Below are 275980 nucleotides of genomic sequence, written 5' to 3' on the forward strand. Positions count from 1 at the left end.
CTTTGTATTTTGAATATAAAATAGCAATCATATCTCTAAGGTACTTGCAGAAGGCTTTCCATGGTTTATCACAGCTCCTTGTCCAGGAATCAAGTAACTTTCTTGAGACTGCCTGAGGAAAGGAATTGAAACTGCAGATTGTTTTTTCAGCTGATGGAAGTGAATATTTAACTTCTAGAGGGATCTTGAAAGTCAGTTGCTATTGCTGTGTCTGGTCTGTTCCTGGAACTTCAGTAATAGATTTCCTGTGTCTTGGGGGCTTGCAATCATGTCAAGTCAATTTTTGTTCTCTGTGTCTCTAAGTTTCCTGGCTTCGTTGAGTCTAAAAAGCTTAGAGTTCTTGCTGAAGGAAGATTGAACAGCACTTCATGGAAAACATTATAACAGCTTTAAAAACTTGCTTTTTGTGTTGATATGTGTTCAGTTAATCTTTGATTATTTGCCCTTCTCTTTTCATTCTAAAATCCAAAGCAGAAATGCAACTAAATGTGTTGGATAAGACAAGGGATGAAGACTTTGGAGGTGGGGAGTTTAGTAGTTTTAGGAAGGGATAAATGAAAATATTTTGTTACTGCTTTTGTAAGCTAGAACAGTCCTTGCCATTCCATGTTACACATTACTGAAGCTGCAGTTGTAGTGTAGTTCCTTAAATTAAAACATGCTGTACAGACAGAAAACTAAAACAAACATAAGACTGAGAGTTGGGATGGCTTTTATCTTAGATTCTTCTGTTGCCTTTCATTTTGAAATGCGAATTTTTAAAATGAAGTCTTAACTAATGATAAAGGCATTTTTAAATTTTAGTTTTATTTGGGTTTTGCTTTTTGTTTGTTTTTAAATTAATAAAGACAACCTTAGTCTGTGGGTACTGGGTTACATCAGTGAAAAAAGAAAAATAAAGTTTACAGGAATCTTATGCATCTTTCTTAATTGCCATGAGAGAATACAGCCACTTCTTTACATAAGAGTTTTGGGAAGTTCTCTCTCTTTCTTTAATACTTTGTCCTTTTTTTTTTTCACTAGTGTTCTGTACTAATATATAGAAAGTGATGAAACTAGTACTGGTTTCATTCAATGTTTTATATGTTTTTTCAAATGCAGCTGTTTTGGTTGCTTATTAGAATTGCAGTGTCTGCAAGGTCAAGTATTGACTGCTGATGGGGGACTTTCGCACTGCACCAGGTCCTGACCTGCAAGGTCAGGAAACTGAAGCATCTGCTTAACTGAATATTTTTTTAGTCTTTATTAAAGAGATTTTAATTAAGAATTTTCTTCCTTCCAGTCTAAAATCTTATTTCTTCATTTGATCTACAGATAAAATTAAGTTCATCAGTTTGTGATATCCTGCTCATTACTATGACAGCAGCCTGCCAAACAGACTTGATGAATATGAGAGGCTGGAGGGAATAAGCTGCTTTGTGAGCGAGGAAATGTTCTTGTTCAGCCCCATCTAATTAATTAATACTATCCCACTTAGGCTCAAAACTGTTGTCACTGTGATAATTTGGAGGCAGTGGCTCCCTGCTGCCTGTTGCTTCCTTACTCTGCAGTAGGTGTGGTTGGGCGTGAAGCCTCAGCCATGTGTCTCTGCTCAGTGAAGTGTCTGAGGTGGAGCGTGGCCCTCCAGCTGCTGTGTCTGGACACTGCCAGTAGACAGTGGGAGCCAACTTAAGAGGAAGTAAAATAACAGGATTTTGAAAGTTCTCTTTTTATCAGGCTAGCAGTTGTGCTTTTAAGACTAGATGGTGTCTGATGGATTATAACATGTCCTTGTTGGCTTATTGGCCAAACTGAGTGTGGGGTTCCACACTTGCCTGAGGCAAGTACAAGTCCATATTGCTGCCTCTACTTTTTCTGGGCTTTTTTTCTTTTGGTTCCAACCAGCCAAATTGTACTGCTCATGTACCGCACAATCAGGAGGATGAGGATCTCCTTTAAAAACCCTGTTACACTGTTCAGGTTTTTGAGTTCAGCATCCTGATCTTTCTGTGCCATTTCATCTCCCAGGAGTGTTTTCAGCCATTTGTGTGCCTGCCCTTTTTCTTAAAGTCTCCTTTCATCCTGAAGAACAAATAATGGCTTAAGCAGTGGTGGCACATACACATGCTAGGTAAAAGAAAAGAGTCACAATCTGCTTGAGGAACTGTAGGTTCCTTTGGCTGGCTGCCAAAGTGTAGGGTGTAGTTCAGCATGTGCTTTGCAAACACAAAGAAAACTCTTCAATGTAAGTGTCCTGTTGTCCTGTCTAAAATACAAATCATCATATTTTCTGTGGCTTTGATGATAATGGGGAAAATCACACTGACAGAAATACTAAAATTACTAGGTACCATACTAAATATGATGTTAATTCAGAAATTATGAACAAATTGAGACCCAACGGAGTTACATTTTCTCAACAAATCTTAAGTTACAATGGGCTGGTTCTAAACAACCATATATGAAACTATAAGCTTGTCTTTCAGAGAAGTTGGTGCTCTCTTGTGTGCTCTACTCAGGGATTTTTGCATGTGCTAGGTTCAAATTGTGACGAGCAGTATGATTGATCCTTGGAAAAAGAAACAAACAAAACAAACAGCCAAACAAAAAAGTAACTCCAAGGTCATTATTAGTTGATATAAATTGAAATTTTTGGATGTTGTCAGTCCAGTCAGCAAAGCTTATAAAGCAGATTTGAACACAAACAGCTGAAGTAATATTGCTGTAGACTCAACTGAAACTGTTGACATGTCTTTAAGGTATCAATGAACAGCCATGAGCCTATAGTGATAAATGTTGGATTTGCTGCCCAGAGTATCTCCACATCTACTTTATATTTTGTTGCATTCCCTAGAACATTGTGTCAATAGCTCAGGTAACTTTTTGTTTTGGTTGTATTTGGCCCTTTGTCAGACACAGTGCTCTGAAGGTCTGTGTGTTCTGGGCCTTAGAACGTAATGCACTTAGTCTACTTTAAGGGACTGTGAGATAGGTTGGCTTTATTTAGTGCATTCAAAAAGTTGTAGAAACACAGTACTCCAGTTCAGCTTATAATTGCAGCCTGCTTCATTTCTTATGGAAATATACTTTCAGTTGTCAAAACATTATTGAATAGTTAGTATGTAAATAAATTCAATGTCAGGGTTCAATTTTGACCAACAAGAGTATATTTCTAAAGTAGCGATTTAGGTGATAATGTAGTTAACTGTTCTTTTGATTGTAGATGAAGCTCTGGAGCATCAAGAATTGGTGTTAAAACTGAAGCATCTCATTGCAGCTTTAATTGTTGAATGTGCATTAATTGCAACTGCCAGTTATTCAGTTGGGTGTTGAAAAGGTCTCAGTCCATGGGATTGCGGTGTGTACTTATCTCCTTGAAGACAAAGAAGACTGAAGGGAGACCTCATTGCAGTCTACAACAACCCTGTAACGGGAAGAGGAGGGAGGAGAGGCAGATACTGGTCTCTTCTCTGTGGTGACAGGACCTGAGGGAATAGCCTGAAGTTGTGTCATGGGTGCTTTTCTTTCAGTATTAGAAAAAGGTTTGTCAACCACGAGGTGGTTGGGCACTAGAGCAAGCTCTCTGGGGAAGTGATCACAGCACCAAGCCTGACAGAGCACAAGAAGTATGTAGACAATAGTCTCAGACACATGGTGTGACTTTTGGGAATGATTGTGTGTTGAGCCAGGAGTTGGACTTGGTGATCCTGATGGGTCCCTTCCAGCTGAGCTTATCGTGTGATTCTGTGATTATTGTGCACTGAGCTCTGTGCTAGCCAGCTGTTGTCCTGGCAAGTTTTGTGCTGAGACCTGCTCATATAATAGAACAGCAGTAAAAGCATTTTGCTGCTTGTTTGCATATCTCCTGCTCAGGTACACCTCTTGCAAGTTGTCATTAATTCCAAAAATTTGCGGTTTTACTTTCTAGCCTTATGGGGACAGAAACCAGACACCTGAACATGAGCATTCTAACCATTTGAAAGGTCTGTTTCCAGTTAACATAGATACTATAAACCATGCTCATTGATTAGTCCTGTGCTAAAATGCTGTACAAACAGGAGAAATAACAATGTTTTATTTCAAGTTAATACTAGAGAACAAATAAGAATGAAAACTGAGAGACACAGATGGGATAACAATGACACGGGGAGGGGTGAGATTTGGGGTTTCCTTTGTTGCCATACAGCTGCAGTATGTTTAAAGGGTGATAGGTAGTTTCATAAATGGTTTCTGTAAATTTGAGGGAGAGCAAAACAAAAGTACTGGTTATGGAGGCTGGATTTAAACCTAATAATCATAATTTCTCTTATAAATGAGAGATTAATAGAGTTTGGATTGGCCATGACCTCCATGGATATGCAGGAAAAGCAGTTTTGATAATTTTGAATTATCAAATTAGCAGTTTTGTTTAATTTATGAATATGATTTTTTGTGTAGTGTTCTGAGTGAGCAGTTAAATTCCAGGCATCAAAACTAGACAGCAGGTATTAAAGAAGTTTGAGTGATGTAGCTGGAGCTAGAACTTTATCAGAGTAGCCAGTAAAAAAGTCTGTATGTTAAATAACTGGAAAAAGCTGTGAGATTTAGAAGTACAAATTGACACAGATCCTAGATAGCTGATAAAAGACGTTCTATTCACTGCATTTCCCCCTTGAGTGGAAAAAAACTGTAGTAAATCCAAAAGTAGTGTATTAAAGCTGCTTTCTCATGAGTCTCTGCATAGAATCACTAGTAAAAGCAGTTCAAACTACTGCACTTAAGTTATTTTGTTATTGAATCAGTATCCAACTTAACTCATGCTTTTTTTTTTTTCTTTCAGATTTTGTATTTTGTACATACATTGTTTTGTATATACTGTATATGATGACTTCGGTGGGCAGTGAACGTACCCGGGGCACTCGGGACAAAATGCAAATTGCAGCCACACAGCCAACACAACCACAGAAACAAGTAGTACAGGTATGTGCTACTGTATCAACTTCTTTGACTTTAAAGTGAGAATGTGATGATACGAGTTTCTTCCCTGAGTCAGTAAAAACTGAAAAGGATGGAATGGAAATACATGGTTTATTTTGGAAGATTGTGCTTGATTACTTGCTTTCGTTACTGAGTAATGCAGGACAGCGTTAAGTTCTCTATCTGTGTTATCTTTAAACAAGTTTTGTGTTCTTCAGCAATGTCTCCTATCAGTGAGGAATTCTGTGCCTTTCTCAGGATTTCTGTCCTGTGTCCTCATGGTCCTCAGATCTCGGGTCTTCCATCTGCTAACCTGCTGATGATAGAAGATTGCTGGTCAAGAGAGAAATTTGCATGGGTGGGAGAAACTTCATTAGATGCATGTCTCTGCAAGTCACAAGTCTTGTACAGTGAACCATGGTCATCCACTAGCAGACTAAAATTTTCAGTATCTGTTTTAGACAGAAATTGTTTCACCCACCTGCCACTGATTCTTGGCAGCAGTAGTTGTGTGCTTGTCTGGATTCAAAGAATGCAGAATGTTTCTGCTTCTGGCATCTCAGTATTCTCTTGCCAGATACATCTCAAAATTTGCCTCCATTCAAGAACAGTCTCAGTTCTTTGCTGGCAGAGTGTGTTTTAATCTAGAGGTGCTCTACAGGGAAATACTGCCTTCTCTTGGTTTTTTTGGACTGGTCTTCAATATGGAGACCCTCTTGGTCTGTTTTGCACAGTATTAATCATGTGACCTCAACCCCTTGTCATCTTCCTGAGTTGCAGCACTTGTCATAGTGGTGATTATGCTAATGTGTGGATTTAGAAATTGATTTTCAACAGATGAGTTGAATTTGGTTTTATTTTAAAACAAGGCTGCAGGAGTATAATGAGCAGCCTGCCAGAAGTGGTGGCTTCCCCTTTTCCAGCATTTTGCAAGACAACACTGGAGTGCTTTGCCTGGTTGGGTTCCCTGGCGCAAGGCAGACATAGGCAAATTGGAGCAAGTCCAGTGAAAAGCTGCAAAGATGGTTGTTAGACTGAAACACAGAATGAATGAGGTATTGCTCAGGGATCTGGATTTCTTCAGCCCTAATAAGACAAGGCAAGTGTGTCTTCTATTCAGGTATGTCATGAAAGGGTATAGGAAAAGTAGAAACCAACTCTCCTTAGAAAGAAAGCGGCACAAGCTGGAATACTGGTAATTCCTGCTGTTAAAAGGGAAAAAAAATTACCGTGAGTATGGCCATGGTGTATCACTGGAGGACCTTTCCAAACTATGGGATTCATTGATTTTAGGCATTAAGGCCTATTTCTGGATGTTGTCCATTTATTCTGCCTTTTGCATAATAGGTACTGGTTTGATCACTACAGGGAGAAGGTGGTTATTTCATACACAGCAGTTACATTTGAATGTACCATGTATTTTATTCTTGAGATATCACATGGACCTTTCTGCTTAGTCTTCGTGGATCAGCAGCAGTCTGTGGATTTACCTGTTTAATCACCACTGATTCATTTTTCTGAATATAGAATATTGCTGTTTTCCCAAGTCAAGATTCTACTGTCATAGTATCACATTGATCATCATTTAAATTATTTAACAAATTGCATCATGCTTCTTTTGCTTTGCTTCTGGATAAGAGATGTGCCATTTTATTATAGGATCTATGTCTGCTACTGTCACCTAATCTTGTTTTGCACACTTCTGTTTTCTGGTAGTTTGAAGTTTCTAGTTTAAAATTTCTTCCACTCTTATACTGAAAAGGTATTATGTCTCATAAGGTTGAGTAAAATTCAGACTGTCCTAAGATAGTACTATTTTCTTAGTCACGATTAAAACTTAATTATACTTTTGGTTAGAATACTATAGCATCTGTTCTAACAATGGTGCCTTAAAAATAAAGAACCACCACTTGCTGGAGAAAAGGCCAGGATTTTTTTGTGACACTGGTTTCATGTTTATGTAGTCATCTTGTGATTTTTGTTGTTGATTTTTTTCCTTCTGCATCCTCAGTTCCATCTGGGTATAATCCACTGGCATAAACATGGTATTGTGTCTGCAAGTTTCTAAGCTCTCTGCTTGCACAGGAAAACTGAAGATGCTGTCACGTATTTGTAATTTTTTTAAATTGGTTTGTTTTTGTTTTCTAATGTGTGGGCTTGAAGAAAACATTTGTTTACGGGAAAGATAAATCATAGTGGATTCTTGATTTTTGGTAAAATATTCCATCATGTCTCCACAGAAGTTATATTGTCTGAATGTTTTTGCTCTGGATATCTTCAAAGAAAATCTCTTCACTTGCTTAAAAGTCGCAGTGTGCCTGTGGGGGCTGTAATGAGAGTGAGAAGATGGATCAACAAGACTTAAATTCCTGAAACCAGCAGACATTTTGGGTCTGCTGTCTGCTGAGCTCTTAACATGAGCAAGCTCCTGTGCTCAGAGCACCACACTGACAGGGAGACTTCTGTGGAAGGAACAGGGGAGTTGCAGAGCAGGCCCTCCCTGTTATGCAGTGGGGTGACCTATGAGGCTGTCAGCATGACACGCTGAAAAGGTGAAGTAATCAGAGTATGTAACTCAGTTACAAATGCTAATTTCCTTGTAGTGTTGTCTCTGAGCACAGATGTCACTTCCCTCAAGGAACTGGGACAGCTGCAGTAACTTTGCAGCAAATAAGCAGTTGGTGGTGTACGTTGGAGTAATTTTTAGACTCTTCTCAGCATTTATGCTTGGTGACCTCCTCTAGAGCTTGCATTTGTGGTAAACTCCAAATGCCAAGCAATCTGACCCTGATTAGGTCTGACCTTGTCGGACACAGAATTTCATGTGTGTATTCTGTGAAGTGGGATGGCAAAAGGTGAGATTCAGACAGCTGTCCAGAGTGAATCCTTTCTGTCAAAAATTCTAGTAGATAAGTTGGTCCCACTCAATGAAGAAGAACCTCTGCAGGCTTAGCAGCCATATTATGGGTCCTAGCTCTCTTCAGTGTCAGCTTTCTCTATATGCGACAGTAGACTCTTTTCTTTGAGCAGAAGTCAAACGAGATCCAGGATCTTGTAGTGCACACTGTTCTTAGGTATTTTCTTGGGAGTGCAGTTCATAGGCTGCAGATGCCACACTAGGAAGAGTGACATGTGTGATGTGACATCTGTGTTAGAATTGTTTTTCTCTCAGGGGTAGCCATAGAGTGTTTGGACCTATTGTTCTTGACTGCATCTCTTTCAGTCTCTCAGCTTTTGTGCAAGTTGCCAGTGTGCATTTTTGTCCAGAAATGTTGCAGAAGCACCAGATACTTCATCAATAGCAAGTTCCTTTACCAATTTTCAGAGACCAGTATTTGCTTGTAGAAAAAAAAAAACAGTACAGCTGTTCATGGGGAAAGTCTTGAGACATGACTCAAGTCTTTTTAAGTGCTCATGAAAGTACAGAGTCGGGTTGTTGTTGGGAGAAGTGTGGATGGTGATGTGAGCGGGGATCATCAGAGATTTGGTTCATTTAGGCATACTATTGCCAATTTGTTACAATAAAACTCTTAACTCTGGAGTAGTAGATCTTAAATAAAATTAAAAACATTAATGCTAAAACATAGGTTAGCATTCCCTTGTCCTTCTATATTATTATAGTCAGTGCAGTGATCTCTGTGTTTCCAATAGATTCGAATGTGTTGAAATTACTTCTATCACAAATAACATTTAAAACTATAAATGGGAATAGACAAGATATTGATCCCCTCCCCATAGCATCTCTGTGCTTGATGTATATGTTCTTTTTTGAGAACCCACAGGAAAAAAGCAGGTACACTAGGATATACTTCTAAAAAGTATAGTTACCTTTTGTGTACTTCATTGGATATTATCTTTTTTCAGGCAACAGCAGAACAGATTCGCCTTGCTCAGATGATCTACGATAAGAATGATGCAGATTTTGAAGATAAAGTGAAACAAGTATGTTTCTTTTGGTACAAGTTTTTTTGCCCCACAATTAAATGCTCTCGGGCTGGCTTAAATTTTGGAGCTAGAGCATCTGTTTCTCGATTAGATTAAACTTTTTTTTCAGAAGGACATAAGTTTGATTAGGAAAAGGTGCTCTTACTACACTGTAAAGTCTGTTTACAAGAAATTTTGTGGTAATACAGCTTTGACTGTATAGTTATATCAGTGTACTTTCCTTTGTAGACAAACCCTTCAGCCAAAGCTCATTTGTGCTGATGTCTCTTCCTCAGTGTATCTCTCTAGTATGGTCCTGATGATTAATGATTCTCAGAATGAAGAATGCATTCAGTTTGTCAACATGTACATGCATGTGAGAAAAAATGTCACCTGTGTAAACTGAGCTTGGAAGTTTTTTAGGAAAAGTATAAGTCTAATGATAGCTTAAAGGTGAATCAAGATTTTATTTAAAAAAATAACCTGACCTCACAGATCTGTGTATGCATTAAAATGATAGAATTACAATGTATAAATGAAATCTCACACCTTTTCCTCTATTGTGAAGTGTTAGGTGTTAGTTAATCAAGCTTTCATTCCCTAGTTAGAGCTGAGACCATGAATTCAAACAGTCCTGACAATATGGGTCTCTGTTCTGTTGTGGCTATTGGTGATTTTGTCCTAGTGGTAGCATCACAATTCATGAGGAGCCTGGGAGTACACCCAGGAGGGAAGAATTAGCTTGAGTGCATAAATGCAGTGGAAGAGTAAATTTCTTGGTTTCCTTTCATCTCTAAAACTTCCTCTGAAGCGTTATTAAATGCTTTTTGTTGTTGCAAACTAGTTTTGTTGCTGTGCCGAAAATGAAGTCTTGTACTTCATGAAGCCAAAGGACTCTCGCCAACAGTGCTTGTAGCTGTGCTGGTGGAAAGGAGATGAATTAGGTTCTGCATAGAATATGTTTTACATTCTGCATATGTATTTCCAGCTCATATAGTTTTATTCTTTGGATGAAGTTGCTGAATACCCCATGACAGATTATTTCTGTCCCACAGTCTTCAGGATATACACCAGGAGTTCAAGGAGCATAATTCAGAACTAGGTCTCCTTAATCAGCTCGTGACTCTGGTGTGACCTTATGCTGAAATGGATCAAGGGCGCTAGTCTGTCTGAAAAATAATCTGGATGGTTTTCCAGGTGATCTGTTCTCTGCCATGTCTTGCTGTATGTCTTTTCTCACACTGGGAAAAAGAGGGGCGCATTTGATGGAGAAGGAGATAGTGATACTGAAACTATTGTGTTCCTTTACAGCTTTACACTCATATACTGCTTTATCTGACAGCATTTGCTGCAAGCATAAAGAACAAAAACACCGTGAAATAGTACTTCCTTGATTACCAATTAATTTGTGCTTCTTCCTCTCTATTGCCTGAATCCCAAGCAGATGTGCAAAATGCAGATTACTTTTCTCAGGATATCAGTTTACTCTGCAATGGTAACTATGCACTTGGTTGTAATTTGTGGCCATACTAGCTCTTACTTTCTTATGATGGTAATTTAGATATTTTAACATGTCTGACTTTCACTGCCAGCTTATGGAGGTGACGGGGAAAAACCAGGATGAATGCATAGTGGCACTACATGATTGTAATGGGGATGTGAACAGAGCAATCAACATTTTGCTGGAAGGAAGTTCAGACACGGTAAGGTTTTACTTCCATGTTAAACTACTCCTTCTGTTTGCTGTGTTTTTTAGCTTCCAGAAGTACCCTAGAAAAGTCATGTTTTGCAAGTTTTTAATTTCCATTCAATTTCTTTTGGAGGAAATGGAAACTGGGGCAGCCTCTCTACTACATGCATACCTTGGAGAAGGCTGAATCTGGAAAATGTTGTGGGTGTTCAGCTGGTCTATCACAGAGTTCCTATGCTTTTATTTATATACAGCAGTTTTAACTCTGCAGCAGTCTGTGCTTCTTCAGACACAGACTTGTTTCTTGCTGCAGGTTTTGTAGTTACTGTGTAGATCCTCCACAATTCTGAGGCCTGAGACCATCACAAAAGTCAATCTTTGTAAACCTAGGGGCAGGCAGATATTTTAAGTTATGCAAGTTCTGTAGGTGTGGGTTGCTGGTATTGAAGTTGTAGGTGGTGTCCACATCTGCAAATTGTATTAATAATGCTACTTACGGCAGAAAAGGATGCAGCAAATAGTTACTCCTTTAACTGTGTTGCTCATTTGCATGGCTTAATTGAAAAACAGGAAGAGGAGACTAAACTGTGTGCATACAGCAACAAATAATATTGCTTAAAAGGTTGTACAGTGAAATTTTTATCCTAAGAGATACTAAGAAAATATATTGTACTGCAGTTGAAGTTTTTGCTGGAGGGATTTCTTATAGCTTGTCCTTAAATTAGATTCCATCTCATCTAAGTTGGAAAAGTAACCTGGACTTCCTTTTTTGATGCTGAACACTCAGTATTTCCTGTGATTTGTCAGGATGTGTACTCTGGCTTATTGTTAATGAGGAAACTCACCCCTCACACACCCTTAATCTGGGACACACACTGTTCTGACTGAGGGGACTTTCTTTTCTATCCCCTTTTCATTTTTTATTACAGTTGAGTCTTGTAAAAACAGAAGTATATGTTATTGACAAGCTGGGAGTAGAAGAGAGCATTTCATCTTAATTAGATCTATCTGGGTAATGTGCTGTGTTCTCTCATACTTCTCGTATTTGCCATTTTTTAGTTGAAAGTAGTTTTCTGGTTGATGGAAAATATTAAGTCCTTTCTTACTTGAACAATTTGTTGTAACTGATCATGACATGGAAAAAGTTTTCTGAACTCATTCATCAAATGCAAGTGATACTGATATGTTCTGCTTTTTTGACAAGTCCTTCTTAACCCACTGCTCCCTGTAGACAAAATGGAACTTAGAAACAAAGAACTTGAAGGAGTCAAGGAGGAAGGAATACTAATTGATGGGTGTGAAGAAATTTATTTTTGAATGTTTTTGGGCCTCCAGTTGGAAGGATTTGTTTTAAGGCCCTTGTACTTGAGAACAGTTTAACCATGGATTTGATGTGAAGTTGTAAGCTGAGGTACTACAAATTCTGAATGCAGATTTCCAAATCTCTTTTTTCTAGTCTCACTCTGCTTTGATGCACTTGAAGTTTTTTTAAACTTCACTTGAAAGATGTATCCCTTCAACTGAAGGAATTAGAAGAGCAAGGAAAGCTAAAATGTGTATTTATAGTTTATTTGGTACTCAGCCAGTTTTATCTTAGTCTTTTTTTGTTTGCTTTTGGGGCTTAAAGCTGTGATCTACAAGCTGTAAATGTGTGACTTAGTCTCTGTAAAGACTTCCTTATTGCAGCAGTTGTACCAGTCTGGCTTGGGGTAGTAAGAGGCTTGTGGATGAGTAGAGAAGATATGTTTCTTACCCTAAGATTTGTATTCATTTAACTTCTTGCATCCATTTTATGCTCAGCCATGTTTGACTTATTAAACCTTTGAGGATACAACAAAAGAGACCTTTCAGATTTTTATTCTTTCCATGTAAGAACAGGCCAACAAGAACTATTCTGTTAATTATTCTGTTATTTCTGATTTTTAAAGGTCAGGCCCATGACTGTTATTTGGGTTGTCTCAGGCATTGTCAGCTGAAATTGTAATCAGTTACCTCCCTTACAAAGAGAGACAGCTTCAATGGTTTGTGGTAGGTCCCCATTCTCAATGGTAGCGCCATCCTTAATCTTAAAGGACATGCCTCCTCAAGGCTTTCCTCAAAACTGTATTGTGGGAAAGCATGGATCTGATGGCTTCACAGTCATCTTTTTTCTGATCCTTCCTAAGTTACTTTAACTCTCATTCAGAAGAGGCTGCTTCCTCTTCAGCTTTGCAGCCTTACCCAGTTTTGGGTATTTCCTGAAGTGGTCAAAGATGTTTTGGCACAAAGCCCATCAGTGAATTAGTGCATTCTGAACTCTACAGACTTGGCTCTTCAGTTGTCAGTGTAGGTGGTTTTCCTCCTGTGAGGTATGTGAAGCACTGGGAATGTTTTATTGCAGTTACACCAGCTGCGGTAGGTGAAGCCGTGTGGTACTAACTGGGGGAAGCAGCTTTCTGCCTCACAGATCAGGTGGTGGTGTTCAAGTGTGTTTGGTTTTGTACCTGTGATCATTGCTGGCTGGGCTTTACTGAAGTTACTTTAGTCTTCTGTACTGGAGGTGGAACTGAAAAGTGGTTTCAGCCTTCTTTCTCACCAGTGCCATGCCAAAAAATGAGAGTAACCATTATCTTTGTTGTTATTCTCTTGAAGGAGACTCTGTAACACGGAGTTTGTAAATTGCTTTGTTTGCTGCTTTCTTCATAGCGCTGGCTTCCTAGGCAGCTTGAGCTAGCTGGTCATAGCCGTGGCTCCTCAGGGCTGCTGAGTTGCTTTTGGTGAAATTGAGAGATAGGACTTAAAATTACTGATAGACAACCTTTTTTGTTTGATGCAGGTGCCTGTCAGATGTCATACTTCAGTGCTTCACAACAATTTGTATGTGCAAATATTCTGATATTAAATATCTTACCTGAGCTGTAAGCTCCTAGAAATGGGGACATACATGTAAACCTCTCTGCCATCTTAATGGTTTGCAAATAATACCTTTTATTCTTCTTACTTGCTTTGCAGCTATGGCTCAATAGACTAACCATGCTATTGCATAATATATGAGTTGCTGAGCTATTCTTGGCAAGTGTTTTAGTCATTTTATTTTCAACTCCCACAGATACCCCTGTGGAGCTGATAACATCCTTGAATTTATTTTAAAGATTGAGTTTAATATAAAAATAGAAGCCTGATGTTTGGACCTTGGTCCCATATCTTGTTTAGACATAGCTTTTCCTGTGTTTTGGTATGTTTGGTGGTCTATAGCTGTTAAGAGTGGATGGTCTGGCTTATCATCAGTTTTCTCAGGCTGTTGTTTTGCCATTCTGTCTTCTGGGGCTTAAATTCTAGTATGCCTGGATGAAACATTTTCTGTGTTTTTGGTGGTTTGGTTGTTTTGGGGATTTTTTTGTTTATTTTTTGGGGGTTTGGTTTGGTTTGGTTTGGTTTTGGGTATTTTTGGGGTTCCCCCCCCCCCCCCTTAGGCCAGATACTGATTCTCATCAATCTTTTGTTCAATGATACTTACAAGGGGTTGGGTTTTTTTTTTTTTTTATTTCACTGGGAGAAAAAGATAGCTTTGTTCATGCTCCCTTGCTAGATTTTTGAATTTATTTGAGAGGAAGACGGTTACTTCCTTTGCAGATGTTCTGTGTTATGATAGTATCTAGTCTTCCTTAAACTAGTAAAAGTCCATTATAACCAGAAATATTTGGGATTCTCATATTCCCTAAGACATAAAGAAATGTTTCTTTCTCATCTCTTTGCAAAAATACAGCCTGTGTTTCCATTTATATCAGTGTACTTTGCATATGTGACACTATGCAAATACCTGGGCTTTTTCCATGAACTGGAGGGGTGTGGGGTGGAAAGTGTGCATTGAGAGGTGTCTTCTTCTTTTTGACTTTTGCATCTAACTCTATTCTACCCAAATAGACTTCTTGGGAGACTGTAGGGGGAAAGAAGAAAAGCCTTGGAAAGGAAGGTTCAGAAAACAAAGAGAACAGAGAAAAACGAGGGGACAGAGAAGTGAGTCGCGGACGGGGAAGTTCCAACAGACGGGGAAGAGGAGGCAGCCGTGGACGAGAGTGTACGTATAGAGATTAATTTATAAAGATTGAGATGCTTTTCTTGCAGCTGGAACTGACTGAGCTAAGAGCGAGTGCTTAATGGAGCAAAGTCCATCTGACTGTAGCTCAGTGTTGAAAGGATCATAACTTGTTTGTGCCACAGGTATGCTTGATCTATCTGACTTGGTTTTGGGATGGTCTGTACTTGCTCAGAGACACTCAGTTTAATAAAAGTCTCTGTTCTTGTTTGATGAATTGATCTTGTACAAATTGCTGTTCTTCATATAAATTTTAGAATTGACTCTGTAAGACTGCTTGAGAAGCAAGTATGTCGCTGCACAGCTGATACACTTTTTTGTTTCTTTTAATGAAAAAATTATCCAGCTTTGACTCCATCTCCTTTTATGAGTGGGAGAACCTGAAGATGTTCTCATCTTCTCATAAGGGGAATGAAAACACTGGGATGATTATTAATCTCTAAATATATTTCTCACATAAGTCAACCAAAGGTGAGTTTCTGTAACAGAGAAAATTTATTGTTAATTGAAACATTTAAAATTTTGCTACAGTTGCAATAATACATTGTACAAAAGCAAACTGATGTTTCCAGGTTAGATAGAGTCACAGTAGATCATGATTGGATACATATTATTTTTTTTCGGGAAGTTTTGTCAGCACTTGCAAAGCTGTGCTCATTGTCTGTAATGACTGTTTGCCACACTGATAGAGAGAAATCAGAATGGGTACAATATGTTTAGTTTTCAACTTATAAGCAGGAAATACATTTAAAATATTAGCCAACTCATTCATAATTGGAAGATATTCAACTATTATGCCAAAACAGACATTGTGAATTTTTGTAGTATAAAGTCAAGATGAAAAGAATGTTAATAAAACATGGAGCTAGACTTAGAAAAGTATAAATTAGATCCATCAAAATGAATGCAAAGGGCAAGGTTTTTTGCCCGACACAGATGCTGCTTGTCTGTTTTTATAAACTGTAATTAAAGACATTTCAGATGGTTACCAAATCTTTGTATTTTCTTCCTAACTTTATGTCTAAATGTTCTTGGTTTTATTGACGTCATTAGGAGGAATGCAGTAAAAAGTCTCAGCAATGAGTGTTTCAAGAGGTCAGTTTTGTTGTTTTTTTTTGTCCTTCAAGTAGCCAGCCATATTTCAAAGCACCTTGTCAGGAGTTTTCTCACAAAACCATTAGTGTGCAGAGCTTTTCTAGTGCCTTACATTCACCCAGTCATCATCCCACTGCATTAAATACAGAGGAGAAATCTGTTTCCATGCTTGTACAGGAATGCAGTATGGGCAGACAGGAGAAGAGTTGGTGTTACTGGTTGTCCTTTATTTTTCCACCGTTGTCAACCAGTGCATTATGTAGGAAACACAGAATGCGGCAGCTGTATTTCTTATCTTGTTAAATAATGTAGGCTACAAAATACGGTACTTGTAGAGGTTTGTCTCTTGAGGGACTTTTCCTTCTTATATTTTGCTTCCTAATCGTCCAGTACAAAGGAAACATAACTTGCTTCTAGCGAGGCCTCAAAGAAAGGTTGGGGGATGGAGCTCTGTTGACCAGCCCACTTGAAAAGCTTGCCTTTTGTTTTGAGGGGTTTGGCTTAGGCAAATGGCTGTATTGGCTTATGTATGAGTCTCTAAAGCTTCTCTTAAGCTGTCCTTTCTCCACAGTTAGAGCTGAAGAGAATGGAGTGGACAACAATCAAGGAGACAGGCCTTCAGACCGCGGGAAACGTGGCCGTGGGAGAGGTGAGAAGGTGGCATTGGTGTGGGACTGGCACTGCTTTCATGCCCTGAATTTTCACACCTGTTTCTTTAAATGCTTCTTCTTAAGCATTTTTTGTTTATCCTTTGATTTCATGAGTGCTTCAGCCACCTTGTACTTGGGTTTATCCCACTTCCTTACCCTTTATCATTTCTTGATCTTGAAACAACTTCAAAAAAAAATTGACAGGAATCACTTCTGTGGTAATGTTCTGTGTGGCAGGCTGCTGTGCACTGGCTATGGAGAGCTTTTTTCCCCCAGACTGACGCATGCCAGCCTCCTGTGAGTGGGAGTGTGCTGTGTTCCTCAGGATGTACCTTGGCAGTAGGAGAGCACAGGATTCCATCTGTATGGCTCTTGGGGAAGGATTTGATGTATACTTGTACCATTTCTTTGGGGTGGCTCTGGTTGTCAGGCTTGCCTTCTGCTTTTGGTAGCCAATCAGAGAAAGAACAAGCCACCTTAGAGACATTTTGCTATGAAAAGGAATTTGACATGGAAGAGTTGATGAGAGCTGTGGAGAAGGAATATCTTGGGGTCTTAGGTACAGCTCCAATCCTGTCCTGTGGAAGAGGTGGGATAATGGATTGGATGTGGAATCAAGTGATGTGTATTTGGTTTGGGTTTTCACTGGTTGGGGTGGAAAGAGGCTTTTTTTTTCTTAGTCAGAGGAATGAAAATGAGTAACCCATGTATGGTGCAGATTATGGGTGGACGAGGGTATTAAATACATTAAATTGACAAAATGTATAGCAGAACTAATGTACTTAGTAATATCTGACTCAAGAAGAATTCTGCCTTCAAAGGACTCCTTTCTCTTGGGAATGTTGTGTAACAAAGCATTCAGAGACAGACACATCCAACTTCATTGCCTCCAGATTTGCATCTTGAAGGTGTGCAGAGATGCAAAGAACTAAATTCCAAAGGTTTGAGTGTGAGAGTGCCTGTGAATCAGCAAAAACCCAATGGTGTGTGCAGCAAAGTAGCTCTGCAGGGCAAGGTGTGGTATAGTTCACAGCTACAGTTTTTGGTATGTTAATAGTTTGCACTTTCAGTAAATAGAATGTAAGTATTGCAGTTATTTATTTTAAAATAATCCTTTATATTCAAATTATAAGCGTAAAAGCAGGACTTTTCAAAAATGGTTCACTGAAACTTAGAGATCAATTTCAAAAGCAGTGTTTTTTTGCTTTAACCTTACAAACCGTATTCTGTTTCTGTTGTCAAAACTGTCGCTTTCTAGATAAATACTGTATATCTCAAACATCATCATCAAATCAAACTGACCTAACTGAAGAAATAGAAACTTCAAAGAATTTCTGTTCACTGGCTTTGTGTACACAGTATTACTGTAAATCTCTACCAAATATTTCAGATTGTTCTGTGAGCAAAGTATATTAATGAAGTGTCTGATAAAATTGTTGGCCAGCTACAGGGTCATTATATTACAAGTGTGTGTATTCTATGGTAGGAAATACCTGATTAATTTTACAATGCAAACCCTTGAAATCTACAGGGAGTTTTTGAAATCTGTGTAATTCAGTTCTTATCATTTCAGGGATATGTGACCTTCTTTCTTTGGATATTAGTAGAAATAATAATAAAAAGCTTACTGCCACTTCATTCTGTAGTTTTTCTTTACTGTTACACAGAATAGTCAAATGAGAGATAACATACTTCAGATGAAAATAAACAGATTGGTAATATGTGGTAATCACGGAACCTGTTTTTAGAACTATTTCATGCAGTGTGTGTGTTTAGAGATCTAGGCACTGGATATGAAATAAGGAGTCAGCTAATTATCTGAGCAACACACTGTCTCTATTTTAAGCTACCTTCTCAGGCAGGAGTTGTCTTACTGGATGTCTTCTAGGAGATTTGCTGCGCCATCATATGTATTACTGCTTCACTGTACAAAAATATAATTTTAAGAAATGATAAGCAACTGAAAATTGCAAAAATGGGATTGACACAGAGGTGATAGTGTGCTGTTTACTGAGGGGGAAAACCCCTGATACTGAGTATTTGATACTCCGTGTATAAGGCAGTAGCTTTATCTGGCAGTAGATATTCCATTAATGACCATGTGGCGTTCCTTGTAACTTTATAGGGCAGTAGGTAAACAGAGTGCAAACAGCTCTGTGTGGTGGTGTGTAGGGCCTTATGGATTTGAAACATATTGACTGATGAACAGAAAGTAAAAATGTATCACAGCATGTGTAACAGGGCACATCTCAGCTGTAATTGCTCTCAGCTAAATCTTTGCTTGTTAAGCTAAGGGTGTAAACTTTGTATTGAAGTCAGGGAATATCTTGTTTTAAAATCCCTTCTCATCTGTGCTTCTTTTCAGAACCAAATTTCTTGCGTGAGCTTAATTTAAATGTAAGAAATACTGTAATGGTGATGAGCAGTAATTGCATCAAAGTGATTATATTTGTCAGTATAGCAAGGATGTGCAACTGTCTAGAATGGAATCTTTTGAAGAGCTTATGGAGGCAGATGGTTATGTCTTTAGGATTGTCAGCTATAGAAAAATTTTCTCATTTGTGTTTTAATCAGCTGCAGTATTGTATACAAACTGACAAACTTCACAAGCACAGGTTGTTTTTTACGCTGCTGTTTTTTAGTGTTCTTGCATCTTCAGTTTTAAGTGCAGGTCTGATTCTCCCACTTCCTCTACTTCATATTGAAAAGAATGCAGAAAAACAAAAGGGTGTAGGACTAGAAAAAGCTTTTGAAGGTACTGGGAAGTCTGCAGTTATGGGGTGTAAGGAGGAAGTAATCTAGGATTTTTCTGCCTGCAAGAGAGAGAGGACTGAGTGGGTGTGTGGTAGAAATCTGTTAAACTTCTGTGGGGGCAGGGGCATCAATTGATCATACCAAGCAAGTATGCAAAAGAGAGAATATTAAATGAGATCAGCAGGTTACAGCTTCGAGATGAACTTAGAGTTGGTTCTTCATACATGTAGTGAACCTGAGGAATTCCTTTCAGTAAGATGATGTGGTGCAGAAAATGTACACATAAAAAAACTTGGCAATTTCAAAAAAGAATCACAGGCAAGAAAAAGAAAAACCAACAAAGATTTTGTTGTATGTAAATTATTTTTGACTAAGGAAGTCAAAGCCACAAATAGTTGAAAACCAGGAAAGCATCCAAAGAAACTGTATTGAGGCTTCAGTTAATGCGCTCTTCCCTAGATATCTAATTGACCATGGCTTATAAAGGAATAGCAGGTAGGTGGGCTTTTGGATTTGATTTAGCGTAGAAAGTGCTACAGACTCATGTATGGTAATTCTTCTGGTTTGTAAAGACAAGATAGATTTGTTGCTTGCACTTCTGTTTATCTCTTTACTTTGTTATTCAAGAACAGCATGAGCGTGCCATAAATGTGGGTTCTGCCAGGGATTTTTTTCCCTACAAAACAGATAAAAAAATGAAAGGAAAAATGCTGTGGTTTAGCTCCAACTCTTTTTTTTCTCTACTGGCTGTGTAGGAAAATAAAACAGCTTATCCTTTTCATAGATATCTGATTATAGTCCAGCTTGTATTCTTGATCTCTTTGAATTGTTTTTAACATAAGAAATATGCTATCCTTGAACAAATTGAGTTTCTGTATTCAGAACTGCATGTATAAACATTCCCTTGGTTTGAAAGCTTAGCCTAATTGGCACAGGGTAAATCTTGGGTTTTGTTTGCCAAAACTGAGGAGGATGTTGTTTTTTTCTAAAACATGAATGTGGAGCAGATCTTCTGGAAGTCAAAATTTTAAGTTTGTTTGATTTTGCTAAACTAAAATGGCTTATTCTGCATTAGTCAAGAAACTCTATCATGTAGGTTTTTTTTTTTATGAGATTATCATAGTTTAGTTGTAACAAATCACTTATTTTCTTTCAAATATAGAGTTGAAAGTTTTCAGCATGACTTGTAAAAATGCTTTCTAGAGTAAATACAGAATATAGAACTGATTAATTTCTTCCAGCTTTATGATGACTAATAAAGACAAAAGTAATTTGAATTATTAAGTCTAACCTTGGTATTTGTTTTGGTAGTATGGAGTACCTAGAATATGTTTCTGCACTTAGCCTCCTTATCTCTTAAAGCTTAATAAACCTCTCTAGGCTTGGTTCTGCTCGGAGGATAGCTGACTTTGCACTGCCAGAGCAAAGATTAGGACAGTTCAGTTACTGTGTAGTCAGAGATAATCACAAATTTAGAGTGTTGCCTGGCCTTCCAGTCTGCATTTCCTTTTTCTTGCAGCTGTTCTCCAGGCCATTTCTTAATCTTGAGGTAACTTCCTCTAATGTAAACCCTCAGTGAAAATCTGAGTTTTGGAATAAAGCACCTGTGTTGCAGTGGAAGGATTTAGGTCTACAAGCTCAGCAGACTTGATTTTCTGCAGAATATTATTAATTTAATGGGCTAGTCCCATCTGAGCTGTGCTTCTACACACGTTTCTTGTGCTGCCATGAAGTATGCATTCGCTTTGGGGGAAGAAATGTGAATGTGGAGGGCAATTCTTGCTATTCATGGAGAGTATCAGAATGGAGAAGTGATTATGTGATGAGTGTTTTGAAATCCTGGTGGGTTTTAGTGAAAAACAGACAAACTTGCCATCTACCTGGGTTGGGCCTAAGTATTGACCTTTCTAGAATTCATTCAGGAGAAGAAAAATACAAAGAGTAAGGCAGCAGGTGACAGTAGTAGGAAATGCCTCTGAGAGGCACAGAGACGTCCCTTTGGTGACATGTTGTGCTTTCTAAAGAGGTGTGCTGCTTACCAGGGGCTTTTATCAAGGATGTTACCGAGACTAGCAGGCTTCTTGCAGTTCACTGACTGTTACTTCCTGCTGTTGTTTCATATGGGTACCATATGTTTCATATGAAAGCCAGGAGCAATCTGAACAGCATCAAGAGGAGTTACAGAGCCCTGGGAGTGGCCATAAGACACTCTGGAGCAGGTAGTTTTTGTAGGTAGTTTTTTCATCAATCCTCCCAGTCAAAAACACAGGGGGTCAAAAGAGCCTGTTGTATTTGGAGAATCAGCAGGTGATTATAGGCCTTGTGCCATAGCAGGGGATTTGACTTCTTAGACCAGGGGGCTTGCTTTGAGAAACCTGGTCTTCTGGGGACCGATGGATTCCATCTGTCAGGGAAGGGGACAAGCATCTTTGGTCATCATGGCTTCATGAAGGGCAAGTTGTGCCTGACCAATCCGGTGTTCTTCTGTGATGGAGCGATCACAACCGTCAGCAAGGAGAGGCTGGCATCATTTATCTAGACTTCTGTAAGGCCTTTGATGTGGTCACACGTGACATCCTTATCTCTCTGCATTGGAGAGAGAGGGATTTGAAAGGTGAACTGTTTGGTGGATAAAGAATTGGCTGGATGGATGCATCCAGTTAGTTGTAGTCAATGGTTCTATGTCCAGATGGAGGCTGGTGACAGCTGGTGTCCCTCAGGGCTCTGTCTTTTGACTGGTGCACTTCAGTATCTCTATCACTGACATGGTGAGATGGAGTACAGATTTGCAAATGATACTAAGCTGAGAAGTGCAGTTGGACACACCTGAAGGACAGCATGTCATCTGAAGGGATCTGGACAAGCTTGATGAGTGGGTCCATGGAAATCTCATGAGGTTTAACAAGACCAAGTTCAAGATGCTGCACTCAGGTCGGTGCAGTCCCAGGCATAAATACAGACAGGAGAGAAGAAATCCTAGAGAGCAGTCCTGCAGAGAAGGACTTGGGTCTTCTTACAGATGAAAAGCTGACATGAGCTGGCAATGTGTGCTTGCAGCCTAGGAATTGAACTGGCTTGTGAGGAATGTGAAGGTGAAGGGCAACCTTAGCTGCAGTGACTGTAAAATGGTGCAGGTTGAGATCTTTGGGGCAGTGACACAACAAGCTCACTGCCATGGCCTTCAGGAGAGCAGACTTTAGCCTGTTCAAGGATTTGCTTGGTAGAGTGCCATAGGATAGAGCCTCAAAGGGAAGAGTGGCCCAGGAAAGCTTATAAATATTTAAGGATTCCTTCTTTCAAGCTTGGGAGCAGTGCATCCCAACCAAAAGAAAGACAAAACTGCCACAACTAGATGAAAAGGAGCTCCTGGACAAATTCAAACACAAAAAGGAAGCCCAGAAAAGGAGGAAGCAAATACATGTAGCCTGGGAGGAAGAGAGGTGAGATTGTCTGAGCAGACAGGGTTCTAGTTGGGAATGCTATTGTTGTTGGTGATAAAAGGAAAACAAGGGAAAATGTGGGCCTTCTCTGTAAGAAAACAGGAGATCTGGCTAACTGGGACATGCAGAAACAGGAGGTACTTAATGAATTGTTTTTTCCATATTCTTTTCCCACGAGATATCCAGCTGTATGAATTACAGAAGGTAAAGGCAGGGGCTGGGAGAATGATGAACTACCCACTGTAGGAGAGGATCAGGTTTGAGACTGTTTGAGAAATCTGAAGGTGCCCATGTCTGTGGGGCCTGACAAGATACATCTGTGGGTCCCCAGGGAACTGGAAGAGGAAGTGGCTTAGCCACTGTCCATCATATTTGAGTTTCCACTGATGAAAAAGGGGAAGCATAACCTTCATTTTAAAAAGGGAAGGAAGGCAGACCTGGGGAACTAGAGGTCAGGGAGTGTCACATCTGTGTCTTGCAAGATCCTGGAGCAGATCCTCCTGGAAGCTAGTTTGCCTGTCACTGGAAAGTGACACACTGGAAAGTGTGAGGTGATAGGTGACAGGCAATCTAGCTGTCACATAAGAAAAAAAAGGCAAGCAGCATTAGCCGCAGTAGACAGCAGGGGTTATTGGTGGTTTGGTGTAAAGGTTTTCTGGCATTTACCAAGGTGAAAACTGGTTTGGAGGGCTGATCCAAAAGTGAACAAGTACTGTTTCCTGGTAGTTGTTTGGTGTTCATTCAGTGGAAAGTGCAAAACTGTCTGCATAAAAGAGCAGATCTTGTGATCACTGGTGAGGAAGACCACAATTGTAGTAGTTCTCATTTAAATGGGTTTAAATTACTGTGGGATTGCATGCTTAGTATTTGGGTTTCTGCTGAGAATTCTGAAAGCTTCATTTGCTCACTGACTTTTTAGTCACTGTTAAAAAGCATAAAAAGTTTGTAGATACCTGTGGGCATTCACAGTTGTTTCATGAGAAACTTCTCTGTCTTAAAAGACTGTACCTTCTGTTTTAAGGCCATTTTTAAATTTTGACTGCTGAGAAAAGTAGCTTCCTTGTGTGAGAATTTAAGGATATATTTAAATTCTGGTCTGGTTGTGTCAGAGAGATTATTAGCCCTTTCCACTGGCATTTTGCACTAGTGACCATGATGTCTGAGATTCTGCATCTGAGTTAGGTGGTATTGCAGTGGTGAGCATTCACTGCCCCATATTTTGAGTTAATTTTTTGTGTGTTTTCTAACTTGGAATTGAGTATTTTGGTTTGGTATTCCCTTTTGCCTTCATTAGAAACGTTTTTTATATTTGTTGATAAAACTTAATTCCAGTTTCAACAAAAAAGAATAGACACAACATGAAGAAGATGAAGGAATCCACTTGAAATTTGAGTTCAATATTATCTTTCAAAGTCATCTGGTATTAAAGAATGCCTTGCTGCCTAGTAGTCTTAGACTATGCATGGAACTTCAGGAACAACAATTTTCTTTTTTGCAGTTTTTTAAAATGCTGCTCATTGATGTTTTCAGTCAATAGTTTATTGTGCCCGTTATGGGAATGTATCTTATGTGTGCCTGGCTTGCTAAAACATTGCCTTCTCTTCAGTGTGTTAAGATTGTTCCTTCAGGCTTTTGCACTTGAGATATCGGGGTGACTTACCTCCTCTTATAAAATTAATTTCTTCTTTCATGGCAGCATTTCAGTTACCTCTCTGTACCTAATATCTGTCACACACACAACTGTTTCTGGTTGACTGTTTCTTTGTTTAACAGCTCCCAGTTGGACTTGTACCTCAGGCTGTCACAAAACTGTTGATCTTGGTTCTGTGCAATTTCTGTAAATGGTGTTTAATGTTCTATTGATAGATATTGATATTGACAATTGATAGCGATTGAAAATAGTTTTGTTACATGATGGCCCCTACCATGTCCCCAGGTAAACTTGTGTAGTTGGTTCTACTCTTAAAAAACTTACTGGACAGATAGGTAGTCAGTGCTCTGACTTCAGCAGAGGATAGCATTAGAGTGGGTAGGCTGAAAAACAAGGTTCAGTGGCCAAGTTGGAGGCAGTTGGGTGCCGCAGGGTTTGGGGCACTGTTGTTTATGGCAGAGGGATATGGGCTTCGTGAAGAAGGGTCGCAAATGCCAGATTGCAGCAGTTGCTGCTTCTTTCCAAGCCTCTGTCTGCCTTCGCTCCAACCTGCCTTCTCTCTTGTGAAGAGAGAACAAAGAGGGGAAAATAATGTAGAGATAACAGAGCTGGTCAGTGTCAGACTTACGCTAATCGGTGTTCTTGTCCCAGGAAAATGCTGGGAATCTTTCATCTACTTTGATGCTTCTGAGAAGTCTTGAAAAAATAAGTCCAGAAATGTCTTTTAACACTTCAACAGTGAACTGGGGTAAAGGGAATAATGAGTGGTGAGAGCAGGAAACAGAAAGCCATTAAAGCAGAACCTTCATAAACTGGTATTATCATGTCCTGGAGGTACTGCTCTTGCTAAGTTTGGGTGGTCTTCTGAAAGTAAGGAGTAATTTTGATCCAACTTTCAACAGCCAGTCATAGGTAATTCTGATCTGTGGACATCAGTGTTTTGGTGATGTTTGGTGTTTATAATTTTTGTGTGATCTGGTAAATTCGCAGTTGCTTGGTGACTTATAATTACCACATAATTTTGTCATTAACATGGTTTTGTTCTCAGAGTGCAGCTCTTGACCTCCTTCTGTTCTTGTAATGCAAAATAGTATTCTTACCCTTACTCAAAAGAACCTGAACAAATTGGGTAAGCCTTATTTAAAGCCCCTAAAAGGGTGGATCAGGAAACCTATGCAGAAATATATTACATATAAGAAATAGTTGGTAACACTTTTTGTAGACATTTTCTGTCTATATTCTTGAATAACACAAAAATTTTCGCACCTTTTTGAGAATATACAATATGCAAAAATTAAGCTATTCATTGTATCAAGAAGCTCATAAACTGAGGCTGGTAATTAAAATTTGAGGAAACAAATACTTGTTTTTGTTAAAACGAATATTTTAGTGGATGACAGCATCAAAGTTGAGTTACTTGATTGGGATATTTTTCTATCAGTAACTGTGATGAAGGGTGGGGCAAAAGGAATGTGTGATCAGAGATTGGCAAAAGCACACAAGGGTGAACAGGTGGTCTGAGTCAGAGAAGGAAACAAGTGAAGTATTTAAACTTTTTCCTCACAGATAAGGAGTGACAGAATTGTTTGAGAGATCAGGATACTCAGGGAGGTTGGGATTCTAGAGCATCTTAGGCAAAAATGAGACAATAGAGACAAAATTCTGAACTGTGTCTAATATGTTGGCAATAGCAGTGTTTGGGATGAGTATATAGGTAATTTCTTTTAATGGTATTTGGAACTACTTCATGAGAGACAGAAAAGACAGCAAATAATTGCAGATCCTACGAAATGCATGGTCTTAGATGAACCAAGGCTTACTTGAGAGTGTTAGAGAAGCAAACTCAGTGTGGGAATTTGGGAAGTAAATTATATTTAACTTCAACTATGGTAGTTTTGTTCAACTGTGGCATTCTTTAATGTGACAGAATAGTGACTGGCGGCTCCTCTGCTGTTGCTGTTAAATGGTGTTTTCTCTCCTAGGGTTTGGACGTGGCAGAGGGAGAGGAACGGGGAGGTTTTCAGCCCAAGGCATGGGGTAAGAAACATGTAGAGCACAGATTTTGGCAAGGATCAAACTCAGTGGCAATATTAATTAACGATGTTGCCACTGTATGTATGGATATTTGGATATTGCTGTATGTTTGATAAACCAATACGGATGCAAAAATTGAAAAATCTCTTAGATGATGAATGGAATATCTTTGTCTTAAAGTAGTGTTTCTAACTAGGCACGCTTATAGAATCCTAATGTATGTCTACTCAGCAATAATACCTCAAACTTGGAGAGCCATACCTGCTATCAGTAGCAGACACATGGTACCTTGGAGTCTGAAAGTTGTATCCTACATATAGTCGTAGGTCCATTTAAAACCAGATTTATTTCAGTGTAATGTAGAACGTGCCATGAACATATATAAAACTTCAAAGTGGAATTCTAAACTTTCTTCTGTTTTTGGGGTTTCATTTTTTAGCTGTTTGGACTCATATGGACCTTAAAACACATTCAGAAGAAGTTATTCAGCAGCTTAAATTGAGCTTGCTCTCAATTTTGTTAGAGTACTTGGTTTATAGAAATGTAATCTCCACTACTTTCACTCAGTGTTTGCCTTTAATGACACTTCATGCAACGTCAGTGAAGTCATGATGAACTGGAGTCTTTTCTACTTCTCTAATAATTCTTCTTGTTCATACTTGCAGATGATGGACTGAAAAGAGGTTTTTCTTCAATAATGCTTTTTCACCTTTTACCTGCATCTGTGTATTTTGGCATTGGTGTCAGCAGAGCACTTTGAAATAATCTTACTGGTGCTCTGAAAGGACATGATACTGCTTACTTATCAGTCAGCCACCTGTTGAAAAACTTACCAGTTGAGCGAGTCTTATCATTGTGTGTGTAAACTAACGCTTTATAACACGGGGAGGAATAGGGATTATTATTGACTGTTTTTTCAGGAATTGATTTGGTTCAGTTTCTCCACAGGAATTTTGTTTACCAATCTCTTCACTTTTTTCTTCTTCTTCTCTTTTCTTCCTTTTTATCTCTGCTCGTAGAAGATTTCTTTATTTTTAACTAAAAGCTGTCAAGATAACTTATGTGGAAATCAAGATGTTAGATCTAATACAGCTTCAGCTAAAAATTATGACACTTGTGCTCGTTGAATGACCCATATGTTCTCTTCCATTTCTTAACTTTCAAAACTCTAGGACATTTAATCCTGCAGACTATACGGAGTCTTCTGCCACTGATGGCTTTGGGACAAAGTCAGAGATCTGGGAGACTGGTCAGAATGATGCAGATGATGGAACTGGTAAGATGCTTCAAGAAGTGGAAGGATTGAAATGAAGACCTGTAGCAAATTGCAGCTAAATAACCATTCTGTTAGTGTTCAGTTAACTTCTGAAAATTTGTATACATCTCTTGTGACAGAGATATTAGGTGATTTTTAAGTTTAATTGCTGCTAATATGCAGAGCCTGAGTGTCTCTCTGGTGACAATGAAGGGAAGCATTTTGCAATTCTTTTGTTATAGCACTAACAAACCCTTGAGAGACAAAGGAACTTGAAGAGTCACTGGAAAAACCTTGTATGTAAAGAAGTGTTTAGATATCTAAATACTGCTTAAGATCTCACCTAATGTAGTTAACGAGATAAGTCCTCATAGAATTGATTGGTCCTCGGGCTTTAGGCAATGGGCTGTGAATATCTAAGAAGAAAAATAAAAGAAAAATTTACAAGTATGAATTCACTCAGTGACACTGAGATGGCTTTGGAAGCTCCAGCTGCACAATGCAAAAATGTAAGCATGTGAGTCTCTGGATGAAGGAGAGTTCCAAGATCTGCAACTTTTGAACAAGAGAAAAATTATTAACTAAAGCACACGTAGACACTTGAATTGAAGCCAAAAAGCCGTTGACCTGTCTGAAGATCAAGGCAGATGTGTGTTTCTGTATGAAGTTTCAAGTGAGAAGTACACACTTCCAGCTAAAAGCAAGAGACTGACATAGTTTGGAAAGGAACGATTTGGCAGTGGTCTCATGGTGATTCAGAATGAGGAGGGTGGCCTGCTTATCTGTGATGGGAAAAATGGGATACTTGCTTCTTCCTGTGGCCTGTGACAGGAGATGAAGGCAAAAGAAATCTTGTATTAGACTGAAGAATGTTATGTATGGTTTTTTCCTCACTTGGGAGCCACTGAATGAATTTCTTTAACTACAGAGATGGTTGACTCTTCTGATCTCTTCATTGGTGAAGAATACTCAGGTGATTTTTCATCAGCTCCTGTGTCAAGTGTGGAAGGTGATCCTGAAGGGCAGAGTGTGCTCTGTTGAGCTCTGCTGTCAGCCACTTGAGAGGCAGCTTTCTGAATGTCTTACAACCCATTTTCCACTTAACCAGAGAAGACAACAGGCTCAAAGTTAAGGAGGCCTGTTAAGCAGCTGTCTTGTCACTTTGATTGCCTTCTAAACCAGTGGAAGAGTAGCTTTGAGCGTATCGGTGGTTGTTAATGGGAGCATTCTTGCCAAATATGGTATCTTTCTAAGGAATTGCTTTTTAAACTACTTGGTGCTGTAGCACAAACGGAAATACACCTTTTGTTTTCACTCAAGATATCTAATGTCTTGAAAATTCCTTTGGGGAATTCTTACCTTATTGTTTGCTACCTGTTAGTGAGGAGCAGGGTATGTTATCACAAGTATTGTAGAGGCTATAAGGTTAACTAAGGAAAGAAAGATCTGTAAGAAAGGTGCTAGGAGATTGGACCAGAGGTAGAGAATCACTGGTTTGTTACCACTGATTGCAGCTGTAAGGGCGTAGCTTATGTATGACTTGTGCTCTACTTCTGAAATGAACTTGAGTACTCTGCTAACTCAGAGTAGCCTCCAGGTGTCTCTGTTAGAGCACCTCAGAATTTTTGCACTTCTTTAGTGTTCATTAAGGGAAGAAATCTGCCTTAGAATAAGACTAGCTTGGTGTGGGTAAGCAGATCCCTCTAACAGCACGAGTGTGTCACCATGAGACGTGTGCTGCTGACAGAGTGGTGGAAATTGCGTTTTGATGTGTGGAATTTCTGTTCAGATGCCAAGCACATTTGTGCTGTTCATGTCACCAACAACCACACTGGATTTCAGTAACACAGCTTAAAGCATGCATGGAAATTTGGGAGCATTGTAGGAAGAAAAGCTGTGAGAAGGCATTTGGGAATTTTCCCTGGCCTTGTCAGATGAATGAATGAATACCTTTGAGGTATGGATGAGTGGGTGTCATTGTGAGGGAGTTCCTGCAAAATTACTCGGTTGGTGGAAAATTAAAGCAGACTAGGTAAATGTGAATGTTCTTGTTGGGTGTTAAGTACCTTTTTATTTCTAATCTTAATTTACTTTCAAATGAAAAAGGCACAGAAAGTGACAAAACAAAAATATCTCTCTAAAGAATGCCTTCTTTTATGGTGTTGCTTCTTTAGACAAGCCCTAGGAATATCTGAAAGAAGTCCCTGGGCCAAAAGGAATCACATCAGAAAGAGCTTTAAAATTGAATCATCAGTTTTCTCCAAGTGGGTAGCACTTTCAACCTTGTGATGGAAAGCATCTTGAGGGTTTTTAGAGGAAGCTACATCTGGAGTGATAATTTTAAAGCAGAATAGACTGCTGGGAAGGAACATAGAAGCAGTGCTATGGGGGGACAGTGGCAGACAAGGTATGGGGCTGCAAGTGTGTTGCATAAATTTGATCATTAATTGACTTGTTAATCCCAAATATTAATTTTCATGTTTTCACCCTAAATTTACAATGCTGTTTTCTTACTTAAAAATCAATGACCCAGTTCAGTTCCCATTGGGGAGCTAACTAAAGTTTTGAATGCGGGAACTACATGTGAATGGAAAACTATAAAGCTTGCAGTGGGCTTTATAAATGTCAGGTAAGAGTTTATAGAGGAAGGACAGGAAGGAAATCCTTCTCTTTATTCTTCATTACCCAGTCCCATTTCTTATTTCATCTAAAAAGAAGGTAAACAATATGAACTCGCGCTATTACTTGCAAAACTAGTGTCTTTCATCTGCAGTTACATTAAAGAGGAGATAACTGGGTAACTGCCTACAGAAATAAGAGATCTTTGCTTATCAAAGTATTTTCTGAAGACATCATACAAATCTTTGTGACATTCTGAGTTTACTAAGTATTTGTTCCTTTAGCCAGTGCTGGGGAAATTAATATTTTCATTAAAAATAAATACAGTATTTGTTTCCAAAATGTAGTTTCTGTTATTTGTACTCTGAAACTGCTCTAGAACCACATGCTCTGAATTGTTGCAGGTGCCAAAGGCCTGACCATAACTTGAATAGTGTTTCTAGGTGCACCGTTGTGTAATCCAGTAGAAAAGCTAGCTGGTTCTGTGAAGGCAAAATTTATTGCTGGTTGAAATATAGACTGAAAGGCAAGTCTTTAATAGTTCATAACATTTAAATATAATTGTATTCCAAATAATACAGCATCTTCCTGCATCCTAATTTATATAATGTACAGATGAAAGTCAAAGAGAAACAAAATTACCAATCCTCCTCCAAAAGGGAATAAACTTGACCATCATGATTCTTCTCCTACCTTTTTTGTTGTGTACCGTGCAGTGAGAGAAAATGAGTTCAAATCACAGCAGTTCTTATACGTAACTTATATTGGAGGTGCTCACTTCTCCAAGTTGATTGTAAAATGGCCTTGGGTTCCGGTAATTTACTCAACATCTCTTTGATAGAGTTTCATAGGTTTCTCGGAAAAACTTCCTTTGTTATCTTAGTTATGAACAGCTTTAAATTTCTCTGAAACTGAAGAATTATAAGAAATAAAAAATAAATTATAGAGTAACTTTCAAGAGGGACAGTTGTGCTGGAACAACCAAGGAGGTCGGTGTTTGGGTTTTTGTTTTTTTGGGGTTTTGTGTTTGGGTTTTTTTCAATATCTGCTGTAGAAGTCAGAAGGAACATTTTAAGGAAACCTTCAAGTCTTTCTAGAAGGCAAATCCAACAGGAAAGAGCTAGTACATAAGTTGGGCATAGACTAAGTTAAATTTATTTTGGGGTCAATATCAATGATTATTCAAATAAAGGGTAAAAAAATAAGTAGTGTGACAGGAAGAGAATTGGAGGAACATAGCTGAAGACTCATCAAAAAATATGTATTCTACTTTTATTGTCTTGTTAACTTTCTAAAACTGAACTTGTTACAAAGAGAAAGAGGAAGGGGTCACATATAACTATCTAGGTTGAAGCTTGTATGACAAGGATCCTTGAAAACGCAAAGCATAATTTTGATGGAAAACAGAGAACTCTTGAATTGTGTTGCTTTGCAAAGCTTGGGGAAAAGATTTGGAAGAGGATGCATGAGTTGCAGTAAGGCCAAGGTGGATTTTGGACTAAAAAGAAATTAATGCACCTATGGCAAGAGCTGACTTAGAAATCCCATCAATAGGAGGAAGACATTTGAAAACTGGATTTAGTGCAGAGAAGAGTACTGAAAAAACTGAGAGTGGAAGGATTGAATTGGGAAGGAAGAGAGTTAGTAAATTACAGTAGTGAACTTGGTAGCTTGGGTAAACTAATAAAAGGGTGAAAGGCTGTACACAGAATTTAAAAGAGTAAACCCTCAGAACTAGTTTTATCAGAGGGAACAACAGATAATTGTTTAAATTGGATGTCAGGGAAACATCACAAGTATTATTCCAAGTAAGTTTGGTCTCCCAAAGGTGATGGAATCTGACCTACTACTCAGGAGTCTGACTTGATGTATCTGAGTTCTTTTAGTGTTTATTTTATCAGACTCCAAGCTCTGTTTTAGTGTTCTGGTGTCAGTGCAAGGTTTGTCTTCTAGAGAAAAACAGCTTCTCATTGGGTTTTTCCTCCTTCTCAAAATTTCTGTTGAAATGTGTGGGTTACTCTGGAAATTTGAGGCACTGTAGTAGTTTTGATACAGGGTATGGTTATTCATAAAAACATCAGCCCTGGTTGGGGGCCCTTTACTAAAATGTGAGCATAAACATAAGATGTTTCAGGCAATTCTACATTGCTCCACAGAGCCCACACAGAGCGGATGTTACCTTGCTCAGGACCTGCCAAATAATTTTGGATTCCAAGGTATAGTCCCCCTCTCTTCCCACCCCTGTGTGTAACCTTCATGGTCAGCCCATTTGCCTGACAGAACCGGCACTGCTTGACCCTCCTCTGCCAAAACCTCCTGTGGTGTTGTGGGGTACAAGAGTAAGCACCAATGCAATGCTGGCATTGGTACCTGGTGGGTTTGATGCTGTCTTTGGGGCATTTGTTTCTGGATTAATGCATCTCAGATAGTTCCTGGTTAAGTGAAAGGAGATGATTGAAGCAGTAGTCCTTTTGCTTTTGTGCTTGACCCAAGGTGTTGGCAGCACTGCCTTTGGTGCTGGTGTTTTCTTTGCTCTTGGTTGCACAGTTTACACAAAGGTTCTGGTTGTTGCTGGGATCACCTTCCCTGACTGCTGGTCAAGGCCTTCAGTCTGTTTATTGTTCTTGCAGCATGTCTGTACCTGCTGTTTCCTGCAGAAAGGGTTGGGTTTTTGCATTGATAGGATTGTTTTCTGTAGTTTTCCTATTTCTGCATGCTGCACTGTGCTCCAGGGTTTGCCAAATCCACTCTGCCAGAAGTTATAGGAAGTGTTTTTTAGCTACAGTGGAAATTTAAAGGCTGTCCTGCTACTGTTGTAAGAATTATTTATGTTCTAAAATAAATTGCTTTCTCAGGGTAAGGAATTGGAGTTCTACTCTGAGGAATGAGTTAACAGTTTGGAAAGTAACTTCCACAGGCATAGCTTGAGTCTTGAAACTGAATGTGTTGAAAGCAGGATTATGGGTATTGGAGCAGGTATTGTGGTTGTGTTTTGTTCTGTATGAATTTGTGCATGAAACTAGGGGATACTGCAGGAGGGTTGAGTAACCTCTTACTCTCACTGGACCCATAGGAGTAAGTTCTTCCAATGTTTGGAATTAATCACTGGGTGCAGATGTGTGTCCATGCTAATTAAGTCCAGTACCATAGTGGCTAAGAAATTCCTGAAATCAGAATTTAAGTTCAGGAGGGATGGAGGAATGGTGGTGTTTCCCTCCCAAAATTTTAATTCTGCAGACCAGTTTCTTAGAGCTACCAACCATGTTTTCAAATATGTCTCCAGTCTCCATTTCCTTGCTTTGTTTCACTGATGATGAAAACAAGACTGTTGTAAACCAGAAGGGTTGAAACACAGTGTTGTGCCTTTAACTTGCATTTGTTCTCTTTCTTTTTTCCCAATTATAATAGGAGCATGGAAAAACTCAATAGAAGAATGGACAGCAGAAGACTGGAATGAAGATGTAAGTGCAGCTAGTTGGATATACCGATTGATTATTTATTCTTTTCAGAGTTTGTGTTGTGTTCAAAAACTAAATATTTGAAGTAACCCATTATTTCAAGTTTATTTTCAGAAGAGTGAAAATAAGTCATCCCTTTTGCCTCCTACTGCAAGGTGTAATGTCAGTGTTATTCCTGGAAATGTATGAATGTTTTCATGTAACTATATGGAAACTCCATCCTTACCTAATGACAGGGATGTATCTTTTGAGAGAATTGAAAGAAACTCTTAAATTCCTAGATTTTGTGTATCAATTCATGTCATCAACAGCTGACATAATTTAAACCTGTCCTCTGTTTCTTCAGTATGTGCTGAAGAATGTATGAAATATATGGGCTTTTCTCACCCCTGTTTGATGCTGATACAGTACAGCATTTGTAATATGGGAGAGGTGTTGAGCAATGCTGACTAGGGATAGAATTTGTTTTAAATAGTTACTAGAGCTGAATAATTTGCAAATGAATTTTGAAATCTGCAGCCCAATGTTAATTTTAATTAATTTTGGTTCCTGGAAAGCAGAAAGTTGTTTGTCTGCTAATATTCAGAAAGACTAAATGAATTGTCAAGGTGCAGATACATTAGCCCAAAATGTGCACAAAAAATAAAAAGGGAAAAATACATTATCTTTTGTTCTAAAATAGTCTAAAAATATGTATATTTTTATTTCTAAAAATAATTGAAAAACATCACAAAACGTATTAGTGTATTGAAATCTTTGCAAATTTTGGGAAATCTGTTACAGAAGGACCCTGGGCTTTTGTAGGAGGGCTATTAGTCTGCCCAGTCCAGTGCCACATGCCATCTAGTGCCTCAGTTAATGACTGGGAAGTAAAACTAAAATAATTGCTTAATAAAATATTTGTGAAATACAAAAAGTATTGGAATAGCATTTGAAAGTAAGCCAGTCATGTGGTGAGATTTGGACCACTGCAAGATTTGACCTGTTCCAATGAAAAATACTTTCATATAGCCAAGTATCCATTTGTTTTATAGGAATACAGACACACCTTCAGAACAAGGGCCTGGTGTCTGGAAAACAGCAACACAAAAGTTTTCAGGACAGTAGTGGATGGTGAAAAAAGAACAGCTCAGCATGAACTGATGCTGTATCAAAAAAGCTCCTATTGTAGTCTTTTTGCCTATTGGCACTCTTCCCCATCTCTTAGTCATTCTTGAGTTATGTTTCTGTATGTAGATGTTCCTGAGCTTGATCCTTAAGTGTCAAATCCAATTTCTCATTGCTTCTAGAGGTGAAAAATTGTGTATAATAGATGAAAATATCTGATCAAAGATCCTTGAGAATTTAGTTTAGGAGGAGTTTAATTTGAGGGAGATTTTAGTTTAGGGAATCTGAAAGGGTTAGTTTAGAAACATATGATGGACTGTGGTTTTAGTTTAGCAGAGTAGTATGAACCTGTGTCTGCAAAATGGATCCATGCATTTAAGTGTGTAACAAACTGTTCTACTGGCATGACTATTGATTAGAAGAACGAAGGAAACTGATATATTTGCTGTCTGCAGGGAAAGGTGTTTTTCTGAAGAATATTTCTGTTTAAATGTGATGTTCTCGAGTCACATACAAGTTATGAGCAAGTGAGTGAAATTTAACATTGTTTGACCCAAGAAGAATTAGGTCTTTGTGACCTGATAGTCCTGTCTGGTCCTTATCTTCTGCAGTGAGTATTGAGCAAGTATAATAGGTTGTCAAGGTGCTATTAAATAGAATGGAAACTGCTTGCAGTGAAAGTAGGAGGTTGTATTTTGTTACAGGGATGTTCAAGGTGTGAACAATAATGGGCTAGACAAATATTGAGTTACTTTAGATGGCTCTGGATTTTGCTCTTAAAATTGTGATTATGCTTTCATAGCTAAAGAAACTAAAATTTAACTACAGAAACTATTCCAAATGAGAGAAATAGAATAAGTACAAACAGAAACTATTCCAAATGAGAGAAATAGAATAAGTACAAACTGCTGGAAAGTGGGTGATGGCAAACATTTTCTGTGTAGTGTTGGTAGTACTAGTTTTTATTTGTAAAAAAAGGAAATTAAAAAAAGAGGGTATTTTTTGGTGGAAGTGGTTTCTTTACCAGGAAGCAGCGTGAGAAGTTGTTTTAATTTCTTTACCTTCACTACATCATACCAAAACAGTAATAAGCTTTTTTTTTTTTTTTATTTCTGATTTGTGGATGTTGAGTTTCTGTGAGGATGCCAGAGTCTATTTTCCTCTTCTTCTTATCGTTCCTGTACTCCTTTAGGACTTGATAGGTAGTTGTCAAGTGCGTTGTCTGTTTGGTGATTGGAGAATGATTTTACCATAGGAACAGGAGCTGGAAAGCACGGGCATTTCACTGCAGATGGAGGACATACCCCTGTGAGGCCAACACCGACAAATGGCTCACAACCATTCGTTCAGTTCTGGGAAAATGCCTCAGTGAAAGATTTGTGAGTGTAGTGTGCAGCGAGCATAATGGCTTGATTGGGAGCTGCAAATACTACTTCTGAGAAATACTAAATACATCTGTGTAATAAAACTTTTCAGCTGCTGCAGCACGAAACGTGTTTTGATGAATGCGGTAATCTCTGCAGAGTCCTGAATTAAGTGCTTGATTGGACCTTGTGGCAGTGAGTTTGCCACAGGGTGTAGTGTAAACCTCAATATAACTGAGCTGTTAGCTGGAGACTTTTGTTTGCATGCTGGTTCATCTGTAGAGAGCATTTACTCTCTCACACATCAGGCATGCATTTGCGTTGTCACAAACATCCCCAGTCTCCTTAATTTGCTTAATTTTTGGAGTTCACAAGTGTTTGTCCACAGTTAGTCTTTTCCTGGTTACCCAAGTGTGAGAAGCTGTTGACATTACAAAGAATTTAATATTTAATCAAGAGATTGCAGAGCATAGAGTGCTGCTTGTGCCATTAGCTGCCTCCCTGTGCTATGTGCTATGCAGGAATATCATAATACCCCAGAAAGTACAGTACACATTGCTCTAAAATAAAACACATGGTGGGGAAAGTGCTGAACAATAGAGGAACAGCCTTTTTAACTGAAATGTACTTAAGTGGAATGTTCTTTCTTTGTTTTGGTCAGTACATGGAGTTGTGGGCTGTCAACATTAATCTTGGGACAAGTGATCCAGAAATGAGGGACTAAAGTGCATTGTGTTGGCAGCAAGGGAAGGGCAAGAAATGGAGGGATGAACTGTAGTAGTACCGATTTCTTCATGGCCTGGTGTGTTCCTTTCAAGAGGGTGCTGGGAGAATATGTGAAATGTCTCTGCTCTGCCTCTGAGTGGTCATTTGCTCCCAGTCAGCCTTTCTCTGCCCTTCTTAAATCAACAGTGTTTCATAGGAGACCCCTCTCATATGTCCATATTCATGGATACACATGCTCTTGGTGGAGCTTCCTGTGAGATGGCAAATGAAATCGGCTCATGTCTGTGATGTCCTTTGAACTGCGCTGCTAGCAATGCATGCAATTAAAAATGCATCATTTCCTAGAAGAGCTGTATCAAATGGCACATCCTAAAGGTGTTCTTTGAATGGGTTAGTTATTCTTAAGTCAAAGACAATGCTACCAGAGGAACTAAGGGTGATTTTGTGAAAATTTAATTTAGAATAAAAATACAGTACATGCATATCTCTGTCTTACTAAACCTAACCTGTACCGGTTTAAGACCTATTCTGGTTTGCAAGTACTCCTGTCAATAGAAACAGATGAGCCCTAGGAAGATGTAGCTGTTCAACTACTACTTTTTAAACAAGAAAAAGTATTTTAAAATCTCAACACACAGCAAAAAACCAACCCCCTCTTTCCCCCAAAGGCCCAACCAGCTTCAGTTCCCCAGGTGCCTTCGCGAGTATCTCTGTATTGTGACAGCATGGTGAAAACAGTGCAGCTTTCTACTGTGGGTGGTCTGACTTGTTACGTGCGTATCAGCATGGCCCATATTTTATTACTGTTTCCAAGCTCCTGCTCTCAGAGCACTCAGTTAAAGACCTTATTGCCTCTTCTAACAGACCTGCCAAGAAAGAACCATGAGTGCTGGTTCACCGTACTTACCTGCCTCTGCTGGTGGTGAGGGCTGAAATGTCAGGTGCAAGGATACATGGAATGAGTGGGAGCAGTGTAGTATGTTACATTGTGCAACAAGATTTATCAGAGGTGCTTTATTGTGTCATAAATTATCTGCACATTGATGGTAGAATGGCTGTTGCATTAATTACTTTCTACTGGTGTATTTCAGTGAAACTGTTTCCCAGGCTGATGTAGTTGCATTGGTATACTGTTATACACTGGTGCCTGTTTTCAGTAGGTCAAATTTCCTAACCCAGCCCTCTAATTAAACAGGTACTTCATTCTGTGGAGGAGATTTTACTGAAGTTTGGCTACATGTTTTTGTCTTTTTAAGCAGAGCTTCAGAGTAGCCGTTTGTAATGGTAGTTTGACTTTACTTTTATCTTGAAAGTGCATGACCAAAATGGAATTTCTGCAGATGTTGCAAGAGGGAAGTGTGAGCATGTAAAATTGTTCCCCCATCTCTTTTTCAGCTTTCTGAAACAAAAGTCTTCACTGCATCTTCTGTTCCAGCTGAAAATCATGTGACTCCTGGGCAAAGGTAAGCTCTTACATGTTTTCCCTGTACTTTAAAAACCTTCTCCTTGATTAAGCAATATTAGTTTACACACATAAAATATTGAATAAAAATTCTGTCAGAGATTGGTTGAACTCATCTCAAAACTGAAAAAGCCTTGCTTGCAAATTGGTGTTTCTGTGAGTTCTGAGTTAAGATATTTTTGACTGTGAAAGTGGAGACAAACTTACCAAATGTGTGAGCATAACACATCTTCATCAGGACTTCTTAAAGGCAGGAAGTAGCTGGGAAGAAAAATTTTTTGCCGTTCAAAAGGAAGTTCTGGCTTTAGTGTCCAGAAAATGGAAAGCCTGCCTTTGTAGATGCAGAAAGTTTTCAGAATATAGTGCTTTGACAAATGTGTTAAATGAAAGCTTGCATTGGCAGAATGGTGAATTCCCAGGTAAACATCACGGTTACAAGCATTTACTGATGATAGAGGGTTAAGATCAAGAACCAAAAATATGTCAGTTGCTGTCTTCCTTTGCTTGCCTTTGCCTTACTGGTGATGTTGTGAAATCAGCTGCCTCCATTAGCCTCATGTTCCTGGAGAGCACGTTAAAATTTAGTGATGAAGACTTTGGTGGTTGGACAGCACGAGATCTCAAAACTAGAGCTAATGGAGTCTATCCCAAATGTCCTGATTGTGGTGTACTGCAGCCAAGTTTCTGTATAATATGTATGTGATTTGATATGAGGCATGGTGTTAGGTTGTGTATAGTTTATATTTCTTTCTTTCTTAAAGGTAATATATTCATATGCTTTTTGTTCTGTTCTTCCAGTGGATGTCCCTCAAATGATGTTAGAAAATGTTATAGTTCTTCCACTCAGATTGGGGTGGGATTTTTGTTTGTTACTTACTAGCAAAAAACTCTTCTCTCTCTTTTGTATGACAGACAAAAAACATTTGAAAAGACTGCTAATCAGTAGTAATTCTGTTTCTGGGATGGCAGCATTAGTATTGTTAGTACTTTCATTGGTGTCAGTCAGGTTTAATTACTGTGTTCATTCCAGACAAATTTCACTTTGTCTTACAGCATTGATTTGGTGACTCTGCTTCAAAAGCCAGTGACATCTACCCAAGAGACAGAAGCCAACTCATTTGAGTCTCCCCAGCAGCAGACCTTTGGCCAAGCCTTAGTATTCACAAATTCTCAGCATAGCACCCAGATGGCATCAGGAACAGGCAGCTCCAGTGCTGTAAACTCTTATTCTCCTCAAAGTCTGGTAAACATATGTTATGCTTTCTAAATGTTTTGTTTTCTAAATGTTGTTCATGAATAAATATTTCAGGTTAAGCAACTTTTCCAGTGCTGGTCATTTCATGAGGTGTTCTGATACACGTTGAAAAAGCTGAAAATATATTTAAATATCATTCCTTCCTTTCAGCCCTGTCCCTTCTCAAAAAAAGAAAAAAATTACTTTTTTCATTTTGCTAATTAGTTATTTCTGGGTTTACATGAAGTAGTTGTATTAATTTTTGGTTAGAGAGCAGATGTGCTCATTGCTTGTTGATGTAGGATAAAATAATTTGTTGATTAGTTAAGAGTTCTAGGCCAGAAAACTGATGTTACTTCCAAGCACATACTCAACTGCTTCTTGTGAAAGCATGCCTATTTCTGAGACAGTTTTGAGGGTGTGAGATGAGGTGTTTATTCTCTAAAAATCAGTCTAACTATTAGTAAATCTATAATATTTTAAAATGCATGGGTTCAAACAAGTATTATTGTGATTACAGTAGTGGAAACTTTTACTGGTCATTTGTTAGTAATCTGGGTCTGAAAAGATTTTACTTGCTGTCAGATAGCAGGTGTAGACATTGACCCTATGATTATGTTCAATTATTAGTTAAAATATTAACTCCACTCCTTCCCCTCTTCTTCTTTTTCTTTTGGTAGTCGGCAGTTCTTTGTTCTGGCTTTGGAGAGCTCAGATCCTCTAAATTGGCAAACTCTACTGGTTCCCAAATCTTGGACCAATTGAAATCACCAGGACTGGGTCAGTTTACCTCTCAACAAACCAATAGCAGTTCTGCCACCACTAGCACAGTTGCTGCGTCATCCTGGGATCTAAAACCACCTAATACTCAGTCCTCAGTCCTCAGTCAGTTTGGTAAGTGCTTTGACACAGCTTCTTCTCTTTCTATCTATATTAGCCAGTAAGATTTCTTAATGCCAATGATAGTTTAAAATACTTTAATGAAAGACTTTTTCTAAAAAATTTAATCCTAGTAATACAGTTACTTAAAACATTTCAAGTGTTAGGCTTATTTGCTGGTAATAGACATCAAAAGTATCATAAACTAAGTTTTGTTAAGCTTAAGCCTATAAATGTCGTTACATCTTTAAAGTTATTGAGCCTCCCAGGTAATGACATCTTTGATTTAGTGTGCTTGAATATTTACACGGAACTTTATTGGTGACTGTTTTTCAACAAGTGCTGGAAAATACTTTCATTGCACCTATGCTGCTTTTAGCCGAATGTAAAGTTATGTACTTGTATTTTTGGGTTTTTTTCCTGTATTTTTTCTTCTAATCATTACATGAATTTTGAATGAGTACTATATAATTTCTTCATAATGTACATCATACCTTAGTGTTCTTTCCATAGTGTGCTGTAAATGATTGAGGTTACTTGGCTTGTATATTTATAATTTTATGAATTTTTCATGTAATTGAGTAAAATTAGCAACAACATTGAGAATGGCAGAAACTTATTTCTGCAGTGTTTTTCCTACAGTATCCTCACTGTGAAGAGGATAGCTCTCGTGTCTTTCATATGTATGTATGTATGTGTCTATGTGTAGATAAGCAGCCATTGGTAGCAATTACTATATTTGACATGCAGAAATTCTAAGAAAAAAATTAAGTACATTTGAATGCATTCTAATGGACTTCAACTGAATAAAAACCCCTTCCAACTGGAAATTCTGTAAGTCTCTGTGGTGGTTGACCAGTGCTTTAGGTCACTTCATGGCTTTCAGCATCTGAAAACGATGAAAGGGAAGACCCGGGGAGAAAACCTGTTCATGTCTGGCATAATTTTGACTCTCAACTGTTATGAGATGGTAGAAGACTTTCTGTGGTTTTTTAAATCTTCTTTGCAGGGGAAGGGAATCCTAAATCATAGTACCTCTAAATTGCACCAACTCTTTACCCTTGGAAGTAATCATGTTATATCAGTGATATAACAGTTATTTGCAGTGAAACTTCAAGTGTTTGATTAAAATAGCCAATAACTTTTTGAGGACTTGTGTGTGATAATATTGTGACTGTGTAGATAGGTTTTCATATTTTTGGAAAAAACTAAATAATGCTTGGCCACAGCTGTTTATTTGAAGTAGAAGATGTATCAATTGATGTCTTTATTAGTGTTAGAGTGGTAATGATCCATGTGAAACCCCTCAGATGTCTGAAAAGACTTGCAAATGCTGTAGAATCTTAACTATTAAGCATCAGCCAGATGCTTACATAAAGAATGGAGCTTGAAGAGCAGAGTTCAATGCTTTAATTTTGGTATTTCTTTTTCCCATCACTGACCAGACTTTAAGTCCCAGCCTGAGCCATCTCCAGTTCTGAGCCAGCTGACACAGCGACAACAGCAAATGCAGGTGGTTCCTGTTCCTCCTCCTGGGCTGGAGTCATCCTCCTCCCAGGTAAAACTACAAGAGCCATCACCAGTAGACACCTCCACAGCTGTTAGCAAAATACTACAGCTCCCCACTATCTCTATGGATAACCAGGCAGTGACTGTTCATCAAACCCAGCAGAAACAGATAAAACCACCAAAAAGGAGGATAACTCCAGCATCCAAGGTGGGTAGTTGAGTGGTGGCTTGTCAAAACCACAAAAACTTGTGTCAGCAGTGGCATAGCTAGCAGGAGCAGCGCAGGATTGTCCCCCTGTACTGGGCACTGGTGAGGCTGCGCCTTGAATCCTGGGTCCAGTTCTGCGTCCCTCACACAAGGATGTTGAAGGGCTGGAGCATGTCCAGAGAAGGGAACAGAGCTGGGGATGGTCTGGAGCACAGGTCTGAGGACCAGCTGAGGGAGCTATGGGGGCTCAGCCTGGAGAAAAGGGGGCTCAGAGAAAGCCGGCTCACTCTAGAAATAAATGAGGGTGTCGACTGGTGGAGATAGGTCTCTTCTCCCAGGTAACAAGTGACAAGACAAGAGGAAACAGCCTCAAGTTGCACTAGGGAAGGTTTAGATTGGGTATTAGGAAAAATGTCATCATGAGGACCAGGCTGCCCAGGTAAGTGATGAAGTTACCATCCCTGTAACTGTTTAAAAGATGTGAAGACATGGTGCTTAGAGGCATGGTTTGGTAGTGCTGTCTTTAACAGTTGGACTTGATCTTAATGTTCTTGTTCAACCTAAATGATTCTATTATTTGATTTGTTACATGTTTTATATAAATTGCTATGGAGAAGGAGACCAAAGACCTTGGTGTATTTCTTATTTATGAAGCACAGAATACTAAGCTGCGTAGTTACTATAACATTACTATAATATAATATATACTCCGTAATATTGTGGTGATACATTTTACAAGTACATAGCTGGTTGCTCTGTATGGAAAATGGCTGTTGCTGAGTGGTTTTCAGATTGAGTTAGTAGCCACAATATGAATATTGGTGGAGTGGGGAGGGATGTACACAGATTATACTTCGTTATTGTGGAATAGTATGGTTTACTCCTTCAGCTCCAGATTAGAGCAGAATCAGTGGATTAATTTCATGTTGCAGATGCATGCAAAGGAATTATGATTTTTTTTTTTTTTTTCTTCCTTTAAGATTCCTGCCTCTGCTGTGGAGATGCCTGGATCAGCAGACATGACAGGGTTAAATGTTCAGTTTGGAGCTCTTGAGTTTGGATCAGAGCCTACACTCCCGGAGTTTGGATCAACTTCAAGCAGTGAGAATACCAGCCAGGCGACCAACAATAGCTTATATTCAAAATCTGTGAAGTATGTGTGAGTTGACCTCCTGCATTCTCAAGTGTTCTTGAAGGGGCTCAAGTTTGTGGCAAAAACATCATGACAGGGTTACAACATAATGAGAGGGGAAAATATGACAACTTGTTTTCTGTGGACTGTATCTTAAATGATAAATTTCTTCTCTAATGATAATCAAAATCTCCCTGGATGGATAGATGCAAAGCTGGAGATTACATGAATATAAATAACCTTTTAATAAGCTGTCCTTTATAGAATTTCTCATGTTAAATTGCCCTGATTTTCAAGTGTTTTGGGGGTTTCCTCCTCACTTCCCATGTTTTTCTCCATTTGGTCCAGCAGAGTTGACCTTTGTACCATATATGTGTGTTAGTAGATGGGCACCAGGTTACAGATCTGATGCTCTTACTGGATGAGAAAAGAAGCTAGGTTTTTTGTATGTAAAAGCTCTTACTGAAATGCTAAAACAGCCAATGATAAATGCCAGTGTACCAGTAAACCATTTTTAATTCCTTACTCATTGAAAAATCAGCATCATTAAAAAGCTTCCTGAAGTTAATTCAGAAATATTAATAAAAGTGAACTTTCACATAACTTTTAGTTTATACATGATATTTAAACTAATTGGAAAATAAAACCTTCCTGCATATTTTAAAGTAATTTTTAGCTCTTTGCATAATTCATTCTGTAACATTAGAATTCTATTGTAAAAAGAATCCTATTGTGGTTATTCATCAAATACCAGACTTGAGCAATTCAGCTTGTTTAAAAAAGAAAGATTATGATCGTTAATTTACCCTTGGAAAAGGTAGAAATAACATGAAAAGTGCTAGTGTGTTAATTTGTGTCTTGATTGGGCTGGAATGAGGAAGGTGAATGGTGCTTAGTGCAGCTGATGTTTTGAAGTAGTGATTAGTGAGGACCAAAACAATATTAGAATTTTTTTTTGCATTCTTAGATTTTCTAATATATATATAGTGTAGGTTTTTCTGTGTGTTTAAGGTAGTTCTATATAGCTACATAGGAGCTGATGTTTTCATGAAGATATTTGAAATACTTACCAGATGATAAATAATTCTTTTTTCCAGTGATCCTTTGAATACCTCTTTGCCAAAATCCAATACAGTACAGGAATCCACCTACACAACCTCTGCCATCAGCTCTTCCAGTCTGACCTGCTCATCCCAGAGCACTAGCCCCATAACAACTTCCTCCTATGACCAGACTTCTGTGCATAGCAGGATAGCGTACCAAAGCTCCATGGCTCCGTCTGAACCAGCCCCTGTTGCAGTTACGGTGAGTTCATTACAGAAACAGGACCGTGAAAAGGGGGAATATTCTTACCAGTGTTAGGTTTGTATTCCCCTGATACATTAATCCTTTAAGCAAGCCAAGTGGTATTTTTGATTGCCAAGCCCACCCTCTTACTTGTTTTTGCTTTTCCTGATGTGTAGTCATTTTTGGTAACACTGTATTTGGGATATAAGAGCCTCTGCTTTTATGGCTTTTGACATGTTAAATTGTCTTTTGACCTTTTTTAGAAGTACTTAAAAATACTTTAAAAAATAAAAAAAATGCTTTAAAAATACTCAAAAATTCTACTTGAATTTCCTTCCCTGAAGCTAAGGAACTGTCTCTGTATGTAAATATTAGTTATGGTATTTTGCCATAACTTGACAGTTTCTATACAAAGGTATATTATTTATTAATAATATAATTAATTTATATGGCACCTAGCAAATGGATCCCAAATTTTTTTGGCCCCTTCAGCATTACTTTTCTGTTGTATTTAAACACTAGTGGGAATTAGTTTCATGTGTTATTTTAATAAGCATAAGGAGAGGTCTAATATAGGACAAGAAATCTCTTGGGCAATTCAGACACACCTGCTCTCTTTGTATATGGAATGTAGGTTTGTTGTAAAAACCAGAGTTTATTAAATGTTATAGGAACTTGTGAGAGTTTGTAAGTTTATTTACTTCTGGCCTTTGTTACGTGTTGGCTCAGTCACACTTGTCTTCTGCACTAGCTCGTATGTACTGGTGAGGATCAAGCATAGACTATCCACTTCTGTACTCCAGCGTTATCCAAAAAACATCTGGTGCTTCTCAAGTCTTATCTTTCAATGGAAAAAAATTGGCGTCTCTGTGTAACTTGGATAGTTAAAATTGTGAGTTACATTAGATCAAAAGCACAACCATTTCCTATATGTTAATGCAATTCCTTCTTTCATATTGGTGTGAATCTGAAGTTTATGTTATATACAGTACATGGGAAGGTCTGCTGCTGCTGGGTGTATTATGGGAAATATATGGGTTTCTCTATATTCAGGACACCTTGCACTTGAGACAACTTTATGATGTAGTTTTTTTATAGGCAGTAAAAATTTAATTTTCTGCCTTGTTCAATTTAGTATGAATATAGAATTTGCATGAAGCATGTTCGATGTGTGATTCAGTCTCAGCATTTAATATACCTCTAAGATGATTTTTTTAATTAATTTCTTCTTTGTTTACAGAATGGGCACAGTGGTGTTAGAACACAGGCAACACTTGACAGTAAGTTTTCGAAGCTTGGTTGAGCACAGGACTTTCTGTTCATTCTTTGCTTCTTGCTGTGCACACAAGCGTAGCAGTGACATTGAGTTTAAGATTTTATATTGTTCTTCATGGCTAATTTATGGCTGACCATTTGACTTTGTGTTTGCATAAAATGCTGCTTGCTTCTTGACTGCAATTGAAATATGACAGCAGGTCTATTAAATCTACAAACCTAAACAGCCTTAGAATTAGGGAAGCTGCTTTGCTGCTGATTCTCCTTTTGAATTTACCTGCCAAAAATCATTTAATATAAAACAAAAATGCAAAATTAAAAATAAATATGAAATTTTTTAGCAGTTCTTTGAGTTCTGAGTTGGGAAGCTGCAAATAGTATTTAGCTGTAATGAAACAAAGTCACATTCTTTGAGTGCACCTCTCACTAGGTACAGTTCTGTCTCTGCCCTCTTAGCCTGTGGGGAATAAAGATGAGGGACATGTTCCCTCTTCTGAGTTTCGATACCTTGCAAACAGCACCCCTGTATTAACTCTGGTATATGTGTTAGTTACTTCATCTTGGCCTGTTTCCAATGTTGCATGGACCTGTAGCAGGGCTGCAGCTCTCTACTTGGGAGTTAAAATAATTATAGTATTCACTTTTCTGATCTTTGTGCTGCTCTGTGGAAGTTTTCAGGGACAGTGGGGTGAATTAATACCTTAATATCTTCCAACACCTCAATTTTAGGTCTAACCTCCTCTTAAACCTCTCTTCAGGTAGGCCATTAGTGGGACAGTGAGAAGTTGAATTTAAAGAAGCAGGAGTGTATGTGCTCCAAGAGTTACTATGTAAAAGATGGACCTATACAAAGACAGCTTTTCACCATGAAAACTTTTACATAAACAATTTATAAAATTCACTGCAGAACCTTTTTTCTACAAAAAATAAAGATCTGAAAATTCCTAATGCTTTTGTATTCTGTAATAGATTTTTTAGTCTCTTTTCCTATGCCAGTTCTCCTTTGAGAGCATTTCTGTTTTCTTCTTCCATTGAGTCTATTTTATTCATCCAAATTATTTTGAATTTGTCTTAACTTTTGTAAGTACTTTTTCCCTTCTGTATGTGCTGTAGTGTTCTCAGTTGTTAATCTCTCGTCTTTGATGTTCTTCTTTAATACCCACATCTTGAGCTTTCTAAATCCTTAATTCAAAGTACGACTGATGTGTTTTACTTGTGACCATCCTACTTGTCTCCTGGTTTTCTTTGTCTTGCACATTGTGTTCAGGCATCTTGTAGGGGATCTTAAGATGGTGATTTTGTCCCAGTTGAGGACATCTACTTTTACTTCAAGATGAGAATCCTGCTCTTATGTCAAGAGTTTTAAATGCTATTTACTCCTTTTTCATATGAGTTTCAGCAGGAGTTATTAGGTGATGTATTTGCTGCCTTCATAACCATGTTTGTCACTTGGATTTTCTTCTTTAAGAGGTCATACTTATTGCCAAAGTTAGAACCTCTCGATTGCATTGCAAACCAACAACCTGACTTTGGTCATTTAAGCAGGAAATCAAATCAATGAAGTGAATAAACTCTAATATATAACTTCCAAGTGTGTATTTGATTTTTGTTTGGTGACCAGTCTAAAAGTGCCTTCACATACGTTATGAGTTAGTGATGATCCACTGGGTAGTGGTCCCTGGTGTGGTGTGGGAACATGGCCCAGCAGAAGGTAGGGCTCAACTCTTTTCCAAGTTTTATTGATGATTGTGTGTCTCTAATTCTTTGTTATTTTTGTAGGAGAAGAAATTAGTGAAACAGCTGGGAATCATGTTGGGCAGTAGAATTTTTATGCATCTTATTATAGTGTAGTGATCCTATAAACAAGTTTTAATCTGTGAAGCCTAGAAAGTGTAAGATAATACCTAACACTTTTTATTATCTGAGTAAAGTGAGTCAATATTTGACAGCTCCTTAGCCATAAAAAATGCTTAATGCTGTGCTCAGTTCTGGTGTTTCATTGTAGCTTTTTTCATTCTACTGCAATACACTTTTGACTGAATATACCAAAATTGATAAGTTGTTATCTACCCCTGTACTCGAGCAATCTCAGTCTTGATCACCAAAGGTACTGTGTGGGTTGGAATGAAGAAACAGAGCTGTAGGTGAAACTTGAAAAGGCAGGAATGACTTGTGTTTGCTGAACCAAAAGCAAGGAATCTTAAAATTACTTGTAAGCCTAAATTAGTAATCCAGATAGTTGCAGGTGATGTGCTGAAGATGGTAGTTTACTATGTGTGTAGCAGTGATAACTGTAAATTTATTATAAGTAGAGAGCTTAAAGGGAAAAAAATGGTAGTTCTGTTGTGTTTGAATTCTCCTTCATAGCCAAATTGCTTGATGTGGTTACCAGTTCTTAATGGTCAGATTTTTGCAGACCAAGGGGAGAGTGCTACTGTGTTCCTGCCATCTGGGCTGAGATGTAAAACATGCTGGAATTTTCATTTGAGTGCCTCTTTTTAACTTGTTGCAGCTACTTCTTCAGTTGCAGCACCTAAGACAGAGCCTTCTCCTTCACTACCTTCAGCTGGTTCTCTGCCTAGTGTGGCATCCACCACGGCCTCTCTTCTGCCTTCAGCATCGCAGCATGTGGCAGCGTTACCCAGCTTGCCTCAGTCCAGTGATCTGGCCAGCAGCTCACTCTCCCAGCTGAGCAGGTACAGTAGAGTTGTGATAAACTGAGGGGGTCAGTTTTAGGGATAGGACAGGTGTAACGGTGGTTCCAGTATGGGGCTGTCAGGGACCAAGGGTCCCTTTTCTGATATGAACCAGAATTAGGAGAGAGATTCAGAAGAGAACAGAATGTTTCTGGTTGCAAAGTATGAGCTCTGGGCTGCCTCCTAATGGCAGAGCATCTGCTGCTCTCATGCTTTCATGATACATACACAGCTTTGTGTTTCAAGAGGTTTGCTTCAATCATGCTAGCTAAATCAGCTAAATTGATTCCCCCAGTTTATTTTTCCCTATTTTGTGCCTGCTGTTTTTGTTCAGTGTCATATGTTTGAAATAATTTTTTAACTGTTTACTACATGGCCAATTTGAAATAGTGTAGTCTCATTTATATTTGTTTGTTAAAATTAAAACCCAGAAATAATTTCACAGGAAAACTGTGTGTGCTTTCTTTTTCTAAGATACTTCCTTTAGATACTTCAGAATATCAGACTGATGTTCCTGGAAGTGTATCTAGCACAATTCAGCTCATTTGCACTGTCTCTCTCTTTTTCTGAATGCCTGTTATGTCCTCAGTCAGGTTGATTTCTTAGGATTTTAGCTTTTATATTTTTCATGTATTTGTAATCCTGCAATTCTTTAGTGTATCCCTAATCTTTAGTGTATCCCTAAACTCCCTATAGAGTGTTAGCTTCTGTCTTCACATTTTGGTTAGACAAAACAATTCCTCTCTAGGCCTGGGAATCAAGCTCCCTTCACTGTCTCAGCCCCTGCGAAATGTAAACCAAAGTGAGTTGGGGGGGAGTAAACCTGGGGTAAATGACTTCATTACCTGAAGCTGTAATTGGAAGATTAACCCCCAATATGCAAATGAATATTTGGATATTCCACTTATGAAAGTGTGGAAACTCATGACTGGTCATCCATTTTTGGGTGTAGCCCCTGGGGAAGCTTCATCTGCTCTTAATGTACTTGAAGGCCCTTCAATAAATATAACCACTTCTTATTCTTTTAATTTTGTCTGGCCTCTGTTTTTAGGTAAGCCTGAAAAAAGTATCAAAGTGACATCCTGAAAGTGTATTGATTGAGTTGTATTTTTTTATACTCACCTTTGTACTGTATTTGTTAATACAAGAAACTGATTTGGGATATTGGGAGTCTTTTTCCTGTTTCACAGCTAGGACATAGTTTGTTTTCGTTTAACACTCTAGTAGGTTTTTGTTGAATAAAATAGTAAATATGTCAAATAAGAACGATTCCCTTTACATTGGTCACATTTCCCCACATTGATTTGTTGAAAAGCTGTATAAATGGATGGAAATTTCAGGTGGGGGTTGATGCTGACAGATAAAAAATTTCATCCATCATCAGGACGCCTGAATTTGAAATCCATCTGACTTGGTAGAGCTGATGACTGTGGTGTGTCTCTACCATAGGTCAGATGGTGAATTGAGGCTTATCAAAAGAGCTGGGAAGAGTGGGCAAGTGAGTGGTTTAAAACTCATGTGTTTTCCCTTGTTGCCTAAAGTGATACTGTTGTGATTCCTGAAGAAGGGGGACAGTTTGAAAGTTCATCTATGGAACTGCAAAAGTTTGTTCTGGGCCCACGCCTTGAAGAGCTACCAGAAGTGTTTGCCTTTAGATTAGGTCATGTAATGTAGCTGTCAGTTTTGGTATGAAAACTACTGTGTTTTCTTGTGGCTGTTTCTAGAGAGAGCACTAAACTAATTTTGTTGTTAGGATCTCTGCTGATTCTTATTTAGTAAGGAGGAGGTTTTTTGAGTACCAAACTGTACATATGTTTTATAACTTCATTTTGGTTACCTTTGTTCAGTTTTCGTTCAGTTTATTGCATACTATACACAATAGTTTACATTAAGATCTCTGGATGAGTTATGGGGCAAATACCCTGCAGTTCTAATTGGTTGAGTTAATGTTGTGCAGCTCAAAATGTGAGAAACACCACAGTGGGTCAACCCAAAGCATTGCCTCACTTAAAACCTGTCCACCAGGATAAGCAGCAGCAGAGAAAGAATGAGTAACAGGGCTTCTGTGGGTGTGAGTCTTGTTTTAATTTTGGACTTCAAATGTCATGGAGTCATTGCTATTTGATTTCTGAAGCAACTATAGTTTTTCTAAAGATATAGTAAATTGAAAAATACATAAATATAATAAAATTAATGGTGTTTTAGATGTTTCTTGTTAGTAATAATGACTCTGCACTTAATTTACATTAAAATTGGTAGGATACTAATTAAGGGGAAAAGTGCCTGTAGAGGTGTCTGTATTCATACACACACATATACATGCCTGTGTGTGCATGTCTGTGTATACACACACTCTTGCATGTATATTTTTCTTTAACTATTCTGTTACTCAAGGTGCGCACACACCTAGAATTTTTATTCTTCAACTAATGTCCTACTGCATATCTGTTTTTGTTAAAAAGGAAAAAATAATCTTATTAATTCTTTGCAATTTCCTTCTAGCTCCCTTTCCAGTCATCAGAGCAGCCTCTCTCCTGCCTCAGTGTTGTCTTCAAGCACATCACATGTGGTAAGCCCTGTTAGTATTAAAACAAGTGCTTGGCATAGTCAATTTATCTCATAATTAGGAGTGTCTCTTAAAGCTGGATGTGTCTCAGTGCCCCAAGAACCAAACCAAGAGCATTAGCTCAGGGAAGAAAGAATGTCAGCCCTCTAGTGGGGGAAGAGTGATTACCACTTGTGATTTGAACTGAATCGGGAATAGCTATTACAGAGACTTGCCAGTCACAGATCTGTGAGGGAAGCTGTGCCACCTAGGGGGGGATGAAATAAAAAAAAATTGCTTCAATTAGTTTATTAAATAAAAAAAAAACAACAAAAAACAGACTTCAAAGTGGCAGTCTGAAATGTCTCCAAAATGTGGACTGTTAGCAGTCTGGAGAGCACGGGAGAGGTTAGCTGACAAAATGCAGCTGATGGAATGATATATGTTATGTTTGAGTTACTGTATTATAATTTTGTGATGGTATAGAAATTTGAGTTTAGCTCTCATACAATAATTTTCTTTAAATCACAAAAACATCACAAGCATGCAGCATAGTTGCTTTCTTGGTACATAGATAATGCATATCTTCTGCATGTGCTGCTGTTATTTTTAAAGTTTTTGTTGTTGTTGTTGTTGGTTTTTTTTCCCTTTTTCCCAGCTTCTTCCACTGTGGTTTATTTGCTCTATGATCCTCATTCTTTTTGTCTCCTTTTCTAGCACACTAGTATTGAGAACACAACTTCGCTCCAGCCCTCAACAACCTTTTCAACTGCTTCAACCTCAGCCACTAGCACCACCTCCTCGGTTGTCAGCATGGCAAGCAGTATGAACACTACAAACAGCCTTGGCCTGAGTGTTACCAGTGTGTCTATACCAGCTGCTACCACACGGGCAGCTCCCTTAGTGTCTTCAGGTTGGCAATATTGACTGATCATGTGGATAGACAGAGGATTTCAGTCAGCAGGGCTGTCAGTTGAGCATCTCACCCACCATAACAACGCTAAGAAGTCCACACTCTTCACTGACATTTCCAGCATGCTGTATTTGCTGGTTTATGAAATAAAGTCGCCTGGTTTTACTTACTTGAAATATTTGTTAGGGTATTATGTGGCATTCATATAGCACATTCCATCCTGAAAGAGCTTTATAAATACACAGAGCAGTTCTGAGTTGGGAAGTTTTGGACTAGAAAATTCACCCAGCTTGTATTCCAGGTTATGATCAGCTCTTGACTGTGAGTTCACATAAGCTTTAGTTTCAGGCTTTTCTGTGACTTGAATTCATTTGGCAGTATCAGAATATACTGCAGTGTCCTCATTATCACATGTCACATCCCGTACTGCCACCTCTACAGGAAGGAAAAATGTCTAGGTCATTGCACAGCAAATAGCACTTCAGAAGGAGGGTCCATGGAGAAAGAGGGCTGGGAGGTTTCTTGCACTGAAGTGGAAGTGATGCTAAATTCTCTTTCTTCTCTCATGATCCTGAAATGCTAAAAGAAAATCTTGTAGAGAGAAGTGAGTGATGTATTATTAAGGATCAGGCTTAGTTACAGAAGTATTTCTCATTTCTGTAGCTTGTAAAGGAAGTGTCTTAGGGCTGACCAAAGTGCATTGTTCTTGTCCTGTTCTGCTTCATGAAGGCAGCTGAAACCGTTTAAGTCTTCTCTTTGCTATTCCTAGCTGTAGTAAGTCACCCACAGAAAGCATGCTGCAAGCATTTAGTGCTTTCCCGTCTATTACTGGTGATAAAGGGAATGTGTTGACAGAGCAGGAAATGAAAGAAGAGAATTTGCTCTCTCAGATTAAGAATGATATCTAAATTTGCCTTCAGGAAAGGACTGAGCAAAAGAGAAATTTCTGTAATTCTTGTAATCCTCTTGGACAAAGTAAATGACAAAATCAGACTATTCTCTGATAGGACTGTTTTCAGGCTTAAGTTGCCTGTGCTTTCCCTCCCTTGAGGCATGGTTATACTCTTCAGGCTGTTTTGAGCATATTCATCAAAAGGCACAAAGTCTCCTCTTTATAATCTAAGATGGTGCAGGTGCCACAGCTTGTGAGCTATCTTGTCTCGATGCTGAAGCCTCTTCTTCTCTAAAGGCTTGTTAAAGTGTCTGTATTTTGATTCTACAGGCAAAGCTCCCCCAAACCTGCCCCAAGGTGTACCACCCTTGTTGCATAACCAGTATATTGTGGGACCTGGAGGACTTCTGCCTGCCTACCCAGTAAGCAGTTTCATTGTTTCTGTCTTTGATTTCTTAGCCCTTGGCGCAAGTGGGCCCTCCAGACCTGCTACTGTCTATGCCAAGGCATTTCTGGTGGCACATGTTAGACCTGGAATTCTTGTTCCAAATGCTAAACAATATCTTAAATATGTTCAGTAGAGGCTTACTGTTGATTGTAAACTGCAGAGCTTTTGGTACAGACCTGATCTGGCTGCTGCTAAATATGGGTGTGGCTATGGTTTTCAGTATTAACAGGTTCTAGGCCCTTAGAATAAATTTTGGTTCCTTTAGGTTTGTGGTACTGGAATGGATTTAGTATAGCAGTGACTGATATATGTCACATGTCCTGTCTGTCATGGTTCGAAAGACTGCACATAGCTTTCTGATGTCTGACCAGCATCAACATGTTTTTGGTTATCTGTTTTTTATCAGTAATTTTTCTCTATCAAACTGAATGTGAGGAGATACCCAGGAGGTTGTGTTGTGGTCAAGTCATCAACTCTTTAATCTCAATGCTCTTTGTAGCAATGATTACAGCAAAGAGGGCTGTTTTTCTTGCTCCTAAATCTGAATGCCTGGTAGATTTTTCATAAGTTCAGGAATGATGTGTCTGTGAAAACTGTATTGAAGATGGGACAGTCAAACTCTCCTCAGAGGACATTGTCACCAGAAAACAACATCAGAGTGACAAGCCTTTTTTACTTCAGTTCTGCTCTCCTTGAAGTGCTACAGTGCCCCATGATAGCACAAAGCGACATACGGCTGTAGACCTTTAACACAGACTGGGCTTAAGTCAAACTCAGTTCAAAGCCCCAAATAGATCACCATCAGAAAAAAGTGTTATAATGATGTTGTATTTTTATCTGTCTTTAAGCAGATTTATGGTTATGATGATCTCCAGATGCTTCAATCCAGACTGCCAATGGTAAGTAAATGACTTTAATTTTAAACAAGTTGTCTTCACTGTTGACCATTTGTGCCACATAAATTGGTTCATTTAACAGTGGTTAAGAGCTTTTCCTTATGATCTGTATTTCTTTCTTAAATTTACACAAGGATTGTGTAAATTGATACAGAGCAACTGTTTCATCATGCATGTGTCCAGCTGCAAAATCTCTAAAGCGACACAAGTGTGCTCTCTGCTCCTGAGTGGAGAAATGCCTAATTTTCGTAGCAACATAATTACATTTTGTCTAATCTAGTTGAAGTCTAAGTGTTTTCTTTTACCAAGAGATAAGGTTGAACAGGAAGTACACAAGTTGGTAGCCAGTAGATGTATCTGACAGGTTTTGGAGGTGCTCATAGGTGTTGATATTTGCATATGCATCATGACAACAAATGCAGGTGAGTTGCAGGAGGGAGAGTGTGCAAAGTTTTTTATCTTATCTGGATCCAGAATGCAGATGGCATATGGGACAAGCTGAGCTCACAGATGGATTCAAAAAGGGCCTCAATCTAGATTGCAAAATTATAAAGAATTTTCCTGTCAGAAGTGTAGGGTAAGGAACTTGGAGAAAAGGTTTGGTAGTAATAGGTAACTGAGAGCAGTTACATACTAGAGTGATGCAGTATATCTGTAGAGGCAGAAAGGAGCAGTGAGCAGTGATCTGGGAAGATTGGATGAATGCCATAGGTAATGTGTCCCAAATGTAAGTCCCAAATAAGTACCAAATATTCCATTTAGAGCCTAGAGCAGCCAGAGTCAGATAGTTTAAAGGTGAGTGCAGGGATGACTCAGACAAAGCTCTGTCAGACTGCAGACCCTGAATTAAAAAAACCCCAAAGTTGACGACATGAATAAAGACTTTTACCAGAGAAAGTTGTGATACTCAAAGAACTGTCAACTGAAATGTATGGAATTATTTTTGTGGCAACAAGATGCAAAATATTTGAAGTTGCAGGGGCGGGAGGCGCATACTGTAATGTTAATACTAACTAGATGCCTGGTAGCCACTAAGCTGCTCTATCACTCCCCCTGTCATCTGGTCAAGGGAGAAAATAAATCCTGAAAGGCATGTGGAGTATGATGAGTACAGGGAGAAATTATTCGCTGGTTACAGTCACGGGCAAAAGAGATTTGACTTGGGGAAATTAGTCTAACTCACAAGCAATCAAATCAGGGCAAATAATAAGTAGATAATAAAACCAAATCTACAGAATGCCTTCCCTTCACCTCTCATGTTTTCCTGGACTTAGTTTCACTCATGGTTCTCTCTGCCTTCATCTCCCAGGTGGCATAGGAGGATGGGGAGTAGGACAGCCTTCTGTGCCATCACACTTCTGCTTCTTCCTCCTCACACTCTTCCCTGCTCCCATTTTGGTTCCACAGTCCTCCAAAACTTCAACATGACGCCTAAAATGTCTTATGTTGGAAGAAGTGCCTCTGCTATGGGAAGGGAAACTTTCTCCTGGACCACAGTGCACAAAGCCCCATCCAGTCTGGCCTTGAATACTTTCAGGGATGTGGTAATCTGGGTACCTCTAGGACTCGTTCCAGTGCCTCACAGTCCTCATAGTAAAAAATTTCTACCGAATCCCTGATATAAACCTACTCTCTTTTGGTTTAGAGATATTCCCTATAGTCCACTACGTGTCACTGCAGATGCTGTTCAAAATTCGGTTTGCTTCTTTTTTGTAAGGTCCGTTGAAATGTTGAAAGGCTGCAGTAAGGTGTGCATAAAGCCTTCTCTTGTCCATGCTGAAGAAGCCCAGCGCTATCTTCTGTCTTCAAAGCAGAAGTGCTCTGACACTCTGATTCTGTATGTGGTCCTCTAGAGGACCTTTTCCAACAGGTCTGAGTGTCCTGAGTAATGAGGACAAAAAGTGGGAAGAGAGGGGGAAACTAGTAAAAAGAAAAGGGACTAAGACTTGTCAATGAGGTGATGATACCAAACACCTAGAGAAGTATCTCCAAAGAGGGTGATGCCAGATCCTCCTTTGAGAGGTGCAGTGAGAAGAGTGAGCAGGGCATCTGTAAATCCCTGTTTGGAGCGGGGCTTGGAGTACGCATTGATAGAAGGTGGCTATTCCCTGGGCTAGAGACTGGTTGCAGTGCTAGTGAGACAAGAGGCAGTGGCAGTTGTTTTGTCATGGGTCTTTATTTTCCGTGGCATAAAATAGCGAGTAAGTAGAAAAATAAATACGTGAATAAGTAAATAAATAGGCAAATAAATAAATAAGGTAATAAATAAATAAATGAGCAAACAAATAATTGAGTAGAGAAAGTCTTCAGTGCTAATGAAGGGGAGAGGCTGTACCAATGGAGACGCAGTGGTTGCAGGCTGCGAGTGCCGTGCGGTTGTTACAGGCACGTCGGTTGTCGCAGGTTGGGGGGACGGGCGGGTGAGGTCCTGGAGGTGGGTGTTTTGGGCGTGGGTGTCTGTGCTAGCGGCGCATGGTGCGTGTGAGGTTGTGGAGGTGCTGCAAAGAGGCGCGAGCTTCGAGGCGGACGTGGTCCCAGGCGCAGGCGCTGTGGTTGTGGGCACGGAGGAAGAGGTGGATGTCCCTGAAGTACTTGTTGACGGTGAGCAGCAGGTTGCGTGGTCCTTTGAAGAGCGCGGCGTTGTCGGGGAGGCATTGCTCGAGGAGGTGGATGTGGTGCTGGAGTTTGTTGAGGAGGTCGTTGCGATCCTGGGTGGGCCAGTGCTGGCGGGTGCTGTTGGTGCTGAGGGTGTGGAAGAGGTGCTGGAGGATGCGTAGGGCGGTGACGGCGGCTTGGTGCGGGTGGAGGTTGTCGCGGAGGAGGGTGTCGGGGAAGAAGGGCGGCTCCTGGAGGTGGCAGGGCTGTGTGTGGCTGGGAGCCATGTCCTGGAGGAGGCGGAGTGCGTCGCCAGGGAAGGTGTCGTCGTGTGTCCAGAGCTGTTGGCAGGCGAGGGCGGTGGCGAGAGCAGTGAGGAGGAGCGGGAGCGCCGGGGCAGCGTGCGGCAGGCGTGTCTGTGAGGCTTTGAGCGCAGCCATGGTGGGTCTGTGGGTGCTGTCGGCCGGTGCTGAGCAGGAGCCCGGCGAGGCTCGGTGTTGGTGCTGCTGGTGTTGGTGCTGGTGGCTGTGCTTGGGACGCCGCCGGGCGTGCGGCTTTGTATGGTGGCAGCTTTCCCTTCTTCGCTTTCCGATTGCTGGGGGTTTCCGCCCGTGGTTTCTGGTTTGGGCTGGTGGCTGTAGTGGTCTCGGGACAGGCAGGGTTTAGCTGGGGTGTCCGTGGCCGGGGATTGTGGTGGCAGTTGTGGTCTCGGGGCAGAGTGGCTGTAGTGGGTGAACGGGGTTGCGAAAGCGCTGGGTCAGAGGTGTTGGGGTCAGGTGTGTTGGGGAGGGCTGTTGTTGTTGTTCCCTGTCACCTGCAGGGCCAGCTTTTGGGCAGAAGCCTCCTTTGTGCCTAAGCATTTTTTCCACCTGCAAAGCCCTGCCGGTGGCTGTGGTCGCTTTTCCTTTCACTTTGCGGCTTGCCTTTATTTTCATCTTAGCCGCTGTTTTCCTTTTGCGGTTGCAAGGGATGTGCAGTGATGTCAAGTGGGCGAGGGCTGGGTATCTCCCTCCTGCGGTGAATGCCCCGGGGCGGTGGCAGTGTGCAAGGGGCTGTGTGCGGGAGTAAGCCTCGGAGGCCGCGAGTGCGTTCTTGCAGCGGTGTGGCCCAGGTGCCGTCTCGGAAGCTGAGGTGGCAGGGCAACAAGACATTTCAAAATAGGGTCGATGAAGAAGGAGTAGGAAAACCGGGAGAGCTTTGTTGCTCCTGTGTTGTTTGCTGTGTGTCTGTGGTGGTGTTTGTTTGGCGTTAGAGCGGGGCCATAGTTTTGTTTCGCCTGCTTCCGTAGATGAGGCAGGCAGAGAGCGAAGGGGGACTGTCGCCCGCCAGAGGAACGGTGCTGTGTTTTGGGATTGCCGGAGCCCTCCCCCGGAAGAGTGTGTCCAGCTCAAGGCTCTTTAGTTCATGGCGGGGAGGAGTGGAGCTTTTGGCAGGAATGTCTGCTGCGAAGATGCAGAGGGCATGAGAGGACATCACGTGTGAGAAAGGCTGAGGGGGCTGGGCTGCTTCAGGTGGAGTAGAGAAGACCTGCCAGTAGTTTCAGATGCCTTTAAAGAAAGGCCAAAATCTGGGGAGAGCAAAGAGGTGTTTGCACCTCTTTGTTTGTTCACAGATTTGCGCGGGGATGACATGGCTGGCCTCACGAGGACGTAGCCTCGTGACTATTCGTACGATGAGTGGGTGCTGGGGTCTGGGGGTTTTAGACTTCAGGGAGAAGAGGCTGTGGAGAGGAGCAGGTGGTTGCAGCCTTGTGTGTCATTGAGCTCCTGCCACACTGCCAACATCACGGAAGGCAAGTGCTGGGAGCCCTGCAATGAAGAATGAAGAGGCCGAGGCCACTGGAGGATAAGATGTGGTGTGAGACCGTCTAAGGAAGCTGAGTATGTGGAAGTCCATGATGAGATTCATCTGCAAGTCCTGAGAGGACTATCAGGTGGAGTTGTAGGCCAGCGTTGATCGGTTTTGAGAAATGATGTTTGTCAAGTGAAGTCACCGATAAGTAGAAGAAGGGAAAGAGTCCCCCTGTTTTTACAAAGGGAATAGCAGAAGAGTGTGTGAACTGCAGAGCAGTCAGCGTGAGCTTCGTTGCAGGCAAGATGATGAGGCAGCTTCTGTGGGAAAGAGAAGCTCTGCTAAGGCCGCTGGAAATGAGACAGGTGACTGGAAATGGGGACTGACTGTGGCTTTTGAAAGTGGGAAATTGCCGTTCCCGGCATTTTTGGTGATGTTCTGTGTAGTTAGGGCTGTGGAGCGCTGTGTAAGAGTAAGTGACCTTGTGTGCCTGGAGTTGTGGCAAGTGTTTGACACTGTCCCGCGGGCCATCCTTGTCTGTAAGTGCCAGGGCCAGGCATTTGGATGGATGAAGCGGATGAGCCGCAGCGGTGCTTTCCAACCTTAGCGCTTCTTTATTTTTGGGTGGTGATTCTGGGGTGTTGGCCAAACGCTGGCAATGGCTTTTCCCGAGTGGTTGCTCCAGGATGCTGCTGGGCCAGTGAGAAGAGTGGGCAGGGACTGTTTGGAGCGGGGCTTGGAGTTGGTGTTGAACGGAGAAGGCTTTCCCCCGGCCCAAAGAGCGGTTGCAGTGCTAGTGAGACAAGAGGCAGTGGCAGTTGTTTTGTCATGGGTCTTTATTTTCCGTGGCATAAAATAGCGAGTAAGTAGAAAAATAAATACGTGAATAAGTAAATAAATAGGCAAATAAATAAATAAGGTAATAAATAAATAAATGAGCAAACAAATAATTGAGTAGAGAAAGTCTTCAGTCCTAATGAAGGGGAGAGGCTGTACCAGTGGAGACGCAGTGGTTGCAGGCTGCAGGTGCCGTGCGGTTGTTACAGGCACGTCGGTTGTCGCAGGTTGGGGGGACGGGCGGGTGAGGTCCTGGAGGTGGGTGTTTTGGGCGTGGGTGTCTGTGCTAGCGGCGCATGGTGCGTGTGAGGTTGTGGAGGTGCTGCAAAGAGGCGCGAGCTTCGAGGCGGACGTGGTCCCAGGCGCAGGCGCTGTGGTTGTGGGCACGGAGGAAGAGGTGGATGTCCCTGAAGTACTTGTTGACGGTGAGCAGCAGGTTGCGTGGTCCTTTGAAGAGCGCGGCGTTGTCGGGGAGGCATTGCTCGAGGAGGTGGATGTGGTGCTGGAGTTTGTTGAGGAGGTCGTTGCGAGCCTGGGTGGGCCAGTGCTGGCGGGTGCTGTTGGTGCTGAGGGTGTGGAAGAGGTGCTGGAGGATGCGTAGGGCGGTGGCGGCGGCTTGGTGCGGGTGGAGGTTGTCGCGGAGGAGGGTGTCGGGGAAGAAGGGCGGCTCCTGGAGGTGGCAGGGCTGTGTGTGGCTGGGAGCCATGTCCTGGAGGAGGTGGAGTGCGTCGCCAGGGAAGGTGTCGTCGTGTGTCCAGAGCTGTTGGCAGGCGAGGGCGGTGGCGAGAGAGGTGAGGAGGAGCGGGAGCGCCGGGGCGGCGTGCGGCAGGCGTGTCTGTGGGGCTTTGAGCGCAGCCATGGTGGGTCTGTGGGTGCTGTCGGCCGGTGCTGAGCAGGAGCCCGGCGAGGCTCGGTGTTGGTGCTGCTGGTGTTGGTGCTGGTGGCTGTGCTTGGGACGCCGCCGGGCGTGCGGCTTTGTATGGTGGCAGCTTTCCCTTCTTCGCTTTCCGATTGCTGGGGGTTTCCGCCCGTGGTTTCTGGTTTGGGCTGGTGGCTGTAGTGGTCTCGGGACAGGCAGGGTTTAGCTGGGGTGTCCGTGGCCGGGGATTGTGGTGGCAGTTGTGGTCTCGGGGCAGAGTGGCTGTAGTGGGTGAACGGGGTTGCGAAAGCGCTGGGTCAGAGGTGTTGGTGTCAGGTGTGTTGGGGAGGGCTGTTGTTGTTGTTCCCTGTCACCTGCAGGGCCAGCTTTTGGGCAGAAGCCTCCTTTGTGCCTAAGCATTTTTTCCACCTGCAAAGCCCTGCCGGTGGCTGTGGTCGCTTTTCCTTTCACTTTGCGGCTTGCCTTTATTTTCATCTTAGCCGCTGTTTTCCTTTTGCGGTTGCAAGGGATGTGCAGTGATGTCAAGTGGGCGAGGGCTGGGTATCTCCCTCCTGCGGTGAATGCCCCGGGGCGGTGGCAGTGTGCAAGGGGCTGTGTGCGGGAGTAAGCCTCGGAGGCCGCGAGTGCGTTCTTGCAGCGGTGTGGCCCAGGTGCCGTCTCGGAAGCTGAGGTGGCAGGGCAACAAGACATTTCAAAATAGGGTCGATGAAGAAGGAGTAGGAAAACCGGGAGAGCTTTGTTGCTCCTGTGTTGTTTGCTGTGTGTCTGTGGTGGTGTTTGTTTGGCGTTAGAGCGGGGCCATAGTTTTGTTTCGCCTGCTTCCGTAGATGAGGCAGGCAGAGAGCGAAGGGGGACTGTCGCCCGCCAGAGGAACGGTGCTGTGTTTTGGGATTGCCGGAGCCCTCCCCCGGAAGAGTGTGTCCAGCTCAAGGCTCTTTAGTTCATGGCGGGGAGGAGTGGAGCTTTTGGCAGGAATGTCTGCTGCGAAGATGCAGAGGGCATGAGAGGACATCACGTGTGAGAAAGGCTGAGGGGGCTGGGCTGCTTCAGGTGGAGTAGAGAAGACCTGCCAGTAGTTTCAGATGCCTTTAAAGAAAGGCCAAAATCTGGGGAGAGCAAAGAGGTGTTTGCACCTCTTTGTTTGTTCACAGATTTGCGCGGGGATGACATGGCTGGCCTCACGAGGACGTAGCCTCGTGACTATTCGTACGATGAGTGGGTGCTGGGGTCTGGGGGTTTTAGACTTCAGGGAGAAGAGGCTGTGGAGAGGAGCAGGTGGTTGCAGCCTTGTGTGTCATTGAGCTCCTGCCACACTGCCAACATCACGGAAGGCAAGTGCTGGGAGCCCTGCAATGAAGAATGAAGAGGCCGAGGCCACTGGAGGATAAGATGTGGTGTGAGACCGTCTAAGGAAGCTGAGTATGTGGAAGTCCATGATGAGATTCATCTGCAAGTCCTGAGAGGACTGTCAGGTGGAGTTGTAGGCCAGCGTTGATCGGTTTTGAGAAATGATGTTTGTCAAGTCACCGATAAGTAGAAGAAGGGAAAGAGTCCCCCTGTTTTTACAAAGGGAATAGCAGAAGAGTGTGTGAACTGCAGAGCAGTCAGCGTGAGCTTCGTTGCAGGCAAGATGATGAGGCAGCTTCTGTGGGAAAGAGAAGCTCTGCTAAGGCCGCTGGAAATGAGACAGGTGACTGGAAATGGGGACTGACTGTGGCTTTTGAAAGTGGGAAATTGCCGTTCCCGGCATTTTTGGTGATGTTCTGTGTAGTTAGGGCTGTGGAGCGCTGTGTAAGAGTAAGTGACCTTGTGTGCCTGGAGTTGTGGCAAGTGTTTGACACTGTCCCGCGGGCCATCCTTGTCTGTAAGTGCCAGGGCCAGGCATTTGGATGGATGAAGCGGATGAGCCGCAGCGGTGCTTTCCAACCTTAGCGCTTCTTTATTTTTGGGTGGTGATTCTGGGGTGTTGGCCAAATGCTGGCAATGGCTTTTCCCGAGTGGTTGCTCCAGGATGCTGCTGGGCCAGTGAGAAGAGTGGGCAGGGACTGTTTGGAGCGGGGCTTGGAGTTGGTGTTGAACAGAGAAGGCTTTCCCCCGGCCCAAAGAGCGGTTGCAGTGCTAGTGAGACAAGAGGCAGTGGCAGTTGTTTTGTCATGGGTCTTTATTTTCCGTGGCATAAAATAGCGAGTAAGTAGAAAAATAAATACGTGAATAAGTAAATAAATAGGCAAATAAATAAATAAGGTAATAAATAAATAAATGAGCAAACAAATAATTGAGTAGAGAAAGTCTTCAGTCCTAATGAAGGGGAGAGGCTGTACCAGTGGAGACGCAGTGGTTGCAGGCTGCAGGTGCCGTGCGGTTGTTACAGGCACGTCGGTTGTCGCAGGTTGGGGGGACGGGCGGGTGAGGTCCTGGAGGTGGGTGTTTTGGGCGTGGGTGTCTGTGCTAGCGGCGCATGGTGCGTGTGAGGTTGTGGAGGTGCTGCAAAGAGGCGCGAGCTTCGAGGCGGACGTGGTCCCAGGCGCAGGCGCTGTGGTTGTGGGCACGGAGGAAGAGGTGGATGTCCCTGAAGTACTTGTTGACGGTGAGCAGCAGGTTGCGTGGTCCTTTGAAGAGCGCGGCGTTGTCGGGGAGGCATTGCTCGAGGAGGTGGATGTGGTGCTGGAGTTTGTTGAGGAGGTCGTTGCGAGCCTGGGTGGGCCAGTGCTGGCGGGTGCTGTTGGTGCTGAGGGTGTGGAAGAGGTGCTGGAGGATGCGTAGGGCGGTGACGGCGGCTTGGTGCGGGTGGAGGTTGTCGCGGAGGAGGGTGTCGGGGAAGAAGGGCGGCTCCTGGAGGTGGCAGGGCTGTGTGTGGCTGGGAGCCATGTCCTGGAGGAGGCGGAGTGCGTCGCCAGGGAAGGTGTCGTCGTGTGTCCAGAGCTGTTGGCAGGCGAGGGCGGTGGCGAGAGAGGTGAGGAGGAGCGGGAGCACCGGGGCGGCGTGCGGCAGGCGTGTCTGTGGGGCTTTGAGCGCAGCCATGGTGGGTCTGTGGGTGCTGTCGGCCGGTGCTGAGCAGGAGCCCGGCGAGGCTCGGTGTTGGTGCTGCTGGTGTTGGTGCTGGTGGCTGTGCTTGGGACGCCGCCGGGCGTGCGGCTTTGTATGGTGGCAGCTTTCCCTTCTTCGCTTTCCGATTGCTGGGGGTTTCCGCCCGTGGTTTCTGGTTTGGGCTGGTGGCTGTAGTGGTCTCGGGACAGGCAGGGTTTAGCTGGGGTGTCCGTGGCCGGGGATTGTGGTGGCAGTTGTGGTCTCGGGGCAGAGTGGCTGTAGTGGGTGAACGGGGTTGCGAAAGCGCTGGGTCAGAGGTGTTGGTGTCAGGTGTGTTGGGGAGGGCTGTTGTTGTTGTTCCCTGTCACCTGCAGGGCCAGCTTTTGGGCAGAAGCCTCCTTTGTGCCTAAGCATTTTTTCCACCTGCAAAGCCCTGCCGGTGGCTGTGGTCGCTTTTCCTTTCACTTTGCGGCTTGCCTTTATTTTCATCTTAGCCGCTGTTTTCCTTTTGCGGTTGCAAGGGATGTGCAGTGATGTCAAGTGGGCGAGGGCTGGGTATCTCCCTCCTGCGGTGAATGCCCCGGGGCGGTGGCAGTGTGCAAGGGGCTGTGTGCGGGAGTAAGCCTCGGAGGCCGCGAGTGCGTTCTTGCAGCGGTGTGGCCCAGGTGCCGTCTCGGAAGCTGAGGTGGCAGGGCAACAAGACATTTCAAAATAGGGTCGATGAAGAAGGAGTAGGAAAACCGGGAGAGCTTTGTTGCTCCTGTGTTGTTTGCTGTGTGTCTGTGGTGGTGTTTGTTTGGCGTTAGAGCGGGGCCATAGTTTTGTTTCGCCTGCTTCCGTAGATGAGGCAGGCAGAGAGCGAAGGGGGACTGTCGCCCGCCAGAGGAACGGTGCTGTGTTTTGGGATTGCCGGAGCCCTCCCCCGGAAGAGTGTGTCCAGCTCAAGGCTCTTTAGTTCATGGCGGGGAGGAGTGGAGCTTTTGGCAGGAATGTCTGCTGCGAAGATGCAGAGGGCATGAGAGGACATCACGTGTGAGAAAGGCTGAGGGGGCTGGGCTGCTTCAGGTGGAGTAGAGAAGACCTGCCAGTAGTTTCAGATGCCTTTAAAGAAAGGCCAAAATCTGGGGAGAGCAAAGAGGTGTTTGCACCTCTTTGTTTGTTCACAGATTTGCGCGGGGATGACATGGCTGGCCTCACGAGGACGTAGCCTCGTGACTATTCGTACGATGAGTGGGTGCTGGGGTCTGGGGGTTTTAGACTTCAGGGAGAAGAGGCTGTGGAGAGGAGCAGGTGGTTGCAGCCTTGTGTGTCATTGAGCTCCTGCCACACTGCCAACATCACGGAAGGCAAGTGCTGGGAGCCCTGCAATGAAGAATGAAGAGGCCGAGGCCACTGGAGGATAAGATGTGGTGTGAGACCGTCTAAGGAAGCTGAGTATGTGGAAGTCCATGATGAGATTCATCTGCAAGTCCTGAGAGGACTGTCAGGTGGAGTTGTAGGCCAGCGTTGATCGGTTTTGAGAAATGATGTTTGTCAAGTGAAGTCACCGATAAGTAGAAGAAGGGAAAGAGTCCCCCTGTTTTTACAAAGGGAATAGCAGAAGAGTGTGTGAACTGCAGAGCAGTCAGCGTGAGCTTCGTTGCAGGCAAGATGATGAGGCAGCTTCTGTGGGAAAGAGAAGCTCTGCTAAGGCCGCTGGAAATGAGACAGGTGACTGGAAATGGGGACTGACTGTGGCTTTTGAAAGTGGGAAATTGCCGTTCCCGGCATTTTTGGTGATGTTCTGTGTAGTTAGGGCTGTGGAGCGCTGTGTAAGAGTAAGTGACCTTGTGTGCCTGGAGTTGTGGCAAGTGTTTGACACTGTCCCGCGGGCCATCCTTGTCTGTAAGTGCCAGGGCCAGGCATTTGGATGGATGAAGCGGATGAGCCGCAGCGGTGCTTTCCAACCTTAGCGCTTCTTTATTTTTGGGTGGTGATTCTGGGGTGTTGGCCAAATGCTGGCAATGGCTTTTCCCGAGTGGTTGCTCCAGGATGCTGCTGGGCCAGTGAGAAGAGTGGGCAGGGACTGTTTGGAGCGGGGCTTGGAGTTGGTGTTGAACGGAGAAGGCTTTCCCCCGGCCCAAAGAGCGGTTGCAGTGCTAGTGAGACAAGAGGCAGTGGCAGTTGTTTTGTCATGGGTCTTTATTTTCCGTGGCATAAAATAGCGAGTAAGTAGAAAAATAAATACGTGAATAAGTAAATAAATAGGCAAATAAATAAATAAGGTAATAAATAAATAAATGAGCAAACAAATAATTGAGTAGAGAAAGTCTTCAGTCCTAATGAAGGGGAGAGGCTGTACCAGTGGAGACGCAGTGGTTGCAGGCTGCGAGTGCCGTGCGGTTGTTACAGGCACGTCGGTTGTCGCAGGTTGGGGGGACGGGCGGGTGAGGTCCTGGAGGTGGGTGTTTTGGGCGTGGGTGTCTGTGCTAGCGGCGCATGGTGCGTGTGAGGTTGTGGAGGTGCTGCAAAGAGGCGCGAGCTTCGAGGCGGACGTGGTCCCAGGCGCAGGCGCTGTGGTTGTGGGCACGGAGGAAGAGGTGGATGTCCCTGAAGTACTTGTTGACGGTGAGCAGCAGGTTGCGTGGTCCTTTGAAGAGCACGGCGTTGTCGGGGAGGCATTGCTCGAGGAGGTGGATGTGGTGCTGGAGTTTGTTGAGGAGGTCGTTGCGAGCCTGGGTGGGCCAGTGCTGGCGGGTGCTGTTGGTGCTGAGGGTGTGGAAGAGGTGCTGGAGGATGCGTAGGGCGGTGACGGCGGCTTGGTGCGGGTGGAGGTTGTCGCGGAGGAGGGTGTCGGGGAAGAAGGGCGGCTCCTGGAGGTGGCAGGGCTGTGTGTGGCTGGGAGCCATGTCCTGGAGGAGGCGGAGTGCGTCGCCAGGGAAGGTGTCGTCGTGTGTCCAGAGCTGTTGGCAGGCGAGGGCGGTGGCGAGAGAGGTGAGGAGGAGCGGGAGCACCGGGGCGGCGTGCGGCAGGCGTGTCTGTGGGGCTTTGAGCGCAGCCATGGTGGGTCTGTGGGTGCTGTCGGCCGGTGCTGAGCAGGAGCCCGGCGAGGCTCGGTGTTGGTGCTGCTGGTGTTGGTGCTGGTGGCTGTGCTTGGGACGCCGCCGGGCGTGCGGCTTTGTATGGTGGCAGCTTTCCCTTCTTCGCTTTCCGATTGCTGGGGGTTTCCGCCCGTGGTTTCTGGTTTGGGCTGGTGGCTGTAGTGGTCTCGGGACAGGCAGGGTTTAGCTGGGGTGTCCGTGGCCGGGGATTGTGGTGGCAGTTGTGGTCTCGGGGCAGAGTGGCTGTAGTGGGTGAACGGGGTTGCGAAAGCGCTGGGTCAGAGGTGTTGGTGTCAGGTGTGTTGGGGAGGGCTGTTGTTGTTGTTCCCTGTCACCTGCAGGGCCAGCTTTTGGGCAGAAGCCTCCTTTGTGCCTAAGCATTTTTTCCACCTGCAAAGCCCTGCCGGTGGCTGTGGTCGCTTTTCCTTTCACTTTGCGGCTTGCCTTTATTTTCATCTTAGCCGCTGTTTTCCTTTTGCGGTTGCAAGGGATGTGCAGTGATGTCAAGTGGGCGAGGGCTGGGTATCTCCCTCCTGCGGTGAATGCCCCGGGGCGGTGGCAGTGTGCAAGGGGCTGTGTGCGGGAGTAAGCCTCGGAGGCCGCGAGTGCGTTCTTGCAGCGGTGTGGCCCAGGTGCCGTCTCGGAAGCTGAGGTGGCAGGGCAACAAGACATTTCAAAATAGGGTCGATGAAGAAGGAGTAGGAAAACCGGGAGAGCTTTGTTGCTCCTGTGTTGTTTGCTGTGTGTCTGTGGTGGTGTTTGTTTGGCGTTAGAGCGGGGCCATAGTTTTGTTTCGCCTGCTTCCGTAGATGAGGCAGGCAGAGAGCGAAGGGGGACTGTCGCCCGCCAGAGGAACGGTGCTGTGTTTTGGGATTGCCGGAGCCCTCCCCCGGAAGAGTGTGTCCAGCTCAAGGCTCTTTAGTTCATGGCGGGGAGGAGTGGAGCTTTTGGCAGGAATGTCTGCTGCGAAGATGCAGAGGGCATGAGAGGACATCACGTGTGAGAAAGGCTGAGGGGGCTGGGCTGCTTCAGGTGGAGTAGAGAAGACCTGCCAGTAGTTTCAGATGCCTTTAAAGAAAGGCCAAAATCTGGGGAGAGCAAAGAGGTGTTTGCACCTCTTTGTTTGTTCACAGATTTGCGCGGGGATGACATGGCTGGCCTCACGAGGACGTAGCCTCGTGACTATTCGTACGATGAGTGGGTGCTGGGGTCTGGGGGTTTTAGACTTCAGGGAGAAGAGGCTGTGGAGAGGAGCAGGTGGTTGCAGCCTTGTGTGTCATTGAGCTCCTGCCACACTGCCAACATCACGGAAGGCAAGTGCTGGGAGCCCTGCAATGAAGAATGAAGAGGCCGAGGCCACTGGAGGATAAGATGTGGTGTGAGACCGTCTAAGGAAGCTGAGTATGTGGAAGTCCATGATGAGATTCATCTGCAAGTCCTGAGAGGACTGTCAGGTGGAGTTGTAGGCCAGCGTTGATCGGTTTTGAGAAATGATGTTTGTCAAGTGAAGTCACCGATAAGTAGAAGAAGGGAAAGAGTCCCCCTGTTTTTACAAAGGGAATAGCAGAAGAGTGTGTGAACTGCAGAGCAGTCAGCGTGAGCTTCGTTGCAGGCAAGATGATGAGGCAGCTTCTGTGGGAAAGAGAAGCTCTGCTAAGGCCGCTGGAAATGAGACAGGTGACTGGAAATGGGGACTGACTGTGGCTTTTGAAAGTGGGAAATTGCCGTTCCCGGCATTTTTGGTGATGTTCTGTGTAGTTAGGGCTGTGGAGCGCTGCGTAAGAGTAAGTGACCTTGTGTGCCTGGAGTTGTGGCAAGTGTTTGACACTGTCCCGCGGGCCATCCTTGTCTGTAAGTGCCAGGGCCAGGCATTTGGATGGATGAAGCGGATGAGCCGCAGCGGTGCTTTCCAACCTTAGCGCTTCTTTATTTTTGGGTGGTGATTCTGGGGTGTTGGCCAAATGCTGGCAATGGCTTTTCCCGAGTGGTTGCTCCAGGATGCTGCTGGGCCAGTGAGAAGAGTGGGCAGGGACTGTTTGGAGCGGGGCTTGGAGTTGGTGTTGAACGGAGAAGGCTTTCCCCCGGCCCAAAGAGCGGTTGCAGTGCTAGTGAGACAAGAGGCAGTGGCAGTTGTTTTGTCATGGGTCTTTATTTTCCGTGGCATAAAATAGCGAGTAAGTAGAAAAATAAATACGTGAATAAGTAAATAAATAGGCAAATAAATAAATAAGGTAATAAATAAATAAATGAGCAAACAAATAATTGAGTAGAGAAAGTCTTCAGTCCTAATGAAGGGGAGAGGCTGTACCAGTGGAGACGCAGTGGTTGCAGGCTGCGAGTGCCGTGCGGTTGTTACAGGCACGTCGGTTGTCGCAGGTTGGGGGGACGGGCGGGTGAGGTCCTGGAGGTGGGTGTTTTGGGCGTGGGTGTCTGTGCTAGCGGCGCATGGTGCGTGTGAGGTTGTGGAGGTGCTGCAAAGAGGCGCGAGCTTCGAGGCGGACGTGGTCCCAGGCGCAGGCGCTGTGGTTGTGGGCACGGAGGAAGAGGTGGATGTCCCTGAAGTACTTGTTGACGGTGAGCAGCAGGTTGCGTGGTCCTTTGAAGAGCACGGCGTTGTCGGGGAGGCATTGCTCGAGGAGGTGGATGTGGTGCTGGAGTTTGTTGAGGAGGTCGTTGCGAGCCTGGGTGGGCCAGTGCTGGCGGGTGCTGTTGGTGCTGAGGGTGTGGAAGAGGTGCTGGAGGATGCGTAGGGCGGTGACGGCGGCTTGGTGCGGGTGGAGGTTGTCGCGGAGGAGGGTGTCGGGGAAGAAGGGCGGCTCCTGGAGGTGGCAGGGCTGTGTGTGGCTGGGAGCCATGTCCTGGAGGAGGCGGAGTGCGTCGCCAGGGAAGGTGTCGTCGTGTGTCCAGAGCTGTTGGCAGGCGAGGGCGGTGGCGAGAGAGGTGAGGAGGAGCGGGAGCACCGGGGCGGCGTGCGGCAGGCGTGTCTGTGGGGCTTTGAGCGCAGCCATGGTGGGTCTGTGGGTGCTGTCGGCCGGTGCTGAGCAGGAGCCCGGCGAGGCTCGGTGTTGGTGCTGCTGGTGTTGGTGCTGGTGGCTGTGCTTGGGACGCCGCCGGGCGTGCGGCTTTGTATGGTGGCAGCTTTCCCTTCTTCGCTTTCCGATTGCTGGGGGTTTCCGCCCGTGGTTTCTGGTTTGGGCTGGTGGCTGTAGTGGTCTCGGGACAGGCAGGGTTTAGCTGGGGTGTCCGTGGCCGGGGATTGTGGTGGCAGTTGTGGTCTCGGGGCAGAGTGGCTGTAGTGGGTGAACGGGGTTGCGAAAGCGCTGGGTCAGAGGTGTTGGTGTCAGGTGTGTTGGGGAGGGCTGTTGTTGTTGTTCCCTGTCACCTGCAGGGCCAGCTTTTGGGCAGAAGCCTCCTTTGTGCCTAAGCATTTTTTCCACCTGCAAAGCCCTGCCGGTGGCTGTGGTCGCTTTTCCTTTCACTTTGCGGCTTGCCTTTATTTTCATCTTAGCCGCTGTTTTCCTTTTGCGGTTGCAAGGGATGTGCAGTGATGTCAAGTGGGCGAGGGCTGGGTATCTCCCTCCTGCGGTGAATGCCCCGGGGCGGTGGCAGTGTGCAAGGGGCTGTGTGCGGGAGTAAGCCTCGGAGGCCGCGAGTGCGTTCTTGCAGCGGTGTGGCCCAGGTGCCGTCTCGGAAGCTGAGGTGGCAGGGCAACAAGACATTTCAAAATAGGGTCGATGAAGAAGGAGTAGGAAAACCGGGAGAGCTTTGTTGCTCCTGTGTTGTTTGCTGTGTGTCTGTGGTGGTGTTTGTTTGGCGTTAGAGCGGGGCCATAGTTTTGTTTCGCCTGCTTCCGTAGATGAGGCAGGCAGAGAGCGAAGGGGGACTGTCGCCCGCCAGAGGAACGGTGCTGTGTTTTGGGATTGCCGGAGCCCTCCCCCGGAAGAGTGTGTCCAGCTCAAGGCTCTTTAGTTCATGGCGGGGAGGAGTGGAGCTTTTGGCAGGAATGTCTGCTGCGAAGATGCAGAGGGCATGAGAGGACATCACGTGTGAGAAAGGCTGAGGGGGCTGGGCTGCTTCAGGTGGAGTAGAGAAGACCTGCCAGTAGTTTCAGATGCCTTTAAAGAAAGGCCAAAATCTGGGGAGAGCAAAGAGGTGTTTGCACCTCTTTGTTTGTTCACAGATTTGCGCGGGGATGACATGGCTGGCCTCACGAGGACGTAGCCTCGTGACTATTCGTACGATGAGTGGGTGCTGGGGTCTGGGGGTTTTAGACTTCAGGGAGAAGAGGCTGTGGAGAGGAGCAGGTGGTTGCAGCCTTGTGTGTCATTGAGCTCCTGCCACACTGCCAACATCACGGAAGGCAAGTGCTGGGAGCCCTGCAATGAAGAATGAAGAGGCCGAGGCCACTGGAGGATAAGATGTGGTGTGAGACCGTCTAAGGAAGCTGAGTATGTGGAAGTCCATGATGAGATTCATCTGCAAGTCCTGAGAGGACTGTCAGGTGGAGTTGTAGGCCAGCGTTGATCGGTTTTGAGAAATGATGTTTGTCAAGTCACCGATAAGTAGAAGAAGGGAAAGAGTCCCCCTGTTTTTACAAAGGGAATAGCAGAAGAGTGTGTGAACTGCAGAGCAGTCAGCGTGAGCTTCGTTGCAGGCAAGATGATGAGGCAGCTTCTGTGGGAAAGAGAAGCTCTGCTAAGGCCGCTGGAAATGAGACAGGTGACTGGAAATGGGGACTGACTGTGGCTTTTGAAAGTGGGAAATTGCCGTTCCCGGCATTTTTGGTGATGTTCTGTGTAGTTAGGGCTGTGGAGCGCTGTGTAAGAGTAAGTGACCTTGTGTGCCTGGAGTTGTGGCAAGTGTTTGACACTGTCCCGCGGGCCATCCTTGTCTGTAAGTGCCAGGGCCAGGCATTTGGATGGATGAAGCGGATGAGCCGCAGCGGTGCTTTCCAACCTTAGCGCTTCTTTATTTTTGGGTGGTGATTCTGGGGTGTTGGCCAAATGCTGGCAATGGCTTTTCCCGAGTGGTTGCTCCAGGATGCTGCTGGGCCAGTGAGAAGAGTGGGCAGGGACTGTTTGGAGCGGGGCTTGGAGTTGGTGTTGAACAGAGAAGGCTTTCCCCCGGCCCAAAGAGCGGTTGCAGTGCTAGTGAGACAAGAGGCAGTGGCAGTTGTTTTGTCATGGGTCTTTATTTTCCGTGGCATAAAATAGCGAGTAAGTAGAAAAATAAATACGTGAATAAGTAAATAAATAGGCAAATAAATAAATAAGGTAATAAATAAATAAATGAGCAAACAAATAATTGAGTAGAGAAAGTCTTCAGTCCTAATGAAGGGGAGAGGCTGTACCAATGGAGACGCAGTGGTTGCAGGCTGCGAGTGCCGTGCGGTTGTTACAGGCACGTGGGTTGTCGCAGGTTGGGGGGACGGGCGGGTGAGGTCCTGGAGGTGGGTGTTTTGGGCGTGGGTGTCTGTGCTAGCGGCGCATGGTGCGTGTGAGGTTGTGGAGGTGCTGCAAAGAGGCGCGAGCTTCGAGGCGGACGTGGTCCCAGGCGCAGGCGCTGTGGTTGTGGGCACGGAGGAAGAGGTGGATGTCCCTGAAGTACTTGTTGACGGTGAGCAGCAGGTTGCGTGGTCCTTTGAAGAGCACGGCGTTGTCGGGGAGGCATTGCTCGAGGAGGTGGATGTGGTGCTGGAGTTTGTTGAGGAGGTCGTTGCGAGCCTGGGTGGGCCAGTGCTGGCGGGTGCTGTTGGTGCTGAGGGTGTGGAAGAGGTGCTGGAGGATGCGTAGGGCGGTGACGGCGGCTTGGTGCGGGTGGAGGTTGTCGCGGAGGAGGGTGTCGGGGAAGAAGGGCGGCTCCTGGAGGTGGCAGGGCTGTGTGTGGCTGGGAGCCATGTCCTGGAGGAGGCGGAGTGCGTCGCCAGGGAAGGTGTCGTCGTGTGTCCAGAGCTGTTGGCAGGCGAGGGCGGTGGCGAGAGCGGTGAGGAGGAGCGGGAGCGTCGGGGCGGCGTGCGGCAGGCGTCTGTGGGGCTTTGAGCGCAGCCATGGTGGGTCTGTGGGTGCTGTCGGCCGGTGCTGAGCAGGAGCCCGGCGAGGCTCGGTGTTGGTGCTGCTGGTGTTGGTGCTGGTGGCTGTGCTTGGGACGCCGCCGGGCGTGCGGCTTTGTATGGTGGCAGCTTTCCCTTCTTCGCTTTCCGATTGCTGGGGGTTTCCGCCCGTGGTTTCTGGTTTGGGCTGGTGGCTGTAGTGGTCTCGGGACAGGCAGGGTTTAGCTGGGGTGTCCGTGGCCGGGGATTGTGGTGGCAGTTGTGGTCTCGGGGCAGAGTGGCTGTAGTGGGTGAACGGGGTTGCGAAAGCGCTGGGTCAGAGGTGTTGGTGTCAGGTGTGTTGGGGAGGGCTGTTGTTGTTGTTCCCTGTCACCTGCAGGGCCAGCTTTTGGGCAGAAGCCTCCTTTGTGCCTAAGCATTTTTTCCACCTGCAAAGCCCTGCCGGTGGCTGTGGTCGCTTTTCCTTTCACTTTGCGGCTTGCCTTTATTTTCATCTTAGCCGCTGTTTTCCTTTTGCGGTTGCAAGGGATGTGCAGTGATGTCAAGTGGGCGAGGGCTGGGTATCTCCCTCCTGCGGTGAATGCCCCGGGGCGGTGGCAGTGTGCAAGGGGCTGTGTGCGGGAGTAAGCCTCGGAGGCCGCGAGTGCGTTCTTGCAGCGGTGTGGCCCAGGTGCCGTCTCGGAAGCTGAGGTGGCAGGGCAACAAGACATTTCAAAATAGGGTCGATGAAGAAGGAGTAGGAAAACCGGGAGAGCTTTGTTGCTCCTGTGTTGTTTGCTGTGTGTCTGTGGTGGTGTTTGTTTGGCGTTAGAGCGGGGCCATAGTTTTGTTTCGCCTGCTTCCGTAGATGAGGCAGGCAGAGAGCGAAGGGGGACTGTCGCCCGCCAGAGGAACGGTGCTGTGTTTTGGGATTGCCGGAGCCCTCCCCCGGAAGAGTGTGTCCAGCTCAAGGCTCTTTAGTTCATGGCGGGGAGGAGTGGAGCTTTTGGCAGGAATGTCTGCTGCGAAGATGCAGAGGGCATGAGAGGACATCACGTGTGAGAAAGGCTGAGGGGGCTGGGCTGCTTCAGGTGGAGTAGAGAAGACCTGCCAGTAGTTTCAGATGCCTTTAAAGAAAGGCCAAAATCTGGGGAGAGCAAAGAGGTGTTTGCACCTCTTTGTTTGTTCACAGATTTGCGCGGGGATGACATGGCTGGCCTCACGAGGACGTAGCCTCGTGACTATTCGTACGATGAGTGGGTGCTGGGGTCTGGGGGTTTTAGACTTCAGGGAGAAGAGGCTGTGGAGAGGAGCAGGTGGTTGCAGCCTTGTGTGTCATTGAGCTCCTGCCACACTGCCAACATCACGGAAGGCAAGTGCTGGGAGCCCTGCAATGAAGAATGAAGAGGCCGAGGCCACTGGAGGATAAGATGTGGTGTGAGACCGTCTAAGGAAGCTGAGTATGTGGAAGTCCATGATGAGATTCATCTGCAAGTCCTGAGAGGACTGTCAGGTGGAGTTGTAGGCCAGCGTTGATCGGTTTTGAGAAATGATGTTTGTCAAGTCACCGATAAGTAGAAGAAGGGAAAGAGTCCCCCTGTTTTTACAAAGGGAATAGCAGAAGAGTGTGTGAACTGCAGAGCAGTCAGCGTGAGCTTCGTTGCAGGCAAGATGATGAGGCAGCTTCTGTGGGAAAGAGAAGCTCTGCTAAGGCCGCTGGAAATGAGACAGGTGACTGGAAATGGGGACTGACTGTGGCTTTTGAAAGTGGGAAATTGCCGTTCCCGGCATTTTTGGTGATGTTCTGTGTAGTTAGGGCTGTGGAGCGCTGTGTAAGAGTAAGTGACCTTGTGTGCCTGGAGTTGTGGCAAGTGTTTGACACTGTCCCGCGGGCCATCCTTGTCTGTAAGTGCCAGGGCCAGGCATTTGGATGGATGAAGCGGATGAGCTGCAGCGGTGCTTTCCAACCTTAGCGCTTCTTTATTTTTGGGTGGTGATTCTGGGGTGTTGGCCAAATGCTGGCAATGGCTTTTCCCGAGTGGTTGCTCCAGGATGCTGCTGGGCCAGTGAGAAGAGTGGGCAGGGACTGTTTGGAGCGGGGCTTGGAGTTGGTGTTGAACGGAGAAGGCTTTCCCCCGGCCCAAAGAGCGGTTGCAGTGCTAGTGAGACAAGAGGCAGTGGCAGTTGTTTTGTCATGGGTCTTTATTTTCCGTGGCATAAAATAGCGAGTAAGTAGAAAAATAAATACGTGAATAAGTAAATAAATAGGCAAATAAATAAATAAGGTAATAAATAAATAAATGAGCAAACAAATAATTGAGTAGAGAAAGTCTTCAGTCCTAATGAAGGGGAGAGGCTGTACCAGTGGAGACGCAGTGGTTGCAGGCTGCGAGTGCCGTGCGGTTGTTACAGGCACGTCGGTTGTCGCTGGTTGGGGGGACGGGCGGGTGAGGTCCTGGAGGTGGGTGTTTTGGGCGTGGGTGTCTGTGCTAGCGGCGCATGGTGCGTGTGAGGTTGTGGAGGTGCTGCAAAGAGGCGCGAGCTTCGAGGCGGACGTGGTCCCAGGCGCAGGCGCTGTGGTTGTGGGCACGGAGGAAGAGGTGGATGTCCCTGAAGTACTTGTTGACGGTGAGCAGCAGGTTGCGTGGTCCTTTGAAGAGCGCGGCGTTGTCGGGGAGGCATTGCTCGAGGAGGTGGATGTGGTGCTGGAGTTTGTTGAGGAGGTCGTTGCGAGCCTGGGTGGGCCAGTGCTGGCGGGTGCTGTTGGTGCTGAGGGTGTGGAAGAGGTGCTGGAGGATGCGTAGGGCGGTGACGGCGGCTTGGTGCGGGTGGAGGTTGTCGCGGAGGAGGGTGTCGGGGAAGAAGGGCGGCTCCTGGAGGTGGCAGGGCTGTGTGTGGCTGGGAGCCATGTCCTGGAGGAGGCGGAGTGCGTCGCCAGGGAAGGTGTCGTCGTGTGTCCAGAGCTGTTGGCAGGCGAGGGCGGTGGCGAGAGCGGTGAGGAGGAGCGGGAGCGCCGGGGCGGCGTGCGGCAGGCGTGTCTGTGGGGCTTTGAGCGCAGCCATGGTGGGTCTGTGGGTGCTGTCGGCCGGTGCTGAGCAGGAGCCCGGCGAGGCTCGGTGTTGGTGCTGCTGGTGTTGGTGCTGGTGGCTGTGCTTGGGACGCCGCCGGGCGTGCGGCTTTGTATGGTGGCAGCTTTCCCTTCTTCGCTTTCCGATTGCTGGGGGTTTCCGCCCGTGGTTTCTGGTTTGGGCTGGTGGCTGTAGTGGTCTCGGGACAGGCAGGGTTTAGCTGGGGTGTCCGTGGCCGGGGATTGTGGTGGCAGTTGTGGTCTCGGGGCAGAGTGGCTGTAGTGGGTGAACGGGGTTGCGAAAGCGCTGGGTCAGAGGTGTTGGTGTCAGGTGTGTTGGGGAGGGCTGTTGTTGTTGTTCCCTGTCACCTGCAGGGCCAGCTTTTGGGCAGAAGCCTCCTTTGTGCCTAAGCATTTTTTCCACCTGCAAAGCCCTGCCGGTGGCTGTGGTCGCTTTTCCTTTCACTTTGCGGCTTGCCTTTATTTTCATCTTAGCCGCTGTTTTCCTTTTGCGGTTGCAAGGGATGTGCAGTGATGTCAAGTGGGCGAGGGCTGGGTATCTCCCTCCTGCGGTGAATGCCCCGGGGCGGTGGCAGTGTGCAAGGGGCTGTGTGCGGGAGTAAGCCTCGGAGGCCGCGAGTGCGTTCTTGCAGCGGTGTGGCCCAGGTGCCGTCTCGGAAGCTGAGGTGGCAGGGCAACAAGACATTTCAAAATAGGGTCGATGAAGAAGGAGTAGGAAAACCGGGAGAGCTTTGTTGCTCCTGTGTTGTTTGCTGTGTGTCTGTGGTGGTGTTTGTTTGGCGTTAGAGCGGGGCCATAGTTTTGTTTCGCCTGCTTCCGTAGATGAGGCAGGCAGAGAGCGAAGGGGGACTGTCGCCCGCCAGAGGAACGGTGCTGTGTTTTGGGATTGCCGGAGCCCTCCCCCGGAAGAGTGTGTCCAGCTCAAGGCTCTTTAGTTCATGGCGGGGAGGAGTGGAGCTTTTGGCAGGAATGTCTGCTGCGAAGATGCAGAGGGCATGAGAGGACATCACGTGTGAGAAAGGCTGAGGGGGCTGGGCTGCTTCAGGTGGAGTAGAGAAGACCTGCCAGTAGTTTCAGATGCCTTTAAAGAAAGGCCAAAATCTGGGGAGAGCAAAGAGGTGTTTGCACCTCTTTGTTTGTTCACAGATTTGCGCGGGGATGACATGGCTGGCCTCACGAGGACGTAGCCTCGTGACTATTCGTACGATGAGTGGGTGCTGGGGTCTGGGGGTTTTAGACTTCAGGGAGAAGAGGCTGTGGAGAGGAGCAGGTGGTTGCAGCCTTGTGTGTCATTGAGCTCCTGCCACACTGCCAACATCACGGAAGGCAAGTGCTGGGAGCCCTGCAATGAAGAATGAAGAGGCCGAGGCCACTGGAGGATAAGATGTGGTGTGAGACCGTCTAAGGAAGCTGAGTATGTGGAAGTCCATGATGAGATTCATCTGCAAGTCCTGAGAGGACTGTCAGGTGGAGTTGTAGGCCAGCGTTGATCGGTTTTGAGAAATGATGTTTGTCAAGTGAAGTCACCGATAAGTAGAAGAAGGGAAAGAGTCCCCCTGTTTTTACAAAGGGAATAGCAGAAGAGTGTGTGAACTGCAGAGCAGTCAGCGTGAGCTTCGTTGCAGGCAAGATGATGAGGCAGCTTCTGTGGGAAAGAGAAGCTCTGCTAAGGCCGCTGGAAATGAGACAGGTGACTGGAAATGGGGACTGACTGTGGCTTTTGAAAGTGGGAAATTGCCGTTCCCGGCATTTTTGGTGATGTTCTGTGTAGTTAGGGCTGTGGAGCGCTGTGTAAGAGTAAGTGACCTTGTGTGCCTGGAGTTGTGGCAAGTGTTTGACACTGTCCCGCGGGCCATCCTTGTCTGTAAGTGCCAGGGCCAGGCATTTGGATGGATGAAGCGGATGAGCCGCAGCGGTGCTTTCCAACCTTAGCGCTTCTTTATTTTTGGGTGGTGATTCTGGGGTGTTGGCCAAATGCTGGCAATGGCTTTTCCCGAGTGGTTGCTCCAGGATGCTGCTGGGCCAGTGAGAAGAGTGGGCAGGGACTGTTTGGAGCGGGGCTTGGAGTTGGTGTTGAACGGAGAAGGCTTTCCCCCGGCCCAAAGAGCGGTTGCAGTGCTAGTGAGACAAGAGGCAGTGGCAGTTGTTTTGTCATGGGTCTTTATTTTCCGTGGCATAAAATAGCGAGTAAGTAGAAAAATAAATACGTGAATAAGTAAATAAATAGGCAAATAAATAAATAAGGTAATAAATAAATAAATGAGCAAACAAATAATTGAGTAGAGAAAGTCTTCAGTCCTAATGAAGGGGAGAGGCTGTACCAATGGAGACGCAGTGGTTGCAGGCTGCAGGTGCCGTGCGGTTGTTACAGGCACGTGGGTTGTCGCAGGTTGGGGGGACGGGCGGGTGAGGTCCTGGAGGTGGGTGTTTTGGGCGTGGGTGTCTGTGCTAGCGGCGCATGGTGCGTGTGAGGTTGTGGAGGTGCTGCAAAGAGGCGCGAGCTTCGAGGCGGACGTGGTCCCAGGCGCAGGCGCTGTGGTTGTGGGCACGGAGGAAGAGGTGGATGTCCCTGAAGTACTTGTTGACGGTGAGCAGCAGGTTGCGTGGTCCTTTGAAGAGCACGGCGTTGTCGGGGAGGCATTGCTCGAGGAGGTGGATGTGGTGCTGGAGTTTGTTGAGGAGGTCGTTGCGAGCCTGGGTGGGCCAGTGCTGGCGGGTGCTGTTGGTGCTGAGGGTGTGGAAGAGGTGCTGGAGGATGCGGAGGGCGGTGACGGCGGCTTGGTGCGGGTGGAGGTTGTCGCGGAGGAGGGTGTCGGGGAAGAAGGGCGGCTCCTGGAGGTGGCAGGGCTGTGTGTGGCTGGGAGCCATGTCCTGGAGGAGGCGGAGTGCGTCGCCAGGGAAGGTGTCGTCGTGTGTCCAGAGCTGTTGGCAGGCGAGGGCGGTGGCGAGAGCGGTGAGGAGGAGCGGGAGCGCCGGGGCGGCGTGCGGCAGGCGTGTCTGTGGGGCTTTGAGCGCAGCCATGGTGGGTCTGTGGGTGCTGTCGGCCGGTGCTGAGCAGGAGCCCGGCGAGGCTCGGTGTTGGTGCTGCTGGTGTTGGTGCTGGTGGCTGTGCTTGGGACGCCGCCGGGCGTGCGGCTTTGTATGGTGGCAGCTTTCCCTTCTTCGCTTTCCGATTGCTGGGGGTTTCCGCCCGTGGTTTCTGGTTTGGGCTGGTGGCTGTAGTGGTCTCGGGACAGGCAGGGTTTAGCTGGGGTGTCCGTGGCCGGGGATTGTGGTGGCAGTTGTGGTCTCGGGGCAGAGTGGCTGTAGTGGGTGAACGGGGTTGCGAAAGCGCTGGGTCAGAGGTGTTGGTGTCAGGTGTGTTGGGGAGGGCTGTTGTTGTTGTTCCCTGTCACCTGCAGGGCCAGCTTTTGGGCAGAAGCCTCCTTTGTGCCTAAGCATTTTTTCCACCTGCAAAGCCCTGCCGGTGGCTGTGGTCGCTTTTCCTTTCACTTTGCGGCTTGCCTTTATTTTCATCTTAGCCGCTGTTTTCCTTTTGCGGTTGCAAGGGATGTGCAGTGATGTCAAGTGGGCGAGGGCTGGGTATCTCCCTCCTGCGGTGAATGCCCCGGGGCGGTGGCAGTGTGCAAGGGGCTGTGTGCGGGAGTAAGCCTCGGAGGCCGCGAGTGCGTTCTTGCAGCGGTGTGGCCCAGGTGCCGTCTCGGAAGCTGAGGTGGCAGGGCAACAAGACATTTCAAAATAGGGTCGATGAAGAAGGAGTAGGAAAACCGGGAGAGCTTTGTTGCTCCTGTGTTGTTTGCTGTGTGTCTGTGGTGGTGTTTGTTTGGCGTTAGAGCGGGGCCATAGTTTTGTTTCGCCTGCTTCCGTAGATGAGGCAGGCAGAGAGCGAAGGGGGACTGTCGCCCGCCAGAGGAACGGTGCTGTGTTTTGGGATTGCCGGAGCCCTCCCCCGGAAGAGTGTGTCCAGCTCAAGGCTCTTTAGTTCATGGCGGGGAGGAGTGGAGCTTTTGGCAGGAATGTCTGCTGCGAAGATGCAGAGGGCATGAGAGGACATCACGTGTGAGAAAGGCTGAGGGGGCTGGGCTGCTTCAGGTGGAGTAGAGAAGACCTGCCAGTAGTTTCAGATGCCTTTAAAGAAAGGCCAAAATCTGGGGAGAGCAAAGAGGTGTTTGCACCTCTTTGTTTGTTCACAGATTTGCGCGGGGATGACATGGCTGGCCTCACGAGGACGTAGCCTCGTGACTATTCGTACGATGAGTGGGTGCTGGGGTCTGGGGGTTTTAGACTTCAGGGAGAAGAGGCTGTGGAGAGGAGCAGGTGGTTGCAGCCTTGTGTGTCATTGAGCTCCTGCCACACTGCCAACATCACGGAAGGCAAGTGCTGGGAGCCCTGCAATGAAGAATGAAGAGGCCGAGGCCACTGGAGGATAAGATGTGGTGTGAGACCGTCTAAGGAAGCTGAGTATGTGGAAGTCCATGATGAGATTCATCTGCAAGTCCTGAGAGGACTGTCAGGTGGAGTTGTAGGCCAGCGTTGATCGGTTTTGAGAAATGATGTTTGTCAAGTCACCGATAAGTAGAAGAAGGGAAAGAGTCCCCCTGTTTTTACAAAGGGAATAGCAGAAGAGTGTGTGAACTGCAGAGCAGTCAGCGTGAGCTTCGTTGCAGGCAAGATGATGAGGCAGCTTCTGTGGGAAAGAGAAGCTCTGCTAAGGCCGCTGGAAATGAGACAGGTGACTGGAAATGGGGACTGACTGTGGCTTTTGAAAGTGGGAAATTGCCGTTCCCGGCATTTTTGGTGATGTTCTGTGTAGTTAGGGCTGTGGAGCGCTGTGTAAGAGTAAGTGACCTTGTGTGCCTGGAGTTGTGGCAAGTGTTTGACACTGTCCCGCGGGCCATCCTTGTCTGTAAGTGCCAGGGCCAGGCATTTGGATGGATGAAGCGGATGAGCCGCAGCGGTGCTTTCCAACCTTAGCGCTTCTTTATTTTTGGGTGGTGATTCTGGGGTGTTGGCCAAATGCTGGCAATGGCTTTTCCCGAGTGGTTGCTCCAGGATGCTGCTGGGCCAGTGAGAAGAGTGGGCAGGGACTGTTTGGAGCGGGGCTTGGAGTTGGTGTTGAACGGAGAAGGCTTTCCCCCGGCCCAAAGAGCGGTTGCAGTGCTAGTGAGACAAGAGGCAGTGGCAGTTGTTTTGTCATGGGTCTTTATTTTCCGTGGCATAAAATAGCGAGTAAGTAGAAAAATAAATACGTGAATAAGTAAATAAATAGGCAAATAAATAAATAAGGTAATAAATAAATAAATGAGCAAACAAATAATTGAGTAGAGAAAGTCTTCAGTCCTAATGAAGGGGAGAGGCTGTACCAATGGAGACGCAGTGGTTGCAGGCTGCAGGTGCCGTGCGGTTGTTACAGGCATGTCGGTTGTCGCAGGTTGGGGGGACGGGCGGGTGAGGTCCTGGAGGTGGGTGTTTTGGGCGTGGGTGTCTGTGCTAGCGGCGCATGGTGCGTGTGAGGTTGTGGAGGTGCTGCAAAGAGGCGCGAGCTTCGAGGCGGACGTGGTCCCAGGCGCAGGCGCTGTGGTTGTGGGCACGGAGGAAGAGGTGGATGTCCCTGAAGTACTTGTTGACGGTGAGCAGCAGGTTGCGTGGTCCTTTGAAGAGCACGGCGTTGTCGGGGAGGCATTGCTCGAGGAGGTGGATGTGGTGCTGGAGTTTGTTGAGGAGGTCGTTGCGAGCCTGGGTGGGCCAGTGCTGGCGGGTGCTGTTGGTGCTGAGGGTGTGGAAGAGGTGCTGGAGGATGCGGAGGGCGGTGACGGCGGCTTGGTGCGGGTGGAGGTTGTCGCGGAGGAGGGTGTCGGGGAAGAAGGGCGGCTCCTGGAGGTGGCAGGGCTGTGTGTGGCTGGGAGCCATGTCCTGGAGGAGGCGGAGTGCGTCGCCAGGGAAGGTGTCGTCGTGTGTCCAGAGCTGTTGGCAGGCGAGGGCGGTGGCGAGAGCGGTGAGGAGGAGCGGGAGCGCCGGGGCGGCGTGCGGCAGGCGTGTCTGTGGGGCTTTGAGCGCAGCCATGGTGGGTCTGTGGGTGCTGTCGGCCGGTGCTGAGCAGGAGCCCGGCGAGGCTCGGTGTTGGTGCTGCTGGTGTTGGTGCTGGTGGCTGTGCTTGGGACGCCGCCGGGCGTGCGGCTTTGTATGGTGGCAGCTTTCCCTTCTTCGCTTTCCGATTGCTGGGGGTTTCCGCCCGTGGTTTCTGGTTTGGGCTGGTGGCTGTAGTGGTCTCGGGACAGGCAGGGTTTAGCTGGGGTGTCCGTGGCCGGGGATTGTGGTGGCAGTTGTGGTCTCGGGGCAGAGTGGCTGTAGTGGGTGAACGGGGTTGCGAAAGCGCTGGGTCAGAGGTGTTGGTGTCAGGTGTGTTGGGGAGGGCTGTTGTTGTTGTTCCCTGTCACCTGCAGGGCCAGCTTTTGGGCAGAAGCCTCCTTTGTGCCTAAGCATTTTTTCCACCTGCAAAGCCCTGCCGGTGGCTGTGGTCGCTTTTCCTTTCACTTTGCGGCTTGCCTTTATTTTCATCTTAGCCGCTGTTTTCCTTTTGCGGTTGCAAGGGATGTGCAGTGATGTCAAGTGGGCGAGGGCTGGGTATCTCCCTCCTGCGGTGAATGCCCCGGGGCGGTGGCAGTGTGCAAGGGGCTGTGTGCGGGAGTAAGCCTCGGAGGCCGCGAGTGCGTTCTTGCAGCGGTGTGGCCCAGGTGCCGTCTCGGAAGCTGAGGTGGCAGGGCAACAAGACATTTCAAAATAGGGTCGATGAAGAAGGAGTAGGAAAACCGGGAGAGCTTTGTTGCTCCTGTGTTGTTTGCTGTGTGTCTGTGGTGGTGTTTGTTTGGCGTTAGAGCGGGGCCATAGTTTTGTTTCGCCTGCTTCCGTAGATGAGGCAGGCAGAGAGCGAAGGGGGACTGTCGCCCGCCAGAGGAACGGTGCTGTGTTTTGGGATTGCCGGAGCCCTCCCCCGGAAGAGTGTGTCCAGCTCAAGGCTCTTTAGTTCATGGCGGGGAGGAGTGGAGCTTTTGGCAGGAATGTCTGCTGCGAAGATGCAGAGGGCATGAGAGGACATCACGTGTGAGAAAGGCTGAGGGGGCTGGGCTGCTTCAGGTGGAGTAGAGAAGACCTGCCAGTAGTTTCAGATGCCTTTAAAGAAAGGCCAAAATCTGGGGAGAGCAAAGAGGTGTTTGCACCTCTTTGTTTGTTCACAGATTTGCGCGGGGATGACATGGCTGGCCTCACGAGGACGTAGCCTCGTGACTATTCGTACGATGAGTGGGTGCTGGGGTCTGGGGGTTTTAGACTTCAGGGAGAAGAGGCTGTGGAGAGGAGCAGGTGGTTGCAGCCTTGTGTGTCATTGAGCTCCTGCCACACTGCCAACATCACGGAAGGCAAGTGCTGGGAGCCCTGCAATGAAGAATGAAGAGGCCGAGGCCACTGGAGGATAAGATGTGGTGTGAGACCGTCTAAGGAAGCTGAGTATGTGGAAGTCCATGATGAGATTCATCTGCAAGTCCTGAGAGGACTGTCAGGTGGAGTTGTAGGCCAGCGTTGATCGGTTTTGAGAAATGATGTTTGTCAAGTCACCGATAAGTAGAAGAAGGGAAAGAGTCCCCCTGTTTTTACAAAGGGAATAGCAGAAGAGTGTGTGAACTGCAGAGCAGTCAGCGTGAGCTTCGTTGCAGGCAAGATGATGAGGCAGCTTCTGTGGGAAAGAGAAGCTCTGCTAAGGCCGCTGGAAATGAGACAGGTGACTGGAAATGGGGACTGACTGTGGCTTTTGAAAGTGGGAAATTGCCGTTCCCGGCATTTTTGGTGATGTTCTGTGTAGTTAGGGCTGTGGAGCGCTGTGTAAGAGTAAGTGACCTTGTGTGCCTGGAGTTGTGGCAAGTGTTTGACACTGTCCCGCGGGCCATCCTTGTCTGTAAGTGCCAGGGCCAGGCATTTGGATGGATGAAGCGGATGAGCTGCAGCGGTGCTTTCCAACCTTAGCGCTTCTTTATTTTTGGGTGGTGATTCTGGGGTGTTGGCCAAATGCTGGCAATGGCTTTTCCCGAGTGGTTGCTCCAGGATGCTGCTGGGCCAGTGAGAAGAGTGGGCAGGGACTGTTTGGAGCGGGGCTTGGAGTTGGTGTTGAACAGAGAAGGCTTTCCCCCGGCCCAAAGAGCGGTTGCAGTGCTAGTGAGACAAGAGGCAGTGGCAGTTGTTTTGTCATGGGTCTTTATTTTCCGTGGCATAAAATAGCGAGTAAGTAGAAAAATAAATACGTGAATAAGTAAATAAATAGGCAAATAAATAAATAAGGTAATAAATAAATAAATGAGCAAACAAATAATTGAGTAGAGAAAGTCTTCAGTCCTAATGAAGGGGAGAGGCTGTACCAGTGGAGACGCAGTGGTTGCAGGCTGCGAGTGCCGTGCGGTTGTTACAGGCACGTCGGTTGTCGCTGGTTGGGGGGACGGGCGGGTGAGGTCCTGGAGGTGGGTGTTTTGGGCGTGGGTGTCTGTGCTAGCGGCGCATGGTGCGTGTGAGGTTGTGGAGGTGCTGCAAAGAGGCGCGAGCTTCGAGGCGGACGTGGTCCCAGGCGCAGGCGCTGTGGTTGTGGGCACGGAGGAAGAGGTGGATGTCCCTGAAGTACTTGTTGACGGTGAGCAGCAGGTTGCGTGGTCCTTTGAAGAGCGCGGCGTTGTCGGGGAGGCATTGCTCGAGGAGGTGGATGTGGTGCTGGAGTTTGTTGAGGAGGTCGTTGCGAGCCTGGGTGGGCCAGTGCTGGCGGGTGCTGTTGGTGCTGAGGGTGTGGAAGAGGTGCTGGAGGATGCGTAGGGCGGTGACGGCGGCTTGGTGCGGGTGGAGGTTGTCGTGGAGGAGGGTGTCGGGGAAGAAGGGCGGCTCCTGGAGGTGGCAGGGCTGTGTGTGGCTGGGAGCCATGTCCTGGAGGAGGCGGAGTGCGTCGCCAGGGAAGGTGTCGTCGTGTGTCCAGAGCTGTTGGCAGGCGAGGGCGGTGGCGAGAGCGGTGAGGAGGAGCGGGAGCGCCGGGGCGGCGTGCGGCAGGCGTGTCTGTGGGGCTTTGAGCGCAGCCATGGTGGGTCTGTGGGTGCTGTCGGCCGGTGCTGAGCAGGAGCCCGGCGAGGCTCGGTGTTGGTGCTGCTGGTGTTGGTGCTGGTGGCTGTGCTTGGGACGCCGCCGGGCGTGCGGCTTTGTATGGTGGCAGCTTTCCCTTCTTCGCTTTCCGATTGCTGGGGGTTTCCGCCCGTGGTTTCTGGTTTGGGCTGGTGGCTGTAGTGGTCTCGGGACAGGCAGGGTTTAGCTGGGGTGTCCGTGGCCGGGGATTGTGGTGGCAGTTGTGGTCTCGGGGCAGAGTGGCTGTAGTGGGTGAACGGGGTTGCGAAAGCGCTGGGTCAGAGGTGTTGGTGTCAGGTGTGTTGGGGAGGGCTGTTGTTGTTGTTCCCTGTCACCTGCAGGGCCAGCTTTTGGGCAGAAGCCTCCTTTGTGCCTAAGCATTTTTTCCACCTGCAAAGCCCTGCCGGTGGCTGTGGTCGCTTTTCCTTTCACTTTGCGGCTTGCCTTTATTTTCATCTTAGCCGCTGTTTTCCTTTTGCGGTTGCAAGGGATGTGCAGTGATGTCAAGTGGGCGAGGGCTGGGTATCTCCCTCCTGCGGTGAATGCCCCGGGGCGGTGGCAGTGTGCAAGGGGCTGTGTGCGGGAGTAAGCCTCGGAGGCCGCGAGTGCGTTCTTGCAGCGGTGTGGCCCAGGTGCCGTCTCGGAAGCTGAGGTGGCAGGGCAACAAGACATTTCAAAATAGGGTCGATGAAGAAGGAGTAGGAAAACCGGGAGAGCTTTGTTGCTCCTGTGTTGTTTGCTGTGTGTCTGTGGTGGTGTTTGTTTGGCGTTAGAGCGGGGCCATAGTTTTGTTTCGCCTGCTTCCGTAGATGAGGCAGGCAGAGAGCGAAGGGGGACTGTCGCCCGCCAGAGGAACGGTGCTGTGTTTTGGGATTGCCGGAGCCCTCCCCCGGAAGAGTGTGTCCAGCTCAAGGCTCTTTAGTTCATGGCGGGGAGGAGTGGAGCTTTTGGCAGGAATGTCTGCTGCGAAGATGCAGAGGGCATGAGAGGACATCACGTGTGAGAAAGGCTGAGGGGGCTGGGCTGCTTCAGGTGGAGTAGAGAAGACCTGCCAGTAGTTTCAGATGCCTTTAAAGAAAGGCCAAAATCTGGGGAGAGCAAAGAGGTGTTTGCACCTCTTTGTTTGTTCACAGATTTGCGCGGGGATGACATGGCTGGCCTCACGAGGACGTAGCCTCGTGACTATTCGTACGATGAGTGGGTGCTGGGGTCTGGGGGTTTTAGACTTCAGGGAGAAGAGGCTGTGGAGAGGAGCAGGTGGTTGCAGCCTTGTGTGTCATTGAGCTCCTGCCACACTGCCAACATCACGGAAGGCAAGTGCTGGGAGCCCTGCAATGAAGAATGAAGAGGCCGAGGCCACTGGAGGATAAGATGTGGTGTGAGACCGTCTAAGGAAGCTGAGTATGTGGAAGTCCATGATGAGATTCATCTGCAAGTCCTGAGAGGACTGTCAGGTGGAGTTGTAGGCCAGCGTTGATCGGTTTTGAGAAATGATGTTTGTCAAGTCACCGATAAGTAGAAGAAGGGAAAGAGTCCCCCTGTTTTTACAAAGGGAATAGCAGAAGAGTGTGTGAACTGCAGAGCAGTCAGCGTGAGCTTCGTTGCAGGCAAGATGATGAGGCAGCTTCTGTGGGAAAGAGAAGCTCTGCTAAGGCCGCTGGAAATGAGACAGGTGACTGGAAATGGGGACTGACTGTGGCTTTTGAAAGTGGGAAATTGCCGTTCCCGGCATTTTTGGTGATGTTCTGTGTAGTTAGGGCTGTGGAGCGCTGTGTAAGAGTAAGTGACCTTGTGTGCCTGGAGTTGTGGCAAGTGTTTGACACTGTCCCGCGGGCCATCCTTGTCTGTAAGTGCCAGGGCCAGGCATTTGGATGGATGAAGCGGATGAGCTGCAGCGGTGCTTTCCAACCTTAGCGCTTCTTTATTTTTGGGTGGTGATTCTGGGGTGTTGGCCAAATGCTGGCAATGGCTTTTCCCGAGTGGTTGCTCCAGGATGCTGCTGGGCCAGTGAGAAGAGTGGGCAGGGACTGTTTGGAGCGGGGCTTGGAGTTGGTGTTGAACGGAGAAGGCTTTCCCCCGGCCCAAAGAGCGGTTGCAGTGCTAGTGAGACAAGAGGCAGTGGCAGTTGTTTTGTCATGGGTCTTTATTTTCCGTGGCATAAAATAGCGAGTAAGTAGAAAAATAAATACGTGAATAAGTAAATAAATAGGCAAATAAATAAATAAGGTAATAAATAAATAAATGAGCAAACAAATAATTGAGTAGAGAAAGTCTTCAGTCCTAATGAAGGGGAGAGGCTGTACCAGTGGAGACGCAGTGGTTGCAGGCTGCGAGTGCCGTGCGGTTGTTACAGGCACGTCGGTTGTCGCTGGTTGGGGGGACGGGCGGGTGAGGTCCTGGAGGTGGGTGTTTTGGGCGTGGGTGTCTGTGCTAGCGGCGCATGGTGCGTGTGAGGTTGTGGAGGTGCTGCAAAGAGGCGCGAGCTTCGAGGCGGACGTGGTCCCAGGCGCAGGCGCTGTGGTTGTGGGCACGGAGGAAGAGGTGGATGTCCCTGAAGTACTTGTTGACGGTGAGCAGCAGGTTGCGTGGTCCTTTGAAGAGCGCGGCGTTGTCGGGGAGGCATTGCTCGAGGAGGTGGATGTGGTGCTGGAGTTTGTTGAGGAGGTCGTTGCGAGCCTGGGTGGGCCAGTGCTGGCGGGTGCTGTTGGTGCTGAGGGTGTGGAAGAGGTGCTGGAGGATGCGTAGGGCGGTGACGGCGGCTTGGTGCGGGTGGAGGTTGTCGCGGAGGAGGGTGTCGGGGAAGAAGGGCGGCTCCTGGAGGTGGCAGGGCTGTGTGTGGCTGGGAGCCATGTCCTGGAAGAGGCGGAGTGCGTCGCCAGGGAAGGTGTCGTCGTGTGTCCAGAGCTGTTGGCAGGCGAGGGCGGTGGCGAGAGCGGTGAGGAGAAGCGGGAGCGCCGGGGCGGCGTGCGGCAGGTGTGTCTGTGGGGCTTTGAGCGCAGCCATGGTGGGTCTGTGGGTGCTGTCGGCCGGTGCTGAGCAGGAGCCCGGCGAGGCTCGGTGTTGGTGCTGCTGGTGTTGGTGCTGGTGGCTGTGCTTGGGACGCCGCCGGGCGTGCGGCTTTGTATGGTGGCAGCTTTCCCTTCTTCGCTTTCCGATTGCTGGGGGTTTCCGCCCGTGGTTTCTGGTTTGGGCTGGTGGCTGTAGTGGTCTCGGGACAGGCAGGGTTTAGCTGGGGTGTCCGTGGCCGGGGATTGTGGTGGCAGTTGTGGTCTCGGGGCAGAGTGGCTGTAGTGGGTGAACGGGGTTGCGAAAGCGCTGGGTCAGAGGTGTTGGTGTCAGGTGTGTTGGGGAGGGCTGTTGTTGTTGTTCCCTGTCACCTGCAGGGCCAGCTTTTGGGCAGAAGCCTCCTTTGTGCCTAAGCATTTTTTCCACCTGCAAAGCCCTGCCGGTGGCTGTGGTCACTTTTCCTTTCACTTTGCGGCTTGCCTTTATTTTCATCTTAGCCGCTGTTTTCCTTTTGCGGTTGCAAGGGATGTGCAGTGATGTCAAGTGGGCGAGGGCTGGGTATCTCCCTCCTGCGGTGAATGCCCCGGGGCGGTGGCAGTGTGCAAGGGGCTGTGTGCGGGAGTAAGCCTCGGAGGCCGCGAGTGCGTTCTTGCAGCGGTGTGGCCCAGGTGCCGTCTCGGAAGCTGAGGTGGCAGGGCAACAAGACATTTCAAAATAGGGTCGATGAAGAAGGAGTAGGAAAACCGGGAGAGCTTTGTTGCTCCTGTGTTGTTTGCTGTGTGTCTGTGGTGGTGTTTGTTTGGCGTTAGAGCGGGGCCATAGTTTTGTTTCGCCTGCTTCCGTAGATGAGGCAGGCAGAGAGCGAAGGGGGACTGTCGCCCGCCAGAGGAACGGTGCTGTGTTTTGGGATTGCCGGAGCCCTCCCCCGGAAGAGTGTGTCCAGCTCAAGGCTCTTTAGTTCATGGCGGGGAGGAGTGGAGCTTTTGGCAGGAATGTCTGCTGCGAAGATGCAGAGGGCATGAGAGGACATCACGTGTGAGAAAGGCTGAGGGGGCTGGGCTGCTTCAGGTGGAGTAGAGAAGACCTGCCAGTAGTTTCAGATGCCTTTAAAGAAAGGCCAAAATCTGGGGAGAGCAAAGAGGTGTTTGCACCTCTTTGTTTGTTCACAGATTTGCGCGGGGATGACATGGCTGGCCTCACGAGGACGTAGCCTCGTGACTATTCGTACGATGAGTGGGTGCTGGGGTCTGGGGGTTTTAGACTTCAGGGAGAAGAGGCTGTGGAGAGGAGCAGGTGGTTGCAGCCTTGTGTGTCATTGAGCTCCTGCCACACTGCCAACATCACGGAAGGCAAGTGCTGGGAGCCCTGCAATGAAGAATGAAGAGGCCGAGGCCACTGGAGGATAAGATGTGGTGTGAGACCGTCTAAGGAAGCTGAGTATGTGGAAGTCCATGATGAGATTCATCTGCAAGTCCTGAGAGGACTGTCAGGTGGAGTTGTAGGCCAGCGTTGATCGGTTTTGAGAAATGATGTTTGTCAAGTCACCGATAAGTAGAAGAAGGGAAAGAGTCCCCCTGTTTTTACAAAGGGAATAGCAGAAGAGTGTGTGAACTGCAGAGCAGTCAGCGTGAGCTTCGTTGCAGGCAAGATGATGAGGCAGCTTCTGTGGGAAAGAGAAGCTCTGCTAAGGCCGCTGGAAATGAGACAGGTGACTGGAAATGGGGACTGACTGTGGCTTTTGAAAGTGGGAAATTGCCGTTCCCGGCATTTTTGGTGATGTTCTGTGTAGTTAGGGCTGTGGAGCGCTGTGTAAGAGTAAGTGACCTTGTGTGCCTGGAGTTGTGGCAAGTGTTTGACACTGTCCCGCGGGCCATCCTTGTCTGTAAGTGCCAGGGCCAGGCATTTGGATGGATGAAGCGGATGAGCTGCAGCGGTGCTTTCCAACCTTAGCGCTTCTTTATTTTTGGGTGGTGATTCTGGGGTGTTGGCCAAATGCTGGCAATGGCTTTTCCCGAGTGGTTGCTCCAGGATGCTGCTGGGCCAGTGAGAAGAGTGGGCAGGGACTGTTTGGAGCGGGGCTTGGAGTTGGTGTTGAACGGAGAAGGCTTTCCCCCGGCCCAAAGAGCGGTTGCAGTGCTAGTGAGACAAGAGGCAGTGGCAGTTGTTTTGTCATGGGTCTTTATTTTCCGTGGCATAAAATAGCGAGTAAGTAGAAAAATAAATACGTGAATAAGTAAATAAATAGGCAAATAAATAAATAAGGTAATAAATAAATAAATGAGCAAACAAATAATTGAGTAGAGAAAGTCTTCAGTCCTAATGAAGGGGAGAGGCTGTACCAGTGGAGACGCAGTGGTTGCAGGCTGCGAGTGCCGTGCGGTTGTTACAGGCACGTCGGTTGTCGCTGGTTGGGGGGACGGGCGGGTGAGGTCCTGGAGGTGGGTGTTTTGGGCGTGGGTGTCTGTGCTAGCGGCGCATGGTGCGTGTGAGGTTGTGGAGGTGCTGCAAAGAGGCGCGAGCTTCGAGGCGAACGTGGTCCCAGGCGCAGGCGCTGTGGTTGTGGGCACGGAGGAAGAGGTGGATGTCCCTGAAGTACTTGTTGACGGTGAGCAGCAGGTTGCGTGGTCCTTTGAAGAGCGCGGCGTTGTCGGGGAGGCATTGCTCGAGGAGGTGGATGTGGTGCTGGAGTTTGTTGAGGAGGTCGTTGCGAGCCTGGGTGGGCCAGTGCTGGCGGGTGCTGTTGGTGCTGAGGGTGTGGAAGAGGTGCTGGAGGATGCGGAGGGCGGTGACGGCGGCTTGGTGCGGGTGGAGGTTGTCGCGGAGGAGGGTGTCGGGGAAGAAGGGCGGCTCCTGGAGGTGGCAGGGCTGTGTGTGGCTGGGAGCCATGTCCTGGAGGAGGCGGAGTGCGTCGCCAGGGAAGGTGTCGTCGTGTGTCCAGAGCTGTTGGCAGGCGAGGGCGGTGGCGAGAGCGGTGAGGAGGAGCGGGAGCGCCGGGGCGGCGTGCGGCAGGCGTGTCTGTGGGGCTTTGAGCGCAGCCATGGTGGGTCTGTGGGTGCTGTCGGCCGGTGCTGAGCAGGAGCCCGGCGAGGCTCGGTGTTGGTGCTGCTGGTGTTGGTGCTGGTGGCTGTGCTTGGGACGCCGCCGGGCGTGCGGCTTTGTATGGTGGCAGCTTTCCCTTCTTCGCTTTCCGATTGCTGGGGGTTTCCGCCCGTGGTTTCTGGTTTGGGCTGGTGGCTGTAGTGGTCTCGGGACAGGCAGGGTTTAGCTGGGGTGTCCGTGGCCGGGGATTGTGGTGGCAGTTGTGGTCTCGGGGCAGAGTGGCTGTAGTGGGTGAACGGGGTTGCGAAAGCGCTGGGTCAGAGGTGTTGGTGTCAGGTGTGTTGGGGAGGGCTGTTGTTGTTGTTCCCTGTCACCTGCAGGGCCAGCTTTTGGGCAGAAGCCTCCTTTGTGCCTAAGCATTTTTTCCACCTGCAAAGCCCTGCCGGTGGCTGTGGTCGCTTTTCCTTTCACTTTGCGGCTTGCCTTTATTTTCATCTTAGCCGCTGTTTTCCTTTTGCGGTTGCAAGGGATGTGCAGTGATGTCAAGTGGGCGAGGGCTGGGTATCTCCCTCCTGCGGTGAATGCCCCGGGGCGGTGGCAGTGTGCAAGGGGCTGTGTGCGGGAGTAAGCCTCGGAGGCCGCGAGTGCGTTCTTGCAGCGGTGTGGCCCAGGTGCCGTCTCGGAAGCTGAGGTGGCAGGGCAACAAGACATTTCAAAATAGGGTCGATGAAGAAGGAGTAGGAAAACCGGGAGAGCTTTGTTGCTCCTGTGTTGTTTGCTGTGTGTCTGTGGTGGTGTTTGTTTGGCGTTAGAGCGGGGCCATAGTTTTGTTTCGCCTGCTTCCGTAGATGAGGCAGGCAGAGAGCGAAGGGGGACTGTCGCCCGCCAGAGGAACGGTGCTGTGTTTTGGGATTGCCGGAGCCCTCCCCCGGAAGAGTGTGTCCAGCTCAAGGCTCTTTAGTTCATGGCGGGGAGGAGTGGAGCTTTTGGCAGGAATGTCTGCTGCGAAGATGCAGAGGGCATGAGAGGACATCACGTGTGAGAAAGGCTGAGGGGGCTGGGCTGCTTCAGGTGGAGTAGAGAAGACCTGCCAGTAGTTTCAGATGCCTTTAAAGAAAGGCCAAAATCTGGGGAGAGCAAAGAGGTGTTTGCACCTCTTTGTTTGTTCACAGATTTGCGCGGGGATGACATGGCTGGCCTCACGAGGACGTAGCCTCGTGACTATTCGTACGATGAGTGGGTGCTGGGGTCTGGGGGTTTTAGACTTCAGGGAGAAGAGGCTGTGGAGAGGAGCAGGTGGTTGCAGCCTTGTGTGTCATTGAGCTCCTGCCACACTGCCAACATCACGGAAGGCAAGTGCTGGGAGCCCTGCAATGAAGAATGAAGAGGCCGAGGCCACTGGAGGATAAGATGTGGTGTGAGACCGTCTAAGGAAGCTGAGTATGTGGAAGTCCATGATGAGATTCATCTGCAAGTCCTGAGAGGACTGTCAGGTGGAGTTGTAGGCCAGCGTTGATCGGTTTTGAGAAATGATGTTTGTCAAGTCACCGATAAGTAGAAGAAGGGAAAGAGTCCCCCTGTTTTTACAAAGGGAATAGCAGAAGAGTGTGTGAACTGCAGAGCAGTCAGCGTGAGCTTCGTTGCAGGCAAGATGATGAGGCAGCTTCTGTGGGAAAGAGAAGCTCTGCTAAGGCCGCTGGAAATGAGACAGGTGACTGGAAATGGGGACTGACTGTGGCTTTTGAAAGTGGGAAATTGCCGTTCCCGGCATTTTTGGTGATGTTCTGTGTAGTTAGGGCTGTGGAGCGCTGTGTAAGAGTAAGTGACCTTGTGTGCCTGGAGTTGTGGCAAGTGTTTGACACTGTCCCGCGGGCCATCCTTGTCTGTAAGTGCCAGGGCCAGGCATTTGGATGGATGAAGCGGATGAGCCGCAGCGGTGCTTTCCAACCTTAGCGCTTCTTTATTTTTGGGTGGTGATTCTGGGGTGTTGGCCAAATGCTGGCAATGGCTTTTCCCGAGTGGTTGCTCCAGGATGCTGCTGGGCCAGTGAGAAGAGTGGGCAGGGACTGTTTGGAGCGGGGCTTGGAGTTGGTGTTGAACGGAGAAGGCTTTCCCCCGGCCCAAAGAGCGGTTGCAGTGCTAGTGAGACAAGAGGCAGTGGCAGTTGTTTTGTCATGGGTCTTTATTTTCCGTGGCATAAAATAGCGAGTAAGTAGAAAAATAAATACGTGAATAAGTAAATAAATAGGCAAATAAATAAATAAGGTAATAAATAAATAAATGAGCAAACAAATAATTGAGTAGAGAAAGTCTTCAGTCCTAATGAAGGGGAGAGGCTGTACCAATGGAGACGCAGTGGTTGCAGGCTGCAGGTGCCGTGCGGTTGTTACAGGCATGTCGGTTGTCGCAGGTTGGGGGGACGGGCGGGTGAGGTCCTGGAGGTGGGTGTTTTGGGCGTGGGTGTCTGTGCTAGCGGCGCATGGTGCGTGTGAGGTTGTGGAGGTGCTGCAAAGAGGCGCGAGCTTCGAGGCGGACGTGGTCCCAGGCGCAGGCGCTGTGGTTGTGGGCACGGAGGAAGAGGTGGATGTCCCTGAAGTACTTGTTGACGGTGAGCAGCAGGTTGCGTGGTCCTTTGAAGAGCACGGCGTTGTCGGGGAGGCATTGCTCGAGGAGGTGGATGTGGTGCTGGAGTTTGTTGAGGAGGTCGTTGCGAGCCTGGGTGGGCCAGTGCTGGCGGGTGCTGTTGGTGCTGAGGGTGTGGAAGAGGTGCTGGAGGATGCGGAGGGCGGTGACGGCGGCTTGGTGCGGGTGGAGGTTGTCGCGGAGGAGGGTGTCGGGGAAGAAGGGCGGCTCCTGGAGGTGGCAGGGCTGTGTGTGGCTGGGAGCCATGTCCTGGAGGAGGCGGAGTGCGTCGCCAGGGAAGGTGTCGTCGTGTGTCCAGAGCTGTTGGCAGGCGAGGGCGGTGGCGAGAGCGGTGAGGAGGAGCGGGAGCGCCGGGGCGGCGTGCGGCAGGCGTGTCTGTGGGGCTTTGAGCGCAGCCATGGTGGGTCTGTGGGTGCTGTCGGCCGGTGCTGAGCAGGAGCCCGGCGAGGCTCGGTGTTGGTGCTGCTGGTGTTGGTGCTGGTGGCTGTGCTTGGGACGCCGCCGGGCGTGCGGCTTTGTATGGTGGCAGCTTTCCCTTCTTCGCTTTCCGATTGCTGGGGGTTTCCGCCCGTGGTTTCTGGTTTGGGCTGGTGGCTGTAGTGGTCTCGGGACAGGCAGGGTTTAGCTGGGGTGTCCGTGGCCGGGGATTGTGGTGGCAGTTGTGGTCTCGGGGCAGAGTGGCTGTAGTGGGTGAACGGGGTTGCGAAAGCGCTGGGTCAGAGGTGTTGGTGTCAGGTGTGTTGGGGAGGGCTGTTGTTGTTGTTCCCTGTCACCTGCAGGGCCAGCTTTTGGGCAGAAGCCTCCTTTGTGCCTAAGCATTTTTTCCACCTGCAAAGCCCTGCCGGTGGCTGTGGTCGCTTTTCCTTTCACTTTGCGGCTTGCCTTTATTTTCATCTTAGCCGCTGTTTTCCTTTTGCGGTTGCAAGGGATGTGCAGTGATGTCAAGTGGGCGAGGGCTGGGTATCTCCCTCCTGCGGTGAATGCCCCGGGGCGGTGGCAGTGTGCAAGGGGCTGTGTGCGGGAGTAAGCCTCGGAGGCCGCGAGTGCGTTCTTGCAGCGGTGTGGCCCAGGTGCCGTCTCGGAAGCTGAGGTGGCAGGGCAACAAGACATTTCAAAATAGGGTCGATGAAGAAGGAGTAGGAAAACCGGGAGAGCTTTGTTGCTCCTGTGTTGTTTGCTGTGTGTCTGTGGTGGTGTTTGTTTGGCGTTAGAGCGGGGCCATAGTTTTGTTTCGCCTGCTTCCGTAGATGAGGCAGGCAGAGAGCGAAGGGGGACTGTCGCCCGCCAGAGGAACGGTGCTGTGTTTTGGGATTGCCGGAGCCCTCCCCCGGAAGAGTGTGTCCAGCTCAAGGCTCTTTAGTTCATGGCGGGGAGGAGTGGAGCTTTTGGCAGGAATGTCTGCTGCGAAGATGCAGAGGGCATGAGAGGACATCACGTGTGAGAAAGGCTGAGGGGGCTGGGCTGCTTCAGGTGGAGTAGAGAAGACCTGCCAGTAGTTTCAGATGCCTTTAAAGAAAGGCCAAAATCTGGGGAGAGCAAAGAGGTGTTTGCACCTCTTTGTTTGTTCACAGATTTGCGCGGGGATGACATGGCTGGCCTCACGAGGACGTAGCCTCGTGACTATTCGTACGATGAGTGGGTGCTGGGGTCTGGGGGTTTTAGACTTCAGGGAGAAGAGGCTGTGGAGAGGAGCAGGTGGTTGCAGCCTTGTGTGTCATTGAGCTCCTGCCACACTGCCAACATCACGGAAGGCAAGTGCTGGGAGCCCTGCAATGAAGAATGAAGAGGCCGAGGCCACTGGAGGATAAGATGTGGTGTGAGACCGTCTAAGGAAGCTGAGTATGTGGAAGTCCATGATGAGATTCATCTGCAAGTCCTGAGAGGACTGTCAGGTGGAGTTGTAGGCCAGCGTTGATCGGTTTTGAGAAATGATGTTTGTCAAGTCACCAATAAGTAGAAGAAGGGAAAGAGTCCCCCTGTTTTTACAAAGGGAATAGCAGAAGAGTGTGTGAACTGCAGAGCAGTCAGCGTGAGCTTCGTTGCAGGCAAGATGATGAGGCAGCTTCTGTGGGAAAGAGAAGCTCTGCTAAGGCCGCTGGAAATGAGACAGGTGACTGGAAATGGGGACTGACTGTGGCTTTTGAAAGTGGGAAATTGCCGTTCCCGGCATTTTTGGTGATGTTCTGTGTAGTTAGGGCTGTGGAGCGCTGTGTAAGAGTAAGTGACCTTGTGTGCCTGGAGTTGTGGCAAGTGTTTGACACTGTCCCGCGGGCCATCCTTGTCTGTAAGTGCCAGGGCCAGGCATTTGGATGGATGAAGCGGATGAGCTGCAGCGGTGCTTTCCAACCTTAGCGCTTCTTTATTTTTGGGTGGTGATTCTGGGGTGTTGGCCAAATGCTGGCAATGGCTTTTCCCGAGTGGTTGCTCCAGGATGCTGCTGGGCCAGTGAGAAGAGTGGGCAGGGACTGTTTGGAGCGGGGCTTGGAGTTGGTGTTGAACAGAGAAGGCTTTCCCCCGGCCCAAAGAGCGGTTGCAGTGCTAGTGAGACAAGAGGCAGTGGCAGTTGTTTTGTCATGGGTCTTTATTTTCCGTGGCATAAAATAGCGAGTAAGTAGAAAAATAAATACGTGAATAAGTAAATAAATAGGCAAATAAATAAATAAGGTAATAAATAAATAAATGAGCAAACAAATAATTGAGTAGAGAAAGTCTTCAGTCCTAATGAAGGGGAGAGGCTGTACCAGTGGAGACGCAGTGGTTGCAGGCTGCGAGTGCCGTGCGGTTGTTACAGGCACGTCGGTTGTCGCTGGTTGGGGGGACGGGCGGGTGAGGTCCTGGAGGTGGGTGTTTTGGGCGTGGGTGTCTGTGCTAGCGGCGCATGGTGCGTGTGAGGTTGTGGAGGTGCTGCAAAGAGGCGCGAGCTTCGAGGCGGACGTGGTCCCAGGCGCAGGCGCTGTGGTTGTGGGCACGGAGGAAGAGGTGGATGTCCCTGAAGTACTTGTTGACGGTGAGCAGCAGGTTGCGTGGTCCTTTGAAGAGCGCGGCGTTGTCGGGGAGGCATTGCTCGAGGAGGTGGATGTGGTGCTGGAGTTTGTTGAGGAGGTCGTTGCGAGCCTGGGTGGGCCAGTGCTGGCGGGTGCTGTTGGTGCTGAGGGTGTGGAAGAGGTGCTGGAGGATGCGTAGGGCGGTGACGGCGGCTTGGTGCGGGTGGAGGTTGTCGCGGAGGAGGGTGTCGGGGAAGAAGGGCGGCTCCTGGAGGTGGCAGGGCTGTGTGTGGCTGGGAGCCATGTCCTGGAGGAGGCGGAGTGCGTCGCCAGGGAAGGTGTCGTCGTGTGTCCAGAGCTGTTGGCAGGCGAGGGCGGTGGCGAGAGCGGTGAGGAGGAGCGGGAGCGCCGGGGCGGCGTGCGGCAGGCGTGTCTGTGGGGCTTTGAGCGCAGCCATGGTGGGTCTGTGGGTGCTGTCGGCCGGTGCTGAGCAGGAGCCCGGCGAGGCTCGGTGTTGGTGCTGCTGGTGTTGGTGCTGGTGGCTGTGCTTGGGACGCCGCCGGGCGTGCGGCTTTGTATGGTGGCAGCTTTCCCTTCTTCGCTTTCCGATTGCTGGGGGTTTCCGCCCGTGGTTTCTGGTTTGGGCTGGTGGCTGTAGTGGTCTCGGGACAGGCAGGGTTTAGCTGGGGTGTCCGTGGCCGGGGATTGTGGTGGCAGTTGTGGTCTCGGGGCAGAGTGGCTGTAGTGGGTGAACGGGGTTGCGAAAGCGCTGGGTCAGAGGTGTTGGTGTCAGGTGTGTTGGGGAGGGCTGTTGTTGTTGTTCCCTGTCACCTGCAGGGCCAGCTTTTGGGCAGAAGCCTCCTTTGTGCCTAAGCATTTTTTCCACCTGCAAAGCCCTGCCGGTGGCTGTGGTCGCTTTTCCTTTCACTTTGCGGCTTGCCTTTATTTTCATCTTAGCCGCTGTTTTCCTTTTGCGGTTGCAAGGGATGTGCAGTGATGTCAAGTGGGCGAGGGCTGGGTATCTCCCTCCTGCGGTGAATGCCCCGGGGCGGTGGCAGTGTGCAAGGGGCTGTGTGCGGGAGTAAGCCTCGGAGGCCGCGAGTGCGTTCTTGCAGCGGTGTGGCCCAGGTGCCGTCTCGGAAGCTGAGGTGGCAGGGCAACAAGACATTTCAAAATAGGGTCGATGAAGAAGGAGTAGGAAAACCGGGAGAGCTTTGTTGCTCCTGTGTTGTTTGCTGTGTGTCTGTGGTGGTGTTTGTTTGGCGTTAGAGCGGGGCCATAGTTTTGTTTCGCCTGCTTCCGTAGATGAGGCAGGCAGAGAGCGAAGGGGGACTGTCGCCCGCCAGAGGAACGGTGCTGTGTTTTGGGATTGCCGGAGCCCTCCCCCGGAAGAGTGTGTCCAGCTCAAGGCTCTTTAGTTCATGGCGGGGAGGAGTGGAGCTTTTGGCAGGAATGTCTGCTGCGAAGATGCAGAGGGCATGAGAGGACATCACGTGTGAGAAAGGCTGAGGGGGCTGGGCTGCTTCAGGTGGAGTAGAGAAGACCTGCCAGTAGTTTCAGATGCCTTTAAAGAAAGGCCAAAATCTGGGGAGAGCAAAGAGGTGTTTGCACCTCTTTGTTTGTTCACAGATTTGCGCGGGGATGACATGGCTGGCCTCACGAGGACGTAGCCTCGTGACTATTCGTACGATGAGTGGGTGCTGGGGTCTGGGGGTTTTAGACTTCAGGGAGAAGAGGCTGTGGAGAGGAGCAGGTGGTTGCAGCCTTGTGTGTCATTGAGCTCCTGCCACACTGCCAACATCACGGAAGGCAAGTGCTGGGAGCCCTGCAATGAAGAATGAAGAGGCCGAGGCCACTGGAGGATAAGATGTGGTGTGAGACCGTCTAAGGAAGCTGAGTATGTGGAAGTCCATGATGAGATTCATCTGCAAGTCCTGAGAGGACTGTCAGGTGGAGTTGTAGGCCAGCGTTGATCGGTTTTGAGAAATGATGTTTGTCAAGTCACCGATAAGTAGAAGAAGGGAAAGAGTCCCCCTGTTTTTACAAAGGGAATAGCAGAAGAGTGTGTGAACTGCAGAGCAGTCAGCGTGAGCTTCGTTGCAGGCAAGATGATGAGGCAGCTTCTGTGGGAAAGAGAAGCTCTGCTAAGGCCGCTGGAAATGAGACAGGTGACTGGAAATGGGGACTGACTGTGGCTTTTGAAAGTGGGAAATTGCCGTTCCCGGCATTTTTGGTGATGTTCTGTGTAGTTAGGGCTGTGGAGCGCTGTGTAAGAGTAAGTGACCTTGTGTGCCTGGAGTTGTGGCAAGTGTTTGACACTGTCCCGCGGGCCATCCTTGTCTGTAAGTGCCAGGGCCAGGCATTTGGATGGATGAAGCGGATGAGCTGCAGCGGTGCTTTCCAACCTTAGCGCTTCTTTATTTTTGGGTGGTGATTCTGGGGTGTTGGCCAAATGCTGGCAATGGCTTTTCCCGAGTGGTTGCTCCAGGATGCTGCTGGGCCAGTGAGAAGAGTGGGCAGGGACTGTTTGGAGCGGGGCTTGGAGTTGGTGTTGAACGGAGAAGGCTTTCCCCCGGCCCAAAGAGCGGTTGCAGTGCTAGTGAGACAAGAGGCAGTGGCAGTTGTTTTGTCATGGGTCTTTATTTTCCGTGGCATAAAATAGCGAGTAAGTAGAAAAATAAATACGTGAATAAGTAAATAAATAGGCAAATAAATAAATAAGGTAATAAATAAATAAATGAGCAAACAAATAATTGAGTAGAGAAAGTCTTCAGTCCTAATGAAGGGGAGAGGCTGTACCAGTGGAGACGCAGTGGTTGCAGGCTGCGAGTGCCGTGCGGTTGTTACAGGCACGTCGGTTGTCGCTGGTTGGGGGGACGGGCGGGTGAGGTCCTGGAGGTGGGTGTTTTGGGCGTGGGTGTCTGTGCTAGCGGCGCATGGTGCGTGTGAGGTTGTGGAGGTGCTGCAAAGAGGCGCGAGCTTCGAGGCGGACGTGGTCCCAGGCGCAGGCGCTGTGGTTGTGGGCACGGAGGAAGAGGTGGATGTCCCTGAAGTACTTGTTGACGGTGAGCAGCAGGTTGCGTGGTCCTTTGAAGAGCGCGGCGTTGTCGGGGAGGCATTGCTCGAGGAGGTGGATGTGGTGCTGGAGTTTGTTGAGGAGGTCGTTGCGAGCCTGGGTGGGCCAGTGCTGGCGGGTGCTGTTGGTGCTGAGGGTGTGGAAGAGGTGCTGGAGGATGCGTAGGGCGGTGACGGCGGCTTGGTGCGGGTGGAGGTTGTCGCGGAGGAGGGTGTCGGGGAAGAAGGGCGGCTCCTGGAGGTGGCAGGGCTGTGTGTGGCTGGGAGCCATGTCCTGGAAGAGGCGGAGTGCGTCGCCAGGGAAGGTGTCGTCGTGTGTCCAGAGCTGTTGGCAGGCGAGGGCGGTGGCGAGAGCGGTGAGGAGAAGCGGGAGCGCCGGGGCGGCGTGCGGCAGGTGTGTCTGTGGGGCTTTGAGCGCAGCCATGGTGGGTCTGTGGGTGCTGTCGGCCGGTGCTGAGCAGGAGCCCGGCGAGGCTCGGTGTTGGTGCTGCTGGTGTTGGTGCTGGTGGCTGTGCTTGGGACGCCGCCGGGCGTGCGGCTTTGTATGGTGGCAGCTTTCCCTTCTTCGCTTTCCGATTGCTGGGGGTTTCCGCCCGTGGTTTCTGGTTTGGGCTGGTGGCTGTAGTGGTCTCGGGACAGGCAGGGTTTAGCTGGGGTGTCCGTGGCCGGGGATTGTGGTGGCAGTTGTGGTCTCGGGGCAGAGTGGCTGTAGTGGGTGAACGGGGTTGCGAAAGCGCTGGGTCAGAGGTGTTGGTGTCAGGTGTGTTGGGGAGGGCTGTTGTTGTTGTTCCCTGTCACCTGCAGGGCCAGCTTTTGGGCAGAAGCCTCCTTTGTGCCTAAGCATTTTTTCCACCTGCAAAGCCCTGCCGGTGGCTGTGGTCGCTTTTCCTTTCACTTTGCGGCTTGCCTTTATTTTCATCTTAGCCGCTGTTTTCCTTTTGCGGTTGCAAGGGATGTGCAGTGATGTCAAGTGGGCGAGGGCTGGGTATCTCCCTCCTGCGGTGAATGCCCCGGGGCGGTGGCAGTGTGCAAGGGGCTGTGTGCGGGAGTAAGCCTCGGAGGCCGCGAGTGCGTTCTTGCAGCGGTGTGGCCCAGGTGCCGTCTCGGAAGCTGAGGTGGCAGGGCAACAAGACATTTCAAAATAGGGTCGATGAAGAAGGAGTAGGAAAACCGGGAGAGCTTTGTTGCTCCTGTGTTGTTTGCTGTGTGTCTGTGGTGGTGTTTGTTTGGCGTTAGAGCGGGGCCATAGTTTTGTTTCGCCTGCTTCCGTAGATGAGGCAGGCAGAGAGCGAAGGGGGACTGTCGCCCGCCAGAGGAACGGTGCTGTGTTTTGGGATTGCCGGAGCCCTCCCCCGGAAGAGTGTGTCCAGCTCAAGGCTCTTTAGTTCATGGCGGGGAGGAGTGGAGCTTTTGGCAGGAATGTCTGCTGCGAAGATGCAGAGGGCATGAGAGGACATCACGTGTGAGAAAGGCTGAGGGGGCTGGGCTGCTTCAGGTGGAGTAGAGAAGACCTGCCAGTAGTTTCAGATGCCTTTAAAGAAAGGCCAAAATCTGGGGAGAGCAAAGAGGTGTTTGCACCTCTTTGTTTGTTCACAGATTTGCGCGGGGATGACATGGCTGGCCTCACGAGGACGTAGCCTCGTGACTATTCGTACGATGAGTGGGTGCTGGGGTCTGGGGGTTTTAGACTTCAGGGAGAAGAGGCTGTGGAGAGGAGCAGGTGGTTGCAGCCTTGTGTGTCATTGAGCTCCTGCCACACTGCCAACATCACGGAAGGCAAGTGCTGGGAGCCCTGCAATGAAGAATGAAGAGGCCGAGGCCACTGGAGGATAAGATGTGGTGTGAGACCGTCTAAGGAAGCTGAGTATGTGGAAGTCCATGATGAGATTCATCTGCAAGTCCTGAGAGGACTGTCAGGTGGAGTTGTAGGCCAGCGTTGATCGGTTTTGAGAAATGATGTTTGTCAAGTCACCGATAAGTAGAAGAAGGGAAAGAGTCCCCCTGTTTTTACAAAGGGAATAGCAGAAGAGTGTGTGAACTGCAGAGCAGTCAGCGTGAGCTTCGTTGCAGGCAAGATGATGAGGCAGCTTCTGTGGGAAAGAGAAGCTCTGCTAAGGCCGCTGGAAATGAGACAGGTGACTGGAAATGGGGACTGACTGTGGCTTTTGAAAGTGGGAAATTGCCGTTCCCGGCATTTTTGGTGATGTTCTGTGTAGTTAGGGCTGTGGAGCGCTGTGTAAGAGTAAGTGACCTTGTGTGCCTGGAGTTGTGGCAAGTGTTTGACACTGTCCCGCGGGCCATCCTTGTCTGTAAGTGCCAGGGCCAGGCATTTGGATGGATGAAGCGGATGAGCTGCAGCGGTGCTTTCCAACCTTAGCGCTTCTTTATTTTTGGGTGGTGATTCTGGGGTGTTGGCCAAATGCTGGCAATGGCTTTTCCCGAGTGGTTGCTCCAGGATGCTGCTGGGCCAGTGAGAAGAGTGGGCAGGGACTGTTTGGAGCGGGGCTTGGAGTTGGTGTTGAACGGAGAAGGCTTTCCCCCGGCCCAAAGAGCGGTTGCAGTGCTAGTGAGACAAGAGGCAGTGGCAGTTGTTTTGTCATGGGTCTTTATTTTCCGTGGCATAAAATAGCGAGTAAGTAGAAAAATAAATACGTGAATAAGTAAATAAATAGGCAAATAAATAAATAAGGTAATAAATAAATAAATGAGCAAACAAATAATTGAGTAGAGAAAGTCTTCAGTCCTAATGAAGGGGAGAGGCTGTACCAGTGGAGACGCAGTGGTTGCAGGCTGCGAGTGCCGTGCGGTTGTTACAGGCACGTCGGTTGTCGCTGGTTGGGGGGACGGGCGGGTGAGGTCCTGGAGGTGGGTGTTTTGGGCGTGGGTGTCTGTGCTAGCGGCGCATGGTGCGTGTGAGGTTGTGGAGGTGCTGCAAAGAGGCGCGAGCTTCGAGGCGGACGTGGTCCCAGGCGCAGGCGCTGTGGTTGTGGGCACGGAGGAAGAGGTGGATGTCCCTGAAGTACTTGTTGACGGTGAGCAGCAGGTTGCGTGGTCCTTTGAAGAGCGCGGCGTTGTCGGGGAGGCATTGCTCGAGGAGGTGGATGTGGTGCTGGAGTTTGTTGAGGAGGTCGTTGCGAGCCTGGGTGGGCCAGTGCTGGCGGGTGCTGTTGGTGCTGAGGGTGTGGAAGAGGTGCTGGAGGATGCGTAGGGCGGTGACGGCGGCTTGGTGCGGGTGGAGGTTGTCGCGGAGGAGGGTGTCGGGGAAGAAGGGCGGCTCCTGGAGGTGGCAGGGCTGTGTGTGGCTGGGAGCCATGTCCTGGAGGAGGCGGAGTGCGTCGCCAGGGAAGGTGTCGTCGTGTGTCCAGAGCTGTTGGCAGGCGAGGGCGGTGGCGAGAGCGGTGAGGAGGAGCGGGAGCGCCGGGGCGGCGTGCGGCAGGCGTGTCTGTGGGGCTTTGAGCGCAGCCATGGTGGGTCTGTGGGTGCTGTCGGCCGGTGCTGAGCAGGAGCCCGGCGAGGCTCGGTGTTGGTGCTGCTGGTGTTGGTGCTGGTGGCTGTGCTTGGGACGCCGCCGGGCGTGCGGCTTTGTATGGTGGCAGCTTTCCCTTCTTCGCTTTCCGATTGCTGGGGGTTTCCGCCCGTGGTTTCTGGTTTGGGCTGGTGGCTGTAGTGGTCTCGGGACAGGCAGGGTTTAGCTGGGGTGTCCGTGGCCGGGGATTGTGGTGGCAGTTGTGGTCTCGGGGCAGAGTGGCTGTAGTGGGTGAACGGGGTTGCGAAAGCGCTGGGTCAGAGGTGTTGGTGTCAGGTGTGTTGGGGAGGGCTGTTGTTGTTGTTCCCTGTCACCTGCAGGGCCAGCTTTTGGGCAGAAGCCTCCTTTGTGCCTAAGCATTTTTTCCACCTGCAAAGCCCTGCCGGTGGCTGTGGTCGCTTTTCCTTTCACTTTGCGGCTTGCCTTTATTTTCATCTTAGCCGCTGTTTTCCTTTTGCGGTTGCAAGGGATGTGCAGTGATGTCAAGTGGGCGAGGGCTGGGTATCTCCCTCCTGCGGTGAATGCCCCGGGGCGGTGGCAGTGTGCAAGGGGCTGTGTGCGGGAGTAAGCCTCGGAGGCCGCGAGTGCGTTCTTGCAGCGGTGTGGCCCAGGTGCCGTCTCGGAAGCTGAGGTGGCAGGGCAACAAGACATTTCAAAATAGGGTCGATGAAGAAGGAGTAGGAAAACCGGGAGAGCTTTGTTGCTCCTGTGTTGTTTGCTGTGTGTCTGTGGTGGTGTTTGTTTGGCGTTAGAGCGGGGCCATAGTTTTGTTTCGCCTGCTTCCGTAGATGAGGCAGGCAGAGAGCGAAGGGGGACTGTCGCCCGCCAGAGGAACGGTGCTGTGTTTTGGGATTGCCGGAGCCCTCCCCCGGAAGAGTGTGTCCAGCTCAAGGCTCTTTAGTTCATGGCGGGGAGGAGTGGAGCTTTTGGCAGGAATGTCTGCTGCGAAGATGCAGAGGGCATGAGAGGACATCACGTGTGAGAAAGGCTGAGGGGGCTGGGCTGCTTCAGGTGGAGTAGAGAAGACCTGCCAGTAGTTTCAGATGCCTTTAAAGAAAGGCCAAAATCTGGGGAGAGCAAAGAGGTGTTTGCACCTCTTTGTTTGTTCACAGATTTGCGCGGGGATGACATGGCTGGCCTCACGAGGACGTAGCCTCGTGACTATTCGTACGATGAGTGGGTGCTGGGGTCTGGGGGTTTTAGACTTCAGGGAGAAGAGGCTGTGGAGAGGAGCAGGTGGTTGCAGCCTTGTGTGTCATTGAGCTCCTGCCACACTGCCAACATCACGGAAGGCAAGTGCTGGGAGCCCTGCAATGAAGAATGAAGAGGCCGAGGCCACTGGAGGATAAGATGTGGTGTGAGACCGTCTAAGGAAGCTGAGTATGTGGAAGTCCATGATGAGATTCATCTGCAAGTCCTGAGAGGACTGTCAGGTGGAGTTGTAGGCCAGCGTTGATCGGTTTTGAGAAATGATGTTTGTCAAGTGAAGTCACCGATAAGTAGAAGAAGGGAAAGAGTCCCCCTGTTTTTACAAAGGGAATAGCAGAAGAGTGTGTGAACTGCAGAGCAGTCAGCGTGAGCTTCGTTGCAGGCAAGATGATGAGGCAGCTTCTGTGGGAAAGAGAAGCTCTGCTAAGGCCGCTGGAAATGAGACAGGTGACTGGAAATGGGGACTGACTGTGGCTTTTGAAAGTGGGAAATTGCCGTTCCCGGCATTTTTGGTGATGTTCTGTGTAGTTAGGGCTGTGGAGCGCTGTGTAAGAGTAAGTGACCTTGTGTGCCTGGAGTTGTGGCAAGTGTTTGACACTGTCCCGCGGGCCATCCTTGTCTGTAAGTGCCAGGGCCAGGCATTTGGATGGATGAAGCGGATGAGCCGCAGCGGTGCTTTCCAACCTTAGCGCTTCTTTATTTTTGGGTGGTGATTCTGGGGTGTTGGCCAAATGCTGGCAATGGCTTTTCCCGAGTGGTTGCTCCAGGATGCTGCTGGGCCAGTGAGAAGAGTGGGCAGGGACTGTTTGGAGCGGGGCTTGGAGTTGGTGTTGAACGGAGAAGGCTTTCCCCCGGCCCAAAGAGCGGTTGCAGTGCTAGTGAGACAAGAGGCAGTGGCAGTTGTTTTGTCATGGGTCTTTATTTTCCGTGGCATAAAATAGCGAGTAAGTAGAAAAATAAATACGTGAATAAGTAAATAAATAGGCAAATAAATAAATAAGGTAATAAATAAATAAATGAGCAAACAAATAATTGAGTAGAGAAAGTCTTCAGTCCTAATGAAGGGGAGAGGCTGTACCAATGGAGACGCAGTGGTTGCAGGCTGCAGGTGCCGTGCGGTTGTTACAGGCACGTGGGTTGTCGCAGGTTGGGGGGACGGGCGGGTGAGGTCCTGGAGGTGGGTGTTTTGGGCGTGGGTGTCTGTGCTAGCGGCGCATGGTGCGTGTGAGGTTGTGGAGGTGCTGCAAAGAGGCGCGAGCTTCGAGGCGGACGTGGTCCCAGGCGCAGGCGCTGTGGTTGTGGGCACGGAGGAAGAGGTGGATGTCCCTGAAGTACTTGTTGACGGTGAGCAGCAGGTTGCGTGGTCCTTTGAAGAGCACGGCGTTGTCGGGGAGGCATTGCTCGAGGAGGTGGATGTGGTGCTGGAGTTTGTTGAGGAGGTCGTTGCGAGCCTGGGTGGGCCAGTGCTGGCGGGTGCTGTTGGTGCTGAGGGTGTGGAAGAGGTGCTGGAGGATGCGGAGGGCGGTGACGGCGGCTTGGTGCGGGTGGAGGTTGTCGCGGAGGAGGGTGTCGGGGAAGAAGGGCGGCTCCTGGAGGTGGCAGGGCTGTGTGTGGCTGGGAGCCATGTCCTGGAGGAGGCGGAGTGCGTCGCCAGGGAAGGTGTCGTCGTGTGTCCAGAGCTGTTGGCAGGCGAGGGCGGTGGCGAGAGCGGTGAGGAGGAGCGGGAGCGCCGGGGCGGCGTGCGGCAGGCGTGTCTGTGGGGCTTTGAGCGCAGCCATGGTGGGTCTGTGGGTGCTGTCGGCCGGTGCTGAGCAGGAGCCCGGCGAGGCTCGGTGTTGGTGCTGCTGGTGTTGGTGCTGGTGGCTGTGCTTGGGACGCCGCCGGGCGTGCGGCTTTGTATGGTGGCAGCTTTCCCTTCTTCGCTTTCCGATTGCTGGGGGTTTCCGCCCGTGGTTTCTGGTTTGGGCTGGTGGCTGTAGTGGTCTCGGGACAGGCAGGGTTTAGCTGGGGTGTCCGTGGCCGGGGATTGTGGTGGCAGTTGTGGTCTCGGGGCAGAGTGGCTGTAGTGGGTGAACGGGGTTGCGAAAGCGCTGGGTCAGAGGTGTTGGTGTCAGGTGTGTTGGGGAGGGCTGTTGTTGTTGTTCCCTGTCACCTGCAGGGCCAGCTTTTGGGCAGAAGCCTCCTTTGTGCCTAAGCATTTTTTCCACCTGCAAAGCCCTGCCGGTGGCTGTGGTCGCTTTTCCTTTCACTTTGCGGCTTGCCTTTATTTTCATCTTAGCCGCTGTTTTCCTTTTGCGGTTGCAAGGGATGTGCAGTGATGTCAAGTGGGCGAGGGCTGGGTATCTCCCTCCTGCGGTGAATGCCCCGGGGCGGTGGCAGTGTGCAAGGGGCTGTGTGCGGGAGTAAGCCTCGGAGGCCGCGAGTGCGTTCTTGCAGCGGTGTGGCCCAGGTGCCGTCTCGGAAGCTGAGGTGGCAGGGCAACAAGACATTTCAAAATAGGGTCGATGAAGAAGGAGTAGGAAAACCGGGAGAGCTTTGTTGCTCCTGTGTTGTTTGCTGTGTGTCTGTGGTGGTGTTTGTTTGGCGTTAGAGCGGGGCCATAGTTTTGTTTCGCCTGCTTCCGTAGATGAGGCAGGCAGAGAGCGAAGGGGGACTGTCGCCCGCCAGAGGAACGGTGCTGTGTTTTGGGATTGCCGGAGCCCTCCCCCGGAAGAGTGTGTCCAGCTCAAGGCTCTTTAGTTCATGGCGGGGAGGAGTGGAGCTTTTGGCAGGAATGTCTGCTGCGAAGATGCAGAGGGCATGAGAGGACATCACGTGTGAGAAAGGCTGAGGGGGCTGGGCTGCTTCAGGTGGAGTAGAGAAGACCTGCCAGTAGTTTCAGATGCCTTTAAAGAAAGGCCAAAATCTGGGGAGAGCAAAGAGGTGTTTGCACCTCTTTGTTTGTTCACAGATTTGCGCGGGGATGACATGGCTGGCCTCACGAGGACGTAGCCTCGTGACTATTCGTACGATGAGTGGGTGCTGGGGTCTGGGGGTTTTAGACTTCAGGGAGAAGAGGCTGTGGAGAGGAGCAGGTGGTTGCAGCCTTGTGTGTCATTGAGCTCCTGCCACACTGCCAACATCACGGAAGGCAAGTGCTGGGAGCCCTGCAATGAAGAATGAAGAGGCCGAGGCCACTGGAGGATAAGATGTGGTGTGAGACCGTCTAAGGAAGCTGAGTATGTGGAAGTCCATGATGAGATTCATCTGCAAGTCCTGAGAGGACTGTCAGGTGGAGTTGTAGGCCAGCGTTGATCGGTTTTGAGAAATGATGTTTGTCAAGTCACCGATAAGTAGAAGAAGGGAAAGAGTCCCCCTGTTTTTACAAAGGGAATAGCAGAAGAGTGTGTGAACTGCAGAGCAGTCAGCGTGAGCTTCGTTGCAGGCAAGATGATGAGGCAGCTTCTGTGGGAAAGAGAAGCTCTGCTAAGGCCGCTGGAAATGAGACAGGTGACTGGAAATGGGGACTGACTGTGGCTTTTGAAAGTGGGAAATTGCCGTTCCCGGCATTTTTGGTGATGTTCTGTGTAGTTAGGGCTGTGGAGCGCTGTGTAAGAGTAAGTGACCTTGTGTGCCTGGAGTTGTGGCAAGTGTTTGACACTGTCCCGCGGGCCATCCTTGTCTGTAAGTGCCAGGGCCAGGCATTTGGATGGATGAAGCGGATGAGCCGCAGCGGTGCTTTCCAACCTTAGCGCTTCTTTATTTTTGGGTGGTGATTCTGGGGTGTTGGCCAAATGCTGGCAATGGCTTTTCCCGAGTGGTTGCTCCAGGATGCTGCTGGGCCAGTGAGAAGAGTGGGCAGGGACTGTTTGGAGCGGGGCTTGGAGTTGGTGTTGAACGGAGAAGGCTTTCCCCCGGCCCAAAGAGCGGTTGCAGTGCTAGTGAGACAAGAGGCAGTGGCAGTTGTTTTGTCATGGGTCTTTATTTTCCGTGGCATAAAATAGCGAGTAAGTAGAAAAATAAATACGTGAATAAGTAAATAAATAGGCAAATAAATAAATAAGGTAATAAATAAATAAATGAGCAAACAAATAATTGAGTAGAGAAAGTCTTCAGTCCTAATGAAGGGGAGAGGCTGTACCAATGGAGACGCAGTGGTTGCAGGCTGCAGGTGCCGTGCGGTTGTTACAGGCATGTCGGTTGTCGCAGGTTGGGGGGACGGGCGGGTGAGGTCCTGGAGGTGGGTGTTTTGGGCGTGGGTGTCTGTGCTAGCGGCGCATGGTGCGTGTGAGGTTGTGGAGGTGCTGCAAAGAGGCGCGAGCTTCGAGGCGGACGTGGTCCCAGGCGCAGGCGCTGTGGTTGTGGGCACGGAGGAAGAGGTGGATGTCCCTGAAGTACTTGTTGACGGTGAGCAGCAGGTTGCGTGGTCCTTTGAAGAGCACGGCGTTGTCGGGGAGGCATTGCTCGAGGAGGTGGATGTGGTGCTGGAGTTTGTTGAGGAGGTCGTTGCGAGCCTGGGTGGGCCAGTGCTGGCGGGTGCTGTTGGTGCTGAGGGTGTGGAAGAGGTGCTGGAGGATGCGGAGGGCGGTGACGGCGGCTTGGTGCGGGTGGAGGTTGTCGCGGAGGAGGGTGTCGGGGAAGAAGGGCGGCTCCTGGAGGTGGCAGGGCTGTGTGTGGCTGGGAGCCATGTCCTGGAGGAGGCGGAGTGCGTCGCCAGGGAAGGTGTCGTCGTGTGTCCAGAGCTGTTGGCAGGCGAGGGCGGTGGCGAGAGCGGTGAGGAGGAGCGGGAGCGCCGGGGCGGCGTGCGGCAGGCGTGTCTGTGGGGCTTTGAGCGCAGCCATGGTGGGTCTGTGGGTGCTGTCGGCCGGTGCTGAGCAGGAGCCCGGCGAGGCTCGGTGTTGGTGCTGCTGGTGTTGGTGCTGGTGGCTGTGCTTGGGACGCCGCCGGGCGTGCGGCTTTGTATGGTGGCAGCTTTCCCTTCTTCGCTTTCCGATTGCTGGGGGTTTCCGCCCGTGGTTTCTGGTTTGGGCTGGTGGCTGTAGTGGTCTCGGGACAGGCAGGGTTTAGCTGGGGTGTCCGTGGCCGGGGATTGTGGTGGCAGTTGTGGTCTCGGGGCAGAGTGGCTGTAGTGGGTGAACGGGGTTGCGAAAGCGCTGGGTCAGAGGTGTTGGTGTCAGGTGTGTTGGGGAGGGCTGTTGTTGTTGTTCCCTGTCACCTGCAGGGCCAGCTTTTGGGCAGAAGCCTCCTTTGTGCCTAAGCATTTTTTCCACCTGCAAAGCCCTGCCGGTGGCTGTGGTCGCTTTTCCTTTCACTTTGCGGCTTGCCTTTATTTTCATCTTAGCCGCTGTTTTCCTTTTGCGGTTGCAAGGGATGTGCAGTGATGTCAAGTGGGCGAGGGCTGGGTATCTCCCTCCTGCGGTGAATGCCCCGGGGCGGTGGCAGTGTGCAAGGGGCTGTGTGCGGGAGTAAGCCTCGGAGGCCGCGAGTGCGTTCTTGCAGCGGTGTGGCCCAGGTGCCGTCTCGGAAGCTGAGGTGGCAGGGCAACAAGACATTTCAAAATAGGGTCGATGAAGAAGGAGTAGGAAAACCGGGAGAGCTTTGTTGCTCCTGTGTTGTTTGCTGTGTGTCTGTGGTGGTGTTTGTTTGGCGTTAGAGCGGGGCCATAGTTTTGTTTCGCCTGCTTCCGTAGATGAGGCAGGCAGAGAGCGAAGGGGGACTGTCGCCCGCCAGAGGAACGGTGCTGTGTTTTGGGATTGCCGGAGCCCTCCCCCGGAAGAGTGTGTCCAGCTCAAGGCTCTTTAGTTCATGGCGGGGAGGAGTGGAGCTTTTGGCAGGAATGTCTGCTGCGAAGATGCAGAGGGCATGAGAGGACATCACGTGTGAGAAAGGCTGAGGGGGCTGGGCTGCTTCAGGTGGAGTAGAGAAGACCTGCCAGTAGTTTCAGATGCCTTTAAAGAAAGGCCAAAATCTGGGGAGAGCAAAGAGGTGTTTGCACCTCTTTGTTTGTTCACAGATTTGCGCGGGGATGACATGGCTGGCCTCACGAGGACGTAGCCTCGTGACTATTCGTACGATGAGTGGGTGCTGGGGTCTGGGGGTTTTAGACTTCAGGGAGAAGAGGCTGTGGAGAGGAGCAGGTGGTTGCAGCCTTGTGTGTCATTGAGCTCCTGCCACACTGCCAACATCACGGAAGGCAAGTGCTGGGAGCCCTGCAATGAAGAATGAAGAGGCCGAGGCCACTGGAGGATAAGATGTGGTGTGAGACCGTCTAAGGAAGCTGAGTATGTGGAAGTCCATGATGAGATTCATCTGCAAGTCCTGAGAGGACTGTCAGGTGGAGTTGTAGGCCAGCGTTGATCGGTTTTGAGAAATGATGTTTGTCAAGTCACCGATAAGTAGAAGAAGGGAAAGAGTCCCCCTGTTTTTACAAAGGGAATAGCAGAAGAGTGTGTGAACTGCAGAGCAGTCAGCGTGAGCTTCGTTGCAGGCAAGATGATGAGGCAGCTTCTGTGGGAAAGAGAAGCTCTGCTAAGGCCGCTGGAAATGAGACAGGTGACTGGAAATGGGGACTGACTGTGGCTTTTGAAAGTGGGAAATTGCCGTTCCCGGCATTTTTGGTGATGTTCTGTGTAGTTAGGGCTGTGGAGCGCTGTGTAAGAGTAAGTGACCTTGTGTGCCTGGAGTTGTGGCAAGTGTTTGACACTGTCCCGCGGGCCATCCTTGTCTGTAAGTGCCAGGGCCAGGCATTTGGATGGATGAAGCGGATGAGCTGCAGCGGTGCTTTCCAACCTTAGCGCTTCTTTATTTTTGGGTGGTGATTCTGGGGTGTTGGCCAAATGCTGGCAATGGCTTTTCCCGAGTGGTTGCTCCAGGATGCTGCTGGGCCAGTGAGAAGAGTGGGCAGGGACTGTTTGGAGCGGGGCTTGGAGTTGGTGTTGAACAGAGAAGGCTTTCCCCCGGCCCAAAGAGCGGTTGCAGTGCTAGTGAGACAAGAGGCAGTGGCAGTTGTTTTGTCATGGGTCTTTATTTTCCGTGGCATAAAATAGCGAGTAAGTAGAAAAATAAATACGTGAATAAGTAAATAAATAGGCAAATAAATAAATAAGGTAATAAATAAATAAATGAGCAAACAAATAATTGAGTAGAGAAAGTCTTCAGTCCTAATGAAGGGGAGAGGCTGTACCAGTGGAGACGCAGTGGTTGCAGGCTGCGAGTGCCGTGCGGTTGTTACAGGCACGTCGGTTGTCGCTGGTTGGGGGGACGGGCGGGTGAGGTCCTGGAGGTGGGTGTTTTGGGCGTGGGTGTCTGTGCTAGCGGCGCATGGTGCGTGTGAGGTTGTGGAGGTGCTGCAAAGAGGCGCGAGCTTCGAGGCGGACGTGGTCCCAGGCGCAGGCGCTGTGGTTGTGGGCACGGAGGAAGAGGTGGATGTCCCTGAAGTACTTGTTGACGGTGAGCAGCAGGTTGCGTGGTCCTTTGAAGAGCGCGGCGTTGTCGGGGAGGCATTGCTCGAGGAGGTGGATGTGGTGCTGGAGTTTGTTGAGGAGGTCGTTGCGAGCCTGGGTGGGCCAGTGCTGGCGGGTGCTGTTGGTGCTGAGGGTGTGGAAGAGGTGCTGGAGGATGCGTAGGGCGGTGACGGCGGCTTGGTGCGGGTGGAGGTTGTCGTGGAGGAGGGTGTCGGGGAAGAAGGGCGGCTCCTGGAGGTGGCAGGGCTGTGTGTGGCTGGGAGCCATGTCCTGGAGGAGGCGGAGTGCGTCGCCAGGGAAGGTGTCGTCGTGTGTCCAGAGCTGTTGGCAGGCGAGGGCGGTGGCGAGAGCGGTGAGGAGGAGCGGGAGCGCCGGGGCGGCGTGCGGCAGGCGTGTCTGTGGGGCTTTGAGCGCAGCCATGGTGGGTCTGTGGGTGCTGTCGGCCGGTGCTGAGCAGGAGCCCGGCGAGGCTCGGTGTTGGTGCTGCTGGTGTTGGTGCTGGTGGCTGTGCTTGGGACGCCGCCGGGCGTGCGGCTTTGTATGGTGGCAGCTTTCCCTTCTTCGCTTTCCGATTGCTGGGGGTTTCCGCCCGTGGTTTCTGGTTTGGGCTGGTGGCTGTAGTGGTCTCGGGACAGGCAGGGTTTAGCTGGGGTGTCCGTGGCCGGGGATTGTGGTGGCAGTTGTGGTCTCGGGGCAGAGTGGCTGTAGTGGGTGAACGGGGTTGCGAAAGCGCTGGGTCAGAGGTGTTGGTGTCAGGTGTGTTGGGGAGGGCTGTTGTTGTTGTTCCCTGTCACCTGCAGGGCCAGCTTTTGGGCAGAAGCCTCCTTTGTGCCTAAGCATTTTTTCCACCTGCAAAGCCCTGCCGGTGGCTGTGGTCGCTTTTCCTTTCACTTTGCGGCTTGCCTTTATTTTCATCTTAGCCGCTGTTTTCCTTTTGCGGTTGCAAGGGATGTGCAGTGATGTCAAGTGGGCGAGGGCTGGGTATCTCCCTCCTGCGGTGAATGCCCCGGGGCGGTGGCAGTGTGCAAGGGGCTGTGTGCGGGAGTAAGCCTCGGAGGCCGCGAGTGCGTTCTTGCAGCGGTGTGGCCCAGGTGCCGTCTCGGAAGCTGAGGTGGCAGGGCAACAAGACATTTCAAAATAGGGTCGATGAAGAAGGAGTAGGAAAACCGGGAGAGCTTTGTTGCTCCTGTGTTGTTTGCTGTGTGTCTGTGGTGGTGTTTGTTTGGCGTTAGAGCGGGGCCATAGTTTTGTTTCGCCTGCTTCCGTAGATGAGGCAGGCAGAGAGCGAAGGGGGACTGTCGCCCGCCAGAGGAACGGTGCTGTGTTTTGGGATTGCCGGAGCCCTCCCCCGGAAGAGTGTGTCCAGCTCAAGGCTCTTTAGTTCATGGCGGGGAGGAGTGGAGCTTTTGGCAGGAATGTCTGCTGCGAAGATGCAGAGGGCATGAGAGGACATCACGTGTGAGAAAGGCTGAGGGGGCTGGGCTGCTTCAGGTGGAGTAGAGAAGACCTGCCAGTAGTTTCAGATGCCTTTAAAGAAAGGCCAAAATCTGGGGAGAGCAAAGAGGTGTTTGCACCTCTTTGTTTGTTCACAGATTTGCGCGGGGATGACATGGCTGGCCTCACGAGGACGTAGCCTCGTGACTATTCGTACGATGAGTGGGTGCTGGGGTCTGGGGGTTTTAGACTTCAGGGAGAAGAGGCTGTGGAGAGGAGCAGGTGGTTGCAGCCTTGTGTGTCATTGAGCTCCTGCCACACTGCCAACATCACGGAAGGCAAGTGCTGGGAGCCCTGCAATGAAGAATGAAGAGGCCGAGGCCACTGGAGGATAAGATGTGGTGTGAGACCGTCTAAGGAAGCTGAGTATGTGGAAGTCCATGATGAGATTCATCTGCAAGTCCTGAGAGGACTGTCAGGTGGAGTTGTAGGCCAGCGTTGATCGGTTTTGAGAAATGATGTTTGTCAAGTCACCGATAAGTAGAAGAAGGGAAAGAGTCCCCCTGTTTTTACAAAGGGAATAGCAGAAGAGTGTGTGAACTGCAGAGCAGTCAGCGTGAGCTTCGTTGCAGGCAAGATGATGAGGCAGCTTCTGTGGGAAAGAGAAGCTCTGCTAAGGCCGCTGGAAATGAGACAGGTGACTGGAAATGGGGACTGACTGTGGCTTTTGAAAGTGGGAAATTGCCGTTCCCGGCATTTTTGGTGATGTTCTGTGTAGTTAGGGCTGTGGAGCGCTGTGTAAGAGTAAGTGACCTTGTGTGCCTGGAGTTGTGGCAAGTGTTTGACACTGTCCCGCGGGCCATCCTTGTCTGTAAGTGCCAGGGCCAGGCATTTGGATGGATGAAGCGGATGAGCTGCAGCGGTGCTTTCCAACCTTAGCGCTTCTTTATTTTTGGGTGGTGATTCTGGGGTGTTGGCCAAATGCTGGCAATGGCTTTTCCCGAGTGGTTGCTCCAGGATGCTGCTGGGCCAGTGAGAAGAGTGGGCAGGGACTGTTTGGAGCGGGGCTTGGAGTTGGTGTTGAACGGAGAAGGCTTTCCCCCGGCCCAAAGAGCGGTTGCAGTGCTAGTGAGACAAGAGGCAGTGGCAGTTGTTTTGTCATGGGTCTTTATTTTCCGTGGCATAAAATAGCGAGTAAGTAGAAAAATAAATACGTGAATAAGTAAATAAATAGGCAAATAAATAAATAAGGTAATAAATAAATAAATGAGCAAACAAATAATTGAGTAGAGAAAGTCTTCAGTCCTAATGAAGGGGAGAGGCTGTACCAGTGGAGACGCAGTGGTTGCAGGCTGCGAGTGCCGTGCGGTTGTTACAGGCACGTCGGTTGTCGCTGGTTGGGGGGACGGGCGGGTGAGGTCCTGGAGGTGGGTGTTTTGGGCGTGGGTGTCTGTGCTAGCGGCGCATGGTGCGTGTGAGGTTGTGGAGGTGCTGCAAAGAGGCGCGAGCTTCGAGGCGGACGTGGTCCCAGGCGCAGGCGCTGTGGTTGTGGGCACGGAGGAAGAGGTGGATGTCCCTGAAGTACTTGTTGACGGTGAGCAGCAGGTTGCGTGGTCCTTTGAAGAGCGCGGCGTTGTCGGGGAGGCATTGCTCGAGGAGGTGGATGTGGTGCTGGAGTTTGTTGAGGAGGTCGTTGCGAGCCTGGGTGGGCCAGTGCTGGCGGGTGCTGTTGGTGCTGAGGGTGTGGAAGAGGTGCTGGAGGATGCGTAGGGCGGTGACGGCGGCTTGGTGCGGGTGGAGGTTGTCGCGGAGGAGGGTGTCGGGGAAGAAGGGCGGCTCCTGGAGGTGGCAGGGCTGTGTGTGGCTGGGAGCCATGTCCTGGAAGAGGCGGAGTGCGTCGCCAGGGAAGGTGTCGTCGTGTGTCCAGAGCTGTTGGCAGGCGAGGGCGGTGGCGAGAGCGGTGAGGAGAAGCGGGAGCGCCGGGGCGGCGTGCGGCAGGTGTGTCTGTGGGGCTTTGAGCGCAGCCATGGTGGGTCTGTGGGTGCTGTCGGCCGGTGCTGAGCAGGAGCCCGGCGAGGCTCGGTGTTGGTGCTGCTGGTGTTGGTGCTGGTGGCTGTGCTTGGGACGCCGCCGGGCGTGCGGCTTTGTATGGTGGCAGCTTTCCCTTCTTCGCTTTCCGATTGCTGGGGGTTTCCGCCCGTGGTTTCTGGTTTGGGCTGGTGGCTGTAGTGGTCTCGGGACAGGCAGGGTTTAGCTGGGGTGTCCGTGGCCGGGGATTGTGGTGGCAGTTGTGGTCTCGGGGCAGAGTGGCTGTAGTGGGTGAACGGGGTTGCGAAAGCGCTGGGTCAGAGGTGTTGGTGTCAGGTGTGTTGGGGAGGGCTGTTGTTGTTGTTCCCTGTCACCTGCAGGGCCAGCTTTTGGGCAGAAGCCTCCTTTGTGCCTAAGCATTTTTTCCACCTGCAAAGCCCTGCCGGTGGCTGTGGTCACTTTTCCTTTCACTTTGCGGCTTGCCTTTATTTTCATCTTAGCCGCTGTTTTCCTTTTGCGGTTGCAAGGGATGTGCAGTGATGTCAAGTGGGCGAGGGCTGGGTATCTCCCTCCTGCGGTGAATGCCCCGGGGCGGTGGCAGTGTGCAAGGGGCTGTGTGCGGGAGTAAGCCTCGGAGGCCGCGAGTGCGTTCTTGCAGCGGTGTGGCCCAGGTGCCGTCTCGGAAGCTGAGGTGGCAGGGCAACAAGACATTTCAAAATAGGGTCGATGAAGAAGGAGTAGGAAAACCGGGAGAGCTTTGTTGCTCCTGTGTTGTTTGCTGTGTGTCTGTGGTGGTGTTTGTTTGGCGTTAGAGCGGGGCCATAGTTTTGTTTCGCCTGCTTCCGTAGATGAGGCAGGCAGAGAGCGAAGGGGGACTGTCGCCCGCCAGAGGAACGGTGCTGTGTTTTGGGATTGCCGGAGCCCTCCCCCGGAAGAGTGTGTCCAGCTCAAGGCTCTTTAGTTCATGGCGGGGAGGAGTGGAGCTTTTGGCAGGAATGTCTGCTGCGAAGATGCAGAGGGCATGAGAGGACATCACGTGTGAGAAAGGCTGAGGGGGCTGGGCTGCTTCAGGTGGAGTAGAGAAGACCTGCCAGTAGTTTCAGATGCCTTTAAAGAAAGGCCAAAATCTGGGGAGAGCAAAGAGGTGTTTGCACCTCTTTGTTTGTTCACAGATTTGCGCGGGGATGACATGGCTGGCCTCACGAGGACGTAGCCTCGTGACTATTCGTACGATGAGTGGGTGCTGGGGTCTGGGGGTTTTAGACTTCAGGGAGAAGAGGCTGTGGAGAGGAGCAGGTGGTTGCAGCCTTGTGTGTCATTGAGCTCCTGCCACACTGCCAACATCACGGAAGGCAAGTGCTGGGAGCCCTGCAATGAAGAATGAAGAGGCCGAGGCCACTGGAGGATAAGATGTGGTGTGAGACCGTCTAAGGAAGCTGAGTATGTGGAAGTCCATGATGAGATTCATCTGCAAGTCCTGAGAGGACTGTCAGGTGGAGTTGTAGGCCAGCGTTGATCGGTTTTGAGAAATGATGTTTGTCAAGTCACCGATAAGTAGAAGAAGGGAAAGAGTCCCCCTGTTTTTACAAAGGGAATAGCAGAAGAGTGTGTGAACTGCAGAGCAGTCAGCGTGAGCTTCGTTGCAGGCAAGATGATGAGGCAGCTTCTGTGGGAAAGAGAAGCTCTGCTAAGGCCGCTGGAAATGAGACAGGTGACTGGAAATGGGGACTGACTGTGGCTTTTGAAAGTGGGAAATTGCCGTTCCCGGCATTTTTGGTGATGTTCTGTGTAGTTAGGGCTGTGGAGCGCTGTGTAAGAGTAAGTGACCTTGTGTGCCTGGAGTTGTGGCAAGTGTTTGACACTGTCCCGCGGGCCATCCTTGTCTGTAAGTGCCAGGGCCAGGCATTTGGATGGATGAAGCGGATGAGCTGCAGCGGTGCTTTCCAACCTTAGCGCTTCTTTATTTTTGGGTGGTGATTCTGGGGTGTTGGCCAAATGCTGGCAATGGCTTTTCCCGAGTGGTTGCTCCAGGATGCTGCTGGGCCAGTGAGAAGAGTGGGCAGGGACTGTTTGGAGCGGGGCTTGGAGTTGGTGTTGAACGGAGAAGGCTTTCCCCCGGCCCAAAGAGCGGTTGCAGTGCTAGTGAGACAAGAGGCAGTGGCAGTTGTTTTGTCATGGGTCTTTATTTTCCGTGGCATAAAATAGCGAGTAAGTAGAAAAATAAATACGTGAATAAGTAAATAAATAGGCAAATAAATAAATAAGGTAATAAATAAATAAATGAGCAAACAAATAATTGAGTAGAGAAAGTCTTCAGTCCTAATGAAGGGGAGAGGCTGTACCAGTGGAGACGCAGTGGTTGCAGGCTGCGAGTGCCGTGCGGTTGTTACAGGCACGTCGGTTGTCGCTGGTTGGGGGGACGGGCGGGTGAGGTCCTGGAGGTGGGTGTTTTGGGCGTGGGTGTCTGTGCTAGCGGCGCATGGTGCGTGTGAGGTTGTGGAGGTGCTGCAAAGAGGCGCGAGCTTCGAGGCGAACGTGGTCCCAGGCGCAGGCGCTGTGGTTGTGGGCACGGAGGAAGAGGTGGATGTCCCTGAAGTACTTGTTGACGGTGAGCAGCAGGTTGCGTGGTCCTTTGAAGAGCGCGGCGTTGTCGGGGAGGCATTGCTCGAGGAGGTGGATGTGGTGCTGGAGTTTGTTGAGGAGGTCGTTGCGAGCCTGGGTGGGCCAGTGCTGGCGGGTGCTGTTGGTGCTGAGGGTGTGGAAGAGGTGCTGGAGGATGCGGAGGGCGGTGACGGCGGCTTGGTGCGGGTGGAGGTTGTCGCGGAGGAGGGTGTCGGGGAAGAAGGGCGGCTCCTGGAGGTGGCAGGGCTGTGTGTGGCTGGGAGCCATGTCCTGGAGGAGGCGGAGTGCGTCGCCAGGGAAGGTGTCGTCGTGTGTCCAGAGCTGTTGGCAGGCGAGGGCGGTGGCGAGAGCGGTGAGGAGGAGCGGGAGCGCCGGGGCGGCGTGCGGCAGGCGTGTCTGTGGGGCTTTGAGCGCAGCCATGGTGGGTCTGTGGGTGCTGTCGGCCGGTGCTGAGCAGGAGCCCGGCGAGGCTCGGTGTTGGTGCTGCTGGTGTTGGTGCTGGTGGCTGTGCTTGGGACGCCGCCGGGCGTGCGGCTTTGTATGGTGGCAGCTTTCCCTTCTTCGCTTTCCGATTGCTGGGGGTTTCCGCCCGTGGTTTCTGGTTTGGGCTGGTGGCTGTAGTGGTCTCGGGACAGGCAGGGTTTAGCTGGGGTGTCCGTGGCCGGGGATTGTGGTGGCAGTTGTGGTCTCGGGGCAGAGTGGCTGTAGTGGGTGAACGGGGTTGCGAAAGCGCTGGGTCAGAGGTGTTGGTGTCAGGTGTGTTGGGGAGGGCTGTTGTTGTTGTTCCCTGTCACCTGCAGGGCCAGCTTTTGGGCAGAAGCCTCCTTTGTGCCTAAGCATTTTTTCCACCTGCAAAGCCCTGCCGGTGGCTGTGGTCGCTTTTCCTTTCACTTTGCGGCTTGCCTTTATTTTCATCTTAGCCGCTGTTTTCCTTTTGCGGTTGCAAGGGATGTGCAGTGATGTCAAGTGGGCGAGGGCTGGGTATCTCCCTCCTGCGGTGAATGCCCCGGGGCGGTGGCAGTGTGCAAGGGGCTGTGTGCGGGAGTAAGCCTCGGAGGCCGCGAGTGCGTTCTTGCAGCGGTGTGGCCCAGGTGCCGTCTCGGAAGCTGAGGTGGCAGGGCAACAAGACATTTCAAAATAGGGTCGATGAAGAAGGAGTAGGAAAACCGGGAGAGCTTTGTTGCTCCTGTGTTGTTTGCTGTGTGTCTGTGGTGGTGTTTGTTTGGCGTTAGAGCGGGGCCATAGTTTTGTTTCGCCTGCTTCCGTAGATGAGGCAGGCAGAGAGCGAAGGGGGACTGTCGCCCGCCAGAGGAACGGTGCTGTGTTTTGGGATTGCCGGAGCCCTCCCCCGGAAGAGTGTGTCCAGCTCAAGGCTCTTTAGTTCATGGCGGGGAGGAGTGGAGCTTTTGGCAGGAATGTCTGCTGCGAAGATGCAGAGGGCATGAGAGGACATCACGTGTGAGAAAGGCTGAGGGGGCTGGGCTGCTTCAGGTGGAGTAGAGAAGACCTGCCAGTAGTTTCAGATGCCTTTAAAGAAAGGCCAAAATCTGGGGAGAGCAAAGAGGTGTTTGCACCTCTTTGTTTGTTCACAGATTTGCGCGGGGATGACATGGCTGGCCTCACGAGGACGTAGCCTCGTGACTATTCGTACGATGAGTGGGTGCTGGGGTCTGGGGGTTTTAGACTTCAGGGAGAAGAGGCTGTGGAGAGGAGCAGGTGGTTGCAGCCTTGTGTGTCATTGAGCTCCTGCCACACTGCCAACATCACGGAAGGCAAGTGCTGGGAGCCCTGCAATGAAGAATGAAGAGGCCGAGGCCACTGGAGGATAAGATGTGGTGTGAGACCGTCTAAGGAAGCTGAGTATGTGGAAGTCCATGATGAGATTCATCTGCAAGTCCTGAGAGGACTGTCAGGTGGAGTTGTAGGCCAGCGTTGATCGGTTTTGAGAAATGATGTTTGTCAAGTCACCGATAAGTAGAAGAAGGGAAAGAGTCCCCCTGTTTTTACAAAGGGAATAGCAGAAGAGTGTGTGAACTGCAGAGCAGTCAGCGTGAGCTTCGTTGCAGGCAAGATGATGAGGCAGCTTCTGTGGGAAAGAGAAGCTCTGCTAAGGCCGCTGGAAATGAGACAGGTGACTGGAAATGGGGACTGACTGTGGCTTTTGAAAGTGGGAAATTGCCGTTCCCGGCATTTTTGGTGATGTTCTGTGTAGTTAGGGCTGTGGAGCGCTGTGTAAGAGTAAGTGACCTTGTGTGCCTGGAGTTGTGGCAAGTGTTTGACACTGTCCCGCGGGCCATCCTTGTCTGTAAGTGCCAGGGCCAGGCATTTGGATGGATGAAGCGGATGAGCCGCAGCGGTGCTTTCCAACCTTAGCGCTTCTTTATTTTTGGGTGGTGATTCTGGGGTGTTGGCCAAATGCTGGCAATGGCTTTTCCCGAGTGGTTGCTCCAGGATGCTGCTGGGCCAGTGAGAAGAGTGGGCAGGGACTGTTTGGAGCGGGGCTTGGAGTTGGTGTTGAACGGAGAAGGCTTTCCCCCGGCCCAAAGAGCGGTTGCAGTGCTAGTGAGACAAGAGGCAGTGGCAGTTGTTTTGTCATGGGTCTTTATTTTCCGTGGCATAAAATAGCGAGTAAGTAGAAAAATAAATACGTGAATAAGTAAATAAATAGGCAAATAAATAAATAAGGTAATAAATAAATAAATGAGCAAACAAATAATTGAGTAGAGAAAGTCTTCAGTCCTAATGAAGGGGAGAGGCTGTACCAATGGAGACGCAGTGGTTGCAGGCTGCAGGTGCCGTGCGGTTGTTACAGGCATGTCGGTTGTCGCAGGTTGGGGGGACGGGCGGGTGAGGTCCTGGAGGTGGGTGTTTTGGGCGTGGGTGTCTGTGCTAGCGGCGCATGGTGCGTGTGAGGTTGTGGAGGTGCTGCAAAGAGGCGCGAGCTTCGAGGCGGACGTGGTCCCAGGCGCAGGCGCTGTGGTTGTGGGCACGGAGGAAGAGGTGGATGTCCCTGAAGTACTTGTTGACGGTGAGCAGCAGGTTGCGTGGTCCTTTGAAGAGCACGGCGTTGTCGGGGAGGCATTGCTCGAGGAGGTGGATGTGGTGCTGGAGTTTGTTGAGGAGGTCGTTGCGAGCCTGGGTGGGCCAGTGCTGGCGGGTGCTGTTGGTGCTGAGGGTGTGGAAGAGGTGCTGGAGGATGCGGAGGGCGGTGACGGCGGCTTGGTGCGGGTGGAGGTTGTCGCGGAGGAGGGTGTCGGGGAAGAAGGGCGGCTCCTGGAGGTGGCAGGGCTGTGTGTGGCTGGGAGCCATGTCCTGGAGGAGGCGGAGTGCGTCGCCAGGGAAGGTGTCGTCGTGTGTCCAGAGCTGTTGGCAGGCGAGGGCGGTGGCGAGAGCGGTGAGGAGGAGCGGGAGCGCCGGGGCGGCGTGCGGCAGGCGTGTCTGTGGGGCTTTGAGCGCAGCCATGGTGGGTCTGTGGGTGCTGTCGGCCGGTGCTGAGCAGGAGCCCGGCGAGGCTCGGTGTTGGTGCTGCTGGTGTTGGTGCTGGTGGCTGTGCTTGGGACGCCGCCGGGCGTGCGGCTTTGTATGGTGGCAGCTTTCCCTTCTTCGCTTTCCGATTGCTGGGGGTTTCCGCCCGTGGTTTCTGGTTTGGGCTGGTGGCTGTAGTGGTCTCGGGACAGGCAGGGTTTAGCTGGGGTGTCCGTGGCCGGGGATTGTGGTGGCAGTTGTGGTCTCGGGGCAGAGTGGCTGTAGTGGGTGAACGGGGTTGCGAAAGCGCTGGGTCAGAGGTGTTGGTGTCAGGTGTGTTGGGGAGGGCTGTTGTTGTTGTTCCCTGTCACCTGCAGGGCCAGCTTTTGGGCAGAAGCCTCCTTTGTGCCTAAGCATTTTTTCCACCTGCAAAGCCCTGCCGGTGGCTGTGGTCGCTTTTCCTTTCACTTTGCGGCTTGCCTTTATTTTCATCTTAGCCGCTGTTTTCCTTTTGCGGTTGCAAGGGATGTGCAGTGATGTCAAGTGGGCGAGGGCTGGGTATCTCCCTCCTGCGGTGAATGCCCCGGGGCGGTGGCAGTGTGCAAGGGGCTGTGTGCGGGAGTAAGCCTCGGAGGCCGCGAGTGCGTTCTTGCAGCGGTGTGGCCCAGGTGCCGTCTCGGAAGCTGAGGTGGCAGGGCAACAAGACATTTCAAAATAGGGTCGATGAAGAAGGAGTAGGAAAACCGGGAGAGCTTTGTTGCTCCTGTGTTGTTTGCTGTGTGTCTGTGGTGGTGTTTGTTTGGCGTTAGAGCGGGGCCATAGTTTTGTTTCGCCTGCTTCCGTAGATGAGGCAGGCAGAGAGCGAAGGGGGACTGTCGCCCGCCAGAGGAACGGTGCTGTGTTTTGGGATTGCCGGAGCCCTCCCCCGGAAGAGTGTGTCCAGCTCAAGGCTCTTTAGTTCATGGCGGGGAGGAGTGGAGCTTTTGGCAGGAATGTCTGCTGCGAAGATGCAGAGGGCATGAGAGGACATCACGTGTGAGAAAGGCTGAGGGGGCTGGGCTGCTTCAGGTGGAGTAGAGAAGACCTGCCAGTAGTTTCAGATGCCTTTAAAGAAAGGCCAAAATCTGGGGAGAGCAAAGAGGTGTTTGCACCTCTTTGTTTGTTCACAGATTTGCGCGGGGATGACATGGCTGGCCTCACGAGGACGTAGCCTCGTGACTATTCGTACGATGAGTGGGTGCTGGGGTCTGGGGGTTTTAGACTTCAGGGAGAAGAGGCTGTGGAGAGGAGCAGGTGGTTGCAGCCTTGTGTGTCATTGAGCTCCTGCCACACTGCCAACATCACGGAAGGCAAGTGCTGGGAGCCCTGCAATGAAGAATGAAGAGGCCGAGGCCACTGGAGGATAAGATGTGGTGTGAGACCGTCTAAGGAAGCTGAGTATGTGGAAGTCCATGATGAGATTCATCTGCAAGTCCTGAGAGGACTGTCAGGTGGAGTTGTAGGCCAGCGTTGATCGGTTTTGAGAAATGATGTTTGTCAAGTCACCAATAAGTAGAAGAAGGGAAAGAGTCCCCCTGTTTTTACAAAGGGAATAGCAGAAGAGTGTGTGAACTGCAGAGCAGTCAGCGTGAGCTTCGTTGCAGGCAAGATGATGAGGCAGCTTCTGTGGGAAAGAGAAGCTCTGCTAAGGCCGCTGGAAATGAGACAGGTGACTGGAAATGGGGACTGACTGTGGCTTTTGAAAGTGGGAAATTGCCGTTCCCGGCATTTTTGGTGATGTTCTGTGTAGTTAGGGCTGTGGAGCGCTGTGTAAGAGTAAGTGACCTTGTGTGCCTGGAGTTGTGGCAAGTGTTTGACACTGTCCCGCGGGCCATCCTTGTCTGTAAGTGCCAGGGCCAGGCATTTGGATGGATGAAGCGGATGAGCTGCAGCGGTGCTTTCCAACCTTAGCGCTTCTTTATTTTTGGGTGGTGATTCTGGGGTGTTGGCCAAATGCTGGCAATGGCTTTTCCCGAGTGGTTGCTCCAGGATGCTGCTGGGCCAGTGAGAAGAGTGGGCAGGGACTGTTTGGAGCGGGGCTTGGAGTTGGTGTTGAACAGAGAAGGCTTTCCCCCGGCCCAAAGAGCGGTTGCAGTGCTAGTGAGACAAGAGGCAGTGGCAGTTGTTTTGTCATGGGTCTTTATTTTCCGTGGCATAAAATAGCGAGTAAGTAGAAAAATAAATACGTGAATAAGTAAATAAATAGGCAAATAAATAAATAAGGTAATAAATAAATAAATGAGCAAACAAATAATTGAGTAGAGAAAGTCTTCAGTCCTAATGAAGGGGAGAGGCTGTACCAGTGGAGACGCAGTGGTTGCAGGCTGCGAGTGCCGTGCGGTTGTTACAGGCACGTCGGTTGTCGCTGGTTGGGGGGACGGGCGGGTGAGGTCCTGGAGGTGGGTGTTTTGGGCGTGGGTGTCTGTGCTAGCGGCGCATGGTGCGTGTGAGGTTGTGGAGGTGCTGCAAAGAGGCGCGAGCTTCGAGGCGGACGTGGTCCCAGGCGCAGGCGCTGTGGTTGTGGGCACGGAGGAAGAGGTGGATGTCCCTGAAGTACTTGTTGACGGTGAGCAGCAGGTTGCGTGGTCCTTTGAAGAGCGCGGCGTTGTCGGGGAGGCATTGCTCGAGGAGGTGGATGTGGTGCTGGAGTTTGTTGAGGAGGTCGTTGCGAGCCTGGGTGGGCCAGTGCTGGCGGGTGCTGTTGGTGCTGAGGGTGTGGAAGAGGTGCTGGAGGATGCGTAGGGCGGTGACGGCGGCTTGGTGCGGGTGGAGGTTGTCGCGGAGGAGGGTGTCGGGGAAGAAGGGCGGCTCCTGGAGGTGGCAGGGCTGTGTGTGGCTGGGAGCCATGTCCTGGAGGAGGCGGAGTGCGTCGCCAGGGAAGGTGTCGTCGTGTGTCCAGAGCTGTTGGCAGGCGAGGGCGGTGGCGAGAGCGGTGAGGAGGAGCGGGAGCGCCGGGGCGGCGTGCGGCAGGCGTGTCTGTGGGGCTTTGAGCGCAGCCATGGTGGGTCTGTGGGTGCTGTCGGCCGGTGCTGAGCAGGAGCCCGGCGAGGCTCGGTGTTGGTGCTGCTGGTGTTGGTGCTGGTGGCTGTGCTTGGGACGCCGCCGGGCGTGCGGCTTTGTATGGTGGCAGCTTTCCCTTCTTCGCTTTCCGATTGCTGGGGGTTTCCGCCCGTGGTTTCTGGTTTGGGCTGGTGGCTGTAGTGGTCTCGGGACAGGCAGGGTTTAGCTGGGGTGTCCGTGGCCGGGGATTGTGGTGGCAGTTGTGGTCTCGGGGCAGAGTGGCTGTAGTGGGTGAACGGGGTTGCGAAAGCGCTGGGTCAGAGGTGTTGGTGTCAGGTGTGTTGGGGAGGGCTGTTGTTGTTGTTCCCTGTCACCTGCAGGGCCAGCTTTTGGGCAGAAGCCTCCTTTGTGCCTAAGCATTTTTTCCACCTGCAAAGCCCTGCCGGTGGCTGTGGTCGCTTTTCCTTTCACTTTGCGGCTTGCCTTTATTTTCATCTTAGCCGCTGTTTTCCTTTTGCGGTTGCAAGGGATGTGCAGTGATGTCAAGTGGGCGAGGGCTGGGTATCTCCCTCCTGCGGTGAATGCCCCGGGGCGGTGGCAGTGTGCAAGGGGCTGTGTGCGGGAGTAAGCCTCGGAGGCCGCGAGTGCGTTCTTGCAGCGGTGTGGCCCAGGTGCCGTCTCGGAAGCTGAGGTGGCAGGGCAACAAGACATTTCAAAATAGGGTCGATGAAGAAGGAGTAGGAAAACCGGGAGAGCTTTGTTGCTCCTGTGTTGTTTGCTGTGTGTCTGTGGTGGTGTTTGTTTGGCGTTAGAGCGGGGCCATAGTTTTGTTTCGCCTGCTTCCGTAGATGAGGCAGGCAGAGAGCGAAGGGGGACTGTCGCCCGCCAGAGGAACGGTGCTGTGTTTTGGGATTGCCGGAGCCCTCCCCCGGAAGAGTGTGTCCAGCTCAAGGCTCTTTAGTTCATGGCGGGGAGGAGTGGAGCTTTTGGCAGGAATGTCTGCTGCGAAGATGCAGAGGGCATGAGAGGACATCACGTGTGAGAAAGGCTGAGGGGGCTGGGCTGCTTCAGGTGGAGTAGAGAAGACCTGCCAGTAGTTTCAGATGCCTTTAAAGAAAGGCCAAAATCTGGGGAGAGCAAAGAGGTGTTTGCACCTCTTTGTTTGTTCACAGATTTGCGCGGGGATGACATGGCTGGCCTCACGAGGACGTAGCCTCGTGACTATTCGTACGATGAGTGGGTGCTGGGGTCTGGGGGTTTTAGACTTCAGGGAGAAGAGGCTGTGGAGAGGAGCAGGTGGTTGCAGCCTTGTGTGTCATTGAGCTCCTGCCACACTGCCAACATCACGGAAGGCAAGTGCTGGGAGCCCTGCAATGAAGAATGAAGAGGCCGAGGCCACTGGAGGATAAGATGTGGTGTGAGACCGTCTAAGGAAGCTGAGTATGTGGAAGTCCATGATGAGATTCATCTGCAAGTCCTGAGAGGACTGTCAGGTGGAGTTGTAGGCCAGCGTTGATCGGTTTTGAGAAATGATGTTTGTCAAGTCACCGATAAGTAGAAGAAGGGAAAGAGTCCCCCTGTTTTTACAAAGGGAATAGCAGAAGAGTGTGTGAACTGCAGAGCAGTCAGCGTGAGCTTCGTTGCAGGCAAGATGATGAGGCAGCTTCTGTGGGAAAGAGAAGCTCTGCTAAGGCCGCTGGAAATGAGACAGGTGACTGGAAATGGGGACTGACTGTGGCTTTTGAAAGTGGGAAATTGCCGTTCCCGGCATTTTTGGTGATGTTCTGTGTAGTTAGGGCTGTGGAGCGCTGTGTAAGAGTAAGTGACCTTGTGTGCCTGGAGTTGTGGCAAGTGTTTGACACTGTCCCGCGGGCCATCCTTGTCTGTAAGTGCCAGGGCCAGGCATTTGGATGGATGAAGCGGATGAGCTGCAGCGGTGCTTTCCAACCTTAGCGCTTCTTTATTTTTGGGTGGTGATTCTGGGGTGTTGGCCAAATGCTGGCAATGGCTTTTCCCGAGTGGTTGCTCCAGGATGCTGCTGGGCCAGTGAGAAGAGTGGGCAGGGACTGTTTGGAGCGGGGCTTGGAGTTGGTGTTGAACGGAGAAGGCTTTCCCCCGGCCCAAAGAGCGGTTGCAGTGCTAGTGAGACAAGAGGCAGTGGCAGTTGTTTTGTCATGGGTCTTTATTTTCCGTGGCATAAAATAGCGAGTAAGTAGAAAAATAAATACGTGAATAAGTAAATAAATAGGCAAATAAATAAATAAGGTAATAAATAAATAAATGAGCAAACAAATAATTGAGTAGAGAAAGTCTTCAGTCCTAATGAAGGGGAGAGGCTGTACCAGTGGAGACGCAGTGGTTGCAGGCTGCGAGTGCCGTGCGGTTGTTACAGGCACGTCGGTTGTCGCTGGTTGGGGGGACGGGCGGGTGAGGTCCTGGAGGTGGGTGTTTTGGGCGTGGGTGTCTGTGCTAGCGGCGCATGGTGCGTGTGAGGTTGTGGAGGTGCTGCAAAGAGGCGCGAGCTTCGAGGCGGACGTGGTCCCAGGCGCAGGCGCTGTGGTTGTGGGCACGGAGGAAGAGGTGGATGTCCCTGAAGTACTTGTTGACGGTGAGCAGCAGGTTGCGTGGTCCTTTGAAGAGCGCGGCGTTGTCGGGGAGGCATTGCTCGAGGAGGTGGATGTGGTGCTGGAGTTTGTTGAGGAGGTCGTTGCGAGCCTGGGTGGGCCAGTGCTGGCGGGTGCTGTTGGTGCTGAGGGTGTGGAAGAGGTGCTGGAGGATGCGGAGGGCGGTGACGGCGGCTTGGTGCGGGTGGAGGTTGTCGCGGAGGAGGGTGTCGGGGAAGAAGGGCGGCTCCTGGAGGTGGCAGGGCTGTGTGTGGCTGGGAGCCATGTCCTGGAAGAGGCGGAGTGCGTCGCCAGGGAAGGTGTCGTCGTGTGTCCAGAGCTGTTGGCAGGCGAGGGCGGTGGCGAGAGCGGTGAGGAGAAGCGGGAGCGCCGGGGCGGCGTGCGGCAGGTGTGTCTGTGGGGCTTTGAGCGCAGCCATGGTGGGTCTGTGGGTGCTGTCGGCCGGTGCTGAGCAGGAGCCCGGCGAGGCTCGGTGTTGGTGCTGCTGGTGTTGGTGCTGGTGGCTGTGCTTGGGACGCCGCCGGGCGTGCGGCTTTGTATGGTGGCAGCTTTCCCTTCTTCGCTTTCCGATTGCTGGGGGTTTCCGCCCGTGGTTTCTGGTTTGGGCTGGTGGCTGTAGTGGTCTCGGGACAGGCAGGGTTTAGCTGGGGTGTCCGTGGCCGGGGATTGTGGTGGCAGTTGTGGTCTCGGGGCAGAGTGGCTGTAGTGGGTGAACGGGGTTGCGAAAGCGCTGGGTCAGAGGTGTTGGTGTCAGGTGTGTTGGGGAGGGCTGTTGTTGTTGTTCCCTGTCACCTGCAGGGCCAGCTTTTGGGCAGAAGCCTCCTTTGTGCCTAAGCATTTTTTCCACCTGCAAAGCCCTGCCGGTGGCTGTGGTCGCTTTTCCTTTCACTTTGCGGCTTGCCTTTATTTTCATCTTAGCCGCTGTTTTCCTTTTGCGGTTGCAAGGGATGTGCAGTGATGTCAAGTGGGCGAGGGCTGGGTATCTCCCTCCTGCGGTGAATGCCCCGGGGCGGTGGCAGTGTGCAAGGGGCTGTGTGCGGGAGTAAGCCTCGGAGGCCGCGAGTGCGTTCTTGCAGCGGTGTGGCCCAGGTGCCGTCTCGGAAGCTGAGGTGGCAGGGCAACAAGACATTTCAAAATAGGGTCGATGAAGAAGGAGTAGGAAAACCGGGAGAGCTTTGTTGCTCCTGTGTTGTTTGCTGTGTGTCTGTGGTGGTGTTTGTTTGGCGTTAGAGCGGGGCCATAGTTTTGTTTCGCCTGCTTCCGTAGATGAGGCAGGCAGAGAGCGAAGGGGGACTGTCGCCCGCCAGAGGAACGGTGCTGTGTTTTGGGATTGCCGGAGCCCTCCCCCGGAAGAGTGTGTCCAGCTCAAGGCTCTTTAGTTCATGGCGGGGAGGAGTGGAGCTTTTGGCAGGAATGTCTGCTGCGAAGATGCAGAGGGCATGAGAGGACATCACGTGTGAGAAAGGCTGAGGGGGCTGGGCTGCTTCAGGTGGAGTAGAGAAGACCTGCCAGTAGTTTCAGATGCCTTTAAAGAAAGGCCAAAATCTGGGGAGAGCAAAGAGGTGTTTGCACCTCTTTGTTTGTTCACAGATTTGCGCGGGGATGACATGGCTGGCCTCACGAGGACGTAGCCTCGTGACTATTCGTACGATGAGTGGGTGCTGGGGTCTGGGGGTTTTAGACTTCAGGGAGAAGAGGCTGTGGAGAGGAGCAGGTGGTTGCAGCCTTGTGTGTCATTGAGCTCCTGCCACACTGCCAACATCACGGAAGGCAAGTGCTGGGAGCCCTGCAATGAAGAATGAAGAGGCCGAGGCCACTGGAGGATAAGATGTGGTGTGAGACCGTCTAAGGAAGCTGAGTATGTGGAAGTCCATGATGAGATTCATCTGCAAGTCCTGAGAGGACTGTCAGGTGGAGTTGTAGGCCAGCGTTGATCGGTTTTGAGAAATGATGTTTGTCAAGTCACCGATAAGTAGAAGAAGGGAAAGAGTCCCCCTGTTTTTACAAAGGGAATAGCAGAAGAGTGTGTGAACTGCAGAGCAGTCAGCGTGAGCTTCGTTGCAGGCAAGATGATGAGGCAGCTTCTGTGGGAAAGAGAAGCTCTGCTAAGGCCGCTGGAAATGAGACAGGTGACTGGAAATGGGGACTGACTGTGGCTTTTGAAAGTGGGAAATTGCCGTTCCCGGCATTTTTGGTGATGTTCTGTGTAGTTAGGGCTGTGGAGCGCTGTGTAAGAGTAAGTGACCTTGTGTGCCTGGAGTTGTGGCAAGTGTTTGACACTGTCCCGCGGGCCATCCTTGTCTGTAAGTGCCAGGGCCAGGCATTTGGATGGATGAAGCGGATGAGCTGCAGCGGTGCTTTCCAACCTTAGCGCTTCTTTATTTTTGGGTGGTGATTCTGGGGTGTTGGCCAAATGCTGGCAATGGCTTTTCCCGAGTGGTTGCTCCAGGATGCTGCTGGGCCAGTGAGAAGAGTGGGCAGGGACTGTTTGGAGCGGGGCTTGGAGTTGGTGTTGAACGGAGAAGGCTTTCCCCCGGCCCAAAGAGCGGTTGCAGTGCTAGTGAGACAAGAGGCAGTGGCAGTTGTTTTGTCATGGGTCTTTATTTTCCGTGGCATAAAATAGCGAGTAAGTAGAAAAATAAATACGTGAATAAGTAAATAAATAGGCAAATAAATAAATAAGGTAATAAATAAATAAATGAGCAAACAAATAATTGAGTAGAGAAAGTCTTCAGTCCTAATGAAGGGGAGAGGCTGTACCAGTGGAGACGCAGTGGTTGCAGGCTGCAGGTGCCGTGCGGTTGTTACAGGCACGTCGGTTGTCGCAGGTTGGGGGGACGGGCGGGTGAGGTCCTGGAGGTGGGTGTTTTGGGCGTGGGTGTCTGTGCTAGCGGCGCATGGTGCGTGTGAGGTTGTGGAGGTGCTGCAAAGAGGCGCGAGCTTCGAGGCGGACGTGGTCCCAGGCGCAGGCGCTGTGGTTGTGGGCACGGAGGAAGAGGTGGATGTCCCTGAAGTACTTGTTGACGGTGAGCAGCAGGTTGCGTGGTCCTTTGAAGAGCGCGGCGTTGTCGGGGAGGCATTGCTCGAGGAGGTGGATGTGGTGCTGGAGTTTGTTGAGGAGGTCGTTGCGAGCCTGGGTGGGCCAGTGCTGGCGGGTGCTGTTGGTGCTGAGGGTGTGGAAGAGGTGCTGGAGGATGCAGAGGGCGGTGACGGCGGCTTGGTGCGGGTGGAGGTTGTCGCGGAGGAGGGTGTCGGGGAAGAAGGGCGGCTCCTGGAGGTGGCAGGGCTGTGTGTGGCTGGGAGCCATGTCCTGGAGGAGGCGGAGTGCGTCGCCAGGGAAGGTGTCGTCGTGTGTCCAGAGCTGTTGGCAGGCGAGGGCGGTGGCGAGAGCGGTGAGGAGGAGCGGGAGCGCCGGGGCGGCGTGCGGCAGGCGTGTCTGTGGGGCTTTGAGCGCAGCCATGGTGGGTCTGTGGGTGCTGTCGGCCGGTGCTGAGCAGGAGCCCGGCGAGGCTCGGTGTTGGTGCTGCTGGTGTTGGTGCTGGTGGCTGTGCTTGGGACGCCGCCGGGCGTGCGGCTTTGTATGGTGGCAGCTTTCCCTTCTTCGCTTTCCGATTGCTGGGGGTTTCCGCCCGTGGTTTCTGGTTTGGGCTGGTGGCTGTAGTGGTCTCGGGACAGGCAGGGTTTAGCTGGGTTGTCCGTGGCCGGGGATGGTTTTTGTTATTTTTTTTATGCTTCTGGAGGTAGTGTTGGTGTTGTGTTTTCTGTTGGTTGGTGGGGTTGAAATTCCAAGTCGGTGCTCATGAATCATTTTCAATGATGTTTTGGGGTTTTTGTGGTTTTTCTTTCTCTCTGGGGGCATGTCTCATTCCTCCTGTGTTTTCCTGCAGTTCCCTTTTTGCTGTTAGGAGGAAACTGTACTTCACTCGTCATATAGTATCTTGGACTTTACCCTTTTTCCTAAACTCTTTTCTGATGGTAGACATGGAAATTAACAGTTTTTTGTTTTGAAGTGTGTTCAAATCAATCTCTCTGTGTTTCTCTGAAGTTGAGCATTTTAAGGATTTTTAATGTTGTATTTCATGTCAGAGAATTGCACTGGTGGGCACGTGTCTACGGTGGGTAATGTATGGAAAAGGAACTGGTAATACTGGGAATATACTAACAAGTCACTGGCAAGTTACATGTGTGGTGCTGAACTGCTTGCACTGTCCTATCCTATAATGTATTAGAGTCAGTCATTTTATTCTGTTACGCTTCCCGTTGCACAGCTTAACTTCAGGGATGTCCAGCAGACGCCTTCTACTAGTGTGCATGGAAATTCCTCCTTTTAGTGGGGAGGCTCAAATTTATTCCTTGAGGCTGGACAAAAGTCATTGGGTTAATTGCATTGTACTCTAGTTCATTATCAAGTTGGCTTTTAAAGGATTGGTATAATTGAGCTCTGTACAAGTAGTTGCAACTATTTGTTATGTGTCATAGACAGTTCTGATCAAAATTCTTTGATCATTGTCATAATCCTTTTTAATAATTTGTTTTTCCCATATAATTATATTATATATATAAAATATATATTATTCATCATATAATATATTATATATAAAAAAAATCTATTATATATCATAATAGATATATGTTATAGCTATCCTGTGTAAGTGTATAAATGAATATGTCCATAATTTTTCAGGACAAGGTCATATAAAGACTAAATTACACTTCTATAATTCTTTAGAGCCTAACCGTTTATCAAGTCTGGGACTAGGATTGGATTAAACTGCACCCAGACTTCTCTGAGAAGAAGTTTAGTAAGCAAGGAGGTCCTTTCTGAGCCTAAGCGGGAAGCCTTCACTGATAAATGTCCAAAGCTTCCATTCTTTCTTGGACACTTCTCAAGCTTTTTTGTAATCATCCATTAGCTTTTTTTTTGTTTTTTACCTATGGCATGCTTGTTTTCTTTCTATTAATATGAATAAATCGGTTAGTTTTAGCCTTTGAAAGAGCTGTAAAGTGGTTTATTTCTCAGGAGCTCATGTCTTGGTTTGAAAAGACAGGTGTCTGCTAAGAAAGGCAGAAACCTCCCTTGAAATGGAAAAAATTTAAACATCCCCCCCAGCTCTGAGTTACTATAATCTTGAAATCAAGGGGCTCTCAGGGAATGGTATGGGAATAGGAATAACATTTTTTTACTAATAAAATTAAAGTGTAGTAGTACCAAAACACCACAAACCACTGACAGAGTCAGGACACAATCTGACATCCCTGTTGGTCAGGGTCTTGGTAGCAGTCCAATTAAATGGTGGCTGCAGTCCTCCTGGAATGACAGATGTGGTTCTGTTGAAGCAATGATCCTGTAGAAGGGTATAGCTTTCCTCTGAAGGTCCAGTGGTGGTATAGATTGGTCCAGTCTTCCTCTGAGACTCCAGTGGAGAAAGGCTGCTGTGTTGTTCCAAGTCTGAGATTATATCCAAGTCTCACAATGGGGTGATGTAGTTTTATCAGTCATGAAGTGAGGCTCAGTGTCCCATTAACAGAAGATATCCCTCTGAAGGGAGGATGGGTCACTGAGGAGGTAAAGAACACTGCCCTACCTGGTTTAAACAGCTGATAATAGAACACATACTTTTGGTTACATCTTGCATTGCAACCCAAGACAGCTCATTTAGCCATTAAGTTGAGGAGGATGCTTTGGGTGTAAGCCCCTGAATGTTTGTTGATGAAGTTTCTGCAATCTCTTGCTTCCATTTTGCAGTCTGACTTTCATTGTAGTGGGGTTTAAGAAGTCTCCTCTAAGCTGTTGTTTTTGAACAATAAAGGGTTTTTAAAAATTCATTTTAATTGTCTGTTTTGCCCTGGATATCCCAAGTACGTGTGGTGCTCAGAGGAGGTGGTATCAGAAAAGCCTGCTCATGGCCTTGTCCAGTGGTGCTTTTAGATATGTCTCCAGGAGTGGATACCACTCAGCCTAATTCTTATTCTCGTTGGTGTTGTATCAACAGAATACAAAAAATAATACAAATGCATTTATTCTTTCATGGTTGAATTCCTTGTATTCCAGTTTGTGTCATTACCACTGCTCCTGTTTTTGTCTGAGAGTGGTTTAGTTCCTTCAAGCTGTCTCAGAAAAGACAGAACCAATGAGGTTCTCATTCCTGACATCACAGGTTATTTCTGGATAGGAGGACTATGGTACAATGTGAAAGTTTCATCTTGAGGGGTCCTTCTGTGTACCTGAATCTGTAAGAGAGCTGGTGGAAAAGCTCACCAAGCTACTCCCCATCATTTACCAGCAGTCCTGGCTAACCAACTAGGTCCCAAGCAACTGGAGGGTGGCCAATGTAATGCTTATCTGCAGAAAGGGTCAGAAGTAGAATCTAGGGAGCTAAGGGCCTGTCAGCCTGACCTCAGTGCTGGGTGAGCTCATGGAGATCTTCTTTAGTATCCATCACATGGCACATACAAGAGATCCAGGGGATCAGGCCCAGCCAGCTGGATTTGTGGAATGCATAACTGCTTGACCCTATCTCCTTCTGTAACACAGTGACCCTTTTAGTGGATGAGGGAAAGTCTGGGGATGCTGACTTCCTGGACTTTAGGAAAGTCTATGACCCTGTATCCCATAGAATTCTCCTAGATACACTTGGCTTGGATGCTCTGCTCTCTGAGTTAAAAACTGGCTGATGTCCCTACCCAGGGTGCTGATGCATGGAATTACACCCAGCTGGGGCCGGTCACTAGTGGTGTGCCCCAGGGCTCTCTGCTGGGGCCAGCACTGTTACTTTTATTGATCATCTGAATAAGGGAATCAAGAGCTCCTTTAATCAGTTTGAGAATACCAAGTTGGGTGGAGTGTGGATCTTCTGGAGGTCAGGAGGGCTCTGCAGAGGGATCTGCACAGGCTGGATCCATGGGCTGAGGCCGATTGTGTGAGGTTCAACAAGGCCAGGCGCTGGGTCCTGCCCTTGGGTCACAACAACCCCCTGCAGCTCCAGGCTGGGACAGAGTGGCTGGAAAGCTGCTGAGTGGCAAAGGACCTGGAGGTGCTGGTTTTTGGTGGCTGGACATGAGCTGGAGTGTGCCCAGGTGGCCAAGAAGGCAAATAACACCGGGCTTGTGTCAGCAGTAGTGTGGCCAGCAGGACCAGGGCAGTGCTCATCACCCTGTGCTGGGGGCACTGGTGAGGCCATACCTTGAATCTTGTGTTCAGCTTTGTTTCCTCACAGCAAGAAGGACTGTGAGATACTAGAGCATGTCCAGAGGAAGAAACAGAGCTGGGGAAGGGTCTATAGAGTGAGTCATATGAGGAGCAGCGGGGGGAACTGGAGGAGTTTAGTGTGGGGGAACCTTACTGCTCTCTACAACAATCTAAAAGAAGGTTATAACCATGTGGGGATTGGCTTTTTCTCACAGCAGCTAGCAATAGGAAGGGAAAATGGCCTCAAGTTGTGCCAGAGGAGGTTCAGGTTAGATACTAGGGAAAATTTCTTCACTGAAGGAGTGGTCAAGCATTGGACCAGGCTCCCTAGGGGAGTGATGGAGGTCACCATCCCTGGAAGTGTTCAAAAATTGATTAGATGTGCCACTTCATGATATGGCTTAGTGGTATTTGGTCAAAGGCTGGGCTTGATGATCTTAGAGGTATTTTCCAATCTTAATGGTTCTATGATTCTGTATTTGGCCCTCTTGTTTTCTCACTCAGCTGAACAGGTGTTTGCACGAAGCAGTGTCTTTGCAGTGATGCAGTGATGGAGGTTGGTTTAGCACAGGAAACAACCTCTTTGTCCCATGCAAAAGGAGGCCAGAGCTGGTGACTTGGGGACACACTTTTGGGTTGGTGGTTGAAAGGTGAAGGAGCAGCTGGTGCTAATGATGTGTGAGCAGTTTCCTTCATGGGGAATGCTGTGCTGGTTGGGTTGGACCATGTTGGGTGCTTATGTTTGGGTGATGGATCTCTTTGCTTGCTAGTGGTGTGTTGGGGTAAAGAAGGACAAGGACAATGTGCTCTGTGTACTGCATCAGGTCCCTGTAGCCACTGGAGTACAAGCACAGGCAGGAGCATCCTGGACCAGTTGCAGCCATAGCAGAGCAGTGACCAGTTCTGGACATCTCCTGTGGGCTTTGTGTCTTTTTGGTGTTTCTTGGGTGGAGTTGGTAGCACTGGGCTTCTGTTCCTTGTCCAAATCTCTGCAGACCTTGATGGGTCCTCTCCTTGGTTCTCTGAGGTGCACCTTGTCTGTACCACCCTCTTGCTTCCAAAGCAGTGCTGTGGCATTGCAGAATGGTCTGTTGTGGTGGGATGATGGTTTGGAAGTGGCTTTTATGTCTTGGCATTATTGGAAGGTCTGGAAGGTAGAGTATGGTGGTGGAAGAGGAGGAAGTGTGCAGGGCAGGCATCATGCCATCTGGGGCAAATGGGTGCCCCACCGTCTGGCAGCTGTAAGAGATACCTGGGGGCTGCAGGACCACCATTCCCTGAGAATGGTCTGCTATCTGTAGGCGGGAGGCATTGGCAAGACGGGCTGCAGGAGGGAGACTCAGGCCTGCCTGCCTGCCTGAGGGGACTGTGTCTTTCCCTGTCAGGTACAAGCATGAAACACAATGACCACAGCTTTGCTTTTTCATCCTTTTTTGTTTTTACAAAAAGTTTTTATTTATAACAAAATAATAAATAAATAAATAAACAAGTGGCCGGCCAAATAAATAAATAAACAACTAAGTTAATTAATTAAATAAGTAAGTAAGCAGAGTTCTGTGATAAATAGAGATTGGCATTAAAGTCCCATAGTAGCTCCCCAGTGTCATTGATCCCCATCCCGTTCATCAGGTGAGATTGCAGTCTGGATGAACGTGATAATTCCACAGGTAATAAGTACCATCCATATCTCCTCGCATCTGTCCATGAGTGCATAGCACAGAAATTTCCTCTTCCTTTCTCTCCAGTGGCCTTGGTTTGGGTGTATGGGCTGTGACACAGACTGACCCAAGTGTCACCACAGTCATACCCTTTCTTCATCAGCTCATCATTCTGCTTGAAGGAGGTGAGACTGGTACTGAGTGATCCCAGCCTAGGCTGCTGCTGTCACCACTCAATCTGTGGCCACTGCCACTGGCTGGGGATGGGTGTTTGCTATCCGTGGTTTTAGTGGGGTCCAAAGCAGCGTGGTGCTTCATTTGCCGTATGAGTCTGTCCATGTATTTGAAGCAGTCAATAGCTTCGAGGCGGACGTGGTCCCAGGCGCAGGCGCTGTGGTTGTGGGCACGGAGGAAGAGGTGGATGTCCCTGAAGTACTTGTTGACGGTGAGCAGCAGGTTGCGTGGTCCTTTGAAGAGCGCGGCGTTGTCGGGGAGGCATTGCTCGAGGAGGTGGATGTGGTGCTGGAGTTTGTTGAGGAGGTCGTTGCGAGCCTGGGTGGGCCAGTGCTGGCTGCTGCTGCTTCTGCTGAGGGTGTGGAAGAGGTGCTGGAGGATGCGGAGGGCGGTGATGGCGGCTTGGTGCGGGTGGAGGTTGTCGCGGAGGAGGGTGTCGGGGAAGAAGGGCGGCTCCTGGAGGTGGCAGGGCTGTGTGTGGCTGGGAGCCATGTCCTGGAGAAGCTGGAGTGCATCCCCAGGATCATGAGTCCGCAGGTGGTGGCACGGGAGGCTGGCAGCGAGAGCAGTGATGAGGAGCAGCAGTGCCAGGGTGCTGTGCCACCGGCAGGGCTGTGCACATCCAAGTACAGCCATGGCAGAGCTCTGGGTGCTGTGAAGGAGCCTGGTCTGGCTCGGTCGTGGTCGTTGCTTTGCTCGGGGTGCTGCCAAATGTGCCGTTTTATATGCCCAGGCTTTCCTTTCATCACCATCTTTTAGAGGATTTCCCTTTTCTGTTTTCACTTTTGTTTTTTCGTTTGCTTTCTTCTGAGGGCTTTGGTGCTTGTCACTGACTAGGGAGGGCGCTGCTATGAGAATGGGAGCTGACACCTTCTCAGGGCTGCTGCTAGGGGGAAGCCTGGCTACCCTGCTATTGCAGGAGGTGAAAGTGTGGCAGAAGTTTTCCGGATGGCTGTGCTGGGGGTGTGTTTCAGGATTGTCTTTTCATCTGTTTTGCGTGTTTCCTTTTTTGGTTTTTATTTTAAAATTTCTCTACCTACTGGCATCTGTTTTTTTCTTATTTCATGCTCTAATATTATTTGTATATAACGTTTAATTTGCATGTTCTTATATTTCTAATTGACAAATATTGTTAGTCTATCAGTCTTTTAAAATTCTATTTATATGTGTGTATATATGTTAATATTTATTTTTTTTTCTGGGGCACTTGCAGCTTTGCTAGTGCAAGAGGTTTTCATCTCTCTGCAAAATCTTGCAGAATACTTTTGGAGCCATCTCTCATACCCCTGTATCCAGAGTTAATTACCCTTGGTATGTTGGTATTTAGAAATAAATGTGCAGATGTCACAAAGGATTTTTTGTCAACTATTCATGCAGTGCTTGGCCTTTCTAGATTTTGAGGGTTTTTTTTAATTATTTGTTAATTTTTTGTGAAAATGTGGCAGTGTTACATGGTCTGGGGGCAGGATCAGGCAGGAATATTTCTATTTCACGTGCCAGTTCACTTACGTGGGAAAAGTGAAAGTGAGTCATCACTGCTTCCTGTGTAACTTCCAGCAGCAAGAAATCCCCATGGTTGCTGATAAAGCAAGAATGGGATTTTCTCCTGAGATTTTTTTATTTTCTTTAATTTAACTCAAGTAATGTGCATATTGTTGCTGTAAAGTCTCACTGTGGATTTTTTTGTTGTTTGGGTTCTTTTGGTATATGTTACATTGGGATATGTTGTCTTCTCCATTCATCTGTTGCAAAGATCTTAAAAATGCGTCAGCTGGTATGTGATTTGCTGCTGGATGAATCTTAAGTCTGTTAGGTCTCATCACTTACCCTTTTTCATACTTTTCTGCCTTACTTTTTGGGCCTATTTCCGATATTGCTCTTTTGGCTTTAGGCAGCCTTTTTTTTCTCCTTTTGTAGGTCAGGAGATACCTGGGACATTTGAAGAGCAAAGTGTCTTCCCTGATATTTTCCTTTGGGCAGGCATGAACTGGAGACATAACTGCCTTGCACTTACATTTTCTAATGAGTTTTTAGTTTGAATGTATGTATGCACAAGTAGGATACAGACACTCAGTACTGATGTGGTTTGCCCCTTCCTGAGGTGCAGTGGGAATAATTGCAACTCTTACACCCTCTCCTCATGCAGGTTTGATTATATTTTGTCCAGTTTGTATAGGGGGAAAATGTTAGTGTGTCAGTTCATGCCTTCTTGAGTTGTTTTCACATCTCTTCTCTAGATCTTCTTTTTGTAGAATTTTCATCAGAAGGTTAGAAGAGTGCTGCTTCTGAATAATCTGCTAAGATTTTCAGTGTGAATTTAGTTGTGTTTTGCCAGGTGATTAATGCTGGAGTTCCTAAGGGGGAATTACCAGAAAAGGAAATGTTGATGATATAATGGCATCATAAGTTACAGAAAGCACCTACAATACTAAAACTTTGCCACATTATTCCATGTTCAGTGATGGAGGATTGTGTGTAGGAGACAGGGAAGTGGTGCACGGAAGTGGAGCAAGGTGGATGGTACTGTCAACTCTGAGAAAACATTTGAGGTGCTATGGCATTTGCAGAGAGGGGTATGATAAAGGAGGAGACTTTTCCAATGTTTGAAAATACATGGAAATGGATACATTACTACTTAAAACATTATCTCTTTCTGGATTGGAGGCGGTGAGGAGTAGAACGTGAAAATTAGGAGGTAAAAAACAGATTACCAGATCCACAGGTGGAGTTCACCCAGAGAGAGAAGGGCAAACTTCTTTCCTTTTTTCCAAAACAGAGGTCAAAATACTGCTTTAGTTTTGCTAGCTTGTCCTGTCATTTCAGAATGCTAGCTTTCTTGTATTCCTTACTTTCTTGTAAAAGACTTAAAGAATTATCTAAGGCAGTGCTCTCCACCTTTTTTATGCACCCTATCAGCAAAAAATTTGTGAGCACTCACCTTCAGTATTATTTTTATTTCTGAATTATATACATATACCCCTATACTAATATATATGTTATAAACATACACAAAAATAGAAATGAAAAAAGGAGAGAAAGGTTAAACAAACAGTTTCAAAGTTCTCTTAAGCTGTATTTATCAAAGGTACCAAATCTGTTTCCTTCCTGCACTCCAATGGGTTGTGATACACACCACATTTTGGAGACTATGACCTGAGGTCTCCTGCAAAGTAGTCTAAATAAATTTTCCATTTATTTCTATTTATTTTCAATAAATAGAGTAACTATTTCTCTCTCTCTTTTAAAGTTTTTGCTGTTTTCATGGCTGACATTTCCACATTTCCACTTTTAGGAAACAGGGCATGGTACAAGGGCAAACCCCTTAGACTTAGATCTGTATTGTGATTACAGACCTGGCTTGACCAGAGGCCTTTGACCCACAATGCTCTTTTAGGCAGTCTCACTGGAAGATTACAGTTCAGAGCTGGGAGCTGTGTGGGAAATCACTTAGTTATTGCCTTGAACTTACCATTAAGAGACAAAATATTTGTATGTAACACAAAAAATGTCTATAAAGTAGATTTATTTTTAGCATGAGGATCCAGGTAAATTTTTAGTTCTGCTGCACAATGTAAGGTCAGCTTCCACCCAAACCTCCTTTAGTTCTTGCTTTTAGAATTTTCTTCTGTGTCTAGTGTGCAGTTGATAAGATCTGTCTAGTTGTGTTACAGTTTCAACTATTAATAAATGGTGTTGTCTCTTTCCAAGGATTACTATGGAATTACATTCCCTGCTCCTGCAACCTTGACAGGCAGAGATGGGAGCCTTGCTAACAATCCGTACTCAGGTGAGTGCTAGTTAAAGATAAGGATGGCCAGTGAGATATGCTGGTTTCTCAGTGCAGGTCATCTACTGTCACTCAAAGAAGAATTGTTTCTCCCTTCTGTGGTCAAAGTAGCCCTTCCTTGTTCCTGCTCTTGCTCTTAAGCTGTCATTGTGCACAGATGATATTAATGCCATCCAGGATTTCAGCCAGTGGTTTTCATCCACTGCCAGTTGATTACATCTTAAAACTGTAGCCATAAGCATTGTAGTTCCTATAATGATGGTAATAAGTGCTGTCATACTTCCTGGTAACCAGAAAAAAGGAATACTTGATTGGGAGTGAGGTAGAAGGGATTTATTGTATGTCACCTCCTTGGTAAACATGTGAACGTGCTGCTCTGTAGGCTGCCAGAAAGTACAAGTGTTTGTGAATTTTCTGCTTCATGATCACTTCTCTTGGGAGGCTGTTTTTGGGTTAATAACTGAATTTCCCTTCCTGCTTCTTCAATAAGGTGGCCCACGATGCAAGCCTTGCTTTCCTGGCCTTCAGCTACTGTCTTCAGAACTTTGGTGGTGTGAGGAACTGGACATCTTAACTAGTCATGCTTGTCAAATAAACAGTCATTGGCAAAAATATGCCCATCACTGCCTGTAAATCCTAACCTGCTTTCAGCCCATGAAGCTTAGCTAAACAGGTTAACCTCCAGGAGAGTCACACTTTAACACAACAACCATTGGCTCTCTGGCTACTTACCATGCTTCTGCTTTTAGCATGTTTTATTGCAAAGATCTGATAGTAATGAGTCTGCTCAGACCATGTGAGATAGGTGAGTATTGGCATCTGTTTTTATCAATGGAATAGCCATGGCATAGAGTCCTGTGCCATGAACAGGCAGTATCTCTGTGGCTGTTAGGACCAGAGACTGGGTGAGGGCTTCCCATGAACACCTGCAGGCTTTCAGGTGTAGGATGTGTCCTGTTCTGTAGTTGTCTGCTTGCATTCAGAGGATTTAAATCCATTGAATTCTCCACCTTTGCAGTATCTTTGATAGCTTTTCTGATCAGTTTTTTCTTTCACAGGTGATGTAACAAAATTTGGCCGTGGAGATTCCGCCTCTCCTGCTCCTGCAACCACACTGGCCCAGCCGCAGCAGAACCAGGCTCAGACTCACCACACGACTCAGCAGCCCTTCCTCAACCCGACCCTGCCTCCAGGGTACAGCTACACTGGGCTCCCTTACTACGCTGGAATGCCCGGTGTTCCCAGTGCATTCCAATATGGGCCAACCATGTTTGTAAGTGTGACAGCCTTAACTGTAACCCTTCCTGCATGCCTCTCCAGTTTTACTTTCACCAGCCCAAACACTCTACATCTTGGAGTTACAGGAAGGTTTGGGTTGGAAGGTATCATCAAAGACCATCGTGTTCCAATCCCCCTGCCATGGGTAGGAGCACCTCCCACTAGACCAAGTTGCTCAGAGCCCCATCTAGCCTGACCGTGAACACTTCCAGGGATGGGCCATCCATGTGTTCTCTGGGAAACCTCTGCTAGTGCCACACCACCCTCATGGTGATGAATATTTTCTCTATATCTAATCTAAATCTATCATCTTTCAGTTTAAAACAGCCACCCTCCATCCTGTCATTACAGGGCCTGGTAAAATGTTTTTCCCATCTTTTCTGTAAGCCTTCTTTAAGTGTAGAAAGGTCACAGTAAGGTCTCCCTAGAGCCTTCTTTTCTCCAGAATGAAAACCCCCACCTGTCAGCCTGTCCTCATAGGAGAGAGGAGCTCATCCCCATGATCATTTGTGACCTTCTCTGCATCTGCTCCAGAGGTCCACAGCTTCCTCATACTGAGGGCCCTAGAGCTGGAGTCAGTATTCAGGTGGACTGTCATTAGAATGGAATAGAGTCAGCTTCTCCAGTCTGCAGGAGATTTCCAAAAACATGCAACGTGAGAAAATAACTGCAATCTCTTCTAAATCTAATCTAATCTAATATAATCTAGAAGAAAACAAAAAATTTAACAGGCCAGAACTCATGGACCCCTGTGGAAGTTTCTATAAATAGCTTTCAGCTGCATTTTGTGGGCTTGCTGTTCCTAAAATCCCTTACTAGTCCCTGGAGAATCAAGGGGAGACACAAAACTGAGTCATTGAGCTGAGAGAGCCTGGATGGAGGAGACCCATTAAGTCACAGAGCAGGGCTGGAAGTCTCAGGAGGAAAAAGGTTATTTGGGAAGAGGTGCTGCTCCAGGCAGAAGGGTAGATGAGGCTATTTAGGGCCCTGTAGGATAGTATTTTATGAATAGCCTCAGGCAGGAATTGATATTTACTTTGATTCTGTGGTTGTTCTTCTCAGTTTGTGGGTAAAGATTTGCTGTTTGCAATTCAGCATATGAAAGAAACACACAGCCTCTTCTGAGTGAGGGCTGCATTGCAATCACAGGGACAGGTCTAGGAGAAATCCTGAGACACAAATCCACTATAGCAAGTTACTACTGTCGGCAGTCCTGTGCCATCCCAGTCCTCCCAACTCTAGACTGGATTCCCGACATGAGGTGGAAGGTGCCTTCCCCACTAGATGGCAGAGGGAGCCTATGTTCCAGCTGAAGGTGCCTTTTGTTCCTGTCCTTTGTCCAGGTACCTCCAGCATCTGCAAAACAGCATGGAGTCAACCTGAACACGGGGTCGACTCCCTTCCAGCAGGCCAGTGGCTACAGCCAGCATGGCTACGGTGCAGGTAAGCCCTCAGCCCCGGCTGCCCCATGAGCGCGCGTAGCCCTACTTGTGCACCATAACGCCCTGTCTTGTGCACATTGGCAGGCTACGATGACTTAACGCAGGGAACCGCTACTGGGGATTACAGCAAAGGAGGCTACAGTGGATCATCTCAAGCACAAAACAAATCTGCTGGTGCTGGACCTGGGAAAGGTAACACTTTGAGACTGGAGGTTCCTCTGGAGTGGGATTTAGCAGGGAAAACTCCCAGTGCTGTGCAGTCAACACAGCAGCCAGCTCTAAACAGGGTCATGATCCAAGCTGTTTCTCCATCTCCCATACACAAAATGCTTTTTTAATGGCTCGCTTGTTCCTTCTAAACCTCATGACTGAACTTTGCATAAAGATTTGTGTGGCTGATGCACAGCTTGGTCCAGTTATACATGGGAGAAATGGTAAACTATTTCCTAAGCCAGAGCTTTCTTTGCTGAAGAATATAGTGATCCTTCAACAGTGCTGTGATTTTGAAACTTGAGCAGTTCAATGCTGTTGCTGAAATTATCCTCTGCCAAATCATAGCTAGATGTTAAGTTTTTTGGTAGGCACCTGAGACACCCACATGTTAGAGAGTATCAGGGCACTTCACATATCTCTGGGCTGTCTAGCTGCTGCCTGTACATGCTCATAACATTGTCATGCCTGGAAGTGTTTCCTTTGTGACCATAAAAGCTGACAGATTTATCTAGCTCATACAAAAACTTTGTTTGGCACATACTGGTTAGATTTGAGAAGTGTGCTCTGGGCTGCTTAGCACTAACTGGTTCATCCTCATGCTGAAGCAAATACCAAGCATTTGAAACACCTGGTGAAACACACTGTGCATTTGAAACACCAGGTGATCACACTCTTTTCGGTGGAGAAGCAGTCTAGGAAGGAGCAGTGTCCAAGGAGGATTACAATCAAAGCTTAAAGCAGTAACCTTGAACCCAGTTCTCTGATTCACCAAACAAAACAACCATTGGCTTTATTCTGATCCGAGTGAAATGATCAGAGCCACCTCTTACAAAATTGTGAATAAGTGTCTCTGAACCAGTGATGCTGATTCTGTCAGGGCATAGGAGCACTGCAGACTTCACTCTTCTGTAGGATGTGGAAGCATAGGGGCTCAGATGTGTAGGAGATGCTGAGTCTCATCACTCAGGGCACTGCTGGTAAGCTCTTGAATGCTGCAATAGAGCTGAATGCACCTCTGATCCTAGGGGAAAGCTGGCTTTTTGTGGGCTTCAGTGAGTGGTCAGTGCAACCAGCTGCTGCCTGGTGAAATGCATTGGAATCTGAGTGTTAATGGCTGGGTGTGGACCTGGATTTATCCAGTGGGCTTTTGCAGTGGGAACAAGAAACTGAGCCCCATCTTCTGTTCCCTCAGCTGTGGTCTGAGATCATGGAGAACTAGAAGGGCAGAGGCTTCCAGAGGTGCTGAGAGCAAAGCTTGGGATCATGCTGACTAGAGGGGTGATTTTCTCACTGTTGGTGGCATTTCTGTTTTCCAGGTGTTTCTGTGACCTCAAGTAACACGGGTGTGCCTGATATCAGTGGCTCAGTCTATAACAAGACTCAGGTGAGGAGTGTTGGACCCTCCTCCCTCAGTCCCCAAGGCTGATGACTCCTACTCCCAGGCTGGCCAGTCTCAGGGTCAGCAAGCCACGGCATCTCCTAACACTGGCTCTGCTGCTGGAGTGAAGTCTCATCCTCTGTCCCACTGTTTCTATGGTGTCAGCACCTGACAGCAGCTGCTGGCAGAGGCTCAATGCTCCCTGTGCTGCACATTGCCTACACTACACCATGCCATCAGTGTCCTGGGTGCAGATGAAGTTATGGGTGTTAGCATTTTTAGTACAAATAGTCCCCAAAGCAGGTGAGTTGAGAGGCTGTTTGCTTTCCATCAGAGGGACAGGCAGTAGTACCCACCTCTAACACCCAAGGGTCCCTGTCCCAAGCTCTCTTGTGGCCATTGCTCAGCATACAGCTCCCCAGGCAAAGCAGAAAGTGCTGTCAAGCTGTGCTGTGCACTGGGCTTATGTCCAGCTCCTGTTTGCTCCTCCCTGCACCCTCAGCAGGGGAAATCGGTGTCTGGCTGTGATCCATGCTTACAGGTAGGAAGCCAGCTGTCAGCTCTGTGCTTAGGGGTCAAGCTTTGGCCAGCAGGAGGAAAATATTACTGCAAGTTCCTGTGTTTTTGTTGGGCTGCCCTGGATAGGCTGAGTAATTTTAGGCTGAGCCCACTCAGTGGGGAAAGAACTTATTAGGCAGGTGCTGTGATCCCATATCCCTCTGAATGGAAAGAGGTCAGGGGAAAAAAAATCCACAATGCCTGTGAAAATAAAAATTTCAAGAGCCATTAGTGCAGAAATACGGGTGAGAACAGGAGCTGAAATTCATCCTCTGGTGTGCTTGCAGGTATTCAGTGTGACTTGGCTTCCCCATGGGGTAGGTGAAAGGTTTAGGTGATGTGTGTTTGGGCCACCCTTGTTCTGGTCTGGCTGGTGCTACTCACACCAGTCTCTGACCCTGTGCTCATTGCCCCCTGTGCAGACATTTGACAAGCAGGGATTCCATGCTGGCACTCCGCCTCCCTTCAGCCTGCCTTCTGCTCTCGGATCGACTGGGCCTCTGAACCCTGGTGCTGCCCCAGGTTATGCTCCAGCCCCGTTTCTCCATATCCTCCCTGCACATCAGCAGCCTCATTCCCAGATGCTGCACCATCACCTTCAGCAGGATGGGCAGGTGAGTCAGCCCCTTGTGCCTCTACAGCATCCCCAAGAGCACACTGCTCCCCCTTCCCAGCAGGGTCCTGGGGTGTTTGTTTCCTTCTGTTGTTTGCTTTGCTACTGGGAAAGGGCCTTGGCAGCAGTGGCTGTTGGGCAGCTTGAGGAGGGAACCTCATGAAGTTCAGCAAGGGGAAATGCCATGTCCTGTCTCTGGGGAGAAAACAGGCCAATGCACCAATCTATGTCAGGGACCACCTGCTGGAAAGCAGCTCAGCAGAAAAGGCCCTGGGGGGCCTGGTGAGCACAAGCTGACCATGATCCAGCAATGTGCCCTTGCAGCAAAAAGGGACAATGGGATCCTGAGCTGCACCAGGCACAGCACTGCCAGCAGGTCAGGGGAACTGATCCCTGCCCTCTGCTCAACCCTGCTGAGGCCACAGCTGCAGTATCATGGCCAGTGCTTGGCTCCCCACTGTGGGAGAGACATGGATGTGCTGGAGAGTGTCCAGTGAAGGACTGATGAAGGGGCTGGATAATGTCTTCTGTGAGGAAAGGCTTGGGGAATTGGGACAGTTCAGCCTGGAGAGCACTGAGAGGAGATTTCATCAGTGTGCAGAAAGGGAAGATGTAAAGAGTACTGAGCCAGGTTCTTTCCAGTGGTGTCCAGTGACAGGAACAGGGACAATGGTCAGAAACTGGAACACAAGAGGTTCCCTCTGAATATCAGATAAAATGTTTTTGCTAAGTGACCAAACACTGCCCAGGAAGCTGATTGAATCTCCACCCTTGAAATTGTCTGGGAATGGTGCTGGGCAGCTGGCTCTTAGGTGATCCTGCTTGAGCAAAGGGGTTGGACAAGATGCTTCAAGAGATCCCTGCCAGCCTCAGCCAGGCCATGATTGTGTGAAGAGCCCATCCTGCTCTTGGCTGGGGAGGGATGATCTGTGGGGTGTGAAGCCGAGGCAGGTGAGCACTTGTGCTGTGATTCTGGGGAAAAGTCAAGCATCTCCTGCAGGTTGCATGTCAGCTTCGATTTGGTTTCACATGCATGTGTTTACTTTCCTAACACTAAATATTCCCTGGAAAAAACAGTTTTCAGCCTTAGAGTTCAGTAATAGGATGTGATTTTGTGCTCCAAATGTGTGACATCCTTGTCTGGTGTACCACCTCACCTCACCTTGGGAAAGCTCCTTTGCTGTGCCTGGCCCTGCTCCTCACTTCCCCTATGCTTTGGAGGCAGTGGGATAGTGCTTTCCCAAGCTCTTGCTTGGTGTGTCCATGGTTGCTTGGCCTGGACTGTGATGTAGAGATGGTGCAGGGTAGAAACAGATCTGATGAGGGGGGAGCATTGCTTTGTGATGTTGGGACGAGCTTGTCTTCCTGGGAATGCTGATGCTGTGGCAGCTGATGCTCCTGTCTCCTTTGTTTCCCTTTTCTAGGGTGGATCTGGCCAGCGCAACCAACCCAGCACCATGCAGCAAAAGTCTCAGGCTACCAAAACCGCCTATGGCACTTCTCCATACTGGACAAACTAAATCTGAAACCGGGGAGAGGGGGGAGAATGAAAGGAAAGGAGGAAGAAAAAAAAAACAAAAAAGAAAAGAAAAGAGAAAATAAAAGCCGAAGCCCATTCGTTGAATTATTAGGAAAAGTTACTGCTCAGCCAAACATCTGTGCGGGGAGAACTGCAGCCAGCCAGCCATCCTCTGTGTGACTCGCCTGCTTCCTCTTTGAGTTGCTGTTATTTGTAATATATTTATGTATGTATTTGTAAATGTAATAGAGCCTAAATGTGGTTTTCTGCATCTTGCAGCCTGTTTTATTTTCTTTGTAGGAAAACTAATTATTCATTTTCCATCTGCACCAGGGCATCCTTCTTTGTTTTGTATTTTAAGCTCTATGGGTTTTTAACTCTGTCAAAGACAAACTGCGCCTTTTTTTTTAGAGCTGGAGCCCATTTATTTAATGCAGTTCCAAATTCAGAGAAATAAGGAGACCTGCCCTTCCAAAAACCTAAATCAAGATGTGTCCTGTTGGTTTGATTTTACCCCCTGACCCAAAATATAGCTGTTATTTTAGAGGGGGAAAATAAAAGAAAGAAAGAAAAAAATGTTTTGTGGGCCTTCCCCTTTCTTTCATTTCCTCCCTCCCTCCCACCCTTTTGCTGTGGAAGACAAACTCTTGTGGGCAGTTTCATCACTGTGGCCTTGAGCTGCAGTTTCAACTTAATTTTTCAGTTTTCTAATAATAATAAAAATAAAAGGACAGGGTTTTATTTTTTGTTTGTGCGGGGCTTTTTTGTTGGTGGTGTTTTTCTCTAACAAGAGACTTTGGATGGCTCAGTGTGTCCTGGAACCTCCTTTGCATCACTAGAGGCAAAAACTATGTAGCGGTTTCTTAAATAAAAGTATAAGCTGTGTCTTGTACCTCTTTTTGCCCTGAGCCACATTCCCAGGAAAGCCAGAGCTACTGGATGGAAACTACATCTGTCCCTCCCCACTTCTTTTAAAACAAAGACCTTGGAGGCAACTCCTGGTCCTTCTTGTCCTGCACCACTGCGGTGAATGTTCTAGGAGTTTCATTTCTTTATAGCCCTTCCTCCACCTAATAAAGAACTGAGCATACCACTGGTGTCCACCTAATAAAGATCTGAGCATACCACTGGTGTTTGTCTGCATTTTCAACAGCTCCAGGAGCAGTTTTACACCTGTTCCTGCCAGAGCAGCCAAACCGGGGGGCTAAGAGCAGCAAGTGGTTCTGACAACAGTGAGTTCACCTGTGTGCTGAGAGCCCTCAGGCACCCACAGCAGGGCCAAACCCTCACTCCTGCCATCATCAACCAGTTCTGCCTTGGGTGGCTCCTGAGGTGGTGCTCCGAATCCTTGTGAGCAGCTGGGATTGGTAAGGACGGAGCACAACTGGAGTTCTGTCCTCTTGCTTCGCCCATAAGGTCCATGGGCTCCACTGGTACAAGGGCAGAGGTGTGAGGGCACTTGAGGGAAGTCTCCTGCCCCAGACTTACCCTTCTGATCATCCTGTCCCCTTGCAGCAGAGGAGGTGGGTAAATGTGAAGCACATAATGGGAAAGGGGCTTTTTTTTCTTTCAGTATCCACAAGAAAAAAAGAAGTCTGCTTCTACCCTGAGAACTATTCTTTCTCTGTTACCAGCTCTTTGACCCTGTGAGACACTGTTGTTACCCAGGCCTCCCCCAGGCTCTGAGCAGCACAAGAACTACTCTGACATTTTTCTGCCCTGGCTCAGGTTTTGACACTGGTTGAACTCCAACAGCTGCTCCAAGCCCTTGGCAGCTGCTGCCCCACTGCCAGCAGCTTTGCGGCCTGAATGTCAAGGAGGGCAAAAATGCTTCTGCAGGCAGGGGCCCCATCAGCTTGTACAAGACTGCACCAGTGGCTGAACCCTCACAGCAGCAGCACCTCATTCACCTGCTTCAAAACACAGACTTCTCCAGAGCTGCCTTTCACTCTCTTGAGGTCTTGTTTATATATAGACACCCAGTGCTGCCCCACAGGTGTAGATCAGTTCTTGCATGTGTCACAGTTCAGAAGCAGCTGGAGCTGGAGCAACCGGGGAGAGATGGCAGCCTCCAGCAGCCCCTGAGCCTCAAATCCCACACCTTCCCAGCTGCTCTGGGGTCCTGCCTGTAGGCAGAGTGTTGCCTTCAGCCACAAGCAGGCTCCTCTTTTGTGAGACTCAACAAAATGTTTCTCCCTTCACCTACATTATCATTTTGGCAGGACTTGTCTGCAGCAGTTTCCTTTCTAAGCCTTGTTCCACTGATGGCAGAGGCAATGTCACCCAGCTGCACTTTGCCACCAAGGAAAGGATGGGAAAACCCCTCCTTTGCAGCCCCCTGGGCTTACCCAGGCAGGTAAGAGTGGGCTGGAGCCCCTGCCCTGCCTTTGGTACCACGCCGCTGCTGGAGGAAGCAGCTACTGGGAGTTCAGGGCAGCCCAGTGCTGTAGGGTCAGTCAGGAGATAAGAGCAGGCCAGATCCCAGACAGCACCATCCCTCCAGTCCCTTTCTGTAGTATGGAGCCTGCTTTGGGAAGGCAGCTCCAAAATGCCATTCCTCCAGCTCAGCTGTGCAACAGGAGCACTTGGGCCCCAGCCACATTTGACTCAGCAGTTGCTGTGCTGCCATTGATACCAAGTGCAGCCAGTCCAACTCCCTGGCACTTGTCCTGCTAATTTTAGCTTGACTGCAGCAGGGGGGCACTGCAAACACCCTGCTCCCCTCCTGATCCTGCAGGGAACAGCAGAGGACAGGCAGGACTGGCACTCACGAGGGCTGGCAGCCATGACCTCAATTTCTCTGCCGAGGCTGCTCCCTGACCCAGCGGTCAAACTCCTCCTCCACCCTGTCCAACCCTTTCAGGAGCATCGTGCTCCTGCCCTGCCAGGCCACTGGCCACCAGCAGCTCCGTGTCCTGTGTCCCTGCTCCGGTCACATGAAACCACCAACCACCCCAATGGGCTCCCCCTTCTTGACTTAGGAAGGCTAAACGTAACAGCAAAGGTCTGGCCTTTAGCCAAAGTCCTTCTCTAAATCAGTTTGTTCTTTAGTCTTAGGTGCAGGCAGCTGTCAAACAGCAGCTTTATTTTGCAATAAACTGATTGATATTTGTGTATAAATATGTCTATTGATACCAGAGCAGCAATGAACTCATGAACAGCTGTTATTCAAAGCTTTGAGTAACTCGTGCAGTGCAACCAGCTCAAATATGGAAGTAATAGCACAGAAATATTTTCATTTCACATTTTTATTAGTAGACAGATGTGCAGAAAAGACAAAATATAACTACTGAAGAAGAAGACAACACAAAAATGCATCAGTTAATTCTTTCTGGTAAATTATACTGAAGAAAAAAAGGAAAAGATCTGGGAGTTCAGCTAAGAAAACTACTGAGAAATCTAGTGTACCCTGCTGGTTTCAGAATGGTTGAAAACTGCATTTGAAGGGACATGTAGTTGCAAATGTAAACGCTAATATTGACTGAAACAGGAGAAAAGGGATTAAGAAAAAACCAGAATACACAAAGCAGGTAAACATTTTTCTGCAATCTCTTAAATAGTTTCAAAAAAATCCCCTCATACTTCAGTTGTATCTGAAAAAAAGGAAACCAGCAAGTCAACAAGCAATGACACTGCACAGGACAGTGGGGAAGAGAAATTAGTCTGGTTAACCAATGTCAGAGCTCTCAAAAGAGGTTGCTTTTTTGTCATTAAAAAAGGGTAACAGAAGAGTCATAATAATGCATCTTTTACAACACCAAGCTTGGAAATACAAGTCACTGGAGAGTATACAGTGAAGACGGTCAAAAGTACAAGGGAAATCCTGAAAGATGCAGTATCCTCATTTCCAACCAAGTCATCAGCAAAGCCAGCGTTGCCACACTCTGGCCCTTCACCCCCCCCAGCCACCTGAAAGCTGGAGGCTGGTGCCCCTGCCCTGGCGTGGCCCCGAGTCCAGTCCTGCAGCCGGGAGCACCAAGGGCCCATTTGCCAACCCTGGCGCTGCCCTCGCAGGGCTGGTGTGAAGCTGGGGGCGCCCCACCCTATCACTAGACGCAGGGGAGCCCCGCTGCAGGCCCCAAAAAAGCACCTGGGGCTGAGTCAGTCCTTGCTGGAAGAAGGCTGACACCTCAGGAGGGTGGAGCTGCCTTCCCAGGTAACAGGCAAGCAGGAAGGCAGGAGACCGAGGGAACGATGGGCACAAGGAATCGCCACTCGGGCAGCCTTCACTGCCTGCGGGCGGAGGGATGCAGCGCCGGGGCAGGGACTGTCCCTCCAAGCCCCAGCAAAGCAACATTTTGGAAACATCTGCCTCGTTCACTTCATGCGGAGCCCCGAGGGCCTCACCCTCTTCTCGTCCGCTCTCTTCTCCTCTCCGTCCGGGCAGCGCACTCGGAACTTTTGCTCAGTGTCACACCGGGACGCAGCCACGGAGCGGATCCAGAACAAAGCCTGTTCCCACCCCAGCACCCCCGAGGGACCTGCAGCTGGTGACGTACCATGGAAAACCCTGAGATACACGGAGGGGAGGCGCAGCCTCTGGTCAGGGTGATGCCTCTGTACCTATGGGGATCGAGAGTTTCCCCCAAGCAGGGCCAGCACCTCCGATCTGCTCCCGGGACTGCCAGGCCCGGCTGCCGATCCAGGGATCATGGGAGAGGGGAACTCGGGGCACTGCACCACAGCCAAACACGAGCACGCTGCAACGGGGGGAGGGCTGAGGAAGAGAGTTCTCAGACAGGAGCATGCAGGATCCCCCTGCCCAAGACAGAGCGCCCTAAGCTCTGCCAAGGGCTTCCAAAAACATGCGGGAGGCTAAGCTCGGGGCACCAGCTGAAGCGCACTGCTGAAGAGCCTGTCAAAACCTGCTGCTGGCTTGCTCTGCTCTGGGGCTGCACACACCCCTGAACCCCAGGGAGCTGGGCAGGGGAAGAGCCCAGCACTGCCCACTTCTGCCCTGCAGCACAGACAGCCCGGACATCCCACGGGCCCCAAAGTGAGTTCCAAACTCCGACAGCCTTGCAGGCTCTTCTCTGAATTCCTCTGGGAAGTGCATGCAAAGTACTTCTCTTAAAAAAAAAAATAACCAACCCAAAAAATCTAGTCTTTGCTATCTCTTAGCACTCTGCTGAGAAACCACAGTAAAGAACTTGTTTCCCTAAAAATGCAAGTGCTGGAGGAGAACAAACAGAATCCCCCTCGTTTAGGAGCTCTTCTGTGTGTAGTTGAAACCCCAATCCATAACTTCAGCTTCCATGCTTACACAGAGAATTATAATGCAAGTCAATGCCTATGAAAGGTGGGCAGAATTCCAGATAAATTCAGGGAGCTAGGCTCTCGCATTGTATCACTTAGATTGTCTTTTTTGAAATCATAAACATTTTTATTTCCCATATAGTCAATTACCTTTTCTGTGTAGATAAACCTACCTCTAAGCAAGTGCATGTCTAATATTCTTAAGCTCAGCTGTGCAGAACCACACCTGCCCACAGGTGACCCACACAAGTGACAGAAGGCAGCTCCAGATGCACAGGGCTGGGGCTGCAGGGAGCAAGAACTGCCAGCCAGCACAGGGCAGGAGGCTGCTGGTCTGTCCCACTGCCAAAAAAAAAGTCCAGCAGGAATGGTGGCCCTCTGGGCAGCAGGATGCACATCTGCTCCCTTCCCTTCAGAGAGAGGCAGCTGGCAGCAGATCTCAGCAGAACAGCTAAACTCTAGTTTTTCAACCCTGTCCTAGTCTGAAAAAATTGAACAAAAAAAAAAAAAAATAGCAACCCAGGGCTCAGTTGTACAGACGTGAAGTGTTAAGTGTTTATTTTAGGGTTCATATCACAAGCCTTTTCCAGAGACAAAACTGATTTTGCCCTCTGGGGCTCCAGGGGCCAGCTATTTCCTAACTTAGCAGGCAGAAAAGGAATACTGTACCTTTCAGTGACATCCCATTCAAGCTCAACACACAGTAGCTTTACACTCTCCGCCCCACACCTTATAAAGGAAAAGCCACCACCACAAGGCTAAACGAATGTACACACGCTATTATTGTAAATGGAGCAGCTAAACCTTGGCAATTTGCTTTGTGGGGATTTTTTTTTTTCTTCCCAATAAATGCAGCACTTTGAGCTCCCAAAAACACGGCTTCCAATGGGTTTGTTCCAGCTTTAAATACATTAAACATCTCAATGCAAGACTGTATTTAATTCAAGAATCTAAACACAAGCAAACCTGTTTTGCTGTGAGCATTTCGTAGAGAAGTGAAAAGGGGAGTTTCTTTTTTAAAAAGAAATTGTAATACAGTGATGAAAGGGTTAAGAATGCAAGAATTCAGACATTCTGTGGAGGGTCTCTAAGAGGTCCATAAAAAAGGAGCGAACAGATCCATACAACAGGAGACAGCAGGAGACAAAGTTTTGTGTTGGGTTTTTTTTTTGTTTTGTTTTTTTTTGACACCCCCCCCCCCCCCCCCCACTTTTTTGCTGGACTGCTGCTAGGTTACCGCTGCTCCCTTCTGGCCTGAGTCGGCAGGGCAGTACAGGGGCATAGAGGGAGCAGGTCACGACTCCTCGTTGCCAGAATCATCATCATCGTAACAGTCGGCATCCTCCTCCTCCTCATCCTCATCGTCAATGTCGTCATCGTACAAGTCGTCGTAAAGCAAATCTGAACTGTTGTCATTGGAAGGCACTTTAGTTTTGATGCAGTACTCTGCCAGTGTAGTGGGGACCTTCACACCATCCTTCTCTGCCTCAGCTTTGGTAGCCAAAACCTGTTTCCTGCGGGGAGAAGGACACAGCAACAATGAGAGCAGGGCCGTGTGCCAGGGGCTCATCTGCCCCGCCCTCCTGGCAGCTCAGGGACAGGGGAGCTGAGGTTTGCAGGAAGTACCAAAAGCAGCGCTGGAAACAGATTTGGTTCCTGCAGCCCCAGGCTTGGGAGCATGCCAAGGGTGTTTGCAGCACATTCACTCTCAGCAACATATGAAATCAGTAATTCCACAGGCTCTGCACTAGAGATCTGCCAGAGGCCAAAGCAAATTCCATTCACTACTGTAGGGATGGCCAAGGATTTCCTAGGATGATTTATTGACTGCTGCTGACAACTCTCCCACAGCATGCTCAAAACTGCAACTCCCACAAGCCTTTGGCAGCTCTCAGCTCCCACTGGAGGGTCAGAGCAACAGGGGCACATGGCAGCACCCCAGGACACAGCCTGGGGCTTGCAGAAGCCAAGTGTTTCCCACCACCCCGGGCAGGCCCGGCTGCTGTGTCCCAGCAGGGAGGAGCAGATGGCAGCCTGTCCCCTCACCCACCCACTGCCTGTCAGTCTGCCATTCCCTGTGTCAAGTGCACCCTGCTCCGCTGGAGCCGAGGGAGCTGAAGGATTCTCTGCACAGACAGAGCCCCACTGGCCCCACCCAGGGCCACATCCTGCCTGCCTAGCTGGCAGAGACAATGCAGATGTGGCCTCCCGCCAGCCCTCCAGGCTGGGCTGTCCCTCCACAATAGCCCTGGCCCACGCTCACATCATCCCCCTGCAGCTCCTGACAAACTATGGACTTCTGCAAGGGCAGCACTGAGCAGTGCTTCCAGCTAATCCAACCCAGCTCTGCAAGCCCTTGACAAATTCTGCTGATGCTCCTTTGAACTGGAGGGACAAGATTATGATTCATGCATGCATTAAGCACAGAAATTAGTAGGATGCATTCAGTTTGCATCACATCCCAAGCAATGCAGGGCTCAAAGACAACCAGGGACTTTGACTGAGATTTACTAGTAGCCAATAGGTTTTGCAGAGCACCATAACAGATTAGCCTGAAAAAAGAAAAATTTAAAGACAAAACAGCCCAGTCCTCCTGCCCCAGAAATCAGCACTGCTTCTGTGTGCTGAAAATTCTGGAGGGACCTGAAGCGTGGACTTTGAATAAAACACTAAAATTAATTTCCAAATTTAATTCTGCTGCAGGAAGCTGGTTTCAGCAAATTCTGGAAGCAGTCTGTTTGACAGGATTCAAAGCAGAAGGCTGGTAGCCCAGCATCACAAGTGGCCAAGTTTACCTTATGATTTCGGCGTACTCCTTGTCTTTTCCTTTACTGTCCCTCCATTTCCTGAACATGACTGACGCATCCACATTGGCTGGGGAGAATGTGTTGGGCTCGTTAAGCAAAGAGATTACACTCAGTAAGATAGTCCTGAAAGAGGTAATCACAACAGGAGAGTCAGAGCTAATGTATTCAGGAATTCTGGATATCCACAAACTCTTTAGGTGTTGCATCTTAAACTTGTTTGAAGTGAAGTCTTAAGCTGAGGACAGTGTTTTTTAAGCGAGAGCAGGTATTTATGAACCTCAGACCCTGGACATTGGTGTAAGGAAGGTGATACAACACAAACCTCACGTGACTACAGACCCTTGTGTCTGTGCATGTGCTTGGGACAGGGCAGCATGCAAAGCTACAATCAGACCAGAATTCAGGTTGTCTGCACTATCCACAGATGGTGTGGGGATGGAAATCTGCTCTGTGAGCTGTTCCCGGTGGCTTGCAGCCTCCAGCAGGAAGCCAGGCTGTTTGCCTGCCCTGCGCAGGGAGAAGGACCACTGTGCCCCAAGGCCAGCAGAAAAGGCTGTGCTACTTTTCCCCTGCCCTGCCAGGTGGTGGAGGCTGAGGTCAGGGCAGGACTCTCCCCACTCAGGCTGCAGCAGCAGATCCCAAGCACAGCAAGGGGAAGACAGCGTAATGCTTCTCAATGCCCGGGCAAAGTGCCAGGGCCCAGTGGGATTCAGCTGCTGGTACTCAGGAGAGCCAGCATGAGCCAGTCACATAACCCCTGTCAGGCAGGCAGACAGACAGACAGATGTACAGTCTTCCAGGATTTCCAGGCAGGTTCTCTGCTCTGCTGGCATTTACCAGCTGCAAACCCCATTCTCATGCCCAGAGCTTTCTCCTGCAGTCCCTAGAACCCTTTGCATTTGAGAGATGCAGTCTTTGCTGCTCTTGCTGTGCCCCAACCTGCACAAACTCCCACACCCAGCCATTGTCTGTAGCTGCCACCATGACATTGTCACCCGACCCCGTGGTCCTGCAGCAATGGCTTCCCTTTCAAGTGGAAGGGATAAACAAGAACAGGGAATAGTTCTTGAAACACAGCATTACCTAACAGCCACTTCACAGACCTTGATTAAAGGAGATTGGTAGCCGCAGTTGTGTTTGCACTGATTCAGGGACATGTTCAGAGCACATCTACCGGATCATATATCTGGGTACAATTCCAGGAAATGCTTGGTCATTTGGATACTGAGTATCTTGAAAGGTTTTGAAAATAAACACTTGTATCTGAACAGACTGTTCAGCACAGCTATCAAGAGAGTCTTATACAATTCATTTTCTAAATTATATAATTCTGTACAAAAAAGAGAACAGCAGCTCTGGAAGAAACTGTCTCATTGGACTGGAATGATGGGCATAAGAGATCATTTTCTACTTCATCTCAAGAATTCATTTAAGAGCCTTTGATTCTCTGCAAACTGGCCAGCATGTCAGCTCCAGTATCATGCAGCAGCTTTCATGTACAGCAAACGAAGGCTAGGAAGGGCTGAGGACCAGAATTCTGGATTTAGCATCTGCTCTACCACACTTCCATCAACAGTGAGGAGAAGCCAATTTTCACTGTGGTGTCCAGACACCAAAGTCACTGCAAAGCTACTTAAATACACCAAAACAACTGTGTTGAAAGTGAAACTCTGAGCTCTTCATTCCCATCCAGCACATTAGATCAACTCCATCACTGCTGATATATTTAAGAGCTGGACAGTGTCCTCAAACTCAAACCCGGTTGCTGTGAACAAAGTACAGTAACAGAAAGGCATCCCAGCATGGGGGATTTGACAGGACTAAAAGCACCAAAAAAGTTCAGCCATGTGAGACTGAAAACCTCAGCACCAGACACAAACTGCATAGGCTGGATATAAGCTGAGTCTCTGGGTTAATGTCAAGGATCTGTCTCCCGTAGAGACAAGGCTGCTGTAGCATGGAAGAGCAGCCAGCAGAGGTTCAAGGAAACAGACCTGTTAAGGACCCTTTTTTTCATGTATGAATGTAAGAAGGCTCAGAGACAGACCAATTTCTTCGCAAAGAGACATGATGTAGACTGGCTGATGTTCCCAACCAGCATATCCTGTTATATTCCTTGTTGAAAAAGGATTTTTCTTAAATCCCAGCTGCTATCCACATTATAGCCTCTAAGAGCCACCTCAAGTAGTAAGTATAGAATGGTCCAAGGGCATTTTTGCCCTTGGTATAAAGTTAAAAGTTTTAGCCTAGGCTGCACTGACAGTCACATTATTGGATCAAGCTGTTTGTGGAAGCTTCCCAAATCTTAGGCAGCAAAAAAAACGAAGAAAAATGGGAATCCCCAAGAAGCAAAGCAATAGGCAGACAGTGCATCACTGTCTGCAGGAGATACAGGTGGTACCAATACCTTGAATACTGTGAGAGTCCTGGCCTGTGCAGTTCAAGGGCAGGGAAGACTGGGGAGATGTGGAGAAAGACAACTAAAATTATCAGAGAGCCTCAACCCCAAGCCTTGCCACCACTCACTCAGCTCCATGGGCCACAGAAGGCAGTGTTCTTTGGCAAACAGATCAGAGCTGCATTCCCTCATATCTTGCTGGGTTTTGCAGTATTTACTTATGCCTGTATCACCTAGCTCCCAGTGATGGGAAAGTCCATACTAATTGTGTTTAAAAAAATAAATGAGCCTGCTTGACACCTTTAGAGGTGGAAGCACAGGTGAACTCTCACAGCTGAAGAATGAATTTTCCCTTTCAGACACTTCAACCCTGCTCATCTCTGGGCAAACAGTCAACACTTGGCAGGATTTACAGAATTCACCAGCTGAGGAGCAGCTCCCTCCCACATCTTCAGCCCCTCTGCCTCCTGTCTGACATTCTGGAGCTTTCCCAAGCCAGATGGGACCCCAACAGGTTGCACTTCTGCTGGCACTCTGCCCAGCTGGTGATGGTGGTAGCAAGCTAGAATGAAGGACCAGTTTTACTTTCATTCGCTGATACATTCACTTGCTCAGGAATGTTTTGACCTGTCATCCTTAAGCTCAAGATGTTTCAAAAGCATTAGCACTGAAAACTGTGACTGTAGTGAGGGAGAGCAGAAATTAGAGAACGAGCACCATGAGAAGTTCAATGTCAGTCTCTGGGGTTGAATATAATGAAATAATCAAAATGTATGTGTGATATACATAATTAATGCCTAAAGCTGTTTCCTAACTGTGAGTTAAAGTTTGTCACCTAGTTGATTCTTGGAGTAATGAGAATGAAATTCAGCTGCTGTTTCAAAAACATTAACAGGTTAGGCCTTGAATGCTTCTGGTACTTAGTGATCCTTCGTATTTTTGGCAGGAAGAAAAGCACCAGCTGCTCCCAACATGACTCAGCAGGGCAGAAGATGGACCAACAATGAAATACAAACAAAAGGCAGAACTCTGCAAAGTTGCTTCTACTGGTCAGAATACTCAAAAACATACTGTATTGGGTTTGCAAGGCCAAGCTTTGGTAGCTGGGGGGGCTACAAGGGTGGCTTCTGTGGGAAGCTGCCAGAAGCTTCCTCTATGTCCAGCAGAGCCTGGCAGCTCCAAAATGTGCCACTGGTCAAGGCTGGGCCAATTGGAAATGGTGGTAATGTCTCTGTGACAATGTATTTAATAAGAAAAAAGTTTTAATTGCGTCCAGAGAAGAGTGGAGTGAGAAGATGTGAGAGGAACAACCCTGCAGACACTCAGGTCAGTACAGAAGGAGGGGCAGGAGCTGCTCCAGGTATTGGAGCAGATTCCCCTGCAGCCTGTCAACAAATGGTGAGGCAGCTGTGCCCCTGCAGCACAGGGAGGACACAGGATCTCTATGCACCTGTAGCTCCTGGGGGAGCCCAGGCTGGAGCAGGAGGATGCCTGAGAGGAGGCTGTGATTCTGTGGGAGACCCATGGAGAGAGTAGATCTCACTGGAGCAGCCTGTCCTGAAAGGACTGCATCCTGTGCAAGTGTGACCCACACTGCAGCAGTTTGGGGAAGACTACTGCCCATGGGGTGGATTCATGCTGGCAGAGTTCATGCAGAAGTGGCCTGTCATGGGAGGGACCCCATGGTGCAGCAGGGGAACACTCCTCATCCTTTGCAGCAGAAGAAACAATGTGTGATGAACCGACTGTAACCCCCATTCCCATACACCTGCTGGGACAGGAGGTAGAGCTGGGAAGGAGGGAGATGTAGGGGGAAGTTGTTTTTAAGGTCTTATTTTACTTCTGATTATCCTGCTCTGATTTTGTTGGTAATAAATTTAATTAATATCTCTAATTCTAGCCTGTTTTGTCTGTGATGGTGTTTGGTGAGTGATATCTTCTGGTCCTAATCTGCTGCAGATCATCAGGACAATGAGCCGATAGGTAAGGCTGCGAAGATTGGAATAGCTCAGGTAGACTAAGGGTGGGAGCAAAAGGATGAGCTGTTTCTAGCCACAGGCCACTTCAGGACATCTAGGAAGGGGTGCAACACACAGATGGGCTCATCATTGAGCCATGTGGGATATAAACATGACACAAATGGAGTAAAGAGTGGATATTGTATTGAGTCTGGTTGAGCAGTTTGTTGAGTTTGTTTGAGTTTCCCTTAGCAGCCCTCAGCGCTTTCCATTCATAGTTAGAAAAGTGTTGATAACACACAACTGTTTCAGCTACTGCTAAGAAGTGCTGGCACAGCATCAGCACGGTCTCTAACATTCCCCATGCCCCCATAAAGGGGCTGAGAGGTGGCAAGATCCTAGGATAGGACACAACCAGGCCAACTGGTCCAAATTAACCAAAGGGATATTCCACACCATATAACATCAGCTCAGATATGAAAGCTAGAGTTAGAGAGTGTCCTGCGATGACTTTATGATACTGGTATCCCCAATTGTCTGGTTTATGTTATATATTAAGTTCTGCACCTTTAAGACTGGCTTTGAGAGCAAGAGAGGGGGAAGAAGAAGCTGCAGTTTGTGTTAAAGAAAAACATCACTCCCACACATCCCGCTCCTGGACTGTGGTGTCTGCAGCACGGACAGACGGCGGGACAGAGCTTCTCTCTGGTTTTTAGTTAGTTTTAGCTAGCTGAGGCAGAGGAGTTCCCTGGACCTTTGTTTTTTTTCTTTTTTTTTCTTGGATCTGTGCAAGCCTGCTCTGGATTGAACACCCAGCCAAACCCCGGGAGCTCACGCCTGTGGCCCACCGGAGCCTGGGCCTCGGCACTTTCCAACGCCAGAGGGACTGATAAGAAACTGAGCAAGCCGAGCTACACCACATGAAAAGGACTTTCTTCCTAGACTTGCCATCCCATCCAACAGCAAGAGGTTTTATTATTTAATATTATTCAATTTCTGTTAAATAAACAGCTTTTTCCACTTCTCTCCAAGAAATTTTTTTTCCCTTTCCCGGACCAGTTGGTGGGGAGGGGGCATTTCCCTGGGGAAATCCCCATTTAGAGTTTTCCTCCCTAATTTGCCCTAAACTAGGACAGAGAGGAAGAATGGGAGACATTTGTTATATAACAATGTTTGCCTTCTGGAGGAACTGCTACATGTGCTGAAGACCTTCTTCCTGGGAACTGGCTGAACATTGCTCACTACTGGTAAGCAGAGATGCATTTCTTTCCCCCTTTGCTTATGTGCACACAAGCTTTTGCTATTGCTTTAGTAAAATGCCTTATCTCAACCTACAAGTTGTTTTCTGTGTTATTTTTCTCTTCCCTGTCCTGCTGGGAAGGGAGTAATAGAGCACTTTGGTGGGCACCGGGAACCCATTACAAATACTTTTCCACTAGTGGTACTTTGAAGAAGAGAACAGTGACTGAGAAAGGCTTGAATAATTGAGATAATTTGCCTTCAGATATGAAACCCTGTGAACAGGACAGAAAGGTCTGCACTGTCAGCCCAGTATGCTCAGACAAACTGACAAGTCTGGCTCCCACTTGATTCAAGTCCTAAATCCCACACAAACAAACTCCCCCCCAAACCTCTCCCAACATAGGCCCTAGCTCTTGTAGAGATGACAGGCCTTAGGTGTCACCACTGCACAACATATTCACAGTTACCTGACATTTTGGGTAGGGTTCCACCTTTCTGATGGCAGCTCTCCACTTTGTGGGTCATCTACAGGTGGGTGAAGAATTGAAATACATACATCTCCATTCTGCAAGACAGAAAAAAGCACTGAGAATAGCTTGGCTGGAGGCTGAGGCCTGATGACTCATATCCACCATTCTGGCTGTCTTCTGATCAGTTTAATCTTGTTGATATGAACACTCAAGTGCCAATAAACACCAACAAGGGCTGGAAATGGTTCTGAAATCTTCTTGGACCTGCTTTATATCCAAGGGTTAGCCTGGCAAAAAGCCCAATATAAATTCAAGAGGTTTAAAGAATGTACTGAAGTTAGTAAAAATAGTAATAATGTAACATAAAACTAAATTGGTCTCCAGATAGCAAGTACTACTGTCACAGTGACACAAGCTTTAATCACAGGAAACACAAAGCAGGGTTAAAGAAAATTTGTGTTTCCATTGGTAGCTTGAGGAAAATTGATAGCCACAGGAAATTTTTGAATTGAAGGGTTTAATCACCATCTACTAGCTCAGGTATGAAAACATTACAGCTCACAGGACACAAGGATGTTGAACAGATGGTGAGGGGCAGGCTTACACAGCTCCCCTAGGACACAGCTGTTCAAAATACCAGACAAAAAAGCAGGAGATGCTCTCCAAAAGTTTCACTGGAAATCCCTTCCAGCATGCAACAGGAAGAATATCCTGGCAGCATATGGAAGCCATACAGCCACATAATCCTCAATATGTGTTCTACTCACCAGTGTTATGGCCTGAATATAGATTTAAAGCTCCATAGTGCCTATTTAAGAAAGGTGTCATCCCAATTCTCCATCAGCAACAACACTCTGACACAACTGCTATGTACAAGTGTGGGAGCAGTATCCACTCCAGCTGATATTCTCTGCTGAGGCAGACTCCAGGGACTCACATGGTACCAATGCCTTACTGCAGGACAAAGTAAAGAAGCAGATGAGGCCTCAGGCCAGCCAGCAGATACTGGCCTCTCCAGGCCCCATGGGCTTTGCTCTCCCTTGCAGCCAGCTGTGGGGTGAATCACAAATTCCTAGAGGCATCGCCACACCTTCAGTAGGCACAGCCCCAGCTGAAGGACAGCACTCATGGTGTCCCTTGCAACCCTTATCCAGAGCAAAGGCTGATGAAGGATCAGTTCTGTTCAGGACTCCAGGCTACCAGCTTCCCGCACACCTGGTCCCACGTCCTTCCAACACTGCTTGAGCACAGAGCAGGGCTGCTCACAGCAACAGCATCTGTGCCTTTGAGCCCAAGCCACTGATCACAGCTACAGATAGCAGCAGCTCACCTCGGGGGGTTGTGATCTGTATCCAGATTTCAGTGGTGCACTATTCACGCCAGGTATGCTAATCTACCAGGCCCCTTGTCACTTTGAAGCAGGTTTTAGTCAAGAACACAGCAAGGCAGCACCTGGAGCTGCTGAATTCCAAAGCACATACTTATGTTGCTGGAATAGTTTGCTTTAAGAAGGCAGTTTCCCTTTTAGGATGCCAACAGGCTTGTGAAATCTTGGAATTTTTTTAGTATCATTCCAAGGTGAAGTTAACTTTACTAATATTAGATTATGCTCAGTCTACTCTGCTTTTACAAATAATTTCCATTGGTTTTTCCTTTAACCTTTTCCTGGGAGAATGCAATGCTAGTGGCCCAGAGGAGGTAACTCAGCACTTGGAGAAAGTTCCTGAAGCAGTCAGGAAGAGTCTGGAAGGGCAAAGGTATAATGGGGCCTGATGAGGTCAGCACAAGGATTTTAGGGATCAGGACAGCCAGGGGCCAAGCCTTTCCCTACATAAATTTTTGAAAGACTGGCAAGGAGAATGGGGTATTCACCTGCCACTGAGAAATATCCTACACTTCTATCAGGACTGAGAACTGTTACATCATAAAAATAAAGAACAAGTGCATGCAGTTTTATCAAAGTTCAATTAGATGACCCAAATAAACAGAGATGGGAAAACACACATTGCTCAAGTCTCATTGCTCAGATTTGGAATGTCAGCCCCAGCCTCTCCATCTGCTGGTCCCCGCAGCAGATTCTGTAAACTGCTACTTTCTTTCATCTTCCTTGCACGAAGAGTTTTTTTTTGTCCCCCATCCTATTGAAAAAACCTCAAATCAAAAATGCTCTGCTGAGACAGTCTCAGTTTCATCTGGAGTTATTCCAGTGCCTCATCTTCATTGCTTAAATGTTGTTTCCAAAACAGCCTGCAAGCTGCTTCAGATTCCCTCAGCTACAAGAAATACTGCTATGAACACAAAACACAAGGTTGAGAGTTTGTGTACATCAAGAGCAAACCCAAAATACACCTGTCAAGTTTTGGGTTAGTTCCTCCTGCTGCCTTCAGTTGTTTCTAGTCAATTTTTCATTTTTCTCACCAGGACTGGGAGAGGTCATTTCCAAGGCTTGTTTTTGTATATTTCATTTTGGTAACCACTTGCCACTCACCTCCTGCATGAGGATTTCCAGATTCAGAATCAATACCCACAGTACAGGTCTGCAATTATCTGAGGATTTCAAAGTTGTCTTTATTTATAGATCAAAATTCCAGGTAACTGAAATAGAGCCTTAAGGAGAAACACCATCCTTGGCTACAGGAAAGATCTTCTGCCAGATACAAAATCCACATCAGAAAACTGTCAGATAACTGGTTTGAGGATATGGACTTAGGGCAATCCTCTGGGTCAGTCAATAATTAAGAACTATTAAGAACTATTAATAATTAAGAACTATTAAGAACTATTCTGTTCTGCACTGAAGTTTGGCACAGTTTCTAGCCATTTATTACTAAGCCATCAGTGCAGTTCTCACCACAATATTTGAAGCACACCCATTCCAAGCTGGGCATTCAGCAGCAATAACTTATCAAAAAGGGCTTTCCAAGCCCAAACCATCAACTGAAGCATTTGTTCACAGGATTGAGAGAATGACATTCCTGTTTCCAGGTGGGTTCAAAGGAAGCCTGCAGAACCTCTCATAAGAAAACCTCTGATAAAGTGAGAGACCTGCACCAACAGGAACATTTTCAAGTCCTTTAGCTCCCAAAACTATAGAACCAGTGCTCCTTAGCAGGTTGACATTCTTCTAGAATACCTGAAAGTTCAGCTAGGATTTGGCTGACCTCCAGTAAAAGTCAAGTTTTGAACCAAATAGGCCTTCAGCCTTCAAATACAGCCCTATGGAACTGGGTGATATTGAACCAATTGCTTCTATTTAGAATTATTCATCTTCTGTACCTGCTGTGTAGTTTTACTGTGATCCAACTGCTGACAGTCCACAGCCTTGACTACCCGCTTAAAATAACCCATACACACACTGAGTTTAAGGAAGCAGAAAGTTCTCTCATACACCATAGAAAAAGTTATTTAAAAAGCACCTTACCTCGTAAATGTTGGGGTGCCACATTTTGGTCAGGAATCTGAAGGTAGGTGGTGAATATGGATAGTCAATAGGAAATTTAATGTGAGCCTGAAAAAAAGCAGAATGTATTAGCTATGAAACAGAACAAAAAAGACCAACAAGCAACAACTACAGTGAAAAGACTGGGGAAAAATTCATTAAGGCTACAAAATTGCTCATTTTATAAACCAGTGCCCAAGTGGCCCCACAGTATAACTCTATGCAACTTCAAACGAGCAAAACACTAACTGAACAAGAGAAATCGAAACACCTAGGCTGGTAATGCTCAGAAAACAAGCCAAAACTCATTTACCATGTCCTAATTCAAGAAGCACTATTCAACAGCTGCTGTTAAAACAAGGCAAAATATACTGGAAAAGTTTTAACTTGAGACAGCACTGCTCCCTTTTTGAGCTCAAAAGCAGACTAAAAAAATGTTTACTAAGCTGAATAGACCTGTTTTATATTTGCCTGTACAAATATTTAAAATTACTCTTCCCACAATGAAAAAAAAAGTTACGTAACTTGCTCTAGTTATTTTGCCTTTCTTTGAAAGTTAAGCTGCTCCATCCACCTGTGTTTCTAATACTATATTTTGCCACCACAGGCTTTTGTTGAAGTCTCAAAATCATCCATGTCTGTTTAATATATCAGTGCACCTTGACAAATACTGATGGGCAGTGACAGCAAACATCTTGCAGTGGTCAACAACCATCTGTGGGGCACAACTTCGAGTCGAGTCGGTTGTGGGAAGGCTTTAGAGATCCTAGCACTGGAATTTAACTTCTCTGTGCTGTTCTGCTGTACAATAGCAGTCTGAATATGGACTGATCAAGTGTCCAAAATACTTCTCTCTGGAAGGTGGACTTGCACACTGCTTGCTGTGCTGTGGAGTACAAACCCTTTCCTTGGAACTGCTCAACTCACCGAAAAGTCCTATTGCAAGCCCAGCAAGGGATGCCCAGAGAAGCATCTCCTGGTCCCTCAAACACAGCCAGGCTCATTTGCAACTGAGAATGCAAAAAGAGATCCCAAAAGCGAGATTTGTATTTATTCTGGTTTGAGACAAATTTAGGAGGAAATCTAGTCATCCTAGGACAACATGGTAAGAGCAGAATTCCAGGTCACTCTCTTCCACTTAAGTACCTAACTGTACCACTTGTTCAAGAAGAGAAACTTTGGGAAGTTCTGTTCCATAGTACACAGAAGCAGACAACCAAACAAATCGATTACAGAACTGTTAAGTACCTGCCTACAGTATCAGCACACACCTTTGCCTTACAACCCAAATTTTATGGGATCAGAGTGCCACGTAGTCAAGAAGAGAAGGTTTTCTATTCACCTTTATGATAGAAATTCACCAGCTCACATGTCCTTATGGTCTCAAGATACCAACTCATGAATGTATGTGGGCATGTTACAGCAGCACTGAGTCCTCACCCTACAGTCATTTGTCACAGAACACTGACAGCCAAGAGATTTATGATCCACTTAAACAATCCCATAGTTTAAGGCCAGTTGTATGAATAGCATTGCTCCAAGAGCAGTGAGTGATTGGCTCTTGTCAGCACACACTGCTGCAGCAAGGACACACCTGGGTCACAGCATGCCACCCTGCACTGTGATGGGAGCAGAGATCTACCCAGGGAAGGACATAATCACTCCAACTCAAGTGCTTGCGTCATATAGCTAAAGACTCCTCCAGACACTGGGGTTTTCCCAAGAAAGCCCATTCCTCTGCTTACACACAGTTTTGTGAAATGTAAGACCTAAAATAGCAAAAAGACTGAGATTAAAAATGCAAGAGACAACAAAACTCAGTGCTGAGCTACCTACAAGATGCCTTAGCAAAATCTGTCTTCTACACAGCCACTGCTTCCAGGTGACCAAAACAAAAAGCGTTATACCAGCAGACTACCAGCACTGCCATGCTTATAACTCATATAGATGCTCAAGGAGTGCAGGTTTCATTCCTCCCAGTAAAACCATTTTCATTCAAATTGTCTAATCCTGAGGGGTTTGTCTCAACAAGGCCACTCCAAAAGCTGAGCCTGAGGCACCACTATGTGTCTATATGTGATGCAGACTCCTGCAGAAGCTATACATCCTGAAAGACTGTTCCAAATTTCTAAATCCTGCTTGACAAACGGTGTTCTTTATTAGAAAAGGACTAGCTGCCTACAATAACTATCACTATGGAATGCAGTGTTGTGTCACATGAAGGATTCTCTTGAGCTCTAGGAACAGAAAAGGCAACTGGAGAAATAGAGACATCTTTCCTTCCCCCATACAGACAGCTAAGAACCTAGCTTCCCTGTAATCCACCATATATTTAGAGAAAGCAGTCACATTACAGGGTGATCAGCAATTTCTAACTAGTCTGTAGCTCTTTAGCACATTGAGATTCTGTACTGGAACATAAAGCAAGTGAGGCTTCTCTACAAACCTGATTTCAGAGTGAAAAGCCTCTAAAACAGAAAACCTCAAGTTACAGGCAGGGATTTTTCCCAAACAAAAAGAGCACCACTGTCAGGTCCCCATGGTGAGATCATCCAGAATTTGAAAGTGAAACCAAACACTTTTCCAGGCCATTACAAACAGGTTTGAGAGAATTACCTCATCTCTTCTGCTAGAGAAACCAAGAAGAAAGTTACGTAAGCCTACTCTGCTCTCATTGAATGCTATTTGAGTTTCTGTGTGGGTTAAGCAAGCCAAGAACTTCCAAGACAAGCTGCAAGACTGCTTGCAAAGATGCAGCAACAGCCAGTTTTTTTCCCCTCTGGAAGCCTGCTTCTAAACATGTTTAAAAAAAAACCCAAAAATGACCAAATTAAGCAATAAACCTAATTTTAAATAGGGTTCACAGAATAGTTTCCCCCTACAGTTTCACTGATATAAGCCAAAAAAATCTGTCAAACTTAGCCAGGCTGCTAGGTACTAGAGAGTGGCAGAGTTTTCAGGGAGCTTGTTGTTAGCTCAGTTACAGCCACACAAACTAATTTACGAGGACTAAAGATGCAGCTCAGTTCCCCCCTGCAAGTTCCAGTTACTGCATTCACCATGTGCCTGACTCCTCAAACTGAGCTTAGACAGAACAAAACCAATCCTATTTTGTTGCTGATTTTAGCCAGCTTCATGTCATGGCTCCTTGACATAACTGAACATACTCAAAACCCAGGAAGGTAAAGACCAATCACTAATCAACCCTTTTCTCCCTTCCCCAGTTTGTAACTGGTCATGGTTATAGTCCCTAGAAGAATAAACTCTTCTACATAGTCCACCTTGGGAGAAGATACAGCCCTTTTCAGACATTTACTGCCACAAGAACTTCAACTTCCAAATTACACCATAGCAGATATTTTAAGAATATTGCTACCAGCATAGTCACTCAGTTTCCTATTTTACTGCTCCCCTGCATCTTCAACAGAGATTACACTTCAGCTTTGTTAATTTTCTTTAAATTGGATAAGACAAAGGCACAAGTTCTGTTATATATGCCAGAAAAATACATGGTCTCACTAGATCTTATGTGACTGAAAATAATATCCTATTGTTTCTGCCAACCACTGAATTATTCACTGATTCAGTCACTATGAATAACTATTACAGCAACTTTGTTTCTTGAGATCTTGCCACACACTTGACTCAACATTTATACTTGGGTCACAACTACTCCAAGCACTCCAGGCTTGGGGCAGAGAGGCTGGAAAGCTGCCTGTCAGGAAAGGACCTAGGGGACCTGGTTGACAGTGGTTGAACATGAGCAAGCATGTGCCCAGGTGGCCAAGAGCATCCCGGTCTGGATCAACAAGTGTGGCCAGTGGGACTAACACAGGCGGGACTCCCTCCTACTCTCAGTCCTTGCTCCAGCCTAGCTGTAAATGACACTTCAGGAGACTGACACTAATTTTATACACCCATCTCAAGCCGACAAAACTGAGATCCCTGATTATTAGGCAGAAAGGGAAGGAATGTTCAATCCCTCCTACCTGCCCAGCGCAGATAGGCCACGGGGGGAGTGCACACATTTCTTGGAAAGCCACCAGGATCACAACTGATCAGATCTGAGAATAATTTGGAACACCAGCAGCTTTTATAGTGGCCAGCAGAAATTGCAGCTGCTTGGTGTTCCTGGAAGTGCCATTTAGAGATTATTTTTATTTTAAAATATTACAAGCTTAATGCCAGCCCCTCTAAAACTCCACATTAGTGATGGTAAGGACCTTTAACAAATTCTGTTTAAGATCAGATACAAAGGAAGAGGTTTGAGTTTTTAAACTATTTTGCTGTTATTTGTAATTACCTGCTACAGCAAATCCAGATAAGCTCCTATTTGACTTTGTGCTGGTACCACCGAGGTTTCTTAGAGATCACCCACCTGCCCTGGTAGACTCACAGACAGCACAAGGACTCCTCACCTTCCTTCTTAAGGGGCACAACCAGGCTTCCCCACTGTGCTCCTGCTGACTGCTCCAAACACTGAACATGCAAGAAAGGTGGGAACAGGAACTACAGGCCCCTATCAGCTGAAGCATTTGTATCTAATCCCACAAAATGCCCTTTTCTTGCTTCCGGTGCATCACGCATTTATACCATTCATTTAACAGAATCTCCTCTTCCACATTAAGCCTGGATTAGTGCATGCAGGATTAAACTCTATGTGCTGGAAAGCATGTTCAGTAGAGGTCAGCAGCCAGTAACAGCAGCCAGTTTCTCACAGCAGTGAGATTTAAAGCACCTCAGTATCATCCAGCTCACAACATGTTAAACAACATTATAGCCAGTCCCACTGCACTGTCAACTACCTGGTGAGGTAAAAATGAATGTAGGGCAAACACTGCTATTTCAGCTCCATTTATGATTTATGACCTACGTAATTTCTCGTGGCAGAGCTGGGTGCTAGCCTGGTACTTTAAACCCAGTTATTGCTTCATTTCCCAGCAGCACTGTATCAGTGTTTATCGACATATGTTATGCTTTCAGAGAACAGGAGCACATCTCTGATCCAAGATAAGTGACCAGGTCACGGAAGTCTTGTGCTTGGTGCTATAGTGGCCATAAGAACAGTAACAGCAGAAAACCCTATATCTCTCATTACCTGCACTGTTTCATAAGGAATTTAAATCACAAAGATCTCAATGTGAAGAATGAACTAGATCTCATGAGAGAGACATGAAGCATCTAAACGAAAAAGAAAACAGAGCCAAAATTCAGCACAGCAATGGTGAGTCAAGAAGTAAGGCTAGTTTACACAATCAAGAGACTGGTTTGACAGGCACCAGCCCATTCTTGTTTCACACTAAATCATATCTTGTGCACATTTCCTAATTCAGTTATCTGGGACACTACTAAATCTGTTGTTTTCAGTGGAAGGCTTCCTCTGGTACAAACTAGATTTCCTTTTACCAGAACTTCTAACAGTAAGATGTTATTAAATATTTATCTTTAATATAGTATCTGCAATGTTCATGAAGTTGAGATTGTTGGCAAGTCATGCAACCCAGACCAAAGCAGGTAAAGGGAGGATTACAAGAGCACCCACCTACACTCACAGCTAAGCTAACAACTGCCAGGTCCACTTCCACTGCTTTGATTGTCAGTTTGACTTTTCCTGATGCTATAGAAAGTGCTATCATTTCAATAAGTGCAGGAGATACAACATCCAGCAAGAGATACTGAGTTGGAAACAGTGAAACTGAAACAACAAAATATTTATTCTTTAACCTGCCAGTTTTCAGCCAGCTTTTGCTCTTCTCTCCTATCTCATCACTGAAAAGGCCATTACTAGCAGCTATGTAAGACACATCACCAAACAGAATTACTTGATCCTCTTCCACAAGGCAAGCTGTTGGTTCAACAGCTTCACTGAGCTTTGACACAGAGGCTAAACAATAAAGCAATTTCAGTTTCCCATAAGAGAAAGCTGATGTCATATTAAGGTTTACATATTTTCCCAGGAATTCCCATGCTGAAATATTAGGAGATTCCACCCTCAATTTAAACACCTTCACTCCAGGATCAGGCCTGATTTTAGGAGACAAAAAGATTAAGATGGAATACATTAGAGACTGTGACAGGCCAGATGTTAGGAGATTTCTGCCATGGCTGGAGGTTTTGTGTAGAGATTTGCGCTCTTGGATCTGATGCTTTCAGGGTGCCCACAGACTGTACACAGGCTTGAAATCGGGGTAACTGTGTGTGTGCTATGTAGAGAGGCTACTCTGTGTGACTATTTTCCAGGCAGAAACAGATGACTCAGTTCTTATTTATATCTGTACAAACACACCGACTTCCCCATTTAGACAAAATAGGAAGAATAACTCCAAATGTGTGAAACTTAAGTTTCCCTGTGCAGCCTGATATTTACTGAAGAAGCCAGAGATACTTGGGGATACTACATCTAAAGTTTAAACCAAATCACACATCTCCTCTTATGTCTTTGCTTCAGAGTGGAAGCTGGGACTTGAAATACCCTATTGAACATATAAGTGAGCATGCTGGTACTTGAACTGGTAAAGCTCTCACACGAGCATAACTCAGTTTCTGTCCACCTCAGATAATGCAATTACCCATCTCTTTCCATTTGTAAAAACAATAGTTTTTCTGGAGCAGTGATGGGAATTTTTGAGACTGCTTATTCAAAGTATCATGGTACATTATTGGCATATCTGGCATCATGTGTGGAAGTCCTCCAATTACATACATAGAAGGTTGTCATTTTGGGCACCTCTCTCTACTTGCTAGGCTTCAGGGTCCAGAAGACTGTCTCTTAGTAAGAACTGAATTAGCCTACGACATCTTCAGTATTTTGTTCAATCTCAGTTTGGAATTTAACTTCACTGGGTAAGTAATCAATATTTTCTTGAAGCAGATTTACACAGGCACATCTATGGAATGGCTGACTGAGAGACAGCATGATATAATTCATTCTTACCCTGGTAATTATCAGTGGGATTAATTGACAGTGGGGTTAAGGGCACTCTCAGCAAGTTTACTGATGACACTGAGCTCTGAAGTGCAGTCACACTCTGGAGGGAAGGGATGCCATCCAGCAAGACCTGTACAGGCTGGAGAGGTGGGACTGTGCAAACTTCATGAAGTTCAACAAAGCAAAGTGTGAGGTCCTACACTGGATTGTGGCACACCCACAAAGAAGTGGGTGATTGAAAGCAGCCTGGCAGAGAAGGCCTGGGGGTGATGGTTGATGAGTAACTCTGTGTGAACTGGCAGTGAGCACTTGCAGCCCAGAAATCCAAATGTGTCCTGGGACAAATCCAGAGAAGTGAGGCCCACAGGTCAAAGGTGGTCATTCTCCCCTCTACTCTTGTGACATCCCTCTTGGATTACTGCATACAGTTCTAGTGCCCCCAGCACAGAGAAGGACATGGGAAGTGTTGAAGCAAATCCAGAGGAGGGCACAAAGTTGCTGAGAGAACTGGGGCACCTCCCCTATGAAGACAGACTGAGAAAGTTGGGGCTGTTCAGCCTGGCAAAGAGAAGGTTGTGTGGAAATCCCATAGGAACCCTCCAGTATTTGAAGAGGCCTATGCTGAAGGTGGAGAAGGACGCATCATCTGGAACTGCAGATGGGACAATGAGTAATGGGCACAAACTGAAAGAGGGAAAATTTAGGTTGGCTATTAGGAGCAGATTCCTTACTGTGACAGTGGTGAGACACCGGGACAGGCTGCCCAGAGAAGCTGCAGATGCCCCATCCCTGCAAGTGCTCAAGGCCAGGCTGGATAAGGTTTTGAGCAACCTGGTCTGGTGGGAGGTGTCCCTGCCCACAGCAGGGGGGTTGGGACTGGATGATCTTTAAGGTCCCTCCCAAACTCTTAGGTTCTGTGATTAACTGGTGTCAAAACACATCTCAATTTTCAATAACATTGGACAGAGTGTCTGTGAACTCACCTATTCATTCCAACATTTGCAACTTCACCAAAAAACAGTAGATTGTTTTGTTGCTCTGTGAAGCAAGACATTTGTATCTGCTGAGTGATGTCCAAACTAGCTCAATGTGAGAACACCCTTTCCTTCAGCCTGTTTTTACTATTTTTAGCCAATTATTTAAACAAGTACCATTCATGAGTCAGTGAATGACTAATTGCCTTGATTCTCTTCCTATGCAAGCCAGGCTAGATGCAAGAGGAAAGCTCTCCTCAAGGGACAGCCCATCTCATGTTTTGCTGAAAACACAGGGCAGGTCTTGATGCAGTCACCTCTTTCATAAGCAGCAAGGAGAAAGACATATTTATAGCATTTTAAGTGTAAACCCTAGCACTGTGCTGCAGTGTTACACAACTTTGCATTTCCCAGCATGGCAGGCAGCAGCTCTCTGACGAGACTTCCTGAGGTGGCATACCAGCAGCCTTTCTTTAAATAAAGGACACTGGCTTCTGGAAGGTGAATGACAGTGCTCAGGAACTGCAGCTGAAATCTTATCTATGCTGGCTGCCATGCAGAAGCCAACTAAGCACTCGTGCAGCCTTGTCACTTGTTTTTCAGCCACTGCATTACTGATCATAAGCCCTCCTGCTTGGAGCTCGACACAGGCACTAAATCTAGGCAGACTGAGCAGTAGCAATCAAGTCTGCTGGACTGTGCCACTTCTAATAGTAGTCTTCTACTACCTCCAAGCAATCAGACAAAATAGCAGCACCATCTCCTAGAGTGGAGACCCAATCAGCAACCTGTTGGTCTAGCATAGCCCCATCCAGAGTACAACCCATCTGAAAAGTGTCTTTGATCCTGCACAAGTGATACATGCCCACTAGCTGGCCCCTGCCCAGCATCCTCCAGTGCACTGCAGGAGCCAGCATTGTGTCAGAAAGTATTTGCTAGAGAGAAGCTTTTATCTGAGACACAAAGGCAAATTTTCACATTATTGCATGATGCACTTCTCAGCTTCATTATCATGGGCTGCTCCAACCAGACCAAGTATGAAGTTTTAGCTTGGACAAATGCATTAGCTAATACATCCTTGTTCCACAGGCTATTCTTTCTACAGTAACAGGTTTTGGGTGGGCTGTTTTTGCTAGTGAGGAGTCAAATTAAAGAGGCATTAGCTGGGAAACGCAAATTGGCGAATCTATACTACTACAGAGGCATTCAACATTCTGTCGTTCTTCACCTCTTTTCACCCCTGCCTTGTGCTTCCGAGGATTTGGAGGTCACAGCATTACAACCAGTATAACTTTACTATGGGTACACAAGAGAAAAGTACAACACTGAAGTGAAGACTAGCATTAATATTTCTACCTCTGTTCCAACTAGCTGCTATGTCAATTACTAATACAACATACAGATAAAGCCAGAAACCTCAATTTGCTGAAAAATCTCCTGAAAGAGCCAGCAAAAGGGAGCAAAGCAGGTTGAGTCATCTGCAGTGCAGCATAATTTAAGGTATCATTTATACTTCTTATAAAAGCAGAACTACTGCAGTCAAACAAGCTTGGTACAAGAATACACAGCCTTGAAATTCAAGCTTGTATTTAATTAATTGGAACCATTAAGTTTGAAGACATACCAGGCGAGAGTAGCAGTCAGGAAGAACCACTTAAGCCTATCACAGGCTAAGAGGATTAAGGTCAAAGCAAAAAATTAATGAGACAGGTGTAAGATGAGAATACAGGAACAGGATTTTATCATTTAGACAAAGAAACATGGAATGTGTAGGAAAAGTCAAAGGAAAGTTGTACAATTGTGTGACTAAAAGCAATCCTTAAAGTAGCCTTCATATAATGCACTATTTCCTGACCATACAAAGAAAGGATCTGAAGGGAAATTAGAATTAATTTAATTTTTCTTCCTGCATTTTAGCATGTCACATATATTGCTCTTGATTCAAAGTGTCATATCTGACTTAACTTTAGAAGCATTTTGTGTGACAGATCACATATAAGTGGCCTAACTGCAAAGATAAGACAAGATCTATGGTAGATCTACAGTCTGCTCTTAGTAAGAACCAGAATGCTGCTGAAAAAAAAAAACAAACCCAAACCCAACTATGGGGATAAAAGCAGGCCAGTCTAAGGTAAGTAACAAAATCAACTGCAATATAAGGCTCACAGCAAGAACTCTTGCAAGAGGTGCTGCATTTATAAAGATTTGGAGGAAGAGGTGATATCGCAAGGAAAAAAAAAAAGAGTACTTCCAGACAGAACAAATTTTCTATTGTGAAGTATCATTTTCTGCTTAGACTCTTCTGGTATCTACCTTTTTATGATTCTTGGATAACTTATTTTTCAGCTCTGCTTTTCAAAGTCTTAGATGTTTAGCTGGATGCTAGAGACAAAATATGACTTTCCAAAGCATTCTTATGTGTACAGCGGTAGCCACATAGCAACTTCGTACGTTGAAGCCTCCTCAGAAACCAGGCATGTTGCCTTCCCGCAAAGACTAATCCAAAAGCTCCTCCACTTTCTCAATAACAGTATCATCAAATGTAATTACCTGTGACTACAGAGACCACTTATAAGAATGCACACTGTGTCTGATAGCTCAAGTACAGGGCTCCAGCACGCTTCCACACTCAGAAAATGCAGCATCCATACAGTCAGTTTGGAAACTGGGTTCTCTTATTCCACTCAGAGAAAAATGATACCCACACATCTGCAAAAAAATAATACTGAGCACTAGACTTCACTGTGTATGGAATAAGCCAAGGCTACCAAACCCTAAGACTGGCAAGAATAAACAATTCATCCATATTTGTATGCTGGACAATCCCACAATGATACTCTTTCCTGTCTCATCAGATTAATTCTTGAAAACTTAAGTCTTCATGTTGTTAGGCTGTTAGATAAGAAACACTGCACCTGATACACTCTATCAAATTACAGTGCAGTAATAAGCATTTTGCAGCAAAAGTCAACAGTGTTTTATAAGTATAGCCCTGTCATGGAAAACTTATCCCCAGTTACACAATGAAGCTTGTGAACCATAAAATAACCCGGGCTGGTATTTAAAGCCTTATCAATGCTAGGATAAAATATGTTTGTGTTAAAAGAAAATTATTTGCCCTCACTCACCATTAAATATTTTTGTGAACTATTTTTCCACCTACCAGCAAGTAACACAAGCTTCTAGGTGCTGATGCTTTAAGATTCATCAGTAGTTAATAACCAGTAGCTATTTGAAACAGATGTTTTGGATTCAGCCATAGTACCAAGAGAACGGCTGTATTTTGATGTAAAAAAAACAATTTAAGTCACTGCTTGTAAAGAGATGTTACAGTGACAGATCCAGACATCTGCATGCAACTTAGAGTATAAACTGCTTCCTGCCACAGAAATGAATCCAAAGCATGACTTGGAGGAGCCTCTAGTGGTGATAAAGTAGATGTGATTATGAATTAGCAGATGCTCAAGGATAAGCTAAGAGCCTTGCTGGCATTCACGTAGCCTACAGACACACGACTCCTAGTCAAGTTATGAGCAATGCAATCTGCAACCCACACACAAGCACTTGGGATCAAGTAGGATGATTTCAGTAGTGCTCTACCTACAAGTTTTGCCTTGGCTTGATTCAATAAGGGAACCCAAGCAGCTTTCTTCTTGACCTCTTCAGCTTGTAGGCAACATTTAGTGCGTAAACTGAACAAAGGTATATCCTGACAACTTGTTTAATCTCTTTCAGACTAATATTTTTTGCAGGGAGTAGATGCACAACATCCTGCAGCAGAGAGTTCTACAGTTTTAACTACATACTGTTTAAAAAAAAAATTTTGTTTTGACTCACTTCATAGTTCCATTTAACGCATATTCATTCTTGAATTGGGAAGACAGTAAACCATCATCCTCTCTTGACTTTTTTTGGTTTAATGCATGTCTTTATAACCCATAATTGTACCCCTCCTCAATCACTACCTCAAGAATTTTGACAGTTTTGTAGGAGGAGCAGTTTTGGTACCAGTTTTCTCCAATAAGTTATACTGACACAGACAGACCACTATTTTAAAATAAACTGTGTCTATGCACACAAAAAGCAAGGCTGTGTAAGCCTTGCACTGCAGAAACACATCCTTTGAGCAATTTTACAGTGACATTAGAACAGTTTCTTCCACAGGTAACAACACTGGAGAATGTTTGGTTGCTGCAAAAGGACTTTTCCAGAGAGTGAACTTTGATAATATCAGCTGGAAGCAGTTCTGTTTGAACTCCATTTGGCAAGGCCAGCAGGTGTCATTAACTGTGGCGTTTCTCCAATCTTGTGACCTGTTGCAGCCACACTGATGTGGCAAGTAACTGGAAAGCTGCTTTCACTCTTTCAGGAGGCCCAGTAACATTACTCTTTCTGGTAAGCATTAATACTGATGCAATACTTCCTTTAGCCTAGCACAAAAGAAAAAAAAAACACCTGCATTTGGCCATTTGGCTGCATTGACTCACATACCATTTAGGTTCCTGTACAAGCCCTTAAAGAAGTGGAGCATCTGGCATTAAGCACTGAACTAAATAGCCAGCTTTTGTTTGTAGTTACAAGGTTCAGATCCTGAAAAAGTTAATGCTGTTTCAGCAATTTGCAACAACAATTGCAGGCCAGACGCTGTCAAAGTACTTCAGAGGTTTGCTTTTTAGCAGCTGAGAGATTTGGCTGACAACCACAGGTCTCTATCTTTCCTACACTCCTTCTGATATGCAAAGTAGACTTTCCCCCATATCAAATAATTAATAGAACTGGTGCCGATTTCTATTATCCCAAATACTACCAAACTTATACAACTGTTTGCAGAGTAACTTAAAAGCCTTCTACACATGATTGGTATGATTATAGCAATTCCAGTTGTCAGGGCTTGTTTTAGATGGCCTGGATATAATGAAACAAAAAGAATACAGCCTTTGAGGTATCCTGTGCCTAGAAAATAATAAATAAAATAGTAAGCATTATTTAAATTATAAATATAGGAAACTATGTTGCTATGTTAGACCTCTGGATGAAAATTATACTGCAAAATGAGTGGAAGACAAAAAGAATTTCTTTACCCTTATATTGCTTACAAAACTATACTTTAACAAGGTTAGATTATTATTTCTGCACAGAATTCATTTCCAGGGAAAAAAAAAAGGAGTTCTGCAGATGCTACTGTGGAACAAGATTACAATGATGTGCATTTACGAGCTCTGTATGTCTTGGCAGATTTGAAGGGAGATCACAGCATTGGCTGGGATGGAATAACACCACAAGGTGACCAACAGGAGTCAACTGTTTTCCTGCAGCTGCTTTACTCTGTGCTGCTCTCAGCTGCTTTTCTCTATAGGAACAGCTACAGGATGGAAATTTTAGCCTAAGAAAAGCTTTATGCTGTGAGTTTTCAGTTTTAAAAGTATCTAGCCCTACTGGCACACAACAGCTCACAAAAAAATCCCAGGTTATGCACCCATGTAATACTACAAAGAGTTTTGAGAAACATATGGTGGGGGGGTACCTTCACTGTAAGGGTAGTGAAGTGGGAGACAACTGCACAAACTCATTCCAAGCAGCCTGCCAGAAAAGACTTCTACAAAAATCCTTTTGATCCTATTCTTGGATATCCAGTATTATTTACTAGAGCTGCTGCTCAGTCCCTCCTACCCCACCTTGGCCCAGTTTTTACTGCCTCTAAGGAAAAGCATTTTCAGATGAGCAAAACTGTCTCCATCAGACACTGCAACAGCAGTGACCTTCAGTGGCACTGATGACAGCCTGTGGAGTAAAGTATCAAATCCAAGAGTCTTCTTTGCTATGCTAAAAGGATTATGCATTTCCAGATCCAGACAATTTGCCTCCCCATCCCTCCAGTCCTGAACTGGTCCTATGAAAAAGATTGTGAACTTTAGGAACAGCCCCATTGATTCCTATAAAGTAGACTGAAGTAGGATTTTGGGTGACCTGTGTAACATACACTCACAAAAACACTGCCAAGACAGACCTCAGCCATACCATCACACATTTTATGCATCAGGCACACAAACAGCTCAACTAAGCAACACAACTGTGTAAAGATCTCTGTACATGTGACCTTTAACATTACCTTTGCCTGCTCAGCTTTATGCTGTTCTATAGCCAATATTAATGGATTTGGTGCAACACAGAATATCCTGCAGATGTCCAGAACTACTTGGATTTTAACTGTTTCACTGGAAGCAGAGGACTATGTCATGCAAAGTCCAGCAAGCTTACTTTTTATAAGGGCAAACACCTGAAACACAGTAACTGTCAGACTTTATAGTACAAAGTCGTTCCATGACATGGTAGCACTTTTTCCCATGCACCAAACCCATGGACAAGGAACATCACTAGTGCCCATTTTAATCTTCACACAAGTATTATCATATTGAACGTGTTAACTTTAATTAAAATAATCACACTGCTCTTATGAATGGGCATACGTCTTGAAGTACAATAACAAAACCAAACCTCCCAGGTTTTTTTCTTACAAAACACTTCAGTGCACCTGAACACACCCAGAAGCAATGCTTACATATCAATATGTACATCTTACTACAAAGATGCTTTGCAATAGCAGCAGAGCTCTCCTCCCCTGCACAGCAACACTAAGTAATCACACAATGATGAGAGAATCCCGTTTAAATCCCACTTTGCACCCACTTATCGGAATATAGTCATGAATACCTACTCTAATAGGACTATTTTCAGAGCTTTTTAGAAACATAATTATCACCTTTGGCATCAATTAGGTCAGCAGAGGTTGGTGCTTTCTGAAACCTGCTGGAGAAGGAGATAGCACATTTATCACTGTCATGTGAATTTAAGAGAGGAAATCAAAGCCATTACTATCCCAGGAAGTTGCAGAACTCACATATAGTATTTACAACATCAATTATTTATGTTTTCGTTTCAACTCCAATTTAGAAACAGAGAAAGTGAAAAAAAATTCTCAACGAGGATCCTAAGCAGGGTACCTTTAGCTGCTTATTTCTTCATGCTCAGTCTTGTCCCTTCTCAACCACAATGCTGCTGAAGGACTTTAAAGTGTTTTAACTTCAGTCCATTATCAGTATGACCAACATTAAATATATGTGTTCAGGCTTATCAGTAGGGCAAGGATCTGTCTCCCAAACAGCCTGCAATTCAAGACACCCAACAGGGTTTCAAATTAGCATGCTGTGCTTTGAAGTTCAGAGAAGTTATCCTCTCCACCCCAAGGAATTACCACCACAAATGGGAAGAGATTTCCTTAAAATTCCTGTTACAGAAACTATGCAAGATTTGTTCTGAAGGTTACTGTTCCATATTCACTATGTCAAAAGAAAAGCTCTAAGAAAGATTGCTTTTCAATGGACTTTTTGATATTTGAAGAGCTAAGGTCAGAGCTTGCTAACTTGAAGCATCAGTATAAAAAAGTAAGAAATCATTTAACTCATATAGGTATTAAAAGTATCAGAAGGCTTGACAAGTTATCCCCTATCTCATTTTAAGACAGGCATTGACTTTAATATGTAACATTGCCAAGAATCCTTAACCTTCCTAACTGGGTACTTGAGCGCTAGACAAGCAGATGCCCTGTACCTACCACAGAAAGCAGAGGGAATGATAAAGACCCTTGCCTTTGACTGTGTCACCAGCCTTCAGCTTCATGTGCTACAAAATAAATTACACCATATTGATTTTGCTAATCCATTCCAAATATGGTACACTTCAAACAAACCTGCAATGTAAGTTGATTAGACAATACTGACAAGCCAGTCAATGAGTCCAAGAGCAAAAAGGAAACAACATCTAATCTGTTCATGGCTTCTGCTCTGGTATCCCAGGAAACCAGCTGCAGCTGCTTGGTTCAAGTTGTGTACTTGGCAAAAATGTCTGCAATCCCACTCTAATAACCAGCATTTTCACAACTGCTAAGCAATGTGCGCATGGCAGAGCAGCAGCTCCTCTACAGAATCTTGAGCATGAACTGCACATGCAGAAGCACGGTATGCCTGTGGACCCAGGGCACTCCCATCTCAGTAATGTTTTTATTAGGTCATCAGACCCCTACCTATCACATGAGATTTCCAGGGACATCAGTATAAAACCCACCTCACTTGCACAAAAAGTTCCATAATGAAGTACAGTAGCAGGGGAGCTATCATGGTATCACAAGCTAAATGATCATTTAGTTCACTTCCTTGGAACCACCTTGCCACGCCTTGGTGATCAAACACAAGAAAACTTCCTTCATTTTATTAACACATTTATCCTGTCCCCAAAATGTAAACAAAAAGCGTAAGATTGAGTGTTTTCTACATAGTAGTTTAATTATTTTCTACTTGGTAGTATTTTGTGATTTTGATGTCTTGACAGCTATTCGTCCTCAGCAACTGACCTATTTGATCATTAACTTGGTCTAAATCACCTAGAATAATCTAAGATCCTATTTATTTTAGGTACTATGTGTGCCATTTTAGTCTGTCACTTCACAGCCTTGAAGCACTTAGCTGTCTGTACAGGGAAGATTCAGAGAAGACACCAAACCGACTGCCCACACTCCAGAAGTCAGCATTCAGGACTCCTAGATTCCTCTCAGAGGATGCTTTCAGAAAGACATATATATCCCAGTATTATTTCTTTATGTCCTACACAGTTCAACTGGTACTTCTAAACTGTCATAATGCTAGATTAAAGGAGGCTGTGGGAAAATTAACATACATAAGGTTAACTGAGAACTATTTTCCTGCTAATACAAAAGATCAGGAGTACTAAGCTATACTCTGATATTCTTAGTCGAAACACTCTGCAGAGACGCCAGGTGAGCCTCTGGTGTCTCTCTCAGGCAGACAGGCTGCCATTCTACATTCAGCGTCTCATCTGCTTTTGCTACCAACTCCTTGCACAAATGCTTGTATAATTTACAGTGGATGACCAAACTATATTTTAAACCTTTCTTTTATTGTTCTTTTTCTCCCCATCAAAATACACAGCAAGTTTAGCTGCCTTAAGTATTTTATTAAAACCTATCAGGCAGTATCAAGGACAAAACAGTGGACTGAACAGACAGAAGCAATTGTGATCTAGTACATAAGTCAGTATTGGAAAGGGCAATAAATTAAAATACGACAGTTTGATTCAAATATCAACTGCTGGAAGTAAACTCTTATTAGTGCCAAAGTCTGATTTGGAGATTCTTTCAAGCTCATTTTCCATGTAGTCAGCTTCACTGTGCTGTAGCACTGTTATCCCAAAATGGTTTTTCACCTACTATGCAAGAGGCTGATCCCCACACAGAGTTGAGGTATTTGATTTATTTACAGTTCTGTGCAGAAATGAGGACTGGTGGTGAATCCACAAAGCTAGCACAACAACTATCAAAATCTTTCATTATTTATACATTTTAGCAAACAAAGGCATTAATGTTCACTGGCTACAAGTTACAGAGTTCCCTCATTAGTTAGTATTCTATCTTCTATTAGTTAAATTATTCCCTCACTTCTCAGAGCACACAAACTAATTAACAATTCTCTTTTCTTGAGTCAGTGTGTTCCTTTGCCCAGTGGTCCATGAGTTGGTGGTCCTAATCTTCCCTTGCCAGAATTATTTTTATCCAGTTGGAGATGATTTCTCAGTTGCTGACTTTATTAGTTTCTTCCTTATCTTGGGAGTTCTGCCAAATGTCCTTGTGGCTGGTAAACTGTATTTTTTGTGCCCACTATCAGTGGTACATCCTGCTTCCCAAGCTTTATTAATCTCCCCCTAGGTCTGAGAAAATTGAAGCATGTCAAGCCCTAAACCTTAATAAGGCCATTCCACAGACAAATAATGTACCCTTCTCACACCTGGAGATCAGTATGAAGAGCCTGTCAACAATGAGAAGGCACTTTGGAACAACAGAAAATGTTACAGTGAGCTCATTAAAGCACTGAGAAAGCTCAAGGAGTACTAGATGTTGAGCACAGGTGAAAATTAGTTGTAAAAAGACATTAAAGATGTAGCTTGGACTTCTCAGTTGAGCAGGGAGACTTCAATTCCAAGAAGGTATTGCAAAGAGGAAGGGACATCCTTGTAAACTTAATGGTTACAGTTGTCCAGCATAGTAGAAAGTATCCACTCTAGCATCTCATAAACTTCTATGGAACTAACTTCAAATTATCTCTGAAAACCCGAGCTTGTGTTCAGTTTTTTCTCACTAGTGAAGATTCCCTACCTCCCCACCTATGTTTGAACACCACCAGGTATCTTCTCAGTATCAAGCTTGCTCACTACTTCCATGCTTTCCCTGCACCACTACAGGCATTCGGAGCAGCAGTTATGAGGACACTCAGGAGCACTTGTCTGTGCACAAGCAGCTGCAACACAAGCAGCTGCTGAGGGAAACAGCAAAGCACTGGGACCTCAATGCCAAAACACTCCCAGAGCTTGTTCAGATTTACAGCATTTTAAACAAGTGAGGTCTAACAGGTACTGTAAGAGCAGGTTACCAGTTACACACACAGCAGGACAGCTCAGGGTCCCAAACAAGCACCACAGTCAATGTGTTGTGAAATCGGGACAAAAGCAGCAACTGGTATCACTACATCAAACAGACTATTAAGAATCAGATGAACGATGACAGTGTGGGCAACATTGTCATTGTCATTTGAACACCACAAAATTTGATGTGTATGAACTGTTGTTTCCTATCTCTTATACTCAACGATGGGTCTGATAAATCCTCAGTAGTACTGCTTAAAAACAACTTAGCATCCAACCTAGCTCTAAGCAAGAAGATAAGAACAAATGAGTGCAAGTCACAACACTTCTTCCTTCTCCCACACCTCCTGGCATTACTGTGCAGCCATGAACTAGCCAGGACGTTCTTCATTTTCAATGTAAATGGTTTATTTAAGCCATTTTGGAAGCAGTTTATTTTGGAAGAAGTCACCCTTTAGACCATTATTTATAGAGTTAAGCGTTAACAGTTCAAACAGTACAACATTAGACTGGCCACCAAGCTGAATCTTTCAGCGAGTGTGGGGATTACATGCACAGAAAAAAATCCCCAACAGAAGCCTTTGGCTACTACTGAAATCCTCCACAAATGCCTGTGTTGACCTTCCTAGTAGAAGACCCACGAGGCAGTTTTCTATACTGTCAGCTGTGGCTTTGGGTGTTAATACTCTGCTGAATACTGCGTACATATACCCTATCAGTAGTTTTCTACTTTGGGAAGATAAAACACAGTCATGGTTTTCCTTCCCATTCTAACACTCAATAATATCTTGGCAGATATAGGGCAGGGGAATGGCAGCAGGGAAAAATAATCTAAACAAGTGAAATTAGTGACCTGCTTTCTTGTTCAGTGATAAAGACAGTCAAGCCAATAATTCTTGGCCAGACTTCACAATCACCTGATTTATAATGCACATTTTAGAATTAAAGCCTCAGCAGCACACGTGCCTCCATGGAGCATGTCATTAACATACCATGTTTGACTTTTAAGGAAGAGTGGAAAAACCAAGCACTCACCAGAAGCCAACTCTTAGAGAGCCTAGTTTCAGCAAAAATCATGTGTCACCACCCTTCAGAGTATGCTGGGCTTTCAAGAGGGCTCTAATTTACTTATATTTGCATACAATGAACTGTACAGTAATCATCATTTCTGCAGCTCATTAGTAGTCACAAACCCCTTATTTGTATTGGTGGGCTGGATTGACTTTGCAGGTTCAAGAGCCTCCAGCAAGTCACAGCCTCATCATAGTGGATGCAACACAAGAAGTAACACATATAACACTTAAAATATGCCGACAGCACTGACTGTCTCCTGTAAAAAGAGATGAGTTTCAAAACACCCTGCTTCACTCTCATTATACAGAAGTTAGCCTCATTTGAGTATCACACTGTTTGCTGCTCAAGTTACTCTGCAATATTTTCAGTTAGCCTCTTCCCAACCAGGCATAATTCAAAGCACGTATCAATGTATGAAAGCAGAAAAAAAAGACTCAGATGCTGAAACTAACACCAGACCACTACTTACAAAGATGATATTAAAAAAACCCAAAACAAACAAACAAAAAACCAACAACAAACCTCCCAAAAAAACCCAACCAAGCAATCAACCAAAACAAACACCAAAAAACCCACATTACACAAAAGATAACCAATCAAAAACCTTTGAGTCAATTTAGACTTTGCAGGACAAAGTACTTTCTCCTGCTGGTAAAATGGCCCTTGTGCTAAGTGCAGACATACTGGCAGCTTTGCAGATCCAGTGTATTTTATGGCTTTAAAGTGTTTCAAAAAAAATATCTGGAAGACATCTACATAATTAACTATTGTTTAGTGTTTCTCAGTGAAGTCATGTTACCTTTTCAAGATAGAAAGACTGCAGAGACACAAAGGTTGAACACTGTGGCTGTCCGTAGCCTGTATTAACAACAAGTGGGACAGCAACTCAGGTTCAAGAGCACTGATCTTTCCCAGAGGAGAAACTGAGGAATTGGATACTGGGGAAAGGACCTCAGGAGTATCCTAGCAATGACATCTGCACAACTTCCTTCATGTTTGCTGCACTGCTGTCCACCTTTCCTGGGTACTAAGTCTATAGACATCAGATCTCACACTTCTCATACAGACATAACTACTGCAGCCATCAGGATTAAAATGCTGTGATTCTACTACCAAGATGGGAAAAAAAAAAATCTCAGCAAATTCTGAGCTGAGTAGCCCACACTGTGCACTAAGCTGTGTGTGCTGCAGAGTTCACATTCCCTCTACAACCACTTCTGCACTGGGCATTACAGCCTGTATTGTAGGGGGCTTATGTTTCTGCTCCAACCTCCAAAATAAACATACCAGGCAGCGTATCTAATTATATCTAAGGTAACACATAGCTCGTTCGCTTTTATACTGTGAGCAGTTAGCTTTAAACACAGCTATTACAATATCAGATTAATGACCATGGAAGTCTGCATCACTAGCTCATTATCCTTACAGTCCAGTAGCTTAACACAAAAAACCACAACAGCAAGATTTTTAATTTGCAAATTAAACACTGACTGATCTGACATTCTTGTACATGTTATCATAGGACATTGAAATTGCTTCCAGTGTGAAATGCTGCCTTTAAAATCACAGCTTCATTCACTAGACAACAGACTACAGCAAACTAGTGAGAATATATGACCAGAAAAATAAATGTAAAATAGTTAACCAATGACAAAGTGTTCATATGGATGGACTTTTAAGTCTTTTCTCTGATGCACTGAAAGATTTTCTGCCACAAATACACTACTAGGCACTGAGCATGGGACAGGAACTGTTTGAGGCTACCTTCTCAACCTCTATTACTCTGTTATTATGTTACCTCCAAAAATACAAGAACAGAAGTTTAAAGATGAAAAGAAGATCTTGCACTCTTCAGAAGAAAGCATTAAACAGATACCTAAAAGTACCTTATCCTTTAATTTTCTGGACCCTAATAGGAGGAGTAACACTGTAAGCATTGCACGGGTGAGTATAACAAGCCTGGTGCTTGTGAAGTGCATCTTGGGAGTCACTGTAGACTAGGGACGGACCCTTGAAAACTCCAGGTTCTAGACCCAGGATTCTCCTTAGGTTCCTTCCGAGTAGTGCTTGCTGACCTGCTCAACAAAAGTGACAAGAAACAAAATGCCCTGAATATGCCCTGAACACTGAGCTCTGGCAATTTAATACTGAACTCAAGGTTACAAGTAGATATGTGTACACGGCTGACTAAGATCCTGAAATTCTGTACATGACCACTTGTACAGCACATTTCATTGAGATGATTGTCCTATTTTCCTTAAAAAAAAAATAATAAAAAAAATCAGCTAAACTGGGACATCTTATTCAATCAGCTGGCACTGGGGCATTTGGCCCAAAGGCACTTTGCATCCTTCACCTTCTGGGTGGATGCCCTATCCTAAAGGGCATTAAGCACAGCTCTCTTGAGCCTTCCCCTTGGCATCAGGCCACTGTCCAGATAGGAATGCAAAAGCCCAAGCCAGAAAACAAAAGGAGACTGACAGCTCATAGCACAGAGCTTGGAAAATACTGTCAGGATCAGTAACATTTCACACTGGCATGTGAGCTGATAAACAGGACCAATCCCTCTTTCCAGTTGAGCACCTTAAGATAGAGAGGTAAGTTTCTTCACTGGTGGCTGGGTTTTGGTTCTACTGCAGTATGCAGCCAAGAGCCCAAAACACAAATGTTTCAACAAGGGAAAGGAAGGATTCCTCAACAGACACTCACAGCCTGATAACTATGTCACCTCAAAAAAAACTCAGAAGGTATGTGTTTAGTCCCTTTAAGCTAAAGTGGGAACTAAATACATCTCTAGTACTTTTGGCTGAGAGCCACATATTAAATTTCCTGCAAGAGTCAAAGCCCTGAGGAGGACACAGTTATCCCCAGACAAGAGATGGCTGAACCTCTCCAAGTCTCACTCCAAAGCTGAGCACATAAAATAAGTGGGCTGGTCCTTAATGCCACCCTTCAGTACTGAAGTTGTTGACACTTCAGGCACTTCTACACAATTTTAGTTCTTTACCCTACTTACCACAGATTGCTCTAAAATGGTGATAGTTGCAAGGCAAGAACGTATGGGATAAAAATATTACTACAAAAGCATAGCAGGGATTATTTAAGAATCCTGTAGTATTCCTTAACTTTAAGCGGAACTTTGACCTTGAACAACCAAACTTGCCTAGAACAAACATCTGAGAGAGGAAGAATACAGAATCAAAATCACAAAATGAAGGGTTCTCCAATATCCTAGCAAAATTATACAACCTCCAGATCAGACATCTAAAACATCTGAATACCAATTACCACTACTCCTTTATCGTTATCTGTGTGCTCCTGTAAGAGCAGCATGGTTAAACTGCAAAGAGCAGAATGACATCCAGCAATTCATTTCAAGTTCCCATAAAAAAGGAGACAGATGACTTTTTTACTTTGTGAAGGTGAAGCTTCCTATAGAAAACTCAATAGTTTCACAAGAAGGCTATACAACATTCTTAAAAGCTTGCCATGTCAAGTGGCAACACAACACAGGAGCTTTAAAGACAAAATTAAGAAAAGATCCAAGCTAAGGGCTGGCAGTGAGGCTGATTCAAGCACCCATCTGGATGAGTTCCCATTCCCAATTCAGCTGTGGAAATCTTACCAACATAAAAGCCTAACAGGTCAGCACAAACAAAATTTTGAAGGTTTGATCTAGAGTTAATACACAAACCACCTGTGTTTTGCTAATTATTGCTAAGCAACATTAAGACCAACAGTTTAGCAGAGTTCAAAAGGAATCAGGCGTTGTATGAGTAATAAGAACATCCACAAGTACATTAGCTAGGATAAAACAGTTTATAAAAGGATTAAAGGAATACCACACCTTGTGTATAAGTCAGCCACTATATCATAGATATATTTTTTCTTTCTGATTGTTTTGCTTAGCACAGAGCAGCAGAAACCATGCCCACTGTTCTAGCAACTGACAGGTAAATTACACTAAGGATCCGCTTACAAAAATCAAAATCAAACTATTCACAGATTTCACTAGCTCAGGTTCAGGCTCCTCTACTTAGCTTATGCAACTATATGTTTACACTTATCCTGGAATAAAAGCAACTCAAGCCAAACCTAAGCTGATTCATATTCAGAAGTGCTTACAACACATTAAACTAGAATTGAGATATTTAAGGCAGAGAAGTTGATGTGACACCTTCAGAGTCAGATCATCACAGCAAAACACACAGACTATCACCATGATCACCTAAGTAAGCAATTCTCTGTTGATTCAGTAAACACCTACCACCTAAAGCTAAAAAAAAAAAAATCCCTAAGTGTCTTAACAGTCTTGTACTGTTGTAAAAGGGTTCAGAGAATCAAGATCTCTGTTCACAAGAAGCTTTGCTCCAGTGGCAGGACTGTTCATTTCAGGAGAGTTTAACCACTTCGACCTGATACCTTGGACTCCAAGATGTTGTCTAGTCCAAATCCAATAAAATAATTAAAGATGTACAAAACCCAAATATTTTTAGCAGCCTTCTTTCCTTCCATCTACAAAAAGCTTAATTTGCCATTAGCCCCATGAAATGTCAGAGGGATTCAGACAAAGGAGCTATAATTACCAAGTCATCTCCACTGAAGTGCCAGCTACCATATGCTCTCTTCAGGAAACTCAGACTACTTCATATAGTAGTAGTGCCTAGTTTATGAAACTTCCTATATCAAGCTTCATTTTCACAAAAGGGTGGGTTTGATTGTACCAGGATTATTTGGAACTTTTAGACGTTGAACTAGTGAAAATAGAAGGATGAAAATAGTGGATCTTAACAGTGGAGCAGACCACTCTAAGCACACAATTCAGAGTGATTACATAAGGAGATCCAGGTTTAATCTCATACTCCCTCACTTTTTAATTAAATATTCTTTGCAATGACAGGAAATATTTGGAAAACTTATCACACTATCTTCAGAAATGATTTGTGAACCTTAATCTGTTGATTGGTATCAGATGAAGTTTCAGATACCTTTAGAAGTCCTGCATCAGATTAGCACTTTCAGTGTAAAAAACCCTTTAATAGTCAGAGGGAGAAGTAATACACATTAAAAACTTATAAGCCAGGAAGCAAGAAACAACTAAATAGGTATTTTTACCATTGCTCCTTCAGCAAAAGCTACCCACAAATAAAACACCTACCATCAGTATCTGCTTTACACAAGGGACTGCAATTTCTAACATTTCAGTACTGCAGAAACTGGTATCACTTGCCAAGGAAAACCTCCCTCTAATTAGGCAAAGCTTCAGAAGTAAATCAACTATTAAACTGTAGTAGGCTTACATTGCTATTAGGGAAAGTTAGCAGAGATTTTGTCTGTGTTGAAAAATGTGCGTAAACAGAAAAACATGGTCAAATGACTAAATGAAATAACCAGAGCACCAAGCTGGACCTGTGTCACAGGAACATCAAGTCCACCTAGGACCCTAATCACTACCAGCAGAGCCAGGTAGTTTTTAAACAAGCAGATAAAAGGAAAAAAAAAAAAAAAAAATAAAAATAAAAAATAGGTAGGGTAGGATTTTTCCTAGGAAAAAACAAGGGAATAAATGTGATAGGAAATTAATCCTACTAGAAGTTTTCACTATTTGCTGGCCTTTGCAGCAAGAAGTAGCTTACAAGCTTACAACTTCATTTGAATGAAGTTTTCAACTGTGACTTTTCGTAAGTTACTACACAAAGAGAAGCTCAGAAACAAAGAATTAGATGAAAGCCAAAAAGAGTACACCTAGTCTTCTTTAACTTCTCTGAGCAGCTGGTGTTCTGCTTAAGATTCAGTGCCTGTAGAAATACCTGTCATAGTTGGCAGTTACAAATATGCTTGTGGCAGCAGGAAAAAACTGGCTCAAATTCTACTTGTTTTACTCAGTTGGGCTTTCTCTGGGCTGTGCTTTTTGTGATGAAGTGAAGGAGAATTAAGTACTTCATAAGGGAAGCAAAAGATTAAAACTTACCAGTTTTTACCTACAGAACCACAAATCAGCATGTACAATCATGATTAGCAAAACACACATAGCAAGATGGCTCAATTTCTCACTATGGAAAGCACTACAGGGACCTAGAGCAATCCCTGACACAGTTGCAGCTCCAGCAGTTAATCTATGACATGGAATACAATTCTCGTATTAGTACCTGCTTGCATGCAGGGTTAATTTTGCACTGCGATTTCGCTGCAATACTTGTATACTACACTGAACAGCAGGAATGCGAAATGAAGCGCACCGGTAAATTCACAACACATGCAGCAGTCACCTTTTGGGGATAAATATACCCTGGAAGGTGTCTCCCCAGGAATCTGACCTCATGCAGCAAGTAGGCAGCCAGGCACACTGCCATTACAAGAGAAGAGCCATCGGGGTCACAACACTCAAGAGTCCCACCACTGAAAACAGCAACTTGCTACGGTAGTCATATCAACTTCCTGTGTAAGCCTCAAGCTGCTCATTGCTCCTGGTTCTTCTGTCAATCTGATGCCATTTCTCAATCTTAACATTTGCTTGCTATTTTCCTCAGGATATTTAAGTGACTGCAGTTGCCAAGACAACCACTTCATCAACACCAGCACCTCAGCTCCATCTATCTTGGGCTTCCCTTCCGTTCACCATAACTTCTAGGAAATCAGTTGCCAGAAACAGTGATTTTTGAAATCTGGCTTTTGTGGTTTTTTAACTTTTAATAGCTTTTGGGATCTTCTGTCCTAAGAATCTCAAGTTCCTGACACAGGAATAGCTTTGTTTTAATTATACCCTCACCAGTGAGGATTCCTATAAGCCTGTAAAAAGTCTGATTGCCTCAGTACCTTGGAATTTAAGCTATCACACAGGTAAACATCCAAACCAGGTTTATGAACCTATGGTGTCACTTTCAATAACTCAGAAACTGAACACTCCTTCAATTTTGTTATCAAGAGAAAGAAAGCAACGTAAGATTTCTTAAACTCATCTAGGCACTGAAATGCACACCAATACACGTATCTTTTCTAAAAAAGGGTCATAGAACCTCTGTGAAGCAATCAGTAAGTAGACAACCTCCATAACTACATGGATGTTTTAGCTAAGTGAGGCTTAAGCTGTTAAACTTTCCAGCCATGATAGCCATGAAACCAAGTGGCAAATTCAGCTGAGCTCTGCAGGCAGCCAAGTCTTAGGCTGCTATATTATAATTTCCAGGAATTTCTCAGTAGTAAAAGTACCGCAGTAAGATCCTGCGTAGCACTCCTCTCCCCACAGTCCATCTATCTTAAACACAAACAAGAAGGTTCCACAACTTCAATCACAGCATGAGCTTTCATTAGAATTTACATTTTACCAGATATGGGATAAGCCAACAGAAACAACTAAGCTAGGTCAGGTTAAGTTGTAACAACAATCTCGAAGCATCTTTGTACCATCAGCACCTGAAGCCACACCAGAGCAGCTTCCCAAGTTTCTGTCTACATGGCCCTCACTGCTGTGACTTAGAGATTTACAGCTGCAACTGCACCGGCTTTGCATCCATTATCACGGATACAGGTGGTGCCTGAACCATGGCAACGTGGGATTAAGCATGGGCTGTAGAACCAACTCTAAGCTGGGTCAGTTCACAACTGGTGTTAAATATCATGCTGTCACTAACAGACCCCACTGCTGTGCCTGAGACAGGTCAAATGTGCCAGTGCTGCATTGCAGACATACTTAAACACTACAAAATGATTGCAATGGTTTATTAGCGTGGACCTTGGTGATTTGCCATGGGTGCCAAAGTATCACTGGAAAATGCCCTACGTATTCCTTTTGCTGTACCTATTTTCACAAGGTTAACAAAATTAGAGAAGGTAAAGGCTTTATATTCTGCCTAAAACTCGAACTTTACATAGCAATCACATTAAGTTGTGAGTAACATTATTTAAGTGAATATTCTACAACAGCATTTACCAATGCATTTATAATTAAAGCAGTTAGAAACGCCAGCCTTCCTTATAAAAGGAAAGGTACCTGCAGGTCAGTTGTGCTGTAGTTTTCTATTTAAAGTGCTTGCTAAGTGCAGAATTTGGCTTTCTGCCCGTGTGTTTTAAGCTCAGTGTTGTGGCATAGCCTGGGTAATTGCACTTGGGGTGACAAGCACAACAGAACTCAGAGGCTTGTCAGTAATAGATTTCAAACCTCGTCTTAACTGACTGGAACCAAAACTTGCCCTGCAAATATGCCAGCTCCACGACGTGCAACACCAGGCTGTTTCCCAGGCTGTGCTGCAGAGCTGCAAGCCCTTTCACACTTCCGCACTTCACATCAAATCCCACATGCTGGCTTCTCTATGCCGAGAGGCTTTATTTTAAATCTACGCTTCGAAGTAGGAGAGAAGACCTGGGGTGGCTGTATTGGAAATGCACAAGAGGCTCGAGCAATTAATACAGTATAAGAAAGAAATCCCAGAAGTGGGAAGTAAAAAAGCAGGGTAGCTTCGAACTCAGTGCAGGTCCCTCTGATATTTCAAATGATAAGACAAGGAAAGGGATAACTTTGCCTCCTCCAATGAGAAGTTTGCCTGGATTCTCCACAATACACTCAGATTTATTTGTGAAGCCTGCATAGCATACGTCTCACAAGCTTACATACCCAGGCCCTGACTTGATGCCTTTCTCTTCAGCACCAGGAATGTCCCCCTCCTCCCCCAGGTTAAGTTACACAACCCCAGCTTTATTTTTTGCTCTTAGAGAATTGCCGCAGCTGCCTCACGGACAAAGTCTGTGCAGAGGAGTGTGACTTGTCAGTACATCAGGTTCTGTGCTGGGGCGCTTCAAGAAACTGCTCAGGCTTTTATTTTTAAAAACCAGGAATAAGCAGAACTCCTTATTGAAAAAAATCTCCTTGCTTTTGTGCTTAAGCAGCCTGAAAGCTATAAATTTAACTTCTTCAGCCATTCCAAAATTAAATACTGTACTTGTAAACATATATGTCCCATTTGTTTTGGAAGAAAGCTCTCCCAACAGTTATTTATAAAAAGCATAACACTTTCTACCTACAGATTTAGTCAATTATGCTATTATAGGATATACATATTTTAAATAAAAGTGTTAATTTTTCCAGAATAATGAATATGAACCAGATAGAGGGCTTAGTATCTATGCACTGAATTACTCTTACTCTTGTCAAAGAACATTTTGACAAGACAAGACAAAGAACATTTTGTAAAAAGTCCTGTGCATCTACAGGGCTCCTTCAATGCCAGCCCAATGTCCTTCACGTGAGCACCTCTTACAGTCACTACAGATGATGAACAAAGCATTGCAGTGGCTCTCTCATCCTGTTTGTGTAGCATCCATAGACTGTTCTGGACAAGAGCTGTGCTTCACCCACACAAAGGGCCTAACAGATGACAGATTCTGGACTGTGCATCTTTCACCCAGTCTAACATCAGACTGTTGTGATCTGCATTCAGAGCAAATGTGACACAGCAATATTTAATAGTTTTACCACATAAAGATCAGCTAAACATGTACGAAAGAAGGCTTGTTACTACATAGCAGAAGATGATGTTTGGTTGGCCATAAAAGCATCTTGTAATAGACACAAAACTTTTCTTGGAAGAAGTTTATTTCTCATAACCCTCTTATTTCACATTGACATCATATAGTGACTAATGTACAAATTAAGAATCAAATTCAGTGCAACAGCCTAGTATTAAAAGTGGGTTTTAGGCTCAGTTCAGATGTTGTTATCCTTAGTTTTTCTGCATTACTATAGTTGTACAAATTATGCATCACACAAAAGTAGCCTAACAAAATTGAAGCCTTTTCTGAGAACGGGGAAACTCCTTCCCAGTACCATCGTTATGTTTCTCTTCCATAAAACACCTCCTTCATAGTACATTTTTTTTTTTACTAGAAAAAGATCCAGCATAGAGCTTAAACAACCATAAAAAACCCACTAGTTATACAGACATTGTTCCCCCTCTATTCGGCCATGGTCTGGTTGATACAGTGGTGTTTGGTGACAGGTTGGACTTTATCTCAGAGGTCTTTTCCAGCCTAATTGATTCTGTGAAACATTCTTTCCAGAGCACCGAAGTCACTGCTCTTTACTTTGCAAGAAAAGGAAAGAAAAAACTCCAAGACTTAATTATAACCCCAGCTATGAACCAATGCAATCTGAACAAAAAGCCATGCAATGGGAAATAAACTGGAGCATGAAAGAGTTAAAAATACAACAGAACTGACCTCCAGCCAAAGCTGTCTTAGAATTGCTGCAGCATAACTTAAGAGTTATAGCATCACATTTGTTTTAAAAGCAGACACTTGCCATCTTGGAAGTACAAATTAGATGTAGGCAGGTCAAAAATACTTCATTGTTCTCTTGGAAAAAAGCATGGATGTGACACTTGTGGACACGGTTTAGTGGTGAACATGGTGGTGGATACTGGGTTGGTGGTTGGACTTGATCTTAGAGGTTTTTTTCCAACCATAATAATTCTGTGTTTCTAAGGAGGTGAAAGTCATCCACATGCCCAACAAAGTTGGCAGTGGCAGGGGAGAAGATGAAACCGAACAAGGCTGAGATACCAGGAGCACCAATCAAATCACATGTGGTGGCCTTGTGAGCCCGCAGTCATGACTCAAGTACATTTATTCTAGTTTAGGAAGAGCTGAAGGAAGAGGGAGATGCCTGAGGTGGGCTTGGATTCCAAGAGATTCCAAGACAAATGAAGAGGCCTGGTGGCATGACAATGACAGGTCTTTTGTGGCCAAGCATACCAGAGCCTTCCTCCATGCCTCTGCTATTGCACACACAGAGCTGATCCCACAGGATGTGGGATTAGCTTCTTGGACAGCCCATGAGATCCCAGGTATAGTACATATGCTGAAGACTTGCCCATGTGACATTTCACTGCATCCCCACCACGCACAGGAACAGACAATGCTGTGCTTTGGGATGGTTACTCATGATCCTTACCCCAGCCTGACCTGGTCCATCATTCAGGAATACATCTGCAACTGCCAGCAGGAAGTTCCTGGCTGAGGAAGGTACCCCATACCTATAGCAGCTATCCCACCACAGTGTCTCATGGCTTTTGTTGACTGCTAGCAGTTTACTTAGCTGGTTTTTGTAAGCCAAATATGGTCCCTGGTTGAAGAGTCCAAGCATAAGTATATCCCTTACATCAGAGATGTGAAAAAATATGAAAAACTACTTAGTAGGTGTGGGATAAGCCTGCAAGCTGAAAATTAACAGCCATTTATCCAAGCTGAACATTAAACAGGCTGCCTTGAATCCGTGAAATTGGAGTATCAACAGAGCCCAGGCTTATTCCGAAACACTGAGAAGAAAGTGGCAAAGACCAGCAGACTTTTTACCCCATCCCTCCTTAGCCAGTACAACTCCAATCCCTTTCCAAATGGAGTATAGTTATGGATGACATGGGTACAAGTACATGTGCTTAGCTATTACTGTAATTTAAAATAGATCTCCAGATCTGCTTTTTAGCCCCGGAAGAGTCTGTCCATAAACCTCTGAGGGTCAAAACCATCTTCAGTATCAAAAAATATTCAATAATACAGCCAGTTTCAAAATTCAAAAGCCCAAATGTCCACAGCTTCAAGCAAGTCTACCCAACCTACCTAGTTTTCCCCAGTAGTGCCACTACTGTTGTACTTCAAGCCAAAGCCAGCCAAGCTTCATCCACACAAATCAAAGACTGCAACCAGCATGAAAAAAAAGAAAATCAGTTAAACTTAACAGAAAGTATATTAGTCAAATTTTGAAGGACATAAACTTTTAGGTTTCTGGCAGAGACTGCGAAATGGAAATCATTCCATATGTTGGTCTCAAAATTTCATTTTTATATGTTCCAGTGGAGATCATACAGCAATATAAAAAGCCTAGGTTCATTTAGAAGGGCTTTCAAAAAAAAAACCCAAAAAACAAACAGGTCTTCTACAGAGAATTGTTTAAACATGACTGTGGTTGACTCAAGAAAATGCCACTTGACACTCAGAGAACTATACAAGAGAAGAAACATTACCATCATCCACTGAAATTGAACAATAACTTTTCAATAAGAGTTGTCTCTCAACAGCTTTCTTACTTAGCATTTTGAGTAACATGGACACAGCAATAAAAAAATGAGGTTAGGCAGAGATCCCACTGAAGTGGCAATATCATTAAGAACAGACTAGGCTTTTTCTTTCCACTTTAAACAAAAAGTGCCATGCACCTTCATCTGAAGCATCTGGGTAGGGGCATTTTGTTACTACATGAATGACAAATTAGAAGGGATTTAGATAATAGCTACAAGATACTTAAAAAGGACAGAAGAGATGTCAGCCTCTCAAGTTATACTGCTTAATGCACTGCTGAAAGGTAGTCAGCTACCAAGTATGGGTCCAGTTACTCTTTTGCAGAGAAGTAGTGGGAGCACAGAGATGAAATTCAGTTTTCTTCAATACATTATAAGAAGCCCATTCTTTTAATAAAGGTGAGTGCTTTTACAGATACTTATTCTAGCCAAGATAAGCAAACACTTGAACACCAGTGTGGTTTACATCCATGAATAAGGGGCTTATATGAGCAGACTTCATGCAAGAACAAATGTGTATTCAGAGAATGTATTGTAAGTTAAAGCTACACCATTGCATGGCTTTTGTTTTGACAAGGCCGAAGAGGGTACTGCAGAAAAGAATATTATTCCAGCTTTGGCCTAGGTCTGACAGTAAAAGGTTTCTAGCTGCAGAGATGTCTGAAGATTAATTTAATCAAAGAATTTTTGCACAATGGACACATGTCTATCACTCAAAAATTGACCCGAATGACACAACTGATTGAACATTGGTCCTTCCACTGTTTCAATACTGTGGCAGAGGGCTTTGCATCCTAACCTTTTCAAATATTTTGCTACAATGAACATTAGAACATACATTTTAAATAGTTAACTAGGATTTGTAACTCAGGGAAGAGTCACAAAGCTACTGCAAACATGTCCTTACTACTATCAATTTGGATTTCTCAAACAAAACCTATTTACCTAAATGTCTAAATTACCTGTACAATTTTAAGACAACAAAGCAGTCCAAAAGGAACATATGTCATATCTTTAATACTGAAACCTTAGGTAGTAAGATACAGCCTGCCAGCCTTTTCTTTCTAAACCACAAATACTATGATGCCTTCAAGTGTAACCCATTTAACATTCAGCCCCTTTATGTTCTTATTGTTCTTCAGGCAGAAGCTTCAATTTAAAATGAACACCCAGGAAGTCCTGAGGCCACATTTCTTCAAGTCAAGCAAGATTCCCAAATATCCTAAACTCACCATAATTTAGTAGCTCTCATTTTTCTACTCTTTGTAAGCCACTTTGGGCAAATGCATTTTAAATATTTCAGCAACTGTGACAATAGGCAGTGAATCAATCTAGTTACTCTTGGGTACTAGAGCTTCAAGGGTGGGTACACAACACCAAAGTTATTAATATCAAACTGGCCTGGTGAGATGGGACATTCTCAGCAAGCACTACCACAAAAGCGTAGCACGATTAACTGCAATTCCCCTAACTCATAATGCTGGATAAGAACACTAGGCCTAAAAATGAAGCAGCATTCTGGAAATAACTGACTAATTTTGTGTACATGCATGTGTGTATGTACACATCTGATCACATGCAGCCCAAATCATAAGAGCAGCTGTATTTATGAGTCACATCACCTCTAGTCCATCCACACTGCAGACAATGTGTAACTGTGACATTTCCAACTTGAACTCAGGTACATTTAAAACAGCATAAAACCTCCATAATTTAGTCCATACTATTCATTACCCTGAACACCTGATGGACATGCCATAAACCACACAAAAAACCTGCACATCAAAGGTCAGAGTTAAGGTTCAGCAAGTGGTTTTTTCCTGCCATTCCCTACCCTCCAGATGCAAAATAAGCACTGTGTAGTAGACCTAAAGTGCTATTAAAGAGAAGGTACCCTGTGTACCTTTTTACCATGTAAAATAGCAAGGCAGCATAAGAGTGACTTCAGAAACAGCAAGGTAAACATGTCTAAGTTTTTGAAAAGTAACAATGTGTAAAACCCTCCGACACTGGCATAACATCACTGCAGTACTGAATCTAAAGGATTTACACAAAAAAAAAAAATTTAAACCCCCACTCTTCCAATGCTATATACTTCCATGAATTTCTATTATATGAAACACATGCAAGTCTACACACTTTTAGTTACTATCTCTTGAACAGACAGACAAGAAGTTTCAAGAGGCATGATTCCTTGCATTGTTACCTGAGAAAAAACCTTACAACTCATGTTGTAGTCTACCTTATTCAAGGACCACTGTACAAAAATTAGGCAAATGAACAGTGTTAAATTTACCAATGTGGAAAGTTTTCTGTTTTACTCTAATGGGATGGAAGAGTTGGGCTGTGCTACAGCACTCCTCTTGCTGTACAACAGGACTCAACTGCACATCATCTCCTATGTTCATGCAGTATCAGAACTGGAAACCACTATCTGTACTTCTCAGCACAAACCATAGTTCTACCTGGATCACAAGAGCCCGAGGGAAAAGATGGGGCTAGGTGCCACCATGACTTAGCCCATCTCCTCCTGAGGATACACTGATGTTCAGCACAGGCTACAGAATGGGTGAGTGGTCTGTGCAGCCCAGAGGCACAGACATCCAAACAACTATATGCAACAGCAGAGTGAGGAACAAGCAGGTGTTCCACAGGCCTGAGAGTCTGGGATCATATCTATGTTTTTGATCCATGAATAAACATCGGAAGAAAACTTTTGCTTCCTTGCCTTCTGACAGCTTAGAGGCTCTTTGGTTTTTGAGACTGAACAGGAGCTCCACAGACCTGGAGCAAGCAGGGCTTTACTCACCTGCAATTGTGTCCCTTTGCTGCACCAAACCACTGCTTATTAGCATCAATGATACCTAAAGGCAACAAAAATAGATCAACTACACAGAGAGAAACTCGGTAGGACCGTGCAACGCAGAGGCCCAAGGAAGGCAGTTTTTATGTTGAGTACCTCACATTTTTATCCTGGCATTAAGGATATTTTTGTGGAATTGAATGTTCTACCAGTTGTATAATTCTAAGTGCTTAGAAAACTTTATTTGCTTCATTTTAAGTTTTATGAGAAGTAGACTACAATATGAAACTTTCAAGCATGGTGTTCATTCAGTTATTGGTAACTGATTGGTTCTCTATTTCCTGCTCTGAAATCTTAACACATTTTGCAAGTTACTTTGAAATCAAATCACCTGGAAGAAGCTAAGACACAATACAGAACTCTACACAGTACAGGGGTAATAAATTACAAAAAGCATGGGTAACAATGCCTTGCCAAGTATTTAGCCCCCAAATTACTTGACAAAACTAATCATAATGCTTGGTGGTTTTCTTCCCTTCCAATTGATGTGTCAAGGCTTGTTCCTTCAAGTAGGAAAAGCACCTTATGAAATAAAATGCCTTAAGAACTATGAAATAGTAACTCTAACAATGTAGTTAATTTTTCTTGTTTCCTTTCATGCTAGGTATATTCATTTTAATTCACCCAGCCTGAATCACCTCTGAAGGAGTTTTTAATATTGACTTTTGGTCTACATTAAACATGCTTCTTGACACAGTGTACTTGGTCAAATCATGCTTCTGAGCAGTGCTAATGAAGTTTCTATTTGTATAATTTCTCATTTGTACCTCCCCTGAAACTCTGGCTCTCAGCACAAGAAAACCAGGCAACTAAAAAATTAGAAGACCTGTCTTTTTCAAAAACAATTAAAAGCTCTGTTGCTAAGGCACAATTGCACCAAACATTCAGGACCTCAAGCAAGCCATCAGGAAACACTTTCTAATAGTCCTGCAAGTATCCACTGCTTGATCAAAGCATTGGGCAGAGGTTCATCAGCCTCCAGGCTCTGAAGGCTCAAGCATTAAAGAAAATTTCAAGATAGAGAAGAACAGTCACCTGAGATGGTAAAGATTTCACCATGCACAGCCCTCAGCCATTGAGATCTAGCCCAAGTTGTACCTATCAACACCAGATTACAGCATAATGTTTGTTGTGGTGGACACCACCACAACATGTATGTTTCATGTTTTATGTATCAGCTGCCAAAATTAAAGGTGAAGAAGTTTTGCCATGTAGCAAAGGACCCTCTCAGATGAATAGAAGATGCCTGTGGCATAAAGGTGACACTGACGAACTGCTCACACTTAGTTCTGCACATTACGGTACATGCTGATTCTCTGCTGCTCAGGCACTGCCTGCAAAACCAGAAAAACACATTTCCATCACTTCCACAGCAATTCAGAACTACCACATAGCCCAGTGAAATCTGATCTAATGACCCATCTTATCCATCACACCATGTCCTTTGCAGCTGAGGTAAGAAAGAAGAAATTGTCCCTATCTGTGACCTGGACACGAAGCAGTTCATTCTGAGAAAAATCTTCACTTTGTCACTCAAAAAAACTCAGCAAGTGAAACAGATGTAAGCAACATCTTGGACATACAAGGTCTACCAACATTTCATCTTTACACTCTGTGAGTGAGTCTGGGACCAAAAACCAAGTTCACCTAGTGCAGTCCAATACCTGTGGCCCAAAAAAACTGATTCTGCTAAAACTTTAGTCAAACTGGCCATTTCTTACTGCCAGCAGCTGAGGGACAGACATTTGCTCTTATCGCAACCTCTTTGAAGGACTTAACATCACTGCCTCTGAACTATTTTCCCCATGCCAAATAGCTCAACTCCTTCCTTGGGGATGGTAGTCAGGAACTTAAAGGGTTGATCAAAACATTACAAAGCTATCCAGCACAACTGGGAATACAGTCACTAAGTAAGACAAAGGTTGATATAAGTTGCACTTCAGATGTCCACCTTCAGCTGATCACAGGAATGGGGTGGGGGAGTTGCTGCATGATTCCTTGCTGATACAAGCTGCTTTTCATACAGTTGTTGCTCCTGGAAGCGGCTTCCACTTCCATCTAGATGGCAGTCCTAAACCCTGAAGCACTTCAGCAGATCTGAGCATGCTATATTAGGTGATAAAATATGCTTAGACACTGTGCTTGAAATTTTAAGAAGTCTCTGACTTTATTATAGCCAGCATGTTGACAACCTACCATTTTTAAACAAACATTTGAAGGGACTTGTTCACTGCTTCAGTTTATCAGATGTTAGAGCTACAGGACTTACAACTGAAACAAGAATCTGTTGAAATGTTGAACCAGCTTTAGACAGTAGCTTCTGTCAAGGAGGTGTAGAGAGAGCACTTCCCTCATTTCAGTTTATTCCATCAGCTCAACAGCCCAGAGAGAAAGGTCATTTCTCCAAGAATAAACAAGGTGCCAAAAGTTGATGTGACTACCTCTAAGAGCTCCCAAAAAGCAAATCAAGCAATTGTATTCCCCAATCAACCATCCCTAACACTTTCTTTATTAAAGTAACCTTAACCACAAGTTTTCCTTTAAATATTTATACTCTAGCTTAACTAGAAGCCCATGTACTTTCCCTCAAGTTCCTGCCCTTAAACTATACTTCAAGTGGAACACGATTACCAAACTCTCACTGCCATGAAGTTTAAAAAAGTTACATTCTGTAATTGCATCTTTCTAATTCCACTTCTCTAACCTTACCAAACTGAAAATACAAAACAAGGTAAAGCTAAATATTTCATCAAGTTAAGAAATCTGGAAAATGAAACACATGCAAGGTGAGCACTAGTTCAGAGCAGCATGTACAATTAATATATTGCAGAAGTCACCCATCAAATAAAGTTAGGGCATTTTTCTTATCTCCAAATGATTCCATAAGTAGAGTCTAACACATGCAAAGACCTAAGACAAAGAGAGCCAAGAATATAATTTCTCACAGTACTCCTTCCTTTTTCAGTGTCTCAGAAGTCAAGATGCATAACCAAAGATCAGACACTACGAAAATCGGCCACGCAGGGCTCCTTGTGGACCAAAGATGAGACAAAAACAGCACATGAGAGATTTCAGCCATGGCACTTGAAGGGAATCCCACTGCTGGGGAGGGGTGGAAGCATCAGGAGACCTCATCTTTCCACTCTCAAAACAACTATCACAGGATTGGTCAAGAGAATTAAGAAGAAAGACAAAGCAGTTCAAAGACATCAAATACCCAAAAACCCAGTAACAGTGCTGTGGTAAGGCAACTGGGAGCCTTGGTACACTTGTTAATACACATCCCCAAATTATTTCTCAGGCAGCTTCTGCGTCTTTTCAGGAGCAACTGCAAATATGCAGTCCAGAGAGCTCCCCAACCAAACAAAACTATTTTGATCAGTCATGATTTCTTTGAAAAAAAAATGGATGAGTAATATAAGTGCAGGAAGAGGTCACCAGACCATTCGGATGTAAAGATGACACTGTTACCAACCAAAGACTAGAGTGACTTCCTGAATAAGTAATAATGGAGGTGAGTCTAAGAATATACCTATCACACCTACCTGAGTAAGCCAGCCAACTCATTACAAAAGGCAAGTCTTATGCCAAAGCCTTCCTTTCCTTCCAAACAATGAAGCCAAACTGAATGTGACTCAAATCCATTATTCCCCAAGCTACAGGTTATTTTGGTTTTGTGGAACAAAGCTCTTAAACCTTGACCTGTAGAGGCCAAGAGGCACCAAAGGTGCACGTTAGTCAAGCAAAGACATCATCCAGATTTTTTTTTTCCAGTTTGAGAGAAGCCAAAGGGCATGAAATGGGAGATGCAGGAGCCACAACTAAAACAGTTAACTGCTGGGAGAAGTAAGCTCATGGGGACAGTATTTTGCCAGAGATCAAGCAGATATCAAGCACAGGGGAGTGTGCCTAATGCAACACATCTTCTGCAGGCACAAAGGTTTTCCAATTGCTTGTTTTAAGAAAAAGGTGCAACTCCCTTCTCCAGTTGTTTTGATAATTTAAGTACACTCCCTTCAGCTCTTTTCTGGGATGGCTGTGCCAGATTTCTTATTTGCTGTACTCACAAGAGTGGAAATAGCAACCACAAAAGTTTTTTTGTATTAACAGGAAGACTGAGAAAGGAATTGAATCTACCTTCACCCATCATGTCTTGCCACAGCCCTTTGAAGGCTGCTTTCTTAAAGTGTGGAGAGGAAGAACACAGGAGTAGAAAAATAATTGTGTCAAACAGCCCTGAAGCCCACGGAGCCCTGAGGAAAATACTGCCTTTACCCTGAATAAGCCATCGATGAGTGAAGCTTTCAAGGGATGGCTCAGAAGCCTCTTAATTTGAAAGAAATATCACAGAATCACAAAATGTTTGGGTTGGAAGGCACCTTGAAGATGGATCTAGTTCCAGCTCCCCTGTCATGGGCAAGGACACCCTCCACTAGACCACGTTGCTCCCCAAGCCCTATCCAACCAGGCCTTGAACCCTGCCAGGGATGGGGCATCTACAGCTTCTCTAGACAACCTGGGCCAGCGCCTCAACACCCTCACAATGAACAATTTCATCCTAATATCTAAGCTAAATCTACTCTCTTTCAGTTTGAACCCATTCCCCCCTTGTTCTGCCCCTAAATGCTCTTGTAAATAGTCTTGCCCCATCTTTTCTCCAAGTTCCCTGCAGGTACTGCAAGGATGTGGAAACACGGTAGGAGATGATGTCCAGAGGTCCCTTCCAACCGTAACAATTCTGTGAAATACACACAGAGCAGAGCCCAGCAGGCAACTTGGGGCGGAAGGGGAGAACTCTCACCCTTCACCGAGGTTTCTCCAGGAGGCTCTCTGGGGCTAAAAGAGTAGATTAAGAGCGCAGCGGCGGCTGTGGCGCGGCTCTCCCTCTGCCCAGGCCGTGCCCGTGCCCCCTCCCGCAGGCCCGGCCCCGGCCCAGCCCCACACCGCGGCCCGCGGCGCGGGGAAAAGGCCCGTACCTTGAAGTACCCGCCCTCGTAGAGTGTGTTGGGGGGCCCGAAGATCGCCACCTCCCAGTTGTAGAGGTCGGACTCATCGACCAGGGTGATGCGGAAGCCCTCGACCGGCTCCTCCTGCAGCGACTTCAGCTCCAGCATCAGCGCCTTCTGCGAGCTGCTCATCTGCTGCTGGGCCATGGCGCGGCGCGGCCCCCGCCGCGGGCGCCTCCTCGCTCCCGGTGCCGCTCCCGGTGGTCCCGGTGCCGGTGGTGCCGGTGCCGCCCCCGCCCCTCCCCGCGCTGACGGCCCCGCCGCCGCCACTTCCTTTTGTGACGGCGCCGCTCGCGCTGACCTCAGCGCGCCGCGCCGGCCACGCCCCCGCCGCTCCGTTAGCCACGCCCCCGCGCACCCGGCCACGCCCCCGCCGCACGCCCGGCCGTGCCCCGGCGCACAGCCAGGCCACGCCCCGCCTCGCCCCGAGACACGCCCCGCCGCACGCGCTGCCGCGCGCCACGCCTCCCCTCCGCGTGCCTTTAAAGGGGCCGCACTCGTGGGTGCTGCGGCCGTCCGGGGGAGGAGTCACGTGTGGGTGGGAGGGATACACGGGGCTGTTGTGTAGCGTGGGGTCAGAAAATCAAGGCATCAAGTCGTTTGGAAAAAAATCGACGGTATCGAGTCCAACCTATGACCTAACTCCACCACTGAGTGCCATGTCCAGTCTTTCCTCAAACACCTCCAGAGACAGTGACTCCATCACCCCACCGGGCAGCTCATTCCAATGTATTATGACTCTTTCTGTGAAGAAATTCTTCCTAATGTCCAACATAAGCCTTCCCTGGCACAGCTTGAGACATTAAGCTATTAGTGAGTGCCCAAAGGGGGGCAACATGGATGATGAAGTCCCTCAAGGGGAAGATGTGTGAGGAGAGGCTGAGGTCACTCGGTCTGTTCAGCCTGGAGGAGACTAAGGGGACACCTCATTGTAGTTACAACTTCCCCATGAGGGGGACAGGAGGGGCAGACACTGATCTCTGTGGTGCCCAGTGACAGGACCTGAGGGGATGGCATCAAGCTGTGTCAGAGGAGGTTTAGTTTGGATATCAGGAAAAAGTTTTTCACCAGAGGGTAGCTGGGCACTGGAACAGACTCCCCAAGGAAAGGGACAGAACACCAAGCCTCATGCAATTCAAGAAGCATTTGGACAATGTTCTCAGGCACAAGGGGTGACTCTTGGGGTCCCCTGTGCAGGGCCAGGAATTGGACTCGATGATCCTGGTGTTTCCCTGCCAACTCAGCTTATTCTGTCATTCTACATCCCCTCATCCTGTCATTGGTTGCCTGGGAGAAGACACTGACCTCCAGATACACCCTCCTCTCAGGGAGTTGCAGGCAGTGATAAAGACTCCCTAAACACCCTCAGCTGTTCTTCACAGGAGATGGATTCCAGATCCTTCACCAGTTCCATTGCCCTTCTCGTAACTTGCTCCAGCACCTCAATCTCCTTCCTGGATTGGGGCGGGCCCAGAACTGTAACACAGCACTTGAAGTGCCTCACGAGTGATAAGTACATGGCAAGGATCACTTCCTTAATCCTGCTGCTTTTAATATTGATCCAAGCCAGGATACCACTGGCCTTCTTGTCCACCTGGGCAAACTGCTGTTGTCTCATGTTCAGCTTCTGTCAAGCAGTTTCCATGTTCTTTCCCACTGGGCAGCTTTCCAGCCATTCTACCCCAGCCTGGAGCTGCAGGAGTTGTTGTGACCCAGAGACAGGACCTGGCACTTGGTCTTATTGAACCTCACACATTTGGTCCATCCATCCATCCAGCCTGTCCAGATAGTCACAGGTCATGAGTGGGTACAACAGGGCATGGTTGGCCCACTGACAGGCACCCATGATCACAAAACAGATGGTTTTGTACAGAGCATGGTTTTTGAGGAGTGACCTCACATGACTCAGGGCCCCATAAAAATCCTGCAGCTCCCAAGCTGCAGTAGGACACAAATAAGAAGCTGCCATCCCTCACCCCAACATGTTGTTCTCACATTCTCCACAGATGTGTGATGTAGTCACACCAGAATATGCCATTTCCAGCCTTCCTGCCATTCCCTGGCTTGGCTAAGGGTGAAAAATTCTTGCAGAAATGTAGAGATATATCAAACAATAAACATGAGCCAGCACCCATTCCTTAGTGAGTATTTAATGAATAACATAAATGATATTCATTAAAAAAAATAAATAAAGAAAAATAACCATAATTGTCCAGGAGGAGGATGACCCATTTCTGCTTGGCATTTGTTTCATCCTTCTGCGCATGGCACGGCTCAGGCCACCTCACAGAGGCACCTGCTCCTTGGACAAACAAATTGGATGATGTGTCCCATCATCCCTATGTCATTACGTGGCTTTAACCTTTTCCTTTGCCCTCTTCACCTCCCATGCTTTCCCATCCCAATGACAATGCTGTAGACATGGGTGACTGCAGGTTAAATCTCCTATGTTTTCCAACGCCATGGACTTTCCCAAAGGCACAGGACTGATAGCCAAGGCCCCATGTGCTGGTGGGAGATCATGCAGCTGCAGCAGCCTGCGCTACGTGGGGGACCTTGAAGTTTCTCCCTGACACTTGGCAGCCTTGGCTCTGGCTCCTTCTCCAGACCTTGGCCCAAGGAAGAGAGCAGAAAGCAGATGGTTTTCTCCAAGCTCCAGCTGCTCCCAGGACAAATTTCCCTGTTTCCCAGTGAAAAACAAGGCATCTTCCCCCTTGTCCCTGAGACTGCTCTGCTTGTCCTTCTCCTGCCTCTTGAGCTTTCCCCAATAGCCCCCATTACCCTCTCCAAAGGTCCCCCAGCACTGTCAGTGGTCCTAGTCCAGAGCTTGTGATTGTCTCTCAGCTATAAAATACTTCAGCCCTTGCAAAATCTCATCTCGCCCCAGACAATGTCTCTGTGGGGACTGGCATCAATTTTCTCATGGAGCTGCAACCAGTGCCACAGGGTAATATGGAGGAACATCCCTCATCCATCTGCAGTTTGACTGACTGCTGAAATGAAGTGTGTGTTCCCCTACAGAGACAGGTCAGCCACTGGCACAGGTCAGTGGCTATGGTTCGCTCTTTGCCACCTTGGAATGAGCTCAGATTTACTGAAAGCTGCTTAATTCAGCTCTCACTTCCTCATCAAGAGGCTGGAGAGCTGGATCATGAAACACTGTCAGAGAAACTCCTTGGAGGCTGGGCAGTACCATGCTGTCGGTGTTTTCTGGTGGAAGTTTGATTGCATGTTCTTTTTATTTATGTCAGTGGAATAGAACAGAAAAGAAGTGACCGTTTCTGTTGGAAGGGACTACAGCAATCATCCCGTTCAACTGCTTGACCAATTCAGGGCTGACCAAAAGTTCAAGAATATTGTTCAGGGTGTTATCCAAATGTCCCTTAAACACTGACAGGCTGGGGGCATTAGCTACCTCACTAGGAAGCCTATTCCAATGTCTGTCCACTCACTCTGCAAAGCAATGCTTCCTTGATGCCAAGTCTAAACCTCTTCTGGCACATCTTTGAATCATTCCCATGTGTCCTATCACTGGATAGCAGGAAGAGCTCAGTACTTCCCCTCCTCAGGAACCTGTAGATAGCATTACCTTGAGCCCCCTTTCTCCAAACTAGACAAGCCCAAAGTCCTAAGCTGCTCCTCTAAAGACATTCGTCCAGCCTTTTCACCACCTTTGTTGCACTCCTCAGGACATATTCATGGATCTTTGCATGCTTCTTAAATTGTCTTTAGTTGATGGACATAACACATGCTGTGACTTCTGTGCTGATGCCTGCCAGCAAAGACCTATTCTGTTAATAGGACATCCCAGCTTGCTGGTAAAACATGGATTTGCTCATGCTTGGAGAAAAATGTACAGGAGCCAAGCCCTTTTGGTTGCACTGCCCTCAAAAAATCTTTTCTTGCAGCCAGCCTCCAGTACAGGCTTTGTCTGAACCTGCCTAATGATGGAAGAGATGGAAGAAGCAAAGTTTGGAGTTATTCAGGATTTATCTCTGCCTGATGCCTGTCTTGAATGTTAACACAAGATGTAATCATGCAAGGCAGACAGTAAAGCAAATCCTGGTGTATTCAAGGAGCAGACTGCAAATTTTCCACCAGGTCTGCTTTTAGAAAGGATATTGGTCTTTCTCCCTCTGATTTTTTTTTTCCTTTCCTGCAAAAACATTCAGCACTCAAAGAAAATAGAAACTGTTGAAGAAACAGAGCATTTTGAAGCCTGTACAGCCTGGCAGCCCCCTCCCAGGCTCCTGCCTGCATTTCTTCCTGTGCTTCCAGAGAGACTCAGCTGCTCTACCTGGTGTCCCCTTCCCTGCACCCAGGCTGCCCTGAGGCTAGTATAACTTTTTTTTTTAATCATATGGCATTTCTTCCCTCCAATCACCTCTGATATATCATGATGAAAGGATGAAGCCGCCTTCTTCTCCTCTTTCAGCTGCTCTCCCATGGATGGTCACTGATTACCTGCAAGCAGGGCTTTACTTGGGGTGTGCTCTGCCACAAACAGCATTGTGCCTTCTTCTAATTTCCTTTATTTTCAACTGAATGAATCAGTTTGTTCTTTGGGCTCAAGGAACAAGAAATAGAGTTTGATGTGAGAAGATGGGGCTCCAGGAAGGGCAAGTCTCACTGGGAGAGGAGGAGGCTATACATACCATTAATCCAGTCCCTAGCAGCAGAACTTGTCACTGTAAACTGGACCTCAAGGTGCCACCAGTGCAATAGGGGTTAAATCTGTCTTGAAAACTTCTAAGTCCTTTCAGCTTTGTTCCTATCAGCTGTTTTTAATATCTCTCTTCCTCATTTATTTCATTCTTCCTGTGAGCTGTGTTCACAAAGAATAACAAACTGAGAATTAACTCCTCTGCTTAGCAACAGCAGAAGCTTTGAAAATGCAAACCTGTCTTGGTGTCACATTAGAGGGTTACTGCTCCATGAGCTGTCAGAGAGAGAGGACAAGAGGTGGGAAGATGTGGGAGTGCCTGTGTGACTCCATTCTTAGGACAGAATCCTCTCATGTGATGCTTTCCACTGCTTTCTCTAATTTCTTTCCTGAGTGGCACAAAGGATAACATACCTGCTTTTTCTCCAGGGGAACTGGATTCACCTGGGATAAAAGACAGTACCATCAACACCACCAACACCATTTCCTCTCCTTCTGCCTCCTTCCCACTCCTGTGCTTTGGTGAAACATCAACAGGGATCCTGGGAACTCTGGGCTGGACTTCAATACCTTTTACACGCAGCAAGCCAGATGGTGAAGTGATGAAGAAGATCAGGCAGGGGAAAAGAGTTCTGCTTAGCTTACAGCTACCCCACCAGGAGCCCTTTGTAGCTCAAAGAACAAGCAGCTATTCCTTGGGCTATACTGAAACAGAGCAGAGCACCTGGAGGTGATGAGGACACCTCATCACTGTCCTGCCCCAAAGTTGGTTCTAAACAGCCTATTTGTCCGACCAGTTCTGTAGTATTTGTCTTTCAGACTGCCCAAAGCAGAAATTTGTGTGCTCCTAGGTCAACGTGGTTCAGCTCTGGACTCAATTCCTCCTCCTGTTAGAGAGCTCATAGGCCTCCCCACTGCCCAAATTTTACTGTTTTTTCTTGGCAAGACCACTGTAGGGGTATGGAAGACAGAGAGGGGGGCCAGGATTGCTTCCTCTTTCTCTTTCCTGGAGCGCCATTGCCCTGGCTGGGTGCAGATGAGACCACGGGAATGTTGGCAGCCCATCATTCCCACAGCAGCAGCACACATTGCCCATGGGATGAGGGAAAACAGCACCTGGGGTTTGCAGGCTGGTTTTGCTGCCCTGGACAGGCAGTAACAGAGGAATCTGGAGTTACTTCTTTTATTTACACTAGATACCTCCGTCCCAGACCAGACAGCTGACAAGCACCATCATGATGTATCCCAGCCCTGACACAAATGCCCTGATGCCAAGGAAAGATTTCCCCATAAAACTCTATGATCTTTTAGTGAGGAAAATCAAAGTGTGATTTTCTGGTCGGCTGCCCAAGTGAACAGTGAAGTATTACTGCATGGGGTGAGTCTCACATCCAAAAAAACCAAACCAACCAACCAACCAACCAACAACAAAAAAACAAACCAAAAAGCCAACCAACCAAGCAACCAACCAACCAAAAAAAAAACCCCTTCTACCAAAAAACCCCAAAACAACCCACCACTGTGGTGGTGAGAAACCACCACAGTCACAAAAACAACAAAAACCAACACCAAAACAAGTCATACAAGTGCCCTCACCTTCACATTGACACCTATATAGGTTCCTTTATCTGAAGAGCAGAGCATCAGAGTACTCAGGGGAAGTACTTGTCAATCTTTGAGAATAAAAGTCTGTCTGCAATTCTTCTTCTGGCTCTCTTTCACCTGAAAATGGCCAAGCTGATTCTCAGGCAGAACTCATCACCGGGATGAAAAGATGCTTTTGAGCATCAGTCAGCAGCATCTGGGTTAACAGGAGCCTCCTACATCAAAGTAGCCACCAGCAGAGTAATGTAAAGTTTGGAAGATTCAGAGCAAAGAAGAAGAAAAATGAGAAAAACAGATCTTTAGTGGAGCTATTTTCTTTTTCCCTATTTTGATTCAGCCTTTTTTCTCCTTGTTTTAATTTGAATAAAGTTGGCTTTTCTTTTTTTTTTCTCCCCTTTTGACTCCAGTTTGCTCTTTTAAAATGGATGAAGTCCATCACAAGGGCTTGATAAAAGAGTGCCGTCACAATGCCTGCTGCTCCCATTCAGCTGCTGAATAAATTATAAGTGCATTTCAATTCTATTTCAGCTGTGATTCTAGGGCCTGAGGAGTGTGATGACTGTGACCTTATGCCTGCCAGGCAGTGGCTTGAATTTCCAAGAGTTTGTGTACCTGGCTGTTCAGGTCACCTTACACCTTCCATTCTGGGGTCAGTGTGCAGAGTACCTGATGAGCCTTTTCAAGCTGCCAGCTATGGGCACAGTCCTCCAGCTGCCCACAGGGATGGTGATATGTGCAGTGGTCTTCAGAGATTCACAATCTCACAGAATCATAGAAAATGCTGAATTGGAAGGGACCCATCAGGATTCTGTTGAACCCTGAAAAGATTGTTACCCCCCTCCAAAGCAGCAATCTGTGGAACATAATTCTTTATTGATGGGGTTGTGACTGGGATATCCATATTGTTCAGTCCCAGGAATAGTTCTTGTGTTGGGAGGTGGAATTTTAGGTTCTTCTTACTGCACAAGACATCCCTGTCTCCAGCATTCTGGTGTGGCTGAGATGGCATGGATGGGACTGGGACACTGGACACTGACATGGATCACTGGCACAAGGTAGCATGGGGACTGCTCCCAGAGAGACACTAAGCCAATATCCCTGGTGTTTCACCTTCACCTTGCCTGCAGGGTCAGCTCTGTGGGACTCTCCATCCCTTGAGAGTGGGTGACCATCAAGGAGGGACTAACAGTTATCCCCATTCTTGGGGATGAGGTATCTCTGTTAGTCAGGCATTGGCAGCAGAAGGAAGGAGCTGGAATGCACAGAGCAGCTGCCTGGTGGATGCACCAGACCCTGCTTTTACCCTCAGAGCAGGCAGCTCCTTGTATTTCTGCAGAAGCCATGGTGAGGACAGAGCATGCTGCAGAAGGTGAGTGAGGCAGAGGAGGAAGCTCTCTAGTCTCACATCATTCCTGCCTTGGGGACACCAGCATCGTGTTCCGTGATGAATGGCACAATATCAGCTGCTATCCACTGAGCTTGCAATGCCCTCACTCATTGCCATACTTTTGGGTGGTCTCCATGGTCTGGTCTCCAGCAGCAATGCTCTCACCTTCTGCCGGTAACTAAAATGCAGGTCCAGCAAGATGTAAAGATGCACAGCTCAGGTCCTGCCCAAGGCCTTGAAAACTGACCACAGGAAGATTTTCCATTAGGAAACAGGGAGGGTCAAGCGAGTTGAATTGGACCTTGCTTTGCTGAGGCTGAATTTGGCCTTTTCATGACCCTTCCCACAATAAAGATGGACAGATCCAGAGGAAGAAAACCAAACTGCAGCATAAGCACCAAGCCCAAGGCATAGCCAGCAGGCTTGAGTGGCTGAATAGCAGACAGAATCTCTTGGGTGAAAAGGTTCAGAGAGGGTTAGGTGTAGGGGATTCTCCCTTAGCATCTCCACCTCCAGCTTCCTTAACAAAGAGATGTTCCTCTGAAAAACTGCTTGTAGGGCTTGTGTGGCACATACAAAGACTCACTTTGCTGTGTGAACTGATAGGTTGTGAGCTCTGGAAACCGCTCTGTGGTGGGTGTGAAGCAGAATTGGGAACACCCTTGCCCCAGTCTTGAAAACTGTTCTGTGCACTCCTATGTAGAAAGGAGGAGGCTGAACTTTTCTGCAGAAGCCTGAATCATTGGGAGGGTAATTAATGCAAGTTTCCCAGACAGGTGAACAAGTCTGGAGAAGCCTTCCTGCCAGGCCTGAGCGTGCTGAGTGACGCTGTCATCTCTAACCTGGGGCTTGCTGTCCCATGGAAATTTGGAAAAAACTTCTATGGGGTCTTAAAAAAAAAATAGAAAACCACTGAACTCACAAGACTGAAACCCTGCAGCAATGTCCATGTTGGAGAGCAGTGCTCACACACTCGCTTGGAGAAGAGAGGGATTGGAGCCTGCAGGGGCTGTTCAGGGGTTTGATTGTCTTCCTCTTGGCTCCACCAGCTGATCTGCATTCCTGTCCCCTCCAACCACCCCTTGCTGGTTACCCCATTTCTGTCAGCACCCTGCTGCAGACCTTGGGGCAACCACAGTTATATTCCTGACTTGTTTTTGAGACTGAGGCTGAAGGGCTCAGACGTGCAAAAGGTTCCCTTGGGCACATAGGGCAGAGCATGGCTGTGCCCTGCAGGTGCTGTCCCTCAATGCTTTGTTGTGCCAACCTCTCAATCCCCATCTACAGCTGTCTGCAGGGCCAGATAAATCTTCTCCAGACTTGTTTACCTGCTGTGAGATTTCCATTAATTAACCTCATGCTTCTCCATCCTGCAGGAAACCCATTGGCTGCACCAACCTGAAGCTTTCAATCCATGGTAGGTTTGGCACATCCCATTTCCTTGTCCCATCTAGCACACCTCAGATCTTCTGCCTGAACTATAGGATGGGTTCTTCCCCTCTTCTAATCTTTAGCTGTCAATTCAAGTGCAGGAAGGGTGCAAAAAGAGCCAACAGCCATGTTTGTGTCTTGATGCATATCAGGGCCAGTCCATTCTGCAGAATTCCCATTTTAAAGATGGAGAAGTCTCTGATGCTGTCCCAAACAATAAGCTGTGGTTTTTAAATCAAATGGGTTTATTTTTCCTATGTGTGGACATTTCAAGGATCTAGAAGAGTAGGAGAGAGGGAGTATAAAAGCTAAGCCTTTGCATCTGGACCCTCATTTGCACAGTGCTTTAAATTAATATGATTTATTTCTTGTCTTTGACACATTCACTGGTGCTGCAGGGGAGACTTTGAGCTGGATGAGCTGGCTGTAGTCTGGTCCTGTGGGTCTGCATCTCCTTATCTCCAAGACAATCAAAATACCCTTCCTTTGCTTTTGCCCTGGGGAAGATAAAAAACTGTGAACATACTTGCCAGTGGTCAAGAAGAACCAAAAAAGGGCATGTTTTAGCTATTTGTTTCTTCATGCTGCCCCTTTGGTATGAGAGTGGGGTAAAAGCAGAAAAACCCTGTAGGGTGGAAGCCTGAAAACCTCTCTCTTCTCAGGAAGAGTGTACAGAGAAGGGACTGCAAGATGGGAACCAGAGGAATCAGTAAGGACTTTCAGGGGAGCGAATTCTTCTCTCTGCAAGCAAGCAGCCAACATTCCACAAAGGCCACAAAACTTAGATAAAAGCCTTTCTCTACCTTAAGCATGTTTTTCCCTCAGCATCCATTTTTAATATATTTATCTCCTTTTTTTTTTCTTTAAGTGCAGCAGTGGTGAGCACTGCCAGGACACTCTGATCCTTTCCTAAGCATCAGAACACGTGTTCAGCTTCAGAAATGCAGAGTTTTTCCCTAGAGTGAGACATATTTTCATTTACTTGAACACTTATGAGCAAAATAAATTAGAAGGGAGGGTTTGCAAACAGTGTACCTAGCTTGTCCTATAACAGTATAACACTGTCTCTTCCAGAGCAATTTTCAATGCCATCAGATATTTTTCTGTGGAGTTTTTTCATACATGTGAAAATATTGTCCCATTGACTCTACTGTCCTAACCTCCTTTTTGTTTAAAGTCACCCACATACTGACTTTCACATATAGATGAAATATATATACATATATGCTTCTTTCACACCTACTTGCTGTTTGGAAACCTGCAAAATCTGTCAAAAGTTCTGACAGCAAAGCACAATCAAATTACCCTGCTGTTACTCCTCATATTTGTATGATTAATAAATAATAAAAGCCATTTGAGTTAATATTTTATCTGGGGCTCTCAGAAATTATCTGGAGCTCATGAAGCTCTAGCTGTTCTTATCCATGGAGGTATTTCCAAAACCTTGTCAAGCAGGAGACAAGAGGATTCTCACCTACTGAATCATGGAATCAGAATGGCTTGGATTGGGAGGGACTTTTAAAGGCCGTATGGTTCCAATCCCCAGCAGTGAGCAGGGAACCTTCAACTAGAGCAGGTTGCTCAGAGGCTTGTCCAGCCTGGTCTTGATGTTTCCAGGGAAGGGGCATCCACCTCCTCTCTGACAGGTTGCAGTGGTTTAACCCCCACCAGCAGCCAAGCCCCAGGCAGCCACTCTCTCTGGTGGGATTGGGCAGAGAACTGGAACAGTAAAAGTGAGAAAACTTGTGGCTTGAGTTAATGACAGTTTAATAGGAAAAGCAAAAGCCACACACTCAAGCAAAGCAAAATGAGTAATTAATCCACTGCTTCCCATGGGCAGGCAGGTGTTTGGCCATCTTCAGGAGAGCAGGGTTCCATCACACATAGTGGTTACTTGGGAAGACAATACCATCACTCCAAATGTCTCCCTACCTCCTTCTTCCCTGCACTTTATATACTGAACATGATTTTATATCTGGAATCAGTCAGTCTGGAATACCCCTTTGGTCAGCTGGGGTCACCTGTCTTGATTGTATCTACTCCCAGCCTCCTCTGCACCCCCAGTCTTCTTGCCAGTGTGGTGATATGAGAAGCAGAAAAGGCTTTGGCTCTTTGTTGCTGCTCAGCAAAAATAAAAACATATTTATGTTATCAACACTGTGTTCAGCACAAACTCAAAACACAGTCCCATAACTGTAAAGAAAACCAACTGTGAAGAAAATGAACTCTACCCCAGCCACTGTACTCTAAACCAGCACAGAGGTCTTTTTTTATACCACAGACTTTTTTTATACCACGGACCCCAGCTCTGGATGCTCCAGCTGGGTCTCAGCAGAGCAGAGCAGAGGGGCAGAATCCCCTCCCTCCCCTGCTGCCCACGGGGCTCTGGATGCAGCCCAGGACACGTTTGGCTCTCTGGGCTGTGAGTGCCATGGCCGGGGCATGTCCAGCCTCTCACCCACAGCACCCCCAGGTCCTTCTGGGCAGGGCTGCTCTGGGTCTGTTCATGCCCAGCCTGTGCTGATACCGGGGGCTGCTCTCACCCAGGTGCAGCACCAGCACTCAGCCTTGAACTTTATGCTGTTCCCATAGACCCATTCCTCAAGCTTGTCCAGGTCTCTCTGGATGGCATCCCATCCTTTCCTGTGTTTTGTGGTCATCGGTTTGGCAATGGGGCCATTTGAGTAATATTTTATTAACATTGGAGGTGGTTGCTGTGCGAGACCCAAGACTTTGAGGCTCTGTCAGCACTGACTCTGGCTGCACCAGAGATACTTTGCAGGGAGAGAGAGAGAGGGATGACAGTGCTTTGGAGAGCCCTGGTGTACAGGGTACAGTGTACAGCCATCTAATGGAAAGTACTAATATGGGCGTAATTGAAGGTTTGAAGACTTGAGGCTATTTTGGGGGCAGTGAACTTGCCTCTTTTATAGACACAGCTGTAAGAACAGCCCAGAAGATTGAAAAGTGCTCCTAACTGTTGGGATGACATTGAATTCTGCTCCTGCCAGTCTATTCCTTATACAGCTCTCAGGGCATCTTGACCGTGAAGATATTGCACAAGCTTTCAGAGCCTGATCTTGCAGCTGGGTCTGGGTCAGCTGGGATGAGCTGTGCCTGCCTGAGGTATGTATTGCTTTGAATATTTTCCCTTGTTATCTCATTTTCCTATGTCACAGGAATGAAAAAGGAAATTTGTAAATTCTTACTGCCAGGTCATGGTTTCTCTCTGCCTTCACTTTATCTCATGACCTTCAGGCTTGGTTTCTTGGCTTGAGAGCCAGCAGCTGCTGCTCTATCAAGGCACTGCACTAAGTGATTCCCCAGACACTGCCTTATCTCCAGGGACTTGCTTGCACAGGTTCTGATAGGCACTATCTTCTGTCCCCACCTGTTGGGGGCCACATGTCCTGCCCCCCGGAACCTCTAGGAGGTGCTTTGCACAGCACAGCATTGAGATCGTGGGGCACACTCACACAGGTAGATAGCAAGCTTGTCATGGCCAATGCCAAGCTTCAGTGATGGGTGCTTCTCTATTCTGTAATCTAGAAATAGCTCACAAGGACCTATCTTCTCTTCATGCAAGTCCACCCTTGGAAGGGTGTAAGGACAAGTGATACTTCCCCAGAATATTTCCTCAATCTCCAACATTTTTTTATGACTCAGACTCCCTGAGCCAGAAGTGTCCTTATACATAATAGCCACTAAATTTTTCTCCCATTAATTTGTTTAGTTATTTTTGAAGGCAGATAAATTTTAAGCATTTGCAACATCCTGTGCCAAGCAGCTGCCAAATCAAATGACCTGTTTGGGTGCAGAATTATTTCCTTGGGGCTTGTTTTGATTCTGCCACCTGATAGCTTTTTTGATGCCCTCATCCTCACAGTGGAGAATATGATAAATGGTCCTTTTCTATCCAGTCACACTCTACCCCTCATAACTTTGCAGGCTGTACTATAATCTTTTCTGTGGTGTATTTTTTGTTGCAGAAGACTTCTAGCTGGCACAGTTATTCCTCCCATGGACACAGAGACCTTGTAGCTATGATCATCTGAAAATTGTTTTCCTTTTGTCTCCATTCCTTTCATTAAAAGATCCATGAGTCTTGGGTACAACTCCACAAACTGTGTAAAGACAAACCAAAGGGAAATTGCCATCTACCCGGTGACTTCAAATTGTCCCATGCCCATACTTTCTTCCCTGGATGTTGCTGCTGTCCTTATACAGACGGCAAGACCTGCTTCCTGTGGGATCTGTCTCTTTGTGTTTCCTCCCACACCAAGTAGAGGGGAAGCAAAAGAAACCCCAAATGACAGTAGAGTCATTCATCTCCAGCATAAAACTTGGGTACAATAACCAGCCTGTTTCAGGACAGAGGCTCATCTCCCATGAGGCAAGGAAGTCTTTTGCCCACGGCTTGGTGACGCACAGCAGGGCAGCATGACGTATAGGAGTGAGAACATTCAGCTGGGAGGCATGCCTGGCATCCCTGGTTTTTGTGACTTTTGGATTCACCTGAATGTCAGATAGCACAAAGCCCTCAGCTCTCTATGCAGTTGTCAGCACCTCCAGGAAGCATCTGGCCTTACCCTTTGTTCCCCTGACTCATCTTGGGGCATGTCTCTCCCCGGTTTCTAAGCAGGACAGGTAACTCCTAGTTTTTGAGGTCAAACAAGGCTAAAGGTCAGCAAAGATTTGCCAAGATTCCCCAAAGCTGATGCCTGGTTTTTATTTTGGTGGAAGAACCTTCATGTAGACCTCAAGGGTATTTTTCCTGCTGGGGAAGAAGATATATCTGACCTAAGCAGATGACAGCTCTGGCTCACAGAGCAGCCTTGCAGGGGCTTTAGGAGCCAGGAAAGAGGGGTTCATCCCAGACCAAAGCCAGAGTGCTTCTCCCTTCCAGACCAAAAGCACACCATGCTGGGGACTCATCTCAGTGCAAAAGGAGGATTCAATGCTCACAGGATAAGTCTTTTACAAGGTGCTCCTAGAGTGGCAGAACTTTGAAGCTGATTTTTGGTAGCATCATCTTAGGTGGAGCCTTGAGTGGGTTGTAATATGGTTCAGAGTGCTTCACTATCTTCCTCCCTGTGGTGGAAGACATTGGTCTTTCTCCTTCACCTAGCTGAGATGCCAAATTCCACAAAACAACTCTGAAACACCTGCATCTGGAGGTAAGACAGCCCCTGTGGCCTGAAAAATCACAAACTAGGAGGGATGTGGCAGAGACAGTCAACACTGTTGCTTAATCTCTGTTTCTATGAGAAGCAAATGCAAAATGGAGAACTGTGAGGGAATATCCTGAATGCCCTTCCCGAATTCCTGAATTTGCATTCCAGCAAAACCCTCCACTTGCCTCTGTTCCCCATCAGGTGAATGAGGATACATCCTGTCTTGGAGAGTCATTGGAATGGAAGGGCCAGACCACAGAGTAAAAAAGGCCAGAGCTGTTAAATCTGAGTCAGGTGTGCTCGAAGATTTCAATTAGTCATCATCATCATCACCACCATCACCTCTGCTGATGTTTGCTCAGCAATATGCAAGTTGGGTTTGGATGAAAGGCGGGGAGGGCACTCACATTGCTAGGTGATTTGGCACTCAGAGGTTTAAGCCATAAATAAATAAAACACACATTTGCATGTTCCTGGCTGTCTCCACTCCCTCTTGTCTCAAGAGCTGCCCTGAAGACTGAATTTTTTTCTGTTGTGGTTGGGAAACAGAATGCTATTCTACTGCAGGGAGATTGCTGAGGGGTGCTTTCATGGGCCAGACAAGGCATACCAACTCATCACTGATAAAACATGACAAGAGTGTAAGAAAAAAGGGGGCAGAGCTTTTCCTTTCCTTCAGTGTCTCCAATGTGATTTTTAGAGACTGAAGGTTGTTTTTCACTACCAGTGAAAAAACAGAAAAGGCTTTCTCCTCCTTGTTGCTACGTATAAAGCCAACCTGGCAACAGAAAGGAAAGAAGGTAAATTAGCTCTCTTGCCTGTTGCATAAAGCAAACAAAGTGACCAGAGAATAAAAACAAGGTACACAAAACAATCTATGCAAAAGGCAAATTGGTAATTTAAGAGGAGGCAAAACTGACGGTACATTTCAAAGCATATCGACTTCCCATTAGTTCTCTTTGTATAACTGAGATCACTAGTTTTGAGCTAAAACTGTCAGAGACTGACTTTGGACAGTCAAATCAGTCTCTTCCTTTCTGTCCCTGACATATATGTATGGATTGATTAAGCCTTGATTTTTTATTTTTTTTTTTCCCATCAAACAGGGTGTCTAATACACCATCCCAGCATTTAACCCACCCAGGAGGGCAGTGGCTGTTGTACCGTCCTGTGATCCTCAGCATTGCCCTTGTAAAGCTCTGAAGCTGCTGCTTCTGCTGGTGAGGGGGGATACCAAGTAATTTCTATGTCTCAATGCAGATGGCTGAGCCTTAATGAACCAGGTGAGGCTAAACATTAACAATCAACAAACTAAGAAAAGAGTGATGATTGAGGCTCATTTTAATCGGTGCACCATTGTTTTGCCTGGGTTGTCCCTAAGCCCCAGGATGGACCTGGGAATCTCCTTGAACCCATCCCAAAAGCAGTGTCTAGGATGCAGCTCTCCTTGGACCTTATTTTTTCGGCTGCCAGGAATGTGCTGAGTGTCTGCCTGAACCCTGGGGTGAAGCTCATGAGGTTTTGTTTAAAATGTCAATGTTTTGAAGTTAAAACTAGAAACATCTACCTTAACTTACCCTTTTGCCCTGATGAAGTCCCCCACCTCTGGCCACTGTGAAGATTGCTCAGTGGCTGCTGCTCTATTGGGAATGGCTAGAAGAATGACACAGACTCTCTTGTGAGTTGAACAGGAGAGCTTCAAAGGTTTATTACCTCAGATCTTCTTTTATAGACTGATACACGAAAGCACAGAAAGGTAAAACTCTTATTGGTCAGTGAAATAACCCATCACCATCATTGGTCAGTGGGGTACACCACCCCTCGACCTTCTCTTGCAAGAAAACAAGAAACTGACAAACAACACCTGCAAGGCTGTCTTCTGTCTCTGAGGATTGTTTTAATTCCTCATGATTTCTCAGGCCACTTTCTCAGGCAAGACTGAGAAAGTTATGCAGCCTGCTTTTCCACAGGCACTGTGCTCCCTGGTTTTGCTCATATTTAGCATCCATAAGTGGCTACATGTTTCTATGATATGGCCATACCTGGGATAAATAGTCAAACATTATGGGAGTGTGTCATTAGCCTGTGTGCCAGGTTATTTTTGGGAGTTACAAATGACTCTGTCATGTGTTAATACTTGAGAATTTAAAACATTTCAAAATATTGCAGAAACCAAAGGGAGGAACTATTTAATCCTACAATGAAATGCAGATTTTTTGAAGTGGGTCAAGCAGAACTCTGCAGAAGCAAGAAACTCCATCAAATCTGGATGAAGCTGCCAGGCAGTGAGAAGTGCCACATCCAGGTGTTATCACTGGGAGGAGGTTTTGGGGTACTTGGTAAGAAAACCCCAGCCATGGCCATGGGGTTGCCAAAGAGACTTAGGGGATGGATGCAAAAATCTTGGAGAGGGGAGCTCTGAACAGGAGCTGTCTTTGCCTGCAGGTGATACCAAGCTACAGGGTTGTGCCAAGGTTTTTGCTGCAAGTTTAGCTCTCCACACCTGCTAGGGGAGTGCAGCACTTCCACAGCAGTGGTGTTTTTGGGAAGACCCCAGGAGGGAACAAGCTGGTGCTGGGGCTAAATGGACACAGCACAAGTTGGGATCAATGTGACCGCTAAACCTGCTCGGCAGCCACATCGACCGCAGCCCTGTCCTGGCAGCTGCATGTGATGCCGGCAGCATTCCTGAGGCCAGAGCTGAGGGAGCAGGGATGTGTGTACACAGGTGTGCGTGCAGGGCTGCACTCATGTGCTTTGAGCCGTGTGCTGGAGGGTGTCACCACTGTGGTGCGCTGACGGCTGGAGATCCTTGGGTGTTGCTCCCAGCACTGAGGATGTGGGTCCACATGCTCACAGTGGTCCCTCTGTAACTGTGGCAGAATGGGATTTTCCCAGGGGTGTATTGATGCCACATTGCTATCTGTCTGTGCCTGTTAGGAAAGCTGGAGCTCCCAAGACATCATGCTGAGGAGGTGCTGGTACACAGAGTTTGGGGATGCTCACCATTGTTGAAAACCCACCTGGGAATGGCTTCACCTGAGCTGGGAAGTCCCAGGTTTCTAGGGACAGAGTACAAGGAACATCTTCCAATGTCCCAGGTGTTTCTGGGCAACAAGGATGAAGCATAACAAGAAGCAGGAGCTCAGCAGCAGCTCTTTGGGCAAGGCAGGATAGGAGGAGGGGCACGATGCCTGCAAGGGTGGGAACATGGTATGGAATGCAGTAAAAATTTTTTTTATTAATATTACTACTATTTGCATTGTAGGATTGCGTGTAATTAATGACTCACTATGTGCTGAAATGCTTTATTAAAGAACCTGTTCTGGGACAAGCGTTAGTGGTCCTGCTCCCCACTATGCAGCTGGCTGGGCTGCCCTGAGGTGGCACATCCAGGAGCTGACCTGTCCTTTTCCCCCCAGTCCCCTAAACTCCTGCCAGTGCCCCCAGAATAGATACTGACCTCATTTTTCCATACCAGTTGGGCATTACATGCCATCCCAGGAACAGCTGGGGTGCATAGGGAATGCTGGGGGATTTGCACAATGGACACTCGAGCAACCCACCCTGGACCTGTCCGAGTCCCTCCTCCTCTGTTGCTCGCAGGCAATTATGAGGATGTGTCCTTGGGGACAGGGATGACCAAACTGGTTTTCCTAGCCTTCCTAAAAATCCTGCATAGGGCTGTAATTACCCTACCCTTAAAAAAGAGGAGTCTGACATTGCAGGTATGGCCACAGCACCCGCAGGTGTCTCGCAGTGAATCACTGGGAGACTGGAACAAAGCTGGGATGTGCTGGTCCTGTCAGAGATGGGGAGGAACAGGAGCTTCTCCAGCCAAGAATCTGAATGTTTTGGTAACAGGAAGGATAAATTAGGATTACCCAAAGTTATCCAAAGTTAGGAGCTGATTCTTACTTGGCGGAATCACTGAGGCTGCACTCAGGAATTACTTGCAAAACTGAACAGGAGCTAAATATCCACACTAAGTGGAAGTCAATTCTGGAGGCAACTTTGGAATGCAGGGGAGTGTGTGCATGGATGCAGATGGATGAAGGGGGTGTCTACCCAGTTCAAGGTTGAGGGCTAAGCCTGAATAATCTGACCCAGTCCACTGAGATGGAGGAAAATATTATTTGGAGGCTATAATCAGCAAAAATTATCTCCTGGGATCCTCTGGAGAGGGTTGGGGAAGTTGCTGGTGGCCAGGATCCAGAGAGGCTGTAATGCAGCAGCCAGGCAGGAACTGCCAAGTACTACTGGGACCAGAAGCTTCATGTCACCTACAGCCACCACCTGCATCCCTGCCACAAGTTGCTTGTTGTGAGGGAGGTGCTCCTCAAATACAGCAGCTCTGTCTCCAGACACTCTCCTTGGAAAGTAGGAACCAAAAGCCCAGTCCCTGTAGCTGAGTTGACACAAAGGCTGAGATCTCACTTCCAGCAGATTTCCCTGCACGGAAGTCATTAAATACCTCGTATTTAGGATGAGAGGCTTGAGGGCTCTGGCAACGATGCTGGTGGCCACCCTAGCCAAGCAGCAGGTCAGGGGGCAGCCTTCTTTGGGAACAGAAACAACGCCTTGAGCATGAACTTGGCACCTTGATGTCCCATGCAGAGATGCTGCAGTGTGTGGAAATGAGCTCTGCAGCTGAGCAGGACATGGTATTACTCTGCTTTCCCTGGCAGAGGGATGGGTGAGAGCCTGCCCTGCTCTGAGGCAAGTCTGACACAGGAAAGACCTTCAGGGCAGAGAGTATCAGCTACACACATCCTCTGAACACAGCTTGTTTCCTACCCCCTGCCTTCAACAGAGCTCAGCTTTTACCCTAAAGCTGCTTGTTTTCCCCCAACAGCCTATGAGCAGTGAGCTGATCTGGCTTAGGGGTCCCTCTGAGGGGGACAGAGCCCAGCTTACTTCACCGAGTTCTCTGAACTCCCATGTTTACCTTCAGGATGGATGCCTGATCTTCTACTCTGTCTCAACATGCCCACACATTTGCTCCTGAAGAGATCCGGCCTGTAGTGTTCTCACAGTGCAGGAAAAAAGTGGTAGTGAGTGTGGCGAGGATTCAGGGAGAATTTGGACCTGGTGTGGGGATGAAAGACTCCCAGAGTGCTATCCCAGAGCAGTCTCTCTGGAGGATGGTCCCACTGGGGACACAGTGTCCCTGTTTTTCATGGTAAGTTGTAGAGAAGTGAATTAACTGACTACAGTTATGCAAAAGCCATCCAAAGAGCTGGAAAGATAATTAAAATTACCTGTGTCCAAAATCTGTGTCTCTCTGTTCAGGGATACACAAGGCGTGGTCTTTTGAATACCCTGACAACCCAAATCTGCCCGGACCCGGTGTTCAAAGCTGTTTCTGTAAAGGCGTACCTATCTAATTTATATAGAGGGGATATTCCTCCCACTCCAGTAATCCGCACGTAGGACGCCACTGGCTCCTGGTGTCCTTCCCAATCCCTGCCAGCGGAAGCTGGCCAGGAGGATGACGGCTCCCGGTGCCCGCTCCTCCAGGTCAGAAGGGTTTTCCTGGCTCCCGGTGTCCGCTCCTGCCGGCCAGGCCGCCTCAGGGGCTCATCCAGGCCACATCCAGGATATCCACCTCGATTAAGCATCAAGTACCACAACTGGGATCTGCAACGCGCAGGCGGCCCCGCGCTCGCCCGCCTGAAGGCGAAAGGCCGTCACACTGCCCCGAGAGCCGCAGTTTTGGGGTGAAAGGCGGTGATTTTGGAAAGCCCGCGGCCCACGCTGGCTGCCAGCGGCGCCGCCATTGCGGCGGAAGCAGAGCGGCTCTGTGGACCCGCCCCCATGGGCTGGCACGGGCGGCGCGACCAATGGGAAACGCCGCGCTTCTCCCGTGGCCAATAGCAAGCGGCGCGCGGCGGCTGGCAGGGCGCGCGGCGGCGCACGTGGTGACGGGGGAGCACGTGGGCGGCGGCCATGGCGGTGAGAGGCGGCGGGGCCGGGTCGGGGAGAGCCCGGGGCTGCTCTGAGCCGAACCGAACCAAACCAAACCATGCCGTGCTGTGTTCTCCCCGCAGGGCTCTCCGGAAGCGGCGGAGGAGGCGGAGCAGGGCCCAGAGCCTCCCGCCGGGGACGCGGTGCGGCGGGGGAAGAGGGCTGCCCCGACAGCCGCAGCCCCGCAGCCAGCCAAGCTGAGCCGCGCCGAGCTCTACAAGCCGCCGACCAGCGAGGAGCTGACCCAGCTGAAGGAGACGGAGGATCTGTTCCACTCCAGCCTGCTCCGCCTGCAGGTGAGCCGGGGGGCCGCGCACTGCCCGGGGGGGACCGGAGATGACTTGGGTTACCGAGCTGTTTTCGGTGAAGATCAGCTGGTAACTAGATCATGGAATCATAGAGCAGTTTGGGGGCCTTTAAAGATCATCTAGTTTCAACCCCCCCCTTCCCGCCGGGTCACCTACCACTTGACCAGGTTTGTCAGAGCCCCATCCAGCCTGGTTCTGAACACTTTGAGAAATGCAGCTTCTCTGGGCAACCTTTGCCAGCGCCTCACCTGGCAGCGCATCACTGGGAAGAATTTTGTCCCAGTTTTTAATCTAAACCTACTTTTTAAAAATTCAAAGCCATTTCCCCTTTTCCTATCACTATATGCTCATAAAAAGTCCTTTTCCAGCCCTCTTGTAGTTCTTTTAGGTACCGGGAGGCCACAATAAATCTCAGAGCCTTCTTTGTTCTTGGGAAAAATCCCAGTGATTTTAGCCTACTTCATAGGAGAAATCTTTCATCCCTGTGATCATCTTGGTGGCCTCCTCTATGCTGGCTCCAGCAGGTTCCTGTCCTTCCTGTGCAGGGACCCCAGCTCTGGATGCTCCAGCTGGGTCTCAGCAGAGCAGAGCAGAGGGGCAGAATCCCCTCCCTCCCCTGCTGCCCACGGGGCTCTGGATGCAGCCCAGGACACGTTTGGCTCTCTGGGCTGTGAGTGCCATGGCCGGGGCATGTCCAGCCTCTCACCCACAGCACCCCCAGGTCCTTCTGGGCAGGGCTGCTCTGGGTCTGTTCATCCCCCAAGCCAGATTCAGTACCTTGCACATGGTGTTGTTGAGTTGAACCTCATGACACTCTCATCAGCCCACTCCTTGAGCTTGTCTGGGTCCCTCTGGATGGCATCCCATCCCTCGGGTGGTTCTAACATTGATGATTTTTATGAGGAGCAGCTTTGATCTCCTAGCTCCTAGGGCCTGATTTGTGGTGAGAACCTGTGTGGTTGTTTCCTGCAGCTGATTCTCTGTCCTACAAACAGCCTTCCTGAGGGTTTGTGTGAATTACATCAGGGTTTTTTGCCTTGACCTTGGTTGGCATGGAAATGATTGTAGTCCAGTGCTCACAGAAAATGCCAGGAACTGATCAAACTGCCAGCTCCAGGCAGGGTTTATGGAGAATTTGGTGTGTTCCCTAGCTCAACAGCTGCCCTTTGCACCAGGCTTATGGTTGGTGCTGGATGACAAAGTAAAAGACAGGAGCAATTCCAGTGTTACAGCTGCCTTTGATGGTCCTGCTTCCCTCTGCAGATTGAAGAGCTTTTGAAAGAGGTGACATTGAAGGAGACGAAGAAGAAGAGGATTGATGCCTTCCTCCATGAAATTAACAGCCTGCTGAGCACCATCCCAAAGACTCCAGAAACTGAAGTATGTTCCAGGGTTATGGAGGAGGTGGCAAGACCCCTGTCCTGGATGGAGCAGGAGCTGGCTCTGCTGTTGCTCTGCAAGCAGAGCTACTCATGGCCTGTCTCCTTTAGGGGCTGAAAAAACAATATTTTGCTTTTTCTTTGAGGAAAAAGGCAGGACACTGTCTTTAAGCTCTGAGTGCAGCTGTGTGGGGAGTGGGGTCTTGGTCCCCGCAGACCTGCTGCTGTTGATGCTCAGAGCGTTTTGTGTCTGATGTCTGTTCCCAGCTCACTGACCAGACCTGGCTTTCCAAGGATGTGAAGGTCCCGTTCCTGCAAGTGCCATTCAGTGTCAAGGGAAGGTTCCACTTTGTGCCCCCAGCTGAGCTGAAGGTGGTGGGCAGTTACCTGCTGGGCACCTGTGTTAGGCCAGAGATCAATGTGGACATTGCTGTGACCATGCCACGGGTGAGTCTGGCCATACCATCTCCTAAATAGCTTGGGGCCTACCAGAGCCCTGTCCTCTCCTGCCCTCCATGACCCCTGCCCTGCCCACTCCAGTCCTCAGTGAGGTGACAGCATCTGAATATGCAGGGTGACTCCCACAAGGAGCTGGGGACTGTGGTCTGGTCTCTTGCTCTATCAGAGCTTGCAGCTGTTTGATCTTAGTTCCTCATCAGGATCTTCCTTCTCTGACTGGACTGAATTACTGGATTACGAGGGAGATGCATGCTGTCTGTTTTTTTTACCCAACTGGACTTCTAACCCAGCTCCCAAGACTGTGTTACAGGGAGGGGGATGTTTGAATGCTGGTAACCTCTCCTTGCTGCCCAGACTTGCTTGTAAGAAAAGCCTGAGACCGAGCACACCCTGTTTGCATGACTGCTCTCATCTCCTGCAGTCCTTGAGCCTGGTGAGCCAGCAGCAAGCTCCTGACCAGCTTGGAGCTCCTTGGGACTGAGATAGGGCTGCCTGTGGGACCAGGGAGTGCTGTAGGTGATGGAGTGCCTTGGGCTGAACTGAACTCAGCAGACAGGTGAGGTGGCATTGTCGTGTCCCTCTCTTCCCAGGAAATCTTTCAGGATAAAGATAACCTGAATCAACGCTACCACCGGAAGAGAGCCCTGTACCTGTCCCACATCGCCCAGCATTTGTCCAAGGAGAAGCTCTTTGGCAGTGTGAAGTTTGCCTACATGAACAGCAACCATCTGAAGCCCATCCTCCTCCTGAGGCCTCAAGGTGACACTTGAGCCTTGCTCTGGTGTGGGGTGTGACTGGGTATTGGTGTTGGGTGGAGGCGGGTGGTGGTGGTCTCATGCCATTTAACAGCCCTTTGGAGAGGGATCAGTCTGGGGCTGCCATCACAATTGGTGATAAATTTTGGGTGCTTCTCAGCTGTTCTCTCTCTTCACCCAGAGTCTAGTCCTCAGGGTCTCTCCCCTTCCCAGTCTTCCTCTGCAGCTTGGCTGGGTTCTCTAGCCTTATTCTCAGTGGCTGGCACATCCTGTGGGTACTTCCTGGAGTAAAAAAGTAAACCCTACAAAACACACCTGTATCCAGCACTGCCTTTCCATCCTGCTCTCCCCAGTCCTGTTCCTGGCTGTCCTCCTGTCTTCCCCAGGAACCTGTGTGCAGTCTGTCTCTTCCCTGGTGAGATGATGTAGGATGCATGGGCTGCTAAGTGCTGCTTGCTCCCACAGCCGTCAGGAGATAGTGGGTTGGGATTTGGCACAGACATGACATAGCAAGGCCAGGGCAGGCAGGGGTGCCAGACTGGGCAGCGGGGAGGAAGATGGGACTGGGACTTGAATTGTGTGACCTCAAAGTCATTATTGGCTCTGGGATGTGGTCACTCTCTGCTCTGAGATGATTTCCACTGCTGTGGAATTTTGCTGGGCAGGAGCTTTTGCCTTTGTCCAGGCTGGGAATGCTCTGTGTTTTCCCAATTTAATCTCTGGCATCTGTTCCTCCTGTACATCTCCCCTCGGGTGCTTACAGGCAAAGATGAGAAGATGGTCACTGTCCGACTCCATGCTTGTCCTGACTCGGGTCTCTTCAAACCCAGCCGCTTCTATCCCAGCAAGAACAATGTCCGGACTGCCTGGTTCATGGAGCAGAGCACCCCCAAAGAAGGTATGGCCTGGGGCTGGGGGAACATGAAGCTGTTTGTTTCAGGCAGAGAATGCCCCCAGTGCCTGCGGGTGGGTTCATTGCAGCCCTTTTCTGTGGGCAGGCAGTTGATGTTGAGTCCAACATGCTTGTCATCTCCCCACACAGGAGCCACCGAGCCCCCGACCCCGCACTACAACAACTCCATCCTCTGTGACACAGTGATGCTCTCCCACCTGCATTTCTTGTCTAACACAGCCACAGACTTCCCAGGCATGAAAGATGGCCTGGCCCTCCTCAAAGTTTGGCTGAACCAGCGGCAGCTCAGCAAGGTATGTCCTGTGCCAAGGTGGGCTCTGCTTACCTGGCTAACCTGCCTTTGGCCTGCTCTCTTTCCTAGGGCAGAAGGGTGGTGCTTTGGTCCTGGTGGATGGGGTGGTGGCTTGTGGCTTTGCTTTCAGCTGTTTCATGGGTTTTGAGGGTTTCATGGAGGCCCCATCCTAACCTGTGGGTTGCCATGGGGTTGTGGTACCTCTGTTTTCACAGGGCTTGGGGTGCTTCAGTGGCTTCTTGGTCTCCATGCTTGTTGCCTACCTGCTGGCGAAGCGCAAGATTGTCAAGATGATGAGTGGGTACCAGGTGTTGAGGAGCACTCTGCAATTCCTGGGTGAGTTTCCAGGCACCTCTCTGGGCAGTGAAAGGTTGGTGTTTCTGCATAAAGCCTGAACACAGTGGGGGAAGAGGCAGAGAGATCATTGTGACTTTTCTTTTGTGCTGAGCTCCTGTGGGTGGGATGGACAGGAGGTGATGAGTCAATAGAGCAGGACTGGATGGTGCAGTTTGCAGAGAGGGGGTAAGTTCCATCATAAGATGAAGGCTAGCATTGTATTGTAGCCCTGTGGATGTTGTGAGACCTTGGTGGTATTGACACATAACTGTGTCACTGTCACCAGGGGGAGAGATGTAGATGGTGGTGTGACTTGTTCCTTCCTGTCTGTCTACAGCTGCAACTGACCTGAGTGTGACAGGGATCAGTCTAGCCCAGGATGCTGATCCCTCCCTGGTAAGCAGCCCTCTGAGGTGTCTTCTGCCTGTGTCTGTCTGTGCTGCCACTGCTCCTGGGGGCTGGGATGTGCCTGTTGCATGAATGGCAGATGGCAACAGTTTTGGAGTGTCTTGGTGTGATGTGCTGTAGCACTAAGGACCATGTTTGCTTTTCCAGCCTTCCCTGGATGATTTCCACCAGGCATTTGAAGTGGTCTTTGTGGATCCCTCTGGACTGGTGAATCTCTGTGCTGATATGACTGCCAGCAAATACCATCAGGTACTGAGCAGGTTGTGGTGGCTTGAGGTGCTATCTTAGGAGTGAGCTCAGACAGGCACAGAATGGTTAGATTCAAGGAGGATTTTGGACCAAGGGAGGGCATTCATTGTGGTTTTCTAAGCTTTTAACATGTCTGGGTTTGAAGCTTGGAAGTGAATTCGAAGACTTAGATGTAGTGCTGCTGTACCAGTTTTGCTTGAGTGGTGTGGGAAAGTTGTTCCCCTCTTTGTGTGCATCTTTGGGTGAAGCCAAGCAGCAGTTTAGCAGATATAACTCTTCTGAGGGAAAAAAAAAAAAATCACCTTGATGTCAGTGATGTCAAGAAGGGACTGTCTGGCCAGCAGTGAGAGCTGTAACTTGGCTTCATGCTAAGGAATCAGGATGTGCTGCTGACCATGGAACTGGGCTGGCTCTGGCTGATGGGGGAGCACAAGTGATCACTGCTGGAGGGATTTGCTTTCCTTCTCCCTTTGCATTCATGCTCCTGCACTGATTTTCCTCTTTGCTCAGGTTCAGTTTGAAGCCAAACACTCCATGGAGATTTTGGATGACCGGATGGTGGATGGCTTTCAGGTGCTGCTCATGACCCCAAAGCCCATGCTCAGGACCTTTGACCACGTGTTCCAGTGAGTCTCACTGTGCTGGTGGGGTAGTGCTGGGGAAGCCTGCTCAAAGAGGAGTGAGCTGCTTCTGGCTTTGGTGTGGGTTAGATTTGAACTTACCTGGTGGGAAGTAGCTCTACTAAGCTCTGAGATAGGCACTGGTGCCTTCTTGCCCTGGCCTGTTCTACTCTTACTGTCTAGATAGCCTCCCAGGGGGGAGCAATGTTTAAGCCTTGGAAACAGTGACCAGCATCTCCTGAGATGCCAGAGGGCATTCTTGTAGCACCCATCCTGGGTTAGGACCCTCAGTTCCCCATTTTATCCTCTAGCATATCCCTCTCTCAGAAAGGGTTTGATGGCAGAGGTAGGTGACCAGCTTCTCTTTTTCTCTGTAGCCTGAAGCATGTTTCCAAGCTGCAGGGTACCTGCAAGAAGATGCAGCTGCTGAATGAGTTGATGGATCGGGGTGGGAACTACGTGGCTGCAGCCCTGCCCTTCGTTGTCTCGCTGCTGGCACGTGGTCTGTCCCAGAGAGCACAGCTTGTGGCTCACTCCCTGCCCCAGATCCCCGAGGTAACACTGCTTGGCAATGGCACTGCATCCTTTGTAGCTTGTGGGGCTCAACTGTCTCTTGTGGCACTACAGAGCACAGGGAGGCCATCCCTGCTTGGGAAGGAGACGGGCTTGTCTCCTATGTTGGGAATATGGAGCCTAAGGCCCTGCACTGGGCTGTGGGATGTAGCTGTGTTGCGTGGTCTGGGCAAAAGTCCTAGTCCAGTAATGGGGCAGGGTGAAGACAACTTTTCTTACCATTGGGGAGACCTGATAGATGAGACTTTCCCTGTCTGTGCTTGTCTGGGCACCTGGGAGGACATAACAGGAGGTTCATCTAGCATCCCAATATCCCAGCAGCTGCTGCTCCAGAAACCTCCAGAAACCTTGTGCTTCATGTTCCTCATTTTTCCACAGTGGCCAATTGATGCTGAGCCCCCAAAACACAAGGATGTTGGGCCCCTGACGTTTGGTCTGCTGTTTGTCCCAGAGTTTGCTGCCAGCACGCTGGAGAAGGGTCCTCAGGCTGATCACCCCGAGGTGAGGGGAGCCCTGCTGAGTAAGAGCCAAGCTGGTGCTGTGCTGTGGTTGAAGACAGGTGGGAGGCTGGCTGGTGATCCTGGGAAGGTTTTGTCTGGCCCAGCAGTGACCTTTGTTCGTGCTCTGACTTGGTCAATGTGTCCCCACAGGCTTTGGAGTTCCGGACCTTCTGGGGAGACAAGTCAGAGCTGCGTCGGTTCCAGGATGGCAGCATCTGCGAGGCTGTGGTGTGGGAGGCCAGCACTGTCTGCCAGAAGCGCCTCATTCCTGAACAGATCATCAGGCACCTGCTGAAGCTGTAAGTTGCACTGAGCAGCAGCTGTGGGTTGCTCCATGTGTTGCTCCTGTCATGTGTCCTGTCCCTGGTGACCTCATTGTCAACTTCATGCTTTGTGGGCTGTTGTGGGTTGTTTCAGATTTGTGAGATCTGGGAGTCATTTCAGTTGTCCTTACATTGTGAGGGTGGGAAGAGCAAGAGCGGGTGGGAAGGGCAGGCACCTGGTGCTATAGCCTCTGCTGGATGTAATGCAAAGGGCAAGGAGGCAGCATAGTCTTGACCTTACATGTGGATGGGATACTGGGACACTCTTCAGAGCTGGAAGAGAAGCTGTCTGGACCTTGCAGGACATTTTTGTGAAGTCCTCTGGGATTTTGTACTGGTTCACAAGATTGTGTCTTCCCTATGGCATTGGAAAGCATCTGCAGCAGTTTATACCATCTGCCAAAAGTGAGGCCCTCTTGCACAGAAAGGAGGGTTTGTCTGTGCCTCTTTGTCCTGACTTGAGGATGGGTCTTCTGAGGGAAGGCTGCTCATTGGTGGCTTTGGCTTTCCATCCTGTGAAGCTGCACAAGTTACTGGTCCACCTCGGGTGGATTACTCGGGCAGGGAGGAATGGTCTTTTCACCAGGACCTTCCTTTAGAGAGGGATTGCTCATCCCTGACCCATGTAGTGTCAATAGGATCAATAGACTGGCATGTTGTAGCTGTAGTTCTCTGTTGTCTTCTCCCACGTAGCCATGCAGACATTCCTGAGTCCTCCATCTGCTACACAGGAGCCCTGCTGGAATCTGTGATCAAGACTGGGAAAGAGGTATGATTGCTTCCCTGGTGGGGCTGGGGCTGTCTCCAGGGAGGCAGTGAGGGAATGGCTGTAGGGAGGTCATTTGAGTGGCACTGGGGCAGCTGGGTGGTTCCCAAGACAATGTAGTAAGGGTAAGGATCTACCAAGTCTTTCATGGCAGCCAATGCATAGCTGCTGAAATCCTATTGCTTTAGCATCCCCCAGACCTCATTTTCCCCTGCAAGCACCCCACTGTCCTGTTTTTTCTGCTTTTGTCTCTCTGTCCACATGCCTGAGGATCTGTTACTGTCCCAGAGTGCTCCTCTGGCTGCACCTCTGAGGTACTGCATCCTTCAGGACATGGGCTAGACAGTTCTGTGCTGCCATCCCTTAGGGCCAGCTGGCAAACCCAGGAAAAGAACTTTGCCTGGCATATTGCAAAGTGCTAGATTGGGCTCCATCTGAATGTGCAGCTGAAACAAAGAAGCTCCACTTTCAGACAGAAAAGATGCATCTTGGAATGCATTGGCTGGGAAGTGTTTCTCACAACTTCTGCTTTCCAGCTTGTGAAATTAAAGTCTGGAGATGAGCCATGAGCACTTTGACACACTTCATTGGTCTTTTTGTACTGATGCCTTATGATTTTAGCGTTTGTTTTTCATGTTTGTAATCCTGCAATTCTTTAGCGTATAACTCTAAACTCCATACAGAGTGTTAGCTTCTGTCCTCACATTTTGGTCCGACAAAACAGTTCCTTTCTAGGCCTGGGAATCAAGGAAACCTCACTGTCTCATGCCCTGAGAAATGTAAACAAAAGTGAGTTGTGGGGGAGCAAACTTGGGGTAAATGACTTCATTACCTGAAGCTGTGGTTGGGAGACTAATCCCAAATATGCAAATGAACCAAACTTATAAAAGTATGAAAAACCCATCATTCATTTTCATCTGCCCAAAAATGTACCTGAAGGCCCTTCAATAAATATAATTTATACTTTTTATTTCCTTAATTTTGTCTGGCCTCTGTGTTTAGGTAGTCCCAAGAAGGCATCAGTACAACCAGCTCTTCACCTGGTTGTTGGGTAGAGGAAGAAATTGTTTCCACTTTTTCAGATCGAAGGGGCATACCTTTGCTGGAAGGGACTCCTGTGCCAGGACCAATTGCAGTCTGGGAAGACTTGGGTGTCAGATTTGGGATGAGATGTTGGTTTTCACAGCCTATTGTGTGGTGAGGCAGGAAGATCTGAGTGCTGGGTCCCTTCAGGCTGGTCTGGGGTTTGTAGGGCTAATAACACCTCAGCCTGACAGGGGATGCATTTTCCTGGAGCCTGAGGGGTTCTTAGGAGTTCCATTGTTGCCAGTCCTTTTAGGAACAAGGGAGAGAGTTGCTGATGAGTGTGGGGTGGTGGGTACAGGGGTATCTGCTCCTCCAGCTGTTTGTATGCAGGCAGCCTGGGGAGCCAGCAATGCAAGGATGTGTGTGATGAAGGCAGAGAAAGGGTGCAGCCACAGGCAGGATGGGGTTTGCCGTTTGTGGCACACCCCGCAGAGGGTGCTGCTGCTCTGCCAGAGAGCCCAAGCTGGAAAACCCCAGGCAGGTTGGCTCCTTGTGTGACTCTCAGCTGCCTCTGAGCTGGGTGGTTTGGTGTCACCAATGTGTCCTCCCTGTTCAGACTGTTCTGCTGTTATTTGGGGAGGTAGAGGCATAAGGACAACACCAATACTTCTAGTGCTTCTCCGCTGCCCTCTGCAGGGTTCCTGTGATGCTCTGAATGTTTTGTCTTTGCTTCTGCCATGTGCCAGAGTTCTCCCTTGGCTAAGGATGTAGCCAGTGGAGTTTTCTGTTAAGTGTTGCCTCTGTTGGCACCATGGTAACTGCTGGGGAGGCAGTAGCAGGGCTCACCTTGCCAATGTGTGATCTCTATTCCCAGATTGTTCTTGGCTTCTCCTTTACTATAGTGATTGCTGGCAGCACAGCTCTTGGTGCTGCCTTAGTGTCTTGCAAAAGAAATAATTTTATTTGCCTCTGGGATACCTGTGGCTGCTAAGGAGTCACAGCCTTGTCCTTGTCTTTGCTCTTTTTCTTACCTCCCCATTTTGCTGAGTGCTCTTGCCAGAAGCTGCTCCCTGGGGTGGCAGTGCTGGCTCCTCAGAGCTGGATTGTGATGCCAGCCCATGAGGGACGTGAGGTGAGTGCAGGAGCAGGGGAGGTACATAGAGGGGCTCTCTCTGTGTCCACAGGCACAGGGAACGGGTGAGGAGGCCATGGTCAGTGTCGTCTGCTCCTACGATGACCTGAGCCGCAAGCTTTGGAACCTGAAGGAGCTGCCGCTGACGGTGACGGCTGTGCAGGGTGTCCACCCAGCCCTGCGGTACACAGATGTGAGTGTCCCGGGCCATGGTCACTCATGGGGGTCTGCAGGGAGCTGGGGTGAGGGAGGACCAAGAGAATGAGTCACTCCCTGGTTTTGTGGCTCCTGAGAGCCCTTGGGGCAATATGGTGCTTCTTCTTTGCTGTTCCATCCTTTGGGCTGTTATGCATGAGCTGACCAAACCCCCTGTACTGGTGTGGGAGGTTTGTGTGAGGTGATACACATTGCCAAAAGGTTTCTGTTCCCTGTTCTCAGTTCCTGAGTGGCTGTTCTCTTTCAGGTTTTTCCTCCCATTCCAATGAAGCCAGTTTATTCCTTCTATAACAAAAGCAAGCACTTGCTGTATCCTTCGGAGGAGAAGCCCTGCCCAGCCTACATAACCCCTTTGAAGAGTAAGTGGGGTGAGATGTGAGTGGGAGATGGTCTGGTGGAGGGAAGTGGAGGCAAGCAGCAATGCTGGCTCTGTTATTGTTGTGGTGGTGTGATGCAGGCAGGAGCAGAACCCTGGCTCCTGCTGTAACCTGTAGTTCCAGACATCCATCACCTTGTTTCTGTGTGGGATTCACTGACCTCCTGCTATTCCTTTGCCCCCAGTCATCTGCCACATGGAAGGCAGTGGCCAGTGGCCACAGGACAAAGGAGCCATCAAGCGCATCAAGGCCGCTTTCCACCTGCGGCTGGCTGAGCTCCTCCGGCAGCAGCACCAGCTGGTTTGCAGGCCTGCAGTCACCCACACTGACGTGTACAAGGTAGGGGGGTCCCCACAATCTTCTCCAGGCCTGACCTTACTGAGGTGGGGGCCTGTGGCAGTGGTCCCACTGGACAAAACCAGTATTTGGATGGTGGGCCCAGGAAAGAGTGTGGTGAGACTGCATTGATGTCAGGATGCTGCTCTTGCATTCCTGAGGGGCAGCATAACTCACAACATGCTGCTTACATTGCCATCAAGCCTGACCTTGCTGTGTGTTCCCATCTCAGGATGGCTACATTTTCCGTCTCCAAGTAGCCTACCACCGGGAGCCCCTGATCTTGAAGGAAGTGGTTACTCCAGAAGGGATGCTGAAGTACCAGGACACAGAAGAATCTCGACAGCTGGAGCTGGAAACGTTGCATCTGCCCTATCTAACCAGCTCACTGCATGGGTAGGTGAGGCAGAAGGTGCCTGAGGGGCCAGAATGTGGGACATGGCTGGAAACCAGCATGGAGGTGCCCTTGGGTCCTGGAGGGTGATGGTGGGTAGAGGAGTTTCCTGTGGGAAGTGATCCTTCAGCCAACCTTGTGAGAGGCTCTTTGGAAGAACTAATGTGGGTGTGGATGGCACTAGTTGTCACCCTGAGGTCAGTGGTGTGGGGAGACAAATACTGACATGCAGCATGGTTAGAGAGGAGCAAAAGGCAGCATTTTCCCTTCTTCCTTCCAAAATCTCAGCACCTGCTGAAAGTCTCTGTGGTTGTGATGCTGTGTAAGTGTTCCTTGCAGATTTTTGCCTCTCTTCTTTCTTACCAAATGCCAAAAGGCATTTGTGGTGAGGCAGGTTGTGGGTCCTGGGGTGTGTGGGCTGAGCAGTGGCATGTCTCCCTCCTCACAGGCTCCAGCAGCAGCACCCTGTTTTTGGCAGCACTTCCCGGCTGGCCAAGCGCTGGGTCAGTGCCCAGCTCCTGAGCGACAGCATCTCTGAGGAGTGTGTCGACCTCCTTGTGGCATTTCTTTTCCTCCACCCAGCCCCGTTCACACCACCCAGGTGAGGATGAGGAGCCCAGGCTGGCCTGATGGGGATTTAGTGCCTATCACTACCTGACATGGAGGGAAGGGTGGGATGCTGCTCAGGTGGGAGGTGTTGGGAGGGTTCACAGCAGGGAGCATGAGGCTCCTGTGCTGCCAAAATACTGCCCCAAATCCTTTTGGGCATTGCCAGAAGAGATGGAGATGTTTAGCACTGCAGGGCTGTGGCTTTCCCTACTCTGTGCACTGCAGAGAAAGGGGGAAGGCAGGTAAGGCTGGGAGCAAGTGTCCTTGTGGCCTCTAGGTGCTGGTGGTACAACTGCAGGGTGCCTTGTGCCTTCTGGAGGACAGGTGAGGCCCCTTGTTCTGGGGGTGGTGGCCAGGATAAGCAGGGTGAGGGCTGTGTTGTGGCTACCAGCATGCTGGGGCTCCTGGGTTCCCTAGGAAGGATGTTATGGTCATGATGGTAGCTCCAATCTCCTTTCCTCATGGAGAAGACTTCCAAGGAAAGGACGAGGGGTTGGGCCCTGAAAAATGAATGGAGCAGTGTGTTGGTAAATAACCCCAGAGATCCAATTGCTTGCTGGCCCCTGGCAGACTTGTTATGGGGCCCAGAGGAAGTGAAATGAAGTTAAAGGAAATGTTTTTGTTCTGTGTGGAGTCAAAAGGTTACTCTGCCCTGCACTTGGGGTGCAGTTTCCTTTCCCAAAGTAGCAGGAATAAATCTGATGCCTCAAATGCTTTCCTGTCTCCTAAAATAACAGAATCCCCATCTTCCCAGCTATCTGGCTTTGTGCACGTGTTGTGTTGCAGGGGAAGAGGCACACTGGGAACTTGGCTGGTGTTCAGACCTGCAGCAGAGATGGGAACAGCCCTCTCTCCACCTCCTCCTTGCTCCAGACCCAGCAGTCTGGGTGGGAAGAGCATCAGGAGATTAGGCAACTTGGGTGGGGGCGCTATGACTTACATTTTGCTGGTTTCTTTTTCTGAGGAATGAGGGAGAAGGAGGGGAGACTTTCCCTGGAGATTTGGAAAAGGGGAAGTGTCTCAAATTCATTCTTATCTTTGCTTTCCCATCACACATATCCTTTGTTGGGATGCATGTGGGTTGGGCCTTCACTAAGGCACCCCCAAATGCAGCTCTTCTTGCTGCCAGGAGAGGAAATGCTGATGTTGAACTGTTTTGTCCTGCTTGCAGCTCTCCACAGGTGGGGTTCCTGCGCTTCCTTAACCTTCTGGCAACCTTTGACTGGAAAAACAACCCTCTGATTGTCAACCTAAACACTGGCCTCACAGGTGAGTGGGCAGCAGGTAGGAGAGCTGCAACATGAGATTCTTGAGCACTCCTTGGTCAGTGCCTGGCTCCAGATCTCTTGGATACAGGAAGACATCATAGCCTGTGCTAGGGGCAAGGAGATTTTCCACTCCCGTGCTCCTGTCCTGTCATGTTTCACTTGCCTGCAGGATGGGTTTGGTTGTGCCTTGTGTGGTTTTCTTTTTTACCCTGCCTGCCTCTGAAGAGGTGGATCTCAGTGATGGTGCTCTGCTGCTTCTGGTCTTGTTGAAATCTGTGACAAGCATGGGTGGTGTTGGATGTGGTGTTGTCTTTGAAGCCCTCTGTTCCTGCCCTCTAGTGTTTTGCCTGTTGATTGTCTTTTGGATACATGCTGGATCCACAAGAGACCATGGAATTGTCTTGGCTCTGCAAAGTCATGGGGTGAGGGAGGTAGTTACCCTCAGATTTTAAAGCTGATTTGTAGAAAATGGTAAAAGTGTTTGGGAGAGAATTGGGTTTTGAAAACTGGTATTTTCCACAGTGCCCTCCAACTTATTTTAAAGAGCTAAAGAGCTATTTTTTCCCCACTTGAGGGGAAATAAAAGACAAAAGATAGAACACTTTGGGTAATACAGACTGTCACTAGCTTATAATATGAGTTTCCAGCTTGTGTCAGTCTCAGTACCTGCCATGCCCACGTGAGTGGGTTTAGAGCAAAGGTCCATTTAATGGGAGTGAGGTGCAAGCCCATGGTGAAGCTGGTTTCACATGGACTGTGGGATCAGAGGATGGGAGAGGATAAATCCTGTTGTGCTGCCCTTTTCTGGCTGTGATGGGGGTGAGGAGGTCAGAGAGCTGTGGATGGGGCAGAGCATCTCACCTGTCTCCCTGCCCTCTCCAGATGCTGAGTGCACAGAGATCAAGAACAAGTTTGTAGCAGCTCGCTCTCACCTCCCTGTCATGTTCCTGGCCACCCCCAAAGACCAGGGGAGCTCCATGTGGACCCGGGAGCGCCCCTCAGCACAGGTGAGCTTTGTCCCTTTGCCTTCTCTGGCTGCTGGCTTGGGCCAGTTCCCTGCTGCTGGTGCTGGAGCCAGCTCTTACAGCCCCATGAGGGAGGGGTGTCCCCGTTACATGCAAGACTGTCAAGTTTTACCCTCTGACTTCCTTCCCTCCCCAGATCCTGCAGCGCCTTGTCCTGCTCGCCCTGGAGTCTCTCCGTGCCCTGGAGGAGCAGCTCATGGCCCCACTCAGCGACCAGGATGTGAAGGTAACCCCTGGGGCAGCAGCACAAGAGTTTTTAGGCTCTGGGTGAGCAGACTGGACTTTGGTGGTTGTTGCTGGGATGTGTTAAGAGGCTTCAGGCTGTGGCCATGTGGTTGCCCTGGGATGTAGAGCTGCAAGGCTGGTGCCCCTCTGTAGCACACCCTCTGCTTCTGGGGGACCCAGCTCTGCAGTGCAGCTTGGGGTGACTTGGACAAGTTTATTGTGTATTCTATGGTTTTCTCAGGGCATGAGCAAACCTACAATATTCCTGTGCCAAACCAGTTGTATGTCCATGACTGGATCAAATGGTTCCTCTGGGAGACTGTTTTGGAGTAGCTGTGGAAATCTGGCTTGTGTACTCAAGTCTAACCAAGCTCAGGGTGTTGGAGGTTTTGCCAGGACAGTACCAGGCACTTGAGGATGATGTTATTTTGGTTTGAGTGGAGGAGTAGAGCCCTATGTAGTTTAATCCTCTTCAGTTTCTCAGTGATTTCATTCTTTAAGCAAACTAAAACATCCATTACTGCAATGGACCTGAGAGGTGTATATTTGTTTGCCCTTTGAAAGGAGATGCCTGTGTTTTGAAGGGTAGTTTGGTGATATGCCAGGTAGTGAACTAGGAGATTGAAGCTCAAAGGACTAAAGAAGCTAACCAGTGGTTAGATATGGCAGATTCACATTAGAGACAAAAAACCCCAAACTAAAACCAAAACCAGAAAGCAGCACATACAGTGGATATTTTTTCTGCCTAGGTAATATAAAAAGGACTTACTGACACTGCTTTCTATTCTGCTTTATTTTACACTGGAAGCATTGTGAGGTGAGGATGTACTTGAGGCAGTAGCAGTGTGTGTTACAGGGCTGTGAAGGAATGAGGCATGTCCAGTGTGTTGCAGTTGCAGTGCTGGCTCAAGACTGAAATTCAAGAGGCACATTGTGAGCTCGGATGGTTAGTTTCTAAAACAAGCTGTCACTTGGCCAGAGCAACCTCCCAACACCTTGACTCAGCATCCTTGGGCCTCCTTCTTCCTCCCTTCCATTGTATTTGGAATGTTTTTCATTGCCATGGAATTCCTCTGGTCCATGCTAGCGTCCTCCCAGGCCTATGATGTTGCTTAGGGATAAACATGGAATTCTGTTTCCAGAGCAGAGCTTAGGGCAGGGAGGAGGGAAAAACCTTTCCAGTTTAGTTTGGAGTGGCCTCTACAGTTGCCTCCTGTATCTAAGAGAGTGCTGGAAGCTGGTTTTATTGTCTTTGCATTTGGGACATGCCTGGTGTGGTGAAGATGCAGAGGTGGGTTTGCTCCCAGGACACACACAGGAAGCCATGGACTTGGTCACTGGGTGGGACAGAGGGTCTGTGTGGCATAGGACTAGGACTAGGACTGACTCAGTGGTGGTCACTGATGTTCTTCATGTGTATTCTCCCCAGCCTGGCTGTAAACCAGTTCCAGGCAGTGGGTTTTCTTCCAGTGCCAAGTTGAGCAGTGTCCCATGCCTCTGTTCACGTCTCTGCATCATTTGTTCCATTTGAAAATGTACGCATAGTTTTGGGTTTTTTCCATTTTAATGCAGCTGTATCCACAGCTAGATCCTGCCTGTCCAAATATTTATGTCCCTGGGACTGCTCCCCTCCATTAACTGGGTTTTGCACTCACCCTCTGTCTGCTTGATGGAAGATGTTGTTGCCCTCTGGGGCAAATCCTGGTGGACAGATGGGGCCATCCTGTTACTAAACAGCTCCTTGTTGCTCAGATCCTGTTGGCTTCTTGAGTCCCCTCATTATCCTGAGACTCTGCCATGTGCAGCACAGTTTTCTATTTCAGCTCACCTCTTTGTCTCTCTCTCAGTTGCCCACCCCACTAGCATTCACTTAGGTAGGCTTCCTGGGGTCTGTAGCAAACTTCTAACATTAATCTCACAAAATTTTTTCTTTGGTTTACTGCTTTCTAAGGAGAAGGAGACAAAATGCAAACAAGGACTTGGGAAATGTCTCTTACCTCTCCTGCTTGCTTGTGTCCTGTATAGAGTAGCACTGTTTGTTTCTCTCTGCAGATGGTCTTCCGCCCTCCTCTGGACTTCTATGATGTCCTGATCCACCTGAATCCAAAACAGATTCCTCGGCACCTGGAGAGCGTGGACCGGCCGGTGAAATCAGTTTCCCGTGGTGTGGTGAAGAACAGCTCTGCCATGAATATCCTCTTTCCTGTGGTGGATTATGACCCCGTGCAGTTATACCTCCAGGAGCTGAGAGTAAGCTTGGCCTGCTGGGGAGGCAGATGGGCTGCCTAAGGGGGAGCTCCCTGCTGGCATTTGGATTCCTGCTGCTGCAGGATGTGGGTGGTTACATCTTTAGGTATTTGCATGGGATGGGCATTGCTTCTCCAGCAGAAGTCTTGGCGAGTGCACCATCTCCTCCATGGAAATGGGAGTGCTGCTGTGACATGAGTATGAGCTCAGATGCAAACCACCAGGAGCTTTTGCTGAAGAAGTTTGTATTCAGCACAAAAGTGTCTTTAAGCCTTTTGTCTCCAGTCAGTTAATTCACTTTTCATGGCTTCTTGCACCGGTTGTGTGGTGTGCATGATGGGCAGTAACCACACACAATTTCTGGGGGCATGTACAGGTATCCATGATGTGGTCCCACTAAGCTTTCTGCTGTTAGGTCAATGGCTGTGTGAGCCAAAGGAGATCAGTATTGGTCACAGAGTGGTTTCTCTGTGTCTGGCCACATGCATAGCAACAGAAGAAATTGGTAATGTGGGAATATGGAGAACATCAGTACCCAAAGTCATTGGCTGTGTTTTTTTCCTCCATGAGGCCAAGCCAAAGCCTTGCAAGCAGGTTAGAGATATGCAAGGTGCTAGATGACAGCAGTGATCCTCCCTGGATCTGGACAGCCTGTTGTGCAGCACTTTGGCCCTTCGCAGCTTCAGGTGTGGTGGCTGGGTTAAATGTTAGTGTCAGGTGTGCAGAGAAGTTGTGGTGCCCTCTTGTCAAAGCCTGCCTTTGAAGTGCCATCATCTCTTACTGATAGGAGTGCTGTGAGCGGTGTCAGAACTGTAAGCATGGGAATCTAGGCTGGCTGTGGGAGTCTCTGGCCCTGTTCCCCACTCAGTGGTGCCTGAGTTGAAAGTCCAGTTTAGGCTGGAAGATTCTGGGCCCTTTCAGTTCAAGCTTCCCTTTCACTTTAACTACGTACCTTAGGAGCTGGGCAAAGAAAACTTGCAAGGGTTTCTTTGAAGGTTTCTTCTTCCTGGGAACATCCCTGTTACCCCCCAAGTGCATGGTGACCTGTGCCCATGTGAATCTGCTGTGGCTTCAGCAGAGCTGCCAGGTCTGCCAAGGCACAAGCTTAGTCCTCCTGTCAGCCACAGCAGCTTGGGGCAGTCTTGGGTGGTGTGGAAGTGACAAACAGGGATGTGTGAAAGGCCTCTTGAAACTGAGGAAGACCTCAAAGTTGTCACACAATTTCCCTGCAAAAAGCACTGCTTCCTTAGCTGGAAGGACATGTGGGAGAGGAGGTGCCCAGTGCTCTCCTCCCTTTGAGAAGGAAGGTGGACCTGGAGGTCCTACAGGCATGTTGTAGAAAGCACTGGGAGATTTCTTGGGGCAAGAAGGAAGGGAAGAAGCATCCTAGACAAGGGTTTTAAAAGGGAGTATGAAACAGGTTTGGAACTATTTGCTCTTTCGCTTTCCTTCCTGGTGTCTGAGGTGTCATATCACCATATCAAGACCAGCCCCTCGCTTTTCCATGATGAATGTTTGACCTGCTGCCATGAAACCATGCACAGATTTGGGTAGGAAATGGAGTTTTTTAAGTCTGAAATCCTTCACCCAGTGCTGGAAGTGGGTTCTAGAACTGAACAGAGCTTTTCAGCAGCTGCCAGGGCACTGGAGATGCATGGGGACAGAGCCTTTGTATCTCTGAAGGGGTCAGGGTTAAGCAACCTTCATGGAAACCTGATAGAAAGAAGACTGCATGCTTGAAGAGAAACTGGAGGATGCTGGATGAGCTGACTGGGAGAGCTATCTCTTTGGGGAGGCCATTAAATGCTTGCAGCAGGTCTGGCTGTAGATTGAGGCAGTCAATCAGGAAACTCCTTGGGGTTTATAGGATTTTTTTATGCATTACAAATTGATGTCAGTAAGTGGCTCTGGAAGTGAAAGGTAGAAATTTTCCTGGAAAGAAGCTTTCATTAAACTTTAGGGAATTATGATTTACTTGGTCCAGTCAATAGTGACATCCAAATTGCCTGAATTTTGCTTTTTTTTTTTCCACTGCCTTTTTTTTTTTTTAGTACATTTTATGATAGACTAGGAATTCGGTTTGGTCAGGTTGCAAATTACAGCTACTCCCAAATCCAGTATGCTAACATCCCAATGAAGAAAGACAGATATGAGCAAAGGTCACATTGCCTTGTGGGAAGCAGTGCTGATTCTCTTGGTGTCCCTTGTTTTTTGACCTGAGGGTTCTTAGGAGGGAACAGATCAGGAATTGGTTTCCGCTTTCTCTGAAGAGTGAGCTGTGGGGCAGAGAGCCTGAAATCTGCCTCAGCATTCCTGTCTGTGGGGCTTTACTTTGTCTTTAAGGCTCATAGATATGTTCTGTTCTCTTGTATCATATTGGAGATACCCTACAGTAACAGTTTGCTGGTCAGTCATAGCATCCAGATCAGTAGCAGGCAGTCCTGAAGGAGCTGATGAATATTTGTTTTTCTAGGCAAACAGGTGTTTCTTTTTCTGCAAAAATCACAGAGGTGATGCTGCACATGGTCTCAGAGAGCTCAGCTGTATCCAGTTAAGTTAGAAGGCTTCAAAAGCTAATTTTGCACTACAGGACCACTGCCAGCTGGTGATGTTGAGCTGTCAGTAGAAACTACTCCATCCATTAGAAATCATCTGGCTTCATGTCTCAGTACATTGATGTTGTTGCTTAAAGGCAAGACCTTTTCATCAACTTTGGCTTTGCTTGGTAGCCTCTCCAGCATATTTTTATTTTTCCTTCCCTGGCTCTTGCTGCTCTAAGCAGTGTTCAGTTCCTCCTTGTCCTGTGGGCTGGGTGCCCTGGGGGTAATCCAAACCCTGCAAGAAGCTGGTGCCAGAAAGGAGTGTGGTGACAGCAGTGAATCCTTATGAGAGGTCTTGGATGAGAAGGCAGTTTGGATGCAGAACTCACTGGACTTGATTCAGAGTACTTTGCTCTCTCATAACAGCACAGACCACAGAATTGAGCAACGAGGCTGTAGCCATGGCAGGTTTGTAGTGACAAAGGGAGACATCTGCCACACAGATGCTGAGGGATTTTGTGTTCTTCTCTGGGCAGAAAAGAAACATCTTCCCTGTACTGAGATTTCCACATGAAAACAGGATTTAAATGCCTTGATGTTTAGATTGAATTGAGAGGGGCAGGGAGTAGCTTCTTCCCCTAGTATGGACTAGTAACCAGGAAATCCACTCTTCTGTCCAGCCTGTTTGCCCCTGTTCTTCTAAAGTCAGAGGGTTTAGCAAGGCAGTAGTGCTCTGGAGTTACAGGATTGCTGTATGCCTCTTCCAGGGAGCTTAATCAGAGCAGAAAATGAAAGAAGAGGAGATGTTGAATCCTGGCTGCTTAAGTTTTTCCTGCTTCAAGGAGATGTGCTGCATGATCTGGCCTGAGTTGCTCGGGGTGCCTGGGAGGCTCTGGGTAGAGATGAAAGGCTGGCTGTGGGATTCAGGCAGCAAATTCTTCAATTCCAGAACAGATCTGATAGAGAAGGCCTGTTCTGTGATCCTATCCAGATAAGAAGGCTTTGCAGGCAGACACTTTTGAGGGAAAGCAGGTGCCAGACATCCCACAGAGAGGGTTTCCCTGGAAATAGCCCATCAATAGCCCATCAATAGCCCATCAATAGCCGCCCTGCCACTTACAGTTCAGAACACCTTGTTGAGCAAACCCTGGATTATCTCCTGGAGGGAATTCTCCAGCAAGGCTAAATTAAATTTAAGTGTCTCAAATGAGGCTCCTGTTGAGGTTCTGTTGTGACTGCTGATCTGTGTTGTGGTGGCTGTGGAGCTGCAGAATCCCTGTTTGCTGGGGCTGTGGTGTGAAAAGGCTTAATCTGTGCAGCTTTTGCTCCAGGGTGACTTGGCCATCCTCTGGACTTGAGACCATCCAGAGGACACAGGGCTTGTGGATATGCTTGCCATGCCCATCTGCTTGCATTCTGGAGCTCACAAAAGCCAAAGGCTCTGGTCACCTCCCTGAGCTGTTCACTCATTGTGGGGTAAATTGGGTGAAGCTGCTTGTGCCTTGTCCACCTGCCTGTCTGTTATGGCTGTTAACAGGCTTCACATTTCTTACTGGGCCTTTGGTCTCACCAAGTCACTGCTGGGATGTGCTGTCATTCACTGAGATTTAGGTTTCTTGGGCTGCACATGAGAAAGAGCTTGTGGCAGAGGAGCTGTCCATCTTGTGAGATCTTTTCTGTGTGGATGAGCAGGAAAATGTTTCCTGCTTTACTGTAAACATTACTAAAGTAATGTTTTGCATTTCTTGCACCTCAAGACATATCAGGAAGACTTGGAGACCTTTCCTTTCTACCTCCCATGGTGTAAAAATGTGTCTCTTGCTCATGTTAGAAAGGAATTAATGACAACAAAAATTCTATGTCTCCTAAAATATGTAAGCCATGATTATGTGATGTAGCTGGAATTGGTGAAATCTTTCCAGGTCAATCTGCTCCCTTCCTGTTTTGACTGACAGGGCTGACTCTTCTTATGGTGGCACCAGGTAGACAGAAGAAAACTGAAAAAAAACCTGTGGGCTCTCATGTTAGGCAAGAAATTTCCTGTCTGTATCTATGCCCTTGGAAGGGCAGAGGTGTCAGGAAATCATTCACCTGCTTTCAGGGCTGAACAGCTGCCATGAGACCCTTAGCATGGTGCCCAGGGCTAGGAGAGGGTACATGTACATGTACATGTGTGTGTACCCACTTGCTCAGTGGGGCATCAGCCCCATGTGTCCTGTTCTGACAGGGGGCTTGTGGCTCCATTTCTTCTATGTTGGTGATGCCCTCCCAGAGGCTGTGTGGGGTTTGTTGTGCAGGAAGTGACAGAAGACTTTTGTCTCAGTCTTGGTGGATTGATGTGTTTGCTCATGCAGCCAGGAGGCCATGGCTGCTTCTTTCCTTTACACATTTCTTTCCTGCTGCCCCAAACCCCCAGGATAAGGATGTGTGTGGCTCTCAGGTGGAAAAGTTTGCTTAGTTTGAAATCAGTTTGAAACCTTTCATCAGCTGAATCCTAAACCTAATGGTTTCCTTTGTCTTTTGAAAGAAAGTCACAGAGGTAGCCCCAGCCTGGGGTTTTTTGGATGGTGCTGCTTGCTCTGTTGGGCTGTGGGGGAGGCTCTCTCTGTGTCACATAACTGAGAGCATCAGGGCAGGTCACAGAGGTGACAGAGACCTCAAAATGTTAACCACAATGGTAGTTGGAAGCTTTCATAGGCTTTACACTGGTGGGTTCCTTGGTAACAGTACTTAAAATGCTCTGAACACTGACCAAGTGTTTATTGATGCATTTGCCTTCTGAGCTGCTGTTGAACTAGGAAATTCTACTGTAGGACACGTTTCTTTGTGCAGAGACCTCCCTAAAAGACTCTTCCAGCAGCTGTGATGCAATGAGCCTAATCTCTTGGTAGGAGCAGTGAAAAAGATGGGTGGATAAAGGGTCAAATGGAAAAAACCTTATCGCTAAACAACAATGTAGATACTTAAATAATAGATACTTAACTAGCAACAAGTAGATACGTAACAATATAGATACCTAGCGGATACTTAACTAAATTACACTGAGGTCCTGGCAAAATCCTGGTTTCACATGGAGCTGCTTAATCTGGTAATCCCATTTTAGATACAGGTATTAGAGTGTACCATTACATTTAGAAATTATACACTCCATTTCTCCACCCTTTCCATTCATAATAACCCAGATGGTTTCTTACAGAACTTGTTCTAATCTTTTTCCAGGTCCCATGTACACCTTCTCCCTGGACAATGAGGCCTCTCCAAATTGAAGCCTTGAGCTGTAGGTCCCCCAATATGTCTGTGAGATGGGAACCAGCTGTAGGTTTTGTTGATGGCAGGGATTTCCCTGGGCCTTGAAAACTGAACTGCAACCAAAGATAGAGCAGCTTGAGAAGGGAACAAATGTAGTCCCTGCCTTTTCTCCCTTTTCTCTGAAACTTTTTCGTGGAAGAAGGTGTTTGCAGGCTTAGACAAGTCCAGTGACACAGGGAAGAGATCATGGGATGTGGAAAGGAGGGTGAACTGTTTGCTTTCACTCCCCAAGCCTGTGAACAAACAGGAGTGCAGTGACTAATACACCTGACCCTTTTAATGCTGCAATTTCCCAAGAACTCCACAGCTTGGTAGGCCAGTTTGAAGCACTATCACATGGATGATGCTGAGGGCAGAACAAATGCTGGGATTTTGGAATGAATGCCATCCTTTTAACATCTGCCCTCTGCTTCCTGCTGTCTGGGGGAAAAAAAAAAGTCCTGGGTGTCAGGCCAAACAGTGGTTTTATTGGGAAATTAGCTGAGCCTGGGAGGGTTTTTTTACTGCAAATGCTCCTGGCTTCTGCCCAGCAAAATGCATCTGTAAAAAAAAGTGTTCTCATAAGGAGCATTGCATGGCACTGAAGACCTCGCCCTGCAGAGTAGCTGGGCTTTTTCAGGTTCTCACATGCTCTGCTCCCCTTTGGTTCAGAAAGCTGCACGTTGGCGGTCAGCGTGCCCTGGGCTTTACTGCTGTTCCTCCAGCTTCCCCTCCTTCCTGCTCTTTTCTCTTTGGATAAAGGAGGAGTCTGCCCTGTTGACTGGGCTCTGAGCATAACCCATTGCTCCCAGCACAGAAATGCCAGGGTGGATTTACTCTTTCTGAATGTATTTTTAGACAGTGGTGTTTCTAGCCAGTTAGTGAAATAACGCCTTGACCAGGCTTGCCCCTGTGCAAGCCCATAGAGTGGGATGAGTTGGCAGTTCTTGGGATCTTTCCATCTTGATGACCTAATTTTGTTGCCCTCTGTGAGGGCATCAACAGTCCAAACTCAAATCTGTCTCTGAAGATTGCAGACACCACCACCCCTCCTTGCTTATCAAGGATCACTGGTAACATCAACTCAGTCCACCTTTTTTCCCTACTGCAATCCTGATATGTCTGTACAAGAGCTCATCAAAACTTGTCTTTGCCCATCAAAATGTTGATTTTCGTTTCATGCACATCCTTACGAAAACCTCATGATACAATGATGCCAGCTGAGACCTCTCTTGGTAAAAGCTGGGAAACTAAGGTGATGGAGAAGAGGGCTGAAGAGGGAACAGAGGCTCTGTATTCTGGGCAGTAGTTTGTTCTAAGGCTGGTGAAACCCTGTGCAGAAGCTTCTCCTGTACTGATACTGGGGACTGTTTGCTCAGCCTGATAAATATGTCTGGTTGCTTGATGTTGATCTCCACCAAGATAAACATGTATCAGGGAGCAACTCCTTGGCTGTCAGCTTTTTTCAGGGTACACATCTTGATGTCAACATGTTGGGTGATGAGCTGTAAGGCCAGACTTCTGGGTTTGGGAAGTTGCTTGCACACAGCATTGCTTCCTTCTGCTTTGATGCTCCTTGCAGCCCTGGGAATCCAGCTCGTGTGGGCTTGGGGGAAGCCAGGCTGGGCTTTAGTCATCCCTTTGTGCAACATCTCTCTTTGATCTCTGCTGCCCAGCACCACCAAAGGAGATGTTCACTGAAACCACTGCTGAAACAGAAGGGGCAAGGAGGACAGATTCCTGCAGTGCCTCCTTTGACCTTTCCACCTCCTTGCACCCCACAGAATATTGTGTTACTTAAAACCTCTGCTCTTATGTGTTCTCTTATGGATAAAGTGTTGACAGCTCATGCGGGTTTGTCTTGGTGGAAGTAGGAGCTTTGATACTTTGGTTGCACAGATTGCAGAGCTTGAGATGCTGGCCTCTGGTTTAAGGTTTGTCTTTGGTGCCATGAAATGTACTATGGCAGGACTGCCTGCAGGCAGGGCCTGGCTTTTTCTGTCTCGTGCATTGTGAAATCTTGGATATGGTTGCTGGACACTAGGAAAGTACAACCTGGTAGTGCCAGGTCAGCTGATGGAGGTCCATAGTGAGGGACACTCAGTGGATTGTCACTGAGGGGTCACTGTGCTTAACCTGTGTTTGTTTTCTACCCAGGATGCCTTTGATGATCTTGCCTTGTTCTTCTATGACAAGCATGGTGGAGAAGTGATTGCAGTTTTGTGGAAACCTTTGAGCTTTAAGCCTCTGCCTTTTAAGGTGAGTTTTTTGTCTCTGCTTTAAGCTTCATATTACCTATATACCCTGAAAGTCTGAAGGGCTTTTTTTTTTTTCCCTGCATGGTGATTGCTTTGTCCAGCTCTCATCAGCCCCAAAATGATTTGAAAAGTGGAGGTCATAGTTCTGCTGCTTCTTAGAAGGGCAGAAACCAAGACAGGGCTGCGGCCTCCAGTCATCAGCAGAACTGAGAAGGGAAATAGACTATCCCATTCTTGTGGCTTTGGGATCTTACCAGAAATACCCAACCTACAAGAAGCCCAGATCCAGAGTGCCCATGTCCTCATTGATGTATGGAGCTGTTTTCCAGCTTCACTGTGTGGGCTGGCAAACCCTAGAGGGTGGTTAAACCAGGTGTGAGGCACGCTGGAGTGATTCATGCTGCTTTCTATGAAGGAAAGACGCAAAGAAACCGGTTACTCATGGCTCGGAGCTGGCAGCCCAGGCTCTTCTGCTGTCAGTCTCTGGGTGATTTATCTCCCCTCTCTTCATGGCCAGAAGGCATTGGCCATTCTGCCTGGCTGCTGTTGTGAAACCCAGTTATTCACAGTGGTGAAACAGAGGAGGAGATGCTTGCATTGGAGCTGAGTCTGGCTGGATTAAACACAAGGGTTTTGTTTTTGCCACTGTTGGAACCAAGGTCTTTACACCCACCAAAGAGCAGAGCAGAAGCAGCTCTTACTCAGCCTTGTGCTATGATCCCTTTTGCATACTCCTTGTGCTCTGCTTACCAGGCTCTGCCGTGCATCTGCACACTTGTCATTCCACCATACCTCTGGCCATTAATTTGCTTCCTGAATTCCTTTCAGTCTTTGGACTGTGACTCCAGGGTAAACCTTAAAAGGGGCTTGAAAGGTTACTTTTGCACTTTGTTAGCTCTAAAAATGAGCACTGATACTGTTGAGAAGTGAAACTTGTAGAACTGGGTGCAGTGGTGTAGCAGGGTTTGGATGTGACAAGGCAGGAGAGGCACTTCTCTTGCTTGGGGCTGACAGAGGTTGCAGTGCAACTCTGAGCAGGTGCTCCCATTTGTGCAATATTTTCTGTGTCCTGCAGGCCTCCAGCATGAAAGGAAGGAAGGTGACAACTCTGAACAACGAGCTGGTCTGCATTCCCAATGTGGAGGCAATTCTGGAGGACTTTGAGATTTTGGGAGAAGGCCTGGTCAAAAGTGTGGAAGCTCATACAGAGAAATGGACTATCTGAAACCACTGAGAGGTGTCAGAGTGACCTGTCCTGAAGCAGTGTGTTTCCTCTGGGTCTGTTCCTTTCTATCAATCAGTCCTAGAAGAGCCTTTTAGCTTTCTAATCCCAGAATTGTATTTTACTCTTATTTATCTTTATATATATGGTTCAGAAAAGCAATGGCATCTGTTATCGTTTTCAAGAATACGAATGTGTTTTTATTTTGAAGAAAACATAAAGATGGGATAAAGTTTTTGAAAATATTCCTGTTTCTTGTTCATTGTAGGAATTGTGTTCAGTGTAGCTGTGTTCACATGAAAATGTCACGGTCTGAAAAATATAGGTAAGGTGTGCAATGGAAAGGCAGTTTCCTGGTTTGGTAGGGAGTTTGTATGAGATGCTGCTGTCATAAGGGTTAGCAAAACCAAAAAAACAGTTAGAAGAATGACCAGGTTATTCCCTTCTGCTGAGCCCCAGTGAGGCAGATTTGGCATGCTGTTTTCAGTGCCAGTTTTCCCAATAAAAAGGAGACATGGATACTAGAGCAGGTTCAACAAAAGGCAACAAAGACAATAAAAGAATTGAAGACTGTCATGTAGGGCAGAGAGTGCAAGAGCCAGGCTAATTCAGCCTGGAGAAGGCTCAAGGGGTTATTGCCAATGTGTTTCAATACCTGGTGAGGGAGTAAAGAGGATGGATTGGTGCCAAATGATGGATGAGAGGGGTAAATTGAAATGCAGAAAGTTCTGCTCAAAATGCTTTCTCTTTACCATGAGTGTGGTTAAACAAAGGCACAGGTTGCCCAGGGAGGTGGTGGAGTCTCGGTACTTTATACTCAAGAACCCAACTGGACATAGTGCTGGGCAACCTGCTTCAGGTGACCCTACTCAGAGCAGGGATCTTGAGTTATTTCTCCCATGTGGAATGAGTGTGAGGACTCCTGAAAAGGGAAGAGAAGAAAATAAGCTGGAGTAAATGCACCTGTCCCACGCCCTCTTCTGGTGGAGGCAGAACACATACTCCAACAGCAAAGCACGAATGAATCAGATGCAGAGCAAACAAAGCAGACTTCATGACAGCAGATTTTGCAGAAATCAGAAGTAGATCAAGCCTGGAAAGGTAAGTGAATATTTAGGCAGCCTGATGACTAGGCAGTTGTTGCTTGCTTAGGAGCATTTCAGATGGGATGTTAGGTGTGTTGCTTCAAGACCTGCTGGCCTTTCCAGCTGTTGGTAGTGAGCCCAGGGCTTTGTTGAGGAAATTCACAACTTGTTTTTCAGCTGTTTTCTCTGAATCATTTTAAAGTGGGCTGTGGCAGAGATAGAGCTCTGGGCTGGTGCTGTTTGCCTAGTGCCCTTTGATCGGTGTTGGAGGCACTGTGTGTCCTATGGGGTAAGAATACATGTACAGCACCCCTGGTTTTGGGATACGATAATTTTTTCTCTCCTGTGTGCTGGTGGCTGAGGGAGGCTTCGTGTGGAATCTATTGCCCATTGTTGCCTGGAAAGAGCTTTCTGAGTACACCTAAACTGAAAACGTCAAAAGCTCTTAACGGGCAAAACAAGCCTCTCACCTGAGAACAAAGCAGCACATTCTACTGCTGCTATGACCCCTGCAGCCTCAGAACTTGCTGACAACTCCATTAGCAAACGATGCAGGCAGTGATTTCAACAGGTTTCAGAAGCAGCTAATTAGGGATTAATTCTTAATCTTGTATTTGTTCTGCTTTATCATCCTCTAGATGTTGGAATTGCCCAACCTGCCTTCAGCGATGGCTGTAACTTTCCTCAGTAGTTGGATTGTTCCTGCTTTTTGTGTCCATTTGCCGTCACTCTGAACATGCAGTTTCACATTTGAATCATGTAAATTTGCCAACACAGCCGTTGGACACCACTGGAGTTGCACTAGTTGCTTGTGCTAGAGCTCTGCCTGTTCCCTCCATGCCCCATCCTGCCCCTGCTTTTCCCCCTGCTGTATGCTACAGATGCTGTAACATTCTCCCCATTGCATACATCTGCTTTTCCCCAGGGCACAGGCATATGCCAGAGCCTGCATTAGCTTCCAGGGCAGCAGAGCTCCTCCAGCCACCTTCTTCACCAGGCAGGCTTGAAGGTCCTGCTCCCCCTTCTTTGGGGCTGTCATGGGATGTGGCCCCTCAGTGTCTTATTCCCTGTCTGTAAATATTTATGAGATGGTGGCCTCTGCATTTTCAGCTGAACAATGCTGTAATCCCCGGTGCCCTATCTTCCCCAGGCCAGCTCTGCTTTTACCTGCTTCTTTTACTCTGTTAGGTATTGTGTTTCTACTTTTTCCTCCTTGCCTTTAAAAAGGCATAAAAGTGCTCCTCCACCTTCCGTTTCCACTGTGCAGCAAAAGGACAGGAAATGTCCAGGCAAATCTTCTGCTGGTCCCAATAGAGTGATCATAACTGAAACTGGTAAGCAAACCCTTGTACAAGTCCTAACCTGCTAGTGTTTCTTGAGGTGGTGCCACTGTGCCCAGCAGCCAGATGGGAGCCCAGTTTTGCTGACAACCATGGGTACCTCAGCAAAGACCTTGTTGTGAATTCACCCAAGACTCACCATATTGACCACTGCTAGCCCAGGTTACATCACCTGGAAGGGATACACCTGTGTCAGCAGAAGTTACCTAGATAACAAATTACCCCAGCTTTGCTTGCAATACTCTTGTTGCCAAAGCTGTAGCTGATCTGCAGGCTCCTGCCTCTACTTTCAGGGGAAGGATAACTTTGCATTGCTTTAAATCTCTCAGTATCCAAATATTTAAAGGCACCTTTGAGCTGTTCTGAAGACCTTGTTCATATAGTCAAAGACTGCAAGTCTTTTGGTCATGTTTTATCATCTGCTAAACTCAGACTCTTCTGGGCAATGCACATGTACAAAGTCACCTTGCCATTTCTCATCAAAGCCTGGGGATCATAAAGCCATAGAATCTAAGGAGAGTACCTGAGTTGGAAGAGATCATAAAGATCATCTAGCTCCAGACCCTCTGCTGTGAGCTGGGGCATTTTCTACTAGACCAGGTTGCTCAGAGCTCCATCCACAACCTGGCCTTGAGCATTTCCAGGGATGGGGCATCTACATCTTCTCTGGACAACTTGTTTGAGTGCTTCACCACCCTCACTAGGAAGAATTTCTCCCCAATACCTAATCTAAATTTGTTCTCTTTCAGTTTGAAGCTATTGCCCCTTGTCCTGTCTCTATGTGTCTTGTATAAAGTTCCTCTCCATCTTTCCCGTAGGCTCCCTTCAGGTACTGGAAGGCACAATGAGGTCACCGTGAAGTCTTCTCTTTTTCCAGGTTGAACAAACCAAATTCTCTTTGCCCTTCCTCATAGGTGAGGTGCTCCATCCCTTTAATCAATTTGGTGGCCTCCTCTGGACATCCACTGGTTGCTGTTAGGGTCTGGATATTGCTGTGTTCTGACTTCATGAGAGAGTTTACTGAAAACAAAGTCCAAAACACCTTGCTCAGGAGCAGAGGGTCCCTGCACCTCTAAGGGGTCTGGAAAGGCAGGATCCAGAGGAATGGGGTGTCTTAGGTACACAAGAGAGGACAAGTGAGGTCTCTACTGTAACTTTATCTCCTGTTGCTGGATTTGCTGCTCTCGTTGGAGCACTGTGACTAACTCCTATTGTGAAAGCTGGGGTAGGGCCTGGGTTATTCAGAATGCACTTGTTTGACAACCCTGCCAGGCTCCCACTTCCAGAGCGGTGAGTGGGCACTCGCTTGTTTGATTAGCTGTGGTCCCAGCCATAAACAAGAGCTGCACAAACACAGAGCTGCCCTGGGGAGCCCATGCCGTGTCATGTTGCAAGAGCTGGGACGAGGGCAAAGGGAGAGCCCAGGCAACAACAATGGGCTTTGATGTGTTGGTTTTGCAAAGCTACCTCAGAAGCTCTTTAGAGGGGGTGTCCTGTGCATGGGGGTCGAGTGCAAACAAGGACGTGCTTCTGAATGCAAAACTGGGCTGATGTTATGCTTAGTTGGATATACTTAGTGTAGGGATTGAGCCAGCCAAGACAAGGCTTAAGTGGTGCATGCTTTATGTAGGCTTTCTGCTTTATAGCAGGGTTTTCCAAAAGCTGGTGGGTTCCCCTGGGCCTTTACCTGAGTCACCCTTTGGGCAGCTTTCTCCTAAAAGGATCAGCCCATGCTTTGCAAGGATGCAAGGATGTCTCAGACAGCAGTTGCTGGGAGGCTCAGGAGAAGGGGAGATGCATGGAGCCTTCTGGCACCAAAACCTTGCTTGCTAGGTGGCCTTGGAAACTCTGAGTGACCATAACAAGATTTATGAAAGGAAGCAGGGGAAACTGGTTGATGAAACACAGCTGGGATGATGGGATGACCACAGCAGGTTGAGTGCTGTGAGGTTTTTGTGCCTACTGAATTGTTCAGATTTTGATGTTCATTCTTTGGGACTGCTGAGATCTTTTCAGAGGCTCTTTGGGGTCTCTGTGGGGCTGTCTGATGTGAGGCTGACCCCTTGAAAGCAAGAAGCACATGTGTCCCAGAAATAAAGACCTTTTAAAGTCATATCTTGCTCAGACATCCACAATTACTACTAATTTTTGAAAACCCTTAGCTTAAATTTCCACAGCTGACTAGGGAAGGAGTGATTTGGGGTTTTTTTGACACAGAAAGGGAATGATCTCCCTTAAGTTTGCTGTTCCCACAATGGCCATTCTGCTACGCTGGGGAATGACTTGTTTGCAGTTTCTGTTATCAGGAAAACACTCTGGACCTGGAGTGATTTTTCCCAGCCAAGGCAGCAGTTTTGGGGAAGTACTGGTTCCCAAGCAAAGCAGCTCTGGCATGTGGCAGCTTTTAGTGTTTGTGGTCTCCTCAGAAAGGCAGTGATGCAGCTGAAGGGGTGAGGGTGGCATTTAGTAAGTGCGGAGTGCACCACAGGGAAGAGGAAATCAAGATACTGTGTGTGGGAATTGCAAAATGGAGAAATGCAGTCTGTAAAGAGGCTGGGCTGAGACACAAGGGGTAGTGGGAGAAGTAATGCTGGTTGCTGGCATCTCAGGGCTGGAGTGGGGGGAGCAGAACGAAGCTGCAAGTTGCTCAGACCATATGAGCTGTCACAAAGATTTATTCTCTGGTGCTGTGAAGGCTTTGCACTAGACTCAAGTGCTAAAGACTCAGCAGCCACTAAGAGAAAAATAAACATTGGCCAAAAGTACAGTGGGGAGGTGCTGGGTAGCTGGTGATGCCATGGTGAGCTCTGGCAGAGGAATGAACTGGGGGTTTATCAAGGGTTTATCCCCATTATTCCACTTTTTTACTGAGCATCATGACCAGGCTCTGCAAATTCTGCCTCTTCCCACCAGAGAGCAAGAAAGGGGGAATCTGTTCCCCAGGGTTTCATTTGCTGTCACAAATGAAGGTGCCAAGAGCTTGTGTTGGCAGCGAGCCTGCAGAGAAACACTTGTGCCTTGTGCTGGTGACTCCTGCACTGCTGGAGGTGCCAGACAGACTGTTCCTGTTAATGTTGCTCCTGGATATGCATGGGAAGTCTAAGGGAGGTGCCAGAAAAGGGCATGGCAGGAACCTGGTACTGTATTTATTTATTAGCCTTGAGTCTCTCCTTTTTGGCTACATCACATTGTTTCATGCATATTAAAACACTGATGATCAGAGTGTCTGGGAGGTAAACTGCAGTGGTGGCCCAACTAGGCTTTAAGTTTGTCATTTTCTGGCTCTCCCCTGCCTAGTTATCAAGGGAAGACAGTTGATACAATCTTCCTGGATTTCAGTAAATCTTTCAATACTGTATTTCACTCTACTCTTCTGGACAAAATGTCCATCCCATAGCTGGATAAAGACATCATGGGATGGGAGAGCAACTGGCTCACAGGTCATGCACAAGCGGTTATAGTGACTGGGGTGACATCAGACTTGGGACTCGTCACTAGTGGGGTTCCTTAGGGATCCATCTGTGGCACTCTGCTCTTCATAAATTACCTGGATGCAGAACTGGAGCAAGTTCACAGATAATACAAAACTGGGAGGAGCTGTTGACTCCCTCTAAGGGAGGGAGGCCCTGAGAGAAATCTGGACAAATTAGAGGTCTGGGCAGTCACCAACCACATGGAGTTCAACAAGGGAAAGTGCCAGATTCTGCACCTGGGATGGGGCAGCCCTGGATGTACAGACACACAATGGAATGAGATGTGGAAGAAGTGCCAGGGAAAGGGACCTGGGGGTCCTGGTTGATGAGAACTTAAACATGAGTTAGTAGTGCCCTGGAAGCCAGGAAGGACATCCCTGTCCTGGGGGCATCAGGCCAGCTGGACAAGGGAGGGGACTGTCCTGCTCTGCTCTGCACTGGGGCAGCCTCACCTCAAGTGCTGGGGGCAGTTTTGAGTGCCAGAATATGAATATGAAGCTATTAGAGAGTGTCCAAAGGAGGGCAACAAGGACGATGAAGGGCCTTGAAGGGAAGCTGTGTGAGGAGCGGCTGAGATCACTTGGTCTGTTCAGCCTGGAGGAGACTGAGGCTCATTGTAGTTACAAGTTCCTCATGAGGAGGAGAGGAGGGGCAGACACTGGTGTCTTCTCTGTGACCAGTGACAGGGCCTGAGGGAATGGCCTGAAGTTGTGTCAAGGGTGGTTTAGTTTGGATATCATCTCAAGGTTCTTCACTCAGAGGGTGGTTGGGCATTGGAACAGGGTCCCCAAGTAATGGGTCACAGCACCAAGCCTGGCAGAGCTGAAGAAGTATTTGGACAATGCTCTTGGTCACATTGTGTGGCTTTTGGGATGGTTCTGTGCAGGGCCAGGAGCTGGACTCGAAAATCCGTTTGGGCACCTTCCAACTCAGCTTATTCTGTGATTCTGTGAACGCACATGATAGCCAGGATCGTTTTGGTGGAATGCTGACCTGCTTTGTGTTAATGCAGAGCAGGACCATGGCTGTGGGCTGGAGATACTGCCATGGGGTAACCATGTCCTTCTACATGATGGGAGACCCTAGCAGTGTTACAGGGAAGGGATGAGGGGCTATGTATTGCGGTTAGGCAGCTAGCTCTGTAAGGATACGAGGGATCAGCAGACCTTGTCCCAAAACAAGACCAGTCCCCAAACATAAGGAAGATCAGAGGGGCTCTGGTCTCCTCCTGATTCTCCATCCAGTGGGATCAGAGCTCACAGGGCAGGACTGTATGGTGCAAAGAGTGTCCTACAGTGCAGGGCTGAGCCAGCCCTTGCTGTTAGATCTTGTCAGTGGGGATTATCTTTGCTAAAGGCTCAGCCAGCTGGAATAATTGGTAACCAAATCCCATGCTCCCTCCCAGTACAGCCTGGGGCTGTAGATGGTTAACATTCTTCCTGTTGCCACAGCACCAGGACCTCTTCCCCAGGTGGTCCCATCCCAAGGACATTTCCTGTCCCTTATGCCCTTCAAAGTAGACTTCATATCCCTCCCCTGCATGGTTACAATGCCCTGCCTTATGCCTGCCCCATACCCTGTATCTATATAGGTATGCCTTCACTTTTTTGGGTAGTTGTTGGAGGGTGGTGAGGACCTGGGGAATGACATGCCTTTCTTTACATGACTATGTAGTTTGGGGACTGGTGGCCTGTGCCATGTCACCAGTGGCCTGTAGCAGAGAGCAAGAGAGGCAGCTACTGCCCCCAGCCCTTTTTGACACAGGCAAATAAAATTCCCCAGGTGAGTAATGCTCCCAGCTCCTGCCCCACAACAGTGATGATTTTTGGCAGGAACTGCAATTTGTTTAGCACCAGCAATTTGCCACAGCCCACTGAAAGGAGGCAATTAGATACTTTTCCTACCCCCAAGCACTGACAGTTGGAGGCAGGAAGGATGAGACATGGAGGGTGTGAGCAGCACATGCGGAGGGAGTTTTGGAGGAAGCATGGGGTCTGGGCAGGGAATGGGTGGGACATCACAGCCATGGGTCTGGGAATGAAGCTGGAAAGAGGGTCAACTCCCTGTTTTGCATGGCAGGAGGAGGGCTGGCATGCTGATACACAGCCATGTGGGCTTGCCAGGATTCCTTCCCCTGCTTTTTTCCATGTCATGCACATGGATCTCAGCCATTAGCCAAAGCACCATCCAAAATTGCATTTGGCACCCCCTGCTCACCCCAGTGATATGCTGTCCATCCCAAGGTGGGAGTCTGTCACTGATGCAGCCACCCTGGGGAAAACCATTGGCCTTTTCCTGTGCTCCTGGCTGGGCTTACACCATTTCCACAGTGCAGCAGCTGTTCCCTCACCTACCCAGAGCCAGGCTAGGGGACAAACCTGTTAGTTCCCTTCTAAGGCTGCAGTCTTTACCACCTGTGTGTGTAAAGTGCTGTAAAAATGCCTCATAGCCATGGACTGGCAGTGTGGGGATATGGCTGCCTTTATCTTCCCATCTCAGCTGAACATGGTGTGGTTTGTGGGACCCAAGTCACAGGATGAATTCCCAGCAGTGGTGGAAGCAGGGACATGAATCCAGCCACTCTTTCCCCCTCTTCCAACAAGACATGTTCCTGAGCATGAAATTATTTCCATGTGCCTGCTGCTGTGTGTGAACAATAATGTTCAAAGCAGCCACGAGGGTTTTCTTCCAAGGGTTGAGGTATTGCCAGTGCTCAGGAGTGGTCCAAGATAAACTATCAGCCTGTGACACACCTCTTCAGTGAGGCAGCTCCATGGAAATGAGATACTGCAAAGCTGCCATCACTCCTGTGATGAGGACAGAAAAGTCCTGCCTGACTGGAGGGATTTCCCCCCCAAACCTATTGCCCTGGAAATAGGGGCTGGCTTGTCTGCACTTTTGCATGGGCAAAAATCTATTGGCGGTGGCAATTGGAGAAAACAGCCTGCACAGTAGCAAGCAGCCCTGAACCCACAAGCTGCAGTTTTGGAGATGCAGGATGAGGGATGGAGAGGCTTGAGGAGGCTTGCAGCTCCCAGAGGCAGTGCTGCTGACAGGGATGGAGAGGTCACTCAGCATGGAGGCTGCCTGATGTCCAGTAGTCACTGCAGCAAGTCAGGCTGGTGGTGGAGGCGTGTGGGCTGCCCACCCAGGTCCCAGCTGCATAGTGTGGCCTACCACATTCTGGGCAGTGAGATGAAATCCAGGACCTGCAGGCTGCCAGGGAACCCTGTCATTGCTGGTACAGGGGAGACCAGTTCCCCTCTGCCTCCTGAACCAGCCCACTGCTGCAGCCTTGGATGTGCAGCTGTCTGCAGGGAATCTGGCTGTGCAGCCCAATATCCTGGTGTCCTGCAGTGGTGGCTGGCTCCTGCTGCTCAGGGTGACACTGAAACCCAGTGGTGAAACTTGGCCGGAGGACTCACATATCTTGAGTTTCATCTGAAACCACAACGCTGTTGGTAGGTTTCTGTGCACAGCTCAGCAACATCCTGTTGGCTCGTGCCAACACTTACAGCAAACCTTCATTTATTAGTATTAGCTTTTCTACAGGAATTTTGGCTGGGCCTACTGTACTGGCAGGCCTCACTCAGGCTGGGATTTATGGCTGGAGCTGGTACCCCTGGGGCAAACAGGTCTCGGTGTGAGTCAGGGCAGACCTTGGCTGTGCCAACGCATGCGCTGCTGCCCTCCAGAAGGTGTGGATCTCCTAGGAAAAAGATCAGCACAGCCTCCATTGGGAGTTGCTGTAGACAACAAAGGTGAGCGAACCACCGAAGCAGCTCTCTGGGGATCCTGGGAGAAGAAATCTGTTCTTCTTGTCCCTGAACTGCTGAGGTTTTGAGCATTGCTGAGGCAGAGCTCAGTGGGCACAGCAGGAATGTTGAAGCTGGTGACAGAGAATTTGAGGTCTGTTTGGGGAACACCCACACAAAGTTCTTGAGAAGACAGGATCTAGCCCTGTGCACTGTCAACAAAATAGCTGACCTAGGAGGTGGATGGGCATGGATGTAGCACGGAGAGGAGCACGGCTTGCACTGCCCCCTGCTTTTCCCAAACTGCCTCCATGCTGTCCTTCACAGTGTACCCATATCCAGTGAAACCCTTGGGCTTGAGGTTACCCTTGTACTGCCCACTAGGATAGCCTTAATCTGTGTTACCCCAAAAAAGGGCTGCAAAGCACTCTAGAGGGAAACTTCCTGCACAAGCCATACTTGTTCATGCCTTCAGTTCATGCATCTGGCAAACCAGCTGGGAGGGCTGGAGGGCAGTACCAACCTCCCTACACACCTCCTAGCAGGGCTGGATGACCACTATCTGGTTCTGGGATGGGAGCAGAGAGGCTCAAGCTGGGATCCTGTATCTAGTGGGTCCCACAAGCATTGTCATCCTTAGTGCTGCTTCTGTGCCATGTTACATCTCCAGGGACACACAGGGAAACATTGGAAAGGGCAGGGCAGGTGGAAGCTTCTCATGCTGCTCTCTCTACAGCAGCATAAACATGGGCTGATCCAAGGGTAGAATTTGCCTTTAGTCTTTCCAGTGGGATTGTGGCACCAGTGTGAGAAGTTCCTGTATTCATCTGGGGATTTCAGCAGTAACACATCCAAGGAGTCCTCCCCAGTGGATATCAGATACTAGATGTGCTCTCTATGCACAGGGTGGATCCTGGCTCTGCAGAGATTTTACTTGACCACATTAAGCTGGGATTTCACAGAATGGTTTGGTTGGAGGGGACCTAAAAGATCATCTTGTTTCCCAGGTAATCTACCACAGGCAGACACAGCTTCCACAAGTCTTGGAAGGGATCCTGCTGAATGTCACATAAAACAAGCAGCTGAGAATCATGTATCATGATGTTAGGTCCTCTCAGGCTGAGCTTTGGCTTGGGCTGTCCCTGAGGGCTGCGTGTCTCTGATCCTGTGGGAGATGCTTCCCTGACATGGGGTACCAATGCCAGACTGTCTTGTGTGTTCAAGTTGTGGGAAACTTCAGCCCTCCTGTCCTGTCTCAAAGCAGAGATGACTCACAGTGGAGCTGTGGTCACTGTTCTGCATTCTATGGCTCAAGGGACTCTTTTGTTGTTTGTTTTTTTTGCCATCTGAAGTGGAACAGCTCAAGTAAAAGGCATGGGGAAGCCATACCTCCTACCCTTCCTCTCCACCCTTACCCCATCTCTGTGTAATCCCCTGCTCCCAGGCCTCATCTCCCTCAGTCCAAAATCCCAGCTGTGGTCCTGCCATGCCCTGCCCATGTGCTGTGAGAAATGGCCATGCTGGGAAAGGTAACTCTGTGGGGAGATGGGATAGTCAGGATGACAACAGCAGAGAAAAGCACAGAATCCTAAAGGAGCAAAGGCAAGGACTCAAGGTTTGTTGGGCCATCCCTCAGAACCCTGAATACCCACAGGCAGACCCTGGCCAGCAAAAGCTCTTTGGGTGCCCTTCTGAGATGGTGAACACACGCTACTGCCTCACCAAGGAGCTCACCAAATCCTGCCCCTGAGGATGGCCAGGCTTGGGCTGGGAACTGCAGGGGGTGGTGGGCTGACCATGGCTGGATGCCAGGCACCCACCAAAGCTGCTCTGTCACTGCTCAGCTGGACGAGAGAAAATATAACAAAAGCTTGTGAGCTAAGGATCCAGGGAGATCATTCATTAAATACTGTCACAGGCAAAATGTGACTCAGACTGAAAATGTTAATTGAATTTATTATTAATAAATAGTATTTGTTATGGGTAGGATAATGAGAAGTGAAATAAATCTTAAAACCACTTTCCCTTCACTCCTCCCTTCTTCCCAGCTCTACCTCTTCCCACAGTGCTGCAGGGAGATTGGGATAGGGATTATGGTCAATTCATCACACATTGGTTCTGGAAGGAGTCCTTTCCCTGCTCCAGTGTGACTGCCTTCTCACAGGAGACAGTTTTCCATGAGCATCTCCAATGTGAGTCCATTCCGTGGCTGTGGCTCAGTCTTCCGTGGCTGCAATCCATCAGGAGCAGGCTGCTCCAGTATGGGTCCCCCACAGGGGAAGTTCTACCAGCAAACCTGCTCCAGTCTGGGCTCTCTCCACAGGTCTTCAGGTCCTGTCAGGAGCCAGCTCCACCACAGGTTTCCCACAAGTCCAAAGTCTTCTTTCAGGCATCCACCTGTTCCAATACAAGTTTCCCATGGGGTCTCAGCCTCCTTTGGGCATCCCCCTGCTCCAGCCTGGGCTCCTGCAGGGGCTGAGTTGGATCTCTGCTCCCCCGTGCCCTCCCTGTGCTGCAGGGGCACAGCTGCCTCACCATGGGCTGCTCCAGGGGCTGCAGGGGAATCTGAGCCACAGAGCCTGGAGCAGCTCCTGCCCCTCCTTCTGCCCTGCCCTGGCTGTCTGCAGGGATGCTCCTCAAACATGTTCTTGCCCTGCTCTTCTCTGGATGCAATTACGTCTGCACAATAACTTTTTTTTCCTTCTTAAATCACAAAGGCATTACTGTAATTTCTGGCTGACCCAGCCTTGGCCAGTGCTGGGTCCATCCTGGAACTGCCTGGCATTGGCTCTGCCAGACATGGAGGAAGCTTCCAGAAGCTTCTCATAGAAGCTGCTCCTGTAGCCCCTCTGCTACCACAAGCTGGCCACGCAAACTGGACAGACAGAGTGTGGAGCTCTTCAGCTTGAGTGATGCCAGTGGTCAGCTTTGATGGTTACTGTCCATCTGCCTTGCAGATCTCTGGATGCCAGAGTCTGCTCTGAAAGATCAGCTGAAGTAATGATAGGAATGGGATAGAGAAGGATGATCTGGCCTGGACTACAGAATCTGACCCAAGAGCAGATTTTCCTGCTCATGTCTTTTGCTGCCCAAGTTGTTGCTTCATCCTGCTGCTGTCTTGCCTCATTACCCCTCCTTAGGAGTTCCTAAGATGTCCTTTTTTCAACAATGCCCTGTGCAGTGCAGGTGAGGTGGGGTACCAACTGATTTGCTGAGCACCCTCCCCATCATAGCACTTCCTGTGAGAGGACTCAGGTAGCTTCCCCAGGGTCAGGAAATGAGTTGTTGAGACTAATTGGTTACAGTGTCTTGAGACCCAGGCTCCACAGTGACGGGTTTTTTCCACTGTTGCAGTTGTTGCCAGGCACAGAGCCCTTTTGTGCTGTGACTCCCAAGAGATCTTCGCTGGATGATGTTTATGTGGGCTGCAGTGTGAGGTTCTGCTCTGCTAGGCAGAACTTGCCACAGGGATTCAGTTATTCCCTTCCATATGCAAGAATGTGACAAGATAAAAAGGCATGTTTCTTCCCTCACTTTCATCCTGAAATGCTCCCTGACAGGAAGGGCTGATGAGGACAACACATCTGCCCCTGTTGAGGCTTCCATTCTCTCCAATTTGAGAATTGCCCTCGGCCCAAGAGACATCTGGGCTGTGCACGATGCAGCAGCAGATAGCAGTGCTCACACCCAGATATTCAGGAGGTGGTTTTGGCCAAGGAAATCCATCAGTTATGAACAAGCTCAGCCCTTGGAAGAGGATCTCTATCAGTTCCTGTTTGCATGCTACAGGATGCTTTCTGGATGACTCTGTAGTATTTGTACTTGGCCTGGTGAGCTGATCTTTCTCAATTTACTGTATTTATTTATTCCCTGCTTTTATCACTGATCTTGATGTGAGATGGAGCCAACCCCCACAAGCAGAGAGAGGAGAGTACACAGCAACAGCTGAAGATGCAAGGTGTGCTTGGGTGACCCAAGGACAGGAAGGTGAGTGTTCCCATGTTACCTTCATGGTCTGTACTCTGTTCATGCCTCCAAGATGTCAGCTTCCCTTGCCTTGGATTGTTTCATTGCCCTTGAACAAAGAGGTCATACAGAGGAAAACAAGGAGACAGTTGGGCAGCAAGTGGTGCCCCAAAGCTCTCCCAGCAGATAAGCAATAGATTTAAAAAGATAAAAGGCTGAAAAGTATTACAAAGAAGAGGCCCACTTACTGAGATGCCTGACAACCTGCCTCCTCTGGCCCTCAGCACTGTGCTGGTGTTTCTCCCTTGCTTTAGACGGAAAGCAACAAGGAAAAGTGGTGCAGAAAAGCCTTCTCTGTCTCAAACCATGCACACAGCATCCCAGGCTGGCTCCGTGGAGCTTCTTACCTGAGCTCTGGGTAAACATTGCTGTTTCTGCTCTGGCCAAAACCTGACATGCAACCTTGTTTGCAAAGGGTCTTCCCCAAGCAATGGATCCTTTCTAAGACAGAGCTTTTGAGCAGCAGAATGTCCCTAAAATCAGAGTTCTGTTGGCTGAGTTGAGCCAGGCAGACCAACTCTTCCTTGGTGCAAATCACTTGGGATCCCTCCTTTCACATGGTATGGGTTGTTTCTCTCACAGCTTCATGCTGTGTCTGATCTTGTGCATATTGATCAGACCCTGAAAATGCCTTAAGTTTCATGGCATCTAACAAACTTGACAGAAAAGTGCTGGCAAATATTTTACTGTGGCCAAAAGTGTACAATCATGCCTGTGTGATTCAGTCCAGTGGTAGCTATCACCCAGAATGTCACTGTTAACCGTCTCCCTCTGTATGCATGTATCACTTTCCAGTGCCATTCCTTAGCCAGGCATGGGACACCACAAACAAGGGGAGGAAGAACCAGGTTCTTCATCATGATGGAGTCTGGGGAGGGGTGGACTTCACTGTGGGGCTTCTGGGGTGCATCTGGGGATGGTGCTCCCTGGGATGCCTGGGGAAGGGAACTGCTGTGGGACAGCACCTCTAACCCCAGTGGATTTTACTCACATGGTATTAACCCTCCTGGACTCTCTGCACTGCACAACAGGGGAATCCTCCACATTCCCAAAATACTGCAGGCTGAGAGTACACTCTTTAAGCCAAATATCTACCATTTCTATCCCTTTTTATTCCATCAAGGTATGTAGTCCTGGTCTGTGCTTTCTTACAGCCGGCTTCTTTTCTTTCCCTGGCTATCTTACCATTTTCTACTTTTTTACCTCTCTATCCCATCCTGTGGTTCAGGAGATCCAGGTCAGGCTCCCTTCCCACACAGAGAGGCCAGAACTCAAACCTTTCATATATGCTTAGGTGAGAGGGGGCTGAGGTCAAGGGCTCTTGCCAGCTGTCCTGCTGAAAGCCCTCTGCCATGCCCACAATGGAAGTGATTTGTATGTTCTCTTTCAGATTGTTTTGTGCAAAGTGAGAGAGCTTTCCAAAGGGGAGATATGGATATCTCAGCTGTGTCTGACACTCACAGGGGCTGTTTACTTGGGGGTTGATCACTTCTGTTTTGTGTCTCATTTCTTGGGGGAGAGAAGGGTTTTTGAGCATGGAAACCCCTGGTCCTCTGGAGAAAACCATAGGCTGAAGGAGGTCAGTGCTGACTCCCCTGCATTGTATCTGAGGCCTGACAGATACAATGATGGGTCAGTGCACTGCCAGGACCCCTAACTGTGCAGTGCCTACCTTGTATCAACACAGCTGTTTCTTAGCCAGGAATGTGCCATTTGTGTTATCTGTGACTTGGATTTGGCACATGGTTTGACCCTAAGATTAAGCAGAGTTCTCCTCTGAGCCTTGTTCTTTGGTGCAAAGCGTATTTATCCTCATCCATTCCCTGACCCAGGAATTTTGTGGTGCTGCATGGCCCATGGAGGGCTCCTCTGCAGCCAGAGGGTCTCACCTCCCTTTTGCATCTGAACAATCCTGTGCTACAACCCACAGTGACAAAAAGCCTTGTGAGCTGTCAGCCTGTGCATCAAAAATGATTCTGTATTGCCTGTCTGGAACTGAAGTTTGCCAGGATCAACTAGGAGACCTTTCAGTGAAATTCTGTTTTCTTTCACTTGGCTTTGATGGAGCCTTTGTGTTAATACAAGCAGCAAAGCCTGATCTTAATGAGAATTCTGTGAGTGATTATCTCCCCAGGTCACAGTGCAAAGTCTGTTTGTGCTGGGGATTATTTGGGATCCCCCAAACACACATTTCATGTGGGATAGAGGTGTGTGTGGCAGAGACTCTTTGGAGGAAGCCTGAGTGGGGGCACCTGTTCAACGCCATTTCACACAAAGGGAGGACTTGGTGCAGGCATTTCCAGGGCCAGGTTTCCCTGGTCACCCTGCAGAACCAGTTTCACAACTGGACAAACAGGATGTGTAGCCAGCTTGAGTGTACCGGTTGGCATCTTGTGTCTACCCAGGGTATTTTATGTGGAGCACTAAAGGCCACAGCTTTTGGCCAGGTGTGGGGCAGTGATTGTTGGGAACCCAGTGCCTTGTGCAAGAGCCCTCTCATTCTTGCATTATAGGCATTATCTCCCTGGTGGCATAGATTTGCTTTTCATCTAGTGACTCAGAAATCTAGCCTTGCCACAGAGAGCCTTTGTGTACTGAATAACCCCTAGACAGCACCATTTTTGGAAGAAAAGAAGGATGGGTGGAAGGAGTAGCTAGGAGCAACTCCCTATCCTCTTCCTCCAACCCAAACTCATTGCTACTGCAATGGCTTTTGGGCATGGGCAGGCTCCAAGCGTTTTAATTTCTTCTAATGCCACATCCAGGCTTCAGCACACTGATCCGTCTGCAGAATCTTTGGCTCCTGAGGACCTGTTTGACCTCACCCATGGAGATGTTGGCTGCAAGAGAAGTCTCCTGAGTTATGCTCCCCATTCCAATCACCCAAGGAGGAAAGCTGTCTCCATGTGCACACCTGCATGCCCTGTCGTGCCTGTTGTAACTTCTCCTTGACTCATTCCTTTCTGCAGGAGATGGTGGGAACTCCCTCCCTGGGAATGGCTGATCACAGGGAATGTGCTCAGGCTCCCCTCTCACCTCTCATGGTTTCCCTTTGGATTTTATTACACAGGGCAAGGTTCTGGTTTGTTTTTTTGCTTTTTTTCTCCCCCAAATGTGCTGACAGCTGTGTTTGGAAGTGCCAGGGAGGTATAACACCTCTCCATCTGTGTGTCATCCAATTGGCCCACCTCTTGTATTCCCCTGGCGACAGCTGGTGCTCCTGTGACCAAAAGGAAAGGTGACAGAAAACAAAATCCTATCTCCTCTTAGGTTCCTTTATGGCCATCCTCATGGGAAGAACTATTAGAAAACATCTGACTCCAAAGCTCAGAACTATTCCATGAGGAGTTCTTTGCACTGCCCTTGCTGTTTCCTGCATCCCCATCGCTCCTTTCAGAATTTCACCTTCCATGAAACAGCCCAGCTGCAAAATCAACCATCAAAGAGGGCCTTTCTCCTCTTCTTGCGACTTTCTGCCTCTCCCCTGGTACACAAAAATTCTCTGCCTGTCTGGCACAATGAACTAAGAGCTCTCAGCACTTCTTTGCCTCTGGGCCACTCCATGCTACTTCAAAGCATGCCTGAAACCTCACTGTTTGTTTTCAGCATATGTTCCCTATAGATTTATTGCTTTTGCTATTTAATGGATGCTATTATCACTGAAACCTGCTATAGCTAAAACGATTTTCACTGATGTCCCTGCTGATTCAATCTGATTCTGAAAGATGTGGTGGGAACTTTTGCAGATGTTTCTTACCCTGAAATACTTGCATGCTCAAAAACCTGTACAAGGCCTGTTGAAACTGATTGAAAGAGTTGTATTAAAGCCACAGGTTGCCTCAGGGCTCTCTAAGAGCAAAGTTTTCCAAGAGAAGGGGCAGGTCCCGCCATCCAGCCCTGTGGTGGATTGATTGGAAATGCAGTGACTAACTTAATGTCGTTCTTGGGCTTTAAAAACTATGAAACCCAAATTATTTTTTTGGAAAAGCCTGTATGTTAGGGCAGAGAAGTGGGACCTTTGGCTTCTGTTATGTATCTTAAGGGCACCACTGGCACTAGATTCAGCACAGAATTCCCAGTTTGTTTTGGTTTCCATCTGCTGGTGTGAAATTTCCTCTATCACTCTCAGCATTGAAACATTCCCTTTGGCTATTTCCTGCTGATTTGAAATCAAAAAGTGTCAGAAAATAAAACCAGGCCTTTTTGAGCAACACATTCACCAGGAGTTTCTCATTTCTCCCCTCCAAGGTACATTACAGTGGTTGATGGGCACCGTGTGCCTCTGGGCAATCCCATTAGAGCCAGACAAGGTTAATGGTGAGGTGGTTGTGATTATGGGTCTGTTTTCTGAGTGATGCATAAATCTCCCCACCGTTCAGGTATCCTGCAGGTGGCCTTTGAGCCAAAAGCCAGAGTTTGGCTGGTAGCTGCTCCTTTTAGGCTGGCTCAGGAGTGGAGGCATGCTCAGTGGGCACGTGTGCCACGTGCAGGCCATACTCCTCCTTAAGAGAGGGAGCGCATCCTCCTCTTCCTCCCCTTTCCTTGCTGCTCCTCAGATTAATTTTTCTTGATGTAAGAGAGCTGAGTGCTGGTTGATTAAGCCATGACCTGAGCTTTATATAATGCATTGTGCAATGCACTTTGTGTAATCAGAGATTTCTTATGTAATTTATTTGCAGGGCACTCACCAAATCAAGGACCTGATCTGAATCTTGTTGTGTGGATGGGTTTGCTGGCCTCTCCCAGGCCTGCCCTGTGTTTTCAGGGGGGCAGGAAAATAAATGCATGCAGCTGTGGTTTGATGGCTCTTCATCCATGCCCATCTCCAGAAAGATCTCTCCAAATTCCTTAAAAAGGAAGAAGGCAGAGCTTAAGATTTTCCTTCTTTGGGCCAGGTTTAAAGGGAGCTTAGCTGCACCCATATTCCACCAGTTGTAATGGGACTTCAGGCACAGCTCCCCCTTTGCTGTATCTGATGTGCTTGAAATAGCCCTCACCATTTCCTTGCCAGTGAGGCTGGATTGTGCTAGAAGGTGGGTCAGGAATGTGAGGTGAGGATGTGATTCAGGCTGTGAGCTGAGGATATGACCCATATCAGCATGAGATTAAAATCCAATTCCTCCTGGCAGCTGAGCGCACAAATCATGCCTGCCATTCATGTTGCCTATTGAGGTGGTTAATCCATCAATGGGGCCTCATCTGTGCCCCAGGATTGGAATCATCCACACCTAGGCAGTGACAGAAAAGCTAATGGGCTGGAAACAGCCACTGCAGATGCCAAAAGAAAGAAATATCACTGTGGGGCCCTCTCGCTCTGGCGCAGTGTCACTACTGGCTCAGTGTGTGGCTGCTGCACGAGTTCTCCCAGGGAATGGTCAAACAAGGGTGGTGCAGCATCCCAGGGCCTCACAGGCACTCTCATCAACCCTCTCCAGCCTTCCTCCCCTCCTGTTAGTTGGGTTGTTCTTGCTGAAGCTGCTGGGGATGTGGTGCAAGCATGGCTGTGGCCTGGCATGATTTGGGTTGCATAGCTGCCCCCACACACCTCACTGAGCCCTGGGGCCCTTGCCATGCTCTTTCATGCTACAGAGGCTGTGCTTGTGGAAAAACTTAAGATTTTACATTCTTTTGTGTACCTTTAAACTCCAAGTATTTCGCAATGGCAAGAGAACCTGATACCTGGCTGGGAGGCTGACTGCACTGCCGGGTGTGTGAACAGTGTCCTGCTTAAACTACAGCAGGGAAGGGCTCTTGGGTGCCAAAGCACTCACTCCTCAGTCATAGAATGGTTTGGGTTGGGAGAGAGCTTAAAGGGATACCTTCCACTAGACCAGGTTGCTCAAAGGTCCACTTGATATTTAAATTCAAGTGATTAAAATCAATGCCACTGCCATCAGTGAACCAGTTCATGGCATCCCACCTAGCCTGGCCTTGGACACTTCTAGGGATGGAGAATTCTCAGCTTATCTGGACAACCTGTGCCACTTCCCAACCACTCTCACAGACAAGAATTTAATATCTAATTTAAACCTGACATCAGTTTATACTGACGGGTATAAAAGTTAGTTTATACCCATTCTTCCTTATCTTATTTCTCCATATCCTTGTAAAAAATCCCTCTCCAGCTCTATTGAAGCCCCTCTAGGTACTGGGGTTATAAGGTATCCCCAGAATCTTCTCTCATCCACACTGAACAGCCCCAACTCTCTCATCCTGCCAGGTGAAGTCTAATTAGTAAGGGAGGTTGTAGTGATTAGGACACCCTGAGATGAAGGGAAGAAGATAGGCATAAAACCCGATGGATCCTTCCTTTGTCTTGATCCATGATCTGAGCTATCTGAGGTGCTTGATGCCTGCTAAAATTTTCTTTAGCATGAAGAGAAATTAAAGAGGAAATTTGTCGTTTGAGATGGGCGTTATCAGATCCTTCATGGATCCTGCATGGATCTGGTCTTGTCCTCACCACCTGTACAGGTGGGGTGTCCTGGTCTCCCTGGGGAGCAGGGTCTGCAAGGCTAACCTACATGAGACACCTCACACACCTCCGGCCCACAGGACATTTCAGAGTAAAGTTATGAAGTCAAAACCCTCCAGACTTTTTCCTTTTGAAAAAAAGAAAAGGATACATATTATAGAAAAATCCTGACTTCCCTTTCATCCATCCCCCTGTTTCTTGCTGCTATTTTGTTTTGAATTTCAGCTTTGGCAAAGGTGCATATGAAGGGCCAGGAACACTCTGATGGGTTTCCTGGTTGCTGTTGCTGAGACATGCCATGACCTCTTTTATCCATCTCACCTGCCAGGCAGCTGAGGTGTAAAGACCCAGGTAGATGTTAAAGCTCCAGCTTGCTGAAAGCTCACAGGTTCACTTCCCTCCACAGATGAAGTGCGATGTGCAAGCTGGTGTTGTGTCAGGAGGACGCTCTGGCGGGGAGACAGCTTGTGCTGGGTAGAATCCAGCACAACTGGGGAATCCACACTTTAGGTTCTGGGAATCCCTGCCTGAACTTCCTTGTTCACCCATGGTAACCAGAGCTGTGTGGTGCTAGCATTGCAATCTCTCATTTGTCCAGACTGTTATGTGTCCAGGCTGTTTGTGCTGCGTCTCGCAGAACATCAACAAAGAACCAGGAAGTGCTGGGAGAAGTTCCCAGTTGGAAGCAGAGATTTAATTAAAAAATGACCAGTGTAGATGATCACTGGTGGAAGAGATGTTGCCAGTGAGTTGACAACTGCGGTGGTCAGAGGTCTCTCAGCAGAGAGGCTGAACTAAGCCTATTTTGAATAATTAAAATATTTTCTTTTTCAGTTGGCAATATGGAGTTTTATTTTCCAGTATTACAGACCACATGCTGTCCTTCCTTGCTCACTGTGACGTGCCCAGCCCTGTGAGCTCTTTGCTCACTGTATTTGTTAGCTCTGATGGGAGAGAAGGGTTAGAATTCAAGGAGCACGGCGCAGGTTTTGGTGTGGATGCAGGAATAGTCCTTTGTACAAACAAGGGAGAGGCAGATGTGGGGAGGCAGCAGCTGTAAGCTGTACAGAAAGGGCTTTACAGGTGGCTGGAGCAGTTATCAGCTGACTGTAAGTCAACAGAGTCATGGTGCTGCAAAAGAGAAAGGAAAATTTAATCATCCTTGGGATGTATAAACAGCGGCATTGTTTATAGGACACATGAAATAGTTCCAACGATTTTTTAGTGCAGATCATGTCTACATGGCAGTAATATGACCAGCTCTGGGCACTGCCCTTCAGGAAGGTTATGTACCCGTTGGAGAGGGTTCCAAGAAATGCAACAGAAGTGACTGGAGGGTTAGGGAACATGATCTGTGGATGAGACCACGATCTAGAGCAGGAGTTTTTCAGACTGTGGCCTATTGTCTTCTGGTCTATTTGTACATGGTCTGGGAAAGGGGAGTAAGAAAAACAAGTTTCTCTATGTTTTAGAGCTGTTTACAGATAAAATATCTCTAAAAAGGTCTGTCCTTGCAAAAAAACTTAGGGCCCAACACTGAAGTGAGAGACAAGGAACCACTCCTATTTCACAAAGAAGAGTGAAAGGAGCCCAATGCCAACTTATAAATGCATAAAATTGAAGGAAGAACCTGGTCTCTTGGTTGGGGAGGTAGAAAGTTAGGAGAGTGCATTGTAGCAATGACAATGGAGGAAATCTTAGGGATAGTGGGATCTCTAGGTGCTGTAATGTGTGATCTGGGCTTGTAATTCCCAGCATGGGAATCTCAAAGAACAGGCTAGATAAATATCTGTCTGTAATCACAAGGTTAGGGCTGACCCGTTGTTGGCTCTCTCCAGGTCACTTTGCATCCCAGTTCCCTACAATTGTGTAACTAACTGGTGTTAATTTATGGTCACTGCTATTTAATATATTCATAAACACAGTTGAGAAGGGTGTGAGCAATGAACGAGTTGTCACCTAACTGCTCACTTCCTTTTCTGGATTAGTAAAAATACATTGAGCAATACTAATCCACTAATCCAGCCCCAGGTATCTATGAATTGCTAGGCAGACATCCCCAGCTCCATTTTCCTATGATTCTGCATCACAAGCCTGGCATGTTGATTCTGGGAGGTAAATACAGTGGCCTCAGATTTGATCCTAACTCTTCACAATGCTGACAAACATCCTGAATGTCATCCACCCCTCTGCTAATCTGCACTATGTTGAATTTTAGCTGGTAGTAGCAAGACAAAAGGTAATTCCAGGAAGCTTGGCTGTGATGCTACTGCTGTTGTTTGACAAGGATCTGATTCCTCTAAAAATACTTGTGGTGGCTTGAAGAAAGCAAAAGCTGTGGTTACTCACTACAATACCTGTATTTGCTAGAGAGATGACTGAATCACAAAATCACAGAATATGTTTGGGATCTGGATAAAGTCTTGCAGTACGTGTAGCTTTTTTAGAGAGGCCATGCTTCTGAGAGGTCTCACTGAAAGGTAGGGGAAAGAGTGGAAGAGATAATGGAGTTGGAAACTGTTTTGAGGACAGTGATTTAATGAGAATGATCTAGATGAGATCAGACACTTGCACTCTCCTGGGTGGATCCAGGTTCCCTGTAATTTCAGTGCAAGGGCAGGGGTTTTCTTTTGTCTTGCTATTTTGGTTCTATTCCAGCTCCATTAATTGCAGTTCATTTGCAGTTTTAAAACCTTCTTGTCTCTGAAACCCTGGATTGATGTGCCAAAAGGCTTTGGTAATTCAGGGCACATTTTAGAAGTGGGGCAGCCATTGTCTCTGGAATGCAACAACTCATCGACCCACTTTAGCTTCCAGCTTCCACCTCTGTGTGGGCACCACTCAGGCCACTGACATGTACTGCCTTATTTTTCCTAACGTGCTGTCTTTTAACTGTGGTCTGTGGAGATGGGCTTTCCACTCCAGAGGGTTTCCTGCATGTTTTTGCCCAGGGTTTTCTGGGATAAAGGTATTTTTTTAGGATGTTAAAGCAAACAGACAGTGAAGTGTGTTTCATGTCATCTGCAACCCCTTTGCAGAAAGGCCTTGCAGGGATTACAGCTCTAAGTGAGCTTACCCTTCTGCCCACATTAGCAGTAGATAGGAGGCTTCACCATTTCCTTGTTGGCGAATGCTTATAGGTATGTCAAGGATAAAACTCACAGGCTGAAGGGACAAGCACAGGTGATATTAATAAGCTCTATGAAATCAAAGCCCTCTAAGCCTATTATTCAGAAGAAGTCATCTAAAGACTTGTCTTGAGACCTCAGTAGCTAGCTGAAGCACAACCAAATCCTGCTGGGTTTCTTTCTCATTGAAATTTTGTTTGTGTTTCATCTTGAGGAAAATGTCCCAATCATGAGATTAACAGGGATATGCTGAATTAATGAGAATGTTTAAAAAATCCATTAACATCTATGAAGGTGACAGTCTGATTTGTGGGTAGCATTTTAAATGCTTTGCCCCACCCAGAATACAGAAGACTCTGATATGTCATTTTGCTAAAACTTTGCTGAGTCTGGCAATTGTGCTATGTGATAAACTCTTTTATTTCAGTTATTTGTCTTGCTGAAGTTGTTTACAGAGAGGGTGTGATGAGTGCTGACAGATGAGGATAGAGGACACATTTACATGTTCAGTTCAGAGGTTTTTTTGTCATCACATCTTTTCAAAGACCCAAATAAGAAAGAAAGTGCAATTATTTTATACTTGTCTGGATTTGAAGCAGGCTGTTTGTGTTGCTTCTGTGTCCTTACAATGAGTCAGTGTCCTTGTGGTGTTCATTTCTTGAAATTTTCAGTTTATAACAATGTGGAATTTTCTGTTCTTAGAAAAACTATTTTTGCTTTTTTAAAGTAGAGAAATTATCTGAATGAATTTCAACAGGTGAGATGCCATTTTAGGTTATTCAGGGTCTTGCAGAAGTGAAAATTTTGTTCCAAATAAACTGGACAAACTTTGCTGTGTGTATAAAAGTCTTTGAGCATGAAAGTTGCTTTTAATAATATTAATCCTTGAAGTAAGTTTTGACACCTACTTTATTTTTAAAAATTCCATTATCTTTTTCTTCCTAATATCCTTCTGGTTTTTCTGAATTTTCTAAGGAGATTGTCTATGTGCTGCCAAACAAATATTTCCTGATTTTTGCAAATACTCTCTATTTTGTGAGTTGCCATGCTAACAATATGCCATGCTAACATATGCCAAATTCATTTGACATATGAAACATAAACTCTCCCAGATTAATACAAAAAAAAAGGAGTAAAAGAGAGATTACACAAAGGTTTGTATAGTGAAAAAAATCCACATTAAAGTTCTTCAAAGAGTTTTGTCATAACAATCAATATAGGAATAACCTAGGCTAGTTAGAATCTCGAATCAGAAAGATAACTAACATCCGTAGAAAACTTTTTCAGACATCTATCAGCTTGAGATGCTTCTGGGGATAGAAAGTGCCTCTGTAGGGACAGACTTTTCATGCTTCACAAAATCTGCAGTGCCTTTTGTCTGTACTTACACTGCTGCCTTTCTCTAAGTAGCATATTTCTCAAACCATCATCTTTCTCAAGCAGAACGTAGGCTTGAGTTTTTATGACATCTCTAATGTATCTAATGGCTCTAATAACATCCTCCTACATCTTTGCTCCCAGCCAACACGATATATAGTATTTCTTGCACAATAATTTCTCACTGAATAACATAAATACCTCACAAAGCTTGCTTTCCTCATGTACATGTTCAGTCTAACTAAATCTGATGTCTTGTATGTGTAGGAGTTGCTTTCCCATAAGAAGTCATTAATTGCTTCCTTGCCTCTTGGACCAAAGGGTCTCTGGTTTTACAACCTCCTCTGTAAAGCAGGTTTATAAGTTGCATGTAAATTCTATTTTCTGGCTTGACTGAGTTCAGGTGAATGTCTTGATCTTGTTTTACATCTAAATTACTACACAGTACAGCACCACCTCAGACGGGAGGTGGCAATTAGCTGAGAGCTTCCTAAACCACACAGCAAACTGCCTGTGGTTCTTTGGGTTTCCTTGTACACCCTGCTACAAAGCAGCTTGAATTCCTTGTGGCTTCCAAAATTCCCCTCCAATATGAAAGGGCTGGGATTTTAACCCTTTCCCAGCAGTGCCCCAGTTTGCGTGTACCTCTGAGCTGGGCACAGATTGGTCTTGAGAGAACCAGCCAGAGCAGGTCTTAGCACCAGAGACCCAGGGAGTGCCAGGTCCTGGTGAACCCAGTGCAGTGGAGGTGGGAGTTCTCAGGAAACATCATTGAGCTACTCAGTGTAGGACTGAGCTGGAGACAAGGTGCTGTGGCTTCCTGGGAAGTGTGAGCAGTGGAGGAGTCTCTCCGCAGGAGGAATTGAGAAGGCTGGTTTGGCTGTGTTGGTGGAGTGTGTGCCATCAGCAGTTTGCTGGGGACTTTGGGGTTGGCAGCACCAAGTCCTGCCTCTGTGCAGGATGTGCAGAGAGATGTTGGGCTGGGCAAGGAGAACAGGGAAAAAATTAGGGTGGGTCTGATTAGCTCAATGCTTGGGAGAGATTCCAGCAGCCATGCTAACTGGGTGGGTTGGGATGATTTTTCTCTTCCCATCTACTTTTAGGCAATATGAGGAAGGAAGGTCCAAATTCAGGTGCAGGGAGCTGTGAAGCTGATATCCCACTCTTGCTCTGCTTGCACTCTGTGGGAAGAATGAGTAGTGGAGATGAGGTACTGACTGCTTCCACCTCATGAGCAGGGGAAGAGCAAACTGTATAGCTCTGTGCTGAGTGCCCTATTGTGGCTGAGAAGGTTTTGAGGAAAGATGAACCCATCTCCAAAGGACTCTGCTGTACCAGTAAGTGACGTGGGGAGCAGCCTGGGGGCAGAAAAAAGAAGTGGAGAAGTAGCGGGTGGCTCACATGGCAAATTGTGGACAGATGACATTAGGCTTGACCCTAAAGTTGGTGTG

General features: G+C 47.5%; 28 protein-coding genes, 1 long non-coding RNA gene and 1 pseudogene across 35 annotated transcripts; 2 read left to right on the top strand and 28 right to left on the bottom strand.

Moving 5' to 3' along the window:
• The first annotated feature begins 4798 nt into the window (after nt 1-4798).
• On the top strand, nt 4799-146766 carry LOC131593080 (ubiquitin-associated protein 2-like). Of its 6 annotated transcripts, none has more exons than XM_058865285.1 (28): nt 4799-4938; nt 8800-8877; nt 10452-10562; nt 14453-14606; nt 16291-16368; nt 26197-26251; nt 27421-27524; nt 33531-33583; nt 38173-38240; nt 39293-39482; nt 40154-40367; nt 41798-42069; nt 43050-43228; nt 44299-44506; nt 45729-45768; nt 48276-48459; nt 50962-51028; nt 51722-51917; nt 53140-53231; nt 54106-54156; nt 139549-139627; nt 140118-140180; nt 140686-140900; nt 142249-142348; nt 142432-142539; nt 143877-143944; nt 144919-145110; nt 146534-146766. In XM_058865285.1, exons 1-28 carry the CDS (start codon nt 4840-4842, stop codon nt 146627-146629), a joined length of 3414 nt encoding a protein of 1137 aa, XP_058721268.1. In that variant the 5' UTR covers nt 4799-4839; the 3' UTR covers nt 146630-146766. The 6 variants fall into 6 exon arrangements, with proteins under 6 accessions (XP_058721268.1, XP_058721269.1, XP_058721270.1 ...); XM_058865286.1 differs by having other exon boundaries at nt 43050-43222; XM_058865287.1 differs by lacking the exon at nt 140118-140180.
• Nucleotides 56461-59135, bottom strand: LOC131593107 (interferon-like). The gene has a single exon (XM_058865317.1). The coding sequence runs from the start codon at nt 57186-57188 to the stop codon at nt 56616-56618; it is 573 nt and encodes a 190-aa protein (XP_058721300.1). The 5' UTR covers nt 57189-59135; the 3' UTR covers nt 56461-56615.
• Nucleotides 59573-60706, bottom strand: LOC131593105 (interferon-like). Its single transcript, XM_058865316.1, has one exon. It carries the CDS (start codon nt 60233-60235, stop codon nt 59663-59665), a length of 573 nt encoding a protein of 190 aa, XP_058721299.1. The 5' UTR covers nt 60236-60706; the 3' UTR covers nt 59573-59662.
• LOC131593091 (interferon-like) lies at nt 60847-63748 on the bottom strand. Its single transcript, XM_058865302.1, has one exon. It carries the CDS (start codon nt 63275-63277, stop codon nt 62705-62707), a length of 573 nt encoding a protein of 190 aa, XP_058721285.1. The 5' UTR covers nt 63278-63748; the 3' UTR covers nt 60847-62704.
• Nucleotides 63889-66795, bottom strand: LOC131593092 (interferon-like). Its single transcript, XM_058865303.1, has one exon. It carries the CDS (start codon nt 66322-66324, stop codon nt 65752-65754), a length of 573 nt encoding a protein of 190 aa, XP_058721286.1. The 5' UTR covers nt 66325-66795; the 3' UTR covers nt 63889-65751.
• LOC131593093 (interferon-like) lies at nt 66936-71752 on the bottom strand. The gene has a single exon (XM_058865304.1). It carries the CDS (start codon nt 69369-69371, stop codon nt 68799-68801), a length of 573 nt encoding a protein of 190 aa, XP_058721287.1. The 5' UTR covers nt 69372-71752; the 3' UTR covers nt 66936-68798.
• Nucleotides 71788-72882, bottom strand: LOC131593106 (interferon-like; annotated as a pseudogene).
• LOC131593088 (interferon-like) lies at nt 73023-77859 on the bottom strand. Its single transcript, XM_058865298.1, has one exon. It carries the CDS (start codon nt 75451-75453, stop codon nt 74881-74883), a length of 573 nt encoding a protein of 190 aa, XP_058721281.1. The 5' UTR covers nt 75454-77859; the 3' UTR covers nt 73023-74880.
• On the bottom strand, nt 77871-78643 carry LOC131593109 (interferon-like). The gene has a single exon (XM_058865318.1). The coding sequence runs from the start codon at nt 78498-78500 to the stop codon at nt 77928-77930; it is 573 nt and encodes a 190-aa protein (XP_058721301.1). The 5' UTR covers nt 78501-78643; the 3' UTR covers nt 77871-77927.
• LOC131593098 (interferon-like) lies at nt 80925-82013 on the bottom strand. The gene has a single exon (XM_058865308.1). The coding sequence runs from the start codon at nt 81540-81542 to the stop codon at nt 80970-80972; it is 573 nt and encodes a 190-aa protein (XP_058721291.1). The 5' UTR covers nt 81543-82013; the 3' UTR covers nt 80925-80969.
• LOC131593082 (interferon-like) lies at nt 82154-85055 on the bottom strand. Its single transcript, XM_058865293.1, has one exon. It carries the CDS (start codon nt 84582-84584, stop codon nt 84012-84014), a length of 573 nt encoding a protein of 190 aa, XP_058721276.1. The 5' UTR covers nt 84585-85055; the 3' UTR covers nt 82154-84011.
• On the bottom strand, nt 85196-88070 carry LOC131593095 (interferon-like). Its single transcript, XM_058865306.1, has one exon. The coding sequence runs from the start codon at nt 87624-87626 to the stop codon at nt 87054-87056; it is 573 nt and encodes a 190-aa protein (XP_058721289.1). The 5' UTR covers nt 87627-88070; the 3' UTR covers nt 85196-87053.
• LOC131593100 (interferon-like) lies at nt 90096-93069 on the bottom strand. The gene has a single exon (XM_058865310.1). The coding sequence runs from the start codon at nt 90666-90668 to the stop codon at nt 90096-90098; it is 573 nt and encodes a 190-aa protein (XP_058721293.1). The 5' UTR covers nt 90669-93069.
• Nucleotides 93093-94181, bottom strand: LOC131593102 (interferon-like). The gene has a single exon (XM_058865313.1). The coding sequence runs from the start codon at nt 93708-93710 to the stop codon at nt 93138-93140; it is 573 nt and encodes a 190-aa protein (XP_058721296.1). The 5' UTR covers nt 93711-94181; the 3' UTR covers nt 93093-93137.
• LOC131593084 (interferon-like) lies at nt 94322-97223 on the bottom strand. The gene has a single exon (XM_058865295.1). The coding sequence runs from the start codon at nt 96750-96752 to the stop codon at nt 96180-96182; it is 573 nt and encodes a 190-aa protein (XP_058721278.1). The 5' UTR covers nt 96753-97223; the 3' UTR covers nt 94322-96179.
• On the bottom strand, nt 97364-100265 carry LOC131593089 (interferon-like). The gene has a single exon (XM_058865299.1). It carries the CDS (start codon nt 99792-99794, stop codon nt 99222-99224), a length of 573 nt encoding a protein of 190 aa, XP_058721282.1. The 5' UTR covers nt 99795-100265; the 3' UTR covers nt 97364-99221.
• On the bottom strand, nt 100406-105242 carry LOC131593087 (interferon-like). Its single transcript, XM_058865297.1, has one exon. The coding sequence runs from the start codon at nt 102834-102836 to the stop codon at nt 102264-102266; it is 573 nt and encodes a 190-aa protein (XP_058721280.1). The 5' UTR covers nt 102837-105242; the 3' UTR covers nt 100406-102263.
• Nucleotides 105254-108284, bottom strand: LOC131593104 (interferon-like). Its single transcript, XM_058865315.1, has one exon. The coding sequence runs from the start codon at nt 105881-105883 to the stop codon at nt 105311-105313; it is 573 nt and encodes a 190-aa protein (XP_058721298.1). The 5' UTR covers nt 105884-108284; the 3' UTR covers nt 105254-105310.
• LOC131593099 (interferon-like) lies at nt 108308-109396 on the bottom strand. Its single transcript, XM_058865309.1, has one exon. It carries the CDS (start codon nt 108923-108925, stop codon nt 108353-108355), a length of 573 nt encoding a protein of 190 aa, XP_058721292.1. The 5' UTR covers nt 108926-109396; the 3' UTR covers nt 108308-108352.
• Nucleotides 109537-112438, bottom strand: LOC131593083 (interferon-like). The gene has a single exon (XM_058865294.1). The coding sequence runs from the start codon at nt 111965-111967 to the stop codon at nt 111395-111397; it is 573 nt and encodes a 190-aa protein (XP_058721277.1). The 5' UTR covers nt 111968-112438; the 3' UTR covers nt 109537-111394.
• On the bottom strand, nt 112579-115453 carry LOC131593096 (interferon-like). The gene has a single exon (XM_058865307.1). The coding sequence runs from the start codon at nt 115007-115009 to the stop codon at nt 114437-114439; it is 573 nt and encodes a 190-aa protein (XP_058721290.1). The 5' UTR covers nt 115010-115453; the 3' UTR covers nt 112579-114436.
• On the bottom strand, nt 117479-120452 carry LOC131593101 (interferon-like). The gene has a single exon (XM_058865312.1). The coding sequence runs from the start codon at nt 118049-118051 to the stop codon at nt 117479-117481; it is 573 nt and encodes a 190-aa protein (XP_058721295.1). The 5' UTR covers nt 118052-120452.
• LOC131593103 (interferon-like) lies at nt 120476-121564 on the bottom strand. Its single transcript, XM_058865314.1, has one exon. The coding sequence runs from the start codon at nt 121091-121093 to the stop codon at nt 120521-120523; it is 573 nt and encodes a 190-aa protein (XP_058721297.1). The 5' UTR covers nt 121094-121564; the 3' UTR covers nt 120476-120520.
• LOC131593085 (interferon-like) lies at nt 121705-124606 on the bottom strand. Its single transcript, XM_058865296.1, has one exon. The coding sequence runs from the start codon at nt 124133-124135 to the stop codon at nt 123563-123565; it is 573 nt and encodes a 190-aa protein (XP_058721279.1). The 5' UTR covers nt 124136-124606; the 3' UTR covers nt 121705-123562.
• LOC131593090 (interferon-like) lies at nt 124747-127648 on the bottom strand. The gene has a single exon (XM_058865301.1). It carries the CDS (start codon nt 127175-127177, stop codon nt 126605-126607), a length of 573 nt encoding a protein of 190 aa, XP_058721284.1. The 5' UTR covers nt 127178-127648; the 3' UTR covers nt 124747-126604.
• LOC131593094 (interferon-like) lies at nt 127789-130438 on the bottom strand. The gene has a single exon (XM_058865305.1). The coding sequence runs from the start codon at nt 130217-130219 to the stop codon at nt 129647-129649; it is 573 nt and encodes a 190-aa protein (XP_058721288.1). The 5' UTR covers nt 130220-130438; the 3' UTR covers nt 127789-129646.
• On the bottom strand, nt 135530-136878 carry LOC131593081 (interferon-like). Its single transcript, XM_058865292.1, has one exon. The coding sequence runs from the start codon at nt 136474-136476 to the stop codon at nt 135766-135768; it is 711 nt and encodes a 236-aa protein (XP_058721275.1). The 5' UTR covers nt 136477-136878; the 3' UTR covers nt 135530-135765.
• Nucleotides 146767-149860: 3094 nt separating the features above from the next.
• LOC131592684 (ubiquitin-conjugating enzyme E2 R2) lies at nt 149861-203898 on the bottom strand. The gene is made up of 5 exons (XM_058864365.1): nt 203570-203898; nt 164181-164267; nt 160757-160854; nt 154680-154814; nt 149861-153398 (listed from the first exon to the last, which is right to left on the bottom strand). The coding sequence occupies exons 1-5, from the start codon at nt 203744-203746 to the stop codon at nt 153179-153181; spliced, it is 717 nt and encodes a 238-aa protein (XP_058720348.1). The 5' UTR covers nt 203747-203898; the 3' UTR covers nt 149861-153178.
• An 8455-nt stretch (nt 203899-212353) lies between these two features.
• Nucleotides 212354-223642, bottom strand: LOC131592685 (uncharacterized). Its single transcript, XR_009280692.1, has 3 exons — nt 223121-223642; nt 214164-214404; nt 212354-213182 (listed from the first exon to the last, which is right to left on the bottom strand). It is a non-coding gene; the product is annotated as an uncharacterized LOC131592685 (long non-coding RNA).
• Nucleotides 223643-223724: 82 nt separating this feature from the next.
• Nucleotides 223725-250115, top strand: NOL6 (nucleolar protein 6). 2 transcript variants are annotated; one of them, XM_058864363.1, is made up of 26 exons: nt 223725-223814; nt 223910-224122; nt 225398-225514; nt 225781-225960; nt 226563-226731; nt 227491-227625; nt 227770-227933; nt 228148-228268; nt 228606-228664; nt 228824-228925; nt 229436-229551; nt 229923-230100; nt 230497-230619; nt 230769-230917; nt 231635-231710; nt 233918-234058; nt 234329-234440; nt 234643-234797; nt 235027-235190; nt 235637-235789; nt 236969-237066; nt 237948-238072; nt 238227-238316; nt 240368-240565; nt 248548-248649; nt 249724-250115. In XM_058864363.1, the coding sequence occupies exons 1-26, from the start codon at nt 223809-223811 to the stop codon at nt 249871-249873; spliced, it is 3396 nt and encodes a 1131-aa protein (XP_058720346.1). In that variant the 5' UTR covers nt 223725-223808; the 3' UTR covers nt 249874-250115. The 2 variants fall into 2 exon arrangements, with proteins under 2 accessions (XP_058720346.1, XP_058720347.1); XM_058864364.1 differs by lacking the exon at nt 235637-235789.
• Nucleotides 250116-275980: the final 25865 nt, after the last annotated feature.

This window comes from Poecile atricapillus, chromosome Z, assembly GCF_030490865.1.
Source record: "Poecile atricapillus isolate bPoeAtr1 chromosome Z, bPoeAtr1.hap1, whole genome shotgun sequence".
NCBI classification, from domain to species: Eukaryota; Metazoa; Chordata; class Aves; order Passeriformes; family Paridae; genus Poecile; species Poecile atricapillus.

Excerpts from the sequence above, each read along its gene's own strand:
- LOC131593105 (XM_058865316.1), bottom strand. The coding sequence starts at position 60,235 with ATGGCTGCGCTCAAAGCCCCACAGACACGCCTGCCGCACGCCGCCCCG.
- LOC131593092 (XM_058865303.1), bottom strand. The coding sequence starts at position 66,324 with ATGGCTGCGCTCAAAGCCCCACAGACACGCCTGCCGCACGCCGCCCCG.
- LOC131593088 (XM_058865298.1), bottom strand. The coding sequence starts at position 75,453 with ATGGCTGCGCTCAAAGCCCCACAGACACGCCTGCCGCACGCCGCCCCG.
- LOC131593081 (XM_058865292.1), bottom strand. The coding sequence starts at position 136,476 with ATGGCTGTACTTGGATGTGCACAGCCCTGCCGGTGGCACAGCACCCTG.
- LOC131593098 (XM_058865308.1), bottom strand. The coding sequence starts at position 81,542 with ATGGCTGCGCTCAAAGCCCCACAGACACGCCTGCCGCACGCCGCCCCG.
- LOC131593109 (XM_058865318.1), bottom strand. The coding sequence starts at position 78,500 with ATGGCTGCGCTCAAAGCCCCACAGACACGCCTGCCGCACGCCGCCCCG.
- LOC131593107 (XM_058865317.1), bottom strand. The coding sequence starts at position 57,188 with ATGGCTGCGCTCAAAGCCTCACAGACACGCCTGCCGCACGCTGCCCCG.
- LOC131593103 (XM_058865314.1), bottom strand. The coding sequence starts at position 121,093 with ATGGCTGCGCTCAAAGCCCCACAGACACGCCTGCCGCACGCCGCCCCG.
- LOC131593095 (XM_058865306.1), bottom strand. The coding sequence starts at position 87,626 with ATGGCTGCGCTCAAAGCCCCACAGACACACCTGCCGCACGCCGCCCCG.
- LOC131593089 (XM_058865299.1), bottom strand. The coding sequence starts at position 99,794 with ATGGCTGCGCTCAAAGCCCCACAGACACACCTGCCGCACGCCGCCCCG.
- LOC131593084 (XM_058865295.1), bottom strand. The coding sequence starts at position 96,752 with ATGGCTGCGCTCAAAGCCCCACAGACACGCCTGCCGCACGCCGCCCCG.
- LOC131593080 (XM_058865285.1), top strand. The coding sequence starts at position 4,840 with ATGATGACTTCGGTGGGCAGTGAACGTACCCGGGGCACTCGGGACAAA. Across the intron at positions 14,607-16,290 it reads AGGCAGCCGTGGACGAGAGT|TTAGAGCTGAAGAGAATGGA; the intron begins GTACGTATAGAG and ends CTTTCTCCACAG. Across the intron at positions 142,349-142,431 it reads CCAGCATGGCTACGGTGCAG|GCTACGATGACTTAACGCAG; the intron begins GTAAGCCCTCAG and ends GCACATTGGCAG.
- LOC131593091 (XM_058865302.1), bottom strand. The coding sequence starts at position 63,277 with ATGGCTGCGCTCAAAGCCCCACAGACACGCCTGCCGCACGCCGCCCCG.
- LOC131593101 (XM_058865312.1), bottom strand. The coding sequence starts at position 118,051 with ATGGCTGCGCTCAAAGCCCCACAGACACGCCTGCCGCACGCCGCCCCG.
- LOC131593083 (XM_058865294.1), bottom strand. The coding sequence starts at position 111,967 with ATGGCTGCGCTCAAAGCCCCACAGACACGCCTGCCGCACGCCGCCCCG.
- LOC131592684 (XM_058864365.1), bottom strand. The coding sequence starts at position 203,746 with ATGGCCCAGCAGCAGATGAGCAGCTCGCAGAAGGCGCTGATGCTGGAG. Across the intron at positions 160,855-164,180 it reads GGCACCCCAACATTTACGAG|AATGGAGATGTATGTATTTC; the intron begins GTAAGGTGCTTT and ends TCTGTCTTGCAG. Across the intron at positions 153,399-154,679 it reads GAGTACGCCGAAATCATAAG|GAAACAGGTTTTGGCTACCA; the intron begins GTAAACTTGGCC and ends TTCTCCCCGCAG.
- LOC131593100 (XM_058865310.1), bottom strand. The coding sequence starts at position 90,668 with ATGGCTGCGCTCAAAGCCCCACAGACACGCCTGCCGCACGCCGCCCCG.
- LOC131593099 (XM_058865309.1), bottom strand. The coding sequence starts at position 108,925 with ATGGCTGCGCTCAAAGCCCCACAGACACGCCTGCCGCACGCCGCCCCG.
- LOC131593102 (XM_058865313.1), bottom strand. The coding sequence starts at position 93,710 with ATGGCTGCGCTCAAAGCCCCACAGACACGCCTGCCGCACGCCGCCCCG.
- LOC131593093 (XM_058865304.1), bottom strand. The coding sequence starts at position 69,371 with ATGGCTGCGCTCAAAGCCCCACAGACACGCCTGCCGCACGCCGCCCCG.
- LOC131593096 (XM_058865307.1), bottom strand. The coding sequence starts at position 115,009 with ATGGCTGCGCTCAAAGCCCCACAGACACACCTGCCGCACGCCGCCCCG.
- LOC131593082 (XM_058865293.1), bottom strand. The coding sequence starts at position 84,584 with ATGGCTGCGCTCAAAGCCCCACAGACACGCCTGCCGCACGCCGCCCCG.
- LOC131593090 (XM_058865301.1), bottom strand. The coding sequence starts at position 127,177 with ATGGCTGCGCTCAAAGCCCCACAGACACACCTGCCGCACGCCGCCCCG.
- LOC131593087 (XM_058865297.1), bottom strand. The coding sequence starts at position 102,836 with ATGGCTGCGCTCAAAGCCCCACAGACACGCCTGCCGCACGCCGCCCCG.
- NOL6 (XM_058864363.1), top strand. Across the intron at positions 228,665-228,823 it reads AGGATGCTGATCCCTCCCTG|CCTTCCCTGGATGATTTCCA; the intron begins GTAAGCAGCCCT and ends TTGCTTTTCCAG. Across the intron at positions 234,798-235,026 it reads CCCACACTGACGTGTACAAG|GATGGCTACATTTTCCGTCT; the intron begins GTAGGGGGGTCC and ends TTCCCATCTCAG.
- LOC131593085 (XM_058865296.1), bottom strand. The coding sequence starts at position 124,135 with ATGGCTGCGCTCAAAGCCCCACAGACACGCCTGCCGCACGCCGCCCCG.
- LOC131593094 (XM_058865305.1), bottom strand. The coding sequence starts at position 130,219 with ATGGCTGCGCTCAAAGCCCCACAGACACGCCTGCCGCACGCCGCCCCG.
- LOC131593104 (XM_058865315.1), bottom strand. The coding sequence starts at position 105,883 with ATGGCTGCGCTCAAAGCCCCACAGACACGCCTGCCGCACGCCGCCCCG.